Source organism: Choloepus didactylus, chromosome 1 (genome assembly GCF_015220235.1).
Source record: "Choloepus didactylus isolate mChoDid1 chromosome 1, mChoDid1.pri, whole genome shotgun sequence".
Classification (NCBI taxonomy): domain Eukaryota; kingdom Metazoa; phylum Chordata; class Mammalia; order Pilosa; family Megalonychidae; genus Choloepus; species Choloepus didactylus.
The window spans coordinates 240,633,562-240,921,919 of record NC_051307.1 but is presented as its reverse complement, the minus strand read 5'-3'; the positions used below and the strand labels follow the sequence as shown (position 1 = coordinate 240,921,919).

At 46.6% G+C, this 288,358-nt stretch overlaps 2 protein-coding genes across 4 annotated transcripts; both read right to left on the bottom strand.

The window, feature by feature from the left end:
- Nucleotides 1-22,013: 22,013 nt before the first annotated feature.
- On the bottom strand, nucleotides 22,014-95,382 carry SLC6A1 (solute carrier family 6 member 1). Of its 3 annotated transcripts, none has more exons than XR_005211451.1 (17): nucleotides 95,258-95,382; nucleotides 73,447-73,509; nucleotides 71,984-72,366; nucleotides 71,441-71,572; nucleotides 70,752-70,852; nucleotides 69,115-69,224; nucleotides 65,088-65,220; nucleotides 61,967-62,101; nucleotides 61,667-61,770; nucleotides 61,304-61,428; nucleotides 59,959-60,071; nucleotides 59,524-59,655; nucleotides 57,869-57,971; nucleotides 56,692-56,792; nucleotides 55,706-55,873; nucleotides 32,351-32,515; nucleotides 22,014-23,158 (listed from the first exon to the last, which is right to left on the bottom strand). XR_005211451.1 is itself a non-coding variant. In XM_037801984.1 (16 exons), the coding sequence occupies exons 3-16, from the start codon at nucleotides 72,222-72,224 to the stop codon at nucleotides 53,435-53,437; spliced, it is 1,803 nt and encodes a 600-aa protein (XP_037657912.1). In that variant the 5' UTR covers nucleotides 72,225-72,316; nucleotides 73,447-73,509; nucleotides 95,258-95,382; the 3' UTR covers nucleotides 51,109-53,434. The 3 variants fall into 3 exon arrangements, 1 of the variants encoding a protein (XP_037657912.1); XR_005211450.1 differs by having other exon boundaries at nucleotides 71,984-72,316; XM_037801984.1 differs by lacking the exons at nucleotides 22,014-23,158; nucleotides 32,351-32,515 and adding an exon at nucleotides 51,109-53,539 and having other exon boundaries at nucleotides 71,984-72,316.
- Nucleotides 95,383-149,420: 54,038 nt separating this feature from the next.
- Nucleotides 149,421-286,000, bottom strand: SLC6A11 (solute carrier family 6 member 11). The gene is made up of 14 exons (XM_037801967.1): nucleotides 285,748-286,000; nucleotides 282,699-282,833; nucleotides 282,430-282,570; nucleotides 278,516-278,606; nucleotides 254,558-254,690; nucleotides 222,081-222,215; nucleotides 185,210-185,313; nucleotides 177,658-177,782; nucleotides 161,771-161,883; nucleotides 158,520-158,657; nucleotides 154,579-154,681; nucleotides 153,702-153,802; nucleotides 152,643-152,813; nucleotides 149,421-149,819 (listed from the first exon to the last, which is right to left on the bottom strand). The coding sequence occupies exons 1-14, from the start codon at nucleotides 285,998-286,000 to the stop codon at nucleotides 149,667-149,669; spliced, it is 1,896 nt and encodes a 631-aa protein (XP_037657895.1). The 3' UTR covers nucleotides 149,421-149,666.
- Between the last annotated feature and the right edge of the window lie 2,358 nt (nucleotides 286,001-288,358).

The window sequence follows — 288,358 nt, the reverse complement described above, 5'->3', positions numbered from 1 at the left end:
GCCAAATGCATTTTAGAGAGAGGGACTTGCTTGGGCAAAGGCCCAGGGACAAGAGGGGAGCTGTGAGGAGGCAGGCGAGTGGTGAGAGAGGAGGTGGAGGTGGTGGGGGGCAGGGGCCAGCCCTCAGCTGGGCCAGGAGCCAGGGTTGGAGATTTACATGTATCCTGAGGCAGTGGGGAGCCAAAGAAGGCTTTTGAGCAGGAAACATCACAGTTACCTTTGCGTTCTGGAAAGATCCCTCCGGCAACTAGAGAAGAAAGTGCCCTGGATGGAGGAAGACTGGCCGCCATGACACCACCGAGGAGGCTGTTGCAGTTTCCCAGATGGTTCCTTATGGGGGTGATGGGCTAGTGGCCCCAGGAGGCACTCAGAAGTCAGAAGCTGGGACAGATGCATCAGCTTCCCTAAAAGGCCTTTGGCTGTGCCGAACAGGGTCAGGGCTTGGTGGCAATGCTGCCACATCTGGAAAACAGTTCTTCCTGCCCAGGGGGTGGCCTGCCACGTTCCTGCATATTTCCACACCACGTGGCTCTGATTGGGCTCCCCTGAGTCTTAAACACACTTCCCCGAATTTTGAAGCTTTCTTTTCTCCTGTCTCTGGGACCAAGTAGCATTTTGCAAAGCTTGGTCACACCAAGAACAGTTCTTATCAGGAGGGATCAGACTATTTTTTCTTCCTTCTAGAGAATGATCACACCCAGGGGTATAATTTGTGAATTGTTTTGTGAATACTTGGTATTTGGACACTTCCTAATGGGTTTTTTTGTGTTTTTTTTTTTGGTACATAGTTCTAGGCAACACACACAGATATAGACACACATATACATATACATATATAAATATACACATATGCATATACATCTACATAAACACATTTATATGCTTATATATTAACATTTATATTAGTAGTACCTTATTGAGTTACAATTTACCTACAGTAAAATGGACAAATCTTAAGAGTATAGCTTGATGAGTTTTTACCTCCACTCAGATCATGATGTAGAACATTTTCATCACCCCAGAAAGTTCCCTGTGTTCATTTGCTGTCACTAACCACCTCCCCCCAACACCTACCAAGCAAAACTAATTTCATCACAGTAGTTAGGTTTTGCCTGGTTTTGAACTTTATATAATGGAATCGTACATTATGCAGTCTTTTGTGTCTTGTTTCTTTCACTCATCATGTTTTTGTTCATTCATGTTGTTGCACTTATCTATCATCATTCTTTTTTATTGCAGAGTAGTAGTCCATTGTACAAATATGCTTCAATTTGTTTATCTACTCTCCAGTTGATGGACAGGAGCCACCTTATTTTAAGCAGAACAGATACAATTCATGTTGAATTTCAATGAATAGGATGTCAAGGCTGGTTGGAAGGAAACTCAGAGGTCACCTGTCTCCACTTTCTTATTTTGTACATGATGCCCAGAGAAGGAAAGTAACTAGCTCAAGGCCACACAGCTTTGTCAGAGCAAAACTAAGGTCTAAACCAAGTCAGCTACTGCTCTGGCCAGTCAGGCCCTTTTTTTCTTTCTCTTTATCTAACATTAAACAGATGTGAAAAAGCTGATTCTTCCCATTCTTAAAGGATTTGTCAACCAACAGTTTCTCTATATAGACATTTCTCTAGGGGTATATAATGCCATTTACTTTCAAGGTGTCAGGGACAAGCCTATTATGAAGCAAAGCAGATCTGTAAAAGTTCACAGAGGAGGAAAAGCAGATGATTCACAACAAACAATCTCTTTGCAGCAAGGGCTAGGGTGCTGGAAAATACAAAATAGGAGAAAGCATTTTTCAGCTGGCCTAGCAGTGATGTTGGATGTCTACCAGCCCACAGATATTATTACGGAAGAGATTTCTTTTATCTATATGCTTTACTATAAAAGAAAAATCACAGGAAATCAGATAGAACTGGATTCAAATCCTGGCAGACTCTCTTGTAGCTGTGTTACCTTGGACAAGTGACCACTTCCCCGAGCCTCAGTTTACCCCTCTGTAAAATGGAGATGATAATAATGCCCGTCTCATAATGGTGCTGGGCAGAACATATGCTGAAACACAGTAAGTACTGAGCACATCCTTGTTGGGTCTGAGTTTGGATTTACAAAGAATCCCTCGAGAGACAGGGGAAGGGTCTGGCAGCAGTAAAGGTAGAGAAATGGGAACTTGGGATGGAATGCATGGGAGACCATTTTCTCCCATAGAAGTCTGACATTTTCCTTGGCAAGAGCTGTGTGCCTTTCAAGCCTCTGGCGCCTGTTGAGCTCTACGCTGAGTTCCATCTGAGAAAGGAAGGCCAGGAGGTGGCCAAGGTTTGTGTGCCTGGAGGCCTAGGGCTGGGTGAAAGACCCCCAGCCTGACATGGAGACAGGGGAGGGCTGAGCAGCAAAAGAAAGCAAGAGAAAGGAAAGAGAAAGGCCTCAAGTACGTATTTTCTTTGACTTTTGGGGCCTCAGGAGACCCTCATGAATGGGGCCTTTTGCCAGTTTGTGTGTATTGTGTCCCCCAGAAAAAGCCATGTTCTTTGATGTAATCTTGCAGGCGTAAACATGTTAGTGGGGATTAAGTTGAAACGTTTGGATTAGGTTGTTTCCATGGAAATGAGACCCACCCAACTGTGGGTGATAACTGATTAGATAATTTCTACGGAGGTGCGGCCCCACCCATCCAGCCTGGGCCCTCATTAGTTTACTGGAGCACTATATAAGCTCAGACAGAAGGAGCTATAGCCAAGAGGGACACTTGGAAGAATGCACAGAAGCTGAGAGAGTAGCTGCAGATGAGAGAAAGTTTGAAGATGGCCGTTGAAAGCAGACTCTTGCTCCGGAGAAGCTAAGAGAGGACAAACAACCCAAGAGCAACTAAGAGTAATATTTTTGAGTAACTACAGCCTAGAGAGGAATGTCCTGGGAGAAAGCCATTTTGAAACCAGAACTCTGGAGCAGACACCAGCCAAGTGTCTTCTCAGCTAACAGAGGTTTTCTGGATGCCATTGGCCGTCCTCCAGTGAAGGTACCCAATTGTTGATGTGTTACCTTGGACACTATGGCCTTAAGACTATAACTGTGTAACCAAATAAATAAACCCCCTTTATGAAAGCCAATCCATTTCTGGTATTTTGCATTCCAGCAGCATTGGCAAACTAGAACAGGCCTTAAGATTTGGGATGTCTGGGAGCCCGGCTCACAGGACAGGCCGGTTTGGGATTCCTGATCCCACACTCACTAGCTGTGTGGTCTTGGGTGTGTCATTCTCCCTCTCTGAGCCTCTTCTTTCTCTGCAAAATGGAGAAGTCATCCCTTTTGGGAAAGTTGTAGGTTCCAGTGAGATGACAGTAGAACAGAGATGTGTGAAGTTGAATTCCTTTCCCCTTTCTCTAGCTGATGGCTGAGATGTCTCCAGACCACACCAATGAATTGACTTGCTAAGTTACTTAAGTCTTCCACCTCCACTCCAGCCAACCCCCAGCCCAGATCCACGGCAAGCCAGGAAACTGAGGGCCAAGGCTGCTATGCATCAACAGGCCCTTTGAGCTGCTTCTGAGTGGTACAGGATGTCTTGTGACCAGTGGGGCCTGTGTTCATGGGCCACCACCAATCTTACCCACATGGAAGCTAATATGAGCCATTTTCTTCCTGCTTCAACTGGGTATAGTTGTGAGCTGGGTTCGGTGCTCTGTTGCAACTGTGGGAGGTATGAACTACCTAGGAGCTGGGTAATCTGCTTGTATAGTTTTATTTTGCCCTCTGATTCTGCTCAGGTTCTATCCCAGATGCACCATGTCTGACTTATAATGGACGCCTGCAAACAAGCCCAGCTCATAACAGACAATTGCAGATGCATGGTGAATTGGTGACACGGGGTTCCATTGATCACTTTATCACCTCCCTGTTCCAAATTCACCTTTCACTGCCATCTCTGTGAAAATGGAACTGGTCCCTTTACTTAAAAACAAAAACATGACTGTCATTTCTTTTTGTGGTAAAAAGGAGGGTGTCTCTGGGACTTTCCTGGTGGACTGCTGTTTCTTGCTGTATGCCTTGAGCAAGTGCCTTCCCCTCTCTGAGCTTCCATTGCCTTAACACTAAAATGGGATAATTGCATCTATATTGCAAGGTTATCATGAGGATTAAATGAACTAATGATTGCAGAGCATTAAATACAGAACCCGGTTACATGTAGTGACCAAGGAATGGGCCCTGAATTCAGGCTGGGTTCAAACCCCATCTCTACCACTTCCTAACCAGGGAACCTCAGGAAAATGAGTTAAGCTCTTTGGGCCTCTACTTCCTCAAGATAACAGATGTGAAAAAACAAAATGATTTAAAGCTGACTGAAGGTTCTTATATGGTAGGACACAGAAATTGCTTTGGGGGGATGACAATAGTTAAGGGATCACTTCTTCCTTCATTTCTCTGTGTTACTGGTCACTGCAATATAATTGAGTATCAGTCAGTTATAGCAATATAATTGAATTTCAGCAATACTGGAGCTGAAATTCTTATTTTATTTTTAAAAGTATTCTCTTTCCAGAAGGAAAGAATATGGCCTTTGGAATCCAACAGACTTGAGTGTTGTGTCATGATTCACTCACAGCCCAGCCTTTGAAGCTAGGCAAGTCACTTCCCCTGTTTGGGCTTTAGTTTCCTCTGAAAAATGGGGATAATGATGCCAACCTGGGCGGGTTTTCCCGAGGGTGAAATGAGACATTGGGATCCAGATCCCCAGGAACCCTCTGGCCCAAGATCAGCCTCTCACAGACCCAGGTTTCCTGGCTTGCCTTTGTGTTTTACCATTGCCTTAGTGGAGAATTTGGGCTCCAGGCTATTAGGACAACGCCCTGTGGCCATTAATCAAATATTGGTGTTTGTTTATCATTTGTGGGCCTGCAGCTGGCACGTGGAGCCAAAGAAGGAGATGCAGCCTCGGGTTCCAGGAAACAATCAGGATGCCTGGCTCCTTTGCCTTCCTCTGGCTGTCTAAACCCAGCTAACACGGCCTGCTCCAGGATAAGGCGAGGATTTCCAGGTTTTAACGTCAGACGGACCTCCAAAATTAGTCTGGCTAATTTTAGGCTGTGTGCCTTTTGAGCAGGTGACCTCACCTCTCTGATCCCCACTTTTCCCATCTATAGAGCATGGATAGCAATGCCCTTACCTCAAAGGGTTATGGAGGATGGGGGTGGAGACAGGGAGTTGGTGTTCAGGTTTAGTAAGTGGTATCTTTTATTACTGTTTGTTCTTGAATAGGAATCCCCAGCGTAAGTGGAGGCCAGGCCTTCCCTGCCGTGGCTCTTCACAAGCTCTTCTAAGGGCACAGGTTAATACGCATCTCTCTGACAAGGTCCATCAAGTGCTTAGAACATAGTAGCTACTCAATAAATGTGAACTCCTGCTCTTCCAACCTCTCACAGGCAAGTCAGAGGAGATCCTGTAACTTCTCTGAGCCCGGTTACCTTTCCCTTTGCTCGGTGCTCTACAACTGTGGAAGGGCCCAAGGCCCCCTTCAGCCCTCACCCCAGCCCTAGGGGCCTGGTTCCCCATGTGCAGATGAGGAAACAGGAGCCTCTGGGCAGCTTCGCCAGCACGGCCGAGCTGGTGTGGGATGGCGATGTGTTCACACCATCTCATTCCCATTCACCCCACAAGTATTTATTGAGCACTTACTGTGTGCTGGGCACTGTGTTTAGGTCCTGGGCATAAAGTGGCAGAAAGGCCATACATGTCTCTGCCTCTCAGAGATCACAGTCTGAGAGCAGGAGAGACAGACAAATAAACGACAACACCAAAAGTTATGTCGGCAGAAAAGTGATAAAGGCTATGCATGGGAAAAGGAGGGAGCAGAGAGAACGTACAACGGAGAGTCCCACCTCGTCTGAGGGTCAGAGAAGGCTGCCCTCAGGAGGGACTGGGCTGCAGTTCCCCTGACAGCAGAACGTGTGGCAGGGATTTGGGTGTGAGGGGGTCATTTGGGAGGGGATTCCAGGAAGAAGGGAAGGGCAGCCAACATAAAGGTGAGTTATGGCGGTCACAACTGCGGGCAACCAGGCTTGACCCTTCTGGAACCACCTGAAGGTGGGCAGAGGGCCTCTTGGCAGCATCTGCCTGAAGAAGGAGGGAGCATCTACCCTTGGGCTCCCTATGGGGGTCAGGCCAGCTCCCCAGTGTCTTTCCCATTGGAGGAGCCCATTCCAGTTTGCTAGAGCTGCTGTTATGCAAAATACCAGAAATGTATTGGCTTTTATAAAGGGGATTTATTAGGTTACAAACTTACAGTTCTAAGGCCATTAAAGCATCCAAACTAAGGCATCAACAGAGGACATCTTCACTGGAGGAAGGCCAATGGTATCCGGAACACCTCTGTCAGCTGGGAAGGCACGTGGGTGGCATCTGCTGGTCCTTTGCTCCTGGGTTGTGTTTCAAAATGGCTTTCTCCAAAATGTTTCTGTGATTCTGTCTTGCTCCTCTCTCTCAGCTCTTTTGCATCCTTTCTGCCTTTTCCCAGGGCATTTCTAAGAGTCTGGGAGTCCTTTCTTAGCTTCTCTGGGGCAAACTCTGGGCTTCATCTCTTAGCTTAGCATCTCCAAACATCCTTCTGTCTGCATCTCTAAGCATCTCTGTTGGCTCTTGAGCTCTCTTAAGTACTCCGGGAAACTAATCAAGACCAACGCTGGATGGGCGGGGTCCACACCTCCATGGAAATGATCTAATCAAAGGTCTCATCCACCGTGGGGAGAGTCACAATCAAAAGTTTCCACCCAATAAGATTGGATTAAAAGATCATGGCTTTTCTGGGGTCCATAACAGTTTCAACAGCACAGAGCTGGAGCACAGCCGTCCACCCAGCCTCGGCTGGGACAGACTTCAGACCCAGATGCATGTGCTATAGGAGGGGATGTTTTCAGTGCAGCTGGAAGGTGAAGGTGGCTGAGGACAGCTCCACATCCAGGAGTCTCTCGGGGGGCTTTCATGTACGTTTGCCCCTGCCCCTCTGAGTCTGGGAAAGGAAGCATTTTCTGGGACAGTACGTCTTCCCAAAGCCCACTTCTACCACATGTGTACACAACGCGGCCATTTCTGAGAGAATCTGACCAGAGCCCTTGCTCCCCCTGCTGCCTGCTTTATTGATCCAAATGAGGTAGGCATTGCATGTATTTAGTGCAAAGAAGCAGTTAGAAGGCAGGAAATTCCCAGGCAGGCCACGAAGGAGAGAGGGCAACATGGGCCCAGGGTCTGGGTTATGGAAGGGCAGCTCTGGGCAGCCCTGTGGTGGCCACCAAAACCCAAAGCAGATCACTCTAGAGCCTAACTATCTCTTAATGGAATTCAAGAAGGCAGAGGCCTTCTGTGCCCTTCCCCTTTTCTCCCCTGACCCTACTAGTCGGCTAATGGTTTGGGGCCCAGTCCTGGGAGCTGGAAGGAAGATGCCTTCAGGAAGGTGGCAGGGGCTACACCTCAGCCCCTCTCGCTGACAGGGACAGAGCAATGGATTGGGAGTGAGGGAGACTTGGCCCCACTGACTCCTTGTGTCATTATTGTAGAAAGTCCTAAGCCAGTTTGAAATGCACAACTCTTAGGCTCTTTTTGGTGGTTAACAGCAGTAGCTAAAAATGAAAAGTGGATGAGAATTCACTGCTTCCCTACCATCTTGCTACTAGGTTATAATGAAAGCAAGTCATGGACAGAATTCTACCCCTCCTTTCCCCGCAAAGGCAATTATTAAACAACTATCAATTAATAAGCAGGCCCCGAACAGTTCCTACTTGATACAATTCAATTCAGTACACCCGAGGCAGACAGAAGAAGAGTCCAGAGCCCCAGTCTGTTACTCTTATAATCCTCATCAGGCAACCAGAATCATCCTAAACCAATGGCTGGACAAAGGATCTATTAGGGACCAATCTGAAGCCCCATCTCTAAGGGTACAGACCCTAGGGCTTGCTGGATTCTTATGCCTTGTTTACACCAGGGGAGGGAGTGTTTCTAAAATATATTAGCCATGCAACATGTCCTGAATATCACTAATTTCATCAATGAGCACTCACTTCTAGCATCCACTAAGCTGGTTAACAAGCCACTGATTTCGCCTCTGAAAACTCATTTATGTTTAACACTCATTATGCTAGTGTTGATCAAAGCTAAAGATAAAAGAAGCTCTTATAGACCTGGCTTCTGGCACCCAGGAGAGCTGCCTGGAGAGGCTGCAGCTGTGCACCCCTGGACTGTGAATTCTAGAATGCACACCTGACCCCACGAGAGTTGAAGCTTAAACCAGGGACAAGCATTTGCATCACATTATCTGAAATATTTCTCAAAAATTTTTGTATTATAGTAACATATATATAACACAAAATATCCCACTTTAACCACAGGATTCAGTGGTATTAATTACATTAACGGTGTGATGTTACCATCACCAATTTCATTAACAGAACTTTTCCATCACCCCAAATAGAAACTCTGCATCCAGTAAGTAATAACTCCCCCTTCCCCTCCCCACCACAGCCCCTGGTAACCTCTTATCTACTTTCTGTCTCTGTGAATTTGCATATCATAGGTATTCTATATAAGTGGAATCACAAAATATCTGTCATTTTGTGTCTGGTTGTTTCACTCAACATGATGTCTTCAAGGTTTATCCATGTTGTAGCATGTGTCAGAACTTCATTCCTTTTTATGGGTGAATAATATTCCATTGTGTGGATGAACCACATTTTGTTCATCCATTTATTTGCTGATTTACAACTCAGTTACCTCCACCTTTTGTCTCTAAAGTGTTTTATACTTAACTTCAGACATTGTGACAGAACCTTCGATAGTCACCCCCTATCACCATTGGGCCTCAGTGTCTCCATCTGCCCAGTGACTGGAGCCCATGCCATGACACAGGCTCACGCTCTGGGGCAGAGTCTTAGGTGAGGCTGTTCCAGGCTCTCTGGAGACAAGGTCAGTCACTTTCCAGTGCCTTTCCATTCTGGCAAAGGCAGTCTGCCTCCCAGTTGACCCTGCCCTTGCAGAGAGGTTGCCTGGTCCTAAAGTTTCAATCCCCAGAGATTTTATCCTTAGGAAAATGCACCTGCTTGCTACTGGCAGAACAAATCCTTATCTCCAAACATTCTTCTGTACAGCCCATTATCATTTGCTCATTAACAATTTCTTTGGGGCTTCTTCCCTGTGCCAATGACCATGCTCACACTAATTCTCTTTCTCCCCTGCTACACCACAAGCTGCAGCCCCTGTGCCTCACAGTGTTGGTGCTCAACAAATACCCATGCAATGAGTGAATGAAGGAATGACAGGAAGGGAGAGAACATTCAAGGCTGCATCTGAGATTTGCAAAGACGCCAGCCCCAACCCTTCCCAAAACTTCCTCGGTCTCTCCATCTTAATGCTTCTCCCAGGCTGGTGTGAAGCCTCAAGACCAAGGCTGAATTAGGTGCCAAGCTGCCTTTTCTGCCTGCCTGCCCGGTTAGAGCTGTGTTAATCACTGACTGCCACAGTGCCAGGCGCTTTTCCTTGCCTGACTGACTTGAGAGTGGGTGGTCGTATTTCTGAAAAGACGAGACCTGGGAGGTTTCAGGGATGGAGGAGACAGAGAGCTAGGAAACGACACAACAGACTGAAAGACATGCAGTGTTAGAATTAATAATATGTGCCAGGCACCAGGCATGCTGCTAGAGATTCAGTGGCCACAAGGATGGGCCCTGCCCTCATGGAGTTTCAAGTCCAGAGCAGTGGTGGCAAATTCCGGCCCACGGCCTGTTTTTGTAGATAAAGCTTTAATGGAACATGGCCGTGCTCATTTACTTACATATTGTCTCTGGCTGCTTTCGCTACAATGGCAGAGTTGAGTAGCTGCAAGACAGCCAGAAAACCCACATAGCCAGAAATATTTATTAACTGGCCCTTTACAGGAAAAGCTTACCAACCCCTGGTACAGAGCCCAAGCAGACGTGAGAGAGCAAGGCAGAGAGAAGAGTGAAGGAAATAAAACTACACGCAGAGAGAAGAGGAAGGAGAAAGGAGACACCATGTCGATGGGAAGGAAGGCTGCTGTTCCTGCAAATATTTCCATTTGTCACCCTTCACCAAGACAAAAATTCCATCCTCAAGAAGTTGTTCCTTAGGGATAACCATTGTGTCAGGTTCTTTCAACCTTCCTTTGCACCCTGAGTGTGAATTGCTTGATGAGATCTTCCAAGAGAGACCCAAGGCTGCCTGCTGGAGAGTTCCAGAAGCCTGGAAGAAGGGAGAGGGACGGCTGGACCAGGGAGGGCTGGGAGGCGTCTGGAGAGGTAAGAGGGGCGGAGTGACATGTAAGCAAAAGCAGGTGTGTTTTTTAGGATGGGCTGGTGCTGGGGTGAGTTTCTGGCCATTGCTGAGTTTCTGAGAGGTGGGATCCTATTTATTAATAATAGAGTCATTTTTTCCTAAGAGCAAACTTGTGGTCCCCACACCTCCCCAGCTTGGAGAGTGCCTGCCCTGGCACCAGCAGGCCTCTGTGTGAAGATGGTGTTCAGGAGTGTGTATCTGTGTGTGTGCACGCTCCCATTAGTGTGCACACCAGGGCTGGAACCACGTTTTGTAGGGGGTAAGGTGCTAAATTTGGGAGACCCACTTTAAGAAAAAGATTTTGGAATCATGAATACAAATTAAGGTATTTACAAATTATTTACAAATTATCTGGAACATGGAAAGAAAGCACAGTAAGTTACAGATTTTGTAAAAACCAGAAGCAGCAGAAACAACACACAATCTAGAAAAATTCATAATAAATAGATGTTAAGTAACTCCCCGATAGTCTCTGAAATACATTTCCTACGTTTTTTGGCTCTATATACCTTGATCGCCTCTTTGTATGTCTGATTTTTGTAATATTTTCTAAAGAAAGAAAAAAAAGATATGCTATTCTTTCCTCTGACATGGCTGATTGAAACATGTTCTCTGTTACTGAGAGTTAGGATGCATAAAACGTGATTTCATACACATTTACTGCTTGTAGAATTGCTTTAGGTCTGAGCCTCCAGAAACAGGAATTCTGAAAGACTGTCGTATTTTTTCCCATCACAAAAGCAGGGGAAAATATGGTGTGTCAATAGTGGTATATGTTGCATTAGTGAGCATATGCCCAAATGGAGAAAATGCTTTTTGACTAGGTGTTGATGAGGAATGAATCCAATTATACTCTACATCTGATGATGAGAAGAATTTTCCATTGACGAATTTCTGACTCTGTACATTCCCAGTCTTGCTTCTCATCATGAAGCCATTTGTGCAATGGGCACGCAGCACTCGTTGAGGTAATTCAGCATAACTCAGGTACCACAACTTCGTGTCATGTGCCAGGTGAGGTATCACAGGGGATAACAAGACAATTTCTGGGAGCCATTGCGTGCCTAGGCCAGGATGGCAAGTAACAAACTCTACAAGGAAGAGACGATCAACCCCATACATACATCCCACAGGTTCCAAACCAAATGTATCCCTGACTCTACTTCCCCTTAGCCAGATCTCCAAAATGCCACGTGTCATGAGTGGAAGTGTGACAGAGGGGAAGTCAGAGTAGAAAGAGCTACTGGCTTCTTAACTTATTGCAGCAGAATATGTTACTTTTCTCCCCAGTCCATCACTGGGTGAATGTGTAAAGAAAATGTGGTATTTCCATATGATGGAATATTTTTTTGGTCATAAAAAGGAATGAAGTAGTCATTTGCTTCAACATGGAAGAACCTTGAAAGTATATGCTCAATGAAAGAAGCCAGACACAAAAGACCACAAATTATATGATTCCATTTATATGAAACATACAGAATAAACACATCTATAGAGTCAGGGGCTGAGGAGAGGAGAGAATGAGGACTCAATGGGTATGGGATTTCTTTTGGAGGAGATAAAGTTCTGGAATTAGATAGTGGTGATGGTTGCAGAAATCAGTGAATATACTGAAAACCACTGAATTGTGCATTTTAAATGAATCAATTTTATGGTACATGAATCATCTCACTAAAGCTGTTATTTAAAAAAAGAATACTCCTTTTGCAAATTTTATAAAACCCCATGACCAGGTGAACACATTGCTAGGGCCCCCTCCAGGGCCTTGAGAGAGTCTTTGGTGTTTATTTGTATCTGTTATCTATTAACACAATAATGCTGTGTAACAACAATAACAAAAAAATCCCACTAACAACCACAAAACCTCAGTAGTAATTTATTTGGCTCATGAGTCAACTGGGCTCTGCGGGACAGTTCTGGTTTTAGCACGTCTCACACTTCAGAAGGTTGGTTATGGGCTGGCCTCATCTGGGACTAAGGGGATGATTTGGTTTTGTACCACATGTCTCATCTTCTCACATTCTAGGCATGTTCTTACTGCAGGAGAGAGAAGCAGAACCACAGAAGCACTTTGCAGGCTCTGCTTGCACCCTTCCTGTTAACATCACATTGGCCAAAGCAAGTCACATGGCTAAGCCAAGCTTCAGTGGGTCAGAAAATAGATCCCACCTCTTAGAAGAAGGGGGTCTGCAAAGTCACGTGTCAAAAGAAGTGATGAAGTGGGACCATTAAGGCAATCAATTCTGTGTCTGCTTCTATGACATATATATAGAAGTGTGAGCCTGCTTATGTGTTTGTAGGGATTATGTGCATCTGTGTGTGAACACATGTGGGTTTAGGCATGACTGTGTGCCTAAGTGTGAGCCTGCTTGCTTTTGTGTATAATTGTGTGAATGTATATACAATTGCTACATGTATGTATGGGCAAGGTCTGGAAGCTTTTCTGCTTGCGTGTCTAAGTGTGGGTATTCCTAGATGTGTAGGGCCAAGTATAGTGGGCCAATACACATGGCTCCAAACCCCAATCCCAGTGGGGTTCTGGGGTCTCTGGGTCCTAGCCTGTCACTTCCCCAAAGCAGGCAACTATCAGATGGGCAAGAGCTGAGGCTTTGAAGCTGAACTCAAATACCAGTTCTTCCACTCACTAGCCTGACTCCAGCCCCAGTTTCCTGAACTGTAAAATGGGGTTACCACTTCCTAATTTCCTTGTGTGTGCTCAGCAAGGGAATGCCTGTGAAAGGGCTTTGGAACCTGCCCTGGGCTGTGGCTTTGCTTTTCTACAGGTGGTAGATGTGATGGTTAAGTTAAAATGTCATCCTGGCTAGGTTATGGTGTCCAATTGTTTGGTCAAGCAAGCCCTGGCCTGATTGTTACTGTGAGGATATTTTGTGGGCTTAAACCATTAGTCAGTTGATTGCACCTATGGCTGATTATATCTATAATCAACAAAGGAGATTGCCTTCAGCCACGAGAGAACTCTCGTCTAATCAACTGAAGGCCATAAAGGAAGAACTGATGATTTCAGCAGTCAGAAAGAATTTCTTTACTTCAACCAGCCAGCTTCTCCTGGGGAACTCATATAAACCTTCATTGGAATTCCCAATTTGTTGGCTGCCGTACAGAATGGGGACTTTCCAATCCCTACAGTCATGTGAGCCAATTCCTATAATAAATCTCTTAATAGTTACATACATATATATGTATATACAAATATATACACATTTATACACATACACATACACATAGCTATCTCCTGTCTGCTCTGTTTTTCTGATTGACACAGTAGGAAAGATTTTTCTCTTCCCACTCTGTACTGTAAAGGCCTGACCCTTTCCAGATGCTGGAACTGGAGGGGTGCCTCATCTCTTAATGTGTTGCCATGGCAACCACTGTCTCTGGCTCCCACGTCAGCAGGGCGTGGGGTTCCCTTTCGTCCTCACTGTTGGGCAGGAGGTGTGGTGGAAGGGATGCAGAGTCACCGAAGTCCCTTCCATTCCCCAGGGCATCACAGAAGCATATGGAGAGTTTGTTATATGCCTTTGTAGCTGCTTCTCTGCTTTTTTTTGCCCTGCCCCTGACACCAGCATCAACAGAAGGTCCTAGAGCAGTCTTTTCAAACTTTAGCAAACCTCAGAATCATCCAGGCAGCTTTAGAAACTGCAAACCCCTGTGCCTCACCTGAGAAAGTCTGATTTAGTAGGTCTGACGTGGGTTACAGGCATCTGAGTTTTTAATATGATCCCCGGGAGATTTGATGCAGGGGGCATCCAGAACCCACACTTTGGGAACCCTCTGCATTACAAGGTTCAGGGCCCAGGGCAACCCACCGACTTATACTGCTGATCCCCACAGCATAACCCATCACTTCACTTATTCACATGCTCATTCAATCACTTATTCACCCATTGATTTAATCACAGGTTCATACAATTATGCATACAATCAGCTCACATTTAAATAATCATTCACTCATTTATTCACTCATTTATTTAAACAAACACTTATTAATGTCTTACACTCTGGGTGATGGAGAGATAATTAAGGGCACAATCTTTGCCACCCTGCAGGATGTTCCAGGGCAGTGTTTTTCAAATTGTGGCAAAATGAATTTAATAGGTCAAAAAGCCTGATTTAGAAAATGAAACAGAATGGACTGTAATAGAAGCTATTAGTGTGTATAGCGGGTAGCAAGGGAAAATACTGTTTGTGCAGGTTTTGCATCCAGTGTGTGTGTGTACGTGTATGACTGTGGGTAAGTGTCGTGGGTATTGGGTCACAATGTGACGTATTTCCCTGGGGGCTGGGCATGCAAATTAATGCCAAGACTGCATGCTGGCAAGATGGCAGAGTAGAAAGCTCCAGGAATCAGTCCTTCCACTAGAACAACTATTAAACATGGGTATTTTCTGGATTTTTATCCCCTTCCTTTGGATGGGCCATCTTTTCCTATTTCTTTTTTTTTTCCTTGTAATCTTCTTATTGCACTCTGTACATTTACACACTTTAAAATGTCAACCCTAGGACTTATTCCCTGGCATGTTTGTTTCTTAATTTTATAACCAGCTGGTGATAAGAAAGAGATTTTCTGGATCGTCAGCCCTCCTATCAGAAATAAAATGCAGAGTACAGGGGCCTCCCTGTCTTTTCTGGCCTGTGTCTTGTTCTGGGCTTATGCTTGCTAGAGGCTTAGGCGTTCCCCTGGTTACAGGAGTTTGAATGTCCCCTCTACTTTCCAGGGGACAGAACTCCTCGCTCTCCGAAGTGCTCCATGGCAGGTAAGCCATGGCCCCACAATGTCCACCCCAGTTGTTTCTTATACTTCTTTCGCTGTTTCAAGATACTTTTGCCTGGAAGGCAACTTCAGGGTGTGTGTGTGTGTGGTGGGCGGGGGTGCGTGCCCCACAAGCAATGCTAAAGGAGTTCTTCAAACCAAAAGGAAAGGACATTAGACAGTGGTTCAAAGCAGCATAAAGGAATAAAGACCTCTGGTAAAGGTAACCATTTGGGTAATTATAAATGTCAGTGCTATTGTATTGTATGTTTGGAATATAACTCCATTTCTTACTTCTTACTGGTACTAAAACGCAAATGAATGAAAAAGTAATAACAGATCTATGGTTTTGGATGTACAATGCACAAAGATATAATTGGCAGCATTACAAAAAAAGGCAGGAAGACGGGGATATTGGAAAAGTGTATATGCATGCTACTGAAATTAAGTTGATATCAAACCAAATATGACTGTTATACATTTAGGATGTAAATTTTAATTCCATGGTGACCACAAGGAATATAAATGAACATATCCAGATAGAAATGAGAAGGCACTCAATATGGTACAACACAAAAAGTCAAATAAATACAAAAGTAGGCATTGATGGAAGAACTGAGGGACAAAAAATGGTGTAAGACTTATAAAGACTAAATAGTAAACTGGCAGAAGAAAGTCCTGCATTATCAGTAGTAACTTTAAATGTAAACGGACCAGACTCTCCAGTCAAAAGGCAGAGATTGGCAGAATGGACAAAAAAGCATGACTCAACCGTATGTTGTCTGCAAGAGATTTGCCTTATATTCAGAGACATAAGTAGGTTGAAAGCAGAAGGATTGGGAAAAAAATATACCATGCAAGTAGTAACCAAAAGAGAGCTGGGGTATCTATACTAATATCATATAAAATAGACTTTAAGTCAAAAATAGTTAAGAGGGACAAAGATAATCATTACATACTAATGAAGGGGTCAATTCAACAGGAAGATATAGCAATTATAAATATATATTCACCTAACAGCAGAACCCAAAAATATATGAAGCCTATACTGACAGACTTGATTGGAGAAATTCTACACAAGTCGTAGGAGACTTTAATATACCATTTTCCATAATGGATAGAACATCTAGACAGAAGATCAATAAGGAAATAAAAGACTTGAATAATACACTAAACCAACTAGACCTAACTGACATAAATAGAACATTTCACACAACCACCAGAGAATACATATTCTTCATGAGTACACATAGATCTCTAGGACAGACCGTATGTTAGGTCTCAAAACTAGTCTCAATAAATTAAAAATATTGAAATCATATGACGTATCTTCTCCAACCACAATGGAATGAACACAGAAATCAAAAATAGAGAAAAGCAAAATTCACAAATATGTAGAGATTAGTCATGTACTCTCAAACAACCTATGAATCAAAGAGGAACTCACAAGGGAAATTAGGAACTATCCTGAGGCAAAAGAAAATGAAAACACAGCATACCAAAACTGATAGGATGCAGTGAAGGCAGTGCTGAGAGGGAAATTTATAGCTATAAATGCTTACATTAAAAAGGAAGAAAGAAAAAAAGGAGGATCTCAAATCAGAGAACTTACCTTAAATCTAGAGGATTTAGAGAAAGAAGAACAAACTAAACCCAAAGCAAGCAAATGGAAGTAAATTACAAAGTTTAGAGTGGAGATAAATGAAATAGAGAATAAAAAGTTGGTTCTTTGAAAAGATCAATAAAATTGGCAAATTTTTAGCTAGACTGACAAAGGAAAAAAGAGAGAAGACACAAATAACTAAAATCAGAAATGAAAAGGGGTTACATTATCATCAACCCCACAGAAATAAAAAGGACTATAAGAGGACACTATAAACAACTGTATGCCAACAAATTGGATAACAAGAGGAAATAAACAACTTCCTAGAAACACGATACTATCCACACTGACTCAAAAAGAAATAGAAGATCTCAACAAACCAATAGTAAAGTGATTGAATCAGTCATCAAAACCCTCCCAACAAAGAAAAGCCCAGGACCAGATGGCTTCACAGGGAAATTGTACCAAACTTTCCAAAGATAATTAACACCTTTCGTGCTCAACATCTTCCAAAAAAACTGAAGAAGAGGGAACACTCCCTAACATCACCCTCATTCAAAGGCAAGACTAAGATACCACAAGAAAAGAAAACCACAGACCAATATCCCTTATGAATATAGATGCAAAAATCCTCAACAAAATACTAACAAACAAAATCCAACAGCACATTAAAAGGATTACACATCATGATCAAGTGGAATTCATCCCAGGTGTGCAAGGTTAGTTCAACATAAGAAAACAATGTCATACACCACATTAACAAAATGAAGGGAACAGACCAGGTGATCACTTCAATTGATGCAGGAAAGGCATCTGACAACATCCAGCACCACTTCTTGATAAAAACACTTAGAGAACTTAGAAGGAAACTTCCTCAACATGATAAAGGGCATATATGACAAACCCATTGTTAACCTCATACTCATTGGTGAAAGACTGAAAGCTTTCTCTATAAGATCAGGAACAAGAAAATGATGCCCACTGTCACCTCTGTTTTTCAACATTGAACTAGAAGTTCTAGCCAGAGCAATTAGGCAAGAAAAACAAATAAAAGGCATCCAAATTGGAAAAGAAGAAGTAAAACTTTCCCTATTTACAGACGACATTTCCTATATACAGAAAATCCTGAAAAATCTACAACAAAGTTCCCAGAGCTAATAAATGAATTCGGCAAACTGGTGGAGCACAAGATCAACACCCCAAAATCAGTAGTGTTTATATATACTAGCAAAAAACATTCAGAAGAAGAAATCAAGAAAAAAAAATCCATTTGCAATATCAACTAAAAGAATCAAATATCTAGAAATAAATCTAACCAAGGACACAGAAAACAACAAAGTAATTGATAAAAGAAATCAAAGATGACATAAATAAATGGAAGGGTATTCCTTGTTCATGGATTGGAAGACTAAATATTATTAAGATGTCAAAACTACCCAAAGTGATTTACAGATTCAATACAATTCCAATTAAAATTCCAACAACCTTCTTTACAGATATGGAAAAGCCAATCATCCAATTTATATGGAAGGGTAAGGGGACCTGAATAGCCAAAGCCATCTTGAAAAAGAAAAACAAAGTTGAGGACTCTTACTTCCTGACCTTAAAACTTATTACAAAGCCACAGTAATCAAAACAACATGGTACTGGCACAAGGACAGACATATAGACCAATGGTATCAAATTCGGAGCTCAGAAATCAACCCTCACATTTAGGGCCAACTGATTTTTGACAAGGTGGCAAAGACTACTCAATTGGGAAAGAACAGTCTCCTCAACAAATGGTGCTGAGGAAACCGGATCTTCATTTGCAAAAAAATGAAGGTGGACTGCTTCCTTGCACCATATACAAAAATCAACTCAAGATGGATCAAAGACTTAAATATAAGAGCCAAAACTGTAAAACTCCTAGAAGAAAATGTAGGGAAGCATCTTCAGGATCTTGTGTTAGGCAATGGCTTCTTAGACCTTACACCCAAAGTGAAAGCAACAAAAGGAAAAATAGATAAATGGGACCTCATCAGAATTTAAAACTTATGTGCCTCAAAGGACTTTATCACGAAAGTAAAATGACAACCTATACAAGGGGAGAAAATATTTGGAAACTACATATATGATAAAGGTTTAATATTCAGAATATAAAGAAATCCTTCAACTCAACAACAAAAAAGGACAAACAACTCAATTTAAAAGTGGGCAAAACATGGGAAGACTGTTGCTGCAAAGGAGAGGCTAGGCCTCCCTATAATTGTGCCTAAGAGCCTCCTCCCAAATGCCTCTTTGTTGCTCAGATGTGGCCCTCTCTCTCTCTACCTAAGCCAACATGAAAGGTGAAATCACTGCCCTCCCCTCTACTTGGGATCAGACACCCAGGGGAGTGAATCTCCCTGGCAACATGGAATATGACTCCAGGGGAGGAATGCAGACCCGGCATCGTGGGATGGAGAGCATCTTCTTGACCAAAAGGGGGATGTGAAAGGAAATGAAATAAGCTTCAGTGGCAGAGAGATTCCAAAAGGAGCCGAGAGGTCACTCTGGTGGGCAGTCTTACGCACAATTTAGACAACCCTTTTTAGGTTCTACTAAATTGGGGTAGCTGGTGGTGGATACCTGAAACTATCAAACTACAACCCAGAACCCGTGAATCTCAAAGACAATTGTATAAAAATGTAGCTTATGAGGGGTGACAATGGGATTGGGAAAGCCATAAGGACCACACTCCCCTTTGTCTAGTTTATGGATGGATGAGTAGAAAAATAGGGGAAGGAAACAAACAAACAAACAGACAGACAAAGGTACCCAGTGTTCTTTTTTACTTTAATTGCTCTTTTTCACTTTAATTATTATTCTTGTTATTTTTGTGTGTGTGCTAATGAAGGTGTCAGGGATTGATTTAGGTGATGAACGTACAACTTTGTAATGGTACTGTGAACAATCGAATTAAGATTTGTTTTGTAGGACCGTGTGGTATGTGAATATATCTCAATAAAATGAAGATTAAAAAAAAAAAAGTGGGCAAAAGACGTGAATAGACATTTCTCCAAAGCTGATATATGAATGGCTAAAAAGCCCATGAAAAGATGCTCAACATTAGTCATCAAGGAAATGCAAATCAAAACCTCACTGAGCTTCCATTTCACCCCCACTAGAATGGCTACTATTAAAAAAATCAGAAAATTACAAGTGTTGGAGAGGATGTGAAGAAACAGGAACACTGATCCATTGTTGGTGGGAATATAAAATGGTGTAGCTGCTATGGAAAACAATTTGGCGGTTCCTCAGAAAGTTAAATACAGAATTATCAAATGACCCGGTAATCACACTTCTAGGATATACTCATAAGAATCTCAAGTTAGGGACTCAAACAAATATTTACACACCAGTGTTCACAGCAGCACTATTCACAATTGCCAAAAGGTGGAAGCAATCCAAGTGTCCATCAACCAATGAATGGATAAACAGAATGTGGTATATACACACAATAAAATGATCACATGGATGAACCTTGAAGACATCACCTTGAGTGAAATAAGCTAGACACAAAAGGACAAATAGTGTATGATCTCACTGATACGAAATAATTAGGTAAGTAAATGCATAGAGTCATAATCTAGAATATAGGGTTCCAGTGGACAGGGTTGGGGAAGGGAATAGTGAGCTAAGGCTCAAAATGTACAATTTCTACTTGGGACAATAGAAAAAAATTTAGTTATGGATAATGGTAATGGTAGCACAACACTGTGAATGTAATTAACAGCACTTAAATGTGTATCTGAATGTAGTTAAAGGAGGAAATGTTAGGTTTTATATATGCTACTAGAATAAAAATTTTAAAAAATCCATGGAACTACACTACCCAGTGAACCCTAAATTAAACAATGGACTATAGTTATTAGTACAATTATAAAAAGGTGCCTTTATCAATTGTAACAAATGTTCCACACCAACGCAAGGTGTTAATAATAGGGGAGTATATGGAAATACTCTATTCTAAGCATGATTGTTCTGCAAACCCACAACTTCTCTAATGAAAAAAACAGAGTGCATGCAGGGTGCTATAGAGGAGATGTGCTTGTGGGGGTGCAACAGAGCCCAGTCCTGCCAGGGTTTCACCAGGGAAATGTCATATGGAAGGTGACATTTGAACTGGGTCTTGAAGAAGGAGCAAGAGTTTTCCCACTGATGAAGGCCAAGGGAACAGCATTTGCAAAAGCACAAAGGCATAGAAAAGCAGAGGGCCTTGAATGCCAAGCACAGAACTTGGGTTTTATTCTGCTACCATCTGGAGCCACTGGAGAGAGGTGACAGGATCAGACTGGCTATTTGCAGAGATCACATCAGAATGACCAGGGCAGGGGGACCCAGTTCATGGGGTGAGAGATGGGGGTTACTGCAGCTGGGGTAGAGGCCTGTGATTGGGGCTGAGACATGGTTACCCTTGAGAAGTGTTTTAGGAGGTAAAATAAACAGGAGTTGATGACTGCACGTGGGGAAGAGAGGTTTGGAAGACTCCATAATGATGTCTACACTCCTGATATGGGAAACTAGGTGGATGGAGCAGCTGTTTACTAAAATGGGGGTCCTTGATTCTGCTCCTAAAGATGCCTCCCTGATTTCAACACAGCCTCTCTCCCTGGGAAGTGGAGGTAATTTCTGAGCCACCCAAGTGGGAGGGGAAGTTTGATAACTTTAAAAATTTTTAATTATTAAAATTAAGCCAGTCCCTCTCTCTCTAGCTAAGCCAACTCGGGGGATGAACTCACTGCCCTCCCTCCTACATGGGACCTGACTCCCAAGGGTATAAATCTCCCTGGCAATGCAGGATATGACTCCCGGGGATGAATCTGGACCCGCATCGTGGGATTAAGAACATCTTCTGGACCAAAGGGGATGCAAAATGAGATGAAATAAAGCCTCAGTGGCTGAGAGATTTCAAATGGAGTTGAGAGGTCACTCTGGTGGACATTCTTATACACTACATAGATAACCCTTTTAGTTTGAATGCATTGGAATAGCTAGAAGTAAATACCTGAAACTATCAAACTGCAATCCAGTAGCCTTGACTCTTGAAAACAACTGTATAGCAATGTAGCTTACAAGAGGTGACAGTGTGATTGTGAAAGCCTTGTGGATCACACTCCCTTTATCCAGTGTATGGATGGGTGAGTAGAAAAACGGGGACAAAAAATTAAATGAAAAATAAGGTAGGGGGGGTGACTTGGGTGTTTTTCTTTACTTTTATTTTTTATTCTTATTTACACTTTTTCTGGTACAAGGAAAATGTTAAACAAATAGATTGGGGTGATGAATGCACAACTGTAAGATGGTACTGTGAACAACTGTACACTTTGGATGACCGTATGGTATGTAAATATATCTCAATAAAATTGAATTAAAAAAATTAAGCCAGTAATAAGGGTTCTTTATGGAAATCATAACAATAGCAGTGTGGCATCCTTTAGTAATCTCATTTTCTCTATTCTGAGTATCTGGAGGGTTACACTTGCACTCTCCCTGGAAGCCAGGCATGGGCCTGTGACTAGCTCTGGCCAGTGAATTGTGCAAGTAAGTGAGGTACGCCACTTGCAGTCAGAAGCATTTAGTTGCTGCAGCTCAGCTTTTCACCACTTTCTTTCCCAGCTCAGTGAATTCTGAAGCCTGATATTAAAATGTCAGCATCATAAATTGGTGGCTTCCAAATATTGGACATGTTACGTGAGCAAGAAATAAATCCTTGTGGCCTTTAGCCACTAAGGTTGCAGGTTATTTGTTACCTCAGCATAACATAGGCAAACCTGACTAGAATAAACAGCTGCTATTTAATGAGCAACTACTACATACCAGGCTTTTTACTTAGACAATAGCTAGAAGGATTCTGTTAACTTGTAAGTCAGAGTCATGTTACTACACTGTTCAAAACCTTCATGGCTTCCCATCTCATTTGGAGTAAAAGCCCAAATCCTTCCACTATGTCCTACAAGAAAGACCCTTTGTGGTTTATGTGTTCATTCTGGCCTCATCCTCTACTGCTTTCCTCTGTGCTCACTCCTCTCCAGTCCTACTGGTCTCCGCTATTGCTTGAACATGCCAACCACCCTCCTGCCTCAGAGCCTTCGTCCTTGCTATTCCTTCCACCTGGAATGCTATTCCCCACTGTGCATCTTTAGAGTTTACCTTCTCACCTCTTTTGCTCAAATGGCACTTCTTCAGCAAGACTTTCCCAGGCCACTCTATCCATATGTTTAACCCTCTGACCACACACTTCCCGCTTGGCTTCTCTGCTTTATTTTTTCTTTTCTTCCTTATCACTCTTCCCTAACGTGTTACAGACTTTATCTTGTTCAGAGGCTCATGGCTGGAATGGAATCCCCTCCAGTGTGGAGATTTTTGTCTGCTTTCTTCCCAGCAGAATCTTCGGTGCCAGGTCCGTAGCAGGTTCTCGAGAGAAGCTGTTGAATAAATGAACATATCAGCTCATGTACTAGTGAGGCAGGGATTTTTAGCCCCATCTTCAGAGGAGGAAGTTGAGGCTCCGCAGCTACCCCAAGGTCAGTAAGTTACCGACAAGGCTGGGATTCTAAAGCCGGCCTGCCTCACAGGCAGGGCAAGAGCAGGGCCATGGGAAGCTTTTCCTTTCTCTCTGGAGCCCCGCGCCTGGTCTCACTTCAGGCTGGTCCTACTCCCCAGCTCCCGAATTCCCAGCCGGACATGGCTTGGCCTAGGGCCGCTAGAGCTCCCGGCTCCTCCTGCCGGATGTCTGAATTGGGTAGCAGCGCCACCTGCTGGACACACGTCTCCATCTGCGTCTCTTGGCTGGCTGACGGCGGGGAGGGAAATAGCCAGTCTCACGCTCCCGGGACTCTCCTTTGGGGCCCCCAAAGAGTTGAAGTGTATGCCTACAGGGCATGGGCTGAGACGTGCCACCATCGCCTCACTAATTCACGGCACCATTAAGAGCTCCAGCGCTGGACTCTGACAGACCTAGGTTCGAATCCTGGATGAACCACTTCCTACCTGTACCACCCTGAGCCAACCCCTAAGCCTTGGATTTCAGCTCTGCAAAACTCGGATAAGAATAGCACCTACCTCATAGGGATGTTGTGAGGTTTAAGTGGGTAATGCTCAAATGTCACCTTCTCAGGGAGGCCCTCCTAGATTAACCCAACTGAAAAATTTAACTCCTTGTCTCCTCCTATGTCATTCTTCGTCCCTTTACTCTGCCTGATTGTTTTTTCTTTATAGCATGTATCACCATCTGATATTTTAATATTCCTTATTTACTGTCTCTCCCACAAAATGTCAACTCTGAAATGGTAGGGACTTTGTCCACTGCTGTATCCCAAGGGTCTCAAGCAGACTCTGGAACATAGTAGCTACTTAGTAAAAATACTTATTACTTGAAATGCACTTTGCACAATGGCGGGCATAGATTCATTTATATTCAAAAACGCTAATATTATGCATTTGTTATTCACTTATGCATTTATTCATTCACTCCTTTCTTCAGGCACATGTATTTATTTATTTACTCAGACACATGTATTTCCTACTACAAGGAATAGTTTTTGTAGGGCTAAAGTGAGGATTGAATGAGATAAATGTAGGGAAAACACCTAGCACTGGGCCAGTCACAAAAGAAGACCCAAATAAAATGGGTCCCATGCCTCTCCCCACTATGGGGGTGAGGTGGAGCTCCCTCCACTGGCAGGGGAATTCTTGAGATGCCTGTTCTCCTGTCCTCTGCTGCTGTGCTCTGCAAGACACCAGATGGCAGCCTGATGCCATGTAGATGCCCTTGGCTGCTGCCTGCTGCAGGGAGCAGAAATGCTGGGGAAGTAGGGACCCGCCTGGGGCTGGAAGGGTAGCAGGAAATGATTAGGAAGAAGGTTCCTGGTGGTGGGATTCAGAGACCTAAGCCCTTCAGGGTTTGAGTCATGTGCAGAGAGCAAGGCTCCAACGAGGAGGAGGACAGGAAGGGGCAGCATGTTGCAGTGGAAAGACCACTGGGGTCAGCGCTGGACTCACACGGGTTCAAGCCCAGCTCAGCCACTTTTCTGCTGTGTGACGTTGGGTGAGTGTCTTCACCTCTCTGAGCATCTGCTCCAGCATCTGTAAAATGGGCCTTCTGATACCCATTCTGCAGGGTTGTTGGGAAGAATAAATGAAAAGGCATGCTGAAGCTCCTGACACACAGTAGGTGCTCCTTCAATGCTTACTGACTTGGAGAAGTGGGTCCCTCTATGATCAAAGGAGGTAAGGGGATTCTTTCCTCTGTCTCACCCCATTTGATAAGGATCACTCCAGTTTCTAATTACCAAGTTTTCACTACATGCCAGACACAAAGCCAGGTGCTTGGCAAGTCCAAAGAGTTGGGCACCATCACCGAGGCCATCTACAGCCTGCTGGTCAGGCTGGAGGCGAGCCTGTGACCCTGGAGTCCTTCTCCCTGCTGGCTTCTCAGCCCCGGCTGCTTCCATGAATGTCTGGGAGGAACGGCTGAATTCCCATTTTACAGAAGTCCCACCTTACAGAAACTAATTCTGATTTTAGATGCCAGGCACTTTATATGAACTATCCAGAAAGGTAAATCCATAAGGACAAAAAGCAGATTAGGAGTGGTTGCCAGGGGCTGGAGGGAGGGGAGAAGAGGGAGTAACAGCTTAATGGGGCTTTATTCAGGAGTGATGAGAATGTTTTCAAACTAGATAGAGGTGGCGGCTGCACAACATTGTGAAAGTGCAAAATGCCATCGAATTGTTCACTTTAAAATGGTTGTTTTATGTTATGCAAATTTCACCCCAATACTTTTTTTTTTTTAAGAAGTCTGATTTAACAATACGTTACTGCTGTCATAAGCAGTAAAGATAAGGGCAGGCGGCAGGTGAAGCAGCTTTCCAAACCTTGAAATCCAAAGGCTAGAGCTTTTCTCCCTCTAATGATAGAGAAAGGACCAACATCCACTCCTCTGTCTGAGTGTCCATCCAGCTCTCCACCTGTTAATCTATTAACTTATTCTGTTATTCATCCACCAATAATTTTCCTTCTGTCCGCTCACCTACTTGCCTATTTAATCATCTGTCCATCCATCCATCCATCCCTCTAGCACCTTCTCTGTCCCAGAGAACATAATTTCAATAATAAGCATCTCCAGTTGGTCCCTATCCTCAAGGAGCCCCCCATGTCCAATGGAAGAGAAACAGTCTTAAAGAATTACAACAGAGTATGGTAACTGCTCAGATGAGGGAAGCTTAGGAGGCTACTGGCACACTTAGCAGAGGCAGTGAATTCAGCTTGAACTGGGGGGAAGGGGTTTGTTGGAGATGGCTTCCTTAAGGAAGCAATGTACAAGTATAGACTCAAAGAAGAAACTGGAGGAAACCAACAGAAGTGGTTTTGGTGGCAGGGGTGGGGTCACAGGAAGGATTTAAGAGGGATCTTTAGCACCAGACTCCAGTCGGATAGGAGGGGGTTAAGGGTGGGGGGTGGCTGACTCTTTACTCCTGGCAGAGTTTGTGCTGAGGGCGATGGGGAGCGAGCCATGGAGGGTTTTAAGCAAGAGAGTGTCATGATCAGATCTACATTTTAGACAGACTCTTCTGAGGCTGAATTGGAGAGGACAGGAAAGAAGGAAGACAGAGCGGTGGGTGGGGCTCGGGCTGTGGGCGTGACCATGGGAGGAGACCAAACTGAGGGTTTCTCTGCAAGGTTAGGGCACTCACCACTCCCCTGCAGTCCCCAGCTGCCCTCAGCAGGGCCTCCTTCCCCACCCTTCAAGCCCACCCCGCCGTGTCCCACTGGGATCTGATGCTATGGGGTCTTTAAGCCTCATCACTTCACATTAAGTGCCGGCTGCGCGCTTCGCCTCCAGCTGCTCTGTGGGGTCTGGGCTGCTGCCTGGAGCAGGGAGGGAGGAGGGAGGAGCAGGGAGCAGTGCCCCAGGACTACAGCAGGCAGATTCTTCTCATGGCGCCCCACCCCATCCCAGCACACAATCCCTCCCAGTGATTCTTCTTTGCACCTCCTCTTACTCCATTACAGCCTTGGTTGGGGACAGGGATTGTTGGTCCCCCTCACCGAGGAGGAAATGTGGCACAGAGCGGGGAAGTGACTTGCCCAAAGGCACATACCTAGAAAGCAGCAGAACTGAGGTTTGAACTCCAGTCTGCCTGAGCCCTGAATGCCCTGACAATCTCAGCTTTGACAACTACTTTCTTAATAATCACCATCTTAAAAATAATTGCTGCAGAGTACTATCCACTTCTAAACTCCCCACCAAGAAGCAGAAAAAAAATGATGGCAAAGCATGTGGACTCTAGAGCCTCAGAGCTCGTCTCCTAGTCAGCAGCTGTGTGTCCTTGGGCAACTTACTGAGCATCTCTGTGCCTCTGCTTTCCCATCTGTGAAAGGGATAAAGAAGGTGGCTAGCACATGGGATATTGGGATAGGTCAGTGATTAACATTTGGAGAGTGTCTGACTGTCAGCTAACATTCGCCGAGCACATACTGTGTACCAGGCACTGTTCTTGCACTTTACAAGTATTTACTCATTTAATTCTCAGACAGTTTTATGAGGCATTGGTGTTACCCCACTTTGCCAATAAGGAAATCAAGGCACATAGAGGCGAAGGACGTTACCCTCAATTACACAGCCAGGAAATAGCAGCAGCAGGCTTCAAACCCATCCAGGCTGAGCCCCACAGTTCAGTCATTACTGATGCACCCCCAGGGGTGGCAATTATGCTCAATAAACATCTGCCACAGTGACTGCAACCATCACCGCCACTCTGTAGCGTCCACCATCTCATCTCAATCTCCACACTTAGCTGCCAGGAAGTGAGGTCCAGAGCAACGGCCCCTGAGGGCTTCCGAGAAGTTGGCTCAACAGAAGTGACAAATGTGAGTGGTGCATTTCCTCCCTATTTTTGGCCAGAACAGGATCTCCCCGGGGGGTGAGGCAAGGGGCTGGGGGAAGTTCTCCCGGGGCTGCCAGAGGGAAGAATCATAAACTGGGCAGCTTAAAACAATAGGAATTTATAATCTCACTGTTCTGGAGGCTGGAAGTCCCCAGTCAAGGTGTCTGCACCATCACGCTCCCTCTGGGGCTCCAGGGAAGGGTTCCTTCTGCACCTCTCTCCTGGCTTCTGGTGTTGGCTTGCTTGCAACTGTGGAGGTCTCAACCCCAGTGCTCACGTGACATTCTCCCCTCTGTCTATGCCTAAATTTCCTCTCTTATAAAGGCCCACTCTATTCCAGTATGACCTAATTTTAACTCACCTAATTCCATCTGTAATGAACTTATTTCCAAATAAGGTCATATTCTGAGATCCTACCTTTTTTGGGGGGTGGGGGCTGGGGGTGCACACAATTCAAACCATCACACATGGAGACTCAGGTCTGCACCGATGAAGCTAGGAGCCCCAATTCCTGCACACACCTCCCCCCACCCCAATACACTCCTTGTAGCTAATATTAGCAATGATTCCGTCTCTGGCTATGGGATGCCCTCTCAGGGAGTCCCGGGTTCTAATTACCAGGGCCATCTGAGATCAGCAGCCCTTCCTCAATGCAATTAGAGAGAAATGCAGGGGCAAGAGGGTGCAGCCCACCACTCCCTCACCCTCTGGCCTCAATCCCTGCTCCCCTCCCCTCACCCTACCCACCCCTTTCCCTCAAGGATGCCTCCCTGGCAACCTTCACGTTTCATCAGAGCAGTTTTAGAGCCTCCCGGATCCTCACTTTAATTAAAAGGGAACGTCCTCCCAGAGATATTGGGCTGGTTTTTCTTTTCCTCCTTGGAACATTTGCTCGGCCTCTGAGCCGGAGCCTAGTGCTTGGTTAATTGAAAGTTACAGGTGAGCAAGAACATGGCCCTCCCGGGAAGTAAGGAGCAGAGAGACAAGCTGGTGCTGGCTCCAAGATGTTCCGGCTAGGAGGGAGGGAGCCTGTCCTAGGCTGGATGGTGAGATTGTAGGCAGAGGGTCCGGTGGTGCCAACCCCCCACCCTACCCCTCCACGAAACAGATCTAGATGGAAGCCCCAGCCACTAAACACATTCGGATTCTAAACGACCCATGTGCTCACTTTCTTCAGAAAAAAATCACAAAAGAGAGCAAAATAAAGGGCCCCAGTGTGCACGCTTCCTCCCACCAGCTGGAAATAATCGTTGCCAACACCTGGGTGTGTACAGCCTTCTGAAACTTTCTGGGCACTCTGCACAAACAAATGATTTTATTGTCTTTCCCCTCCTTGATTATAAAAGTGATAGACGTTCATTGTAAAGAGTTTGGAAAATCTTTTTTTTCTTCAAGTATAATTTTTTTTTTAAATCTGCTTGCCCATGATGTCATACTCAGAGACTGTGCCTAAGAAGCCAAATGCCAAAGATGTGTACATGAGGGTGGGTTCTGGAGACAGACAGTCCTGGCCTGGGCAAGGAGCCACAGGTCTGGAAGGTGGAATGGGACTCATACAGGAATGGCTACCTCAGGGTGTGGGTGTGGGTGTGTGTGTGTGTGTGTGTGTGTGTGTGCGCGCGCGCGTGTGTGTTTATTGAATATCCTGCCTAGCATACTGCACTGCTCAATAAACTGAGCCAGACTTGGTGCACATGATGTTAACCTTTGGGGAGATTTCCTTTCATTAATATAATGTAATACAATGTGACACAATGTAATATAGTATAATGCAATGTGATGTATACAAATCTAAAGTATATATACTTCATATATATATATATATATATATATATATATGCAGTGTATATAGATTTTTGTATACTACTTAGTTTTACTCATCATTTAATTTTGCACATTCTCCTATGTCATTTACTTTTCTTTTACATCATTTTAAATTGCTGAATCATGTTCCATGACCTGGGTGGGCCATAGTTAGTCCTGCCAACAACCCTACTGTTGAATTTCTAGATGAATTCCTTTCTTTTGTGGTCAGTATTATGTGTAATACTGCAATGAAAAGTTTTGAATGTAAATCTTGTTCAGCATTTCTTAGTATTTCCTAAGAAACAGAGCCCTGGAAGTAGAATCGCTAAGTCAAGAGGAAGAAACATTCTTCCTATATATTATTACCATATTATATCCGGGAAGTTTAAAAAAATCAATGTATGCATTCTGTCCTACATCTACGAATATGTACATTTCACTGCATCTTTCCTGTATTCTGCCAATCATAATTTTTAAACATTTTTCAGATTTGATGGATGAAAAAGATCTCTCTAGTTCTTTAATTATCAAGTGAAAAGATGAGTCTTTTGGAGTTGTGTGACATTGAACAAGCTTTTCAGTGTCTTTATACCCTTGGTTTCTTACCTGTATATTAGGGATAATAATAGTAATATCTATTACCTAGGGTTGTTGTGAAGATTACAGTTAATACATATAAAGCTTTTAGAGCCCTTCCTGGTGAATGCCAAATAAGCCTCAGCAGGTATTATTATCTTTGCTGTTGTTGCCAAATTCCCCAGGCATAATTGAGGGCCCGTCTTCTGACACAAAGAACACTGATTTTGTACAGGTCTCCTGTTCTCTCTTGTCCTCAGTTTCTCAGTCTTTAAATTAGGGCTGAGACCCTCTGTTTTGCCTGCCTTGAAGGTTGCTGGAAGAACAGAATGAGGACTTGACTCTCAAAGAGCTGGGCACGAGCGAGGGCTTAATGCTTCTCTTCTGTCTTAGATTCCAAAGGGGAGGGGTTATCTAGGAAGTCTTCTTGGAGGAGGGGGCAACAAAGCTAAGATTTGAAAGAGTAGTTGGAGTTAGTCAGGTGGAAGTAAAGAAGACTTCTCTGGGTACCTTTGCACAGCATGTGCAAAGGCTGGAGTGGAAGAGAGCATCCAGGTTTGGGAGAAGGTATAGCTGAGCAGAGAGAGGAAGAGGGGTGAATTGTGAGAGAAGATGCAAGGAGCCTGAAAATGCTGATTTGTGACAGACCCAACCCACAGGGGTCTCTGCCTCTCCCTCATATTTCCTACTCTTCTTTTCACGGGACAGCTCTCCTACTGTTGTTGCATTTCATTTTTGCTCCTTCTCACCCTCCCTAAAACTAGAATATAAACTTGGGGGTGGGGTGGGGATTTTCTAAGCTTTCTTGATAAGCCTCAGTGCTCTAGAGGATAGAATGAGAACAACAATAGTACTTGCTTCTTATGGTTTTAGTGATGATTTGATGAGATCATGTCTTTTCAGGACTTAAGAACAATGACTGCCACAGAGTACACGTGCAAAGAATTTTAGTTATTATATTGTTGTTCCTATTATTGTTATTTGAAGGGAGATCAGAGATTTTGAGAGAGGAGCATAGAAGAGATGGAGGGGTCATATGTGGAAGTGATCTCAGGGGGAGGTGACTTACAAAATAATAATAGAACAGCTAACATTCCTGGGTACTTCCTGAATATCACACTGTTTCACAGGCATCACCTCACTTACTGCTCACAGCTTGTCCATTAGGTGGTCCAGATGAGGAAAAAAAAGTTCAGACAGGGAAAGTCATATTTCCAAGGACACAGAGAAAGTATATAACAAGAACTCAGGAGGCAGATTTGATTTCTCAATGATTTCATCAAGCACAAGGCTCCCTTCTGTTATTGCATTGTCATCCTCAGCATTTTGGCTTCTTGCCTCATGATCACAACATGGCTGCTACCACTCCAAACATCACACTCTTTGCAACTGTATTCCAGGTAGGAAGGAGGAGAGCAGTGCTATCTATCTTTTCCTCAGGAAGGACCATGGATCCCAGAAGCCTGCCATCACTAGCAACTTATCCCCACCCCCAGAAAACTTTTTCACTTCTTGCAAAATTGCGGCACAAGCATACCTGTAAGCTGCAAGTGAGACTCGGAAAGTGATTATCTACCAGAGCAAGATGGGATGACCATGATTGGCTTTGGTCAGTGGTTCTTAACTCTGGTTGTCCACTAGTAAAATCAGGGCAGTTTTTAAAAATACTGATGCCTGAGCCCCTGCCCAGATGAATCTGAATCTTTGGGTGTAAAGCACAGGCTGAGTATTTTTAAAATCTCCTCAGCTGGTTCTATTATGCAGCCAGAGTTGAGAACCACTGGACTAAACCAGTAATGATTCATCCCCTGAGCTGGGCCTATTGCTGCCCAAATAAAATTAGGGTTCTGTTTACAAGAAGGAGGAATGGAAAATGGATGGGCAGCCTTCAGGGTCAGTCACATACCTGTCCACTATTCACCTGTACTTAATCAAGATTTACTGAGAACCTACTCTACCTCATCATGTCCGAAGGAGATTCCAGCCTGACAGTAGGAGATGGACTGTTCAACAAATAAGAGCAGACAATGTGGGCAATGGACGCTTTGCAGAAGCAGATGCACAGAGGAAAAGAAACTTTTCAGCCATGAAAGCACTGACTTAGGACACAGGATAAGGGAACTAGAGCCTCAGCACTCAACTGTGTGTGTTGAGCCAGTCCTCCCTTACCTTTCTATGCCTTGGTTTCCTCGAGAGCAAAACAAAGGCCCTTCCTGCTGAGATTGAACATGATTCCACTTCCATTGAGCATCTTTAGATCCAAGCTTCTCTTTGACCTTCCCTGTCTGGACCAGTTAGAATGCTTTAAGTAACTCAACAAAAAGGTTCACCAGCAAGAGTACTTACATCTCATATCCTGAGAAGCCTGGAGGCAAGCCAGTGTGGAAGTTGACAAAGATGCTGTCATTGGCCTGGGTTCCATCTTTCTGTCCCGCCATCCTGGAGAGTTGGCTTGTGCACTTGTAAGCATATGATGGCTGCAGAATCCCCAAGCCTCACCACCACACACAGCTGCAAATAGAGTCAGAGAAGGGAGATGTTTCTCTTCAAGCACAAGTATTTGTAAACTCTTAATTGAAGTATAACATACATAAAGAAAAGTGCATAAAATGAAATATAGACTCAATTATTTTCATGTGACCAACACCAGATCAACAAACAGAACACTAACAGCTTCCTAAATGTCCCTTTGTTCCCTCTGTCATTAGCCCCCAAGAAGGGTAACAAATATCCTGATACAATAATTTAGGTTTAGCCTATTTTTAAACTATACTTTTAGTACCTGGCTTCTTTTGCTCAACATTACATTGGTGAGTTCATGCCTGTGGTGTGGAGTTGTAGTCTGTTGCTGTGTAGTATTCTATTGTATGGATATACCACACTTTATTTATCCATTCCTCTGTTGATGGACATTTGGTTTGTTTCCAGTTTGTAGCCATAATAAATATTGCTGCTACGAACATTCCTGTACATGTATTTTCTGAATGTTTAAGGATGCATTTCGGTTAGGTATATACCTAGAAGTAGATTTGTTGGGCCATGGCGTATGGATATGTTCAGCCTGGGTAGGTTCTCAGGCATTATGTTTTATAATATTTTATTATGAAAATTTTCAAACATTCAGAAAAATTTGAAAGAATAGTACCATGAACACCTGTATACCCACCACCTAGAGGCTACATTTATAGCCATTCCAACTCTCTTTTGGTTACTATTTGCATGAAATATCTTTCCACCCTTTCACTTTCAACCTGTTTGCATCTTTGGATCTAAGATGGGTCATGTTCTTTATCCATTCTGAAAATTTCTGCCTTTTGATTGGTAATTTTAATCCATTTACATTTAAGGTAATCATTAATAATGCCAAGACTTACTACTGCCATTTTGCTAGTTGTTTCTTGTAAGTCTTACACCTTTTTGTCCCTCCTTTCCTCCCTTATCACTTTCTTTTTTGTTTAGATGACTTTTTTTTAATGAGCCATTTTGAATCCCGTCTCATTTCCTTTTGTGCATATTTTTTAAAGATATTTTCTTTATGGCTAACATGGTGATTACATTTTTTTAATTTAAATTCATTTTTATTGCAATATATTCACATACCATACAATCATCCACAGTGCACAGTCAACTGTTCATCTCCCCAACCAATTTTTGAACATTTTCTTTACTCCAAAAAGAAAAATAAGAATAAAAATAAAAGTAAAAAAGAACATGCAAAGCATTCCGTCCCCCCATCTCACCCTATTTTTCATTTAGTTTTTGTCCCATTTTTCTACTCAATCTGTCTATACACTGGATAAAGGGAGAGTGAGCCACAAGGTTTTCACAGTCACAGAGTCACACCATGTAAGCTACATAGTTATGCAACTGTCTTCAAGAATCAAGGCTACTGGGTTGCAATTTGACAGTTTCAGATATTTCCTTCTAGCTATTCCAAAACACTAAAAACTAAAAAGGGATATAGTACATAAGAATGCCCTCCAGAGGGATCTCTTGACTCCATTTGAAGTCTCCCAGCCACTGAAACTTTATTTTGTTTCATTTTACTTCCCCCTTTTGGTCAAGAAGATTTTCTCAATCCCATGAGCGCCAGGTCCAGGCTCATCTCCAGGAGTCATGTCCCACATTGTCAGGGACATTCACACCCCTGGGACTCATGTCCCACATAGGAGGGAGGGCAGAGAGTTTACCTGATGAATGGGCTTAGAGAAAGAGGCCACATCTGAGCAACAAAGAGTTTCTCTGGGGGAGACTCTTAGGCACAATTATAAGTAGGCTTAGACTCTCCTTTGGAGCAACAACCTTCATAAGGGCAAGCCCCAAGATCAAGGGCTCAGTCTATGAAATTGGTAGTCTTGAATGTTCGTGAGAATATCAGTAATAACTCAGGTGGGGAAGTACAACATTTCTGCATTTTTCCTAACACAGGGATTATATTTAACATCCTAAATCTATTATTATTTAGCATGTGTGGAAACCAATTAGACTTTAGTAGGAACATAATACTCTCTTCCTATATCCCTCCCTACCTCCCTTTTATGTTGTTCTTTTCACAAATTATATCTTTTATGCATTGAGTTCCCAGTACTAAAGGTTTATACTTGTTTTTTATGCTTTGCATTTTAAGCCATATAAGATGTAAAAGACAGCTTTACTAATAAAAGATGCAATAATATTGGCATTTATATTTACCCATATAGTTATCTACAGTAGAGATCTTTATTTCTTCATACAGCTTCGAGTTACTGTGTGTTTTCCTTCTCTTTCAATATGAAGGACTTCCTTTAGCATTGATTGTAATGGAGGTCTAGTGGTAAGGCATTCGTTAGCTTCTGTTTCTCCAGAAATGTCAATTTTGCCCTTATTTTCTTTCAGCACTTTAAATATGTCTTCCTATTGCTTTCTGACCACCATGGTTACTACTAAGAAATAGGATGTGAATCTTATTAAGGAATCATGTATGTGACACATTGTTTCTCTCTTGCTTTTTTTTTTTTTAAAGACTTTCTCTTTATCTTGGGGTTTGACAGTTTGGTTATAATGTATCTTGTGGTAGAACACTTTGATTTCATCCTGCTTAGCATTCATCGAGAATTTGGATTTGTATATTTGTATGTTTATTCAGAACTGGGAAGCTTTCAGCCATTATTTCTTCAAATATTCTGTCCCTTTATCTCTCCCTTCACTTTCTGGGCCCCCTATGATGCTTATGGTGTCACACACATTCTTCAGGCTCTGTTTATTTATTTCATTATTTGTTCTTCCTGCTCCTCAAATTGAACAATTTCAATAATCTCACCCTCAAGTTCTCTGATCCCTTCTTCCATCTCCTACAGTTTTTTATTGAACCCCTCTTTGAATTTTTCATTTCAGTTATTGTACATTTTAGCCCCAGAATTTACACTTGATTCTTCTTCTAAATTTCTATCGTTATTGAAATTCTCATTTTATTCATAATTGTTTCCCTTATTTCCTTTAGTTCTTGTTCATATTTTCCTTTAGTTTATTGATCTTATTTAAGAGAGTTGATCCAAAATCTTTGATTAGTAACTCCAGAGATAGTTTCCTCTGGAATAGTATCCATCAAATTCTTTTTTTTTTTTTTTCCTGTGACTGGGCCATACTTTCCGGTCTCATTATATCTTTCGTAATCTTTTTGTTAAGAACTAGACATTCTATGTATTCTGTTGTAATAACTCTGGAAATCTAGTTCCCCCACTCCTCAATCCACCAGACCAAGAACAAGGAAAAAAATAGAGGAAAAAAAAAAAGGAAAGAAAGAAAGGAGAAAGAAGAAAAAAAAATACTAACAAAACACCACCACCACACTCACACACAAAACAAGGAATGAAGGAAGGAAGGAGGGAGGGAGGAAGGAAGGGGCACTGCCTCTCCAAATCTTTCATTAGATGCTGTGCCAGTTTGAATGTATTATGTCCCCCCAAACACCATTATCTCTGATGTAATTTTGTGTGGGCAGACGTTATCAGTGTTGATTAGATTGTAATTCTTTGAGTGTTTATTGGAATGTGCCCCACCCAGCTGTAGGTGATGACTCTGGATAATTTCCTTGGAGGTGTTGTTCAGCCCATTTGGGGTGGGTCTAAGTTGAGTCACTAGACCCATATAAATGAGCTGACGGACAGAGGGAACTCAGTGCAGCTGTGAGTGATGTTTTGAAGAGGAGCTACAGCCAAGAGGAACACTTTGAAGAAAGCACAGGAGCTGCAGATGAGAGACAGTCTGAAGATGGCTGTTGAAAGCAGACTCTTGCTCTGGAGAAGCTGAGAGAGGACAAATACCCCGCGTGCAACTAAGAGTGACATTTTTGAGGAACTGCAGCCTAGAGAGGAACATCCTGGGAGAAAGCCATTCTGAAACCAAAACTTTGGAGCAGACACCAGCCATGTGCCCTCCCAGCTAACAAAAGTTTTCTGGGCACCATTGGCCATCCTCCAGAGAAGGTACCCGATTGTTGATGTGTTACCTTGGACACTTTATGGCCTTAAGACTGTAATTGTGTAACCAAATAAACCCCCTTTTACAAAAGCCAATCCATCTCTGGTGTTTTGCATTCCAGCAGCACTAGCAAACTAGAACAGATGCCATTGGGAACCTGGAAGCTGTTGCTGTCAAGGCCAAAACCAAAGCCAGCACCTTCATCCAAGACCAAAATCCATCAGACCAAACAGCACAAGAAAGAGAAAGAAGAAACCTAACCAAAAAAGGAAGGTGCACCAGTGTGAGATCAGTATCTGCTGCTGAGAGGACAGAAACTGAGGCTAATGACGCTAACTCAGAGATATGCCAGAGTGTGCTGGTTTGACACTATTACATACACCAGAAAATGTCATGTTCTTTTAATCCATCCCTGTTGGTGTTGGACTATTGTGGGTGGGACCTTTTGGTTAGGTTCTTTCAATTGAGATATGACTCATCCCATTCAAGGTGGGTCTTAATTCTTTTACTGGAGTCTTTTATGAGAGAGAAGCTTAGAAAAACAGCCCCCAGAGGAGCTGAGAGAGCCACTGAAGCCAGATGCTGAAAGCAATGGTACCCAGAGAGAAGAATCAGCAGATGTTGGCCATGTGCTTTGCTATCTGACAGAGGAACCCCAGGTGCCAGCTGCCCTTCTTCAGAGAAGGTATCATCCTGTGATGCCTTAATAGGGACATTTTTAAGGCCTTAGAACTGTAAACTTGTAAACTAATAAATCCCCATGGTAAAGGCCAACTCATTTCTGATATATTGTATTTTGGCAGCTTTAGCAAACCAAAACACAGACCAAGAAACACCACCCACAAAAGAAAGAAAACCTGACCAAAAAAAAAGTTTCACTGGCTCCTTAATTCCCAGTGGGAATTAAGTCACTGCTGCCCAGTGGGCCAAAGCCAAGGCTAACATATGCATTGGGCCTTCAGGCATCTGCCAAACTAAGAAACACCCACACACAAAAGAGGAAAAAAAAAAGAAAAAAAGAAGGTGCATTAGCTCTTTATGTCCTAGTGGATGCTGGAAGCGCCTGCTGCCCACAGGGCTGAAACCAAGGGCAGAGTCCACTCTGGTCCCTCAGGGATCCCCCAGATTGACCTCAACCCTGAACCCCAACTTTTAGAGGATGAGACTTCCCCTGGCTGCCCTGGCCCCTGCCAGCGGCTCCCAGAATCTGAAGCCCAGCTGTATTTCTGCAGCTGCCATGAGGTGGAGGGATGGGGGCTGCTTGCTGGTTCATGCTTTCTCTTATAAAGCTGAACTCTCAGCAGCCTCCTGCTTCTAAGTGTCCCATCTGCTCCAGGATTACCACCGAGTTAATTCCAATCTTTTTCCAGTTCATTCCTTTTTCTAGTGGAGGGAGCAATCTGTAAAGTTTCCTACTTTTGTGGCTGCAAGTCTTCTCAAGCATCTCGTTTTAAGAGTAAAAAAAAATCTTCCCAGGTCTACCCACCCCCATCTGCCTTTCACATCTCATTGGCCTTAAGTGTGCCCATGCCCTTGATTCCACCCAATCACTGCCCAGGGGAACACAATCACAGGCTTGACAGAGACCAATCAAGATTTACCTGCTGGAGCTGGGACACAGCCCTACCTCCTCTTTTCAGATGGCCACTCCATACCCGAACAAAATCTGGGTTTGGTACTGAGGAAGAAGAGGGGAAATGGCTGTTGGTTCAGCAACCAACAGTGTCTTGCACACCATCTTTGGAGACTACCTTGGCAGGCAGGAAAATGTGCTGGTGGGACTTGAGTGTCCCTCAAGGAAGGGGAGCATCTCCTAGATGGCTGCCATTGGGGAGCCTCCATGTGGCTTTCCTGCCTCATTTGCTCCTCAGTATGTTCCCCCAAGGCCTGGCGTGTCCCAGGAGCTCAGGAAGCAGGGCTTAGACCTGTTTCTTCCATTGGAGTACAGGGAAGTAGGAGGCCTGGCCCAGCACCTGCTCTCCTCTGCATGTCAGGTGAGCTGGAGTTTAGCAAAAAAGTCTGCCAGGCACCTCCCCTACCTAGGGTTCCAACCTTGGGGTACCTGTGTGAAGTGTGAAGTTGGAAGCAGGCAGCACTGAGCTAAGAGGTCTGCCCCCAAGTTGAGAACGGAAGCTGACACATAGCACATCAATAAATATTTTGTAAGGAAACATTTTGAAGGGTTTGAATCCTGGGCCTTGGAACTTTCCAGCCTGCAGGCTTTTTGTTTCCTATAAAAATGGGTAAGTAAAGAAAAAAGAGAGAAATTTATAGAGAAACGTCTGTCCTGTACTTACAGGGTTCTCTGCCCACCAGACAACTTCCTAGCATTCTTCTCCTCTCTTTGAGGGGTAGACAAAGAGAAGGTCGCTAGTGCTTTTCGGAACCAGCAGTATCATCATCAGCTGCGAACTTATTAGAAATGCAAAATTTTCAGGCCCCACCCCACATTGACCAATCAGGTGATTTGGATGCCAACTTAAGTTTGAGAAACACTCAAGTTCACAGGTGAAGCTGATGCTGGCAGACCCTAGAGCTTCTGATTTAATTGATCTGGGGCTTGGGCTAGGGATATAGTTTAAGCTCCTCAGGTGGTTCTAATATGTAGCCAGGATTGCGAACCATGGCTTTAAGTTTTGGGGAATGTTCTGTGTCTTACATATGTATGTATGTATTCATTTATTCATTCATTTATATTTATTTGTTTGTTTATACTTGCTTGCTTTTTTCTGTGATGAATACTGTTTAATCTTGCTTATCCAACCACCCATTTCATTCAATATATAGTTGTTGAGCTTTTTTTACAAAGTTGGTGGGGAAACAACGATGAGCAAAACAATCCGTCCTCATGGTGCTGACAATCTAGCTGGTGGGTGAGAATGGAAAGACGTAATGTGAAAAAGTGCTTTTGAGTCCAGTTGGGTAAGTCTTGGGGGCCTCCCAGAGCAAGGGGTGGGGACGTGTGTGGTGGCTTGAAGTGATGTAGCCCAGAAAAACATGTTCTTAATCTAATCCATTCCTGTGCGTGTGAACCCATCATAAAGAGGACTTTTGGTGAGGTGACTTCATTTAAGGTGTGGCCCAAGTGAACCAGGATGGGATTTAATCCTATTCCTAGAGGCCATATAGGGAAGGCCACATAGAGAGAGAAGCCACTGGGAGAAGCCAGAAGCTGGAAGTCAACAGAACCTGGAAGGAAAAAGAGAAGATGCCACCACGTGCATCACCATGTGACAGAAAAGCCAAGGAACTCCAAAGATTATTGGCCAGCCAGAGATATCAACCCCAGGAAGAAGCAAGCCTTCTAGCCTCTGAAAGCATGAACCAAATAAATTCCTCTTGTTAAGCTAAACCATTGTATGGTATTTGTTTTAGCAGCCAGGAAACTAAAACAGCCTGGTTCAGGGAACGGTCCTGGGAGGAGAGGATGCCCAGAGGGTTCTTCAAGTATGGGCAGGAGTTCACAAAGCACACGGGAGGGTGGGAAATGGTGCACCTGGCAAAGGGCATAGCCAGAGCAAAGCCAGGGATGAGAAGCAGCCAGGAGAGCTGGACCAGCTGCAGCTAGGTGTGGCTGAAGAGAGTAGAAGGAGGTGAGGTAGGAGGCCTTGCAGGATGCGGAGAGGAGTCTGGATTTTATTCTTCAGTTTGAGGCAAGTCTGAGGTCCTGACTTACCCCTAGAGTCCTCTGGCTGCCATGTGGGCAATGGATTGGAGGGGTCAGAGTGGATGTCAAGAGACCATAAGGAGGTCACTGCAGCTGCCAGGTGAACCATGGTCATGGGTGGCCCAGATAAGGGGGATGGAGAGAAGAGATTTATTTTAGGGGGAGAACTCCCAGGACTCAGTGATAGCATGGATGGAGGTGAGGGACTACCTCATGGGCTGGCCAGAGTGTGCAGTGGGAGATCTGCCTGGGGGTGGGGTTGGCAGCTGGGTTCTGGCTGAGGCTGAGATGCCCTTCTAAATGTCCCAGTTGGCTCTCAAGCCCTCGAGGGGGCCAGCTGTAGGCTCCACATGACCACAATTAGTCTGATTTGGGGTCGGCATTCTCGCTTTAAATAAAGTCTAATGAGGCCACTGTTTTGTTGCAAAGCTTCAGCTTAAAAATACTCTAAGATTTTAAAATTAATGTTTTAACGGGCCAGGACTTGGCAACATTGCATCGGGGAAATATTACTCCTGTGGTGCAGCCTGAGGAAACAAAGCAAATGCTTTGGCTTCAGATAGTAAATGTCCCAAGTCCCTTTCCCCACTGGAGCAACACAAAAACATCTGCTGCCAGGAGAATCACAGGCTCAGCCCCCTCCCAGGTGTGCAGCCATCCTTCCTTTCAGCCCTGTCATCCACTGTTTGCACACCTCCAGGGATGGGAAGCTCACCCACTACCAAGGCAGCTTGTTGTGTCACTGGACAGTCCTGATCGTGGGAAAGTGCTACCTTAGGTTGAACTGGAATCTATCTCCTAGGATCCCCCTCCCATCCCCTAGTACACAGAGCTTTGGCCCTTCCTACTCTGCACTTTCTGCCTCAATTCATTCATTCATTCATTCATTCATTTGGTAATAAATGTTTTTTTAAAGCAAGTCGCTTCATTTCTCCAACATCAATTTCTTCAATCATAAAATGGGGGTAATCAGACCCACCTTATGGGGTTTTTGTGGGTAGTAAATGAGATAAAGGTTAGTTAGGCAAGGTTTATTTAGTTAGTGTGTATTGAATGCTTACAAAATGCCAGGTGTCAGGAATAGGAAACCAAAAGCTGATCTCCTATGAGCACAGACATTGCCAAACATCACGCCAGGACTGGGGACACAGAGACAAATGAGACACAGTTCTTCCCCTGATAATAGCCAGTGTGGGCGACAAGAACACAGTGAGAGAGTGATGTGAGAGGAAGCTCTAGGGACTCAGAGGAGGACCCCCAAAACAGCCTGGGACTGTGGAAATCCAAGGGGGCTTTAAGGAGGAGGTGGCTTCTCAGCTGAGACCTGAAGGAGGATTTTGCCAAGAAAAGAGAGAAAATTACAGGGTGGGAACATGTGAGTGGGAAGGAGTTCTGGTCCCAACCAAAGCCACATGTCCTTCTCCCTTTCGTCCTCACCACTGCAGAAGAAAGCCCCATCCCCACTATCCTGTTCCATGTTCACCAAATGAAAACAAACAGAAAAACTGCATGTTTAAATTATGAAATTAAACGTTAAATACAAATTAAATTAAGTGTTAAATTACATGTTTAAATACTTCAGACTTAGAAGTTGTGAAACTAGTAGAAAGAGTTCCTATATACGCTTCACCCAGATTCCCCAAATGTTATTTTTTCATATTAGCCTGCTTTATCATTTTCTCTCTCTGCATGCATGCATGCACATGTGCAAACACACACATTACAGGTATCTATTGTTATTTTTTTCTGAATCAGTTGACTGTAATTTGCAGATATTACTTCTTTACTCCTAAATACTGCAGCATTTATTTACTAAAATCAAGGATATTGTCTGATGTAACCACAGTGCTTTGATCAAAATCAGGAAATTAACCTTGATACAATACTATTATTTAATTTTTACATGCCTTATTCAAATTTCACCAATTGTCTCACTCAAGTTCTTTACAGCAAAAGAAAAAAAGTTCTGATCCAGGATCCAATTTAAGACCAAGGGTTACATTCAGTTGTCATGTCTCCTTAATGTGAACAATCTGTCAATCTTTTTTTGTCTTTTATGAACTTGACATTTTTCAAGAGTATACAGGCCAATTGTTTTGAAGACTTTCCCTCAGTTTTGATTCCTGGGTTATTTTAAGTGCCTCTTGGGATGTGTTCAGCAGACCTTCCACATCAGAAAGTCTTGGGGTGCTGGCTGGAATGCAATTTCTGGGCCCCAGCCCAGACTGCCTGCAACGGAATGTCTGGGGTGGGGCCAGGGGATCTGCTCTTTATCCAGCATCTTCTCTGTTATGTGAGCTGCTGATTTAAAGCTTTCTTCCTGGTGAAGACGCAGTTAAGTTTCTTCTGTGCTCTGTGCCAGCAGGCTGGTGCTGTCATGGTCTTTTGTAAACTTTGTGCATCTCTTCTCTGGAGCCCCCTGAAGGCTGACTAGGGCAGTGCAGGCCCTTAAATCCAGAAGAGCTAGTGGAATAGGTGGGGCTAACCCTTGAGGCTCCCCCACAAAGAAGGCAGAAGCCCCTGACATCCATGCCTTGGGTGTTTCCTAATCACCTTCTGGCCTTAAATCTGCCTGTTTTGCCCTTAACCCATGTGTTCTTGGACCTGTGCCTTGAACCTGTACCGTGTCTCCACTCACAGAGGCCGCTGTGGTGTAGTGGAAAGATCTGGCTGGGCTCAGTACAGCCTCATGACTTACAAGCTGTGCGGCCTTGGAGAAGTGGCTTTCCCTCTCTGAGCTTCAGGTTGCTCATCTATAAATAAGAATAATAATCTTCACCTTTTGTTCAGGTTTATGGTGAGGAGTAAATGATACTCCATGTGAAAGTGCTGGGCAAATAGAAGGCATTGAGTAAATACGTATGTCCTTTACTTGTCTTTGCACTCCTCTAATTCAGAGAGCTAGAACCTTGTGCCAGCCAGATCTCCCTTCAAGAAAGAATATGCTGCAAGGAGTGCAGTCAGCTAAGTGTCTTTAGCTACAGGGCCCTTGGGACCTGCCAAGTCCATGTTCCCCCTGGCAGCCCCCAGTCAAGGACTGAGCACAATGGGGATGCTAGGGTCTGGGCAGCTGTCCAATGTGGGGCCCCTCTATTGAGCAGTCTTTGTGCGGGAGCTTCGTGCTAATCTGGCTGACTGCCCCCAGAGCTGTGCCACAGTCTGAGGCTCTTCCTTCTCAGCCCTTGTTCCTTCCCCCTTTCCTTTCACAGGGCTCAGACCATCACTGTGTCTGGAGAGGTCTCCATGCCCACTCCTGCTCTCTCCACACACACACACCCCACCTCTTATCATTTGCAAATGACAACTCTCTTGCACTTCTAACTCTGACTTAGCATTTGCTTCCCAGAGGACCCAAACTGGCACGAACCTCAAGAAAAAATACCAACAAACTCTCTTGAAAACATCAGGTGCAGCATCCAGTGAAAACATTGCTGGGCCACCTGACTTCTCCTTAGACAATGTTATGATATTATTAGAGCTCTCCATCATCTTGGTCTCCCCACCCGTGTCCCCATTAGCATCTTGTGTACAAGAAAACTTTCCTCAAAAAGCAAAATATGCACAATCCTTAACTGTATGCACATAGTAATGAGATGTCGCTGTCAGTAAACTGTCCTCCTCCATATTGGCAAATCGTGTTGCTTTGTGATTTTTAAAAATACAGTTTGTTATGTTTTTCCCATTATAAAAGTAATACCTGGGTCTGTGACACACACAGAAGGTGCTGCATATCGGAGAGAAGGCCCGTGGGGAGCTGGTGTGTACAAAAAAATGGTACAGGGGTCCGAGGGGGTATGGCTGGAACACTAACACTAGGATAATCTGTATCTCTCAGGGTTGGCCTGAGGGTTAAACTATAAAAGGGCTGAAGTCAGAGAAACCTGGAATTGGAAACTGGGAAGAGGACTTCTTTGGAAGAAGATATATACTATCAATACTGTCATTTAGTTGCCTAAAAATTGAATGAGTGTTTTCAATATATAGAAACAAAAGTGTCAATAACCTCCATATGTAAAAAACTCTTCCAAACAATAAGACAAATACTCAAACAAAATGCTCATGAACTGTCAAAGCACAAAATAAATACAAAAGGTCAAAAAAAGAGTCCATCATCAGTAAAATTCAAAGAAATATGAGTTGAAATAGTAAGATATCTTTAGCTCTCAAACTGCAAAAGATTTTTTTTTAATAACAACATCTGGTTTTGGAAAGAGTGTGGGGGAAATTATCATTCCATCCTTGGAGGAAAATTTAGCACTAGGTACAAGTGACCCTTTGATCCAGCAATGCCACTTCTAAGAGGAAATAAATATGGATGTGTGCAAAATTTGCATGTCAAGACCATGAGCCATTTTTGTGATCTTTTTTAACTTGATCAAAGGTAGTGGCAACCCAGCCTGGAAGATATTCACTCCTCCAGGCAATCTGCACAGTTTTGATTTTAAAAAGGAGAAATACAAACCTGTTTCAAGTCTGCAGCCAAACATTTTGCGAGCTGATGGAGCTACAGATCCCACCTGAGGCCCGGGACCTGGAGATTCCAATGGTCCCTTTTTCCATAGCAGAAATCATGTAATTACTCACCGTCAGGGAACAAACACTGGGTACCCCAAACACCACATTTCTTTGCTTTTGCCTGGAATGTTACTGGCTCAGTGCTGTCACCCTGATTACCTCATGCTAATCAGGAGCTCTAACTAGCTGCTACTTCTGATAAATGAAAGGGGTGTGGGGAACGGTTTAATTATTATGCAACAGTTTGGTAGACAAAATCCTTCGAAACATGGGGCTGTGGATGGGGAGTGGACCCTGGTCAAATCGGCCCTTCCAAGGGAGCACTGTGGGAACCTTTGCTATATAGAAACACCTATTATTTTTCACAGGCTTTTTGGAACAAGCACTGTGCTATGTGTTTTCCTTGTTTTAACTCATTTCAACATAAAACCAATTTTATAGGGAAACTGAGGCACAAAGAGATTAAAGGAGTGTGTTCAGTGCCACATCAAGACACAACACACACCTCGGTCTGTCTGGGCCCAAAGCCAGTGTCCTTAACTGCTGTTACACTGTCATTCCCTGTTCATTCATTCACTCATTCATTCATTCACTCACTCAACAAGTATTTATTGAGCTCCTACTATGGACCAGGCACTCTTCTAGGCATTCAGGACACAACAGTGAACTAGAAAAACTTCCAGTCTCCTAGAACTTCCTTTATAGTTGGGAGTGGGGTGGGGAGAAAGACAATACATTATTAAATTTATAATTTATTAATTACAAATAATTAATAAAGGAGAGGAAGATAGGGGAAAGTGTTAATCTAGCTGGGGTGATCAGGGGAAGTCTCCGTGAGGAGGTGACGTTTGAGCAGAGACCTGAATGAAGTTCTAGAGCTCAACTTGAGGATCTCTAGAAGAGAAGACCAGGGTGGGGGGGACAGCTGTGCAAAGGCCCCGAAGCGGGATGTGTTCCTGGCCTCCCTGATGCAGAAATAAAGGCGCTTTTCTGCCCATGCCTCTGGGTTCCCAGACCCTGGACGTTTACCTATCCCACCCCCTCCTGCCTCTCTGACCAACTCCTCCATCGTTCATCTCTGGGCAGAGGTGGGGCCACAGTTTGACCAACACTCCTGTGGGTAAGTCATCGTTGGCTCCCGGATTACTGGATCCTTCTCTAGCAAGTCATCCCCAAAGCCCCCAGAATAACATTCCAAGCAGAGGGAACAGTGGGTGCCAAGTTTCTGTGACAGGAACAAGGGCGGAGGGTTCCATGGTCAGAGAGACGTGACCGAGATGATGGAGTGCTGTGAATGAGGGAATGAATGGTATGTGTCAAGGTCAGAAGCTTCAACAGTGGTCAGGTCATAGAGAGCATTGTGGGCTAGAGTAGTGTGCTAGTTTGGATATATTATGTCCCGCTAAAAGCCATATTCTTTGATGCAATCTTGTGGGGGCAGATGTATTAGTGTTGATTAGATTGAATCCTTTGATTGAGTGTTTCCATGGTGATACGACCCAATCAACTCTGAGTGAAAAGTCTGATTGGATAATTTCCATGGAGGTGTTACCCTGCCTATTCAGGGTGGGTGTTAATTGGATCACTGGAGTCATATAAAGGAATTCACAGCCAGAAGGGTCAGAGCAACTGAGAGCGACATTTTGAAAGAGGAGCTGCAGCTAAGAGAGGACAAAACACCCCAAGAGCAACATTTTGGAGAACGCCACTTTGAAATGCCACCTTGGAGCAAGCGGACGCACGCCAGCCATGTGTCTTCCGCGCTAACAGAGGTTTTCCAGACGCCAATGGCCATTCTTCTGTGAAGGTACCCCCTTACCTTGGACACTTTGTTGCCTTCAGACTGTAACTTTGTAACCCGATAAATCCCCTTTATAAAAGCCAATCCATTTCTGGTGTTTTGCAAAACAGCTGCATTAGCAAACCGGAACAAGTAGGGAGATGGAACTTTTTTCTAGATGTCACGGGAAAAGCCACTGTAGAGTTTTAGGCAGGGAAATGGCAGGCTCTCATTTATATTTTCAGAAGAGCACTCTGGCTGCTGTTGCAGAATGGGTTAGAGGGGGCAAGATTGGAGGTAGGGAGATAAGTGTGTGGCCATAGTTTAGTCGAGTCTAGAGGGGTGTCTGGACTGATTGGAGGCAGCGTTCCTGACTGTAGCCCTACCCTGGCCCATCTCAACCCACTCCCTGACAAGCCCAGTTCTTCTCCGTCTTTTGATTGGTCCAAAGCACAAGAGCCTTGTGCTAGAAATTGAACAAATGAGTGCGATCATTGGAAGATCTATGTCAAGGAAGGAAGGATATTCAAAGGGTTATTTGGAGACACAGTGGTTTGCTAAGGTGGGCCTTTTGTTGATTTTACCTGCCTAGCATCTATCCCCCAATTTCTCTTTGGAGACCCACATGTCTGTGATTCTCAGTCTATGTGCTTGGGTACAACTGATCCCCAGATCTGGTCAATCAGTATATTACATTCTCTTGACCAAATCTATCAGTCAGAAGACTGGCATGTCATGTAGGTTGGCCCAATCAGACCCAGTCTCAGAATTGTGACATAAGTACTGGGGACAATGTGTTCACTTGCTCATGTGGTTGCCAATCTGGTAGGAAGTAAGCCTAAAGATAGGCTTTTAACGTTAAAGGTAGAGCTAGACCAAGGGTGAAGCCATGGCAGAGAAAAGCAGAACTGAGAGGTGGATTCTGAGACTGATTCCTGATCCTGTCCTTTGAGCACCTGGATCTAACTGTACCTGAAGCCAGAACCTCTGGAATTTGGGGTGTCAACAATCTCTCTTTAATGCCTAAGACAGTTTGAGTGAGTTTCTGTCAGTTGCCTACGGAAGTGGAAAACTTCCTGAGAGTATCTAAGAAGAGCTTTTCTTTGGATTCTTGCTTTGCAAAGTATGATTTGAGAAGGACCATCTGCAATACCCAAGAGCTTAGTTAGAAATGCCGAATATCAGGCCCCACCCCAGACCTACTGAATCAGAATCTGCCTTTTAACAGGATCCTCAGGGGACTGGTACACATTTTACAGTTGGAGAAACACTTCTCTAGAAAGAATTCAAGTTTCAAATAGAACCAAAAGATCTTTAAAATTCCTCCCAATCCTGAGCTCTCAAACCCATTTTCATCTTTCCTCTGCAAAGCAGAGAAGTGAAGCTGGGGAGAGGGCTGGAGAAAGCTCCTTAGTGTCTGGGAAGGGAGGGAAGCGACCATAAAGGAAATCACTGTGGCCTTTTATGAAAGTTGAAGTTCCCATTTCAGATTTCCTTTTAAGTTTGAATTTGAATTTGAAGCCCTTATGCTTTGGGGAAAGAAGAGTCAGGAAGGAGTGCAGCCAGCCAAGGAGAGGAGAGAAGGAAGAAGCGTAAGATAGAGGTGGGTGAGAAGCAGCTGGTACCCCCATCCTGGAGATGGCTTCTTTAATTTAACCCTTTGTGGTGCTCATAGCAAAACCCTGGCTGTTTTTTCACAGTAGAGCAGAGAGCGGTAGAGAGAGAAGCCTTCCCTCACTTTTCATTCAGAAATGTGAGAAGTGATGAGGGGATGGGGAAGAGAGGGCCATGCTTCCAAATCAATCTCATGCGAGTCTGAGAGGCTGTAGGTGTTCAAAAATATTTGCTGAGACACATGACCACTAAATGCAACATGTGATTCTGGGTTGGACCCAGGGTCAGACAAAAATTGCTATAACAGAAATTGGATATGGACTAGAGATTAAAGTACTGTATATATAGTATTGTATTGTAACAGTGGGAAATTTCCTGAACCTGATAAAGGCATTGTGGTTATGTAAGGGAAAGCCCTCACTCTCAGCAGTCATCCTAAAGTTTTAAGAGGAGCAGAGTCTAAATGTCAGCAACTTACTTTCAAATGGTTTATCAAAATAATAACAGCAATGGTAATAATAATAATGTGTGCATGTGTGTGTGTGTGAGAAAGGTTTGTAGTGTACTGTCAATTTAGTTAAAACTACATTTCCCCAAATCCCCTTCTTTGTATGGTTCTGGGTTACAGTTGACCAACAGGGACATTTGCTCAAGATTTGGAAGGCAGAAGTGAGGCAGGCACCATTGCTCTCTGACAGTCATCAGGGTCATAGGCAGGGAGAGACTTGCACTCAGAGAGATATGGATGTCCTGGCTTGTACTGCTCTCTCCTGACCATCATTTGCTCCAGGTCATCCTCCAGACCTCAGAGGTGGCAGCTATGCAGAGGCAACAGACTTCTCTAGACTTTTCCCAGGACAGGCTATATAGTTTGCAGGGCCCAGTGCAAAAGGAAAATGCAATTTCAGAAAAGTAGGAAAAAAAGTGCCCTTAGAGGAATTGAAATATAAAGATTTTCCTTCCCTCCACGGTCTTTCTCTTGACTGGGCATGGTGCTTTATTTGCTATTTAAGGTCATTCTAAGTAAAGGAAAATCAAACACTTAAATTATTAGCATATATTTCACTCTTAACTTTATATCATGCAAATACAAACACGAGCATTTAACTCATGTTAGAATACACACTTTGAATTTCATAGCTCATACATGCATACGCATTTCCTTTTTTACCAGAATGGTGGAAACCTACACAAAACTAACCCAGTTGTTTTCATTTCACTTCTTAATATGCACACATTCTACCAACACTTCCTACCTTCAGCTTACTGAAGAGTAAGGAATGACCAAAAGGAAAAGGAGTCATGGGTTGCTCCATCTTTCCCTTTCCTTCTATGTCATCATTTTCATCATAAGTGGTCGGCCAGTAATGGGAAGCAACTTGAGTAAGAAAGGACACAGTGGGGCTCCTTGGTTGTTTCTTAGACTGCCACTGCCTTCTTTCTGTGGCGGAAGCAAGTTCTGGTTCAAATGGAGAGTGTGGCTTCAAAGGGAAGTCAGGAGGTGCCCATCTCTGTGCCCCTTATGTACTCAGTTTTAGGTATAACACACTTTCCTTGTGCTTTCTTTTAGTAAAATAAAATGAACTGCATTGAGTTTGCTAGGATAACCTCTTTTAGAGAAAGGATTTTCCAGAAAACCAAAAAACAAAAACAAAAAAACCCACCCCAAACCCCACAATTGACCCGCAGGGGCTGAGAAAATGGAAGGCTAGAACGCACCCCACAGAATTGCAGATAAGTAACACCTGGTGATAAACCAGTTTTGGTCCAATAGAGACAGCTTATCAGAATGGACACGCATACCAAGCTAATCAATGTATATCTGCTCCCACTCTGGAAGACCCCCCCCCATGTAAACTGGAAAGTTAACGTCAGCCTGTCAGAACACTTCCTCACCTGCTTCCATGTTTGCCCCATATAAGCTCCTCCTTCCACGCCCTCAGAAGAGCTCTCTACCACTTTCCATTCGGCAACCCCCCAATTCGCGAATTGTTTGTTGCCCAAATAACCAAAAAAAATTTAAATACCTCAATTTATCTTTGAGGAGTCTCCTCAACTCCATGCATTGTGGGTGCCCTGGAATCCCATGCTCAGACGGCGTCATGAACGCTGAGTGGCAACCGGGCGGTGAGAACGGAAACGGACACGCAGACGGCAGCCCCGCCCCCACCGTCCACGCGCATGCTCCATGGTCCAGTCAGCCTGCGCTTGCAAAACCCGAGTTCAAGGTTACAGTAACCAAGGACCCAAGATGGCGACAGCAGAGTGTTAAACCCAACATGGGGCACTTCTAAGCACGGGCCCTGTGCGACCGCCTGCCCGTGCCACACTCCACGGAGCGGGCTCTCACCCCAGCTCCCCTTGGGGTACAGGTGAGGAGGCTGGATGTGCTTGGTCTCCCAGGTCCCCTGCAAGCTGGGGCCTATCAACCAGTGCCAGTGTTTCAGGAGGGCTGATCTGTGACTGCGGTGACCCCCCAACTCCCCCTGTCGAGCCCTTACTTCCCAACTTCCCTCCCAATTGCATAAAGTCTTTTTCCTACAAAGAATCACTTATTCCATAATACTCATTAGTGGTCTGCTTCCTAGACTGAACCTTGACAGACAAGAAGTTAGAACAAATGCAACGCTCTGTTGACAAATGAACCCGGGTGAATCCCAGCGAAGTGTCTGTGGATGTCCACTGAACTATTCTAACAACTTCTCTGTGGAGTCCACATTTTTCTAAATAAGATGTTAAAAAAAGAAACATTTTAAGAATGAATGAATGAATGGGCATTGTCATTAACTGAACATGCTCCTATTATCCTATGCTTTTAGATCTTTATGTAGCTGTCCCCATTAAGATTTCTTAGCATGGTGAAAGCAAATGGCAAATTTCACCTCTCTTATGTAGCTCTGAGTACTTGTTTATCGATCCATTCCAAGAATTTTGTGAAGTCCAGCTCTAGGTCACTAGATCTGTGAACCCAAATCCCTCTCTTCCTGTTGGGAAAAACAGTTTCATGTGTACGTGTTCTTGTGCTGATCAAAGAGGCTATTTTGCACCAACCCAAAAGAACTGAAGGTCTTATGTTGTATATCATAGAATCTTTATTATTTTTCCTCTAAAGTCTTAGAAACTTACATTACGCCCGTGCTGTAGTGATCACACCATTTATAGACATTTAAAATGCATCTTCATTTATAAATATTTTACATTTGGTCCATAGAACAGATCATTTTACTAAATAATACTGTACTTTTTTATTTTTAAAACAGGCTCTGTATATAGCTTGAATATGTATATATTACATATATTTTTAATATAGAGATAGATTTACTTGATGTTCTGAGAATAAATCCTTATTGCAAAAGAAAGCATATATGATAATACAATATCTTTTTTTTCTCCCCAGGGCAAGTACTAAAAAAGTTACACATATCACAGTTCTCACAGTAATTGTACGACACCTAATATTGTGCTATATAAGGTAGGTTTGGGTCGAAATCAGTTAGGGGATTCCTTGCCAAACATCTCTTAGAATTGCTTACAAACATTAAATACACTGCATTTATCTTAGAACAACTTGGTCTCAGTTTCACACTGGAGAACAAAGAGAAAGTTGGAAGTCTTCCTGTCCTTTATTCTAAAGGAATTCACCCCAGGTTAGGGGTGGGGGTGGGATCCAAGAGACACAATGAAGGGTTCCTTTCATTCTAAATCCCATGATTTAACAAGACATCTGCATTTTGACCTTGGCAGACACATGGGGTGCCTTAGCAATGAGAGTATTTTACAGATGACCGCAGGAAGAGGTTCTAGATGTCCTACACAATATCGAATGAGACCCTATACACCACACGTGAGATTAAATGTGCATGTGTTTGCATTTATATATGTGTATACATAGTTCATTTTTATTTTATTTTTCTCTACAATAATGTGCTTAATATTCTGAGGGTGATATCTTATTGCAAGAACTGGTATGCTGGTCGCTTTCAGATGAGAATGACAAGAGATTAAAAAACCCACAGTCACAGTTATTCACCATAGTTATTAAGGATTAGTCATAAAACACAGTTTGTGCGCTAACTAGCTAAGGAGCCACTGGGCAGGACATACACGTTGCTACCTGGGAACCCATCTTTCTGGCAGACGAGAAATGCCGAGTTACCTGGGCCTGCAACAAACTGACTTCACTCGATTGGCCGCCACCACCGCAGAGCTCAATTCCAGAAAGGAACAAATAGCATTCCCCAACGAAACAGTTTAGATCTCGGAAGCCCTTGGGGGTTGGGGTGGGTGGGGGGGTAGTCTCTGGATAAACACTAGCTCCTCAGTTAGTGGACTGGGTTGATATTCGTGGCAGTGAGACTGTTCCTGCTGAGGAATTTCAGGGAAAGTACAGAGGAAGCAGCTTTGAATGGGGGTGACAGTGGGAGAGAGAGTTGAAGAAGGAAACCAAAAGATGACACATCCTTCCTGACGTTCGGACAGACTCTTCAACTTGATTTCCTCTTGCAACTATTTTGTGCTCTGGAGAACTGGGCAGTTTAAGATACACTGGAGCTCCTGATAAGGGAGCTTTCCCAGCAGGATCTTAAGCCCCTAGAACTGAGATTAAAAAATAAAAAAGCAGTTGTGTTTGTGGCAGTTTTCCAACCTGCAAGACACGTGCATCTGCAATGACTGATGGCTCTTGGGCTGGTGCCAGTTGGATGGACTGGGGAGAAGACTGCAGGAAAGCTTAGCTGCACAGTGCTCGCTCATTCTTTCGGAGGGCAGGGGGGAAAATGAAGCTCCGGGGATTATTCGAGAAGCAAATCTGGGAATAAAGACTGAGGTCTTTGGGAAGGTCATTTTGTCAAGCTGCCTTGGGAAGGAGAAAACCAAAAAACGAAAAGTAAGAGCTACGCTGGCTCCCTGCTACTTAAGAGTGAGCTCTCCCTGAAACTTTCCATTGTACGAAATGCCCTTTTCATGTGTACAAAGCAGCATTCCCATGGGACCGAACTCCTGCGAAGTCCAAGATAACAGTCATGGGTTTTCGGCAGTAAAAGAACAGTCAGAGATACGACTAAAAACTGGGAGCGTGGGACCTCATCGCATCACACTCGCCGGTGGAACAAAAATCGATCTACCACAGCAGTTACGAACTCAGACTGCTTAATGCTTACGGGGCCCAGGTGAAAAAGGTTATCAGTCCACGGGGTGCCAGAAACCACCGGATACTTGGGCCCGGGGTTGGGCCCACCAATGGGTCTGACCGTGCCCCCACCTCCCCTCTCTCTTTGCATGGTCTGGATTCGCCACTCGAGGTAGGTTGAGATAGACGGTATCTTCAGACATCAAGCGGTCATGTTCAGCCAGACTGGGGGGCGAGAGTGTTGGGTCTGCGAGCGACCCCACAACCCTAGATGTAGGCCTCTTTGCTGGCTGAGCCGCTGGCCTGAGGCTGCTCTGGACCATTCTCTGGACGGACAATGTCTTCGCTGGGCTGGATCATGACCTGGATGCGCTGTGAGCATGGCGGGATGGGGTGGGGATGGGGGGTGCAAACATGAGGCTCCCCAGGGAAGACTGGGGCTGGGGTAGCGGGGGCCTGGAGCCCCATCCTTCCACCCCCTTTCTGTCTATTTGACTTCCTCCTGTCTGCTCTGCCTTTAAACAACACCCAGGCTCTCATCACATCTCCACACCCTGCACCACCCCTACCTGGTCCGAGCCACAGCACCTCCCACTTGCACTGTTGCCAGAATTCCTAACTGGGCCTCAGCCTCCATTCTTGTCCGTCACTTCCTTCATTCTATTCTCAACCCAGCCGCAGAGCGGCTCTGTCAAAACCAAAGGTAGGTCCGGTGCCTCTACTCCTTGGGACCCGACAGTGGCTCTCCATTTTCACCAAGAGTAAAAGCCAAAGTCCCCAAGGTCCTACAGGATCTGGCCCCTGACCCCTCTCAGATCTCAGCATCCTACCCCCTTCTCCATCGTTTACTCCAGTCCACCCACACCAACCTCCTCACTGCTCCTCCAACACACCAGGCACAGCCTTGCCTCAGGGCCTTTGCATGTGCTGAGCTTTCTGTCTGGCACACCCTTCCTGCACATAGTTACACAAGCTTGCTCTCTACGTCCTGCGGCCCTTCATTCAGGTGTTAACCTCTAGGTGAGGACTTACCCTGCCTTCCCTGTCCCCTCTTCCTACTTTATGCTTCTCCAGAGTACTCATCACCCTCTAACATTTTTTAATTTTGTTAATTGTTGATCTTCTTCTACTAGAATATAAGCCCCAAGATGGTGGGATATTTGCCTGTTTTGTTTATGGCTGTGTCCCCAGCACTAACAATAGTGTCTGGTACATAGATGATGCTTGATACATATTTGCTGAATGGATGACCCCCTCCCCACCCACCACCCACCCCCAATTACCTTCTATACACACAGCCCCTACAATCTTGCTCCATCTGGAAACCTGCTTTGCCCTCTCCTACTGATGCGTCTTTGCACAGGCTGTGCTCTCTTCCACAAATGCCCCCCTTTCCCTCTCTTCCACTCTAAGAATTGACTGCCTTTTGAGGCTCAGCAGGTGATCATGGAAACAGAAAGCTTTGGAACCGGAGTTTGAAGCATGGCTGCAAGTCCTGACTCTGCTAATTTCCTGCAACAGTTGGGTGAGTGCCTTTCCTGCCCCAGGTCTCAGCTTCTCCATGTGTGAAAGCAGGAGGCTGGCCCAGCAGCTCCAGGGACTGCACACAGCCCACAGCTCACCTTTCCCTATTCTGTATCCGAGGAGGTCTAGCAGGTATATCTTGGTGGGAAAGAGAGTTGGGAACCACTGATCCAAGGTCTTTCTAATGTGGCCCTTCATGTTCTAACTCTCCAGCCATCCTTGGTGAAATCTCCACTTACACTTCCTCCACCAATGCCTCTTTTACCCGAGCACCTCAAACACTGCCTGGTTTCACTCAAGAATCCAATGCAATATATCAAGGAGCTGGTGTGGACCTGGTGTGGACCTAGTATGTGCTGGAAGGGCTTGTGCTTGGAGCACCATGTCTTACATGCTTTCTCTTTATCAAGGCCACAAATCATACCTAGAGTAAGCTCTCAACAAATCTAACCATTTGCTCTGAAACCTTAAACAGCTCCCCATTGCCCTCGATAGTGTAAAGTTCTTATCCTGATTTTCAAAACCGTTTATGACCTGGCCCAACTTCTTACATCCCCAACCTCACTTTTATCACTGCCCATTACAGCTGTCCCCACTTTACCCTCCAACTGTACTCATCTCCCTTCAGCTCCCCAAATGCAGCTTATACCCCTGGGCCTTTGGACATGTTCTCTGCAACCCACCCTTCCATGTATGTTCCTTCTCCTTCCACTTTTTAATTCTGGTCCTCAGGCCTCTCCTTAGCTATGCCCTCCTCCAGGAGGCCTTCTCCAATCCTCCCAACCCTGGAAGGGCAAAGGGCTCCTCCTATTTGCTCCCACAGCTCGTCTCTGTCTTACCCCCATTGTGGCACATCTAAGCCTCTATTGCCACTGGCTGTTGGCTCATCTGTCCCCCATCCCCCTCAACTAGACTGTGAGCTCCACCAGACGAGGGGCTGTGCCCAGCACAGTGGGGAAGGGGACTGGCTGATACAGAAGGCGGAAAGTTCTGTATAGTGGAGGAGGAACTTACCTGCTTCAGGGAGCCCTTTAAGGTGAGCAACATGTAGGCCATATACCCAGGGATGAGGACCATGGAAGACAGCGCCATGAGCCAGCCCACGCCCTGGCCCCACTTGGGGAAAACGTAGCTTCCCATGGTGAGCGGAGTCATCTGCACGGCACTGAAGATGAACACACCCTGGGGACAGGGAGGAGGGATGTGAGCGGGTAGGGAGCCACCAATCACCCAGACTGAACCAAGGCCCCTCCGCCAGACCTAGAAGTCAAGAGGTCCACTGCCCTCCACCCCTGCCCAAGCCTGACCCTCCAAAGGGCCCAGCATCTTGGGGAATCCTGAACCAAGGCCACTGCTGGGATATATGGCACTTTTACGCATAACTGAAAAAGGCTTCCCCTCCAAGCGGAACTTTGGGGGAGGATAAATGGAAAAAGGTGCTCCTTCCCCTAAGTTAACCAGCTTAGCAAGGAGAACAAGGGTAGAATGACAGAACAGACCCCACAATGCCATTGCTGGGGGGTGGGGTGGGGGAGGCATGTGCAGGACCCAGTATATCTGGTGGCCCAGCTTCCACCTCAAGGACCTTGGAGATGTCCCCCCAATCCCCCCACCCCCAGGCCTGCCCTTAACAGCACAGAATGGAGGACGCCAAGAATGAGAGGCTTCTTGGTGAGAATATCAATATCAGACAAATCTGGTTTGAACCCAGCTCTGCACTAACTACCTGGGTGATGCTGGCTGGGCAAGCCCCCGTTTCCTAAGGGGTAAAGTGGGGACAATGATGCCTATTTTGATGAGGTTTGTGAGGATGATATAATGTGTCTGGTACCACGTAGGGCCCAGAGTGGAGGCTCCACCAATGGCAGGGAAGTGTAGTATTAGAGAACAGGGGCTCTGGGAGCCTCTTCCATCTGCCTCTGCCTCCAGAAGTTTCTTTTCACCCTGGACCCGGGTCACTGCCAGCATCACCCTCACAGGGATGGTTGGATTGTCCTTACCGCCACGATAATTGGGGTGAAGAAGGACCAGCAGAGTTTCCACCAGATGCAGGGTCTGGAGCCCACCATCTCCTGGATGTTGTCATAGAATCGGTTGACCCCTATGCCATTCGGAAGGAGAGCAGTAGGGATGGATGAGCTGTGGGGTCTCCAGGTTCAAAGCCCAGACCTACCACTTTCTTGCAGGATGACCATGGGTGAGTGTCCTAATTTCTCTGAGCCTCGGTTTCCTCATCTGTAGCATGGAGTGAACACTCTAGGGAACCTCCTCATCTAAGTGTTCAAAAACCAAATCCCCATAGCAAGTGCGTTGTGTGGGAAAGCCAGTCACTTTAAAGTGAAAATATCCACCTATGGAAGGATGCTTAGAAAATATCTTCCCACTCCAAAGTCCCACTCTACTCAACATCAGCATCTACGCAAGGCTTTGCCGGGCAAGGGCAGTTTCCTCCCAATGTTCTAATGCTATACACAACAGGAGACAGATTCCAAAGAAGAATTGGAAACCTTGCAAAAAAAAAAAAGGTAGGATTTCATGAAGTTCTTGAGAGTGAGACTGGGACATTGCAAAATCACTGATTAATGATAATCTGACAGAGTTAGACCAGTTAGAATTGGAGAACGAAAACTATCAAGGACAAATGAGGTGGCAGGCTTTTCTAAGGGAATAAATTGAACATCAAGGACAAAGGGGAGCTCTGGAGAAACTTGCTTTGAAAAGCTGTGATTTTGCTGTGATCATCACATGTGCACTGACAGATACCCTTTTTACTCTCACACAGTTGGGTCAGAAAACTAAGCCACAAATCAATGTTGCCTTGATTCTGTTTTAAGCTAGGGCATGCTTTTAATCACAGGCTAACTTTCATTAGATGTATAAGCAAATTTTTTTTAAAAAAATGGTTTTCGGTTTCACTTTTCTAGACGACTCTCAAGCAAACCTTTTTAATCCCACAATTTATGATGAAATTTTGGCTTCCATTTTAAGTTAATTTATTTAACGGGCCCTTTTATGGTATCTTCTAAACATGGGGAACTCCTGTGCTAAGCTCATCGATCTGTGAAGGCTAAATACATTAGTGTACAGAAAGGGCCTGGTGTTCAAGTTGTATTTGTTGGATGATAACTGAAGAAAGGAATGAATGAATGAATGAGGGGAAGAGGGGTGGATGCTCACCATAAAACCAGGAAATGGAGACACATTCAAAGAACACGAGGAACAGTAAGCTCATGCCACTGGCCGAGTAGTAATCAAAAAGTTTGAAGACGTAGATGCCCCCCTGCAAGAGAAAGACAAGTGAGAGTGGGTTTCCTACCCCCTGGTGCCCAGTGCATTGAGTTCACAGTCAACAAGGGCTCTGGAGTCTGATGAGGTTGGTAAGATTAGGCTACACTGCAGCAAGAAGGCTCGAGGGTAGATTAGAGGAAGCACTGAAAGCCTGGTGACCATGAGAGGATGTGGGCTTTGACTCTCAGGGGATTGGGAAGAAAATGTCTGATTGGAAATGGGAAACTACCATTGTAGGTTAAGTAAGGCTGGAGGGCAGAGAGAGGTGCTGGCCACCAAAGCCATCTTTCTATAACTTAAATCACTCATGTCTCTCCTCTGCTCAGAACCTTCCAACAGCTTCAAAAAAAAAAAAAAACAATAGTTTAATAAATAAATAGCTAGAGAGATAATAAAATAAAATAAATACAATTAAAATACAAATGCTTGACCTGCAAGGTCCTGAAATATCTGCTTCTGCATCCCCTAACCACCAGCTCATTCCCTCCACCCTAGCTTCCTTTCTGACCCTCAAACCCTCCAAGCTTATTCCTGCCTCAGGGCCTATGCACTTGCTGCACGTTCTTCTCCCAGATTTTCCCTTGGCTCTTCCTTATCATTCAAATCTCAGCTCAACCGTCACCTCCTCGGAGAGACCTCCCATAACTATCCTGTCCAAGGTGGGGTCCTCCCACCCCTGCTGGCCATTCTCTATTCCACTATCCTCTTTTGTTTGTGGCATTTAACACTTAGAATTGTCTAATTTACATGTCAGTCCCATCAACCAAAATGTAAGCTCCGAGAGAGCAGACACCATGTCTGTCACGTTAGCTGCTGAACTTCCAGTACCCAGCATCATGCCAGGCCCATAGTAGGTGCTCCACAACTACCTGGTGAATGAATGAAGGGAGGAATGAATGCACAATAACTCTGGATCAGAACTGTGTTTGGATTCAGGGGTGGTTTTGTGGAACATAAATCAGAACTGCAGAGCTGAGCTCACAGCATTAGAGTCATTTATATTTATTGTGCAATTCATTGGTTATGTATATTTCTTCTAAGTAGAAGAGGAGGGTCTTGAACACAGAGACCATTTCCTAGCTATCGTTACATCCCTGGTGCTTGGCACAGGATCTGGGATATAGGGCAAATTAATTAAATTAAATTGATTTTAAAAAAATTTAATTGATTTTTTAAAAAGCAGCAATCAAAGGAAGGGGCAATGTCAATGTCAAAATCCCAATGCCGATTTAACTTTCTGGATAATTTTCATAGGTCTTTCAAAACGTGGTTCCTGCACTCCCTCCTCCAGGAAGCGCTCCCTGGTGCACCCAGATCAGGTGAGGTACTATATTCCCAACTCTGTACTCTGATTTCTAGCTCAATATCTATGTCTCCTGCCAGCCTGCGAGTCCCTGGAGTGCAGGGACCCTCTGATTCATGGCTCTGTATCCTGCTTAGTACAGAGATAGTGCTCAGTCACAGGGTAGAAGGCATGATAGGACAGAGCTGGTGGTGGCCCTTGGGTGGCCCCAGAGGCATTGCCAGGCACCAACTGAGCTCACCTGGGTGATGTTAGAGAGGCCAATCAGGTAGGAGACAATGCAGACGACCGCAATGAAGAGCTCCCTGCGGTTGCGGAGGAGCCTGGGGTACTCGTCCACAAGGGCTGTGATGAAGCCCTCCACGGTGCAGAACTTCAGGGAGGGAAAAGAGGGCAGTCACCCATTGCAGTCCCCATCCCCAGTGACCCCAAGCCTGACCCTTGCTAGGGAGACAAAAGGGGCCTGGCAGCATCCAGAGAGCCCAAGGACCCAGGCTCTGACTTGCTCTGTGACCTCAGAAAATCCCTTTCCCTGTGGGCATCAGTTTCCCCAAGTGGAAAATGGAGAAGTTGGCCGAGCTGTTCCTGAACTTTCATGCAGTAGAATATTCTGAGGGTGTGACGTTGTGGGCCATCTGGGGAGGGGCCATTCGAGGTGCTCAGGGAGTGTCCTCACCTGGCTGTCAATACCCAGCATCAGCAACATGGAGAAGAAGAGAATGGCCCAGAGGGGAGAGATGGGCAGCTGGGTCACTGCCTCTGGGTACGCCAGGAATGCCAGCCCAGGGCCTGTTGCAGGGAAAGGACAAAAAAAAAGAAAGAAAAGGTGTTGAGCACTTACACAAGGCAGCCACTTTCTAAGCTTTGTGTCATTTAATCTTCAGAGTAAGCTTTTGGGGTGGGTGAAGTCAGTCCCCTTTTCCAGATGAGGAAACAGGGGTTTGGGGTGGGTTGTAGGGGGTGGGTCCAAAGACAAGATGACCAGCGAGGAGCTGTGGCCGTCATCCAGATGGGGGGCCACTGTGGTGCAGAGAAGTGGCTGGAGAGCAAGATATTTAGGAGATGGGGTGGGCAGGTCCTGGTCTGGGTTGGCTTGTGGGGTGAGGGTGAATGGGAGAGTTTGGGCTGGTGCTGAGGTTTCTGGCCTGGGCCCTGGAAGTGGAGGTAGAGGAGGTCTGTATTGGACATGTTGCGTTTAAGGTGCCTAGTGGCTGGGGGATGGGGAGGGTTGGTGAACACATGCAAGCATTCAGGAGAAACCTTGGAAGGAGAAGGAAAGAGATTGCAACCTCCCTGGGGTCCTGCTCTGGAAAGAGGAGGTCTGGGGAGAGTCAGAAAAATGAGATGAGGGTAGTGCCCTCACGGGAAGGTTAGAACTCCACTGGAGAAAGTTCCTCTGGCATGAGCAGCCCAGTACTCCAAGACGGGGAAGGAGAGAAGCCATGTCCCTTCCCCACAGAAGCCATGCACGCAGCAGATCCAGCTCAGGTGCTGCCTTTCTGGCTGAGTGGTGAAGAGGGCGGGGTTGCCCGGGGGTTTTCCCCAGGTGAGCAGAGAGGGCACAGCCCACACGTGAGAACACTTAGGGGACAAAAGCACTGATTAGGGGTCTTTATATCATGGCCCCCAGCATGTCTGAGCTGGATCAAAGCTTGTACGCCAAGAGGCAAGACTAGATCTTCTCCTCCATAAAGCCCAGGATTGTTCTGGAAGTGCCAACACGGCCAGGACATCAAGAGCTCTGAAGCCCGCCAGGCCTGGGTTCAAACCCCAGTCCCTCCACCTTTCCAGCCCCATGACTTTGGGCAGGTGACCAGGTGAGCCTGTTTCCTCACCTATGCAGTGGGGATAACAGTAGCGCCGACCCCGTCGTATTGGGAAGATTCAGTGATAATAGTTGGTATAAAAATCTCCGCGGGCCTCCTGGCACGCAGTGAGCGCCCCATCCCAGGGCCTGCAAATGCCAGCTGGGCTCCTCCCTCCCTCCCCGGGAACCCGGGTCCTCCCCGCGAGACGCGGACCTGAGGCCGCCACATCAGCAATGGACCTCTTGGTGACGTGGGCCATGAACCCGACGATGGAGAAGATGACGAATCCCGCAAACATGCTGGTGCACGAGTTGATGCAGCAGACGATGATGGAGTCCCTGGAGAGGAGGCGAGGTCAGGGCGGGGGTGCCAGGGATGCAGCCACAGGCTAAGTGAGGGAGGAGCCAGACCAGAAGAGGGAGGAGCCAGAAAAAGTCAGGGGCCCGGAAGGGGCGGGGCCGGGACCGGGATGGGAGGGCTCCGGGACAGGTGGAGCTTCTGGGGGCGGGGCTTAGCAGAGGATAAAAGCCGGGGGCGTGGCCTCGGAGGAAGGCGCTCCCCCAGCCTCTTTCGCACCTGTAGACATTGTTGTGGAAAGAGTTGTAGCTCCCCAGAGCGATCAGGGATCCCAGGCCCAGACCATAGGAGAAGAAGATCTGGGTAGCCGCATCCAGCCACACCTATGGACAGAATTATCAAAAATGTTCCAAAATAACCAGCCTAGCATTCAGTTCCCCAGGGCTTTTGACCCGTGCTAGCTAGGTCTATGGCACAACCACCTCAGTTTACAGGTAAAGAAGCTAGGGTCAGAGAGGGTCAGTAACTTGTCTTCAGGCCACCAAACTGGTAAGTGCTGGCTCCAGGGGCACCCCTCACCTCGGAGTCCGACAGCTTGCGGAAGTTGGGCGTGATGTAGAAGAGGATGCCCTCCTTGGCCCCAGGCAGTGTCACACCACGGAAGAACAGGATGATCAGCATGATGTAAGGATACGTGGCAGAGAAGTAGACCACCTGGGGGGAAAGTAGGTGATGGTGTCACAACCCCTCCAAGAGGGCACCTACTTCACCTACATTCATACCTTAGCTACATTAGAGCCAGTTCTGGGATTGGTTCCAGATCTTCTTCCTCCAGGAAGCCTTCCTGGGTTTCCCCCAGCCCACCCTGATTGGCCACTTTTCTGAAGTCCCTCCCTGGAATCTGAACCAACTAGCTCAGCACCTGATTTTGTCCTTCCCCCTGCCCTCTGCTATTTTTTGCCTTCTGTCTAAAATATTCAAGTAATATAGATGGTGATAGGAAAAATGTAAAAAATACATTTGAACACACACACAAAATTAAAGCCCACTTCAACAGCCCTTAGAATGTTATTTACACGAGGGACACGGTTGTTTTGTTTATGTACATATTAGAAACTTAATAAATGTCAGGAAAATAAACAAGTGTATGAATGTTGACATATTACTACTCTTCCTTTGAGACCTTCCTTTGCATGTATGACCACATTTTTTACAAAATAAGGCTCAAAATATGTAATTTCATAACTTGCTTTTTCATTTTACATGTTTGAAGTTAAAACATACACAGTATATGCAGTTTTGTTTACTAAACATGATAGTATTGTCTCATGAAAAATATGATACAAAATAGTCCCTCAGGAAGTATCACCATCGCTTTATAGACACCTCCTACTGTTATCTATTTAGGTCAGTTCCAATTGTATGTAAATGATACTATATTATTAAATAAATAATCATAACACATTAAATAATACTACATTGAACATCCTTGAATGTAAATCTTTATCAACAAAATTCTTATACTTTTCTTGAAAAAAAATTCTAGAAGTGGAATTACTGCGTAAAAAGGAATACACTTCTTCAAGGTTGTTGATCCATATTGCCTAACTACTTTCCAGAAATGTCCAGCATTACAGGAGACTGCCTTTACTGCACAGGTGCCAGCGCCAAGTCCAATTATTTTAGAGATTATTTTTCACCAAAATGATCATCAAACAACTGATATCATTGACTGAAATTGCATTTCTTTGCTTACTAGTGTGGAAGAGCAATTTTCAAGTTCAATGACATTTGCATCTAAGAGTCTGATGTGACCCTATCTTCTGCTCAGTGTGAACTGTTCTCTGGGTGACATTCATCTCCGCCACTTGACTCTGAGCCCCTTTAGGGTTAGGAAAGGTGGCCATGATCTACTAGAAGAGTCACTGTACTTGAAAATAGGAAAAGGGCCTCAAAACTGCGTGTGCCACTGACAAGCTGTGTGACTTTGAATAAATTTCTTATCCTCTCTGACCTTCACTTTTTCTCATCTAGAAAATGGGTATACGCACACTTGCTACTTAGAAAGGGAAAGGTCCATTGTATGAGGACAGAAAACATGCTTAATGCATGTTGCCTACATCAAACACTTCCCCATGTCTTCAATGTTCAGCATGGAGCCAGGCACACAGTAGGTGTTCAATAAATACCTGTTGATGCATTGGTTGACTGACTCAAAAGTGATCCATCTCCTAATGTAGCAGCAACTCTAGATACCACCTAAAGATGATTATAATAAATACCACATATTGAGTGCTATTTTGTGCCATGCATGTACTAAGCACTTTGCGTGAAGTATACCCCTCACTCTTTATGACCACCGTTAAGGTACTATTATTATGGCCATTTAACAGATGAAGACACAGAGGTTCAGAAAGGTGAATGCCCAAGGGCACACAGCTAGGAACTGGGAGACTGTGATTCAAACTTAGCTCTCTCTCCTCCAAAGCCCTTAAACTCCACACTCTCCTGTTTCCTCAGGTTGGGCAGGATGATCCCTGTGTCCTCCTCCTGCCTTGCTAGCCCTAGGGACAGATCAGAGATGTTTTGATGCCAGCCTTGGATCTGAGAACCTGGTGGGGGAAAAGTTCCCACCAGACTGAAGCAGGGCAGCTTCATCACCAAGCCCAAGTGTGGAATTCGTTAAGGTTCTGTTTTGCTTATTTCCAGTACTTCTAGGACCTCATATCAGCTTCTTGGGTAGTTCTGCTCTCCCTGCCCCCAGACTTACTCAGTTCAACTCCCTTCTGTGGCCCTTACTTGCAGTGAGATCTCAGACAACAAACTTACCCTCTCTGAGTTTGCTTCAGGCCAGAGCTTTGAGAGGCTCAGCCATTTTACACCTGGTGCAGGGTGTAAAAGGACAAAGAGGTGGGAGCTGAAGCCAGCCCCTCCCTCCACCAGTTTAATCTGTCAGCTCCCCAAATATCCCCAGGCTGGATGTTCCACCGTAGTATCGCTCTGCATTTGCCGATAACAGAAACAGAAATAAGAACAATCCCCTTACTACATGCTGGATGCTTTGCAAAATCACCATCTCATTGAAGTCTTATAACAAACCAATGGATACTTATCATCATTGGCTGCATTTTACAGAGGAAGATGCTGAGTTTCAGAGAGGCAGAATGTCTTGCCCAAGGTCACACAGCTAGTACACAGCTGAGTTGGGATTTGAACACCTGAATAGAGCACCTGAGCATTTAACCACCAATCTCTCCATCTCTATTGCTCCTCAAAGGGTGGAGTGTGACAATTTCATCTCAGAGTCCCCAGCACCTAGAACAAGACTTGGCACAGAATAGACTTGGCACTTGAGCATCTACAAGGAAAGTTTGTTCAAGAGTTCTCGAGTAACACTTGCCCTCTGTTTTGCTTTGTCAGGCCCCGTGGCATCTCTTGGGACTTTCCACGAGCCTGTGCTAAGTACCTAACTGTGCTAGGTAACTAACAGGTATGATTTCCTGCAACCACCCTAGAGGGTAGCTAATGATGCCATTATTCCCATTTTACTGGAAAGGAAACTGAGGCCCAGGGAGATGAAGCAACCTGCTTACTCAATGTTGGATGGGGTTTTTAGGAGGTGGTGACTCCTGGCGCAAGGCAGAAATCCCTTTGTAGAACCCTCCCCTCTCTGGGGTCCTCCACTGTGCACACCCCTTACCTTTCCAGTCCAGCCAACACCCTTCCAGATACAGAAATACACAAGGATCCAGGCGATGGCCAGGGTGATGGCCAGGGGCCAGCGGATCTGGCCTGGCTTGTCCAACCCGTCTGTCATCTGATGCATGTTGCGCCTGGTTGAAGAATGGAGGAAAGAGAAAGTCATGTGGGGTTGGTAGAAGCTGGAGTGAGTGGGGAGCCCCAGGGGTTGGAGAAGGCTGCTATCCTCCATGGGGACGGTGCTGACAACTGTGATTCAAGAGATGAATGGGGACTGCTAGGCCCATTCTACTAATCAATAGAACGATCAATAGATCGTTTGGCCAAGCGATCAAAAAGAGAAGGACCTGCCACTGCCCTGGGCCAGACACATCACTGCTCACCCAGATTGCTGCAGTAACTGCCTGGTTGTGTACCCCCTTCAGTTTTGCTCTGTCCCCACCCCAGCCCCAGGGAGCTTTCTAAATTGCAGGTCTGATCATGTCACTCCCCTGCTTAAATCCTTCAACGACTTAAATAGAGACTTGCACACCATGTTCACAGCAACATTATTCACCATAGCCAAAAGGTGGGAGCCACCCAAGCATCCATCAACAGATGAATGGATAAGCAATATGTAGTGTGCTGGTTTGTATATATTATGGCCCCCAGAAAAAAGCCATATTCTTTAATGCATTCTTGTAGGGGCAGAAGTATTGATTTTGAGTAGGCTGGAACTTTTGGATTGGGTTGTTTCCATGGAGATGTGACCCACCTAACTGTGGGTGATAACTCTGGATAATTTCCATGGAGGTGTGGCCCCACCCATTCAGCATGGGCCTTGATTAGTTTACTGGAGCACTATATAAGCTCCGACAGAAGGAGCGAGCTTGCAACAGCCAAGAGGGACTCTTTAAGAACGCAAAGGAGCTGAGAGAGGAGCTGTAGCTGAGACAGACATTTTGAAGACGGCCACTGGAAGCTGATACAGACATTTTGGAGAATGCCATTTTGAAACGCAACCTGGGAGCAAGCAGTCGCCAGCCACATGCCTTCCGAGCTAACAGAGGTTTTCCGGACACCATTGGCCATCCTCCAGTGAAGGTACCCGATTGCTGATGTGTTACCTTGGACACTTCATGGCCTTAAGATTGTAACTGTGTAACCAAATAAACCCCCTTTATAAAAGCCAATCCATTTCTGGTGTTTTGCATCCCAGCAGCATTAGCAAACTAGTACATGTAGTATTATCATACAATGGAGTATAATTCAGCTGGAAAAAAAGAAGGAAGTTCTGAAGCATGCGACAATATGGATGAACCTTGAAGACATCATGCTGAGCGAAGTAAGCCAGACACAAAAGCACAGATATTGTTTGATTCTACTTATATGAGGTATCTAGAATAGGTGCATTCATAGAGACAGAAAGAAAGTAGATTATAGGTTACCAGAGGCTGGTGAGAGGAGAGGGATGGGGAGGGGTTGATGAATGGGAACAGAATTTCTGTTTGGGGTGACAGAAACATTTTGGAAATAGAGGTGATGGTTACACAACACTGTGAATGTACTCGATGCCACTGAATTGCACACTTGAAAACAGTTAAAATGGTAAATTTTAAGTTGCATATATTTTACCACAGTAAAAATTAAAAATATATATATATCCTTCAATGAAAAGCCCCTGCTGTCAGAACGAGGCCCAAACTCCCCAGGCTGACCTCACCAGCCTTTAGGAGCTCTCGTCTCACTGCTCAACACAGCCCATGAACAACTCATAGTCCCCTGCCCTCACTTGCCTCTGAGCCTTTGCCCATATCCTTCCTTCTGCCAACACCTGTCTTTCCTGAATTAATTTTCATCCTTAAACGCCGCCTCCTCGCTGGACTGGTCCCGGTGCTTTTTGGGGCTGCCAGGGACTCCAGTGTATCCCCCCTCTTAGCACCCATCACCAGGGCCCACCACTGCCTGTTTGCTTATCCACCATCTCTAATCTTGGCCCGTAGTGGGTGCTCAAGAAATGCTTACTGAATCAGTGATTGAATGAAAAGCCTGAACGTGTGTGAGACAGCTGTTTGTGGGATATGCTGGAGCGCAGAACCAGCCAGGGCAGAATTTGATCTTTCTTTGTAAGGAGGCAGCCTGGCCAAGGACATTTTTCCATGGAGGGAGGTGGGGCATCATGTTCTGACACCCCCAGAGAACAGCTCCTCCTGGGAGAAATGCTATAGAAACTTCCAGGTTGCTCCCAGACCCTCCAGAGCTGCTCAGCACAGACGCTTTTTCAAGCCAAAGAGATTGGGGTCCCACGACCTCATATTTTAAAATCAATGCCCCCGACCCCCATCTTCTATGAGGTACTTCCCTGATGATATCATCGGTATGGACTCAGCTTCTCCCAACCAGAGTGGCAACCTCGAGGGACCTTGCCAACCTGGTTCACTGCAGGCAGAATATGTGTGTGTGTGTGTGTGTGTGTGTGTGTGTACTGAGTGACTGTGGGTTTATAAGGAGATTACACTGGTTTTCAGGATGAATCTGGACTTCGTTGGCCTCTGCTGGCAATTCTTCTTAACCACCAGTGCTGGCTATTCTCTGTCCCACCAGGCCCACTCCTCACCCGTCCCCTCCTTGCTCTGTGCCCAGGAGGCTGAGCTCATGCTGCACCACCAAGTCCCCGAGCCCTGTGGCTTCCAGTTGGGTTTGACCAATGGAGGCCCCGGCAAGAGATCGGAGGGTGGAAGGAGAGAGAGGTTGGGAATTTCCTCTCCCCACTGCACCACGGCTTTGCCTGTAGCTGGGTTCTTCTACCAAAGGCCACGGCTTGTGTCTAGCAGTCCCTTCCGTGGTGTGGAAGGTGGAATTAGGGACCCCGACTTAGACACGTTCTGAATCTTAATCCATATTCCTGTGGGTGTGAACCCACTGTACATAAGACCACTTGAAGATGTTATTTTTAGTTAAGGTGTGCTTCACCCAGATTATTAGAGGCCTTATGTGCCAGTTTGAATGTATTATACCCCCAAAATGCCATGTTCTTTAATGAAATCTTGAGGGGGCAGACGTATTAGTGTTGATTAGGTTGGAATCTTTGGACTGGGTTGTTTCCATGGAGGTGTGACTCACTCAACTGTGGGTAATACCTTTGATTAGATTATTTCCATGGAGGTGTGGCCCCACCCATTCACTGTGGGTCTTGATTTAATCACTGGAGCCCTATATAAGAGCTCAAACAGAGGGAGCTTGCTGCTGCAGCTAAGAGAGACATTTTGGAGATGGCCATTGAAAGTAGACTTATGCTAGTCCAGAGTTTGCCTGGGAGAAACTAAGAGAACACCCCCAGACGCCTAGAGAGAAACTTCCTGGGAGAAAGCCATTTTGAAACCAGATGCCAGCTATGTGACTTCCCAGCTAACAGAGATTTTCCGGATGCCAATGGCCTTCCTTCGCTGAAGGTATACTTGTGTTGATGCCTTAATTTGGACATTTTCATGACCTGCAGACTATAAATTTGTAATCAAATAAACCCCCTTTATAAAAGCCAATCCATTTCTGGTATTTTGCATGATGGCAGCATTAGCATACCAGAACACCTTATAAAGAGAAAGCCACCAGGAAAAGCCAGAAACAGGGAGTCAGTGGGAACCCGGAAGAGAAAGGAGAGGACATAACCATGTGATGGGAAAAACAAGCAACCCCAAGGATCGCCAGCCAGCCAGCACCAGAACACCACAAACCCAGGGAGGAAGCAAGCCTTCCAGCCTCTGAAACCACGAGACAATAAATCCCTGCTGTTCAAGCCAATCCATTGTGTGGTATTTGTCATACCAGCCCGGGCAAACAAAGACACATGGCTCCAGCTCTCCCTGGGTTCCAGTACCACCTCCCTCCCAGGCTCCTTCCAGTCTAGGGGATAGGAAAGGCCTCCTCATCCCTTATGGATCCCTTGACCTTCCCACACCTCATCAAACCCTTTTGAGGGTGCCTCTGTCTCCTGCCAGACCCTGGAGGACCTGCCCCACCCCCAGCCCACACAGGGGCCTCAAACTCACTCCCAGAACTCCACCACTGCACTCGTCATGTTGGTGGTATTGATGATGCTGTAGTTGGAGAAGCAGCGGTCTGTGTTCCAGGCGTTGTCGCACTGTTTCCACGGAAGAGTCTGCAAGAACACGGTGGATCAGGGATCATTTCAGGGACTGGGAGCTGGAAACAGCAGTCCCGGTACACCCCACTCACCCTCACGGCCCCGGTTGCCCCCTCGCAGCTCTTATCTCACCTAACCTTCCCAATGGCTCTGGCAGGCAGGGAGTGTGGGATCCCTGTTTTAGAGGTCAGAGAGGGGACACAGCTTGCTTGAGAACAGAACCACTGAACTACTAAGTGTCAGCTGACACTGGAACTGCAACCTCCTCACACTGCGAGCTACTTTTCCACCCTGCCCTTATGCCTTGGGCGCCCATCCCTGGACTCTTCCCAGCTAAGAGACCCAGGCAAGAGACCCCCCACCCTGTGTGATCCTTTGCACAACAGTAAGGGCACTGCTTGTTTTGTGCCAGGCACGAAGCTAAGCACTTTGCACATATTCACTCCTTAGTCCTCACAACAGCCCCAGGAGGTGGCTTTCATTTTCATCCTCATTTTATAAATGAGGGCATGGAGGATCAGAGAGGTGAAGTATCTTTCCCAAGGACACACAGCTGGGTTATAGTCAAGCCATGGATTCCAACTGAGGCAGTCTGGGCCCATGTAAAATGGGGCCAACAGCTCCCACTTAAGAGGGGTGTTGTGAGGATGAGATGGAAACCCAAATAAAGTGCCAGCTCCATGCCTGGCCCAAGGTAGGTGCTTGGTCCACAGTGCTGTGATTGTCACAGGGTGTGCCAGTTTGAATGTATTATGTCCCCCAGAAAAAGCCACGTTCTTTGATGCAATCTTGTGGGGCAGACATATTAGTGGGGATTAAGTTGGAACATTTGGATTAGGTTGTTTGCATGGAAATGAGCCCCACCCAACTGTAGGTGATAACTCTGATTGGATAATTTCCATGGAGTGTGGCCCCGCCCATCCAGCCTGGGCCTTGATTAGTTTACTACAGCACTATATAAGCTTAGACAGAAGGAATGAGCTTGCCACAGCCAAGAGAGATACTTTGAAGAATGCACAGAAGCTGAGAGAGGAGCTGCAGATGAGAGACAGTTTGAAGATGGCCATTGAAAGCAGACTCTTGCTCCGGAGTAGCTAAGAGAGGACAAATGCCCCAAGAGCAAGTAAGAGTGACATTTTTGAGGAACTGCAGCCTAGAGAGGAACATCCTGGGAGAAAGCCATCTTGAAACCAGAACTTGGAGCAGACACCAGCCATGTGCCTTCCCAGCTAACAGAGGTTTTCCGGCACCACTGGCCATCCTCCAGTGAAGGTACCCAATTGCTGATGCGTTACCTTGGACACTTTACGGCCTTAAGACTGTAACTGTGTAACCAAATAAACCCCCTTTTATAAAAGCCGATCCATTTCTGGTATTTTGCAGTCTGGCAGCATTGGCAAACTAGAACACAGGGAGACAAGGGTGCTGAGAGCAAGCTGTGCTCTCCGAGGGGAAGTGCCCAGCTCAGTGTGAACAGAGGTGGTCTCTAGGTCTGGCTCCTTCCCAAGGGTGGGGGTGGGTGGGGTCTAAGAGGCTACTCACTGTGGTGAAGGAATTGTATAGGTAATAGATGGCCCAGGAGATGATGACGATGTAGTAGATGTTCAGCCAGAAGGACAGCACAGCAGCAGCGAGACCCACACCTGGGCGTGGGAAACACCATCATCATATTATTAAGATAGTAATAATAATAATCACCCCATTGTGTATAGGTTTTACCACATCCCATGATGTCTACCATCTCACTGGACTATGGAGCTAGGCATTATTGGGGACACTGGGGCTGATGATGAAGCAGTGACTTGCCTAAGGTCACATACATCTTGCAAGCGACGGAGCCAGGATTTGTATCTGGGGCGCCGTCCCAGGCTGGGTGGGAGTGGAAGGGGTCTGGGGCTCAAGCACGGTCAGAAGCTTGAGTCTCCAGGCAACCATGTGAGTGCCAGTCAGGCAGGGATCTGGGCACTGAGTAGGGAAGCAAAGAAAGTCAAACCCCCATCCTTGCTGGAGAAATGAGCCAACAGGAGAGGGCAGGCTGACAGGGTAGGAGGTGGGGTGTCTCTAGCCAACATCTGTCCCCTGGGCCCTCACAACGCCCCCACTCTGATCAGACGTGATCCAAAAGGCAACCCTTTCCGGAGGGATTGGGGGTGTTCGGAGGCCCCTGGCTCTGTCACAAGTCTGCAGGCAGAAGAGCCAGTATGTCCCCAACGTCCCCTCCACAGACTTACCTTTGAACATGGGTGCCAGCTTCCACACCCCCAGGCCCCCGATGGATGTGTACTGGCCTAGGGAGCATTCCAGCAGGAAGAGTGGGACCCCCGCAAAGATGAGTGTCAGGAAATAGGGGATCAGGAAGGCCCCTGGGTGGGGAAAGAAGAGATGCTTGCGGCCCCAAGGCTTTGCAGAACCCCCCCACACCCCACCCCCAGCCAGAGGGAGCACCACACCGGGGCATTCTCGGGGCCCCATCCGGATTCCCTGGTACCCAGCCTCAAAACTGAGACTCAGGCACCTTTTGCTCCAAATACACCCCCTTTTCTTCTTTGCAAAATGCAAAGATGAACTTTTTATAATCATTCACTGAGGACCGGTGCCCTTTGGAAATCTTTTGGCAGAAGGGCAAGAAGCAAGAAATGGGGCCTGAGGGGTCTCTTTGGAGTCCTTAGGGGGTCTTGCCCCCAAACCCAAGATCACCCCAGAAAATGCCTACGTGGGACACTTCTCCAAGGCCCAGACTAGTTAAGGGGTCACCACATGAGGCCGACACCTACCCCCGCCGTTCTTCCCACAGAGATAGGGGAACCGCCAGACGTTGCCCAGGCCTATGGCATAGCCCACGCAGGACATGAGAAAGTCGAAGCGGCCCTTCCAAGTGTCCCGGTCTGGGAGGTCTGCCACCGCCTTCTTCTGCACCTTGACCACCAGGGTTTTGGGCTTGTCATTGGCTACAGGTGCCTCGCTGACCTCGGTGGAGATTTGCCCATCGGCCACCTTGCCACCATTGCTTGCCATGTCTCGGGGTTTGGACCCGGGGGTCCTGGTGGGTGGACGGGAAATGTCGGCCCCGGTCCAGGTGGACAGCAGTTTTGCGGTTCAAGGTCACCCTAAGAGGACAGAGGGCTGGGGCTACAGGCACAGAAAGGGGGGCAGGATCCTGGAAAACAAAATAACCCATCCACAAACTATGGGCTCAAAAAGGTTCTCACACACACCCTCTTTCTCCCACTACCCTCAGCTCCTGGAGCAGGAAGTTGCCTTTTCTTCCCAAAGACACAGCGTGAGCAGGAGGTTTGTTGGTAAGTCCTGGACCAGTTTGAAAACTGTGCCCTCCATGGTGGCTCCCGCTCAGAGTAGAAACCTGAGGCCATCAAATTTTCAAACAGAAATATTAAGTGTTCCTCTTCTCTGCCTCCGAGGATGCAAAAAGCAGATTTTGCCTACCTGGAGGCCAGACAAGCCATGGCCAGGGAACGTGATGGGGCTGAAAGGGTAGGTGTCCTGGCTGCAGGTGGTCAGGGGAAAAGGGTCTATGAGCATTGATTCTGACCAAGGCTTTACCACTTTAGATCTGTGCTGTGTGACTTTGAATAAGCATCTTAACCTCTCTGTGCCCCAATGTCCTCTCTTTTAAAATGAGGGTGATAATAGTACCTCCCTCACTGGGTTGTTGGGAGCAATAAGTGCCTAGCAAATGGTAAGTGCCTGCTGCTATTTCATCAGCAGTTCCCAAGCCTGGTTGTGTTTCCATGCCTCTTGGGAAGGCCTTTGAAGATTCTCAGGTCCCATCCTAGATGTGCCGTCTAGGATTCAAGTCCTGACTGTATTTTTAACAAATTGCACAGGAGATTCTTATGATTCTTACCCCAGCAGCCCAGCCCTGGCCCTCAGTCAAGGAAGGACTGCTAGCTTGCATCACTGGTCTGACCCTCCATGGCTCTGAGATGTTTTTTCTACACTCTGCCCCCTTCTTACCTCTGGGTGCAGAGGCAGCGTGGGGTAGAGGGCAGTGTACGGCATTGGATTCAGACCCATCTGGGGTTCAAATATACCCTCTGGCTTTTACCAAATGATTACTCAGAGCCTCAGTTTCACCATCTATAAAATGGGGACAAGCCTATCCAGCTTGCAGAGCTGGTGCAAAAATCAGATTTAATGTCTATAAGTGCTTATCACCTGGCTGGTTTAGAGACAGAACTCAATAAACGGCTGCAATTATTTTTGTGGTTGACGTTACCTGATGACTTCCTGCGGTATGTCAGCTCCAGAAAGGCTCCCTGTGCAGTCACTGGGTGAGAGCCTGCAAAGCAGAGAAGGGTGGAGGGAGGGGATGGTGAGCTAGCAGCGGGGGGATGAAGGGACCCCCGATGGGCAGAGAGCGGCCGGGGTGCAGGAAGCCAGCCAGTGACCGTGCTGTTTGCATGTCCCGTGGACCATCCCCAGCTGGGTGACGGCTGTTAAGGGTGAGTCCACCCAGCAGGATGCTAACCCATGGGGTGAGGGGGACATGCAGAAGGGGACCACTGCACCCAGGACAGTGTGGGGGACTGAGGGCAACATGAGGAAGCTGCTCCATAATTTTATCAGAAGGAGAAGAGAAATCAGCAGAGGGGCTGCAGTTCTCTGGCCCCCTGGGAGCCGAGTCATGCAGCCCTTATCTTTCTCCATCCTCCATCCAAACTTGCAGAAATGTTGTAAAACATCATGTGAGCACATGGGAGAGAGCACCTCGTTTTGCACTGTTGAGCGAGAAAAGGAGGTTTCAAAAGGGTTTATTCAATCTGATCCTATTTTTGCAAACAAAAAAAAACAAAAAACGAAAACTTTTCATAAAAAGACACCTCAGAAGGAAGGATATAACCTAAGATGTTGAATGCTTTCTTGCTTTTTTGTTCTCTTCTTTGTGCTTTTTTCACTTTCCACAGTGTTCTACAGAAATTTTCCAAATTCATAAAATAACCCAAAGTTAACTTAAGGAACACCCAGAGCAAACTGGGACATGGGAAGGGTCAGTCTGTGGACACTCAGATGCAGGAGCTGGGCCAACACAGTGTGCGACAGGGGCCCTGGCCCCTTCCCCAAATGGGAAGGACTGGGGACCCCAGTCTGCAGGTGCATTCGCCCTGGGGCCTGCACGTGGAGCCCCCTTACCAAGCACCATCAACTCTTCCTGGAGCTCGTAGAGCATGAGACCACGTTTGAACAACAGACAATCCACCCTTGTTTCTTGTTCTCAAGGTCAAGCTGCTTGGTTTGCTCTCCACGGGCCATGGGCTTGTCTGGGATGTGCCTCTAGATTCTGGCCTGGGGTGGCAACATCAGCCTTTCTCTCCAGACTCAGCCAGGTGAACTCCTCCCATCCCCAGAAAAGGCAGGGAGCAGGAGGCAGTGATTTGGCAGTACACCAGGGAGTCCTGGGATACACAGGGGAGAGCACAACCCCGGGAAAGGGGCAGGGGGAGGCTAAAGTGGACCTCGTGTCTTTAATGTCCCCATGATCCACCCTGATAGGTACCAACTGCCATGTTTATGCAAAGGGACCCAACCATCTTGACCCAGGCTGGCCAGTGGAAGGTCCTTCCCTGGAAATCCAGCACGGGAATGAGAAGAGGGCCAGTCTCCCAGAGTGATTTGTGAACTCTGAGCAGCCAGGCTGTGGTCGGAATAGCTGAGAGAGCTGGTCTGCCAAGGAGGATGAAAATCAGACCCAAAGATGGACAGAATCGCATTCAAGTTTGCGGTTTCAGGCTTTGTAAAGAGAAGCTACGTTCCTGCTCTTGGGTTTTATAAACCAGCCCCAGGGTCATTAAATAAGCCCCCCATTTTTGCTTGCACCAGCTTGGGGGGGGGGGTGGTTCCTACTGCAATCTTGTTGATTATCATGGAGACTCAGACCAAACTCCAGAATTCATTGGGACGTTTGGAACAGGTGATGTCCCCTGGGCAATAGGGAAACATGGCATTCTTCAAGGCACGCGGGAGAATGCCAGATGTAGCACTGCTCAGCTCCTAACCATCCAGAAGGTGGCACAGGCACACATTAAAAGCGGAAACTTGATGTACATGTCCCTTGAAGAAACCATTCCACGTGGACACAGAGGAAGGCTGGAGGTCGAGTGGAAGGAAAATTCCAGTCCACCAGGTTTATTCCTAATTCTGTATCGTGAGGATAACGAGTGCCTCCCCCATCAAGTCCTGAGGGATCAGAGATGGGAGCTACTGGGAACTGGCCATGAGAAGACAAACGTGTGACTTCCAGAATCCAGGCAAGCGTTAAGGCTTCAGCTAGATCTCTGCAACTTCCCTATAAAGTAAGTGCTCCATAATCATAGATGGAGTTTTCCTTTTAGGAGACATGGAATCTATTAAGATAAACAAAGTAAAGCCATGCATTCATCTAAGGATGCTTCTTTCAGGATTCAGGACTGAGAAAGGCCCTTTGCCTTCCAAGGTTACCTCGGCTCCTGCTCCCGCTTCCTAACTCTGGCTGTCACTTTACTTTTCTGATCCTCATCCATAAAATGGGGGGATAGGAATAACGCCACCCTTGGAGAGTTGTGAAGCATTTAAAACAATGCCTGGCCCACGGTCAGAACTTAAGAACCCTCAGCCACTGTCCTCGTTGTCATTGTCACCAATGTTATTCTGGCATTCCTGGCTTCCCAGAAGGCCATAATGGTAATAATAATAATTAATAATAAAAAGCTGGGGTCCCAATTCTCCTACTCCTAAATAAAGTGGTTCAAGGAAGCATCTCACTCATAAGTTCAGGAAATAGCTGTTTTAGAATTTTAATTCCTGACTCCAGCTGGGTAACCTGTTGTTTCCCCCTCTCATGAAAAACAGCAGACAGAAAGCACAAGCATGTGTAAGTTCATGGCTAGGTAGCTCAGATGTCTTTCTAGAAAGTTAACGTTTTCTGCAAGTTGTTGCTTCCCCTCTCCTGGAATGTCCCTCTGTGCTTTGTGGCACTGGGTGGGGGGTGGGTGGGTGAGGGGCTTCTCGGCATCCTGGGATGACGCCGGGGATGTGCAGTAAGGCTACAGGTCCGACAGCTCCTCGTGGGGGCTGGCCTTGGAGCCTCTTTACCTGTGGGCAGAGTGGGTGGAAGGAAGACCTTTCACCACCTTCTGATCTGGGGCATTTTTGCAAGGTCTTTTCTTCCAGAATCTTCCGGTTCTTCCTCATCAGGTTACCACATTTTATGGGCAAAGAATCTGGTTATACATTCCTCGGTTACACTGGCTAATACTCCACCGTGAACTGAATTGCACCCAAAACAGCATTTGAAGGGCTCTGCTAATGGAGACCATGAGTAACAAGTCACTCTATACTTACTCACTTACTCAATCAGTCCTTCATCAACAAGTATTTTCTGAGCTCATCCTATGTACCGAAATGACAATGGAACAGTTTTTTCAAGAAATTCCATTATAATGTAGCGTTTTGTCTTCCAAACCAGACACTGATCTCCAGAACTGGAATCAGTGAACTAACAGGTGCCAGAGAAAAGATTCAACTTGGTAAATATACACTGAGGGCCTACTATGTGAATGAAACTGGACTGGACACTCGGGATGCAAGGATTAATAAGACATAGTCCTGCCCTTGACAAGGTCACAGCCTGGAAGGAGAAATATCTCTGCCTATAGATAATCACAATACCCCGTGATAAGTGCTATAAGAGGTGAAGCAAGACAATATAAAACTGGAAGGAATGAGTTACTTCAGTCAGAGAAGGTACCCCAAGGGAGGGGACATTTGAGCTGGGATTTGAAGGTTGAATAGGTGTTCATCAGACTCAAAAAAAGGGAAAAGGCATCCCCAGTGCAGGGAAATGCATGAACAAAAGCAGAGACGTTTTAAACTAGGAAAGTTGGCTTGTGAAAGGCCTTGAATGCCAGGCTAAAGAACTCAGGGACAAGTTGCAGGGATGGGGCAGGGGTGACAACATGATCAGATTTGTGTTGTAGAAAAAGACTCACTCAGGGGGCTCTGGGAAGGATGGAGTTAAGGAAAGAGACTCAATCAGGGAGGTGAAGAAAATGCTCCCACGATGCCCATCCTTCCCCAGGGTTCACCCTCTGACCAAGACCTAAAGTCATTGATAAGAATGGGGCCAAACCGAGCAGAAAGAATGCCTCTGCCAACCCCCGAAGATCCAAAGTGATGTTCCGTAAGAAAAAGAAAATACATGGAGCTTGAAAGCTCTATATGAGAAGTGGCAAAATGGGTCAAAAATGGCCCTTGGGGTTGTTTAATTTGTCCTGAGACAACATTTTTTTCAGATTGAATTAGGAGTCAGAAATGTGACTCTCCGGGATAGAGAATTCCAAGCAGAGGGAACAGCGAGTGCAAAGGCCCCGAGGCAGGAGCAAGCTTGGAATATTTGAGAAACAGCCAGGAGGCCAGTGTGGCTGGAGGTCAGTGCAGGAGGGGCAGAATGGCACAGGCAGGGGACAGACCACACAGGGCCTCAGGAACCACGGCGAGGAGTTCAGACTTTCTGCTTAAGTAGGACAGGAGGCTGCAGAGGGTTTAAGAGTGGGGTTGATCTGACTTACGTTTGAGAGACTCACGCTGGCTGCCAGGTGGAGAAGAGGTCAACTGTCCAGGCAAAAGTTGGTGATGAGTTAAGTGGTGGCAGCCTGGGTAAAGGTGCTGAGAGGTGGCTCTGGGGATCAGTTGTGGAGGGGGTTCCGCAGGCCACACTGGCAGATTGGCCATCAGCAGCCCAGCACTGGGCCAAATGGCAAGCTGGAGGGAGGGTAGTGTGTAGAAGCCACCTTGGACAATCTCCCTCTGTCCCATTGCATCAAAAGGACAGGCGGCTGTGTGGGGTGGAGGCCAAAAAGCCAGAGTGAGAGTCTTGGGCTGCATTTGTTCCAGGCCACACAGGCCTGGGCCCAGAACCCACTCACAGTGCCTGGGACCCAGCAACGGGCCCGGGAAGACAAGAACGGGAGGCACGGGCCTGGGAACAGAGCACCCGTTCCCTCCCATGACGTCGTGCACACTCGGGCTTTGTTTTGCTCCCGTTCTGTAATTACAGAGGCTTGTTCAAACCGCAATCACTCCACTCGCTTTTATTTCTTTTTAAAACTCCGGTGGTTCAAGAAAAAAAAAAAATTAATACTGGGTTTGGCTTCATTCCAAGGAGAAACATAATGCAGTTTCTTCTCCGCTTTGACTCTGCTCAATTGGATGAGTTTTTATTGAGCATCTGTTGTGTACAGAGGCCCATGCCAGCTCTTATCACGGAAGAAAAGAGCTAGCAGTTATTGAGCGCCTATTGTGTGCATGCCAAGCACTTCATCCGGTCCTCATTCCATCTCTATAAGCTGAGGGCTACTTTTGCCATCTGATAGATAGGAAAACTGAGGCTTGCCAGCCTGGGGCTATTGTAAAGTAATCAATCGCTTCAGTGATTTAGGGCCTTGCAAAGAGTGGCAGCATGAGCCTCACCTGGGAGCTGATTAGAAATGCAGCATCTCAGGCCCCACCCCAGCCCTCCTGAATCAGCATCTGCGTTTTAACAAAATCCCAGGTGCTTCATGTGCACACTGCAACTTCAGAAGCTGTCATTTAGGTTTGGTCCTGGCTGTTTCCCAGACCTTGGTTCAAGTCTCTGTGTAACTTGGGACCAGCTACTTAGCTTACTTGAGCTTCAGTTTCCTCACCTGTACATGTGGACTGTTACGTTTCATAGGATTGTTGTGAGAAACAGAAGCAAGGCAATGCACAGAAAGGGGCTGGCTTAAGCCAAGTGCTCAATAAATAGCTGTTCAGATTGTTATTCAAAGAGATGATTGGCCACGGAAGTGCTTTGTAATTGAAAAATGTTGCACAGATAGGAGGATGAATTATTAGGTGATTATTAGGCACAGAAGGTTAGAAGGAGATTGGAATTGTGCAAGTGGTTGGCAGGGGCTGTGGGCAGCCCCTGGAGGTCAGGGAAGGCCCCCTGGAGGAGGTGTCCTGATAGAGAAGGTGCAGCTGGAGAGGGTCTCCAAAGCCTCCTTACTAGGCTTCAGAGGCCAGAGTTGTGTCTGGGAGTGGGGAGTTAGTCAGTCCTTGCCAGGGTGCAGGCTACAGGCAAAATGGACTGATAAAGATAGCTAGGGTCTAGGTGGGAGGTCCCAGTCCTCAGACCCAAAGCCAACAGGTAGTGGGGTTTGGGACCAGAACCCAGGTGGCCTCCTGGTCCATGCCACAGTGGTGCACCCTGGCCTATACCAGCAATCTACAGATAAAGAAAAAGGCCCAGAGAGGGCAAGGGGCAGGACCAAGGTCACACAGCAATCAAGTAGTGTGATTCTTATAGACTCCCAGCCATGTACTCTTACTCAGAGATGAAGGAAAGCTGCTTCTGCATCTTGGTGCAAACCCCTTAACCACCTCCACAAACCTGAGAGGTATGTGCATTTTTCAAAAGCATTTATTGAATACCCACCCTTTACAACATCCTGGTGTGACTTTCAAGTAAGTTACTTCTTTTCCCAAAGTTTTTGCTTCCTCATCAGTAGATGGGGACAACAGGAACCACTTTGCACAGTTGTGAGGGTTGGATTTGAAGTTTTCAGCACTGTGCCTGGCCCAGCAAGCACTAAATATATTGAAGCTAAAATGATCATCAGTCCCATTTTGCAGATGATGACACTGAGGCTCAGAGAGGTCAAATGACCTATCCAAGGTCACCCAGGGCTGGACACAGGCCTCCTGACACAAGGCTGGTGCTAGTTCCTCATCCCCAGGTGCCTCCTGGACATCGGCCTTAGTGAAATTCTCTGCACCCTTTAGGCATGGCCTTATGACCTCTCTGAGCCTGTCTATTGGGGGGAGATGAGTTTGCCTGGCCTCACAGCCTCTGTGACAGATGAGGAAACTAAGGCTCAAGCCCTTCCCTGTGCTTACAACCTCTGAGAGCCTGCATGTCTGGTTTTCCAGGGTGCCTCCTTTCCAAAGCATAATGTCAGAGAAGGCTAGGGTGTCTTTCATCCCACCAACCAGCATGAGAGAAAAAAACCTTGCAACTAGTGGAGACTTGATGCGCCCATCCAAAGGTGAAACAAACCCCAGGAGTCACGGCTTTCATTCTTCTGTGGTTGAATAAAAAAATAAAGTAAGCAAACAAACAACAACAAGAAGATACCTTGTCATCCACAAAGGGAAGAAATTAAAGAAGAGCTCAGGGTGCAGGAAGGTAGTGAGCTGGGCATGTTAAGCCCTGCTCTAAATGATGCATGTATTTAACTTGCTATATCATTGCCCCTCTCCCCATTTTCCTGATGGGTAAACCAAGGCATAGAGAGGTGAAGTGACTTTCCAAAGGTCTCCCAAGTAGGAACTGGAGGTGCCAAGGCTTGGACCCAGGCAGCTGGGCTCCCAGTGCCCAGCTTAATCCCCAAGCCCCACCTCTGGGATGAATTAAAGAAGCCAATCCCCAGAAGACAATGCCTGCCAGGACAAATTGCAACAAGGCCAAGGCTGCCATTCTTTTTAAGAGACCCAAGAAAGGATGCTGGGAGTAGACTTTGAGGTCTGACTCCATAGAGACCAATTTGCTCCCCTGGTTGTATCAGACACACTCCAAAGGTATCCTAAGAGCCAGCAAAAGGTCATGGGATCTGATCTGAGCTGCCCTTGCTATTAGGGGGCCCCTCTCAGTGGCCAGAGGTCTCCTTCAGCTGCAACCCATGTCTAGGACTTGGGAGCTTGTCTGTGGGGTGAAAGCCTTATCCAGCACTGACCGCTGACCAGAGAGAAGGAAGCAGGGTTAACTTGACACTCTGGAGTCACACGGATCCAGGTTTGAATCCTTGCTTCATCATGTACTTGCTGTGTGACCTTGAGCCAGTCCTGTACCCTCTCTGTGCCCTGGTTTCCTTGTGTGTGTGGGGACTCTGATTTCCAACATCTCTTCTGCCTTTCACCCTCAGTCTGATCTCATCCAGCTTGTCTCTCTCACACAGTCAGTGGTTTGTTAACATCTGTTCTGGCCTCTAATTGTCTGCAAGGCACCCCTTGGCTCTGTCAAGGCAATTCCCAATTGAATCCAATGCACAGTGACTGTGCACCTCCAGGGAGCTGGGTCCCCCACTAGGCCCCATTCTAGGCACTTTACACTGACACTGTCTCATTTAATCCACAGAACCCTATAAAGTAGGTGCTATCGTTACCTGCATTTCGCAGCTAGGGAAACTGAGGCACACAGAAGTCATATAACTTTGTTTCCAAGGACTCAGAGCTCAAGAAGCAGGTTTGGAATTCTTGCTCTTACCACAACCCTAACTGCTTCCAGTCCATTCCAGGCAGGGAGAACAGGGTAGAAATGCAAAATACATTTAGAGACCCTGAGGCACCTGGTTTGGTTGGTAAGACTCTGGGCTGATTTAGGAAGCGTGTCAGGGCAGGTGGCCAGCAGCCAGGAGAGGGCCTTGAAGGCCAGGAAAAGGAGGAGCATTTTATCCTGTGATGAGAATGATGATCATACCTAAGTTTATTAAGTGCTTAACATGTTTAGTGCATTTCATGGATGCTTGCATTTGACTCTCACAAGAACCCATTGCACAGATGAGGGAATGGAGGCTCAGAAAAGCAAGGCAACTTGCCCACAGTCCCAGATCCAGGACGCTGGCAGCCTGATTCCAAAGCCCATGCAGGGTGGCCATTAGGGTAGCAACTGGAGCCTCGGAGGCTGCTGCAAAAGCAGGTTGCTTGTCTGGGGCTGGGGCCAGGGAGGTGACAATGGAGAAAGCCTGGTCGCTCTACGAGACTCTGCTTCCATCCCAACAAGTTGCAGATTCTTCTGTCTCATCTCCCAGCTACACTGTCATTCTGCGTGAATGGAACCTGGATCTCTAACGTGTTCTGCTCCCCCCACAGCAGCTCCAACAGTGCTGGCACATACGTCTTCTCCTGAGGTCAGCCTCCAAGACTTAGGACACAAGCCCTCGGGAAATGCTTGCTTCTGAGAAGGTAGTTTCCAAAGCAGTGTGTGTTGGTAAGTGTTTAACAACTGACTCTCAGGAAATGCAAAATAAAAGGTCTGATTTGTAGCATTTACCGATTCCTATGCTGTAAATACAGGCATACCTTGGAGACACTGCGGGTTCCATCCCAGACTATGGCAATAAAGCAAGTCACACGAGTTTTTGGTTTCTCAGTGCACATAATAGTTACGTTTACACTCTACTGTAGCCTATTAAGTGTGCAATAGCACACTTACTAGCACAGTGTACATGCCTTAATTAAAATGTGACACAGGGACACGAAGTGAGCACACACTGTTGGAAAATTGGTGCAATAGACTTGCTCAACGCAGGGGTTGCCACAAACCTTCAATTGGTAAGAAACACAGCATCTACGAAGCGCATAAGAGAAGTGCAATAAAGAGAAGCACAATAAAAAGAAACGCAATAAAACAAGGTCTGCCTATACTCCCACCATGGCCCATTTCCCACCATGGCCCATTTCCAGGCACCAAGGTGAGGTCCTAGAATTTTGCACACAATTGGTGAGCCATTGAGAGAGCCGGCCCCAGCATAATCCGGCTTCTGAAGCCTCTATCTTCTCCTGAGGTGGGGCAAACTCTCCAAAGGAAATGGCCTTGCTTCCTGAGTGGTTTATGTGCTGGAGGATCTCTTGATTGCTTAGTGTAAGGAAAGCCCCCAGCTGACCCAGAGGTATATGCTACAGCCCCCGTGGGTGCCAGGGAGGAGGCAGCTGATGCCACGGGGGTATCCACACCCTGTGTCTTGTGTTCAGACTGGAGGAACCCTCAGGCAGCCTCTGGCCAGAGCCCAGACTTTGAATGGAAGGGGTGGGGAGGGATGGAGGAGAGAAGAGAGCTGAAGGAGTGGGAGACAGGTGGGAGGGAGGGATGGGAGAGGGGGCAAAGAGAGGGAAGAAAGAGGAAGTAGAGGGAGAGAGGAAGCAGGAGGAGCAGCCAGGAAGACAAAGAGGAGGACAGGAGAAAGTAGCAGAGGGAAGGGGAGAAGGAAGAAAAAGAAAGAAGGAATCAGAGAGGGGTAGAACAAATAAGGACAAAAGGAAGAAAGGAGGAAAATGTGTTGGTCATTTCCTATGTGCTAAACCCTGCTCTCCTCATGTGAGCTCATTTAACCTGTGTAAGAATCCGAGAAGGGAGGCAGCCTATATTTTAGCAACAAGGAACCTGAGGGTCACAGAGCCAAGGTCACAAGTGGCTCAGGAGCTGGAATTCAAACCCAGCCCTCAGGACCTCTCTGGTGGATTTCCTCCTATCTGTGGCTGACCCATCCATCTCGGCTTTCCTTGGAGGGCAGCTGCCTCCTCCAAAACAACTCCAGGCATTTTTTGGGAATAGACCTTGGGCTGGGCCCCAGGGGACCCTCTGTAGAATAAGTCAAGGTTCCCAGCCTCAGAACCCTCCTAGCGCTGTTCCGGCTCACTGTTCCTTCTCTCTTCCAACCTTTTTTTGGCTGGTGAGGGGCGTTCCGGAGGACGTCAGTGCCAAGGGACGCCCTGAGCTCAACCAGCCAGAAAGGATTAATTCAGAGGAGGAACTAAGGGAGACAGGATGATCACTTCACTCTTTGCCTTTTAAGACACACTTGGAAGAAAACGACTGGTTTAAATAACCATTCCCTCCTTTTCAAGATGCGCTTGAAAGACTCCAAAGGGAACTCAGATTTGGGAAAAAGAGAAAATAACACTGCAGAGACTGGCTGAAGTACTGAAGGGTGATCTATAATAAATCACATGCAGAAGGGCAGCCCGGATGGAGAGCTGTGTCGGCATCACGGGGCGCAACATGAACACGGCGGCCACTGTCGGCTGAGGCTCTTTATCAAGCTTCCACACCGGGGACTCGGTTTCCTCCTCTGAACAACTCCGTAGAGTCCCATTCTGGAGATGAACCCCCGGGACCCCTAAGATAAACTGGCTGGACCAAGATCACACAAAGTCACAGTAAGAACCACCAGGGATCTCAAACTGGCGGCCCTGGGGCCGAATGGATCCCGCAAATATGTTCAGTTGGGTGGCCCCAGCTTAGAATTTTAAAACTAGGATTGGCAGACTTTGGGGAGGGGGAGTGGGTCTGCGTTTCCCAGCTTAATGCAAGTCCCACCATTACTGTCATCTTAGTCTCTGGCCTCTTAACTGATTTGTGTGACGTGCCCAGCCCGCAATGGCCTTTGAGTTTGCAATCCTGGCATACATGGTGCAAACGTAGTCACTCTAGAGAGCTCTTTCTCTAAGTGGTAGAAAAAGAGCAAGTTGGTATCTTGGTATCACCCCCTTTTTTTAAAAAAAGCATGTTCAGTGTTACCATATCATTCTATTTTTAGAAAACAACGAACCCTATTGTTCTCATAATACAGGCTCGGCTGGATTTGAAAAACTGCCGTGACGCTGCTGTAGACGAGTTTGCAAAAAGGGGAGGGGAGAGGTGGGGGCTTTTTCAGAGTTGATTAAGGGTCAGATTCCAGGGTCTAAAATAGTTTCCCACCAGATAAAGCTGATTTTATTTTTATAAGACTCATAGGTCTCCCTTTAGCCAATGCATCTGTTCTTGATTCATTTACGTAGCTTTCAAAAGGAATCATTATAGTCTGAAGCCCCCTTTCTTGGTAAAGTGCAAAACCCTGTGTAGCAAGAATAACCCTCTCTATGACCTGGTCATTTGGTAAATTCGGATTTTTATTGAGCAAATTCTCTTAAGTCCCGCAAACACATGAGTAACTTCCACCTGGGATGTGAAAAGGTCATCAGAAGTTCATTTGCCAAGAAGTATAACACAGGCAGGCAGGGTGTGGCAAGAAAACCTAGATTGCAGGCTCAGCTAGGATGCTGTGTGACCTCAGGTTAGTCACCTAACCTCTCTGGTTAAACCAGAAGTGATAACATCTCCTCTTAGGGCTACTATGAAGTTTAAATGGGCGAACATCTAAAGTGGCTAGCATAGCACTAGCACATAATAAATGGTTGATACATGGCAGATATTATAATAAATCACCCGATTAGGGCCAGGATTATTTGTTTTTTAGATAGCTGTGGGAAAGGATCTTGGACAGAATGTCAGAGTTATCTTAACCTACAGGCAAGAAATCAATACGAGGGAATGGTGGGAGTCACTGGGAGATGCTGATCCGATTGAATTCTTACAGCAAATTGTCCCTTAAACACGAGTCCCAAAGCCAACATGAGTACTTAGCTGGTAATTAGCACATTCGTTAAAATCCTGGTTAAATGTCAACTGTCTTCAACCATCCACTGAGCGCATGTCCTCGACCCCTCTCCTGCCTCTATGGGGTCCGAGGTTTGGCTCATTGCTGCATGCCGTCAGCCAGCCTCGGGAACAGCAGCGAGCCAACGACCCTCCCTCTCTGCAGCTCCAGAACAGGCTGCTATCCCTGGGGGTGGATTTGCTCAGACAGGTTTGAGGAAACAAACAAAATGGTTGCTTGCATCCAAGGAATCAGGATCCCAGCTCTCACCATCGCTTTTCAAGCAGCCAAATGCCTGAGTCCAGCACCCTCTTTCCGCTTCCAAAACGGAATGGGCTGGCTGCCAGCCCACATCTTTGCCAGCATGCAAATGATGCACTTTCGGGTTTCTCAGGGTGTTAACCCCACGCTCTCCAATCTCCGAGTAGATTGGGGAGGTAAATATACTGAGCCAGCTGCACAGGAGAGTGACATGAAAGCGTGGGAGACAGTATTTACTTTCCACAAGTGTTTGCAGCATGGGGTCACTTAGAGAGCCGGCACAGAGAAAGTGCAAATTCCCCCAGTGGGGTTGGCACACAGGCTTTTTGGGACAGTACATTTGCTGCAAGGCACACAAATCATGCCCTCCAAATGCAAAATATTTATGTTTTTGTTTTTGCTTTTTTTTGTGATGGGGCCTGTTCATTTGTTCTACTGACATTCCGTCACTTGGAACGAGGAGACCTGTCATCGATCGTTCTTGAACTTGTTTTAGCCAGCTCCAGTCTTCCAACTCCACAAATCACAAGCAGAAACATGGTTGGGACCCTACCCTTCTCCCAGCCTCTCCCTTTTGGTTAATAGTAGCTGTGGCCAGGAGGAGGCTTGGTGCTTTACACACTTTCTCTTATTTGCTCTCACAACAATCCTGTGAGGTAGGTTCGGTTATTATCTCCATTTTACAGAGAGGCTCAGAGAGGTGAAGTGATTTGCCCAGGGTCACAGAGCTAGGAAGAGGCAGGGCAGGGTTTGACTTTGGTTCCAAAGCTGATGCTTCTTAACCACCTTGCCCATTCCTCATATCACTCCCTTGGTTCTCTTGGGCTAGAATGGTAATTCCTGGCCCAACAAAATCTCAATAAACACTCTCCGAAATAGTCTTTAGACAGATCTAGATGCTCTAAAGTGGTCGGCTCCCTCCTAAATTCCAACTCAAGCAGGCACCCTCTCTCCCTTGCAGTGACCCCTTCTACCCCACCACCTCCCTCCTTCTTGGAGACCCAGGAGAAACCGTAGCCTAGGCAAGCAATTTGGGGTTTAAATCCCAGTTCTGCCTCTTTCCTGGCTGTGTGACCTGGGGCAAGTCACTTGACCTCTCTGAACCCAACTTTGCACCTCCACCTCATGAAGGTCCCTTTCTGACAAGGTTGGAGAAAGGACGAAACTAGACAATGCAGTTTTCCCCACTGCTGCCCACCCTACACCCCATACCCCCAGTCCTGAGCCTCTTTCTTGGGGTGAGCGGAAACCCTAGACACAGTCTCTTCCGCTCTCTTGCTCACTCGCTAGCTCCAACAGCTTCTGAATCAGCATTCAACACACATCACTCTGCCTTGTGCAACGCCATTATCTCCCGAGGACAAGGCTCCGTTGTCACGGCAACCAGAGTCCTTCCACCAACTCTATTTGATAATTTCTCAACAGCAGAGCTGGGCTGGCTTGGGGAAGGGGAAAGAGCATTGGTCTAGGGGTTAGAAGCTCTGGGTCCCAGGACCGGCTTGGACCTAAAATTCCTCTCTAGCTCTGTTTATGCATCTTTAACACAGGAGCCTCTGAAATCAGTGGGGTTTGCAACTTTCTCTGCCCTAGAAAAATCTGAGAAACAAATTTCTTGGTCCAGGGGGCTGGAGGCAGGGAGCCTGACCTACAGGAGATGGGTTGGAGGTTGGCGCAAGATTTTAAATCCACAGGAAGAGCCAGAAGCTGCCTTTGGCAACCACATTCTCCCCTTCCACTGAGTTGCCTACAAAACGCCACTTTGCAGATCTGTGATCGGTAGGCGAGCTGTAGGATCCTCCAGGTTCAGGCCTGCAGATGATACGTAGACATAATTTGCAGATGTGGCAGACAGTGGCTCAGAGAGGGCAAAGGGTTGCCTGTGGAGATCTGGCAAGGCAGAAAGTCCAGAACTTCCATGGCCTCCAATGCCAGCCCTCAGAACCTAACGCAGAGCCATCTGCAAAGACTGATCCCTGGACAACGGAGCCTGTCCACCAGCCCTGTTCCTCTGCCCTGCTCAGCCCACGGTGGGCCTCTGGCTCTCACAGGGTTCTCCTCAGTTAAGGAAACTCACAGGCAATCAAAAGGAAGAGGGAAGCACCCACTAAGTGCCCCACTATGGTGGGCACTCAAGACACCAGAAGACACAGCATTTCTGCTCCTAGAGACTTTATGGCCTTGACTGTGACCCTAGTCAAAGGCAGAAACCACGCCCGCTTTGTCTCCATGTCCACTGCAGGGGGCCCAGCACACAGTAGGTGGTCAAGTTTTTCTTTGGACCAGTTGTTTGCCCACATCTGCCCCTGAGGCCTCTAGGAAAATCTCTCAAAGCAGCCACCAATGTCCCCCAGACCCTGGGAGCTGCTACACACCCCATGCTGGGGGGGTGGAGTGGCCAGTGGGAACAAGGGGACGAGGGGACGACACTTAGCTTTGTGACTCCTGTCTGGGCTCTGGAGGCAGGGGCAGGGGTGGTTTTGCCTGGGCCCAGGCTGATACCCCACTTTTAAGCACACCCCTGCCAGCCCAGTGGGGCAAATTAACTCTTCTGGGGTTGGTGCCTTCATTTAATAGCCGCGGCATAATTAATAGTGCCAGGTCTACTCTAGTCATTAGTGGCATCCACTGCCATTTGGAGAAAGGGCTCTCAGCATCCCAACTCATTAGTCTTGGGGAGGCTATTATGGGGGGGGAAATGGAGGAGGAGAGGAGGAAGTGGGGCGTGCAGTTTTCCTTCCCCCCCGGCTGGAGAGCTGGTGCTGGCAGCCGTGGCCGATTGTCCCGTCCAAAGCCCAGAGAGGGGAAGGAAACTGCCCAAGGTCAAACACAGGCTCAAGGCTCGCCAGGGCTGCAATCAGCTCTCTAATTCCTTTCTCAGGTCTGTGAGCCCAGGCTTTGGGGTCAGGCAGACCCGGATCTGAGTCCCAGCTCTGCCACGTGTCAGCTGTCAGCCTTATGACCTTGGGCAACTACTCCAGCTTCCTGAGCCTCAGTTTCCTTACTGAAGATCCTGGGATAATGCTGGTGAAGTGCTCAGCTCAGTGCCTGGGTCACACACTGTAAGAGCCCAATAATTGTGGCATGTTGTAATTACTTGATCATCCAGTGACACAACACTGAACCAACCTAAAAATGCATATGTGTTATATTGTATGCATTTCAATTTCATCTTTACAGAATACTCTTCAGTAAGACTTCCTCTTCCTCAAGCCCCAGCCCACTTTTTTTTTTTTTTAATCATAAGTGGGTTCTTGATCTCAAGCTCTAGAAACATCCACCTCAGGAGCAAAGGGCTCTGTTTGCTGAGACCCCACGGTTTGTTCAAGCGGCAGCAAGGGCACGACTGCAGGATCGGAACTCAGACAGCTCATGGGAAGCGGTGGCATTTGGCTTCTGTCGCTTTTGTTTTGTATTGCTTTTACTTTGCCTCCGCACAGTGGGAAATGGCAAGCACAGAGTCAAAGCCCCCCCGCCCCCACCCCTCAGCCCCCATGATCTCTATGTAGGTGCTTTTCAGAGGCTGGGAGTGGGGAGTGACACAGGAAAGCACACAGTTGGTGTTGGCAAGACCTGGTTCCAATCTCTGGTGGGCACCCAACTCTACACCCCCAGCCTCAGTTTCCTCCTCCAGGGGATGGGAGAGTAACATCTATCACTCTGCTTCATCCCGAGATGAAGTGACGTAACCTTGACGTCCAGGCTGGGCAGTGGGTCCCAGCTGGCCAGGTTCTCCCCTTGTGCACGCAGCCAGGGGACGTGCCAAACCCAGAGGTCTCCCTCTACCCCAGAAGGAAACTCCCAGAATTCACGATCTTTCGAAACCTTCACCCACGAGCAGCAGTGTAAAGGCAGAGGGAAGGGGCACTGATGGCCAGGGCCCTGCGGCTTTAATTCCACATCCCCTATACCCTCAGCTGAGCACAGATCAGAACCTCACAGCCTGCTCCGCCAGCGACCGGGAGCTCACATACAAACACTTTCCGGACACCCCTCCTGGCTACCGAGGCTCTTAGATTCTTCTAGAACATCTCAAGGCAGCCTGGGGTTCATTTTCACCCGAATTCACCCAGATAAGCACTGGAGCATGTGTACATGTATGTCTGAGGATTGTCATCCCTTCCTGTCCCCACAAGTCCCGCCAAGACTGGGGCCTCCGAGCCAAATGATCACACTTCAACCCAAATTATGGGCACCACGGAGGAGATGTTAGTTTCCGGCCAGAGCTCGGGTGAGGCCAGACACGAGGCCGGGGCCCTTTCCTTCCAAACCTCATGGCAGCACCTTCCCGTGTCATCCTGCAAATTTCATGTCTGCTGCCAGATCTGAGCTCACCTGAGCTCCTTCTCAACTGGCTACCTGGGGAATTAGGAAAAGGCTGGGAAACGAGCAGTTAGCGATGAGGGGGTAATAGCGGTAATAATAACATTACCTTTATCTTGAACTCCCAGGGCAGCTGCAAGCTTTAATCGAGAAAGCGCTTTCAACACTGTACAATTCTAAGTGAGTGTTAATTGTGCATGTGCATACATGTGTGCCAGTGGGCCTCATTTGAATCAAGGTTATTTCTGGTTTCAGCTTTAGGAGAAAACTAGCTTCAAAAAGTGCTGCTCTTTCTTTGGGAGTGGATTCTTCTCCAAGATGGCAAGGACCATGTTTTCTCCCCCACCCCCCACACCCCACCCCCTACCCCAGAATACTTCATACTGGATCAAAAGCAGCAGCAGCTGCAAAAGCTTTTTTTTTCTTTTTTTGCAAGCTGTAAAGTACTTTCTAATGACCTGAGAAATTATTATCAGCACTAACTTCCAACAAATAACTATACTGATACCAAATCACCTCCTTGCCACTGCTGCCCTCTCCCTGCACACAACCTCCTTACTGAACAATAAGGCCACGAAAGCCACCTGCTGTCAATGACTTTCGGGGAGTTTTTGACCTTGAATGTCCCCCTGGCCAGGGCTCAGTTATCTCAAGAGCTGGCAAGAGACGCTGCTCTTGCAGACACCAGGCAGACACCAGGCAGTCGACAGGTGGGCAGAGTGGCAGATCACCGTCCAGGGCACCCACTAATAAACCTCAAATCCCCCAGCCTGGCCCATGTGCCAGGATCTGGGCCGGCCGTGAAGTCGAGGGCCCCTCTCAGAGCCAAGAGGGCCCCTGGCACCCAAACGTGGTCCGTTCCACTAGCTGCACACACTCTGCTTCCAAAGCACCACAGCCAATCACTCTGGAAGACCTGGCCTCCTTGTAATTTCCAATTTGTGAGAAATGTAAAAATAGAAGGCCATTCGCTGCAGGCAGCTCGCATCAAATCGGATGCCATTTCCATGTCATGTCAGATCGCTGTAAAAAGGCGCTGATGGCTTCAGCGGGCCGCTCTCAAGCCTTCCCAAACGGTGAGACGGTGGTGACAAATTGGGGGGCACCCGAGAGTTAGGAAAAGGTGCATGACATCATCACTAGTTTAAAACGAACTTAAAGTCTGGGTCACATAACCAGCTGGACAACTGAGTTCAAATCCCAGCTCTGCAGGTGAGGATCTTGGGCACAAATTCCTGTCTGCACCTCACCTGCCAAACAGCAGCCACCAGGCTACCCACCTCCCAGAGCTGTGCCAAGCTCAAATGGGGAAGTGTTTTGTAAACTGTGAAGCTCTTTAGATGGGGAGTGACAGTTATCACCAAGGAGCAACAATGCACAGGGTAGCTCAGTGGCAGAGATTAACCCATGTCCTGATTGGGTCTGAACTCAAAAGCCATTTACTAGCCCAGAGATCCTGTACCACGTGTCCTGACTTCCTTCCTTCTCAGTTTCCTTATCTGCATGGGGACAATTATACCACAGGATTTTGTGAAAATTAAATGCAATGATATAAGTAAAGCACATGGCACATCATTTGGCATGTTGCCAACTGGCAATAACTGTTAGCTATTACAGTGATTGATAAGATTATTTACCATTTTTTTTTTTTTGTGGCTGTTTATGACCGGGTGTGAAGTCTGGGCAGAAATATCACAGCTTGCATTCACACCTTTGCATAAGCTGGGAAACTCATCTCAGTTCCAGTTTCCGCATGGGCTTTCCCCTGCCTCCTCTAGCCCCTTACCACTGGCCTCAGTGGTTTTTCAGCAAGCATGGAGCATATGAAGACGCTGGAGGTTCATAAATCTCCCTGAGACCCATTTCCTGGGAAGCCCTATTTTGGGGCTTCACATCTGGCTACCCAGCCTTTCCCCCTCTCGAGTACCATCCCCTTCTCTCTGCCTTCCAGTGACCTTCCAGTGAAGGGGGCAAGGCTGGCCTAAAGGCTCGCCCATGGCGGGGCCAGTATGAGGAGACAGTGGAGGCACGCGGGCCGGGTGGGTGGACGTGCAGTGATCCTATCAGCTAAGAGGGGGCCCTGCTGCTCTTTGCAATTGGAGTCAATTCAAGGTTGTTTTCATCCCGGCAGGGCTGCTCTCTGTCCACTGTTCTCTAGGAACAGAGAAGCTCGTGCGACCGCACGGTTGAATTGAAGAGGCAGTTCTGACACAGGCAAAGATAGGTCTGCTGACGACCCCATGGCGGTTTCCTTTTGTGGCGGGAGGCACTTGAGTGGCATGAACTTGCTGTGGCACCAGGGCTACGGCTGGGTGAGAGGGGCTGCCGAGGCGGTGCAACTTTTGGAGATGATGGGGAAGCTGGGTACACCTGGCCCAGGTGGGCAGGGGCAGACTCTGCCCTCCCACCTGCTCCCAAGGACAAAGGGGATGGATTTCAGGATGGAGGCGGGCAAGGCTGAGGCTCTCCTGGCATTGGCATTCTGCCTGCTTTCCACACACAAGCAAGAAAGAGGGAAAAAGACATCTCCAAATTCTGAGTGACTTGGGATGTCTCTATCTCAGCTGCTGAGCTCGCAGCTAAACCTAGGAAAGGGTTCTTTATGTGATGGCAAGGAGCCACCAGACACTTCTGCTTTATTTAATGTTGCTCTTAACATATGCCAGGGAGGTAGAGGAGTGGCCTTGCTCGGAAGGCAGGCCCAAGGGACCTCAGCTGTCAACCATCAAATCCCAAGCACCATCAGCCATCACTTGATGTGGAAACTAAAGCCCAAACATGCAACACTGGGGCCAAGTATTGGCCCAGGAATCAGAAGACAAGGGTTCAAATCCCTGCCCTGCCTCCTCCTAGCTGTGTGATCTTGAACAAGTCACTTTGCCTCTCTGTACGGCTGTTTCCCCACCTCTGAAATGGGGGATGAGAATAGTACCTGCTGTGCAGACTGCTGTAGGAATAAAATGAGCTCCCACATGAGCTTGGCACACAGGAAACATTTGGTACTCCATTCCTTCCTTCCATCAGGTAAGAGGACATGCCCAAGGTGACAGGCCAGAGGACGGCAGAGCCCTAGCTCAAAGCCAACTCTCATCATGGCTCATTCCTGGCCATGAGCTCAGGGGTGCAAAGAGACAGGTAGATATTGCAGGTAGGTTTACCCTAGTGCTGTCAACCTCTTCCACCCATGCATGCTCTATTCCAAGACACTTATTGAGTGCCTGCTGTGTGCTGGACCACATGTAAACAAATTCACAGCATTTGGGTTGCAAAGCATGTGAAAACCAGGGCAGACGGGAGAGGCAGCCCTACTGTACTTATTTCAGCTTTGATGGACTTGATTTTTTTCCTTGTCTTCACTCCCTAAGCTGCCGACTCCTTGGCTTCTAGACCCTTCTCCCAAGCCCATCTAGAGTTCACTGGGGGACCCTCTTCTCACCAAGCCTCCAGGACTGGAATAAAGGGAGATGTTTTCCTCTTTTGCTCTCACAGAGCCTGCCTCTCTCCTGAGGGGTTCTTAGGGATTGTCCCACAAGCTCCGGCAGACAAGCCGGGCTGTGCCCCACTGCTGCTGGGGGTACTCACTGTTTGTCCTCTAAGGACTGGCCACAGAGCCAGGGCTTGGCTGGAGAGAGAGCACTCTCTTTGTTTGCCGCCCAACGATTTATTTCTGAGGCTATAAGGGAGGCTCAGCCATTTTGCTGGGACTACTCCAGAAAAAGTCCCCTCCCACTCCCCCAGGGACTTCAACCCCTAAGGCCAAGTTTTTTTTCCCCTTCCTCTGCCTGGGGGAGGATCTGAGGCAGCTCTGACCAGGACACAAGCAGGGCCAAGCCAATCCTTCCCAGAAAGATTGTTCCAAAGAGAAAGCAAGAGAAAGATGCAGGCGGTTTCCACGGACATCCTTTGTCTTGGAATTTGGGAGTTGGGGTAGCTTTCTCAGGCTCCTAGTGAACCCATTTCCCCCAAAGTTCCTGAAGACACAGATCCCAGGCAAAAATCAGCATGCAGCACTCCCTTGTCTTGCCAAATGCCCACCTCAGGTGTCACAGAAAAGTCAAAGTTCAAGTACAAATTCCACTCACATAGCCTGACACGTTTTCTGATTTTTGGGGGGTGTCACTAAAGCTCTATAGCCATTTTATTGAGCCCCCACCCCAGGGCTCATCATGGGGATGAGGCTGAGCTTCCTGGGAGAGGGGTGAGTCCTGACGCCGTATGTCAGGAAGAAACAGTGGCCGGAGCTCTGCGTTACCATTTGACTTTTTAAAATCTCCCTTTTCTCCTTGGGGTTCACGTCTATGGCGGGGGGGGGGGGGGGGGTGTTGCTCGGGGCCTCAGTGGGGGACGACACCGTCTGAGTGTGTTGACTGAAGACGACGCCAGGCATAGAACCGGACATCTGAGGATGCCAACCGTAGGGACGTCGGCGTACAAATGGGCAGCGCACGGAGCGCCGATGGTCCCTGGCTTTTTCTCCAAGCTCCGGGAGTAAATGTTGGGAGGCAAAACAAGGCGAGAGCCGTCCCGTGGCAGCAAGGAGACACAGTCCTCGAGCCGGAGCCCTCTGGGTGACCTCCTTGCCTCCTTGTCCCACATCCCTCAGGGAAAAAATTGGGGGGTGGGGGAGGTGGAGCGCGGAGGGAGCTCGCCTGCACTCAGCCCAAGCCGTGCTGTGTTTTTCTGTCAACCTTTCTTGAGAGCTTGCGCAGGCCCAGGATGGTAAGGGGGTGTCTCATCGCAAGTCGCGCCCCGCCCCCAGCCCTCGGGAAATAAATGAGGGATATGAACCTATCTAGGCATGGCTGACCCCCTAGTCGGAGAAGTGGCGCACGGTCTCCCAAACGGTCTTCCTGTCATCTGCTCCCCAGTCCCCCGCCATCCCCCAACGAATGAGTCAGGGGGCGGGAGGGGGGGTATGCTTCGACGGCTCCAGCAGAATCCTCACCAGCTCGGCGGTCCAAGGGGTACGGGGACACGCAAGGGGCATGCGATCCTCGAGACCCTTTGGCGAACCCCCTTGTCCCCCGCGCGTCCCAGGTGAATGGCTGGTGCGCACGTCGGCGGTCGGAGCAGCGCCCCGGGCTCCTTCGTGTGGCCCCAGGCACGCGAAGCGCCCAGGCTGGAATCTCGGGGCATCCGCCCTCCCCTCCCCGTCCGGCCCGTGGCAGCGGCTCGGGGCGCGCGCCTGTCTTGCACTGGCCGTCCGGGGCTCTGAGCCCAGCGCCCCGCGCCCCGACGCCGGCCGCGCGTTCCTACCTGCGGTTGGTGCTGCGCTGCCCGCGGCGGGCGCTGCGCGGGGCGGCTCGGCCGCTCCGGTGCGCTCTGGGCGCCGGGGCGGCTCGTGCTCGGGCTGCGCCGCGCTGCCGGCTCCTCCGCTTGGCGCAGCTCGCCCGCAACCTCGCCGCTCGCTGGGTCTTTCGAGGGCGGGCGGAGGAACGCGGGGAAGGGAGAGGGGCGGGGAAGGGAGAGAGGAGGGAGCGCGGGAGCGCGGGAGGGAGGGCCCGCTGCTCCTAGAGCCCGCCCAGCCTGCCCGCGCGCTCGCCTCCCGCCCCAGCTGCCACCTCGCAGCTTCGCTGCCGGCAGCCTCTCCCCTTTCCCTTTCACCCCCTCTCCCCTTCTTACCTCTCCCTCCCCCATTTCCCCTTCCCCATTCCCCTTTTCTCCCCTCTTTCTTCTCTCCTTTCCTTCCTTCTCCTTCTCCCCTCTAACCTCTCCTAAGCTCCTTCTTCTGTCTCCCCTGCTCCCCTCTCCTCCTCCTCTCTTTCTCTCCTTCCTTGTCCACCAGTCTGTTGGCCTGTGGTTGACAGTCTGTCTGCCTGTCTGTCTGGATCTCTATTTGTCTCCCTGTTTCTCTTTCCAGCCTTGCAGTTCTGCCTCTGTTGGTCTGTCCTTTTTGTTTCTGTCTCTGTCACCCTCTTCTCTGGATTTCTGGGTCACAAGACCTGGCTCTCTGTGGGTGGGGGTTTGGCTCCTGCCCCTTCTGGAAGACCCTGGGGCACCACCCCAGCTTCCTGTTACACATGGGAACACAAGTTCTGACCTGGAGTTACCGGGCTCTTGGGTTGCTGGGGGGGGGTCGGTGGGGAGGTGGGGATGACAGTCTCCTTCCAGCGGTTGGTCATGGAGACACAATGTGTATATATCTGGGTTGGGGTGGATAGATGGATAAACAGATGACTAGAAAAGGAAACATAGCCTGGCTGTACCCCATGAACCCAGGAATTGCATGGCAGCAGAACTCCAGAGATACTCTCCTCTTTCCAGCTCTAGGGCTTTAAGGGGGTGTCTGAGAGAAGCCTCTCTCCGAGCCAGTCCCAAACCCGTACCTGAGGGCTCACTTCCTTCCTCTTGCCAAGTCTTGGCCTCCCCCCCACCTTCTTTCACAAAGGCTCCTGGGACTGGGGCCATCCCCGCCATTCCCTCTGGGTTCCCCAAGGACATGCGGAAAGGATTCCTTCTCTTCCACCCTGACCCAGTCCTCACCCCCACCCCCATCCCTCTCTGGGGATTGGCATCTGCCCATTGACATTCCACCCCTCACCTGCCTGGCTTCCCCCTCCATCCCTCTCTGATCATTCATCCTCAGGTCCCACAACTCAGAGCTGCCCAAGGTCACCTTGACTCTCCTCTTTCTTTCCTGGAGCTGTCACTTGCAGCTTGAAATCAGGTCTTCCTTGAGCCATCCATCTCCACTCCCCACATCTTACTAATTACGAGGTCCTATAAGTCACGACCTCCATCAGTCCTTCAAATAAATATTTATTGAGCTCCTTCTATGTGCCCGGCACTGTCCCAGGCTCTGGGGACACACTGGTGGACAAGACAGACCTCAAGGGGATCCCAGACTGGCAAGGGAGGCAGGCTTTTGTCAAATAATCCCATAAACCCACAATGACAAGCTCTCTTAGGGGCACACATCTCAGGGGATCCCAATCCAGCTGAAGTCCAAGGATGAATAGGGTTGTCTTTGGATGAAGTTATGGAGGGACAGCTTTGAACAAGGATATGAGGGTAGCAAGAATGGAGGCTATTTTTGCTGGCCTGGCATTCTTTTCTCCTTCATGTGACAACACCTTGATTCTCATTTGGGAACCACTCACATTCATATGGTTCCCTCCTTCCAAAAGGGGACATTACTGAGACATGTGAATCAGAGCACCACATTAGTCTGGTCTCAATAAGGGGACATATAACCCTGAGCCAAAAATCCCTGGGACTTTTGCTAAAACTATTGTCAATCAACCATTTGCCACACCTAGAGCAGAACTTACCTGAAAATGAAGCCAAAATAGAGGAAGGCAGAACTGAGATATGGAGAGTAGACCGAATCGTGATGACTGTTGTTTGAGTGGCTGGATCCAGCCATGCCTGAAAGCAGTCCCAGTTATTTAAGTTGTTGCACTCCTTTTTTTTTTCACTTATGCAAGTTTGAGTTCAGTTTATGTTGCTTATAACCAACATAAAATATTGACTGAACAAGATGAAATATTACTTATATTTAGGAACAATAATAACCATTTCCATCCCCTTTTCTTCTTTCACATCTCATCATTGTCTCTTTGTTTTTTATATCCCTGATCTCTACTGTATTTTCCCTGCTTTAAATGTACTTTACCTATGTATCAAAGCAAACTGCCTGCCAGATCACTTTCCAGGGCTGACAACCTGATGCTTAAATTATTTCTAGAGCAGTCCCCCCACCCCCTACTCCCTCGTGATGACTGTAGAGCATCTGTCTGTACCTCTCCAGTGATGGGGAACTCATTACTCCACCAGGCAGATGGTTTTATCTTTAAAACAACAAACTCTTAATCAGATTTCTGGGAGGTGCCCCCAGTGCAACATGGCTCCAGATAAGGGATACTATATTGTAAAGTTGAGATGACTATGTGCAATGCCTTCATGTCCTTCCCCCAAACCAGGGTTGACATGTTCCAGAGAACTCACATGAATATCTGGTGGGCTAGAGGGGTGGGTTCTGTATGACAGGGCTCCCAAAATGAGGGCTGTGAGACACTGGTAGTAGCCAAGTCACTTCTGGATGGCATGGAATAACTTTTGGTGAGAAAGTACTTCCATATTTATCTCCCTCCAATACCTTTCTGATTCCTCCAAAGGGCAAGTCTCAGGTTGGTACTAATTTGTCTTTAAAACTTCTCCAAAGCAATTACTAACTTCATTTCAACAATGAGAGGGCAGGCCTTGGTTAGAATTGAATGCATTGTTCATTTGTTCATGTATTTTTTTTTCATGGAGACCTATTTTTGGCAAGTAATACTGGTCGTCTAATTCCAGTCTGATGTAAAGTTTCCTTTTGAGATACATTTATTTAATCTAAAAAAGGAAAACATTTAAGTAAATAAAAATAGATGTGGTGCATAGATATTTGCAAATCTCTTGTGGCTGGTTTGCAAATAACTGAAGTTTGAGTAGCCTGATTTTGAGACGTGTTTCATCCTCGTGTTCATTCATTTGACGAATGTTTATTGAGCACCTGCTGAGTATGAGGCCTGGGGAAGGACCAGTGCACGGTTCTGTTAGGGACAGCAGGGCCTGAGCATGGAAAGCTTCACTGCCTCCTTAAGAAATTGGAACTTGACCCTAAGGGCACTGGAGAGCCATTGAATATTCTGGAGCAAGAGAGCAATGTTGGGTTTAAGAAAGCTGAGACTGGCCAGGTACACAGGATGCATTGAAGAGGAGAAGATTGGAAGCAAGAGACTGGCAGGAGACTGTGGTATTATCAGACATGTGACGTGCAAAGGGCCTGGCTCAGGGTTTAGAGAGTTCCCTGCATGCAATCAGCACTTGACAAATGTTTAAAATTATTATTGTTATTATTATTATTATAGTCCTTCCCTTCGTTGCCTTGGGGTCATTCAATGAGTCATAGACTCACAGGGTGTTGGACTAGAAATGGTCCTTAGAAATAACCTAGTCTAACCCTTTTCTATTAGAAAAAGGTAAACTGAGACCCAGAGAGAGGCTGGCTGGTGGCAGAGCGAGGAAGACAACATCAGCTAACTATGTTTTTGAACACTTACTGGGAGCTCATCACTGACACATAGGGAAGAAGAGGCACAGAGAACAGATGTCACTGGCCCAGAGTCACACAGTAAGAGAGGAATCGGGCTCAAATTTGCACTCAGGCCTGGCCGCCTCGGAAGCCACTAGTCTTATTCATCTTGCCCCGGGGTTTCTGGCCACCCAGACAGCCTCCCTCTCATCAGGCTGAGTGTGATGCTGAGGGGAGGAGTCAGGCTGTTCAGCAATGGCACCAACCTGCTGTGTGACCTCTGGCAAGTTCCCTTCCCTCTCTGGGCTCAACTTTCCTCACCTACAAATTTAAGGGATTGCATTTTCCTTCTGCCACCCAAGCCACCAGGCTGCTGAGTGACGGTCGGGTAGGGAGACCATGCTTGGGTTTTCTGCCTGACTCTGTCCTCCAACCCTTTACCCAGGCCTCCTGCCCAGACTCCCTTCAGCTGCTCATAGCAGCTGCTCATAGCAGTCTCTATGGACTATGCAGAATTCCATCTCTCAGCTTCTCCAAAATTATAGTAAGGCTGAGAAACCACCCCACGCTCCTTTGGCCTAAGGAAATACTCCCAGTAGGGAAACAAGGTTTCTTGTTTTGTTTTCAGAAGGGATGCTGTTACTTAACCACACCCCCTCCAGACCAGAAATTCCCCTATTAGCAAAAGGATCTCTGCATTAATATGCATAAGCACTTGAAGAACCATTATAAGCCTTGCAGGAGATAATAGGACAAAAGATCATTTTGTTATCCTGTGCCCTGTCATGCTGGGCAAATCACCAGCAACAGCATCTTTGCTGAATGTTCAAATATGTGTACTGTCATGCTGTGTTGGGATCAATACTTACACACTAGGCCCCCCCTGACAGGCTGAAGTTTCTAAGGAGGAAACCCAGGCAAAAGACAGGCTGGGAGCAGCCACAGATGTGTAATGTGCTGGCTTTGGAGCTAGACAGATCTTGCACAAGGGCCCTCCTCTTTCTGGGCCTCAGTGTCCTCACCTACAAAATGGGAAGGCCAGATAATACACAGGTGTGTGGTAAAAGCTCAATATGTTTCAATTATTCTGCTGTCATTCGCAAGGAATCCCCCTGCCCTACTTTTCCAGCTGACAAGATTCTATTTGAGGGTCAAGGTTAACAGTGACTTCTGTTCTCTGAGCCTCTCTTTCCCTATGTGTCAGTGATGAGCACCCAGGACATGTTCAAAATTGAGGGCCAAGGTCACCTTCAAGACTCTTTCCTAATGTTTGCCCACAGGATTCCTTCTTCCCTGGAAATCCCCGCACAGACCTAGGTTCCTGCCTCCCTTTATGTACTTACACTCTCCCTTTGGTGGGGGCAGGAAGCCTTGTACACAATAGGGGCTCAATATGAGTTGACCCTTACACCCTCTCCCAGCGCTGGAGTCTGGGACTCTTGGATTCCCTTTTCCAGTAAGCTCATTGTCTGCATTCACCTTACATGAAGCTACTTTCTGTTCCCCTCAAGAGGTTACCGCATAGATGGATGGATGGAGGGATGGATGGATGGATGGATACATGGATGGATGGATGGATGGATGGATACATGGATACATGGATGGATGGATGATGGGTACATGGATGGATGGATGGATACATGGATGGATGGATAGATGGATACATGGATGGATGGATGGATGGATGGATGAGTAGAATGATATGGCAAATGTGGCGGAATGTTAAAAGTTGGTGGTTCTGGGTATGGAGGGATATGTTGGAGTTCTCCGTATGGGTTTTGTCTTATTGTTTTTTGTTGTTGTTTTTTGTTTTGGTATTATTGTCCTGTTAGTTTGAAAGTATGTCAAAATAAAAAGTTGAAAAAAAAAAAAGAAAAGATTCCCACCTCCAGGCCTTTAGATATGCTGTTTCTTCTGCAGAACACCCTTTCCTCATTCTCTTCTCCAGGCGACCTCCTCCTTACTGGGCAGGTTTCAGCTCAGATGCCACCCGGAAACCTCCAACCCTCCTGGCTTGACCTGATGTGCGTTGCCAGTTTCTGTCTGCATACTGCCCCTTCTCACAGCAACGCACACACTGGGCTGTTTAACTCTTGCTTTCATCCTCTGTTCCTGCCACTTAGATGCTAAGCAGCGTGAGGTCGGTAATGGGTAAATAGCCCAGCGCTTGGCACACAGGAAGCATTCAACAGATATCTGTTGGCTGGACCAATGCACAAATGGAAACCACATGCTTATGTCTTACTAAGTGTCAGGTTCTTCGAAAAGGAACGGGGGCTGGCTCACCTGCGTGTCTGCCCTCAGTCAGGGCATGAAAAGTGCTCAGAGTTCAGAAAACTCTTATTTCTCTCTCCTGTGGGCACTGCCAAGCTCCTGGCAATAAGAGCCCTGACTGGCTGGGGTGCATCCCAGTTGCTCCCCAGGATAGGTCTGAATGTAGCCATCACCTGTGGGCATCTAATATCCAACCCAGGCTGGTACCCAGGCATGGGGCACAGAGGACACTGAAGTTTCTCCGGAAACCGAGGAATATCTGAGGGCAGCAAGGAGGCTGTGGACGAAAATAAGAGGCTGGAAGAAAAGATGTAAGAGGCAGTTGGCATTGTGGAAACAAGTGAGCATCAGTGGGTCAGTGGGAGCCTGTGTTCAAATACTGGACAATTATCCAGAAACCATGTTCTTTAAAAATACTAAGAACCGAGCAAGTATTTATTGAGTGTTTGTGTAAGCCCTTCCCATGAATCACATTGTATTCATCCTCCAAATAACTCCATTGGGCAGATGCTGTTGTTTCCAGTTTGCAAATTAAACTGAGACTCGGGGAGTGAAATGATTTGTCCAGGGTCACTCAGCTACTGAGAACTGTTTGGGATCCTGACTATGCCACTTACTCTCTGGATGGCCTCATCTCTCAAGCCTTCTCTTTCACGGCCTGTGAAGTAGGAGACAAATACCTCTCAGTGTCATTCTGAAAACTGAATGCAGTAGAGGCTGAATAGCACATAACATTTGGAAAGGGCTCAAATACATGCTAACTTTTATTTAATAACATACAAATAGCTACCATTTATTGAGAGCTTACTGTGTCAGATACTATTTAATTGCTTTATGTTCCATAATCCTCCAACAAGCCTGTGAGTTAGATACTAATATCCCTCTTTTACAAATAGAGAGACTGAGGCACAAAGGGTTAAGTAACGTGCCCAAGAGCACACACCTGAAAGTACTAGAGCTGGAATCTGAATCCAGGTAGCTTATTCGGGCTTTTAACCATCTCAAAAATATGCATAAGGTATCTTAATATGTATAAAATGTCATACCTATGTAGGTTTTTTTTAACCTTATCGACATTGATATAAGCTGCAGATGCAAGTGCAAGCTCTGGAATTAATTTAAGAAAGGGTTAAAAAACCACATCAGCACTCACCAGCTGTGTGACCTCTGGCAAGTTGCGCAACCCCCCTGCCTGCTCCTCTGCTCCTTGGGCTGGGTGCGTGGGTTTGGTAGGGTGATGCCAGCCCAAGGTTCCTGCAGTGGCATCCCTAGCCGAGGGCTTTTGGTGGCTTTAAAAATGATGTCCCCGCGGGTGCAGCTCTTGACATAAGATCTATGAGGAATGGGTTGCTTGTAAGGAGGGAGTAGGGGAACCGTTCCCTGGCTGCCAGGCTCTTGGGTGCCTCCCCCCAGCCCCAGCTCTGCCCACAACTGAGTGACAAAAGTCACCAGCAGTCAGATCTCACCAACCCTGCTTCCCTGCCTGTCCCTGGGGCGGTAGTGACTCACAGCAGCCTTACCTGCTGGCCCAGCCAACAGTCTCCTTAAAATATTTTTCAAGTTGAGATATGACATATATACATTAAAGTGCAGAAAAAGCAGTGATCACGATTGTCTTAGTTTGCCAGGACTACTGTAACAAAGACCATCACTGACTAGTTGGCTTGATGTAAATGTATTATCTCACGGTTTTGGAGGCTTGAAGTCTGAAATCAAGGTGTTGGCAGGCTGTGCTTCCTCTTAAAGGGGAAAATCCATTTCGTGCCTTTCTCCTGACTTCCCGAGAGTAGCCACTAATCCATGGTGTACCTTTGCTTGTGGCAGCTTAACTCAACCTCTGCCTCCATCACAATGCACGCACTCTCTCTCTCTCTCTCTCTCTCTCGCTCTCGCTCTCTCACTCTCTCACTCTGTATCCAAATTTCCTCTCCTTACAAGGACACCAGTCCTATTGGATTAGTAAGGACCCAGCCTAATTCACTTCAGCCTCATCTTAATTAATAACATCTTCGAAGATCCTCTTTACGCTCAAGTTCACAACCACTGGACCAAGGTTTAAGTCTTGAACACGTCTTTGTGGGAGACACAACTCACAACTCACAACCCTAACACTGAGTGTACAACTTAATGAATATTTACGTATTTGCACACCCACTTAACCGCAACCCAGAGCAAGATACAGAGCACGTTTGGCTTCCCCGTGACTCCCTGTCAATACATACCCCCAAGAGGTAACTATTCTTCTGGCTTTTATCATCATAAATTAGTTTCGCCTGCTCTTGAACTTCCTGTAAATAAGTTATAACAGTGCACTTTTTTGCATCTGGCTTCTTTCAGCATAATGTCTGTGAGATTCATCTACAGCAAAATTTCATTCTTTTTCAGGGCTATATGGTATTCTACTGGATGGATATGCTACAGTTTATCTATTCTCCTGTTGATGGACATTTGGGTTGTTTCCAAGCTGGGATATTATAGTGCTGCTGAGAACATTGTTATTCACGCCTTTTGGTGCGCATGTGGATGCATTTCTATTCAGTGGTCTTTTTTCACACTTACACATTTGCTGATAAAATGTCATGCATTTTGAAGCCAAGACTCACGTGCAAAATTGTCTTTCCAATATGCAGAGTGGAACTGCTGGTCATGGGGTAGCTGTGTGTTTTGCTTCGGTAGGTGTGCCAGCAGTTCATTTAAAAAGTTCTGGGTCCTCGTTAGTAGAAATCCAGATCTGCCTCTTTCAACAGAGGGAGCCCTTGAAGTGAGTTTTTCTTTAAGTTCCCCACCCAACTTCAGAAGGCTGAAGGTGACGAGAACAAGGCTCTCACCTGAAAGGGTTCCAGGGCTCTATAAGGCCCTCATCTGACAGCTCTGCTCCTCTCCCCAGCAAAATGTTTAATCATTTGATGTGATTCTCGTTGAGCTTGTATTTTATACAATCATCTTTATTCATGTATTTTTTTTTTAAGGAAATGAAAGTTTTCCAATTCCAGCCCTCGCTGAGGAGGGGGTAGCAAAAATGGCAGGTGGACTTATCTTCTTGGCTTCCTTCACCGTGTGTGTGTGTGTGTGTGTGTTTCCAGGCTCATTTCCCTGTGGCTGTGGGCAATCAGGGACCTGGGAGGGCCTGCTCCCTCTTCCCAGCATAGGAGGGATCAGTCTAGACCAGGGATCATCAAACTTTTTTCTGTAAAGGACCAGATAGCAAAAAGTTTAGGCTTTGTAGGCCATTCAGTCTCTGTTGCAACTACTCAATCCTGCTGCTATTGTGTGAAAAAATAATATAGAAGCAATGACCATGGCAGTGTTCCAATAAAACTTTATTTATAAAAACAGTTGGCGGGCCAGATTTGGCCCTGATCTGTGGTTTGCTGATGTCTGGTCTACACTCTTATGATCTTGGAGCAGCAGCCTCAGCATCATGTAGGATCTTGACAGGAAAGCAGAAATCTCATCCCCCCCCCACCCCCGCCACCACCACCACCACCAACAACAACCTGCTGAATCATGAATCTGCATTTAGCAAGATCCCCAGGAAGCTCCTGTGCAAGTGAAAGTTTCCAAAGCACTGGCCTATGGTAGAATCCCCTCTGGCATCAGATGTCTACCACTGGGGGGTCAGGAAGGGATGCCACGTGACACGTGGACACAGCATTCAACAACATTGACTCACAAACAATTTATTTCCAATCCTTTGGTGATATCCTGCCTTCCACGCCTCTCTAATACTTGCTAATCTCCCTTTTCAACAAAGAAAGAGCAGACCGCTGTCTCCCTCTTGCAACCTCCTGGTCTAGCTATAATTTAATAACATTGTATTTTGTTTTTTGTTTTCACTGTATTTCTTTTTAACAATTACTTTCTATTTTGGCAGGGGATACTGGCTTTCCATTTGCAGTAGTGAAATGCTTCCTTTTAAATCAATTCATTGTAGCTTAAAAGGGGAATTGATATCAAGAATGACATTAAGTGAATGACAGTCTGAGTACTAGGAATGTTGGGCAAAATTCCTCAAGTAGGGCATGGATGTTGCAAAAGATTGTGAATGTGGCATGTGGTGGACTGAATTTGGGAAACACGGGGGCAGGGAGTGGAGACAGAGGTTGCCTGGATTGCAGCTGGGGCTCCGGCTAGGAGACCTGGGGTAAGTCACTTCCCCTCTCTGGCTTTCTGTTTCCTTGGCTGTATTGCTAGCAGGCAGGGGCAGGACCATGGTTTGGTTTCTTATTAAGTCCTGGATCTTCCTGTGAGGTGCCTCTGGCTGTTGCGTGTGGGGGGTGGAGGTGGGTAGCAATGTGTGAGTGTGATTTGGGGGGTTGTTGCTCAAGGACCCCATCTCAGAATTGTCCAGAACTATTCCACTTTTATAAGTTGAGGTTCTACTTAAGATTTTGGTCAATGCAATGTTTTGCTGCCAAAGGTAAAAACCAGGCATCACCAGCCTTAGGACCTCAAAGGGCCATCCTGGCTCATTGAGTTCAATTTTTGAGTTTACAACTCTATTCCAGGCTTCTTTGGTTGTAGGAGATGGAACCAGAGCTCAAACCACCCAAAGACCAAATGGAATTGATTGACTTGCCCAATGGTTGGCCAAGACTGGAGTCACCATCTTTCTCTCTATTTCCTTTGCTCTGCTCTGCTGTCCTCAGGGTTGGCCTCATTCTGATGATACAGCTGCAGCAGCTCCAGGCACACATCCTTATCCTCTAGTAGGAAAGGCTCTCTCATTTCCAGAACTCCCAGGAAAGGCCTGGGATTGACTCTTATTGGATTGACTTGGATCACAAGCCCATTCCTGCGGTCAGAGGTATTGGATGTGCTCATTGGCCAATCCTGACTCACACCATCCCACCTCCATGGAGCCTGGAGTAGAATCAACCCATCGGGACCACATGCCAGGCATGCTACTCAACTCTGTGGGTGTATTAACTCATTTAATCCACACGTGTCCTATGTGGTAGACCCTGTCTACGTGGTCGACCCTCCACCACATAAAGAATGGAGGCTCAGTGACGTTCAGTACTTGCCCCAGTCACCCAGGCAGGATTCAAGCCCCCACACACTCTTCACCAGTCTTAACCACAATGCTAACTAACCCATTTTTGGACAGAATTGGAGAGAAGTGATTCCTCAAAGCAAAATGGAGAAGCTGTAACCAGAAACAGGGAAAATGGTTGCTGAGCTGGCAGAAACTCTAAATATCCAAATACCACTTCAAGGAGTTTGAACATAACCTAGGGAGCCCTGGGGAAGGATGTGATCAGATCTGAGTCTTGAAAAGTTCCTTTTAGGAGACATGGTACCAGTGACTGAAGCTTCCGTTAGAGTGGCTCTGGATCTGGGGTTCAGAGGGAGTGATTGTTTGGGTTCCTCCAGAAGCAGACCCTGAGATGAGGACTTGTGAGCAAGCAGTTTATTTGGGAGGTATAGGAAACTCAGATAAGGGAGTGGGGATGTGAGCTCGGAAAGAGAAGGCAGCCAGGCTAGGGTGCATGATCAAGCCAGCTACCACGGAGGGCAAACTGGGTGACAGTGTAGCACGTGCACATTGGAGGAGCTGGGGTTTTATACACCGTTGGCCGAGGTCTGCTCCTTAGGCTTCTGGACTACCAGGCACACGGGCAGAGCAGCCCTCTGTGGTTGAGGAGAAGCCCTCCAGCCCAGAGCACACGGGAAAGGTAAGGTCCAAGGTGATGGGTGAAACACTGTGTCTGCTCCGAGGGGAAGGGGTGGGCACTGCACAGGGAGCCAATGCCTGATGGGTTCCAACCTCATTCATGTTCTGGAATTTCTGCCCTCCAAGAGCAATGGGCAGCTGGGGCGTAGACGTGAGAATCCTGGCCTTGGAGTCCAAGTCCCCGGTTCATTCTAGGACATCCCAGCTGGGTGATGTTGCAGGGCCTTGGTTTGCTCCTCTGTTATATGGGCACAGCCACGACCACCTGGGAGGGGCGTTGTAAGGTGAGAGGAATTCATGGCACTCAAGGCTTGGCTCGGAGTGGGTGCCCCTCAGAGCTTGTGGCATCCATACGTACCGATCTTAGGAAGCCCAGAAGCAGCAAATGCTTGCTCTGCACTCATTATTTGCCATCAGAATGGCAGCTAATGACAATATCATTATTTATGAGGGAAAAAATGGATTCAGCAGTTTTCATCCAAATGGAAGCTATTGACATTCCTAGAATAGGCCCGGGAGAGGGGTAGCCCATCGCGAAAGGCTCCTTCAGAAACAATTTGCAATCAGGGGGCAGGAGTGGGGCCAGTGACGTGGTCCTTTCTGGTTCTCTCTGATAAGGGAAACAGAAGAGCTCAACAGTAGCCGGGGTGGGGTGGAGCCCAGAGAGGAAATGAAATCCTAGTGAGAGAGAAATCTGCAGAGCCTTCGATTTCAGCTGGTCTGCTCCAGGTTGAGGGGGGCTGGAGGGATGTTGGCAGATGTGGGGAGGGAGGGCTGACAAGGGGCCCCGAGCTCTTCCGCTTGCCCCTGATTCTTGTACTCCCCGCCTCCAACCCTGCCCCACTTTCTCTCTGACCTTCTCTCTCACTTCCCTTTTTATCTTCCTTTCTTGCTTCCTTCTCCTCTGCTTCCTTTCTTTCCTTATTTTGTTCACCTTCTTTTCCCATCTTTAAAAAATTTTTTATTTATCACCCAAGCATTCCAGGGGTACACACTCCTTGTGAACCATTAGGATATTTATGACAGAAGCTGCTTTTGATCACCGCACTTAATTATTACTCCTCTCGTCCCAGTGTAATCACATTAACAATTTGCTGCATGTCCTTCCAGACTTTTTTTTTTTCTTTTCATTTGCTTCCATCTATAGCTACACCAAGAAGACATATAGCAACATTTTCTGGTGTGTGTGTTTAAATTATACACACACACACACACACACACACATATAGCATATACTTGGGCTATCGTTCTGCCACTTGCTTTCTTCACTCAGCCACGTCTTGGCAATCTTTGCATTTGTATATAGATCTACTTTGTTCTTTTGAAGTGCTGTATAGTATTCCAAACTGTGGCTCTGTGGTGCTCTCTGCATTCCCGGTATTGATGATTGATCAGGTGGTCCAGTCCTTTGTCATTACAAACCATGTTGTAGCAGACACTCTTATACCATCCTCTCTCCTTCTTTCCCTCCTCACCCCACCCTCTACCCATTTTCACTGCACCCTTTCCAAAAATCAAGTCCTCTCAGATACAAACCTCTACTGATGCAATCCCAGCAGCTCTTGGGAACCCAGAGGTCCCCCACAAGGCGGCACACCCCATCCCACAGGAAAGCAGTGGTGTCTGGGCCACATCTGCCTGGAATGGCCTGCTCCCCACCCCCACTTCCCTAGGCAGATTTAGTCCCTGCTTTTCTCCTCAAGACTCCTTCAGCCTCAAACCCAAACTTCAGAACCCACAGCCCAGCTTGTCCTCTCTAGAGGAGGGAAGAGAAATAAATACCTCTCATTCTTTTGCAATGAGCCCAGTGGAAAATCAGTTGGGATTAATTTCTAGGTCAGGCCATCCGGCCTCAGATCCCATTCCCAGGGGGCCACGATGCAAAAATCCCTTTCCTCCGTAAGGGGGAGAGAGGTTGGTGCTGTGAGCGGGGTGTGGCACAACCTGGGGGTCCTTGTTTACAAAGCCACACTCTCCCCAAACACACGGAGGGGTCCCTTCCCAAGGCGGGAGCCCACGGAGGAGGGCAGCTTTTGACAGATGACCAAGTGGGTGCCTCCTTTTCACTCCACAGGGCGCCATGATCTTGGGGAGCAGACGTGGGAGGGGGGGCAGGACAGGCTCGAACGTGGCTTCTGCTCACAGCCGCGACTCAGGCAGGTTCAGCCCCATCTGATGAACGATGCACCCCTGTCTGCAGGAGTTTGCAAGAAGAGAAGGAGGAAGAAGAGAGAAAAAGGGACAGGAAAGGCTGAGAGCTGATATTGAATCTGATGACTGAATCCTAATACCTAACTAGATGTTTTTTGTGCCAAGGGCCCTTTGGTCCTCTTTTAGAATAATGTGTAAAATAAAACTATGCACGGTGACAAATGGATACATTCAGCAAAATATATTAAAAATCAAAATTATGGCATGGCGAAGTATATTCTTCTGAACAAATGCATTCAATAAAAAGATCTAGCCTTGGATCTAATTACCACTGTAATTTGAAAGCAGTGATGAGCACAAACAATATTTAAGAGATTTCCACAATGACCATAAAGCAATAGGAAATGTGTGATTTCTTTTGGCAACAGACCAGCAGGTACTGCTATTATGATTGTGGTTATCTTCATTCATAATGGAAGGAAACGTTAAATTTCAGTTAGAGGTGAATTAAAATAAAGAGGTACCTTTTGCCCATCCAAGGTCACAGGCCCCCTGAATTCTCTCTGCATCAGGGTCTGCCCTGAGGAGCCCCCAGGCTGGGCTGTCAGAGCCGCGACCTGGCCTCTCCCATTCACGCCAGATACAGTGGAAGCTGGGGGCGTCCTTTCCAAAGGGGCGCTGGACCCATGTGGTGGGGCTTCCTGGCACAGGGGACAGGTAAGAGGGAGGGGGTGTGGATGTCCTTTTCCCCACTTCCTGTCCAGCCTGCAGCTCAGTCCAGCAGCTTGGGAGTTACTTGGGGACAGCACTCTAAACCAGGACAGCTGGGGACAGCCCTCAAGCAAGAGTGAATGTGGGTGCTACAGGCCAGATAAGGAGAGACTAGCTTGGCAGATGCTCCAGGGGACTTAGCTGGTGGGCTGGAGTGTGACACCTGGGAGGTGTCTCCTGGAGCCTCCCACACATAACTGGATGGACCTTCCAGGTCGATGGAGGACCCATGAGAGAGGTGGGGAGAAGAGCCTAGGAAGTGTGAGTTATGATTTTTACCAGGGCCCCATTTGAACCCTCAACATGGGGAGGTCTGGGGGCATCTTGAGGTATGATAATAATATTTTGTGTTTGTATTATAGCTTACAGTAAAAGCTAACTTGTGTTTCTCAAGACATGCCCTTTTTTATCCCCAATTTACAGATGAGGGGGCTGGGGGCCCAGAGAAGGATAGCAATTTGCTCAAGGTCACACAGCTGGTGAATGGTGGTGCCGTCTTAAGTCTGGGACTCTTAATCTGGCATCAAGGAGTGGAAGAGCCAAGACTGAGAGAAGAGGAACTAGGTGAGAATGTGGAGGCTTTTGAGCACAGACTGAGGCATAGGAATCTTGTCCTGATGGCACTGAAGAGCCAAGGAAGGTTCTTGAGAAGGGGAGTGATTGGAAGCTTTGGGAAGATTAATCTTGTGATGGTACACAGTGTGGATCAGATGGGGAGAGAGTGAGTGGAGGCTGAGAGGTATCCAGAAGGTGGTTGTAATTATCCAGGGAGGAAGGATGACACTTTGCCCCATGCAAAGAACCCCTAACTGTCCACCTGGGAGGGCCACATGGACATCTCTTTTTGCTCATTCCCAGGGTGTATGTCATTCACCATTGAAGGTGACTGACAGAGAGGGCAAGTGGGTCTGAAATCCAGTGTAAGGGATGGTGAGAGTGAAACAATTCTAATCTCAGCTGAGCCCCTGGATCCAGCTGTGCCTGAAGTCTTCTCGGGGCTTTTTTTCTTACATGATGCAATAAGCCCTCCTCCCCCAGACAATATTTTGTTTAGGCCAGTTTGCACTGGGATTCTGTTGCTTGCAACCCAAAGTGCCCTGAATGATACACCAGAAGGATCACAAAGATCAGGGGTCAGGAAACTATAACCCATGGGCCAAATTCGGCCCACCACCTACTTTTGAAAATAAAGTTTTATTGCAACACAGCCCCACCCATTTGCTTACATATTATCTATGGCTGCTTTGACAGAGACCGTATGGCCCACGAAGCCTAAAATATTTGCCATTTGGCCCTTTACAAAAGAAATTTGTTGACCTCTGACCCAGACCAACCTCTCTCGCCTCATTAAGGTGGAAACCAGGGCCCAGAGAAAGCCTTGCCTAAGCTTCAGGCAGAGCCAGGACTAGAAGCTGGGTTTCCTGACTCCCAGCCTGGAGCACTTTGTACCATCTCTGCCCATCCCCCAGACACCACCCAAAATGTCCATGGGGCTGTTTGATTCATTTAGCCATTGACCCTGACCTCTCCTAGGCCCAAACAAAACCCTTCGCTGCAGCCTCCCTGTGATGTTCCTGGGAGAATTGAAATCACAAATAACTGCCTCAAGTTCCAGCCAATCCAGTCTGCCTCCCCCAGGAATGTGCTAACTGGAGCTGGAGCAACCATGGAGGACAATCTCGAAATCTCACTCACATCCTCTGGAACCCAGGACCAGAGGAAAGCCCGATTATAAATGCTTCTTCCACCTTCTGCAGAAGACAAGGCAGGGGTTTGGCAACTCGTCCATCTTAAGGGGGGCTGTTCCAGTTTGCTAATGTTGCCATTATGCAAAATATCAGAAATGGATTGGCTTTTATAATATATTGGCCTTTATAGATTAGGTTACAAAGTTACAGTCCTAAGGCCATAGGTGTGTCCAGACCAAGGCATCAACAAGAGGATACCTTCACTGAAGAAAGGCCGATGGCATCTGAAACACCTCTGTCAGCTGGGAAGGCATGTGGCTGGCGTCTGCTGGTCCTTTGCTCCCAGGTTCCAGTTTCAAAATGGCTTTCTCCAAAATGTCTCTGGGCTTCTGTCTCTCTTAGCTTCTCTCAGCTCTCTGCTTGGTTCTCCCAGGGTGTTTCTTTCTAAGCATCTGGGGGTCCTCTCTTAGCTTTTCTGGGGCAAACACTGGGCTTCATCTCTTTGCTTAGCATGTCCAAACGTCCTTCTGTCTGCATCTCCAAGCATCTCCAAGTGTCAGTGTCTGTGTCAGCTTGAGCTCTCTTAAGGGCAGTTAACTAATCAAGACCCACCCTGAATGGGCGGGGTCCACAACTCCATGGAAATAATTCAGAGTTATCACCCACAGTTGAGCGAGTCACATTTCCATGGATACACTCAATCAAAAGTTTCCATCCTAAGATTGCGTTAAAAGATTGTGGCTTTTCTGGGGTATGTAACAGTTTCAAACTGGCACAGGGACCAAGAGGTGAGTGGTATCATCAGGGGAAGGGGCTGGATGGGCTGAGTGGCATGAGGGCTGGGCAGTCAGAGAAGGTTGTCAGAAGCAGGTGGCCCAGAGTATTCAAAAGCAAACTCAAAAAATGTTCACAAAAGCTTTGCTGCCTTTCTGAAACCCTCTCTTCCTCCAGCCACTCAGGCCTGCCTGAAATGTGCTGCATCTTTTCCTACCTCAGGACCTTTGCACTTGCTGTTCGCTCCACCAGGACCCCCTCAGATTTGCATGGCTGCTTTCTTCCCATTGTTCAGGTTTCAACATGTCTGTCACCACCTCAGAGAAGCCTTCCATGATAGCCTTCTTAGAGCTATTGCCCTGCCCTAGTCATTCCCTATCTCATCCTCCTTTTTTATTTCCTTGTTTTGCTGGTCTCTGGAATAGTCCCTGACCCCGGCCATGGGGGGAGAGCAATAATAGTTGTGAAATGAGTAGCTGGGAATAGAGCAGTTACCAGGCCATAGTGCTTGTCCCCAAGGAACTTAGAATTCGGTGAGGAACACACAATTCCCTTGCAGAGTGGGGGAAATTAAGTTGGGTGGGGGCAGAGAGATGGGATCTCCAGAGTGGACCTGGGAGGTGGGAAAGACTTTCCCGGGGAGGCCACATCTAAGTGGAGACCCCAGGGATGGTCAGGGAAGTGTGAAGGAGAAGGGAAGGGTTCCTGGGAAAGGGAACAACATATGCAAAGGATCAGAGGTAAAAGAGTGTGGCAGGTCTGAGGAACTCAAAGCCAGAGAGAAGGGGCATGTGGAGTGATGAGGCTTGAAGAGGGGGCCAGGGCCCAACCTTGCAGGGCCTCTTATGGTGTTTTAGAGAGACTGAAGGGTCATTCTAAGGGTGATGGGGTGTCAGGTTGACAGAGACTTGACAAAAATCAGCCATGGGCTCGGAAGTCTCATTTTGAGGATGTGTTACAATCGTAAGGCAGAGCTCAGGGGAGGTGGCCTGTTTGAGGAGACATTCTCTCCGCTGGAGGGGGCAGTTCCCAGAAAAAAAGATGGGGCTTTCTGGATTTGCTGGTCCACCTCCCCCAGGACCTACACCCAGGACTGCTGTCCTGCCCACAGCCCTAGGCCTGACCTCTTTGGGCTGTTAGCTGGGACTGGCTTCCTAGAGGTGGCACTTCTGAGACCATTGCAAAGGTTATTATGCACCGGTTATCAGTAGACCTGAGCATAAGATTCAGTTTTGCTACAAATGGGCTGTGTGAGCTTGTGCCTCAGTTTCCTCATCTGTCAAACCGAGAGAGCAGTAGTATGAGGACTAAACGAGACCCTGTGTGTCAAGTGCATGTCAAGGCCTGGCACCCAGATGCGGTGGTGACTCTCGCCGGGATCATTAGGGGCTGGCTCGTTCTGGCTGGAGGTGCCTTTTTAGGGAAGGAGTGGAGAACAGAGTGGAAGAAGGTAAGGGTTGCTAGAGGTCTAGGAACACCTGAGGCATTTTGGAGAGCCCCCAAATCATCTCTGGTGGAGAACTGTCCTTGGGGACAGCTCCGGGCTAGAGCTGCCCCCCACTGGGCTCTCACCCCCCCTCTTGAGGAAGCTCCAAGAGGATCAATCCTGGGGCTGGGAGGGGGACCCAGGCTCCAGAGTGGGTAGCTGAGGACAGAATCTCTGCCTTCCGGTCCTGCCACCATTTCTTTGCAGCCACCGTGAGCAGGCCAGGTGGTGATTGCCAGTGCGTGAAGGTGACAGATGGGCAGCAAATGAGGGGTGAATGAACCTGCTAAAGCATCAGCTGGGAAATTGAGCATCTCACCTCCCATCTGTGAGAGTCTCTTCCCTGTGGAAGGGGGCGTATGTTTGGGTGTGAATGTGGGGTGCATTTGATGTACAGACAGACAGACTCAGATAGTGCTGTGGCGAGGGCATGTGCACACACACACACACACACAGAGTGCCTGTATACACAAACACACACAAAGAATACACATGTACACACTCACACACATGTACACATATGCACAGCACACACATATGCAACCAGTACACACACAAACATGTACACACATGCACACAAGGAACACACACATGTATTCTCATGCAAACACATACACACGTTCCCCTGACCCACAATCTTCCCATCCCACACACACACACATTTCCATTCATTCACAGGCTCTTGCACACAGCTCTCACACCCGTTCTAGCATCTAGAAACACCCACCTACATCTGTACACACTCAGAGTACAATGCACACTGCCTGACATTTGTACACCTGCACTTTGTCACACAATCCGACACAAGGGAGCCACATGCTTTTCCCACTGCGACACAAGTGCTCATTTGAGTTGGCTTCTCACATGCACGGAATCACAGTCGTGTCAAATGTCTGTTGGTTCACAGGTATTTCCTGCCCCGCCCTGAGGGAAGATCCACTGTCCATCCTGTTGAAGTCTGGCTTAGCCACAGGACCAGCTACGGACAATGAAATACGAGTGCAAGGGCTGTGTGCCACTTCTGGGCAGGAGCCTTAAGAGCCATCTTTCCGACCCACTCTGCTCTCTTTTCCCTCTACCATGGTTACCAGCAGCGTTTGGGTAGAGGCTGCCCATTTACTCTGTGTTCTGGGGTGCAATTGACAGGGAGCTGAGCTATAGGTGACCCATGAACTAACAGGGAGATGCTGAGAAATAAATCTCAGCTGGTGGGAGCTACTGAGATTTGGGGGCTATTTGTTATTGCAGCATAACCCAGCCTTAGCTGACTAAAATAACACTCACCCCCCACACCTACACGCTCCATCTTGGTTCACACATTTCATACACACTTATGCTGGGCTCACACTCTTCACACATCCATGCTGGGTTCACACATGCCGCACCTCCACTGGGCTGTCTCACTCACACACACACACACACACTTATGTTGGATGCACACATACACACTCATACTGGGCTCACACATATTTACACTGAGCTCACACATGCTCACACTTGGCTTACATACACACTCACGCACACACTCATGCTGGGCTCACAGACATTCCCCAACACAGTCCACACTTGTCTGACTTGTGGTGCATCCAACCTCTGATCAGGAACAGGGAGAGGAGTGAGGACAGGGTTAGTTGGGGGGGCCTCTGGGTGGTTGGCGATAGACTTGGGGTTCATTTCACCAGAAGGGGTTTTGATGTTGCAACATGGTGCACACCTCAACCCTGGTTGAGTGGGCAGTTTTCAGAGGGGCTGGGAGCACGTGCTGAGGGCTCAGGAGCTGGGGAGCTCGGCTTTGAGCCCTCGCATGGTCCTGTGGCTTCCCCTGGCCTGCACCTCTCTGGGGACAGGAATAACTTTGAATCCAGGAAGGGAGGCCGGGTGAATACTAGTAATGATAAAGAGCCCAAGAGCAGCTTTCCTTTGTAGCAAGCGCTTCCTGCATGCTCACAAAGAGCTGAGCATCAGCTGAACTCTTTGTGAGCATCCATTCACGGATCTTTACAGCAACCCTGGGTGGAAGGCATTTCTGAGAGCTCAGGTTTAATTGGATTAAAGTCACCTCAGCAGGCCCCTGGGGGTGGGCCCCCATGCTGGGGATGGGGTTGATGCCATGATGACCCCTCATGGATACATATATCTAGGACCCACAGCAGGAGGGGCTGGCAGGATCCTGGATAGAGTGATGTGGGGCTTCTGAGCAGCGAGTGGCCACATCTTTGAGGACTTTGGAAAGACTTCTCCACAGCAGAGGTATTTGAGCTGGGCCATCCAGATGAAGGTGAGGGTATCAGCTTTGGCTTCAGGAAAAACCTGTATTCAAGTCCCTACTCTTTTGCTTCCTGGCTCTTGGAACTGGGGTAAGAGCCCTAATTTGAGTGGGCTTCAGTCTCCTCATCTGTAAAATGGATATAATCATCATTTTCTCATTGGGTTGTTGTGAGGGTGAAATGAGGTGATGCTCAGAGCAGTCCTGGGCAGGGCCATTCTCTATGTCTTTACTTGAAGGCTCTCTTTGAATGCCCCTTCCTCCAGGAAGTCTTCCTTGATCTGTTCTTCCTCCAAACGCACAGGGCATTTTGTACCTGATTAGATCACCCGTTCACTTTCTGGCAGGAAGTTTAGTTTTGTCATTCATGGATTTGTTCCACACTGATTAAACCCTTCTGGGATAAGGGTTAGGATGTGACTAAGTTGAATAAGAAGATTTGGCTGCCCTTCCAGAAATCACCACCACCACCACTATTATTTACTTGAAATCAGTCTGAGGGACATGGCCATGCTTGGTACATCTTCATGTCCTTCCTACTGACTGACACCGTGTCTGGCACCTGGGCATACACCAGGGCTGGGAGACAGAGGAGCAGAGCTGGGTCAAGTCTGAGCTCTGCTGCTTTCCCAGTGAGTGACCCTGGGCAAGCCCCTGCCCCTCCCTAAGCCTCAGTTTCTCCATCTGTAAAATGGCAGAGTTTGGACCTGATCGTCACTAAGTACTGCTGGGCTGTGTCACTTGAGCTTGTGTTGCTGAGCGTGAATCTGTTCTCATGCTGGAAGATGGCTGGTGGCCCAGAGCCCATCCTCCACGCTCATCAACTGGGGCCCTGAGTGTGCCTTGCCAAGGGGAACGAGGAAGAAGTTAATGCCAGCATTCTCAAGAGGCCATTCATCACCCAGAACAGTTTTAATTAGCATCCACGGGCCAATCAGAGTTTGCGTCTTAATGAGCCATTGAGTCAGAGCCAGTTTTCCAGGGCGCTGTGTCGTTGATGAATTAATCACCCTGACAGCTCCACCCCAGGTAGGCCTGAGTGGCCACTGGCTGCACCATCTAGAGTCCAGGCCGGCCGAGCTGCCCACAGCACCCCCTGTCTCCCTTGGCACATCTGGCAGCTCAGCCTGGGCACTTGGCCTCCTCAATCTGGGTCCACCCTCTCTCTCTCTTTCCCATCCATCACTTTCCCTGCTCCCTAATCGACTCCCCTAACATGCCAAAATCGTTCAGGCTCCCCAACTAAAATGGTGGCCTTAAAGAGAATGAAATAGTACTCCTCCATCTTTTGGGCAACAATGTGCAATGATCTCAGCAGCTGACTTTATCTCCTAGGAAGAGACCTGTTTTGCTTGGATGCATGTGTTTTTCTGAGATTAGGGATGAGCCCCCTAAAGAGCATGTGAAACTAATTACCAATTGGGGGATGCAAATTGAGGGCAGAGCGGAATTGTTGCAGCAGTAGAGAGGATTTTTAAAGACTGTATGGAGAGAAGAGAAAGGCAGAGACAAGTCAACTAGGAGGAGAGAGGTGCTTTGCATTTGCAGCACGTTCAGTTGTGGCAGCTGCTGTGTGTGCCCCCCTCTCCCTGCCTGCCACCCACAGGTCCAAAGCCCCAGGGAACAGCCTTCAACCAACAGCTGATGGGTGTTGGGTATAAACACTCCAGCTCCCTCATCCACTGGGCAGGATGGCTTTGCGGTGCCTTTCTCCCAGAGGTCCCCAGAAGGATTACCCTTGCTTGAGAACACACCCTACATCAGTCTCCTTCCCTTCCCTGTCTCACTTCCCACTCCCCAGCTGGCATTTTCTGGGACCCCCTCCTAATAAACTACTTGCACTCAAACTGTTATCTCAGAGTCCACTCCTGGGGGAACCCAAACCAAGATAACAGTTGACAAGACATTTTCGTATCCCTTATCTCTTTTAATCATGAAGACAATACCACAGAGATAGGCAGGCAGGACCTATGTCTTATTCCCATTTTACAGGTGAGGAAATCAAGACTCATGAAGGGATGTGACTTGTTCAGGACTCAGCTGTGGGACCAGAGGTCAGAGAGGATGTGGAAGGTAGCCAAACAGGCAGCGGCCCCAAATACTATCTCTATTCCTTGAACCCTCACCTCCAGCCACTCTTGGAGCCAGGACAGAGCTAACTCAGCCTGCCTTTTAAAGACCCTTGGGTGCCTCAGTTTACCTTTCTGGTCTTTATCTCTATATACATACCAGAATCTAACTTTGGTGCTGCTCTCTAAACAGGCAGGTACCAAGACTTCTCTTAAATTTCACTATTTCATTCAAAGTATGTTTATTGAAGGCCTACTATGTGCCATGCACTATCCTAGAGATGAGGATATAGTGACGATCCCTACCCTTGTGGAACACACAGACAAGGGGCTGGGGCTAATGCTCAACACATCTGATCCTGTGCAAAAAAGCATCATAAGGGGTGAGTTCAAGTGCTGCAGGAAGCTGTAGCAGATGCCCTCCACCCCAGAAGCCTTCTGGGAGGAAACGACATCCAGGCTAAGCACTGAAGGATGCATAGGAGTTAAATGGACCAAAGAGAGACTGGATGAGTGTTATGGTCAGAGGAACAGCATATGAAAAGGCCTGGAGGTGAGGATCTGGCCAATTCAGGCCCCAGAAACTTGATCATCTGGGTCAGAGTGAGCGTGATGGGGGATGTTGTAAGAATTAAGCAGACGAATTTGGTGAGGACCAGACCCTGTGGGGCTCATAAGATGTGTTGAGAATTGTGGATTTCATTTTGAGGGCAAAGGCCAGTCACTGAAGTATATGGTGAATACTCTGGCTGCTCCTATCACCTTGGCCTCCTGGCAATTCCCTGCCACGCTGTGTGACGTTTCATAGCCCCGGGCCCTAGCTCAAGCTGTTCCCTCTTCCTAGAATGCCCAAGTCTCTGTTCTTTGTTTGAACAAACTCCTAATCAGCCTTCAAAACCCAGCCCCAATGTCCACTCTGCTACAAAACCTTCATTCATCAGCCCTTCCTGGGTTTCCATCCCACTCTGAAAAAGATTGCTTCAGAGGCATTTATCACCTTGCTTTGGGGATCAATCTGTGTACATATTTGCCTCCCCTGTTGGCCTGGCCGAGAGCTCCTTAAGGCAGGGGAGCTGCGTCTTGTTCACCATTGTAGTCCCAGGGCCAGGCACAGAGCCTATCATAGAAGGGTGCTCAGGGAAGAGTGGGGAATGAATAGAATTGGTCAAATCCCCATTGAAGACTGAAAGGCATCCTTTGGGAGTAGCTGACAATGTTTACCTTGAATTTTGTCTGTATGTCTCCCCTGGACTGGTGGCCTTGACGTAGGGCTGGGCACAGGGCAGGTGGTGGTCAAGGGGAGGAATGGAGCACTTGGACTGAGGGCAAAGTCAGGCCCAACCTGTTTCCTTCACCTGGCATCCTTCCCTCTCTCAGTCTCTATCACTCATCTGGGCTTGGAGCCAGGCTCCAGGGACCTCAGGCTGCTCCGTCCTGACCCTGCCAAGGAACCAGGCCCAGAACATGTCCCATATCCGGCTGTTGTAAGCAAGGTCAAAATCAGAACCCAGAATCCCAGCTCCATCACTTCCCCACTCTATTCTTGGGCAAGTGACTTTAGCTCTCTGAGCCTCATGTTCCACATCTGCAAAATGGGCAGATTGGTAGGATCTACCTCCTAGGACTATTGAGTGGATTAGTTGAAATAACAAATGAAAAGCCTTTGGCAATGCATCTTGCTCATGATCAATGTTCACACAAGATTCTTCCATTCCTTTTCTTCTTTTCCCTTCTCTCCCCTTGTCTTCCTTCCCTTCCCTTTCCTATGCTTTCTATGCTTCCCTTCTGTTCCAGCACTGTCCCTTCCTTTCTCCCTGGAAACACTCCCAACTTGCAATTCAAAGGCTCCAATGGAGCAAGATGGCGACGCTTGATTCAAAGGAGCACTTGATCTACTGGGGAAATTCCAAGCATCTGTCTGCCACATGTTGGACATGACCCCCAAAGTATCCTACCCCCTTGCTCTCCCCAGCCCCCTTCCCCTGCACAGTCGGGGTGCCCCAATGACTGCTGTCTTTCCCTGTTAGATAAGAGTGTGATACTTTGGCTGCAGCTGCCTGGGGATGGCACCCAGGGGAGTTCACTGAGGATGAGAAGAGCTGCCCAAGGCCCCAGGGCTCCCACGGATGGCCTGGGGCATCCTGAGGGCAGCACTCCCTGGGAAAATAGTTATCACAAGTCTTTTGATCATCTCCACGTGGCGCTTCGCTTTCATGTCTGTGATCACACCAGCTCCCTGGGGTTGTGCTGGCGGCGGGTGAGAATGTAGGGCTACAGGGGCCACAGGAACACAAGCAAAGACCAACAGCTGCCCTCCAGGCCCAGCTGCCTGTCGGGTCTGCCTTCCAGCCTCTGCAGTGCATGTTTCCCTTCTGCCTCCTGTTTCTCCATTAAAGTCAGAGGTTAAGACTAATCATCTGTAAAAATGTTACTCATTCATTCATTCATTCAGTCACTCATCTGCACATTAATTTATTCTATTCTCAACCAGGTAGCCAGAGTGATTCTGCTATAATATGAGTCAGATTGGGTCCCTCCTCTGCTCAGAAGCAACCTCACTCAGAGTAGAAACAAAAGTCCCTACAAGAACTTTATGCAAAGACTCGCATGTCCTCTCTGACTCCACCGCTGAAGACAACCACTCCCTTTGTCTCAGCCACACTGGCCTTCTGGCTGTGCCTGTTCCTCAATGCTTGAGGCAGACTCTTGCTTCAGCCTTTCACATTTGCTGTTCCCTCCACTTGCAAGTCTGTTCCCTCAAACAGCCACTCGGCTCCTCCCACCCTAACCACCCTCAAGTCTTGACTCAAACACCATCTTCTCAGGGACCCCTTCCCTGATTGTTAGTTTTGTATATCCTTGCCCCAGTATTCCTAATCCCCTTTATTTTTCTCCAAAGCATCTATTGGCTTTTAAAGCCCTTCATATTTTATCTGTTTTGCTTCTTGTCTGTTTCCTTCCCCTAGAATTCAAGCTATGCCAGGGCAGAAATTTTCATTTATCTTCTTCACTTATTAGCTGTGAGATGTTGGGAATGTTACTGATCTCTATGCCTCAGTTTCCTCATCTGTACAATGCAGATAAAGGTTATCGCAACCTCACAGGGCTGCAATAAAGGATATGTTCATGACAAACCTCTGTAGAAATGTTTCCCATTAGTAATAGCATTAATGAGGCAAATCCATGGAAATGGTAGTGAACAGCATGTGTGTCATAAAGGAGCTCCATTTGTTGTTGGGTGGCTAATGAGGCATTACAGAAAAAGATGGTGTGTGTGCCAGTTTGGATATATTATGTGCCCCCATATTCTCTGATGCAATCTTGTGGGGCAGATGTATTAGTGTTGATCAGGTTGGGACCCTTTGATTCAGGGTTTCCATGGAGATGTGACTCAATCAACTGTGGGTGAGACCTTTGATTCAATAATTTCCATAGAGGTGTTATCCCTACCCGTTCAGGGTGGATCTCAATTGAATCAATGGAGTCCTATAAAAGAGTTCAGAGACAGAAGGAGCTTGGTGCTGCAACCAAGAGAGACACTTTGAAGAACACACAGGAGCTGAGAGTGGAGCTGGAACACAACCTGGGATCAGCAGACGCCAGCCACAGCCTTCCCAGCTAACAGAGGTTTTCCAAATGCCATTGGCCTTTCTTCGGTGAAGGTATACTTGTGTTGATGCCTTCATCTGGACATTTTCATGGCCTTCAGACTGTAACTGTATAACCAAATAAACCCACTTTATAAAAGCCAATCCATTTCTGGTATTCTGCATAACGGCAGCGTTAGCAAACTGGAACAGATTTGTGGCACCACCCATAACCCCTCAGCATGCACTTTCCTACTGTAAGTCCCTTTGATTCTTCACCCTATTGCTTTCTCTCAGCTGTGTAGGGCAGACTGGAAGTGCCGGAACTTCATGCCCCTAAAGCAGCCCTCAGCCAGTGAGTGATGGGCCTTGAAGGATGAACGTGCAGCTTCCTGGCCCCCCTGGTGGGAGGCTCTGAGGCGTGTTCTACGCTGGCTCCTGGAGTTCCCCAGGAGGACTGAGCCCTGGTTGCTCATAGTGGTGACCTCCTCAGTAAGGAAACATTTATTTACTTCCTCTCTTCTCCACATTCCCTTCTTCCATCCCACGGCTTCCTGGGATCACCTCCCACATACACTGCTTGCATTCAAATCCTTGTCTCGGGTTGCTTTTGGGGAACCCAGCCTGAGACAGGTGGATCCTTGGGGTAGAAATTTTCATGGAGAACATCCACCATTCCTTATGTGCCAGCCCATCCAAGCCTCTCCCATTTCAATATTCCTCTCTGCGGTTTTCTTAAACGCACCTTAGAGATTTTCTTTGAAATTCCATTCCCCACATGGAGCCCCTGGATTGCATGGTAGAGGAAGAATTAAAGAAGTGGAGAATGTTTTTCTCTCCAACTAGAATTGTCAGAGTTCAGAAAGGCATGTCTTTGGTTGCATCAAAAGGTCACTGAGAGGAAAATGCCCATGGGATTTCCACAGCATCCTTGTTGACCATACAGGAGGTGGGGGCACTTTGTCTGAAATCGATTGGGCCTAAAATACTGGGACAGCTCAGCTTGCTCTTGTACTAGTTTATGGACTCAAGTGTTCATTCATTCAGTACACATTTATGGAACCTCCACCGTTGTGTCTCAGAACCCCAAGGGTGCAGCAGAGATCATGACAGACATGGCTATGGGGTAACATGGCTGCAGTAGCTCCAGGATTAGGGGTCTATGGGGCTGAGGGCCTACTGGATTTGTGCCCCCATGCAGGGAGCTGAGATTGCCCTCTGAAGACCCCCACCACTGCTCTGGGCAGGCAGAAGCGGCCACAGTTTGCATCTTTGGCTGGTGCTGCTGGCCTGTCTTGGCCACATCATAGGGGTCTTTTTATATCCCTTTGGTCTTGCAAAGTCTCCCAAATACTCCCCAAATACTCCTGGGAAGGGGCAATAGAGCTGTGAGATGATTTGTCTGTCCAAGTAGAAAGAGATGCCAAGTTCTGGCTTCTGCTTTTCTGTGTTTTCCAGAATAGGTCAAGGCTTCAGAGACCCAAGCCTTGGAGGGTAGTGAACCCTTCACAGACCAGCCACCTGGCTGCTGTTGAGCTGGAATGAAGACATGGTGAGAGGGAAGGAAAAGAGGGATGAAGGGAGGAAAGAATAAAAGAGAAAGAGAGAGGGAGAGTGAGAGGAAGTGAGAGAGAGATTAATTTTGAAGATGAGAATCAGAAAGCAGGCCAGGGCCCATGACTGGGAATAAGGGAACAAGAGCTCTTTGGGGACAATTTAGGCTCGCACAGCTAGAAACCCCTAGGGACATCTTTCTCTGGTTGTCTGCATTCCAACAAATAAACTGTTTTCAGTGGAGTGTGTTTGTGTGTGTGTGTGTGTGTGTGTGTGTGTGTGTGTGTGTGTGTGTGTTCGTTGGGAGGGGTAGCCGTGTAGTATAATAGTTAAGAGCTGCCGGCCTTTGGAGCTAGATATTCAATAGTAATAGTGAACATTTATTCAGTACTTACTATGTGCCAAGGACTGTACTGAATGTGTTACATAAGGGATTTAACTTTATTTTCCCAAGAATGTCATGAGAGAGTACATAGGGCAGGAGCCTAGCAGGAAACAGAAGGCACAAGCATATGGGAAAATTGAGATGAGCTTAATGAAAGGTGTAGGGAAACCAACAAGAGATGGTGAAGCACCCTATGTCAACAACTAGGGGCGAAGGCACTGAGGGAGGGGAAGTTACCAGAATGTGGTGAGAGTGGTGACAGCTCTAACAGGGAGCTGCCAGACAGGAGCTGTGGCTTTGATAGAGGACCACAACCCACCTGCAATTACCCATCAGGGAGGGGGCTGTTCCATTTTGCCAATGCTGCCCTTTTGCAAAACACCAGAAATGGATCGGCTTTTATAAAGGGGGGTTATTTGGTTACAGAGTTACAGTCTTAAGGCCATAAAGTGTCCAAGGTAAGGCATCAACAATTGGGTACCTTCACTGGAGGATGGCTAATGGTGTCCGGAAAACCTCTGTTAGCTGGGAAGGCACGTGGCTGGCGTCTGCTCCAAAGTTCTGGTTTCAAAATGGCTTTCTCCCAGGACGTTCCTCTCTAGGCTGCAGCTGCTCTTCAAAATGTCACTCTCAGTTGCTCTTGGGCATTTGTCCTCTCTTAGCTTCTCTATAGCAAAAATCTGCTTTCAATGGCCATCTTCAAACTATCTCTCATCTGTAGCTTCTCTCTCAGCTCCTCTGTGTTTGTCAAAGTGTCCCTCTTGGCTGTAGCAAGCTTTCTCCTTCTGTGTGAGCTTATACGGTGCTCTAGTAAACTAATCAAGGCCAATGCTGAATGGGCAGGGTCCATACCTCCATGGAAATTATCCAATCAAACATTTCACTCACAGTTGATTGAGTCACATCTCCATGGAAACACTCAATCAAAGGATTCCAATCTAATCAACACTAAATACATCTGCCCCCACAAGATTGCATCAAAGAACATGGCATTTTGGGGGACATAAAACATCCAAACTAGCACAGGGGCCAAGGGGGAAATGCCCCACAGGGGACGGGAAGCATGCTCATGAACCTGAGCATCCACTCTCCTCTGCCCTCCCATCTCCAGCCAGGGTCTCCGGTTGGCTAAGCCCAGCTGTATGTCGGAGGGCTGGGAGCCTGTTGGTGTAGTTCTTATAGAGCAGCCTGCTGGGCCAGAGGGCATGGTGCAGAAGGGTGGAAGTGGTCCTGGAGGGGGAAACAGAACATGTCCAGTAGAGGGAGGTACATGGTTATTTACATTCTCATGGAGGACTGGCTATGTGACTTTCAGGGTTCATTGCAAAATGAAAACATGGGACCCCTTGTTCAAAAATTGTTAAGAATTTCAAGATGGTAACAGCAGAGCATGGAACCAAGTTGCATGCTCACGAAGCCAGCTACATTCCTGTGTTACAGTTGAAGAAACTGAGGTACAGAGAGGTAAGACACTTTATCCAAGGTCACTCAGCTATACCTGGGCTTTAAGTCCTGGCTCTGCCCCTTTCTAGCTGTGGTCCTCAGAGAAATCACTTTACTGACATACAGGAGAGCCTCAAGACATCTGAAACCAGGTGGGGCAGCTGGAGCCAGGACCCTGCCTTTGGGAACTCTCCAAGGTGCTGATTCCGGATTGCGCTCTATGTGTCCAGTATGTCTCATGGATTCTAAAGTTGGCACGGACTTCTGAAATAATCTGCTCCACCCCAGCCGGTCTTTGGACTCCTCTGAACCTCAGAGAATTGAGGTCAGGAGCGTCATTGTCTCAAGTATACAAAGTGAAGTTCTGAGTTGGAAAGTGCACAGGAATGGGAGTCAGGAAAAGGGGTTTATATAAGGGCAGTGCTGACATCATTTCATTCCATCTTTATAGTGATTGCTCAGCATGACCACCTTAGCCACATCACCACATGCTTTATTGAACACTTACTATGTGCTGGGTACAACCACTACACAATTACTCTACCTCATAGGTGCCATTATCATCCTTGCTTACAAACCAGGAAACTTAAGTAAGAGAGAAGTCACCCACTGTAGCAGATTCTGTTGGTGCACCACCCATATCATCTTGGCACTCACCTCCACCTGCTGAAGGCTGCTTGGGTCAAACACCTCTGACTCTACCTGAGGGCTTTTATCCATGGCTGCTTGGCCAGTGTACAGGGCAAGCCGGAAGGGCTTCAGTTAACGCTCACGGAAGCAGTCCTCAACCAGTCATGGGGAGGACTGAATGGGAAAATACCCTGGATTCTCACCAGTTGGTTAGGGAGAGCTCTGAGGTGTAGTCTACACTGTCTCCCAGAAGTCCCCCAGTTGCCCACAGTGGGACCTAGCTAGATAACACATCCTGTATTGGCTTCCTTCCCTTCCCTCTGTCTCACTTTCTTACATAGCCAGCCTCTAAGATAGCCCTTGTGGTCCCTACTGCACAAGGCACGCCCCCTTACAGTCCCTTCCCCCATTGTATCAGGGTTGGTCTTTGTGACCAACAGAACATGGTGAAAGTAATGGCATGCTACTTTGGAGATGAGGTTTCACCTTCATCTCTCTTGGAGTTCACTCTGGGCAAAGTCAGCTGCCATATCACAAACAACCTTATGCAGAGGCCCATGTGGCAAAGAACTAAAGCTTCCACTCAGCAGCTCTGAGGAACCAAGACCTGCTGACAGCCACATGAGTGAGCTTGGAAGTGGACACTCTATCCCCCATCGAGCCTTCAAATGAGTGCAGCCCTGGATGACAGATTGACTAAAACGTTATGAGAGACCTTAAGCTATAACCACCCACCTAAGCCGCTTTCAGATTCCTGGCCCTCAGAAACTGTGAGATGATGTATGCTTATTATTTTGAGCTATTAAGTTTGGGGGTAATTTGTTACACAAAAGCTAATCAATACATTTTCTCACTTCACTATTGATGCAGCTCAGTAACATCTCCCAAGTTTAATTATTTAAACTTGAAATTCTTTTCTTAGTGTCAGTATCTAGGGGGAGTGAAATGCAGACCCTTGGCCAAGGATATGTAATTGGTAAGTGGAGGAGTCAGGATTCAAACCCAGAGCACATGAAGTGACTGCCCAAGAGCTCAGCACTCTTCACAGGTCAGTCACTCCGTGCCTCAGCCTACAGTGCCTCAGTCTTGGTTCCCACATGTCCTCAGCTCCCAGCTCTGTGCCTACCACATACTGGGTGCTCATTATATGCTGCTTGCCTCCTACTCCCTATTTGTTATTTTGGATGCTTGGCTTCATCAAACCCACCAGTCCTCTATTATATTGAGGATTAGGAACATGAACTCTGGAGTTAGGCTTCTTGTGTTCAAATCCTGGCTCTGGAACTTGTTAAGAGGATGACTTCAGGCAAGTAAACTGTTTTATGCCTCAGTTTCTTTCTCTATAGAATGGGGCAATTATAATGGCACCTATCTCACGGTATTGTAGGAAGGACTAAATGGTTTCTGTACCACCTTGTCCAATGCCCAGCACACAGCAAGTTCTGTGTAAGGGTTGGCTTTACTCTCCCCAGTTTCCCTGTATATACCTATCTGAATGGCTGCCAGCCATGATTTAAGAGATGACTTTGAGAGATTACTTTTCTCAATTCCCAGAGACTGCCAGGTACCTTTACCAGACATTTATATCTTAGAATAAGTTCTCATTTTACCCTGACAACTCAGAGAGCAAACCCATTCAGAAGTGGGATGGGGGATGTGGGGGATGAGGGATGGGGAGCACGCTCTGTGAATTTCAACTTTTTTTTTTTTTTTTTTTTGCCAAGAATGAATCCTGGCTGTCTTCCCAGCAGGTGCTCAGTAATACACATCAAAGGGATGGAATGGAAAAATGCCAAGATGAATATTGAACATCGCTGCCTGGAAAACAGGGGTGCATTTTACATAAAGAGGCATCTCCTGGGGTCACTCACCCAGCAACACCCCTATATGCATGAACATTTCCTGCCCTCTTTTCTTCTTCATTCTGAACTGGTGACCCCAACCTCCTGGCTGGTGTTGATATCTCAACAGCAGGCATCATTATTCATATTCATCTTCCACGTTGGATTAGGAATATTGGCCTGTTTATGCTCCAATTATGCTAAATAACTAGTTTTTTTTTAAGGAGACAATTATTACCTTCAGTCTGACAGTTTTTAAGTCCATTAGCAGTCAGCTGCCAGCATCACGGTGCTGATTTGTTACCTTGGATTGCATGGAGAAAGACAATTACCATGCGCCTGCACCCCCAGCTTCTCTTGCAGTGGAGGTAGAAGGGGTGACGGGGGGACACTGGGCTCAGTGATTCCCACAGCCAGCTGCAGTCCCGGGAAGTGAGGATGCAGCCAGTGGGGTCACCAGCTCTGACCATGGTTTCGGCAAAGGCGATTGCAGTTGGAGCGGGAAGCCACTGGAGTGAAAATCCAGGCAGCTGTGTCTGCTTCTTTCTGAATAAGAGAAGCCTTGGTGACAGTGTGGGGGAGGGGGGAGGGATTTCAGGGGAATTCTCTCTGTTCCTCTAGGGACCCCACGTAGACCAGGGGTGTGGCATGTAGCCGGCCCACAATGCAGGTGGGAGTCTATGTTGCTTTCCATGGTCCTGAAACACGATGGGCTAAGTTCTCCATCATTTCTCCTGACCTTTGAACCCTGAGCTTTGGGAACTCATGGCCAACTATTCCCATAGTTCATGGAATTTCTTTTATTATTATTATTATTATTATTAATTATTATTATTATTTTATTTTATTTAAAAAAAGCTTGATGTGCATTTTAGTTGTCTTTTGTACTGTCACTGACTAGTTAGATCCATGACTTATTAATAATTCACAGGAATGATTTCATATACCTGTGGCAGTTCCATAATGCTTCTGACAGTGACACACTTAGTTTTTGTCTTTGAGAGCTGGGGAGGGGGTGCTCACGTGCCTCTAGCTGCCTTCTCCAATGTTCTGCTGCTGAGAGGTGAGTGCCTGGGGGGAGGGGGAGGGGAGGCCCCCAGGAGCTGAGGACCAGACGCTGACTGGCACCACCAGAGGGACGATAATGAGGGAGAAGTAGCTCTTGGGCAGAAGGTGGGAGTCTGGGCCCCTGGCCGCCAGTCCCCATCTCGTGTAATCCTCATTATAATCATAAACCCCATTCATAATCATTTTTTTTCTAAGCCAGGTACTGGACTATAAGCATTTTGTATGCATTTTTTCCACCGTGAAACCACTAAAGTCCCTAGAAGTAACCCCATTTCACAGATGAGGATATTAAGACCCAGAGACATCAAGGCACTTTCTCAAAACTTCTGAGTGGTGGAGCCAGAATTTGAACTTCAGAGTCTATACGAGGCCCCCATCCCCTGACACACTCCCTGCCCCATCTGTCAGGTGGGCTTGCAATCCCTGTACCTCAAAGTTGTTGTGGGGAAAAGAGGAGATGACACCTGTGAAACACTAGGTGCTGGGAACTATGAGATCCTTTTTTCTCTCCCTCCTTCTGAATCTGCACCCTGAGAGGATCTCTGCTTCCTTGTGCCTCCACCTGCTCTCTGGGATTGGATTGGCCAGGTCTGCAGTGCAGGAGGGTGGCCTGGGGGGCCTCCCACTCAGACTGAAAGCACCCCAAATGAGCCACGGCTGGATTGTGTGAGAGCTCCTAGGGCTACACCCAAGCCAGTCCAGAAACTGAGCAAAGTGTGTGCACACATATATGTCTATGCATGTACATACTCAGGTGGGTTCACAATCCCTGCACATGCACGTGTGGTGCCCATGTGAGTTCAGAATCTGACCACACACACCCAGGGCATGGACATACGAACGTGTGTGCACAGACACTTGTCTCTGCACCCCTCAACCATCATATGCGACACTGGATGGAGACGTGGAGGGCAGGTGGAAGGAGAAGGTCATGGAAGGTAAGGGACGAGTTTAGAGAGGAACATGAGGGGGTGAGGCCACCCCAGGAACAAGCAATGCCTGGGTCCTTTGGGCCACAGGCCACAGGGCACAAATACCCAGCACACTCATGGGGCAAATGAAACTAAGACCAAAGAGAGAACAGCCTTGAGTTGCACGAGAACCACACTGCCAGTGAACTGCAGAGCCAGGGCTGGGACACATTCTTACAAGCTAAGCTCAGTCTCCTCTGCAGTCAGAGCCTGAGACAAGACTCAGTTGCAGGTCATTTATGTGACAGGTGATTGCAGGGAGAGTGGGGTGGGCAAGGAGGACAAGCTGATGTTAGGATGTGTAGTCAAGGTTGCCGCTGCAGCAACAGGGACTCAAATCACCCAAGACTTTCTGAGAAGGGTATAGAACACCTCCTACAATAGTCTACTGGCAATGGATCCCCATTTGTCAAGGGTTACACAGGAAGCAGGTGCCAAGTCCCCTATACTTCTGAGCTGTGCCTGCACTTGGTCCCAGGGAGCTCCATGGCCATCCCCCACTTTTAATCCAAGACTATCCAAATGTCCTTGTGCATGACCTGTCCACACAAGGTACATAGGAGCCTACACGGAGAAGTCAAGAGGATGCATTAGATGCATGGCATACACCCAAAACCATCTCTGCCATTGACATCAACTTCCTTTATGTAACTGATAATTCAGCCCATCTGTGCTGCTTGAATAATGTTGGCCAGTCTGAACAGTAATACTTGATAACACTCAGCCTATGCAATGTGCTCAGCCCTTTTCATGTAGGAACTCATTTAAACCTCCCAACAACCATGTCAGGTAAGTACTATTATTGTCGTAGCTTCCATTTTATAGATAAGAAAACTGATTTACAGCTAATAAGGACTGAAGGTTGTGTACAAACCAGGCTCCAGAGTCTGAACCCCTAATTGCTCTCCTATGCTACCCCAGATTCCAGGTTGCCTGAGCCTGCAGGAGGGTTCTAGGCTATCTCTATCTTAGCAGCACATGGGCAACAGCTGGCTCAGCTCACTTGCCCCGGAGCGTTCCGGGCAGAGAATTCTATGCACCCAGCCCTGGGCTGTCAGAATGGGGGCTCCTCTAGACCTCATCAGAGCCAGCAAGCCTCTCTGAAATCCCCCTCCTGGCAATTTCCTTCTGCCTTTGGCCTCCTGTGTTGGCTTCAGCCTCAATGGAGGATCACCTCCCATGGCTGGTGGGAAAAGGTGCCCACATCCCAGGGAGGCTGGCACAGGGGCTGTCAAGAAATAGCCACCTTGATCAAGTAGCCTCTGTAGCTTGGTGACAAGCAGGTGTGGCAGGGAGGCTTCCAGGCCCCCGATGCCCAGGAAGCTCCACGAGTGCCCACTGATCATATTCAAGGGCACTTCTCCCTGGAAGCTCAAGAACCACTCCCCTCAGCCCAGCCCAGGCAGTGTGGGGTTGGGTGTGGTGGGGAGGCAGGGTGGTGAGCTGGGACACCCAGACTCCATCTCTGGCTGGGATCAGATGACAGGTGTGGGAGTCATGGAGCAGGAGGTAATCTGCACTGGGATTGTCTGTTCACTTGTTCTCAGGCTCCTCCAGGGCCTAGGGCCCCTGAGCCTTATTCTCTGCTCTACCCCAGAGCCCTAACCTGCTAAGTGCTCAATAAACACATGGTGAAAAAAATCCACACTTAATTCCTGCTTGTCATAGTTCATCGCTGTCACTGGTTGAGAGTTTTATCTGCACAGGCTCTGATATGAACATCATTTCATGTGGCCCTCACAGCAAGCCAGGGACGTGAGGGTCTCCAGTTCATAGTTGAGGAAACGGAAGCTGAGAGAAGTTAAGTCACCTCGAATCACACAGATAATAGGGTGGAGCCAAGACTCAAACTCAGATCTGTTGACTCCAAAGCCTCTTAGCTTCCTTACACTAGAATTTAGCATCACACCTACAGAATTCTTATGGAGCATTCCTACGAGCAGGCCTCCAGTTTTTTGTTGTTGTTTTTTTTAAACAGATATCATCTCATTTAACCTTTGCAACAGTTCATTTTATGGATGAGGAAACAGAGACTCAGAAGAAATTAACCCCATTGCATGAGACCACACAACGTATAAGTGAGGGAGTTGCATTGAGAACCCACATCTGGCTGCCCTAAATTTTGTATTGTGGTCACATACATATATATCATAAAATTTGCCATTAGGACCATTTCTAAGTGTACAATTCAGTGGCGTTTATTACATTCTCAGTGTTGTGCTACCATCCGTTACCAAAACTTTTTCATCACCCCAAACAGAAACTCTGTACCTATTAAGCAGTAACTTCCCATTGCCCCTGCCCCCACCGCCTGGGAACCTCTACTCTACTTTCATTCTCTATGAATTTGCTCATTCTAGATATTTCAGGTAAAGTGGAATCATACAATATGTGCCCTTCTGTGTCTGCCTTATTTCACTCAGTATAATGTTTTCAAGATTCATTCATATTGTAGGATGTATCAGAACTTCATTCTTTCTAAGCCTGAATAATACTCCATTGTATGAATGTACCACATTTTGTTGGTCCATCCATCTTTTGATGGAGACTTGGGTTGTTCCCACCTTTTGGTGATTGTGAATAATTCTGCTATGAACATTGGTGTGCAAATATCTGTTTTGAGTCTCAGTTCCCAATTCTTTTGGTTATGTACCTAGGAGTGTATTGATGAGCCATATGCTAATTCTATGTTTAAAGAAGGCTGTATTTCTTTGACTACAACAACGCCCCTCTGTAATCACCACTCCAAATAAAAGGACAGGAGATGACAAACTCTCCTGGAATGTCCAGGGTACACCCTAAAAGCTCTCCCTGCAGCCCTTGTGGTCTGGGTTGAGCTACTCAAACCTCCCTCTCTCTACACTGGGAAGAGGTGGGAATTGGGGTCAAAGGGTTGGGCAGGAGTGGACAACGCAAGATGACAGAGCAGTGACCACGGGCCTTCGGGAGTAGAAGTGGGTTAGTATCCAGGGTAGGGCTGACCCACTTTGGGCTTGTTTTTCTCTGTCTAAGCCTTCCTCTGGCCCCCTCCCCCCTTTCCCATCATGGCTGGGTGGGTGGGCTTGTCCCCCACCACTCATGGCGGATCCAGGACACTAGGACAATTCTCTGCTCTCTGCCTCTTAGCCTCTGCTGGGGACAGCATGTGCCTGCCACGCTCCGCTACAGCCAAGGATACCTACTCAGCAGATTCTAGAACATCCATTCAAGCAGCCACAAGGAGTCAGCTAGATGGGCCCAGGGAATTATTGATGGAGCATTACAAACCAATATTTTCTATCTAATCTCCCTGTAAGAAAGATCTATCTCAAAGACAGCTGCATAAACACCAGCCATTGATTAAGCACCCACTAAGTGCCAGCAACTGGAGATACCATACGAAGAACCCTTGCCATGGATGAAGGGACTCTGTGGGTTTAGGAGTTATATTCAATTTCCCCATTATAGAGGGGGAAAGGGAGGCTCAGAGAGGTTAAGTGACTAGCCCAGGGCCACACAGCAGGTCTGCTAGTATTTAAATCTGGGGCTTTCTGATTCCAGGGCCCCAGCTTTTCTCTCTATCTCATGCCAGGGCTTGCCACCTCTCCCTTCCAGAGCAGGAGTCCCCAGTCATGGGCAAGCTTGTTAAAAATAAAGACTTTCCAAGAGTTTCTGAACTGGTAAGTCAGGGATGGAGCCTGGGAGGCTGGAAACTTTAGACATTTCCGGGGTGTTTCTGGTGGGATGGGAGCCCCATTTGAAGGAGGAACCAAATCTGAATGTGGAAGGTAAGTCCTAGGTGGGGGTCCTAGTACTTGGGTTCAGGGAGAGGTCTCTGTGTCCTTGCTTGGCGAGAGCAGGGAACAAAAAGGCAGAAATCACTAGAATGAAAGGAAATGTGTTTTCTGAGCACCAGGCCTCTTGAATGCTCTCCAGGTTAAATCCCAGCAGGAAGGCCTCAGATGAGAATCTCTGCCTGGGGTGCTGTGGGCCCGGAGAGGCTGCAGGTCATGGGAAGGCAGTGAGGAAGAGATGTTTTTGCAGCTGCTGCTGTGAACAGTAAGCCCCCCCTTATCCCCACCCCCCATCCCTCACTTCTCAGTCCACAGAGGCAGACAGTGCCATGATTTTCTCCCTGGCCAAGGCAGAAGGACCTGTCCTAAGCATGAACCCATGGAGGAAGGGGAGATTTTCTCCCTCCCCTCACCCATGCCCAGAACTGCAGAATCCGAGCAATAAGCATTCCAACTTCCTTATTTGACAGATGAAGAAACTGAGGCCCAAGGGGGAGGGGTTTGTCAAGGTTGTCCTGCCAGCTAGGGGCAGAGCCAGGGACAGAATCCAGTCCCCTAATTCCTGATTCAGTGCTTGATCTGCCATTCTGTCCTACTCTGAGGTGCATAAATAACAATCCAGCAGCACTGGGCAGTGGTTGCTCATTCATTCATTCATTCATTCATTCATGCCTGCTCTCACTTCATTCATTTATTCATTCATGCAGTAAATGCCACTGATGCTTTTTACTAAAAGCCCCTACTGTGTGCTGTGGGTGAAGAGAGCTGTCAGAGCCGCAGGCCCTGCCTTAAGGGAGCCCCGTCTTGCTGGGGAGGCTGGGCTGAGGGTGAGTTTTATAAGTGCCCCTGTGAAAGGCTCAGACCTTGTAGGCTGAGGGCAACTGGGGAAGGGGAGCTTGCAGGGCCTGGGGTGGATGGGATGCACAGGGTTAGAGGAGCTAGAACCCAGAGTTTCAGGGGTAAGTGCCTGGCTTTGGGGTCAGAGGCTCTCCCCTTGGCACAGGGTTGGATGAGCTCATTTGAGGTGTGTGTGTATGTAGAGGGGAGGCCCTTGTGGCAGAGCTGGGGGTGGGGGTTGAGGTCTGAACCAGGGGGGTGGGAGAAAAAGAGAAGGCAGCAAGGGGGAGAGGAGAAGTTTGCTGACTCCAAACCTCACCACAGCCAGAAAGACACTCTGGCAGACCCCAGCGGTTGCCAGGCAACCCTCCAGCCCGATACCTGCCCCCACTTCTCCAGGTGGGTGACCCCTTCTCCTTTCCTCCTACTACTTTGATGACCCAGTCAGCCCCAATTCTGGCCCCTTCTCCCACCCTTTAGCAGTCAAAACCATTTGTTGGGTAAACAACTGCCCCAGGAATGGAGCTAGCTGGTGAGGTCAGAACCAGGGAGGGGATGCCTGGGTTTCAGCCTGGCTACTACCAAGTCCCAGAGGACCCAAACAGGAAAGGAGAGAAGGAGCCAAATACTCCCTGAGGGCCACCTCTCTGCTTGGCACCCCGAGGAGTGCTCATTCCTACCTTCCCCATTTTCTTTTCCCAGGGAGGCTCTGCTGTCGTCAAACCCGTTTTATGCCTGTGGAATCTGAGGCTCAGAGAGGGAAGGGGCTTGCCCACCATCACACAGCAAGACATCACAGAGCGAACCTGAGATCTACTAACTCCCAGGCTCCATGCTCATTTCATTCCACCACATCTCCTCACTGGGCTTCAGTTCCCATTGCCAGACGCTGCCTGACCACCCTATGGAGAGTTCTGAGGCTAAAGCTGGGCTTGGTGGGAAGGAGTTTGGCCATTGATTAGTTATGTCTGTCCAGGCCAGGAAGTGAGTGTGGGAGCTCCTGCACTATGTGTTAGCAGACTTTCTAAGGGTCCTGCTGGCTCTGATATGTTGGTGCCGGGATATGTTAACCCACATCTCTAGTGGCCTTGGGCAAGTCCCTGCTCATGACTGAAGCTCAGTTTCTCACTCTGTCTGGTCTGGGAACAGCTTCCACAGGCCTCTTTGGGAAGGACAGAGCCAGCTGTTTCAGCCTCCCCCTGTTCAACCTCAGCTTACACCTAAGCAATGAGCAGCTGTTGCCTAGCAACAGGGAATGGGAGTGTGGGAGGGGTCTGCAGAATCCAGAGCTGCCTGTCTCGTACATCCCAGGTATGGGCCTTGGAGATACTGTGCCAGCCCTGGGGGGATCCCCACAGCCGGGGTCCAGGGTCCAGTGCCCGATGATGGAGGGAAACAAGTTTGAGGGGTCAAAGAGCTGAGTTCAAGTCCTGACCTTACTGGGTGGGCTGTGAAACTTGGGGTGTGTGAACTCACCTTCCAGAACATCAGTTTCTTTATGTATAACACCAGGATAAAGCATCCCAAACTGGCCCAGAAACAGGAAAGTTTACACAAGATTATGGGGTGAATGTGCCTTAAGAATCTTAACTCTGGTGTCCCCATTCTACCTGAAGGCTCATCTAGAAACTCAGAGAATGGCTCAAATGGTCCACTCCTCACTCTGGGTGTCAAGCCCGAGACCAAGGTCGATCCCTAACCAACCATCTGAGCACTTGGCATACATCAGCTTGTTGAATCCTTGTAGCCACCCTGTGAGGCATTTTACAGATGGGGAACCTGAGGCCCAGAGAAGTCAGGCGACTTGTTCAGGGTCACACAGCCAGGAAGTAGCTGAGGCAGGATTTGAACCCAGGCCTGTATGACTCTAGAGCCTGTGTTCTTAAGATTCCACATGAGGGCCCCCGCAGAGCCCCTCTTTGCTCTGTACCCTCTTCCTACCTGCCTTTGATGTTCCACGAATCCTTGAGAGGAGGGCTCTGAGAGCACGTCTCCCTGATCTTCTCCTTCCTCAGGTTCGGGAAATCTGTGTCCCACCCCTGAACAGTGAAAGGCAGGGACTGCAGGTCAAGTCTGGGCAGCTCCTAAGTGACAGGGCCATTTCTTCAAGCCATTGGCTGAGACATTCTGGACTGACACTTTTATATCTTCCTTGGACCATGGGTTAGGTGGACGGAGGTTTAGGGTTTGGCAAACAGATGTGTGTGTATGTGAGAGAGAGAGAGAGAGAGGGAGTCAAAGAGGTACAAGGCAGACAGATGTGGGGGGTGGATGTAGAAAGATGGGAAAGGAGAGAGATGGATTAAGTGTGGAGAAAAAGAAGACTACAGGAGGAGGTGGGGAAGGAGAGGTAAGGGAGGAGGGTTAGGAGGAGGTGGGGGAGGAGGAAGAGAGAAGAAGAGAAAAAGGGGGTGTGCAGAGGAAGGGAGTGGGGAAAAGAGGGGTATGCTAGAGAGAGAGAGGGGTATGTATGACCCAGAGCACCAGAGAAGAGAGGAAAGAGAGCGAGCTGACCTGCAAATCCTTGGAAACCTCTTGGGCTGCAAGCCTCTCCCCTCAACCAGGAGTCGGGGGTTGAGCTGATAGTTCTGATTCCTGGCCCTGTCCAGGACCCAGGGGCCAAGTGGAAAATCCAGTGAGAATTTCAGTCTCAGGCAGAGCTCTGAGGCTTTTGTGAAGCTGCCTGAGATGCTGGGGACCAGGGCCTAGTCTCTACTGCCTCTTTGCCCCCCATACCCCAGGAGGGCAGGGATCCCTTGCCCTAGAGAAGCGCAGGCTCTCCTGGGTAGGGAGAAGGACCTGGGCTCACACCCAAAGCAGACATCCCCTCCATGATCTCCTTTCAAGTAGATACTCAGAGTCTTCTTGCATTCCTCCCTGTACAGGGAGCTCACTACCTCCAGGGCAGCCCAATCTCTCTCAGGATAGTTTTAGAAAGTGAGGTTTGAACTCAGTCTAAAGAATGAATGGGAGTCAGCCAGAAGAAGACGGGAGGATAAGGGTGTTCCATGAAGAAGGAACAGCCATGCAAAGGCCCTGTGGTGGGCAGGCTCATAGAGGGCTGAAATCTGACATCTGAAAGAAGACCGGGGATCGCAAGGAAGTGGGGATTTCAAGGAGGGGTGCATTGTGGAATAAAATAAGAGTAAAGAGGGGACAGGAGCCAGTCTCTGCTGGACCTTGTAGGCCACAGTGAAGGGTTTAGTCTTGAACCTTCAAGCAATGGGGAGCCATGGATAGTTTAAGTTGGAGGGGAGAGGGCTTGCATCTCAAGAAGATCCTTCTATGGACTGTGCAGAGAATGGACTGTAGGGGGCCCAAGGAGCAAACGGAGTCCAGGGAGGAGGCTGTTACAGTGGTCCAGGGATGTGATGAAGTGGGGACTTGAGCTGGGGTGGTGACCATGGGGTTGCAGAGAACTGGGTGAATTGGAGACCCATTTGAGATTAGATAGATCTCGTCAAAGGATGGGGTTGGGGGGGCAAGGGAGTCTGGGGCCGGACTGACTGATATCTGGTTTCTGGCTTGGGTGAAGAGATGGCGATGGGCGCATTTCCCAAACAGACCCACTAACCCCTGGTGCCCACAGTCACCCAGGGACTGTATTAAAATACTGATTCCTGGGCCCACTTCAGGCCTACTGAGCCCAGATCTCTAAGGATGGGGTCCAGAATCTGACATTTTCAAAATGTGCTTCCAGGTGACATCCAAGCATCAGCTCATCTATCCTGGGCAATGGCCTAGAGTCTAGGGTACTCTGAGTCCAGTGTCTCCCCATTTTACAGAGGATACAGGAACAGCCCTGAGAGAGGATCCTTTTCCAGAATCACACAGGACTAGCCTAGTAAGAATAACAAGCACTAGACATCTGATACACATTTCCTACACATGGTTTCCCTTAAACTTGGTGGCAAATCCTGGAGCAGGCTGTGGGATGGTGGGAAGCATGGGCTTGGGTTTCGCATGGACCTCAGTTCAAACCCTGATGTCACCCTCTGGAGGCATCACATCACTGCTATCAGCCTCAGTTTCCTCACCTGCAACGTGGGTGCAAAACACGCACCCCAAAAGGTGGTGGTGCTTGTATGAAATTCATAGAATAACCAATTTCATAGAGATAGAAAGAAGATCCTAGGTTACTAGAGCTGGGGACCAAGGAGTGAGGAGTGGGAATTATTGCTTCATGGGTACAGAGTCGCTGTTTGGGGTGATGGGAAAGTTTTGCTCATGGAAGGTGGCGATGGTAGCATAACATTGTGCATGTACTTAATACCACTGAAAACTACCCTGAAAAATGGTTAAAATGTTGAATTTTATGTTCTATGTATGTTACCACAGTACATTTTTTTTCCAAAGGGTGGTTGTAGGATTTGCACATGCTGAATGGCACAGGCTCAATTAAGGGAAACTCGGCTTATTAAAGCTTAATCCCACCCCACGAAGGGCAGACTCAAGTACAGGCAGAGGAAAGAGCAGTCTGTGAGCTTGTGGAGTGTGTTGTGATATGTGTGCTTTAAAGAGCCACTTTCCCTGGCTAAAAACATGCCTCTTCCACGCCATGACCTCTCACAGTGTCTGAAAGCCACCACTAAAGCCACAGTTTCCTAAGCACTATTTCGTTCAGCTTCTTCTTGAGCCCAGAAGCAGCCTGCATCTGGCGGATGAGAAACTAGAGTGCTGGCAGAGGGAAAGTGACCGGTTCAGAGTTGCAAAGAGGTAGACGCAGGGCTCCAGCCCGCAGGCGCTGCACCGCGCTCCGCTGCGGTGACCCCCGGGTGCCAGCGGCGGCCGGGCCGGGGCCAGGGTCGGGGACCAGGGGCCTGCCCTCCCCGCGGAGCTTGGGGAGGGGGCTGGGCAATTCGCCCGCCGTAATCAAGGCGCAATCAGCAGTAATCAGTGTGTTCTTGAAATAGACCCAACTGGATGGGGGAAGCGAGCAGCCGCCTGAGTTTGTATAGCGGCAATCAGAGGGAGGCAATTTTAGATTCGCGGGAACAACAGCTCTTTGTCCGCGCGCCCGGGGACTCTGCGGAGCCCACTGCGGCTCCGAGATAAAAACATCCTATCAGGCCTGCAGCTGCCCCAGCAACAGAGAGGGAGGCGTTGAGACAGGGGTCGGGCCGCCTCCCGGGGTGGAGCCCCAAAGTCTTTGGCACCTTGGCTGAGCACCTGCTGTGTGCCGGGTGCATGGAGAGCCACCTCTTTTTGGAGTGGAGAGCGTGGTTAGCTGCATTTTGCAGGAGAGGGGTAGGGAAATGGAGGTTCAGAGAGGTGGGAGCTCATCCTGAGTCACAAGGCTGATAAATGGAAGAGCTAGGATGGGAACCCAGTCTATCTGACCCCAAAGCTGTGCCGTGCTATTTAGGGGGGATGGCGGAGACAATCAGGTTCTAGGACACACTGCCTGAGGTTCACATAAGCTAATAATACCTTAATGGACCTCTCAGGTCTTGCAAAAAAGTTCTTGAGACCTGGGGGTTGTTTGCAACCCAATTTGCAGATAAGGCAAATTGAGGCTCAGAGGGCTGAAGAGACTTGTACAAGATCCCCAGGTGGTATAAGTGGTAGAATCAGGATTTACACTCAGACCTGTGGGATACCAGAGTCCATACTTGAAATCACTAAACTATATGCTTCTTCAAGTCCCAGCCCCTGCCACTGGCATGGAGAAGACTTCCCTGGCAACCCAGGGGCTGCCACCCTGTCCCCCGTGGAATGGTACCTGATTACGCAGAGCTGGCCTGAGTGTGGCTGATGGTTTTTGCATAATGCAGCATCAGAGCCCCTTCTGCTGGTGCCCGTGCCCCTCTGCTTTCCTTGTGGTTGGTAACTCTCAGGCCGAAAGGAAGCTCCTTGTCAGCAGGTGGGGGTGGAGGAGTGGGATGCGCTTTGGCTCAGGTGCAGCGGGCTGGGATTGCTGGCAGGTGTGGCATGCTTTATCACAGGTGCTGAGGGGAGCGTGGACTGGGGGAGGCAGACAGAGTGTTCGGAGGGCAGGTGAGCAATGCTGGTGATGGCTGCTGGGTCCAGGGTAGTGGCTGGCATGGAGGAAAAGAGTGGGTTTGTAAGATTTTGAGGAGAAAGCAGCAACACTCGCTGATCGATTGAATGTGGGGAGAGAGGAGGTCTTCCATCTCGACCATCTGGCCCCCACCTCATGTGTATCCTTGGCTCCCCTTTTACTTTCCTTCCCTATGTCTTAGTTTCCTAGGGCTGTGGTAACAAGGGACCATAAACCAGGTGGCTTAAAGCAACGAGCACATATTGGGTCATAGTTCTGGAGGCAGAAGTCTGCAATCAAAGTGTGGGCAGGAGTGTGCTCCTTCTGAACTCTGCAGGGGAGAGCCTTTCCTTGCTTCTAGCTTCGGGCATTTTCCAGCAGGCCTTAGCATCCCTTGGCTTGCAGACACAGCCCTCCGGTCTCAGCCTCTGTTGTCCCCTGGCCTTCTCCCCTGCAGCTGTCCTCCTCTCCTTATAAGGACACCAGTCATATCAGATCAGGGTCCGCCTGCTCCAGAAGGACCTCATCTTACCTTGAACACCTCCCAGAGACCCTATGAACAAATGAGGTCACAGCCGCTGGAACCAGGGTACCTTCAAACGTATCTTTTTGGGAGACTGAGTTCAACCCCAAACCCTCCACTTGAACCCATCTGGAAATCCTGTCAGTTTGCCTTTAAAATATCTCCTAAATCTGGTCACTTTCTTCCCTCCTCACTCCGTGGTCCAGCCCCCATCATCTCTCACCTGGATTATAAAGCCTCCTCATAACTTTCTCTGCTTCCACTCAAGCCTGCCCCCTCTCCCTGCTCCAGCAGCCAGAAGGCCAGAACTCAAGGCATATCACTTTTCTGCTCCAAACCCTCCCAAAGCCCCTCGCCTCACATCTACACCGGCCCGGATTATTTATCTTCTTCTGCCATACTACATATTTTTACTTTATAAAATGTTTGTTACCTTCTCCCATTAGAACGTAGACTCCATGAGGCAGGGGCTGGTTAGGTGTTTGATCAATACTTGCTGAATGAATGAGGTAGTTAGATGATACTATCACTATCACTATTTGCTGAATGAATGAGGTGGTTGGGTGATGGACCATAACTGAGATGGGTAGGAACAGACTGGGAGTAGGGGTGTGGGTTGGAGGTGATGCATTCAATTGGGAAAATTGAGTTCCAGTTGCCCAAAGGGACATCCAAAAGGAAGGAGCCAGGAGGCTGTCAGATATGCAAGTCCATGCCTTCAGTTTCCTCATCTGTAAACTGGGCTGATGATCCCAGCCCCCTCAATGGGTGTGTGTGGGGAGGAGAGGACTGATGAGATGAAAAGGGTGGCAGTATCTCACAAAGAGAACTCATCAAAAAAGTGGCCTTATTGCTTGTTCACTCCCTTCTTTCCCTTTTGAACAGCTGTGCCCAGATCCCTGCAAAAAGCGACAAACTCAGAGCCGCTGGAAAGCCCACAAACGTTGTGGAGAGTTATATAGCTTGGAGGAGGGGCTCTGCTTCTTTTGCTTCTCTCTCATCCTGAGGCCAGGGGTCCCCAGCTCCCCAGGGGAGGCTGGAGTCTGCAGACTGAAGGAATTTTCTTGATGGCAATACCTCCTCTCTCCCATCAAGCTCTCTCGCCATTTGTAACCAACTTTTCAGTGGTGAGGAGAGGATTTTTTAAAATAACTTGATTGACTTTGTTTTTTGGAAGGTAAAAGCAATAGCTGTTTCTCTCTGTGTCTCCCTTTCTCTCTCTCTGTATGTGTGTGCATTTAAAGATGTGCAGGGGAAAAAACAAGAAAAGAAAAATCAGCCCAAACCTCATCACCTGGAGATAATCCTCGTTTACATTTTTATTGTTTGGCCTCCCCTTCTTTGTTTTCTGTGGGCAATCGTATAAACTTTTGTGCCCAAATGTGATGGGACCAGGACTCCAGGGCAGACGGAAGCAGGTAGGGACTGGGGGTGGGTGTGGGGGTTGCTGAAGGGACTTGTGTCACTGCTGGTACCTGATCTCAGAGCAAATCCTACAGCCCCTGAGGGGCTGTTCTGGGCTCCTCAACCATCACCACCATTTGCATAGTCACCTAGCCTCACTTCCCTGAAAGATTTAACAATAATCTTTGCAATAATCACCTCTCCTGTATATTTGGAGCTTTGTAAGACATATATCTTATAGCTGTCAGCTCATTTAATCCTCAGAATAGCTAAAAGAGAGAGTTCCTATGATTAGCTTTGGAAGGCAAAGTGACTTTGTGCAAGACACACAGGGAGTTCAGAGCAGAACCATGATACAAGCTGGGACCCTTCTGTCATCCTCCCGAGTTGAGTGACAGGGAACGAGAACCACCTTCTTCCTAGGTGCAGACGCTCGGCACATACCACTTCATTTCGGGCTCTCAGCATCCCTGCCAGAAGGAGCTTACAATGCCCATTTTTGAAGATGAGGAAATTGAAGTCAGAGAGGTGAAGCCACTTGCTCAAGGTCACACAGCCAGTGAGTCGGGAATCGAAGACAGGTATACCTGGCTGTTGGGAGTAGTGCTGCAAACGAGGTAGGGATGGGGCAGAATGAGAAGGATGAATTGTGCCATTTTGTCAAGAGAAGCCTCTGTAGTCTCAAGTCCCAGCCCAGTTCTCGCTCTGACTTCACCTGCCAAAGCCAGGACCACCGGGAGGGGGCTTGGGTTTAGCAGCAGCGCCACCTGGTGGCTGCTATGTTGCCAGCAGGGCCTGGATCTGCAGCTGCCTGCCTGAGCCCCGGGACTCTGGGTGGGAGGGCAGTGATGAGGGCAGGCAGGCACAGGGCTGGTTCTTCCCTGCTAGGGACCTGATCAAGCCAGTAGCTGCCTGGTATAGAGGAAAAAGTCAAGGACTCTGGATTTGAATAGACCTGAGTTTGATAAACCTGGCTCTGAATTCCAGCTCAGCCTGTGTGATGTTAGGCGAGTTACTCCACCTCTCTGAGCCTCTTTCCAATCTTTAACATGGGGGATGAATAACAGTTATGGTGGTTGTTTTGAATTTTATTGAAAATAGCTGACCCTATGCCAGGTGAACGTTTAGGTGCTCAAATCATTAATATCAGCTGCCACTCTATTCTCTCCGTCCTCCTTCTCCACCTTCTGACCGGAGGCTCCCAGAGATCAGACCCAGACTCCTCCTTTGGGCCTCCCTCAAACCCCCTATCTCTGGAAGTGTCCAAGCTTCTGCTCAGACTGGACTACAAAAGCCTTTTCAGTCCAGGAATGGCTAGTTGGCTTTGGAAAGACACTCAAAAGCGAGGCAGAGAAAATGTCAGGGAGAATAAGAAAATCCACGTTTGGGCTGGAACTGGGTCTGAAACACCAAGGTGGGGTAAGAGCCAGGCCTGCACCAGCTTAGGGAGGTCAAGGTCATGGTGTCCTTGGCCTAAGTCCAATCCGCCCACTGCCTCTCTCGTGGTTTGCACCTCTGTCTGGCCCTCCTCATTCACACTGACTTCAGCTCCATAGCCCTGGCCCTCCTCTAGGAGCATTTCACCCCCACTCCTCCTTCACTCTTCTCGTGGCTGCCTTCTGCAGGGGAGCTCTTCAGATGCATGGCTCCCACAGGAGGCACCAAGTACTCCTTGGAACTCTGGATGGCTCCAATGCCCCCCAGAAATGACCAGTGGCCCTGATATCTTTTATATCTCTTAACTATTGTATGCTCCCCACTAATCCTCCATTTTTCCCAATGACCCACTGTTACTCTCATACCCTCCAGTAATTTTCAGTACCCTCTGTAACTCCCCAAATGGCTCCATCACTCACTGATGGCACTATACAATTCTCCTGGAATCCCAGGAACCCCTGGCCCCAGCCTTTTTCAGGTCTCCAGAGGCCCCCAATGATCCGTTTCACTCTCAGCACTTCTCACTGGCTCCAAATATCCCTTTGTCAATCTCAGTGAATCCCAGTGACCCTATATCATTTCTAGAAAACAATGGAGGCTTCCAGAGGCCCCTAATGTCACCAGAAGGCTTTTTGAGGTCCTCAAAGACCCCAAAGACTTTCCCTAAATGGCTCCACCATCTTCTGTCAGCTTCACCATGGCCTTGGATGATCCCAAGTCATTGCTGATGGCCGTGGTGGCACTCAGCAGCTCCCAAAGGTGGTCTGTGCAAAGAGCATGGGCCTTGGAGCTAGAGACACTTGGGGCTTTTGTCTCAACTCTGCCACTTTCCAGTTCTGTGACCTTAGGCAGCAGATTTCTCTCTCTCTCTGAGCCTAACTCCTCATTGGTAGAATGTGAAGACTGTGCCAACCCACAGGGTGGTTGAGGGCAAGGTGCAAATATGAGTCAAACAAATGTGAGTCAAGGTTTCCAGCACTGAGCAGGCTTTTGATGTCTGTTTATTCCCTTCCTCACACCTATAAACTCTGGGGCAAGCCAGGCTCTTGTTCAACAAAGCCCCTACCCCATGGAGCACTTATTCTGTGCCAGGGAATGCACCAGGGGCCATCGCTGGCAAGCAGGCTGTGACCTGACCCTCTTGCTCCATCAGAAATATTGGGGAGGGGCTGCCCAGACTCACAGCAAGTGAAGGCATGCAAGGTTTTATGAATGTAGACAGGGGATAGGGAGAACTTTGGTTTCTATTCTGCTTCCCCCAAGACACTGGTCTGCCTCTGCCTTTCTTTGCTTGCGCCGTTCCTTTTTCTCAAAAGCCCTTCCCTGTACTTCCTGCCTAGCTAAATCTTCCCATCTCTCAAGGTACAGCTAAGTCCCACTTCGTTGATTTAGTGGTTGGATGCTTGAGCTCTATTTAGACCCAGGAAAACCTTGCTCAAAGCTGAGTTCCTTCTCCTACTGGGAGATATATCTGGCATATCTTTGGGAAAGTTATTACAGTTTCTAAACCTCAGTTTCCTCTTCTGTAGAATGGTGTTTAGAAACACTTACCTCTTAGGCTTATGATGAGGCTCTGGTGAGGTAATGCAGGAATGCCACTGCGAACAGAGTAGGTGCTCAATAAACAGCTCTTATGCCTACTCTTGTCACTCTCTGAGTACTTGGTCCTTGGCACAATCTTCTGTGGTTTCTTGTGGGGGTGGCTCTGGCGCTTCAGTTAGCCTGGACACTATGAGAGCACAGAATGTGTTCCTTGTCCCAGTAACCCCCATATATGAGACCTTATTCAAAGGTAAGAGACAGGGAGGGCCCAGAGTAGGCAACCAAGACCAAGTTTTCTTCCTAGTGGGTAATGAGGGCTCATTTGCTTTTAACAGTCCAGGGGGGTGAGCATGAGCTGGGAGTGCAGAAGAGTGGGTTCTAGGGGGATTTTGGGCCAGCTGTGTACCCTCCCTGGATCTCATTTCCTCTCCCATTTTACGGATGGCTAAACTGAGGCCCAGAGAAGTTGGACATCTTACTCAGTGCCACACTGGAGAGCTCAAACTGCCTGGAAAAGTTTGGGAACAGGATGGCAGAACACCTTTCCTCTTGGGCAGCTGCAAAACTATAAATTTCAAGGGCACTTAGTATCCCTAGTTCTACGTCCTAGGTCCAAGCATGGACTATAGTGGATGCTCATTAAGGCCTGCTGAATGAATGAAAGGCCCCAAAGTTTGCAGCTCTCAGCAGAAAGTGCCTGATCTTTGGTTCCTGATCCTTTCACTCATTCCAGAGGAAAATCTCTTGGGTGTGAGGTATCCCTTGACTTTACTTCCAAAGCTCACCACCCCTTCTCTGGTTATTTGCAGTGACTAATAGAGCTAGGCTGCAGAGTCATACTTGGCCAGCAGGGGTTGCTAGCACTTACACTGCAGCCTGCAGGGTCTACTGGGTAAATTAATAGCCCATGTTACCAATTCTGCAGGCTCAAGGACTTGCAAACAAGGTTTCCAAGACAGCCACTTCCTTTCTTACTGCTGAAAGCTACTTAATCAAATACCCGTTTACACATGAGCAGGGAATGGTGGCAGGGACAGGTGACTGCACCCATCCCTGTCCTCTATGAAGTTATGAGTGCTCAGGGATCCTCTGTGGACCACAGAGAGATTTTATGGATTCTGGATTTCTAAGGATCCGAATTTGCAGGATGCTTTTCCTGTGAGCAGATGTTACCACCTCAGAGAGGCTTAGAGGCCAAGGTGGGCCCTGAGATCAGGAATTTTAAGCAAAAGATTTAGAATTTTAGGCAAAAGAGTCAACCATACAGGAATGAGCAGATACTCCTGTACCATGGGTTTGCAGGACAAAACATGGTCTCATGGTCTAGAGAGTTTTGATAGCTCAGACTCAAGCCTGGAGATTTTGCCTAAGTTCTGAGCAATATCACAAACACTCTTTGGGCGTGGGCACTATTTGAGGAGGATAACCATAGAGAGCTTTATCATTCACAAGCATGAGTTCACGGAATCTTCATGTTTCCCAGCAACACAGGAGCTATTCTCCCCATTTTAGAGATGAGAACACTGAGGCTGATAAGGGCAGAGCCTGGAGCCTAAACGAGGCCTATAGACTCCAAATCCTCATCTCTTCCCACTCCATCCTGCCTACCTCAGACATCACAGTCACCTACTAGGGCAGATGCCTGCACTTTGTGGCAGCAGTTCCTGCCCCTGGGAGGTGGCTGTTGCTTTCTTTGGGCCTTGTGACATGGGAACAGTAAAGCATAGTGAATGAAAAGCTGGGCTTTGGGGCAAGACAGGCCTGAATTCTTGTCCTGGTCCTGCTGCTGAGTGGCTGTGTGACTGTGGGAAAATTGCTTGACTTCTCTGTGCCTCAACTCCCCCCATCTGTAAAGCGGGGCAGTGATAGTGCCTGCTTGATGGGGTTGTTGTAAGGAAAAAAGAGATGCCTATTGCAAACCTCCTAGTACATAGTAGACCTTCATTAAATAGTGCCTACTCGGAAAGGAAGTGTGGCTTCCTGATGTGTGGGGTGTTTCAATTTTGTAATACCAGGTTGAGGCTGCAAGCTCAACCCAGGGAACCAAGCTGGATTTGCAGGAATGTCATGGAGGTGACAAAAGAAAACCAAAAACAAACAAACAAAACAAAACAAAACGAAACAGGAAGGAAGAAACAAAACCACTGTGCTGGGAACAACATGATAGTCTGTTCATTTCTTTAATTTTTAAAAATGAGTAAGCAGACAATCTTGTGCCCTTTGAATACCAAATAAAAACGTTCATTATGCAAAACAGTACAACCTTTGTCGTATTTTAATAATACTGTAAATATCTCAGAAAGGATGTATTGTTTCTAATGAATATCAAAAAAGTCATCACAATGACGGGTCTCCCCCGCACCCACACTTCCCTCCCCATCCCCCACAGTTACCCAAATACTAGTAGGAAATTACAAAAAAAAAAAAAAAAAAAAAAGAAAATCCTCCCACTGCCCTGCCCCATGAGTAGTGTTAAATAAGTCAAGTGTTAGGTGCCACACATACGATGCCAGTGTGTCGAGATGACAGACCACGGGATCTGTGCATCTGTGAGAGTTCTTGGTGGAAAACCAGTAGCAGCAGCAGTGGAAGGTTCTCTCCAGGGAACCTGCTGAGATAAGAGCAGAAGACGACGAACCAAGCACGGGTGTCAGCCTGAGCCTGAGTCTTCCTGAGTCCTCAGGACGAGACAGCTCGGTGGAGAGTCCGGACTTCCGGGGAACAGGATGGGTGGCTTGTCCGTGAAGAGGTGGGCAGACCTGGGCTGTGTGCACACAGAGGGGCCCCAGAACCTGGCATCCCGATCTGCTCAGGGGGGTCGCCAGGCATCCCTCTTAGCAAACCTGGGCTTCAGGTGGGAGCTTGCCAGAGCCGGAAAGCAGGGAGGTAAGAAACTTTGGGGTGAATCAAGCAGAGGGGTCCCCCTTTAAGCTAAGGTCTGAGTAAAGTCTTCTTTATTTCAGCCCCATAGGAAACTGAAGTTTTAGCTTGGAGAAAGCATACATTCCACCAAATGAAACAGGGAACACAAAGAAAAAGGGAGAAGCAGGTACCTTCTCCTCCATCCCCAAATAACTCAGAATCAAGGCAGAGGCTTGGCGTAAAATCCAATTACAAAAGAAGAGAGCTGTCAGCCAGAGAGGGCTGAGGCCAGGCCGAGGGGGGCAGCTCAGCGTCCTCTGTGCAAGGGGGGTTTGGGGGTGGGGAGTGGGGATGCCCAGTTCTCGCCTCCGGTAAAAGTGGACACTTCTCTGCCATCTTGACTCCGGAAGCAAGGGTAGGGAAGAAACCTCCAGGGAGTTTCAGAAGGGAGTGGGTGGTGGGAGGAGCTCAGTGGGCAGCCAGCAGGAGAAATGGTAGCTGGGGGCAGAGAAGGGGCTCCACTGCAGCTCCTCCCCATTGCAGGCTGGTGGGAGAGATTCTAAGACACAGATCCAGGGCCGTGGGCAGTGGCAGGAAACGCAGCTGCAAGGAGACGAGCCGCTGCTTTCTGACCCAGAAAACCAGCCTCCACAGCAAGCCAGAAGCCCGATTCCAGCCAGCCCTCAGCCCTGGCTAAGATACAGAGAGGCAGAGCCAAAGGTGCGAGCAGGCCAAGAACGGAAAGAAGGAGCCTTTGCCATGGGGGCCGAGGACCCGGCAGCAGCGTCACAGAGGGGGCCCTGATCATGGACAAAAACTAGAGTTTTGGGGAAAAACACATGACACCCTCACATCATTTCCCTGATAAAACCTGATTTTAAATGCCTGGGGTTGTTTCATAAGCAGGTGGGCCTGGGGAGGTGGGAGTGCAGGGATTACTTCCTGCAAGTCTTCAGAAGAATTCAAGTCCAATGGCAGGTGCGTGAGCCAGCGAGAGGCTGCAAAGAGATTCTCAGATGAGGCCAAAGAAGGGCCTCGGAGATGACCCGATCCAGCCCTCTGCAGTGAGGAGACGGGAGCTTTGGGGGCCCAGGGAAGGTCACTTGGTGAGATGGAAGCACACAGGGGCCTGCACCCCAATGGCTTTACTTGCAAACCAACTGCCAAGAGGGTCGTGGCTGGAAAAGGGAAGGTTTGAAGGAGGCATGGAGAAGGGGCAAAGACGGCCATGGACAAACATCAGACATGGAGTGGTCAGTTAAAAGGCCCACAACGGAGACGGGCAGGCATCCCTCCCCTCCCCACCTTCCCCACAGCCCGAGTATAAAAGTTTTACAATATACATTTCTTCCTAACCCCTAAAAAACATCGATTAAAACAGCAAGAAGGTTTTGCTAGTCGCTGTACAATATTATGTCTTTGCAAAGGTTACTAACATAATATTCGGAGCCTCGGGGAGAATGTGACTTTAAACCAAAGTGTACAGTGGCCACCTTAAAATTAACTTGTTAATAAATCTTGTGCAAAACAAGCAAAGCCCCTATCGTTAGGTGAAGGACGTGTTTCAGGAATTCCTTTGTACACACGGGGAGAAACAAAAAGTTAGGAGAGGAATCCGAGGTGACTGGTGGCCGCTCAGAAGTGCGTCTCCTTCTCTGTGATGGTGGCAATGGTCCCGTCGCCCTTGAGTTTGGGGTCACAGTCATTAACCATCACCGTCCGTGGGCCTGCCCCAAGCTTGCCCCGCATTTTCAGATCGGCACTGGGGACCTTCAACTTCCTGAATCTCTAGATGGTTGGAGAGGAGAAGGGCTGAATGAGAGGGGCTGCCAGGGTGCTGGGGTCTGTCCCGGCCCCTCCCAGAGTTGGGGGTGTCACCATCAGGTCCAGGCCACTTGTAGCCGTGTCCTTGACAGTGAATTGACCTTCCTGGGTCTCAGTTTCCACATCTGGAAAATGGGAACAACGGTGGTAGCTACTCACAGCATTAAGTGAGGAGTAAGGAAAGGGCGTGCAGAAGTGTCCAGCCTGCTAAAAGCAATCAGGACCTGGAAGCTGTAATCAGGGCCAACTTCCCCATCCCTTGTCCCTTCCCTCTGGTGGGCTGCTCTGCAACTCACTGACTCTTTTACAACTTCTCTGAGCTGCCTGTTTGTCACCTGCATAATGGATACTGATGCCTGCCTGCAAGGGCCGTGGTGAGGCGAGCAGTAAGGACATTCTAGGGGGCCGGGCAGGGGGACGTGGATGCCCCAACTCTGCTGATGAGGGGAGAGGCCAACGGCAGGCTCTGGGTACATGCTCATCCTGCCACAGCACCTTCCTACCTCTTGACACAAAGTGGCAGCATCTGGCAAGCCCTTCACCCATGCTTCCCAGTAACCCTCAGGACAAGACCCAGGCCAGGATTTGGGAAGCCCTTTCTGGGCAGGAAACAGCCGGTTTTTCATGATCAAGGCTCTATCTCCTCTTTCAAATTCTGCCATGTCTAAGAGGCTGAGCCTGTCTAGGGAGGATTAAACAGGCAAACTCACCTGTGTGGGAGGCCTTCTCTGGGCCCCCACCCACAACAGTGGTTCAGGACGAGGGTCATGGAGCCGGGGACCTGGGTTCAAATCCCAGCTCCACCACTTAACTTGGGCAAGAAACTGAACCTCTCTGAGCTTTTTTCCTCATCTGAGAAAGGGGAATAATAACGGCCGCCTAGTATGGTTATGGGGAGGCTCCGATTTTAGTTAACCTAGGCACTTGTTACCTTCTTTTGGAATCACCTATCCTTACAGAAATTCTCTGAGGTAGGTGATATTGCCCCCATCTTTCCTTCCAGGTCCTTTTGGCCGGCCGGCAGAAACTTTGTGGTAACTGAGGCTCAGGGAGGGGAACTAAACAGCATGAGCTCTCTCCAAAGAGCCGGGTCTGTCCTCCTCCCGGAGAATGCACTCCCTTTCACCAGCCCTGCTGCCTGAGCCTGTCGTGTGTGACCTCGGGGAAACAGAGGCAGCTTGGGGAAGTGGTGGTGGTGGTGGTGGGCTTCCAGAAGCCAAGGCGGGAAGACCCTAGGACAGTGCCCTCCAGATATGTTTGGTCCAAGATCAGAAGAATGAACCAACTACCTGGAGGCCGACTTTCTCTAGGGGCATGAGCAGGGTTGGGGAAGGCAAGAGCCCTCTGGGCTGGCTCTGTCTGACTGGATGCAAGCTGGTGCAGGTGGCCGGTTGGTGGGGTGAAGCCCTTGCCTTCAGTCCTCTGTGCACACATCACCCCATCTTCCCCTCACTCAGCCTGGGAGACGAATATCTCCTGGGGTGTGGTGCTAGGGCCGAGACAGGGCCGCAACTGGGGTGCGGCCAGTCCAGCAGAGAAAGCCAGCCTGGACTTCCTCAGTAGGACTCAGGGAAGCTCTGGACAAGAGCAGAGACCCCAGAACTGACTGCTCCATCGCTTAGATGCTGTGTGCCCTTGGGCAAGTTGCTTCACTTCTCTGTGCCTCGGTTTCATCCTCTGTAAAATGGGGCAACAAGAGTCTCCACCTCCTAGGGTTGCTATGAGGATTAAATGACTTAAAATTTTGTCATCCGCTTAGAACAGTGTCTGGCACACAGCAAACACTCTGTGTTTGTCAAATAAATGTGAAATTAGCTCATCTGATTCGCTGGCTGGTGAAAAGGAGACTAGGTAGACAGCTGGAGAAGGATGGGCTTGAGCTAAAATTTGGTCTGCCAACAAGAGATCCCATATCGCATGATTCTGTTTACATGAAATGTCCAGAAAAGGCAAATCTAAAGAGGCAGAAGGTAGATTTGTGGTAGCCTGGTGTGGGAAAGGGATTAACTGTCAGAGGACATGAGGGATCTTCCTGGATGGATGAAAAAGAATGTTCTAAAACAGATTTATAGTGATGGGTGTATGACTTGGTAACGTCACTAAAAATATTCATACTGTACACCTGAACTGGGTGTATTTGATGATGCAGAAAACATACCTTGATCAAATGGTTAGAAAAAAATGTGGTCTGCTCATTTTGGGCTGTGTGAATCTTAGGCAAGTGACTTAATTCCTCTGAGCCTCAGTTTCCCTCACCTGTTAAATGCAGAAATGATGCCTACTGCACTGGGTTGCTCTAAAGCTCAATGTGGTAAAGCATGTGTACAGGATAGGTGCCCCCCACCCCAGATGTCAGGCCCTTTCCCTTTGCTCTGAGAATGGGGTCTTGGGGTCTTTAGTTAACAGGACAGTATGTGCTAGCACTTGGTCCTGGTCTAAATGCTTCCCACATAGCAACTCACTGCCTCCTCCCCACAACCTCGATGGATGTTTAGGTACAGGTGTTATCCCCATTTCACAGATGAGGAAAATGAGGCTGCATTCATGGAAACCAGCTCCCCCTGAGGCCTCACAGAGATGCAAGCGCAGCGGCCCCCATCACACCTGCTGGGTGGGGGTGGGCGGGGGTGGGAGGGGCACAGCTTCCCTGAGGGACGGTGGGGGACATATTTCCATCGGGCAGGCTGGAGGGGTGTTGGGCAGTGCCGGCCCTCAGCCAGCCCTCCCGGAGGCAGAGCCCGCCTGGCCTGCACCTCGGACCAACCCGGACCTCCCTGGCCATCTCACCTCGGGCAGCGAGCCCTCTGTCTTCCACAGCTTGATGAAGACCCAGAGTGGGACACAGATCATGGAGGACAGCGCCATGAGCCAGCCGATGCCGTAGCCCCAGGCAGGGTAGGTGTAGACGTTGTTGTACTTGAGCGGCTTGTACTTGACGAGGAAGAAGATGAAGATCCCCTGCGGGGAGGTGGGGGAGAGCTCAAAGAGGAGGCTCTGGCCTTGGGGGAGGTCAGTGAGGGTGTTTGGGGGAGGGAAGCCGACCCCCGTGACAGCCCTGGAGATCCTGCCCCGGTCTATATGGCAGCCTGTCCCAGCAGCCTCACACATGCAGCAAACGCAACGCTGCAGATCTTGAAGCAAGGGCCTGGGGGCCCCCTAGACCTTGCCGAGGCTGTGAGACCCTCCTGCTCACCCCAGGGGCCTCTTCCCCAGCCTCTGCCCAGTTAGGAAGTTTTATGTTTCCCTAGGTACTGCTTGGGGTTGGTTTAAAAGCCGCTTTCCAGAACTATGATGGTCTGTTAAGACGTGTAAGATGTTTTGAGATACTTCCAGTGCCCAGAGGTGGGGGACAAGAGACGATGATATTTTTTTTAATTAAACATCAGCCCATAAAGGCCCCTCTCTGGTCTGCCCTAAAGGGCAGAACACGAGCCATGACTTCCCCCTCAATTCTGCAGCCTTCACAGTTAACAATCAAGCAAAGACTCCTCTCTATACCTGATCCTCACAGCTCTGGGGGCAGATGGCAGCCGCCTGCTTTTCATGGACAGGCACCAGGACCCCGAGGAGGGAAATGATTTGCTGATGATCACACAGCAAAGTGGGGGCAGAGCTGGGGTCCGAATGAGCCCCTCTCCTCCAAGCCCAGCGACTGTCCCCATAGGATGTCAGGGGTCTTGTGCTTTCTGAACGCAGAGCAGGGCCCCCCAGGGGGATATCGGCCTCCCTCCGTTCCTGTCTCAGCTGGGCTGAGGGCTCCTGCAGGGCTCCCAGGGCTCTAGAGTGGGGGTGTGTGGGGGTTAAGGGGGTGTATGGGCTGGGGTGATGCCTGGGCGGGATCCTCACCGCACAGATCCCTGGCGTCACGACCTTCCAGCACCATTTAATGAGTGACAGCGGCCGATAGCCGATCATGTCTTCGATATTGTCGTAGAACCGGTTGCTTCCTGCCCGGAACAAGACAGACAGACATGCGTCCCCCCTGAGAATTTTTGCATAAGATCCAGAGGAAAGGCCAGGAGCATTTGCTTTCCCCAGCTTACAGCAGAGAAATTGTGTATATGTGACCTAATTTACAGCTTAAAAACTTCAGGAATGTGAGGTGTCAGAATAAACCGCGGTAGGTAGGGATTCTGGTCTGATTTGGGGATGAACCCTCCTGGCCATGGGCAGTTAGATGCATGCAATGGTGAAAGGTTTCTGGGAGAAAAGCAGACTGGCCGAGGCCAGGGGCTCGCTGCCTTGCATGAGGGGTGGGGCTCAGGGTTCTGAAGTGAGGGCCTGGGCAGGGTGGTCTGCATTAGGGGTGGGGGTGTCTGTCATGCAGCAACCCTCACCCAGCTGCTCCATTTGGGGAACAGGAGGACTGGAGGGTGGGTTTCAACTCGGGGCCAGGCACCACGTTGCTGCCTTGCCTATACTGTCTCCTCCGTGGAGACGTGGTGATGATCACCCATTTTACAGATGGGGAGACTAAGCCTCAGGGGCAGAAGGATGGGCCCAAGATCATAGATCCTGTCAGAGGCTAAGGGGCTCCTACCAGACCCATCAGGCTCCAAAGCCTGGGCCCTGAACCCTGCACTGCACTGCAGGGCATGTCTGACAAGTGGGAAGGGTCAAGGGAGTCCCCGAGGAGGACAAGGGGGAACACTGACAAGGGTCCAAGCCTACACTGGGCCCCGGACGCCTGTATCCAAGGCACCCCGGCTTGGCCTCCACTCACCGTACACCCAGCCGATGCAGACGCACTCGAAGATGGCCACAAAAAGAAGGCACATCCCACTGGCGGCGTAGGAGTCAAAGAGCTGGAAGATATACATGCCACCCTGTGGGGCAGGCGGAGAGATAAACGGATGGACTGACAGATGGAGGGACACAGAGGCCCTTCAGCTCTGACAGGCCCCAGTGCAGACTGCTTCTCCCTAGTCAGGCAAAACCTTTCAGGCTCTGCTCCTGGGCATCCCCACACCCCCGATACCCCATCCTCTGGGGTCTGCTTGGATTGCAGACGGTTTGTCCTGTTCAGCCTCTCCTCTCTCAGCTCCCCAAGGGTCACAGAACTAGTCCTGAGGCCTACCCAGAAAATTAGACACTAGAGGTAGGACAGCCTCAGTGAGCCTCCCTGGATGGCTGGGACAGCCTCCCGGCTGGCCTCCCTGCCTTCAGCCTCACCCTCCCAACACCAGCTTTCAGAGGGACCTTTCTAAACGTGCAAATCCAACCAGTTTAAATTTGTCACTCTCAAGTTTAAAATTGTTCTTTGGCTCCTTTGGCCTGCCAGGGATGTCACCCTCCTCACTGGCCTCATCTTTCCTTCCCACCAGCCGCACTCAACATGCTCCATTGACGGACCTCGACACAGTCTCACCTCTGTGCCTTTGCACATGCTGTTCCCTTTTTGTTTGGTAAGTTCCTTCAAAGCTCAGATCAAAAGTCACCTCCTCCAAAAAGTCTTCCCTGACACCCCCACCTCTTCTTTCTCTGGGCTGCCCTGACAAATTCTGTGGACTCAGTGAAAAATACAGTATCCCCCTGCCACCTTCTGCTTAAGCTACGAGTTCCTGCAGGGGAAGATCACGTTAGTCCGCTTTGTATCTCCAGCCCTTAGCACAGGGCCTGGAGCACAGTAGGTGATCTGATAAACGTCAGTTGAATTATGTAGAGTGGGAGCTCCATGAGGCAAGGGCCTGTGGCTCGTCCAGAGCTGTGTCCCAGTTTCAGGCCCAGTGCTTGGAGCACACAAGGTGTACAGCAAATCTTTGTGATATGAGGGTATGGCCATGATGATGAAGTTCAGAGGTGCCCCAGGAAGGAGTGCTAAGTGGGCCAAGGGGATCTGGATGGCTTCTCTGGGAGGGTGGGTGGCATCTGGGGGGCTGGGCAGAGGAGGGATGGCCAGTGAAGATGGGAGAAGAGTTGGGATCAACTCCACAAATCTTTATAATATAATGAGAGTACTTAGGGGGCACACTTGAATGCATGGGGAATAAAGGTGAAGAAGGGAGAAAGGATCTGTGTGTGTGTGTGTGTGTGTGTGTGTGTGTGTGTGTGTGTTTGGGGCTCCAAAGGCCAGCACAGGAGCTTAAGAGGTCAGGCTGAAACCTGGGCAGCCTCCTTGTGTGGACACCATTGGGAACTGCTTGCTGTTAGGCTTCCCCACTCTGTGCTCCCAAAGCCCCCAGGATTTCCTTCTATCATGCATGGACTGTTTCCTCATTCATCTCTTCACCCAGATCAGGGATAGCTCCTCAACTGCCCACTGGGGCAGACAGGTAAGAGAAATGACAAAAGCGGGCCAGGTGCATGACACTAGGGAGTGGTGGGGACTGGGGCTAACAGGAGAGCCCAGGTCCTATTTGGCCACACAACTCCGGTCCATCACTACTGAGGAATGCAGGCCTGAGTGCAGCCAGATCCGCTGATTTTCCGGATGATGCCAGAGATCCAGATTTTCATGGGAAATCTTTCTAACTTTCATCATTGGCAACTTCTTCATGTTGTTAAAAAATACCATGAAGACTGGACAAATCAGATCTCTGGGCCCTCTCTGGTCTGGGCCATCCCATCTGTGACAGCTCCAGGGATATGCAGGTCTGTGAGAGCAAGGAGGTTCGAAGCAGCTCTGTTACTACTAGTTCAGGGCTTGATTTTCTGCTCATCTGTTAGGCCATGGAGTTAAAAACCTAAGACCACCTTCCAAATTGCACTCCTGAGTGTCTCCTTCCATGAAAATCATACATTAAAAAGAAGAAGAAACCCTTACTTAGTGCTCACAAGTACCAGGCTCCACTTTAGCTGCTTCCCACGTCTTACTCCAGCTGATGCTTCACAACACAATTACAAAGTAGCACTACTGTTATCCCCTCCTGTTCATAAGGGGAAACTGAGGTGCAGAGAGGGGAAAGCACGTGGCAACGTCACCCAGCTGGTAAGTCCCGGGGCTCGGGGTTGGACCCAAGCAGCATGGCCGCTGGGTCCACACTTTTAACCACCCTGCCACACTGCCCCAATGGAAAAGAAATTTGTGGCCTATTTTTTCCTTGGAGCTGAGCCTTAAATGTGCATAAATGAGGCAGCAAATCCTGCCAGAAATTACTGTGAAGACGGAGGCCGACACGGCCCATTTGGCAATTCTAACTTCCCTGGTGTAATCGCTCACAGACATTCCTCCATGGGGGTGGAGGGTTGGCATGTGAAGCCCAAATGTCTGGTTATTAAGGTCTCGAGCTGCTGTACCAACGGTTCATGATGGTTCTCAGGGGGCCACGAGGACCCCCTGGGAAGACCAAAGGCCTTGGGTGGAGGGGGGCATCTGAGGCTCTGAAAGCTGGGGTGCCTGGGGTGGCAGGTCCGGCAGGCACTCCCCCTGCCCCACTCTGGCTGGTAATGCCCATGCCAACCCTTGCTTTTCCTATAATCTCATCCCTGTTAGCCTCTTTAACGCATCGGGTGAACCCCCCAATTTGTATGTGACAGAAGACTCTACTCTGTGTAATTAATCAATGCTTAATGAGGCCCTGCTTGCTGGCATGCTGGGTTTCCATGCGTGGGGAAGAGGTGAGGTGGGAAACAGGAAACGCCGCACCATTCATTTGCTTGAGTGCTGATTATCACCCTCATTAATGTGACAATGACCAGGAGCAGTAATCAGACCAGCCGCCATGCACTGAATGCCCACCCCGGGCAGGGCACCGAGCTGGCACTGAGGGTGCAAAGCCAAACAGGGCCCGGCTCCTGTTCTCATGGGACTCGCGGGCCGGTGGGGGAGACGGGAGAGCAGACAGAACGCTGTGACAGCAGGAGAGATGCTTGACCGAGCTCTGAGCAAGGTGCGAGGGTTGGGGGCATGAAAGAGGGAGGACGTGCTCAAGTGTGGTGGGGACAGGCAAGCAGTGGAGGCTTCCAGGAGGAGGTGGCGTTTGAGCTGAAAAGCAGATGATGAGTAGGTTCAAGGTGGCATCAGCCAAGACCCTTTCTAGGACAACCTAGAAATTGTCAGTTGTTCTTACTGATTCTGAGGTTCCTAATTTTTTCTGTTCTTTTCTTTTTTTTTTTTTTTTTTGTGAATGTGGGAAGAAAGACACCTAATCTCACCTTCCCAAAATACTTGAGAAGGTATTTATTAGAGAGGCTGGTGGCAGGGAGAGAAGCATAGTTTTATAATCAGTCTTAATTTGGGGGTCTTGGTGACTCCTTCCTGCCCTGCAGCCCAGCAGGGACAAGGAGCAGAGGGGTACACACGGAGGGCTGAGGCTGGGGCCAAGTTCATCATGCTTTTGCATTCCCAGGGACACCCCAGAAAAGCCCGTTGCAACTTGAGGTCAATCCTACGTGAGGAGTTTAGGGCTCAGAGGCTGACACTGCTCCCTTCGCCCAGAAGTTAGGGAAGGCCCGGGAATCCAGACACACACGATCACCTGATAAACCTAGCATTTCCCGCTGTGAATTTCATTCCCATTTGTCTTAGCTGACCACTTACACCTGCTAAGGGCTCAGCGAGAACTTCCATTCGAGTCTCCCAACAACCCTCTAGGGACATGAGAACGCCAAGTTGTAGAGACGGGTCTAGACCTGGTCAATGTCAGAGCTGGGATTTGATGCCCCACCTGCCCAATCCAAAGCCTGCCCACTATACCGTGGCCCCACACTCTGCTCATCACTCACCTCTGTTAGCATCACGAGGCCCAGGAAATAGGAGGTGATTGACAGGGCCAGGATGAGCAGCTCCCGCCGATAGCCCCTGCGGAAGACCTTGGGGTACATGTCCACCACGGCAGTCACCAGGCTTTCCACACACACAAACTGCATGGGGAAGATATGGCGGTGTGAGGCCTAAGGGAAGGCCTGTTCCCAGCGGCGCTGGCTTTGGGTGACAGCAGGCCTAAACCCTTCAGGAAAAGTTTCATGAAGGAGTTCTTCCCAAAGTGCTGCAAGAATCCCGAGGAGAGGGTGATTTAAAGTGTTAGGATATTTGGACCGGGTGTTGATGGATGTGTAGGAGTTGAGCAATACAGTGTGCCTGGTGCTGTACTCAGCTTGGGGGGATACAGATGTTCTGTGTCTTCCTTCCCACTGGGTCTTCTCCTCCTTCTCACACTTGCTCACACTGATGAGGACCCGAGGAACAAAATAATCCCGACCCTCTCAGAGTTCCGTCATGCCCATTTAACAGAGACGCTGAGGCTCAGAGAGGGGTTGGAGTCAATCAGGAAAGAACTGGCAGACTCAGGATGTGAACAGGGTCTCCTGACTCCAAATCTGGTTCCTGGTCTCTTTCCCTAGGCTGCCCCTCATCTGTGTGTCGGGCCCTCTTCTGGGGTCAGTGATTTAAAAGAGACCCAGTGCCAACCCTTGAGGCAAGACGGGGGTCTCTGTAACAATCCCAAGAGCTAAGTGCTCTGCTGATGGCAGGCTCTGGTGAGTATCTGTGGCCAGGATTTTGATCTGCTCATTCTCCAGGACTGTGACCATTCCCCTGCCCTTTGCTTCTGGTGGTAAAGAGCCCCTCTGCCAAGATGGAGGGCAATCAGAGACGAGCCAACACTCAGCTCCTGTGTTTCCTCTGGGTGAGTCTTTTGGCTTCCGCTAAGCTGTGCAGGCATAGACAGCGGAGCCTGAGCCACAGAACATCTGTATCCCCTTATGCTGAGCACAGTGCTAGGCACACTGTATTGCTCAACTCCTACACATCCATCAACACCCAGTCCAAATATCCCAACACTTTAAATCACCCGCTCCTCAGGATTCTCACAGCACTTTGGGAAGACCCTTTCATGAAATTTTTCCTGACCACTCCTCCTTGCCCCCCACTCAGGCAGAAGAGCCCTTCCCCTCACATGGTGGGGCCCCTGCTTGTTTATATTTATCTCCTAGTAAGAAGATGAGGGCAGGGATCACATCATTCTCATCTGTATATATCCAGCACCTAGTACAGGGCCCCTGGCACAGAGGAGAAGCTCAGAAAATGTTTGATAAATGAGTAATAATAATAGCAACCATATGGTGCTTGCTATGTACTGGGCCTTGTGCAAAACAGTTTACATATATTAATTGCCTTAATCTGCATGCAAGTACTATTATTATCCTTGTTTTGTAAATGAGAACACTGAAGCAGTGGGAGTTTAAGCAATTTGCCCAAGGTTACACAGAAGAGCCACGATTTGAACCAGGCAATCATGCTCAGGAACCTGGCTTTAACTGCTTAAGGAAGGCAGGAGGAGGGAAGGAGTCTTTTACTTCTCACCATGTGGGAAAGAGTCCCCTTCTCTGAATCCATTTCTTGACCCCCAAATCCTTTCCAATTCACTTCTATCTCCTCAGGAAAGGAATTTCCATTCTCCTTGTGCACAAAGGCACTGAAGCACAGAGAGGTGAGGTGACTAGCCCAAAGTCACACAGCTAGCAAGTGGCAGAGCTGAGACTCAAACCCAGCCAAGTATGCATCTAAAACCCAGGCTTTGCCTCTGAGCTACCCTGCCTCTACAGCAAGGACTGGCTCCCCTCCTTCTGCCTCCAGGGGTCCCAGGTTAGGAAAGGAGATGGGATTCAGGGAAGGCTGTTCATCCAGGATTAAAACTAAAGAGACATCAGAACACGTGCACCAAGAGGCAGAGAGACTTAGGTGCATGTCCCAGCAAGTCTCTTGGCATCCCTGAGCCTCAGTTTCTTCATCTGCAAAATGGGGATAACGAAAGGGGCTCCTTGCTCATAGGGTCATTGTGGCAATGAACCAAGATGATGCTGTAATGTACCCTGTCTGGGCATGTAACAAGTGCAGCCTACCTGGGAGGGACGAAAGGGGTCATCCACCCTCTGTGCCAGACCCCTGAGGGACCCAGGGCCCCTCCCCACCTTGCAAAGACACTATCACACCCCAGGACGCTGCCTGGGCAGGCCCATCACACACAAGCCACTGATCACCACCCCCCTTGCCAAGGCCTGTGCCCTTGATAATGGAAGGGAAGATTATCAGCAAAAAACACCTGGTGCCTCAGCAGCTTGGCTTAGCAGCATTTTCTGCTAAATCCGTTCAGGGGAGGAAAGTGGACTTCACTGGGTTGGCAGACATTGCCAGCCACGGGGCTTGGGGGTTAAGTGACTTGTACAAGGTCATATGGGTAATGGGTGGCCCCTGGCCAGGCCAGCGTGAGCACCGTTCTCCACATAGTCAGGGAAGGAGGAGGCTGGGTTGGGTGAGTCCTATTGCCTGCAATACTCAGGGTTGGGAGGGAGACATTTAAAGTGTGAGAGGAAGAAAGTGCATGCTTCTTTGTGCAGCAAAAGGAAAAATATGTAAATGGAGAAACTGCGATTTCTAATTCTAGATCCTTCACCCGGGAAGGCAGGTTGCCAAGTGGAGGGTAGGTCAGAAAGAAGCCTACAGGTGGAGTTGGGGGCTGGAGGTGGGTTCTGAGGAATCCCATGGCTGCCTGGGGCATGTCCCTGTGTCCGCCACACAGAGATGGGGAAAGTAAAAAGAAGGAGCTTTCCTCTGTCCCTGGGTCCTGTGCACTTTGGTTGGAGGACAAGTGAGTTGGTGGGGCCATTGGAGGAACACCGTGAATCACAGCCCACTTGCAGAATTTCTTCTGCTTGCAGTTGGTACAGTCAGGGTAGAAGTAGTTTAGCAGAGTGGCCGTATTTCGCCATTAAAAAAAAAAATGGAATTGGGAGTTGGGAATTCCAGGGAAGGAAGACAGCTTATGAAGAGTTGGTGGGACTTGAACAGATGTGTTTGGGGGTGACTGTGGGACCCCCTGGCTGGACTGGAGGGTGCTTTGGGAAGGAAGCAGGGTGGGGACGGTGACAGAGGACAGGGCAGTGGCTACCAGCCTAGACCCAGGGGGCCGTCCGGAAAACAGCACCCAGCCTCCCTGCCCCCCGGCCCCGTGCTCCCCACTCCTGCAGCCCCTTACCTGGCTGTCCAGACCCAGGAAGATGAGCATCATGAAGAATAGCGTGGCCCAGAGCGGGGAAAGGGGCATCATCGTCACAGCCTTGGGGTACGCAATGAAGGCCAGGCCGGGGCCTGGAGAGGAAGGAGAGAGAGGAAGATGTGGGGTGGGGTCCATTCCCTCCCTCGTTCGATCATTATCTCAATCCATCATTGACGGAGGGCTCTCGGTGCCAGGTGCTATGCCTGCTTCTTCTTCTTCTTCTTCTTCTTTTTTTAATCATTTTTTAAATTGTAGAATATAACATATATATACAAAAGTGGTGACTTTCCAAGTGCAATTTAACAAGTAGTTAGAGAGCAAATTTCAGAGAATATTATAGGCTACAATTCCCCAGTTTCAGTTATCTCCTTATTATGAAATATAACAGATATACAAAAAGGTGCTATCTTTCAAAGTATGATTTAACAAGTAGATATATAAGAAATTTCCAGCTATTATGACTTACAGTACCATAGTTTCAGTCATTTACTTATTATGAAATATAACATTTATACTAAAACATGGATTTCCAGGTGATCCACCTTGTTTCAAATTACAATTTAACAAGTAGCTACAGAACAAATTTCAAAGGATGCTACAGGTTATAGTTCCACCATTTCAATTCTTTTAACTATTCTAATACGCTAGCAACTAAGAAAAAGAAAATTATATGGAGACTCAGTATTCATAATCCTTTGTTAACTTCCATCTTGCCTGTTGCTACCTCTTCCTCTAATTTAATCACTTCCTCGATCTTCAGGGATGTCTAGGCAGTGACCACCCTAACTTATTCGTGTTGAAAAGGGGTGTCAACTTTATGAGCAAAGGGGACACATCTAGTTGATGTTCTTGAAGAGGCTATTGCCTCTGGGTTTTGGGACTTAGCTGGCATAGGAGCACTCTGAAGGATCTAAGTTTGTGACGAATAAACTTAGTGAGTGAAACTTATATAGAGTCCCAGATAGGGATCTGTGTATTCTTGAAGGTTTTCGGGACTACTGTTGACTTGGACTTATATTGTCGTCATTTGGCATATTGAGGTGAAGCTTGCATAGGAGAAACCTCCAGGGCACCGTCCTGACTATTTGAATTCTCTTAGCACTAAAACCTTATTTTGTTGCCTTTCTTTCCGCACTTGTGGTCAAAAATGCATTCTCAATCCCTCGATGCCAGGGTCAGGCTCATTCCCAGAATCCATGTCCCACATCGCCAGGAAGTCTCATTCGTCTTGGGGCTCCTGTCCCATGAATTTATTTGCAGAGTTAGGCTTAAGAGAGAAACTTCACATTTGAGCAACAAAAGAGGTTCTCTGGAGGTGAATCCTAGTGCCTGCTTCTTATATAAATCCCTTAACTCTCCCAACCACTCTTGAACTTGGTAGTGCAAGGATGTCCATTGTGCAGATGAGGAAGCTGAGGCACAGAGAGGTAAGCGAGAGGGTGGAGCCTGGAGGGGCCAGGAATCAAACCCAGTTTGGTCCAACAGACAGATGCGTCTCCACTGTTCTCTCCAGGAGTTCTCAGGCCCAGCCTTGAGCTTCTACTGCTGCCAGTCTAGGATGACACCAGGACCAGTCACCCCCACTACCAATTTAGGTTGTCAGGGGTCCAGGCTTGGAGAAATGCTGTTCCGCCTGGGTTAACCCTCCCTAGTGGCCCCTCGCCTCCTCCGGGGACACTTATTTCAGCTGCTTCAAATAAAGGGCTTGGTTCACTTACCCTTGGAATGAATCCTAATAATGTCGGGGGAACGTCCCCCGATGTCCTAGCAAAGTGGTTAAGGGCACAGGTTCTGTGGCCAGGTGGCCTGGGTGCAAATCCTGGTTGTCTCATTATTTACAGTGATCTGTGTCTTATATTTCCACAGCTGAAAAATGGGGATAATAAAGCCGTACGCCATGTGGTGTTTTTGAGAATTCAGTGAGGTAACACTGAATACTAAAAGCACTTAAAAATGTAAATGCTCAATAAATGTTAACTCTGATTGTTTTTTTGTTTTTTGCCTTTTAAAATAGCCTTATTAAAGTATAATCTACATACAGTGAACTACCCATTTTAAGAATATGGTTCAATGAATTTTGAAAAGTATATTCACCCTGTGTTATGGTTTGCTAATGCTGCTGTTATGCAAAATATCAGAAATGGATTGGTTTTATAAAGGGGATTTATTTAGTTACCAATTTACAGTGTCTAAAGGCCATGAAAATGTCCAAATTAAGGCATCAACATGAGTATACCTTCACCAAAGGAAGGCCAATGGCATCCAGAAAACCTCTGTTAGCTGAGAAGGCACATGGCTGGCATCTGCTGATCCCGGGTTGTGTTCCAGCTGCTCTCTTAGCTCCTGTGTGTTCTTCAAAATGTTGTTCTTGGGGTGTTTTGTCCTCTTTTAGCTTCTCTGGAGCAAAGTGTCAGCAAAAGTCTGCTTTCAAAGGCCATCTCCAAAATGTCTCTCTAAGCTGCAGCTGCGAGCTCCTTCTGTCTGAGCTCTTATATTGGATTCCAATGATTAAATCAAGATCCATGATAAATGGGTGGGGTCACACCTCCATAGAAATAATCCAATCAAAAGGTATTACCCACAGTTGGGTGAGTCACACCTCCATGGAAACAACCTAATCCAAAGATTCCAACCTAATCAAAACTAATACGTCTGCCCCCACAAGACTGCATCAAAGAACAAGGCATTTTGGGGGACATAATACATCCAAAACAGCACACCCTGATAACCACTACTGCCTTCAAGATAGAGAACATTTCCATTGATCCCCTCTGCCATATATCCATTTTTGTTCCCTGTCATCACCTGGGCAATGACTGATCCGATTTTTTTCACCTTCAATTAGCTTTGTCCATTCTACCTAGGAGTGGAATTGCTGGGTCACACAGTGAGGGTGTGTTTAACCTTATAAGAAATGCCAAACTGATTTCCAAAGTAGCTGTGCCTTTTTATATACCATTGACATGTTTAAGACATCCAGTGGCTCCACATTCTCGCCAACACTTGATATTGTCAGTCTTTTAAATTTTAGCCATTAAGGTGGGTATGAAGGTCTACCATTAGTGGTTTAATTTGCAATTCTCTGATAACTAGTGATGTTGAGAATTCTTAATATGCACATATCTTTTTTTTTTTTTTAATGAAGTGCCTGTTTGAGTTTCTTGCCCATTTTTTCTTTGGTTATTTTCTTATTGAGTTCTGAGGGTTCTTTATGTATTTGGGCTCCTCTCTCAGCTCCTATGTGTTATTGGGGAGATACCTTAAGATTCTGAAAATGTTCTGTTTCTTCTCAAACTTCTGCCTACTGATTTTAGCATCTGTTGGTGGATCTTGCCACAGTGATTACTGTGGTGTTTACCCAATGGTGATTTCACATTTCCTTATTCCTTCATTTATTAACTGGAATTCTTCCGGAAGGAAGAGCTGTTCCTTCACCTCCATTTATTTATTTATTTGGTTATTTATTTATAAATCCTTTGTCAGAGAAGCATTATGAATATTTTCTCCCAGTCTATGGCTTGCTTTTTCATTTCCTTAATGGTGTCTATTGAGGAGAAGAAGTTTTAAATGTTCCAATTATTTATTGCTAGCATATAAGAAATATAGATTTTTCTTTATTTTCCCTTTATCCTGTGACCTCGCTAAAGTCACTTATTAATTCTAGTAGCTTTTTTTCTCTTGTAGGTTCCTTAGGATTTTCTATGTAGTCAATCATGTTATTTGTGAATAAAAACAGGTTTTACTCTTCCTTCTCAATCTTAATTAAAAAAAAAAATTTGTTGCCTTATTGCACTCTCTAGAAACTCTGGTAAAATAATGAACAGAAGCAGAGAGAACATGCATCCTTGCTCTGTTCCCAATCTTAGAGAAATGCATCCAATATTTCATAATCATGAAATTCACACTGGTACAATACTATTGACTAAATTACAGAGTTTATTCATATTTTACCAGCTTTTCCCCTAATATCCTCCTTCTGTTCCAAAATCCAATTCTGGATCCCAATTGCATTCAATTATTGTATCTCCTTGGTCCCCTCCAATTTGTGACAGGTCCTCAGTCTTTTCATATCTTCCATGACTTAATACTTTTGATGAGTACTGGTCCTTATTTTGCAGAATGTCTCTCAGTGTGGGTTTGTCTGATGTTTTCTCATGGTTAGACTGAGGTTATCCATTTTTGGAAAGGTTATGCATTGTGTCCTCAATGCATCTTATTAATAAGTCTTATTACTGGTGACGTGGTGCTTGACCACTTGGTTAAACTGGAGTCTGCTGGAAGATTCTTTACTGTAACATTACTATTTTTCCATTAGTAATTGATAAATATCTTGGGGAGAGACCTTAAGATTCTTAAAATGTCCTGTTTCTTCTCAACTTCTGTCTACTGATTTTAGCATCTGTTGGTGGATCTTGCCACAGTGATTACTGTGGTGTTTGCCCAATGGTGATTTCACATTTCCTTATTCCTTCATTTATTAACTGGAATTCTTCCAGAAGGAAGAGATGTTCCTTCACCTCCATTTATTTATTTATTCGGTTATTTATTTATATCATTATGGATCCTGGGTATTTGGTTTATTGTATGCATCATCATCCAGTAGTACTGTTTTTTATATGGCTACTCAAATTGTTCCAGTTTGGGTCATTGGGAGCTTCTTGCAGGTTGACTCCTGTGTCTCCATGCCTGTTCTGAGCACTTCCTTATTTTTTAGCACCACCAAATGTTCCAGCTTCATCTTGTCTTGCCCCAGCATTTGCATCAACTGCTCCTCCAAGGAGCCCTGGCTCCTTTTATTGGAGAATGGTGTTTAGAAACCAAGTTCTGAGCCCACGGTGTGCTCATTTGCTACTGGGATGTCATGGCTTCTTGGCCCTCTCAGCACACTAAGCTCAGAAATACAAGGATGTATATTACCCCTCCCCTGCATACATGTATTTCTATCTTTCTCTGTATGTGTACATACTAAAAACCATGAGTTCAAACTGAAGCCTCCCATTCCAGCCCAATGCTATAACTTCCCCTCCTTTCCTTTATTTGTAACTTCTTTCTCACAGTGAAAAACCTGTCTTTTATTATCTATAATATAATATTTGTTCAATTTCAACATACTCACAGAATAGTTAAAGAATTGCTAACCCATATTCATGTGAGAAAAATTTACTTACAAGAGAACACTACAATTATTTTTGCCTTTATCTATTTAGGTATCCAGTCAAAATATGGTTTTCTGAAGTTACTTGGTGTGGTGGTTGGGTTCATGTGTCAGCTTGGCCAGGTGATGGTTCCCAGCTGTCTGGTCAAGCAAGCACTGGCTATCTGTTGCTGTGAGGACATAAATCATTGTGGACTTAAATCATCAGTATGTTGATTGCATCTGGGGCTAATTACATCTGCAGTGGGCCAAGGGGAGTGTCTTCCATAGTGAGAGGCATTTAATCTAATCAATGGAAGGCTTTTAAGGGGAAGGTGATAGCTTCAGTGGACAGAAGAGAAAACCTTCATCTCTACTTCAGCCAGCCAGCCTCTCCTGGGGAATGCATCGAAGACCTTCATCGGAGTGTCAGCTCACAGTCTGCCATATGGAATTTAGACTCCAGCATCCCTACAGTTGCATGAGACACCTTTATAAAATCTCATACTATTTACAGATATCTCCTGTTGGTTCTGTTTCCCTAGAGAACCCTGACTAATACACTTGGGTTAGTTCTTTTCTTCTCCATCAATATGATTACATTATTCATTTGTAATACAGTTAAGCTTACTTGTTACTCTTTGTATTCCATTTTAGATTCTACCCACAAAAAAATTATTATTTATTTATTTGGGGGATATGTGAAATATTGCCAGAGCTAATAAAATATATACACTCCACGTTGCTTTCCTTCTACCTCCTTTCCATTCGTCCCTTCTTTTCACCCTTTTTCCACCCACCCTTTGCAGATTACCAGTCTTTTTAATTTCTAGTTTATCCTTTATACAGTTCATTTTGCAAATGAGCATTTTTTGTCCCTTCTATCTTGTATGATGTATACCATACTATAGATACTTGCTTTTTTTTTTTACTGTACATTATATCCTGTAAATTAGTCCATATCAGCTCATAGAGATCTCTCTCATTCATTTTTATAGTTATACAGTACTTGATTGTGTAGACATACCATAGTTTATACCACTACTCTCCTATGTGGGCATTTAGGTTGTTCCCAATATTTTGCAACTACCAGAAATGCTGCAAAGAGTAACCTTGTAGAAATACAGCTAAGTTCTTCTCCAGATGAACTGTAACTAGTCTGCAGACCTACCAGCTATGTATGAGAGTGCTATTTCCTCTCTCAAGGTTAAAGAAGAATTATCCCATGTTTTCTTCTAGTACTTCATGGTTTCAGTTTTTACATTTACTTCCCAATCCATTTGGAGTTTATTCTTGTGTATGGTATGAGATAAGAATTCTGATTTCATCTTTTTTCAACTGGTTACCCACTTGTCTCAGCACTATTTCTCAAAAAGTACATCTCTAGTCCAAAGATTTGAGATGCCACCTTTATCATATACTAAATTTCCATTTGTCTGCTTCTGGACTTTTATTCAATTCCACTGGTCTGTTTACCTTTAGTGCCTGTTGTTTCATTATACAGCTTTATAATATGTGTTTAATGTCTGGTAAGACTAGTTTCCCTTTGTGGATTTTCTTTTTCAATGTTTCCCTGGCTATTGTGCATACTAGCTTTACCACAGGAACTCTAGCATTAATTTGTCTAACTCCATAAAATAGCTTGTCAGTATTTTCACTGGCTAATTCAATGCAGGTGCATTCACTTGCATTGAATTCATAAATTAACTTAGGGAGCGCTGTCATCTTTACAATGTTGAATTGTCCTATTAACTGTGTAAGTCCACTTTTGTATCTTCCAGTAGTGTTTTAATACACTGCTTATATAGATTTTACATATTTCTGGTTAAATTTATGCCTTAGTATTTAATCGTCACTGTTGCTATTGTAAATGGGATTTTCTTTACCATTATGCCCTCTGTTTACTGTTTGTGTATATGAAGGCTACAGAGTTTTGTATGGTCATTTTAAATTCTGCTACTATACTGAATTCTTTTGTTGTTTGAGTTAGATTTTATCATTAAAGCTCTGGGGTTGTCCAGGTATACTATCATATAATCTATAAATAGAGATAGGTTTACTTTTCCTTATCCATTCTCATGCCTCTAATTTATTTGGTTTTTCTAATTGCATTGGCTAATAGCTCTAGTAAAATGTTGAACAGTTAGTGGAGATAGTAGGTATCCTTGCCTTGTTTCTCATCTTGGTGGAAATACCTCTAGTATTTTACCATTAAATAAAATACTGGTTTTAAGACAATTATGTACATATACGCACATATGTACATTATCATCATTTAAAAATATCCCTCAATTTCTATTTCCTTGAGTCTTTTATCATGAATGGGTGTTGAATTTTGTCAAACGTTTTTTAACATCTATGAAGGTAATTTTATGACTTTTCCCTTAGATATATTAATATGGTATATAAAAATGGATTTCTTAATATTGAACCAACCTTGCATTCTTCCTGGAATAAGTCCACTTGGTCATAGTGTATTGCTTTCTTAATTTGGTGTAAGATTCTGTTTGCTAATATTTTGTTCAGCACTTTTGCATTGATATTCATGACTGATATTCGTCTATAGTTTTCTCTCTTTGTATTGTCCCTATCCAGTTTAAATACATGCATACATGCTTTATAAAAGGAGTTAGGAAGTTTTCCTTCCTTTTCAATGCTCTGAAATAATTTATAAAGCACTGGTACTATCTGGTCTTTGAAGGTTTGGTGAAATTCCCATGTGAAACCCTCTGGGACTGGTGCTTTTTCATGGGGGTGGTTCCCCAATAACTTTCTCTATTTCTTCTATGGGAATTGGTCTGTTTAAGCTTTCTAAATCAAATGGAGTCAATTGTGGTAATCTGTATTTCTAGAGGAAATGGAAAACAGAAAATATTCATTTCATCTAATTTTTCAGATTTATTTGCATAGAGGTCTGAAAAGTGGCCTCAGCATTTAAAAACCTTTCTTCTGCTTCAATGATTATTTCCCCCTTGCCATTTTCCATCTTGTTATTTGTGTTTTCTCCTTTTTTTTTACCTTGATCTAGTTATCTGGTAGCTTGTCTGGTTTAATTTTTTTAAAAAAGGATTTTGTCTTATTAATTAGATACACAAATTTTTATTTTCTACCTCATTAACTTCTGCTTTTATCTATATTATTTCCTTCCTTTTACTTCCTTTTGGATTACTTTGTTGTTGTATGCCTAGTTTTTTAGCTGGGAATTTAATTAACTTACTTTGATTCTTTCATTTTTATTGATAAAAATGTTTGGTGCAACGAGTTTTCCTCTGCTCACTGCTTTGAAAACATTCCATAGGTTCTGACTGTCATTATTATTCATTTTTATCAGATTCCATAATTTCGGTTTGTATTTCCCCTTTTACTGAAGAGTTGTTTAATAGGAGTTTTATTTTTCCCACTTAATTTCCAGGTGGAAGGCTCTTTTTTGTTTTCGTTTTTATTAGTAACTTCTAGTTTTATATCATTGTGATCAGAGAGAATTGCTTGTAATCTTTTTACTTTAATGGGAATTACTGATGCTTTCTTTGGGACCTAATATATCACTTTTTTTGACTGTGTTTGTGTGTGAATGTGTTGTGGGCACGTGAGAAGAATGTGCATTCTCTATTATCAGGATGTAGAGTTGGATAAATATCCATAAACTCTACCCTAATGATTATGTTGTTTAACTCCTGTATCTCCTTATTTACTTTTGTCCACATGGTCTCTCTTATACTGACACTGGTGTTTTAAGTATCTTACTGTGTTTCTCTCTGTCTCCTTGTATCTCCAGCTGTTTTTGCTTCATAAAGACTATTGCTGTATTACTTGGTGCAAATATTTTTATACATGTTTTATCTTCATTGTGAACTGTGGTTTTTAATGTTACAAAGTGTCCTTCTTTGTGATGTTTAACGCTTTGGGGATGAATTCTACTTTGATATCACAGTTGCTAGATATTACGATTTTTAGCCTTTGTGAATCACTTTATTTTAGGTATGTCTCTTGAAAAAAGCATATAGTTGGGTCTTGTTTTGTGAGCCAAGAGAAAAAGAAAATATTTTTCTTTAATAGGTGAGTCTTAAGCCCATTCACATTTATTGATATGACTGATATGTTTGGTCTTAACTCTGTCAAAAGATTTTATAATTATGTGTATTTTATACTCATGTTTCTCGACAAGATATATATTCATTATTTTTGTATTTGTAATTTTTTTGTATTTAGGAAGGTTAGTATTTTGTTTATACTTAGGCCTTTAGTCTCTTATTTTCTTATTTAACTTTTTATTATCTGGTTATCATGTTTTTTATCCTTTACCACCAACTACTACCTATATGACCATGGGCTTTTTCTATTTTCCTCTTTCCCTTTTTCTTCCCTTTCCATTTTTAGTTGAATTATTTCTAGCTTGTAACAGTATATAGCTTTTATATTAGTTCTCTACTCTCATCCCCACTTTTGTTTTAGTTTCAGATGTATACTTACATATTTTTAAATGCTCACCATCATTCCTTTGCTGAAGGTGTCCTAGTCATAGTTGGGTTATATAAAGCTCATTCTCTAGTAGGGTCCTCAAGAGAGACTAATGAGTGCAGAATTCCCTATGTTCTTGTACATCATTTTTACAAATCCTTGATATTTGAAGGAAAGCTTGGGAGATACAAAATCCTTGATTTACTTTTTTTTTTTTTAAGTTATTAAACTGTTCCTGTATTTGTTGACTTGCTTTGTATGTTGGTTTTGACAAGTCTGATGTCAGCATAATTCTTTTGCTTTTGAAAGTTGTAAGTTATTTGATCTCCTGTATTGTGGAAGCCGTGAGGGTTTTATCTTTATCTTTCAAGTCTATTAGCTTTAATATCTTAAAGCTTATTGTTTTGTTGTTTGATATCTTGTTAATCATTCTGGGTTAACTTCCCCCAGTACCCAGGGAGTCCTTCCAATGTTTACAATCAGATATTTTTCTATTTTTGAAAAGTTTTCTTGGATTACAGTTTTTTTTTTTTAATTAAATTCAGCTTTATTGAAATACATTCACACACCATACAATCATCCATGGTATACAGTCCACTGTCCACAGTATGATAACATAGTTATGTGTTCATCACCACAATCTGTCTCTGAACATTTTCCTTACATCAGAAAGAACCAGAACAAGAATAAAAAATAAAAGTGAAAAAAGAACACCCAAATCATCCCCCCATCCCACCCCGTTTGTCCTTTAGTTTTTATCCCCATTCCTCCACTCATCCATACACTAGATAAAGGGGGTGTGATCCACAAGGTCTTCACAATCACACTGTCACCCCTTGTGGATTACAGTTTAAAATATCCTCTGTTCCATTGTTTTGTTTTTCTTGTTCAGAGACCCTGATAATAAGAATATTGTTTATTTCTTTGTCTGTCTTTCATTTCTTTCTTTTTTTCTTCTGGTATCTTTATGTCATTTTAATTCTCTTGATTGTTTTCTTGCCTTTCTTCAAGGTTCTTATTAAATTGAAGTTATTCTCCATTGAGCACCTTGTAATTTATTCTTTACTTCTGAGATAATTTTGCCATTTTGCCATTTCTTTCCTGAGTTCAATCCATTCTTTACATTTTCTTCTTGGTTTTTTTTTTGGTCCATTTTTTAGTTTTTGAATTTCTGATTCAAAGTGGTTTTTCATGTCCACAAATACTTAATTAAGCATATTAAATTGTGTTTGGAGAATTGATTCATGGTTTTTTTCTGCTTCATGCTTGGTTTTGGGAGGAGTTGCAATTCTTCAGTAGATATGTGGGAGATTTCTAGTCCTGATTTTCTGTAATGGCTCTTATATGGATTTGACTTTTCTCTTGTTCATTTTTATGCTAGTGGAGTGTTTTGCAACATTGCTCGTTAATGGTGCCCTCTTTTGTCGGTACACCAAAGTCCAGATATTTTAGGGGTTTGTTTGTTTTGATGCTGGAGGGAAGGATTGTGAGCGCCTTAATTTTAAAGTTCTCTTTTGGCTTGTAGGAATTTAAATTTTCTCCTCTTTTCTTGATTTTCCCTTCACCATCCAGTTGCCAAAGGGCACTTGTCCCTTCATTTTACTTCTCTTTCTGCTCCAGAAACTATGTATTTCAAAAGCTGCCCTCTTGAAAGTGTGTCTGTCCTTTAAAATCTCACCTTCTCTTTAAATGGTGCCCGCCTCTTTAATTCACACATACTCTGAATCCCTTCTCATTAGTCCATGATGCAATTTTCCTTGACCCTTTTCCAGTATTTTCAGATTTAGAGTGGATTTAATCTTTCCGGTGGTTGTTTCAAGTCACCCATAGGTCCCTTTGCTACCCTCTCTTCTGTTTCCCCCTTTTTCTCCCTGTTCCTTTGCTGACCACAAAGCTTTGCAGCAGAACAGAAGTGGGTGGTGTTATGAGAGACTGTGTTCAGGGATTTGGTGATTTTTCTTTCTTTCCTCCTTCTTTTAACTCACAGTTATTTTGCAGTTTTGGACATTGCTGTCTTCAGGTTATGCAGAGGATGTGGTTTTGTGAGGAATTTACTTTTCCCTTCTTGTGTTTTCTTATTGTTTGGGGAGAAAATTTGCGGAGACAGGTAATTATGTCAGTGTCATTGACCTCAGATGCTACAGCAGTCTACTGCCTCTAATTTTGAAAAGAATTTGTATAAGATTGAGCTTATTTCTTCCTTAAATATTAGGTAGAATTCACCAGTGAAACCATTTGGGCCTGAAGTTTTCTTTGGTGGAAAGGTTTTTGTTTTTAATTCAATTTTACTGAGATATATTCATATACCATACAATCATCCAAAGAGTACAATCATCTGTTCACAGTACCATCATATAGTTGTGCATTCATCACCCCCATCTATTTTTTGAACATTTTCCTTGTACCAGGAAAAGTGAAAATAAGAATAAAAAATAAAAGAACACCCAAAACATCCCCCCAATCTATTTTTCATTTAGTTTTTTGTCCCCATTTTTCTACTCATCCATCCATTCATTGGATAAAGAGAGTGTGATCCACAAGGTTTTCACAATCACACTGTCACCTCTTATAAGCTACTTTGCTATACAATCATCTTCAAGAGTCAAGGCTACTGGGTTGGAGTTTGGTAGTTTCAAGTATTTACTTCTAGCTATTCCAATACATTAAAACTAAAGACGGTTATCTATATAGTGCATAAGAATGTCCACCAGAGTGACCTCCCAACTCCCCTTGGAAACTCTCAGCCATGGAAACTTTATTTCGTTTCATTTCGCATCCCCTTTTTGGTCAAGAAGATTTCCCAATCCCAAGGTGTCAGGTCCAGATTCATTCCCAGGAGTCATATCCCACGTTGCCAGGGAGATTGACACCCTTGGAAGTCAGATCGGTGGGGAGGTTTTGATAATAAATTCAATTTCTTTATATATAGATATATTTTCAGTTTTTCCATTTCGTCTTAAGTCTGCTTTAGTAAGGTGTGTATTTTTGTAAGGAATTTGTCTATTTTATCTATGTTATCAAGTATATTGGCTTGAAATTGCTCATAATATTCCCTTATTATCCTTTAAATGGCTGTAGGATCTATAGCCATAGCTCCTCTGTAATTCCTTGTATTAGTTTTTTCTCTCATGTTTTTCCTTAATTAGCCTTGATAGTGGGTTATAAATTTTGTTAATCTTTTCTAAGAACCAAGTTTTGGCTTTAAAAGTTTTTCCTACTGTTTGTTTATCTCATCTACATTTACCATTTCTTTCCTTCTTACCTAGGGCTTAATTGTACTTCTTTTTCCAGTTTCTTAAGATAAAAACAGATCTTTGATTTTAAACTTTTATTTCTAATATAGGTATTTAAGGTTATAAATTGCCCTGTAAACACTGCTTTAACTGTATCCCACCAATTTTGAACATTGTGTTTTCATTACTGTGCAGTTTCAAATATTTTCCTCTTTAACCCATGGGATATTTAGAATTGTGTTGCTTGATCTGCACATGCTTGGGGATTTTCTAGATGTCTTTTTCTAATTTATGGATTTGTAACTTAATTCAGTGGCAGTCAGAGAACACACTTTGTAAGATTCAATCTTTTGAAATGTATTGAGACTTATTTTATGCCCAGTATATGGTCAATCTTGGTGAATGTTTCATGCGCATTTGAAAAGAATGTGTGTTCTGCAGTTGTTGGGGATAACATATTATAAATGCCATTTAAGTTGATGTGGTTTATGGTGTTGCTCAGATATCTTTGTCTTTATTAATGTTTTGTCTAGTTGTCCTATCAATTATTGAAAGAGGGGTATTAACATCTCCATATATGACTGTGGAGTATCTATTTTCTCCTTTAGGTCTGTCAACTTTTGCTTTATGTATTTCAATCTCTGTTGCTAGGTAAAACACGTTTAACATTATCTCTTTCCAATGAATTTCCTGTTTTATCATTATGCATTAGCCTTTTTTATCTTTGACTTGAAGTCTACTTTGTCTGATACTAATATAGCTATACCAGTTTTATTTTGTTTATTAATTGCATGTTATATCTTTTCCTATTCTTTTACTCTTCATTCATCTGTGTCTTTAAATTTAAAGTATGTCTCTTTTAGACAGCTTGTAGTTGTGTCTTGCTATTCAGTCTGATAATCTCTGCTTTTTAATTGGATTTTTTTAGTCATTTGCATTTAATGTAATTATTGATATGGCTGGGGCTTGAGTCTCCCATTTTGTATTTGCTTTCCTTTATCCATTCCGTTTTTATAAAAAACTGTTGTGCTTTTCCTGCCTTCTTTTAGGTTAGTCAATATTTTTAATGTTTCATTGTATGTTATCTATTAGCTTTCTAGCTCTATCTTTTAAAAAATCATTTTCTAAGCAATTGCTCTTGAGCCAACAATATGCATCTGTAACATATCAAAGTCTATTTAGGGTTAATAATGTACTACTATGTACTACTTTACACTTCCCACTGTACATCTAACACTTCCTACTTATGATTATTATTCTGACCATTTTCTGTCTTGAAACAGACTTCAGGACCCAACATATCAATAATTACATTAAATGCAAATGGATGAAATGCTCCAAATAAAAGGCAGAGATTACAAAACTGGTTAAAAAGAGAAAGACCCAACTATAAGCTGTCTATAAAAATTCAAACTCCAGGAGACAGTACTCTGGCTGTAAAAACTATCAGAGAGACAGACTGGGCTACATGCAGAGAAGGTCAGCAAACAACAATGCAGTATACCCTAACTCATTTAACACCATGAGGTGGGAATTAGGATGTTCATTTTACAGAGGAAGAAATGGATTCTCAGAAAGGGCAAAGCTACCATAGAGAAGGTAATGATTCCTCATAAGACTGTCTATGGCTTATTGAGAGAAAGATACAGGGGTGGTTTGTGAAATGCCAGGTGTTTCATCCACAGCGAGCAGCTGGATGGAGTGGTCAGATCATAGGCTCTGGAGCCAGATGGCCTGGGATTAAATACCAGCTCTGTCACTTCCAGGCTGTGTGAGCATGGGAAAGTGACCTCACCTTTCTGATCCTCAATTTCCTCATTTGTATAATGGGTATAGCAAAAGTGCTCCCTCAGAGGACTGATCTGAGGATCACATGTGATCATGTGTGAGATGGCTCTTGCCCAGAGCAGGCACTAAAGGATTGAGAGCTTTGATCATATTAGTATCCTCTGCACTGGCTCGGGACGTCTGTTCATGGCAGGGACTGTAAACACCAGGCAAACTGCCATACCCTAAATCAGGATTACCAATGGGGGCAGTGAGGCCCAGGGGCATTTGGGGTTGTCACATGAATGGAGGGCACCACGGGCACCGAGTAGGTGAAGGACAGGGAGGTTAGACTCCCCAAGCTGCTCTTGACAAACTGTCCCATCAGACATTTTTGTTGTGAAAAGCCTATTTATAATGACCTGACCTAGAATATAACTGTTTAACATGTAGACACAAAACATTTTTATATTTAACATATGCTGAATTTTCCTAGAATTCACACACCAGGTAAGGCAAGGGAAGAATTATTCACCATTTTGCAAAATCACCATCAGGCTGCATTTAAGGCCGTCACGTTCATGGTGATTCTAATCTAGGGTAGGGAGAAGGAGAGGCTCTCCAAGCAGAGGCAGCAGAATGTGCAAAGGCCCTGGGGTGGGAGGGAGTGAGCTATGTTGCAGAAGTGAAGGCAGACCACTGTGGAGGGGCAGAGTGAGTGAGTGTGGGGGAATGAGATGGGTGATATGGAAGGCGAGGCTGCAGGTGCTGGCCAGACAGGCCTCTGCAGGCCACACTAAGAACCTAGCAGTGTGAGAAACCAAGGAACCACATTCCTCTGAGAAGGACATGTTCAGATATGCATTTTGAAAACAAACAAACCCTCTGCAATGCAGAGAATGTAACGGAGGGGGAGGTATGAAAGCAGGGAGGCCAGGGAGGGTTCCTTCAGTCACCCAGGTGGGCGATGGGGAGCTGGACCAGCAGGAAGACAGCAGAGCTGGGGGTAAGTGGACCAAGAGGAGTGACACTCAGAGGCAGAATCTACAGGCCTTGGGGATGCCCTGGATTCAGGAGTGGGGAGATGTCAAGGTTTCATTCCCAGGTAATTCCCAAGATCCTGGTTTGTGGATGGACAGTGGGGTCACTTCCTGAGACACAAACCAAGGAGAAGGATAAGCCGTGGTGGGGGAGATCTGATTTTCATTGTAATTGTCCCCGAAGTTTTCCCCACTGCCCTTGGCCTTTTTCACCCTCGACTTCAGCAAACTTACCTGACTCTGCCACCTCAGCAATGGGCACGCCCTGCTCGTACGCCATGAAGCCCAGGACGGAGAAGATGGCAAACCCGGCCACGAAACTGGTGCCACTGTTCAGGCAACAGAGCATGATGCAGTCCCTGTGGGGAAGTGGTGAGAGAGGCTCAGGTCAGAATGGGGCAGAACCGCTCAGACATTCTCCACCTGGGCCTCACAGCCATGCGGGGGTTGGGGGTGGGTGGGTGGGGTGGGGCAGACAAGGGCAGCCCCATTTTCTTGATGAAGTACTTGAGGTTCAGAGACAGTATGTGGCTGCTCCATGGCCACACAACTCCTCCTGAACGTCTACAAGATAAGGCAGGTCACAGACCAAAGGCACAAAGAAGGGGTAGGAAGGAAGGAAAGATGGAGAGTAGGAAAACACAGACCTAGGCGAGAACATATTTGGAGACTGTGCTGGTTGGGATGTATTATGTCCCCCCAAATACCATGTTCTTCAATGCAATCTTGTGGGGGCAGATGTATTAGTGTTGATTAGGTTGGAATATTGGATTAAGTTGTTTCCATGGAGATGTGACCCAACCCAACTGTAAGTGGCACCTTTGATTAGGGTGTGATATCTTGACTGAATGTTTCCATGGAAATGTGGCCCCACCCATTCAGGATGGCTCTTGATTTGTTCACTGGAGTCCTATAAAAGAGCTCACAAACAGAGGGACCTCAGAGCAGCTGAGAGTGACATTTTGGAGAGCTGCAATTTAGAAAGACATTTTGAAGACGGCCATTGAAAATAGACTTTTGCTCTGGAGAAGCTAAGATAGGACAAAACACCCCAAGAGCAACATATTGAAGAATACACAGGAGCTGAGAGAGAAGCTGGAACACAACCCAGGATCAGCAGACGCCAGCCACGTGCCTTCCTAGCTAACAGAGATTTTCTGGATGCCAATGGCCTTCCTTCAGTGAAGGTACTTGATTGTTGATGACTTACCTTGGACACTTTATGGCCTTAAGACTGTAATCCTGTAACCAAATAAACCCCTTTATAAAAGCCAATCCATTTCTGGTGTTTTGCAAAATGGCAGCATTAATAAACTGGAACAGTGACCAGCACTCCCCTAAATCCCTGGTAGGAGGGATTGTCCAGGGAAAGCAAAAGAGGACTGTGTTCCTGGGAGGCCAAAGCTGCTTCTCAGCCAGGGGAACCACTGCAGACATCATCCCAGCAGCCTCACAGAGGAGAGGTCAAACTATTTTACTGGAAGAGCATCTCCCAGGTCTCACTGCTCAGCCTTCTGCTCTCCTGCCTCGAGGCACCGGGGCCCTTCAAAAGTCTGACCACCCCCTGGAGGCATTTATCAGAGCACTTACTCTCACCAGCTCCCAGAGGGGCTCACCAGCAAAGAAGCACCAGCATAAAGCCATGAGAGAAACTGGTGCAGACCAAGAAGCAATCAGACCACAAATAATGGGGCTTTGTCAAGATGAAGGAGATGGTTCCCTCAAGTTCTGGCTGTTCCTACAGTGGGCTCTGTATCCTCATGCCACCAAGCCATAGACCTCAGACCCTGCAGAATGTGGCTTGGAGTTAAGCATCCAGTATGAGTGACTGATCCATTTGAAAGGAGAGGAGCCCACAGGGGTTCTTGTTCAACCTCCTTTCAGATGCATGCATAATCTCGAGAGCATCCCAACGGTGGTGGTGAGATGGCCACTGCTTATGTACCCCTAGTGAAAAGGAGCTGGTTGGACAGAATCACATCCATGGTGCTTCTACATCTAGGACAGGGATGGGGACAGGCTCTCCACCTAGAAGGAACAGCAGGTGCAAAGGCCCCAGGGTGGGCATTTCTTATTACTAAAGTGATGGTTAGATAGATGTGTCAACTTGGCCAGGTGATGGTGTCCAGGTATCTGGTCAAGCAAGCACTGGCATAATCGTTACTGCAAGGACATTTGTGGCTGGTTAATAAACCAGAAGGCTGGGTTATTAAATCATCAGTCAATTGCACCTGTGACTGATTACATCAATAAAGGGAGTGTCTTCCACAATGAGAGAATTCAATCAGCTGGGTTTAATCCAATCAGTTGAAGACTTTTAAGGAAGAGAGAGGACCTTCACTTCTTCTTTGGCTAGCCAACAAAGCATTTCCTGAGGAGTTCATTGAACACCTTCATCAGAGTTGCCAGTTCACTGCCTGCCCTACGGAATTTGGACTCGTGCGTCCCCACAGTTGTGTGAGACACCTTTATAAAACCTTATATTTATAGATATCTCTTGTTAGTTCTGTTTCCCTAGAGAACCCAAACTAATATGACTAAGAACATCCTTATGTTGTATTCCACTCAAGTCTGCCTTCTACAATAGCTTTTAGTTCTACTTTCCAAAAAGTGTATGGAGCCCCTTCAACTTTGGGAGATCTGAAGACAGTAGTCCTCTATCTCCTTAAGTTTTTGCCCTCTCAGTTAAATGTCTCAGTTCTCTTACCAATTTCTGGTCCTGTTCATATGTTATATACTCGAGTTTGTCAAGTTCGTCTTTAAATGTCACAACTGGACTGAGCACTATACTCAAGAACAGAGCAAGACTTTCACCTCCTCTTTTTCTGACATCATACTATTTGTAATGCAATCCAAGGTTGCTCTAATGTTTTTGGTGACCGTAACAGCCTGTTGCCCTGCAGTGACCATGGGAATCAGGAGCATAGTGGAGAGAGCATTAGGCTGGGGGTCAAGAGCCTTGGGTTCCAATTCTCCCTGCAAAACCTCCTCTCCGGGCCTGATCTCACTATCTATAAGATGAGGTGCTTAGATAATGAGGTCTCTTGGGTTTTGTGAAACATTGAATTATTTTCTACCAAGTAGTCACTCTCCTTAGCTTCTCCTTGGGGTGGAATGTATTTCCCTGTCCCACTGACTTTGGGCTTAGTTACGTGACTTGCTTTGGCCAAAAGCATATTAGCAGATGTAACACAGAGACTTGAGATGTGTTCGTGTCACTGGATTTGTCCCATAGCACTTCTGTAAACTGTCATGAGAAGAACATGCCCCTTCAGCCTGCATCTGAGAATGAATACACAAGGAGCAGACTTAACCTGGACCCTAGAGCCCAGTCCACCCAACTCATGGCCTGAATTTTCCCCAGCTGGCCAGTGGACTTGTGAGCAATAAATGCAAATGCTTGTGTGGTAAGTCACTGAGTTTTGGGATTGTTTGTTACACAGCATTCTTGTGGCAGTAGCTGACTGATACAAGTCTCTTTAAAGAACTCTGGCATTGTGAACATTTGCTGGGCTGGTAAACCTGAGAATTTTATCTGCAAGCCTGATTTACCTCTGCTCAAAAGGAACTTTAGTTCAGCCCAGATAAGGACAGAATTATTCCTAAAGTTGGGATAAATCTGCTTCTAGGACGAGTTTCCTGAAATCTCAAATAAAATGACTCTAACTTATTAAGCAGTGGGAAATGAGGTGGTACTGGTGAGGAAAGCATTTTTTTCCCCATATCCTCTACATTCTGGAATGCCCCTGTATTATTTTAGAAGTATCTGTAATGTGATGGGCCCTGTGAAAGGATTTTTGGAACACCATATCATTTACTTCTGAAGCCCAGTGAAGTAGTCACATATTCAAGGTCTCACAGTCAGTTGTCGATCAAGTCAGGATGTGAATCCAGTTATCTCAGACACCAAAGTCCATGCTCTTTCTAGGAGCTAAACAAAATTGATGCTCTCTATGAATGAAGACTTCCAAATCCTGATGTTGGACATTTATCTCTGAGAATCCATGTGGGTGCTGAAAAACCAATATCCCTTGTTAAAAAAAATCCCAATCTTCTACTGGAGGGCGTTCAGTGATCTCCTCTCACCACCAGAGAAACACAGAGGGACAGAGAAGCTCTAGACAGACTCTGAGGTCCCTTCCAGCCCTGCGGCCCCCACCCCCACTCTTGGGGCACCCCACCTTCAAGTCGACACTGCTTAGGGGCATATATTCAGAAAGTCAGGATTCTCCCTGCCTGGTTTACTCGGCTCACATCCCTCTAATCCCCCCACTGTCTAGGTAAAGCCTTATGTAACAGGCATTTTGAAGTCGGCAGAAGCTAAGCTGGGCTTTTAAGACCTGCAGAAGCTATTATATTGTCAGAAGACTGGGTACCAATTTCCTCTGTCTGAGTTGAGAAGAGCCATGAATGGAACAGTTTGGAAAGAGAAATCAAATGAGCCTTCTGATTCTGCAATGTCACCTAGGGGACTTGCTTTCTTCTGCTAATGGGAGGGAGAGAAAGCCCTGCCTAGTAGATGGGAAAGCAGAAGAGATCTGAGGCAGCTAACACATAGCAACCCGTGATGCTCGGTGGGAAGAAAGCTGCCACTGCCCCCAGAAGATCACAGGCAGCGAGAAGCAGTCTTGGGCAAATCCTCTTCAACTCTAGTAGTCAGGAAAGAACTGGTCATCCCAGGTAGTGAGCAACAGGGGTGCAGAGCCAGAAAGATCCAGGTGCAAAACCATGTTCCATCACTAGTAATGTGAATGCAGGCAGGTTCCTCACCTCCACGAGCCTCAGTTTCCTCATTTGTATAACGGGGTGGCTCCTTCCTTCCATGCAAGCCAGCACTATACCTGGTACACTGTACAAGGGATACTGTGGTGAACAAGAAAACCCAGCCCCTGTCCTCACGGAGCTGACAGCCCAGTTGGAGGTGGTGGACAGTGACCAAGCCATTTCACCAGTGCCTAGTGCAGAGGGGCCATGTGTGCACTGAAAGCTGGCTATGAATGTGGTGAAAACTGTGTGCAGGCAGCATCCTGCTCCAATATTTTGCGTGGATCACACTCAGGCCAGACTGGAAGTTTTGCTTGTGCTGTTCTCTCCTTTTGGAGTGCTTTCTTTCCTGGTCATGGTTATTATTCTATACTGTGGCTGACAAGTGTGTTAATTCCTGTCTTAGCTTCCTGGCTGCTAAAACAAATACCATGAAAAGGGATGGCTTAAGCAGCAGGGATTTATCCGCTCACAGGTCCAAGGCTAGAAGTCCAAAATCAAGGTGTCAGCAAGGCGATGCTTTCTCCCTGCAGACTGTGGCATTCTGGGGCTGGCTGCTGGTGATCCTTGGTCCTTGGGTTTTCTGTCACATGGCAATGCACACAGCAGTGACTTCTCCTTTCTCTGGGTTCTGCTGACTTTGAGCTGCTTCTTACGGCTCTCTCTCTCTCTGTCTGAATTTCATTCTGTTTGTAAAGGACTCCAGTAATCTGGTTTAAAGCCCAATCTGATTAATTTGGGCCCCATTTTAACTGAAGTAACATCTTCAAGAGTTCCTATTTACCCTGGGTCCACACCCAACAGAACGCAGACCAAGACCAAGAACATGTCCACGATGGGGTGCACAATTCAATCCCCCACAACTCCCATCCCCCAGACACAGCTCCACCTGTGAAAGCCTTGAAGGGGAAAGGCCCCTATGGATAACCCGGCCTGTCCTTCTCCTCCGTCATCCCTTTGCTCAGCCATAACCAGTGATCTCTCTACCCAAAGACCCCAAGGAAGAGCAGAACTCACTCCAAATGCCACAGTCGGATTCTACAATAGCTTTTCTTGGGTTTCTCTTCTCCCAGGTTCTGATTTTCCTCAACAGGTTGTACCTTCCAACTTCAACTTCTTCAGTGCCTCAGTTTCCCCAAATTACACCCTGTATAGACTGGGATTACGCCATTCCTTTCTGTACTTCCCACAGTATCAGCCCCAGTGTCTTGCACTCAGTAGGATCCAATAAACACTGCTGACCTAATGAATGCATTTAAAAAGTGATAACTAAGCTAGCTTTCAGCAAGGAGGGAGAATAGATTTCAGCCAGGGTGGGATGGGGATTTGGAGGCCTTGGCCAGAATTTAGACTCTACCACTTACTACCTAGATACCGTGGATAAGCTACGTCACTTCCACAAGGCCCACTTTCCCTATCTCTATGATGGGGACCATGTGGGGGTTAATTTATCATGTACAAAGCTTCTTTCAATTAAACGACCCCCTCTGTACCATACAGAAACACAAGGGTTCTTTCAGGTTACCATCCCAAAGCAGAGTGTGAAGTGATCCCCTTACTGCATCCGTCCTCACTTTCATCGAATATGCTTAATGTTTACACCACTGCCAATCTGCTACCTGAAAACAACGCTCTCATTATTTTGAGAGTGTGATGCTTATTTTTCTACTGGTCTTTTGATGTTTTTCCTATTGATCTGCTTGTATTCTTCATATATTATGGATACAAACCCTTTGAATATCATATAATATGTGGTTAGTATGCCTTTTAATTTTGTAGGTGATTTTCATAATATTTTATTTAGGAGTTATAATGAAGAAAAGTTTGTAGATGATATTTATATTAACTTGATTTTTTATTATAAAAGTAATATGTGTTTAGAGTAAAAACAAACAAACATACATTTTAACTGTATAGAAGGGATAAGGCGGGAAAAAGTCTCACCTATGCCTTCCCAGTACCACTCTTAAGAGTTGGCTCTTTTTAATGGTTTCTTGTGTTTCTTTCCAGAAATCTTAGAAGTTCTAGATTTTTATGTGGACTAATCTGTCCTTTTATTCCTTTGTGATTCCCTTAATTATTTTAATGTTTTCTACAACCTTTCCCATTTGGAAATCATTCTTTTATTCCTAGTATGGTTTCGTTTTTAAAAATATTTAGCTCTTTAATCCATCTGACATTTTTTATGGTGACTATATGGGATGAGATACGAGAATCTAACTTTATTATTTCCCCCTGGTACCTATCTCATCTCAGAATCATCTGTTGAAAGATTTCCTTTCTCAACTAAATCAGTGATCAGGGATGGCTTTGTTGTCATTATTCCATGACTTTATTCCTGCATAAGCACATCTTCAGCTCTAAGGGAGAGCTGTCCATCCAACCTTGAACGAGTCCCCGAGGCCTCAGCAAACAGACCGTCGTCTTACAGCTCCTGCTAGTGGCCTTGAGCAAGTCCTTGGCTCTGTGGGTCTCAGTTCCAGAGCAGGGATGAGAGGCAAGCAGCCAAGACCCAAGGGTCAGACCACTTCCCAGCTGTAAGAGGCCAGAGAGACCGAGGGGCAGCGTGGGTCGCCAGCCCCTCCAGGGTGACCCAAGAGAGAATTCTATAGTCCAGTGAGAAGAGGCTGGAAGGTTTCTGGACAGTGGCAGAAGAACACAGTCCTCGTGTTCCAACACCTGGGTTCAAGGCCTGACTTTGCCATTTACTAGCCGCGTGACCTCAGGCAAGCAACGTACTTGTTTCTTCATCCACTGGAAGGAACAGAAGAGACATCTTTGCCTTCCAGGATGGAACGGAGGCCCAAATGAGGTTGTAAGGTGTGGACAGAAAGGAACAGAAAGCAATCGGCTTACAGTTGTTATTCTGCAAGCTCCTTTGGTGGCTCACTCTTTGACCTTCGGACAGGAAGAGGCCAACAAACAGCTCATTTGTCTCCTGCAGGACCTGAGCTAGCCTGGAAGCTGGAGGGCTCTGGGGGCTTGGTGGGGAACTGGCAGGGTCTGGGGAGAAAGTGCTCACCTGTAACAGTTGTTGTTATAATTGTTATAACTTCCCAGAGCAGTCAGACAGCCCAGGCAGATGGCATAGGAGAAAAATATCTGCGTTCCAGCATCAACCCAGACCTGTAAGGAGGCACAGAAAAGTGGGCATCAAGCGAAGAAGTCAGATGTATGGCAGTGGGTGTCCAGGGGTGGCTCCCAGTTCTCCAAAAGCCTCCCCGCCCCGTACCCTACTCCACCAAAACCTCGACAAGTTATCATCAAGAATTCCTAGGCTTCTCAGGAATACATTTTTAGGAATTCTATTCTTGGGAACCACTTGATTAAATATACATGTCCTTGGTTTATTTCAGAATTTTCCAGAGGTTTTGGATAATTGTGCATGGACGAGCATAGAATCTGGATGTTTAGGACACTGGCTGGGTCATCAACCAGCTCGGTGACCTTGCAAAATTTACTTACCCTCTCTTAGGCTTAGATTTCTCATCTGTAAACTGGGGAATCAACTTATCTCTCGGAATTGTTGAGAGGGTTAATGACAATGAGCGTAAGTACCCAAGACCCAGTGCGTGCTCAGTAAGTCGGGTTTAAAGCCAAAACAAGGGATTTTTCTTGGTGATTAAGATGAAGAGGAGAACACTGTCCTAGGATTGTGTTTGGGGATGGGCACTTGCCCGGCTGATCAAGCCTAAGAGGCTGGGAGGGATGGGGGAAGGGGGAAGGCAGACCTCCTGTATCTTTATCACCTTTGAAAGCAGACCCTCGCATTTAGACTTCCTACGTGCTACATTGAGTAACTGCTTTCTGAGTCTCCAAGTTCCCCTCCACCAAAAGCTTCCATAGATGGCACGATGTACACTGGGGATTACAGTGGCTTCGGTAACACTCTCCTCTGTGCTCTCTTTGAGCCCAGCTCCTGGAAGTTGTTTCTGGTGTCTGTCAAGGACAAGCCGTGGCTGAAACCCAAATGCAGGTGATGAGACAGATGCTTCGGAGTCAGCTGCCACCTTGGGAATGGGGGTTTGCACTAAATACAAATAAAAGCAAACATTTATTGAGCACTTACTATGCACCAGGCTCCGTGCTGAGCCCTTTTTGCATTATGCATTATTGCACTTGGGTTTTCACAGCAACCCTCTGAGGTAGGTGTTCTTGTTATCCCCTCTTTGCAGCCGAGGAGACTGAAGAACTTACATAAGAACACACAACAGGAAAGTGGCAGATGATTATAGATGCCTGCTTAACCAAATCACAGAATTTTAGATTTGGGATCTGCCTCAGAAATCCTGTGCTATACCCTCCCATTCAACTCAGGACTCTTTTCTGAGTACTCCTAACAGAATAGTTTCTGCTTGATTACCACTAGTGACAGGGAGCTCACTAGCTACAGAGGCAGTCCTTTTTGCTTTGGAGAGCCCTGGCCGTTAGAATATTTCTATAATGAAAGGGATCCCCCTTGCTGTGTTCCTACTTCTGGGGCCACATGGAACACATATCTCTCCTTCATGTGGAGTCTAAAAAAATCACTAGTGCCCCACGACTCCAGAACTCTTCCTTTTCCAGGCAAAATACCTCTATTTCCTCTCTCCGGGATTGGGTTACCCAGTACAGGTTACTTTGCCTGGGATCTGCACACATTTGTTAAGTCATTCAACAAATACTTACAAAAATTGGATATCATACTGCTGCCTCTGAACCTAAAAAATGAATGTTGTTTTTCTCTTTAACACAGAGTCACTGGATTTAGTGTCTTGGACCAACTGAGGCATTTAGGGAGAGCTGTTTCATAAAGTGTATCTGTGTGTGTGGGGGGGGGATTGGTTAGCAGCACACTGGAGCAGGTTGAAATCTGAGGAAGAATTGGAAATAGAGAAAACAAAACAAACTCTTTCAAGAAATTTTGCCATGAAGGTGAGGTGGGAGACAGGGTCATAGTGAGGGATAAATAAAACTTAGGGAGGACTTTTTTTTTTTATATGATACATACATTAGAAAGCTTAAATGTTGATAAGAAGGATCCAGTACAGAAAAAAAAGTAAAGATTCAGTAGAGAAATTAGGGCATTTTAAATTCCTCCAGTGCCATCTCAGTTTCTGTATTTGTTACCTCAGTGAATTCCCTTTTCTGCCTAGTAGGACCAGTAAACAATATGGAAAAGCAAAAAACTACTATTTCCTGTTCTGCTTACCCAGGAAACAGGAAACCAGATCACTGGGGAAACCTACTGAGATGGCTAGTGCTTGATCAAACACTAATTCTTGTGTTTGAAAAAATAAAAAAATTTCTAGTTCCCTTTTTTAAATGCCTCTGCAAATTTCCCCAGCTATATTGAGTGTCTCTCCTTCCAGCCCTTTACCATCCTCTGGCTGAGTGTACAGGTCAGACTTGGGGGAAAGTTGGTTTCCCCATCATAACTGGACGCTAGCATTCAGCAGAGTGGCCCTATATGGTAAATAAACTCACCATGAGTTAGAGAAACACCAAATAGAGCTTTCAATCCACATGCCCCAAAGATATGCCCATAACCCCCACCCCAAACCAATTTTCACTGGCAGGTAATTTTTTCTTACAGTTTGCATATTGAGTGCATTAACACTAAAATGGACACCTGATAGTTTTGCCTAATCAGCATTCTCCTCTCATTTTTTGGGTAATAGCACCCCAGTTTTCCTTTGGGAAAAAACTTGCCTGCTCAGAGGCAGCTCCGTGACCACATGACCCCAGGCCTGGCCAAGCAAAGCATTTCTCTTGACTGCAGTGATTAGTTCAGGGATGGGCAATACAACCCAATCCTGGGAATTTTCCTAGAACTATTGGAAATGGGACACCCCCTTTTATGCTGGGGATGTTAAGTTTGTAACTGCTAGGGACCATCTCATTATGTCTGAGAACAAAGCCAATGCAGAGAACAGCAGAGTCTAGAGGCAAAGAAAGACTGACGTTGTTCTCATTTGAGTTCCTGGATCCAGCCATGCCTGAAATGAGCTCTGCTCAGGAACATTTCCATTACAGAAGCCTATAAATTCCTCTTTTACTTAAGCCAGTTTGAATTGGATTTCTGTCACTTCAAACTGAAATAATTCTGACTGATAGCAACATTAAGCTTTCAGAAGAACCTAGAGGATGCAAGCCCAAGTCCTTCAATTAATCCTGAATTACTGGTGAATTTCATTTACTGAGTGCTTTCTGTCTGCAGAAACCTATGCCAGATTATGAAGGAGGTACTGCACAATTATAAAGAGGATTCCATCTCCGTCCTCAGATGAGATAAAACACTCACAAACAAGGTGCCCAGTACCTAGGAGTGGTAGATGTGGGGCAGATCAACACATTCTAGGGCAATGAGAGAAGGCTTCCTGGAGAAGGCACACCTTTAAAGATTAGAGAAGAGAGAAAGCATGCAGGGCCTGGAGATTCATATGTGTATGGGGAGGGGGACAATGTGTTCTCCAGTAATTTCCCCCTCATTCTTCCCTACCTCTGTGGGAAAAAAGCCTGTAATTTTTAATCTAATAGTTACCATTAAACTAACACCTTCATATAATATCCTTAGTTCTTTACTTTTTTGATACTGTCTGTTGATTCCCTCTTGTGAGGAATATTGAAATTAGCCATTGGCCTCTATGTCTTTTTCCTCCCAATCCCCAGCATTTAATTTGAAGACATTACTGTTTGCTCCAAATTAATACTTATAAGATGACCTGTGAACTCATTCTACTTTTTATATACACACTTTTCATTATCTCCTAATTTTTAATACTTGTACTGTAACTTCATTATCAGAACATGCAAGCATTCTTTCTCATAGGCATTATGTAATGTTAGTGCTACAAGAGAATATAAATTTAATGCTCACTCCCATTCTTTAGGTCAATGCATTCCAGTCAATTTGGTTGTCTGTAGCTTGTACTGAAGTAAGTTCTTCTGAAAAGGTTCATTGGAAAATAATATTTCTTGGGTTCTTGAATGTTCACAGTAACTTATATTTGGCTTTCATACTTGAAATTCAGTTTGGTTAGATATAAAATCCTTGGTTCTTTTTTCTTTCCCTAAGTATCTTGAGTATGTTGTTTCAGCTATCTTCTGGTATAAAGCGTTGCTGTGGAAAAGTCTGATGCCAATCTAATTTGTTTTCCCTTATAAGGCACTTACTGTTTTTTCCCTTTTTCTTTAAAGTCCAATTGTTTTATTAGAATATGTGTAAATGTTAACTATCCTGTTTTGATTTTGCTTCTTCAAGATGCAAGTGTCTTTCCTTTTATTTCAGGAAATAATTCCTGAATTATTATTATTATTATTATTATTATTTTAGTATTTGCTCTCTTCCATTGCTTCGGTTTTCTTTAGGGACTCAAATGTATGTTCAATCTTTTTGTCTATTTTCTATACTGATCACTTTTTCTTGCAATCTTTTAAATATTTCTTTCTTCATTTCTATTTGATTTTATTTTTCATTTTCCTCCTCTCCTTCTTCTACTTACCTTATGATATTATCCATGGTTCTATTCACTCTTTTATTCCTTCTATTTAGTTATTTTTCCTAAAATATTTTGCTTTCATATTGAATTTTTCTAGAGCTGTATCGGCTCTCTTTTCAAACCTTCTTTTTGTCTAACAATCTCATTTATACTATTGTTTCATAGTATCTATTATTCTCTTAGTTTCTTTTAGGCTCATTTTGAAATATTGTTTCAGTTTTCATCCGTTTTGTGGCTTTCTCTTTAAGGCATCCATTCCTTATCTATAGGAATGCTCTTCTGCTAATAATTCTTTTTCTTATAATAACTTTGTATGGGATTTGACCACAATCCTTTTCAATTTTTTATATGCAGGTGAGATGAATTTTCCTATACTCTTTGAGGGGGTTGCACCTAGAGGCATGGGGGTAGTCCAGGATAGATTTTCCATTCTCACAGGTCTTAGGGGTCCTTCTGTTGTTACAAAAAAAGTCTTTAAAGCTATGGACATGCAGATAGTACTTTCTGATATTATCATTATCTATTCCCTTCCCCCTCTCTTATCCAAAACTTCTCTTTTCTTTTCCTCTAATGTTTCTATTGTGCTCAATTTGGACTCCGCTCCCAGTAGTTTCTCCTCAATGTGGAGCTCTGTTGTGCAATGCAGCTTCAGCTGGTTAGTTCCTGGAGTTTGCAGAGCCCAGGCCCCTGCCCAAACTTTCTGCAGTCCTGTATCCGCCAAGATTGGAGCCTGCACAGCCTTTTCTGTTTTGCTTGATGTCCTCGGATAAGCCCACCACACTTCCACTCCCAAGCCCAGTCCCCTCCTTCTGGGGGTGCTGCAAGCTAGAGATTTCTGGGTTTCCTGGCTCTCAGCCCTCAGAATTCCCCTTAGCTTCATCTTCATCTTCACCTCATCACAGAGCTGATACCATGCAGACGTTGTTGCTATTGGTGTTTGACCCCATCTGTTTACATTTTGTGGTTCATGGAGTTATCCAGTTATACTGAAGGTGTTGTCCATAGGTTTTTTGTTCTGTTATCCTAGTTTCTCTGTTTGGGCAGGGAGATTCTGGAAAATTAAAAAAAAAAAAAAGCAAATTTTCTTTTCCTGTTGTATTTTGTCTCTTTGGTACTCAAGAAATCTTTACAGGGCAGATTAAACAAGATTAGTCTTGGCTGGAGATGAGAGAAGAATTCACAGATTTGAGCAATTTGGTGGGAAGGGTGCAACATTAGAGGATGAGCCAGGTTTCTGTTTGTTTGTTCTGGAGGTTGTAGGTTTAAAGTGCGGACGTTGAGTAAGTCTAATTCTGGAGGAGGCAAGTTTGAGAAATCTAAGTGAGATGTTCAGGAGACAGTTGGAAATTCTAGGGCTAAACATAGAAATCTGAAAGTCATCAGGAATTTAGCAGTAATTTAACATCTCCCTGACTCCCGATCCAAAACTTTCTCCACTGGCTTTTCATATTTTCCACATTTGGAAAACCCATTTTCTACATTTGAAAAACCCATATCAACTTTTCTGCTGAGACACATGCTCTTTGGCATAGCAACACCTGAGAGCTTTCAAGATTAGATTGTGCAGTGAGTGTCTTTGCACAGAGTCTGCATCATTAGACTTCTCAACAGATTGGTATAACTGATGTATGTTTATGTTCTTAAACATATGCCTGTGGTTATGAAAATGCAATAGGGCCCAAATTATCAGCCCTGCTCCTCAGTCTGGGAAGAACAAATTAACTCATCAGTGAGTAGTTGTATACATCAAGATATTAATGATAGGCTATGCTGTATTAAAAAATTAACCCTGAAATCTCAGTGGTTTAGTGCAAGAAAAGTCTACTTCTCATCTCTACAAAGCCTGATACAGACTTTGGGGGTTCTCGTCCATCAAATGACTTAGTGACACAAGCCTCCTACCTTGTTGTGACAATGGCTTCTCAACACAGTCTTCTCCAGCCTTTTAGGCAGAGGAACAGAAAAACTGGAGGTTTGCTTGGGATGTTTGTAAGGGCCAGTCTCTTATGTCACTTCTGCCCACCATCACTGACCAAGTTGCATGGCTCCAACCTAAATGCAAGGGAGGCTGGGAAAGGTGATCCTCCCATTTATCCAGGAAGAGAAAAGGGTAAATGTTTGGTAAGCGCACAGCATGATCTCCACCACAGCCATTATCCCTGGTCTATTTCATCTAAGGCCACTTTTTTCTTCAACGTGGAATTCCACAAACATACAGAGCCCAAGCAAAATCATGGTGGCCATCGGTGTGATTTGACAAATGGGAAAAAGGGAGCTAATAAAACAGCCTAAACGAACATTCATCAACTCTTCCACCAGTTCAGTGATGCCTTAAGAAGGGGGAAACTGAGTTAACGTGTGTTGCGAACCTACTACATGCTATATACTTTCATGTATGCGTTTTATAATTTGCATAACCATCCCACCAGGTAAGTATTATTATCTTCATTTTTAAAGAAGAGGAAATGGATGCATAAAAGGTCAAACAGCTAATAAGGGAGAGTGGCAGATTCAAACTTAAAGCATTCCAGCTCTACATTTAAGATAAACGCTGGGGCCTCCTGCTCTGCAGAGTGAGCCTGGAGTCTCAGCCGGGATTTCCACAGCTCCGTGGCTGTCAACTCAAACCCAACAAAGAGGATCCCACCCCAATGAAAGAAGACCCGGCAACTGAGCCCCATTGACCAGCCTCTCCCAGGACGCCACAAAGGAAGCAGCTCAGTGGAGAAAGGGCTTCCTATTTCTCAACATGATTTGAAGGGAAAATAGTCTCAACAAAACAAACCCTAAGGAAGCTGGGTCAGTGGCTGAGAAACGATCACTCCCCATGCTCTGCAGCAGTGAATGGGGGGCGTTCTGGCAGCGTGGCTGTGGGCGGTCCACATTCAGAGGCTTGGATGACAGATTTGCATGGGAACAGGGGAGCAGAGCCCCGTTAGAAGAGAAGGGGGTCCCACACTCTAGCTCTTTCAGAGCCACTGGTTCCAGCAAGCCCCCCATGTCTAGTAGGTACAGAAAGTCACCACACCCCAGGGTCAGTGCAGAGCTCCACGGAGTAAACTCAGTGATATTTCCTGAGAGCAGCAAGGAAGGATGGATGGATGAGGACGAATTCTCCCCTACCCCTACGTGGGTGCTACATTCAACATGAAGGACGCTCAGGGCATGCTGCCCCAGCCCACATGGACATCGCTTTACAGTTTATAGGCACCTTCGTACATCATACCTGAGTTGGGTATCAATATCCCCGGGTGAAAGACAGGTGTGGGGGAAACACAATCACCCTCTCCCTACATTCACATCTTGACCATACACATAGAATGTCTAATCTCTTAGCTTGGGGGAGAAAGCATCAGGTCTTCTTCACTTCTTGGAGACGCGTGACATCTGACGGGGGACATCGGGGCAAGAGCCATCGTCCATATGTGTCTAGTGTAGGTGTCCCTCTCTTTCACCATCTCACAAAAAAGTTAAATGAGATAATGCATGTGACATAAGCATTCAGCGCAGTTCCTAGCTCTTGGAGAGTACTGAGGATGCACTCAGAAACCCAGCCATGGACCCTAATAAATAGTAGGTGCTTAGTAAACATAATTCCTCCCCAGGATATTCCAATATTCAGAATCTGGAGGGGGAAAAACATGCCTCTTCCCCTTTCTTCCCGTGCAACAAACAGGCACTGTGTCTGCTGTGTGCCAGGCGCAGTTCCAGGTGCTGAGAATTCAGTGACAGATCAGTCACTAAACCTTACACTGTCCCTACCCTTGAGGGGCTTACATTCTAGTAGGAGAGGCAGACAGTAAACACAGATGGACAAACTACAGTAAAATATCTAGCATAGAGGAGGACAAAAAATGGGGGAGAGGAGGATGGGAGATGAGGTCAAAGGAGGCAGCAGGGGCCAGACCTTCCTTCTTCTGTGAAGGGGGCAGCTGCTGCCCTGGGGAGCTGAGAGGAAACTGGGATAAAAGGCAGCACAAGCTGCGGAAAGCAGCTCCCCTAGAAACATGCTTTCTGGTTACCAACAGAGCCACCCGTCAGAAGAAAAGGGCATGGCCTCTGCCATCACTGAGACAGGCGGGTGTGGAATGCCAGTCCCCATCTATAGTTCGCTGGCATTTGCAGCCTGACGCTGAAGCTTGAGGTCTTTGCCAAGCATAGCATCAAGGCATCCTGCCCCCAAAGCACTAGTAAGAGGAGGTGTAGGTTGATGGTGATTCTAGCAAACATGATGATGCTAGTTATCCTTTATTAGTGCTGACTACCTAGCAGGATCTCTTCTAAGCACTTTACAACCATAACACTCATTTCATCCTCAATGTAAAGGTAGGTTCTGTCCTTAGCCTCCTTTTATAGATGAAAATAACTGATGCCTAGAAAGGGGAAGTCACTCACCTAAGCTTTACAGAGAGAGGTAAATGCTGGCCACTGCCTAAAGGGTCACTTTGGGCTTAGTAACAAATGAACCTGCAAACAAACCATCCTCAGGGAGAAGGCACTCAAGTGCTGTGGAAAGGGAGACTAAATTCAATGAGACACCTTTTGTCAGGTGCCCGGTACAGAGCCTTGCAGGAGCTTAATGGAAAGGGCATGAGACAGACCCTTAATGGAAAGGGCATGGGACATTTACCTGCTGTGCAACTCTGGGCATGTTCCTTCACCTCTCTGAGCCGCAACTCCCTTGTCAGTGAAAGATAAAGTGAATGACAAGTACACAGTAAAGTACCTGGTACAATCCTCTCGATCTGATTTCTTTTGGTGGCTAACATGTCTCACTACACAATGACAGCCTCGCATGTCCTTTCCAAGGGCCCAGCTTGCCTCTCCCAGGTGAAGGAAGCACCCGTCTGACGATGCAGCTGTCCTTCCTTAAAGCAGACTCACCCCCTGCCTCTTCAGGCCTGAGCACGGGTGCAACAGAGATGGGGAAAAGGTGCGCCTGGGCTCCTCAAAGCACCAGACCCAACAGCACATGTGGCGCTTGACTTTTAGATCCAAGACGCTGAGTACAGGGCTTGGTGCCCTTCCTGGGGCTCATGATCCACAGCCTTTTCTTTCTTTAACATTTTCTCTTCAAGCAGCCAGCCCCCACCCCCCCACCCACCCCACACACTCACACACACCACCACCACTTTTGTAAGTTGAGCCTTCGATGGAGGCAAAAACATAACTTACATGGCCCGGCAGAAAATGGCTGAATTAAGCTCTTTCTTTTCACCTTTTATAGTGGTAAAGATCCTCAAAAGATTAAAAGTAGGTTAGGGGCACAATAAAACAGCTGTGTTTCCAGTGTGTACCTGACAACGGCTTTTGTGGAAGTGAATAATTACATGAAAATCACTTCCTTCCCACCTCTTTCCCAGCCTCTCATGGGTTGCTAGGCGCCCCGTCTCCTTCTTTCGGCTAATGCCACATACAGAAGCTGAAGAATACAGTATGGCCATTATGAGGGCAGGAGAGGCTGGGAGAAGGATTCAAATGCTCCTTCCCTGGTAGACTCTGGGTTGGGGAGAGGGTTTTGGTGGAGAAGACTCTGGATACATTTAAATGCTAATATGCTGGGCAGGCGGGCAGGGCCAGCGGGAACAGTGGTGGGAAGGGACTGGGGTTCTTGGCCTGGAAGCTCAACTGGAAATATGTTCTGTAGCCTCTTGCTCTGGTGCCAAGCCCTTCCCCGAGCAGCCGGCCCCTGGGAGCTGACTCTGGGCTCCTAACTGGAGCAGGTCAGGGCTGCGGCCCCAGCCTGGCCAGGGCCCAGGGGCCCTGTCAGCAAAGTGTCACTGGGCTGCAGGCTACACTGTGGGTGGCAAGGGTGGGGGGCCTGGGGGGTGTGGGCTGACCCTGGTGGACCCTTTGTGTGGGGCAGGGAGCAGGGGTCACTGCGGCTGGGTCTTGGCCCAGAAGGCTGGACAGAGAGTGGTGGGGGTGGCCGGTGGTTGCTGGCTCTGGGCAGAAGACAGTGACCCCCATGCCTTACATGGAAGAGTCGTGGGTGGATTGTGCATGTTTGCTCCTTAATGCACACTGTGATATCATTCAGCCCCATTTTACCAAAGAGCTATAGGGAAGGTCAGAGCCACAAAAAGCTTGAATGAGGCCCAAAGGCTGCTTGTTCTCAGCCGTGGGCTTTCCCTAGCACTGCCCATAAAGCCATGGGGGTGCAGGTGGGGGGCTAAAGCTTAAGGCCAAGGTCGTCTCCCAACAGGGTTTCTCCAGGGGGAAGCACTTTGCATTTTGGACAGTGCTATTCATTGCACGGGACTATCCCATTCAGAGTAGGATGTTTAGCATCCAGGCCCCACACTCTACATGCTGGGAGTACCCAGTCATCGTGGCAACCAACATTATGCTCCCATGTATTTCTAAACAACTCCTGGGCCAGTGGTACTTCCCCTTATTGAGAACCGTGAGGCAGAGACAATATGAGCTGGGAATGGTGGCGGGCTGCAGAACCCAAACCCCATCGCTGGAAAACATGGGATCAGAGTCTTCTGAGAAAAGACGGACCTCAGTTCCCACACCAAGCCCTGAGCTGGCGTGTTCTCCTGTTTCAACTAAGCAAGAGGCCGAGATGAAGCTTTATCATCTCCCCCCATAACTGTTTTCTCCCTTCTGACACCTGGAACTGGTTCAGAGGCACAGATCCAGGGAAATGGCAAGCCAGAATGCTCCCCACCCTGGAGGAGCCAAGCAACAGGGCGAAGACCATTTCTGGTGAAAGGACCTCCTGGAGAGGAGGAGGAAAAAGGAAACAGCCAAAGTGGGTGAAGGAAGCCACCTCTGTGTCTGTCCATAGACAGAGAGACAAATACATTAAATCACATTATTATAATCATTTTTTATTTTTTATGTCCCTCTACTATAAAGGAAGTTTCAGAAGAGCAAGGATTTTTGCATGTTTTTTTTTTCACTGCCAAATCTGCAGCACTTCACATACACCCCAAAAATATCTGTTCAATGAATGAATGCCCACGGCTGCTTTTAGTCTCTAGCACATAGGAAGGGTGCATTCAAAGCTCACACAGAATCCAGGTTACTAGGCCAAGGAGAGAGGGTGCTGGAATGAGGGGGGTCAGGACACCTGGCTGTGAATCCAGGTTACTCCTAAAGATACTGAGTTGTTCTTGGGTAAATCCTTTCTTTTCTCCCAGCCTTCGTTTTCCAATCTGTAAAATAAGAAAATTGAATTGCAACAGAGATGGCACACATGGGGCATGCACCATTCCATCCGCGGTCCTGCCCATGGCAGACATTGCTAATCAATCACAGCACTCTTCTCCCCTCAGTCCAGTTATGGAGAGTTAGAGTCTTACCTGTTAGAGTCAAGGCATGAGCTGAAAACTGCAAGAGATTTTCCAGCTCAGATATTCTAGGCTTATAGAGCAAGGGCCTTTATGTTTTGGGGTCAGGTGAAGTTCATTTTCTTTGGGGTGCCATAGCCAGGAGTCAGGAAGGCACTACTCAGTTCTGTGTGAAACAGAATTCTGCCGGTGAGAAGGAAAGCACTGGAATGCCCACCCTAAGGAGACTCCCAAGAGGGGGGTCCATGGTGGGTGGGGGTAGAGGATGGGCAGAGAGACGCAGACCTTAGGAGAAAGAGGAAGAGCTTCTCCAGCCAATCTTCAACCCTGTGATGTGCTCCCTCCTGCTAGACACAACCAGGCGGACTCAGGGATGTAACTGAAGAAATCCCTGCAACACTTTGGAGGTTGGGTCAGAAGATTTCTGAGGTTTTCTGCTGCTGAGAAACTAAATAGTCAGTGGATCTATTCTCTCCAACAACATTTTTTGAGCATCACGTATCTGCCAACCATGGAGAGTACAGAGATAACTAAGAGTCCCATTCCCTGCCTTGGGAGCTTGCTATCCAGCAAGCACACGAGGGATAAAGAAGTCAGGCAAGCACCCACCAAGTTTTCATGGAATCAGAGAGATCTGGTTGAGTTACAGCTCTGCGTCTTTTGATTCAGTTGGGTGACCATGAGGAGGATAATTCTTTGAGCCTCAGTTTCTTCACCAGTACAGTAAGAATAATAATACTGTTGATCCTCATTATTCGTGATTTTGAATTTGGGAGTTCACCTACTCACTAAAATTCATCTGTAACCCCGAATCAATTCTTGCGGTGATCTTGTGATGATTCATGGCAACATGCAGAGCGGTGAAAAATTTTAGTCACCTGATGCACACAGTCCCAGCTGAGGTCAAACAAGGCAACACTCTGCCTCTTTGTTTCAGCTCACGTACTGTAAACAAGTGTCCTTTTCATGGTATATTTAGTGCCATGCTTTCTGAATTTTTGTGCTTTATGTTGGTGATGTCACTGTTTAAAATGGCTCCCACGTCTAGTGCTGAGGAGCTGTTCCAAAGTGCAAGAAGACTGGGATGTGCCTTACGGAGGAAACGTGAATGTTCAAAAGCTTCATTCAAGACTGAGTTATCGCACTGTTGCCCTTGAGCTCAATATTAATGAACCAACAATATACATTAAATAAGGTGACTTCAGAAAGACACACTCATAAAACAAGGTCAAGTATCGACGGGTTGATGAAAATGCCATGACCAGAGGCTCACAGGAGCCTAACCCTGCACTTCCACCAGAAGCAGTGGTTTGGTATTTGCTAATCAAGCCTCCATGGTGACCTTATAGACCTTAACTGACGCCAACCATGAGCTTCGCCCATAGCTCCGAGCTGCCGAGTTGCTGTGAAGATGAAATGAGCTGACACATAGGAAGTTTATGGCCCAGCACATGGCTCACCGTAAGTACTCTGTCTACTCAAGAGGGCTGAGTGAAGAGACAGAGGTCATCACTTTGGGCTGAGACAGATCTGCCATGGGCCTGGGGGCTGAGTGGGCATGTCCTAGATGGAGAAGCCGAGAAAAGTCAGCTCTTGTGGATGCGGGCAAGAGCCCATCCTAGCTGCCACATCTGCCTCCTCAGCACCCCAGCGTGAGGGCTCCTTCTAGGGCAGGGGGCCTGGCCCACTTGCTGCTGCCTCAGAAAAGCCACAGCAGCTGGTACCCCTGGCCTGGTCTCCTCACTGGGCCTTCTGGTCTACCTGAAGCCATCCTCCCCTAGTGGCATTAGAAGGAGCAAGAATGGAGGAACACAACACACTGATGTGGGGCTTCCAGAACCCACACAAGCTGCCCTATGAGCATCATGTGGGATGCAAAGACAACCCTTTGCTTCTAACAAGAGGGGAACAGATTCTCTTAAGATGACCTCAGAAGCAGAAAACCAGCCCCCTCAAATCCTCACTGACCTCTTCCTCTTCCTAATAGTCTGCCTTTATAGAGTGCTTTTGAGGCTGGACATTTATCTCATTTAATCCTCACAACACTAGGAAATAGGTGCTATCATTATCTACACTTTACAAATGAGGGAACTGAGGCCCCGAGAGGCTATAAGAATGGCCCTTGATCATCCAGAGGTTAAGTAGAAGCCTCAAACCCAGAGGTGTCTGACCCAAAAGCCTTCATTTTAATCTTCACAGTAGACTGTCACCATCTCACCCAAGGGGACAGAGCCCTATATGCACCGGCCTGGGCCTGTGTTTCCCTTCACAAGCTCGTTTGTGCTGTCATCTTCTCTGCTCCTCATAAGCCCAATATCCAACTTGATTTTGTTTCTTAATGTCGGGTGACATGCCTGCCTGTGTTCACAAACCATTCTATCTCCAGAGCTCTCAGAACTCTTGCCAAACTTCAAGGACACACAGCCACCTGCTCCCACACTGTCTGTCCTTTACTTGTCTGGATGGACGAGCTGACAGATTGAAAGGACACCAGAGCCTCAGGATGCTGACACATTAGCAGCAAGCTCAAGGTGCCCACGGCAGAGGTGAGAAGCACGTCCTGGACAGCTGGATGGTTCAACAGGCATAGAAGGAGGGCAGGCTCCTCCCACTGGCAAGTTTCAAATCAGTTTTTCTGACCACAGAAAGGTCTTGGAGGACAAGAGGGTAGGAGTGATGGCCAAAAATGAGGTGAGGGCAGGCTGGGCAGCCAGGGCAGGCTGCCACAACATTCCCTCCACATGAGGCTCCAGGAGACCGTGGCCTCAGCTTTGGAGCAAGGGTGGGGGGATTCCCTCATTCCTCGAGCCTCCCTCTACAACTTCCCTGAGCTTTGGCTTGAACAAAATCAAGAATGACCGTTTAAAAAAACTCAAGGCACGAATGTTGAAGCGTTCAGGGGTAAAGTGTACTGAGGTCTGCAATTTACTTCGAAATGTTCCCTCCAAATTAAGTGAATGGATGAATAAAAGGATGGAAAGATCTGTCATGAAGCCAACAGAGCAAAATGTCTATTGTAGATTCTAGGTGGTGGGTATGTGTATGTTCATATGCAGGCAGAACCAGCAAAGACAACAAAAGGGAAGCTTCCGTCCCAGCAGCGGGAACTAACAGTCTCACTGGAGGGGAGAAGAGTTATATCTACAAAAAGGAAGGAAAGCACTTCCCAGGGATGCATTAGTGAGAAGACATACACTTTGGGACTGATGACATTATCACCTGACTGGAGGTAAACTGAGGAAATCCCTACCCTGCTGAGGTGATAGGATCCAAACCCAATGTTCAGTCCCTGACAAGACAAGCTAAGAGTTTTCCAGGATTCATCTGTCTCAAGGGTTGTCTGTCCTCGCTGACATCACGTCAAAGATGAAAAATGCTTCTGAATTCCTTAAATCATTTATCTGAGCAGTTCTTCAACCACATTTGCAGCCGTGATTACCTTCTGCAGGTGGGACAATCTTTCAGGGTTCAAGAGAGAAGGGGAAGCAATGTACAGTTAATGTGCAAGTATGCATTGTCCCAATCGTATCTTGCACAATATTCTTTCTCTGAAGCATTCACTAAAGAAGCCTCTACTTGTTATTAACTTTCCTCATGTCTTTATCAGGGAACCAAGCTTCTCTCCCTTCCTCCTTTATCTCTCTCTCTCTTTCTTCTCACTTCTTTCTCTCTCTCTCTCTTCCTTCCTCATCCTATCTCCCCTCTTTTCCTTCCTCCCTCCTTTCCTAAGTTCCTCCCTTCCTTCCTTCTCTTGTGCCTTCTCCACCTCTGTCACCTCTTCTTGAGGTATAAACAATTACTCTGGCACCCACTATCCTGGCAGGAGCACGGCTCTGAGATGACAGTCACACCTACTACAGGCCAGGTAATGAGCAAACCACTGTGGGCAGAGATGAGTTTGATGCTGTCCATGTTCTGGAAGGGTTATCTCGGGTGGTGATCATGTATAGTTTGGATTATCCTCCCAAGGATGTTAGCTATACATTTGCCTAGAATGGCATTCCTCTGATACCTTCCCCCCACTTACTCACATAGCCTTGAGAAATCTTAATGCACTGTCATCTGTAAGCTTGGATTCATGTGGATTCCTCCTTCAGATGATCTACATGGTAAAAACATTAATGTGGTGACAGACAAGTCATTTTCGCTCTCTGAGCCTCATTTCCCCAAAAGACATTTAAAATAATTCCTGGGCTTTGACATCTTTTATTAATCAGACACACTCAACTGCTGTTAAAGACCTCCTATCAGAATGAAATAGCCCATGAGGGTGAGTCATAAAGAGGGAAAGAAAAACAAAAAGTTATTGATGGTGAAAATAGTGAAAACCACTGATTTTACTCAACACTCTCATTGCACAGATGACAGAACTCTGGCACAAGGAGGGAAACGACTTATTCAAGCTTAATTATAGAGCTGGGTCCCCTGACCCTAAGCCTGGAGTTTCCCCCTAAGCCACACTGCCTCCGGTGGTGGGGTCATGCAAACGCAAGGACCGTGCAAATAGGACACTGGAGGCTCAGCTGTGCCCACATTTGGAACATCTCTCGTGCTCTAATCTGGAAGACAGGGCTATGTTTGACCTCTTTGTTAACATTATGTAGTACTTGGTACTTGCCTGGAAGGGCTTTCCAGTGCTTGGCTTGCATATGAGAAGTGAGAGAAATGGAACATGAGCTTCACACACCAGTGAGTTTTCACAGAGAAGATCAAATGTCACAGTCCGGCAAACTAAGATGTCTCGAAGCCCCATCACGTTGCTGCTCACAGAGAGAAGAAATCCTTGCCGTCTCACAAAGCTGTGCTGGGTCAGACATCATCAGAACACACTGCATGTAAAGTACATTCCTTCCTAACTATTGAGGAGTTGCAGGAGCCACTCACAGCATCTTTTGTTTTTGATGCAATTTTATTGAGATATATTCACACATCTGAAGTTTACAACCAGTGGCTCACAGTGCCACCGTACAGTTGTGCTTCCTTGCCACAATTTTAGAACACTTTCATTACTCCAAAATAAAGAAAAAAAAAAAGAATACCCAAATACACCCCATACCCCTTATCCCCCTATTATTTATATACATTTTTGACTTTATTTTATTGCTCATCTGCCCATACACTGGGTAAAGGGAGTGTCGGTCACAAGGTTTTCACAATCACACAGTCACACGATAAAAGCTATATAATTAAACAATCATCAAGAATCAAGTCTATTGCATTACAGTTCAACAGATTCAGGTATTTCCTTCTAGCTATTCTAATACACTAGAAACTAAAAAGGATATCTATATAATGCATAAGAATAACCTCCAGAATTGCCTCTTGACTCTATTTGAAATCTCTTAGCCACTGAAACTTTATTTTGTTTCATTTCTCTTCCCCCCTTTGTTCAAGAAGGCTTTCTCAATCCCACGATGCCAGGGCCAGGCTCATCCTGGGGAGTCATGTCCCACATTGCCAGGGAGATTTATACCCCTAGGAAACATGTCCCACATAGGGGGAAGGGCAGTGAGTTTATTTGCAGAGTTGACTTAGCTATAGAGAGAGGCCACATCTGAGCAACAGAAGAGGTTCTTCTGGGGGAGACTCTTAGGTGCAATTATAAGTATGCTAAGCTTCTACTTTGCAGGAATAAGTTTCATAGGGCAAGCCCCCTTGATCAAGGGTTTGACTTATTAAATTGGGAGTCTCCAATGCTTGTGAGAACAACAGGAATTTCCCAGGTGGGGCAGTTTAATATTTCTACATTTCCCCCAATCCCTCAAAGGGACCTTGCAAATACTTTTTTATTTTCTGTCCAAAATACCCTGAGATGTATCAGGGTATTACATTAAGTGTACAGAATAACAGGATCTCATTCCCTATTCTAGGTTCTACGTAATTATGTTGTTTAAATAAACTAATCATACAGGTTAAATGAGATAGTGTGCCACAGAGAATATAAATTTTGTAGCAAATAAACATCTCTTAAATATCAGTTAGAACTCAGGAATATAGGTAGATGTGACTGCTGTTAAGAGCTTACAATCTAGGAACTTTTACAATAAGCCTTATTGAACATTCTGTACTCCCGCATCATCGATTGCCCAATCTCCAGTCACAGCCTCTTAACAATAGCAATTGTGTGCACCTCTTTGTAGCTCTTGCATTTCCCTAAGCTATTCTGCATGTCATCTTGTTTGATACTCTCAACAATCATTGGAGGAGGAAAAGGTAGGATTTATTAGGATGGAAGCACAGAGAGGTTAAGTGACATGCCCAAGGTCACAAAGCTAGTGAGTCAGGTCCAGATTCTTCACTTCATGGCTGAGGAAACAGGCTCAAAGACACATGAGGCAACTGGAGTTTCTGCATTCTAGTCTCAGTTCTCCACCAACTATGCAGCCTTGGGTAAGTTACATCCTCTCTCTGGGACCCAGCTACTCAACCACAAAAGAAGGTGGACCTAGGCTTTGGCTCTTGAGCTTGTTAAGACAGCAAGTAAATGGGCTTCATGGTGAATACCTTGATGAATATAATTTTATTCTGTACTAGAAACAATTTTACTGTCTGAAAATATAACCATGGACATTTATGAAATACTAAGTATTGCCACAAACAGATGACTTTATGAATAAAATCAAGCTGTTGAATTGAGCATGAATGATGAGTGGGTATTTCCTTTAGTATTAATTTGCTATTTGAACATTAAGTATGTCATGCTCAAGCCTAGCAGATGAAGAGAAGAAAACACCAAAGGTTAAAATATTTTTAAGGGAGATTCAGAAAACACAGGATTATGAAATTAAAAAAAAATTTTTAAATTCATAGTTTTTCTTGAAAGGAAGATAGAAAATTCTCCCAGATGCCACAAATGAAAGACAAGGAGTGGGAGACCCAGCAGCCCATGGGATATGCAAGCAAAGAGAAGCATAAGAGGCTGAGGTTTTAATTCCTTCCCAGGGGTAGAGGTAATGTTACAGACCTACAGTTTTAGAAGGCTGAGTGGATTTATTGCAAAAATCCAAGAGCTGGAAAAAGACTTTCCTATGGTGAATGAAATATTAGAAAACACAACCTGTTGGCCCAGGATTCAATGTAGAAGTATTAGTTATGGGTCTGACAACATACTCCTCCTACAATACGAACATCTATGTTTAAAACGCAACTTAAAAATTACCACTCTAGAATTCCATACCCAGCTAAACTACCATTTAAGAGCGAGAGTGACATAGATATCTTTTTGGACATACACAGACTAGGAGAGCTTAGTTTCCATGGGCCCTTGCAGAAAGAACTACTGAAGGATGTGATTCAACAAGAAACAAATTTAATCAGTAGTAAGGAGTGAAAATAATAGAGAGCAAAGAAATCAGTAAAATATGTTGGAAAATCCAAGTAATTATCTACTCTAAAATGTAATGAAGCAGTATTAAAAAGCGGTAGGTAACAATGATGGATGATGAGGAGGGGCACAGAATTTGGGAAGAAATCAGTACCCTATGGTATATTCTCGTGTAGGAGGAGGACAAAGCTAGTCAACAGACCCATTGGTGGACTCAGCACCCATATCTTCCATCCTTCTACTGTAGTCAGGGGAAGACTTTCCTCCCAGCCTGGAGCTCCTACATGTGCAGCTATCACAGCCTCCTTCAGCACTTCACAGGGTGGCCCTTCAGTTGCAGCCTTTCTGCCCAGATGATGCAGCCACAGTTCTGGTACTGACTCTTCACCATGCATTCTTTGAACTCTGCTGGAAATGACCAGCCCCCTGGGAGGACAGGATGAAAACTCACAATGATTGACAGTGTGCCACTGGGGATCCAGGCCTGAGGTTACCAAGTGCCTGGTACAATTTGGGCTTCAGTTACCACAACCACTCCTGCTTCTTGGGCCCTTTTTCCTCTGGAGCACCACTGTTCTACAGAATTTTCTGCAATGGTAAAATTTGCTGTCCAATATGGTAGCTACCAGTCACATGGGGCTACTGAGCATCCAAAATGTGGCTAGTGCAACTGACGAACTGCACTGTAAACTTCATTTAATTTCAATTACTGTAAATTTAAATAGATATGGCTTATGGTTATCACACTGGATAATGCAATTCTAGAGGATTGGCGATCCCTTAGGGGATCCTTTCCATTCCCAAATGATCCCATGAGAGATGGATCCGTCTTTGCAGGAAGCCCTGGAATAATCCTCTATCTCCCTCTTCCCTGGAGTGTGAGGGCAGGTGGGTGGTCCCAATACCCTGGAAATCCTTCTTGCTTGAATTACTGGCCCCAGAACCTCTACCTCCTCCAACTACAGCACTCACTGGTTCAACTAACAGATTTCAATCTGCCTTAAATGCTCTCTTCAACCAGTGCTCCTCAAACCTTCATATGAATGCAAACCACCAGATGTTAAAATACAGATTCTGATTCGGCAGGATTGCGATGGGGCCTGAGAGTCTGTGTTTCTAACAAGCTGCTAAAGAAGGCTGATGGTGCTGGTCTGCGGACCACACTTTGAGTAGTAAGGCCTTAGACTAACTGTCTCGAAATGTCAGTTAGCTCTGCCTATATGCACAATGACAGATAACATAATAAAAGCTTACATTAATATTTGTATCTTCTTTTGTCATATCTGTTTTCCATACGCTTTAAAAGTCCACCCTGTGAGAAGTGTGGGTTAAGTCAGTTCATGCCGTACAGCAATGCAAAACTGCTTAAAGTTTTTGTCAAGATGACAAAAATATAGGCATAGTCATCTCTTAAAGAAAACAACAGCTAACATTTAGTGAGCACGTACTATGTGGTGGCCATGAAATGAAGCACCTCAGGGGCATTATCTCATTTAATCTTCACAGTAACTCTTCTTTACCCATGAGGAAACCAAGGCACAGAGAGGCAAACTAATTTACCCATGGCTAAACAGTAAGTAAGGGGATAAGCCATGATTCAAATCCAGGCAGTTTGATGGCAACCATCACCCATACCACCTTTGTAGAAAGCTCAAAATAGGGATCCTCAGTTGTTGGGGGTAGGTGGACACTTTCTTAAGAAAATCATGCTTAATGCACAAATTTTATGTATGACTTTGCGGAGGGGGTCAAAGGTCCTCTCCTGATTCAGAACTCCTACCATAGAAACAGGAACTGTGTCTCACTATCTGTCCTTCCATCTCACTCCCACAGCACCCACAAAGGGTGTGTTCCAGTTTGCTAGAACTGCTGTTATACAAAATAACCAGAAATGAATTGACTTCTATAAAGGGGATTTATTAGGTTACAAATCTACAGTACTAAGACCATAAAAGTGTCCATACTAAGGCATCAGCAAGAGGATACCTTCACTGAAGAAAGGTCGATGGCATCTGGAACACCTCGGTCAGCTGGGAAGGCACGTGGCTGGCATCTGCTGATCCTTTGCTCCTGGGTTCTGGTTTCAAAATGGCTTTCTCCAAAATGTCTCTGGGCATCTGTCTGTCTTAGTTTCTCTATCTCTCAGCTCCTGTGCATCCTTGATTGTTCTCCCAGGATTTTTCTCTCTTTAAGCATTTGGAGAATCCTGTCTTAGCTTCTCTGGGGTAAACTCTGGGCTTCATCTCAGCTCAGCATCTCTAATCGTCTTTCTGTCTGCATTTCCAAGTGTCTGGGTCTGTGTTGGCCCATGAGCTCTCTTAAAGACTCCTGTAAACTAATCAAGATCCACCTTGAATGGGTGGGGTCACACCTCTGTGGAAATAATCTAATGAAAATGTCCCACCTACAGTTGGGTGGGTCACATCTCCATGGAAACAATCTAATCAAAAGATCCTACCCACATTAAATTTGCCCCCACAACACTGCATTAAAGAACATAGTCTTTCCTGGGGTATGTAACAGTTTCAAGCTGGCACAGGGTACTATCAAGAATGGATAGTTGGCACATATCTGTTGACTCATTTAAAAACCAAGGATCTAGAACAATGTCTGTCACACAGGAGGTAATCAATAGATATTGGCTGGATGAATAAACACAAGACTGGGATTTTGACAAAATGGCTGGTCTGGGAATCCCTGGAGAATCCGCTCTCATGCTAGAAGGGCACGGGTCATCTCTCTCGCAACCTCTCTCACATGAGGATTCAAAATCCTCAAGGGCAAAAACACCAGCTGATTCGTCCCTTGAACTCTCACTGCCTGGCCAGGCCTGGCACACAGTAGGTTCATCTTCAGTGCTTACTGACATCTCTTTGAAATGAGCTCCACTGTCACTCTTTTCTGCACTGTATCATGGGCTTCTGAAAGTAGCTAGACAAACTCACATAGAGGCACCAAATGGATTTACTTTAAATGGATCCTCTCCTGCCACAGCTGCCCCTAAACCTATAATGTCACAGCTGGTAGGCTTCTATTATATCCCCTCCCACATCGCAAAGCCTCCTCTATTCTTGACAGTCTTCTTCCTTGCTATACCCTAAAACCAAGATCATTTTTTGCTTTCTGTTTCTTTACTCTTTGACCTCCGAACTCATTGTATTTTTTTTGCTCCCTCTTTAAATCTGAAGAAACTTAAACATGTCTCATTCATCACAGCTATACAAAGACAGGGAGATGAGTAAAAGACATGGGTTCTGCTCTCTAGCAGCTTACGAGAGGGGAAACTGAGACTCAGAGAGGGCACGTCACCTGCCAGAGGTCACACAGTGGGTGCTTGAAAAGGCAGCATACAAATACAGCTGTTTGACCCTAAAACTTGAACTCTTTGCCTCTGAGCTTTGTTGTGCTTCTCTTGTCTGAAATTACAATAACTCTGTTCATGCCAATCAACCTCTTGCTCAGAAAAGTTCAATAGCTGACAACTGAATGAAGTCTAAACTTTTTGGCTGAGAACCCAAGGTTTCCAATGAAGGAGCCTCAGTCTACTTTCTTAGCCTTATTTCTATTGATCTCCTGTCACAAAAGTCTATCCTGAAGCCAAACAACTACCAACTATTTCCTGCATATATATTTTTTTCTTTAAACTTTTTAGTTTGAAATAATTCCAAACCTACAGGACACTTGCAAAAATAATACAAAACCATACAGAGAACTCCAACATACTCCACACCCCCAGATACTCAGATCTACCAATTTTAACATTTTGCCACATTTTCCCTATTATCCATCCATCCATCTGTCTGTCCATCTGTCCGTCCGCCTTCTGAACTTTTGTGAATAGATTGTATACATCATGCTCCTTGAACACATAAAATTCCTGTATATATTTCAGACTTTCCCACATCTTGTCTTTGCTTATCTCCAAACAGCCTTTCTTTTCCCCATCCTTCAAGGATCAAATCAAAAGCTACCTGTCTCATAAAGTCTTCTCTGGTACCTGAAACTAAATAATTTGGTTTTCCTCTGACCATTTGTAGTCCTTATTTAAACCACTATTATGGTGTGTACCTCATTCACTCACTCATTCATTCATTCATTCATTCAGCCAGCCAGTGTTGCCTGAGAGCCTAATATGTGCTAAAGTCTGCGCTGGGTGCTGGCAAGTCCGCAGTGGACAAGATAGATGAGTTCTTTGCTCATACAGAGCTGACAGTGAGCAAGTCAACAAATGAACACATGGGATTACTTCAGACAACAATCAGTTATATGCATAAAATAAAATGGGCTTTGTTAAAAGCCATGGTGTTTAGTGGGAGGTGCTTTAGCCGAGCTGGTCAGAGATGACTTGACTTTGGAGCCAAGACCTGCAGGGTGAGAGGGAGCCATGCATGGGAAAGCTGGGAAAACAGCGACCCAGACAGGGGGACAGAAGCCAGAGCCCTAAGGCAGGAATAAGCCTGAGAGGCCCAAGGAACAGGAGGGCCATGTGGGAGATGGGGACCAGGTCACAGAGGGCTCTTTGGCCTTGGCCATGGTGAACAATCTAGATTTTAATCCTAGTGCAAGGGGAAGCCACTGAGGGGTTTTAAGCAGGAAAGTGAGATGCTGGAGTATCTGGCATCAGACTAGCTCCTCCTGCCCTAAGCAACTATCAGAGCAGATAAAATATAGGACGCAACTGTTTTCAGGCAGAGGATAAGAAGCAGGGCAAGACTGCAATCCCCGAGAGAAGGGAAAATGGCCTGAGGTGAGCGCCATGGCTGCCCAGCCCTCTGCTGGAACAGCTGCCTGACCACACTGCAGAGAGCTGGAGTCATTCGCTGGAATTTGTAGGGAAGGGCATCAGAGAGAGGGGACTATGCATACAGGGGGTCCCAGAAGTCCATAGGGAGATCCCCCAAGAGGCAGTGGCTAAGGGCTGGGCTGTACACACACAGGCTGAGACCACCCAAGGCTTACCAGACAGCACTGCTACGGGATTGCAGCAGACACCCGCAGTCAGAAACTGCTGGGGGAAGAACAGGGCCGAGGGATGTCGAGACCCCTGCCCTGCCAGAGTGGAGATAGTTGATTAACACTAAGTTTCCACCCTTGGCATGCAGCTGAGACAGCAGAAACTTAGGAACCATGCCCTAAGGCAGGGTTTCTCTACTGTGCCACTATTAATATTTTGGTTCTGATAGTTCTTTGTTATGAGGGTCTTCCCTGTGTATTGCTGGATATTTGCAGCATCGCTGACCTCTACTTACTAGATGCCAGGAGCACCCATGCCCCAGTTGTGACAACCAAAAATGTGTCCATACATTGACAAATGTCCCCTGGGAGGGGGATGGAGGGTAAAAAATTACTCTTGGTTGAAAACCACTGCTCTGGGGTAACAACTTCTCTAGACATATCCTAATAAATTCTACAACAAAGCCCTGATAAGTTCTACAAGGGAGACAGAGTTTGGAAACTGGTTCCTATCAAGTTAGAAAAGTTTGGGAAACAGCTTGAAATTTGCAAAGATCTGCACTAAGAAAACATAAAACGAGCCAAGACAAGTTTAAGGTGATCAGTCAGTAATTCACCTTTAGAATGAAAATCAACACTCTTCACAGGAAGATAACAGAATACAGAGTCTACAACATATTACCAAGAATACCTAGAATCCAATCAAAAACCACAAGACATACAAAGAAACAGGAAAATATGATACATTTTCCAGAAAAAAGCAGTCAATAAGAACCAAAACTGAGATGGCCCAGATGTTAGATTTAGCAGTTAAGACTTTAAACTATTATAGATATATTCAAAGATTTAAAAGAAAATGTATTCAAAGACCAATGCCAGGAAGTTGCATGATCCAAGATCCATTTTTAAAAGCTCTATCAGTCTGCATTGTGAGAAAGAACAGTGGAGAGTGGGAGAAAGCAAGGAGGCCACCTGGAGGCTATTTTATTAATCCAAAGGAGGCTGGCTTGTGTCTCAGTTCTTTAGGCTGCACTTAAACTAGTATCTTCAACCCTGGTTGCTATGCTCAAAGTAGGGCACTGACAAATTACAGCAGATAAGTCAATGAACAAACAAATGAAGGAATGAGGGAATGTCTCAACATTGAGAACCATGTAAGTAGAGAATTGTCCCAAAGTGGAGATGAGAGGCATCCCTGTCACAGGAGGTGCCAATTGAGGCTGGCCAGGTTACTAGGTTATCCTGGCCAGGGGATTTCTGCACTGAGTCGGGTAAACCTCCCTGAGGCTGAGATTCTAGGATTCTTGCAAAGCCATCAAAGGACATAGGTCTGGGATGCTCAGAGCCTCCAGCAGAAGAGCCAGGATTGCCAGGTCAGGCCAAAAAAATCAGATACAACAGTTTCAGCACTGCCTCCTTTGCATGTCTGAGTCAGACTTACCTGAGTCAAGTGCAAGCTCTAGGTGAGTGCTTTAACCTCTCTGAGCCTCAACTCCCTCATCTGTAAAACCGAATTTAAGATACAGATTTTAAAAGTCTCATGAGAATGTAACGTACTTTTAAAGCACTTAGCCTCTGCATCTAGAACATCATAAATTCCAGTAACTGTGTTGATTGAGTGAGTCAGGTAAATTAAACGATGCATTTGTAAAGCACAGATCCTGGCATAGAGTCAGCCTTCCATAAATGATAATTAGCTTCATTACTATTATTGGTACTCAAACTGCTCTCCAGCCACCAAGGCTCCAGAGAAATAAGGTGCTGCTAACACAGACAAGAACTAAAAATCATAAAACTGCACCTTGTGCAAACCTGTGGCTGAGACAATTTAATGAGGCGCCCTAACCAATGCTCAGAATCTCAGGGGGAGCACAGGAATGCTGATGACAAAAGACAGGCAACTCTTAAGGAATTCCAAGGACCCAAGAAAAGAAAAAAGCGTTCACTACCTTCCTTGAAGTGCATATGATGTGAAATCCGTATTGAGTCTCTAACTCCCAAGGAACTGACCGACTGGCTGGAGGGAGCACATCTGTGCCAGGTGAATTCCAGCCCTGACACTGCTCCATTGCATCATCCCTGACTTCATTGTGTCTCTCTCCCAAGAGACCATCATCTCCTTGAAGGCAGGAGCCACATGTGATCTGGTAATGCAACCTCAGTGCCTGGTACTGAGTGGACAACAAACAAATGCTGGTGGGACAGAATCAAGTATACTGAAAGGGAACCTTGGGGGGATTTTCAGTCCCAGGTAGTGGTCCCCGAGCTAGTGAGGTCATTTTTGCAATAATTTCTAAAATATCCAATGTCTCTAGGTCAATGTCAACATTCGTTTGGGTTTGACAGTCCAGTAGCCAACAGACCCATTTTTCCCCAGTTCCCTGCCTGGAATCAGGGTATGCCGCCACCAGGTGGCAGCAAGCCCACAGCCACATCTGTGAGGTTCCTTAGGTAGGGTTTTCAACCAAGGATATATATATATATATATATATTTTAACCCGATTTGTTTTTCTATTGGGTGGGCAGTTGGAGACAATTTGCTGTTCTGAGCCGCTCTCATTGTTTGAGCATCCTTCTGCCCCCTAACCCCCAGGATTTGGGCACATAGCCTCAGGCTCGACTTCCCTCCAGAGAGGAGGCAGACTTGGGGCACTTGTTCACGCACTGGGAAAGTGAACCCCACGTTTTGGATCTGTGACAGGCCTTTCTGTTCTTGCCCTGAAAACACACACTCGAAACACAATGAAGAGTGAGAGTGGCAGGAATCTGGGGCAGGGAGAATGCGATTTCCTGCAAGAGGCCCGAAACTCTCCAAAGACTGAAAAGACAGAAAATAAAAATTTGAGGGGAAAAAAAAATGGAGTGGAAGCACTTCACACTTCAGAGAGAACAGAGGGCTGACAGGGAAGACAAATAGATGTTTAGAAAGTTATAACAGACCACGGAATGCAAATTGCGGGGGACAAAGAGGGCGAGCTGCTGTGTTGCTGAAAGTTCTTGATGAGAAACTTAATTTACTGTATCCACAACGGAGGCACTTGGTTCTGAGTTCAAAGCCTTCCCCAGGGGCTGTGGGGTTCAGGCTCCCCCTGCCCTGAGCCAGTGAAATGGAAGGGAACTGGAGACCACTGGTGTTCAGCCCCAGGCTGGACACCAGAAATGAATACAAGTGCTTCTGCATGCACATCCTCACAGCTGTACCGTGGAGAGTCTTTGTGACACCAGCTGACTCTGGTGGCAGAGAATGACTCAAATTTACTTCTCTGGACAGTAGATTCCATTACACCCAAAACCCCTCTCTCTGAAGACCATGTGTCCCCAGGGGCAACATATATCCCATCACCATAACACGAAATAACACAGGCTCTGCTTGAAACTGGGCTTCCATTTTTCATTCACTCACTCATTCATTCAAAAAAATAATTATTGAGTGTTTACTGTCTACCAGGGGCTGGAGGGAATGAAACAAAGTCTCTGCCCTCATGGACCTTACATGCTAGGGGATGGAAAATGAGCTATAAAATGAATAGAGTTTGAGACGTTAGTGCGACAGAGGGGGGAAAAAAACTAGGAAGATGGACCAGATGTGCTGGGGCAGGAGGGTATGCAATTTTAAATAAGGCAGTCCAAGAAGACCTTGCTGAGAATGTAACCGGAGGGTGCATGACACTTTAGGCTTTTTGAACAATTTTCATGGCTCTCTTTCTTGACCTGTAAGGAAGATATCAGACCCACTTTATAGACAGGAAAGTGAAATGCTCCAAGGCTCCAGGGAGAAAGTAGAAGTGACTTACTTGCTTTGCCTCCTCAGCTCCCAGGCTCCCTGAGGGCTGAGCTCTCTTCTAAGCCCTTCCTGGAGTTCTCTCCCCCACTGTCTGGGGAAAGAGGAGGAGGAGGCCACTGTGATGGTGCCGTGACCATCAAGCTCAAAGCTTCATCAGCGTTGGTGCCCAATCCCTTCCACACAAGCCCAGAAGGGGCCAGGAAGTTCCTGACCCCTCAGAGGAAATTTTCCCTAATAAAAGACCCTGGAGCTGGGGCACAGAGTTTCCACCAGGCAGGTGCCCAGAGTGGTCCTTTAGAAATGTAAATTGTGCAGAAGATGAGCATGTCCCCTTGAACCTGAGGGACAGGAGCCCAGGTCCTTTTGGATTAGGTGGGAGGCACCCTGGGGATGCCCCAAGAGTGGGTCATTTCCTTTCCTCCCCCTGCTGACTGTACAGGCACCCCCAACTCCAGCTCCAGGCCCAGACTTAACGGAACCCAAACCCGTTTGCAGAGATGATGATAATGTGCAATCCCACAGTTATTACTGGGGTACTAGGACAGGGCTCACCCTACAGGCTGTAAGAGAGACCAGGCAACTTTGGGATTCTGTCTGATACCTGAAGCATCAGCTATTGGCCCTCCCCGGACTCCCCCATCCAAGCAAGTCACCTGGGAGACAAGCGAGGGAAAGTGAGGGTATTGATGCCATCACTTTAAATCCATTCTAATTTAAAAAAGCACAAGTCTTTCGCACAAGAACCCCTGATCTCACCCATCCCATTTCCTTTTTTTTTTTTTTTTTGTAGGCAGGGAGCCTAGGTGAAGAGAGGTGAGACCCTGCTCTTTTCCACTGGACTGTGGGCTCCTTGGGGACAACTAAAGTCTTATTCATTCTACAAGCTGAGTGCCTGGCCCATGCAGGCATGCAATAAATATTAGCGGAATAAATTGATGAACAGCTTTGTTAGGCTCTGGCAATAGATGAGTGGACATAGGACTGTCACGAACCCTTGCCCTCATGGAGTCAACAGACTAGTGGGACTCCCAATCAAGTGCTCATTTCACCATTCTGCTGACCTCAGTCTACCTTAGGCTACTCTCCCCCCCTCACACACACACTCCCTCCCCACAAGGGACCGGAGGAACATCCCTGGTGATGAGGAGAGCTCAGAGGCTGAAGATTTGAATGTTTCCTGGAGCTCCCCTTCAGTGCAATCCTCCAACATCCCTTGGAGTACCTCCCTGCTCTGTAACAGCTCTCCTGCTCATCTCTCCATCCAAGAGAGAGACTTCAGTAGCTGCAGAATCAACCCTTTAATTCCTCATGTAAGCAGGAGGCCCAAACACTGCAGCTTCCAGATTATCCCAGAGATACAAGGGTGTCCACACTCCCAAACCAATCGAACAACCAGGATTTGATAGGTGGGCTCTCAGGCCCAATGTTCTAGTTTGCTAATGCTGCTGGAATGCAAAACACCAGAAATGGATTGGCTTTTATAAAAGGGGTTTATTTGCTTACACAATTATAGTCTTAAGGCCATAAGTGTTCAAGGTAAGTCATCAACAATCGAGTAGCATCACTGGAGGATGGCCAATGGTGTCCGGAAAACCTCTGTTAGCTGGAAAGGCACGTGGCAGGCATCTGCTCCAAAGTTCTGGTTTCAAAATGGCTTTCTCCCAGGATGTTACTCTCTAGGCTGCAGTTCCTCAAAAATGTCACTCTTAGTTGCTCTTGGGGTGTTTTTCCTCCCTTAGCTTCTCTGGAGCAAAAGTCTGCCTTCAACAGCTGTCTTCAAACTGTCTCTCATCTGCAGCTCCTCTCTCAGCTCCTGTGCATTCTTCAAAGTGTCCCTCTTGGCTGTAGCAAGCTCACTCCTTCTGTCTGAGCTTATATAGGGTTCCAGTAAACTAATCAAGGCCCACGCTGAATGGGCGGGGCCACACCTCCATGGAAATCATGCAATGAAAGATCTCGCCCACAGTTGAGTGATCACATCTCCACGGAAACATAAAATCAAAAGCCTCCAATCCAATCAACACTAATACGTTTCCTGCCCACACAAGACTGCGTCAAAGATAATGGCATTTTGGGGGACATAATACATTCAAACCAGCACACCCAGTGACATTTTCTTGGACCTTTTCTTGGTGGTGTTAGTTGAAGGGCAAATAGGAAACTGTTAGGATCCTTATTCAGCAAAATAGCTTGACTTGCTAAAAGGAAACGTCCACCGAGGGAGATGGAATCACTTCCCCCAACAAAAGACAGGTTCTTCATCTTCCTCTGCCATCTTGTGCATATGAACCGACGTGTATGTAGGACCTTTTGAAAACGTTATTATAAGGTGTGGCCACATTGAATCAGGGTGGGTCTTACTCCATATGACTGGTGGCCTTATGAAGAGAGGAAATTCAGATGCAGCCGGTCAGCAGAAACCAGAAGCCATTGGGAGAAGCCGGAAGTCAGCAGAAGCCAGAAGAGCAGACAGGAGAGAGGGGTTGTCACCATGGGATGGGAGGCAGCAATGCCGGCCAATGAACCTCCAGGACTGCAGCGAGCCAGCAAGAGGCATGGCCTTGCTGACACCTTAATTTCGGACTTCCAGTCTCTAAAACTGTGAGCCAATAAATTCTTGTTGTTTAAGCCAACCCACAGAATGGTACTTGTCATAGCAGCCTGGTTAAATAAGACAACCACCAAGAGAAATAATACTGAACCTTTTAGTGACTGCTGATGAAAGATTTGCAGCAGGCAAAGCCAGCCTCAGTTGTCTCTAGCGGAGAGCACATGGCTACAATATAATGTCCTAACACTATCAGAGGAGGTCTGTCTGGCCCCAGGCAACACTGCATCCCAAACTTTAGCCATCCATCTTCCACCTGCCTGACTTTTGCCATGTCCATATTTGTTTTAATATTTACTTAGTATTTGTCTTTAAATTCACCTTACTTTTTAGCATATATAAATATGTGTAATTTGCCTCATTCTAGCAATAATAATCATGAAATCACATGTTTGATGTAGTTGATGTCCTGGAGATTTTTTTTCCTGCTGCACCTTAAATTACAGCAGTTCTTGTTACCAGTGGCAACTATGTTCTATAAAGTTCTGTGAACACTGAATTAGCAAATATGGACCCACGGCTCTTTGGAGAAATACTGGGTTAAGTTTCTGCAAGCCTCTGACCATAATATTTTCATCAATTCATCAATACTTGACCTCATTTTATGTGTGTTTCTGTTTAAAAACATCTTATTTAATATATATGGTTGATTCGTTAACACCGAGCTTGCCCCCAACAGCGTGATAATGCATGCCTGAACAAAGTTTATCCAACACAGAAGGTCACAGCCTTCTGGTGCTTAGGAACACTAGCCAGTGTCTCAACACTATGTTCGGGGGCATCTCAAAACAGTGAAATCACCAACATAAAGCCCAAAAATGCAAAAAAGGTGGCACTAAATATACTGCACAATAAGGACACTGCTTATTTACAGTACAAGAGTTGAAACAAGAAGGCAGAGCGTCACCTTGTTTGACCTCAGCTGGGAACGTGGGCATCAGACACTCAACGTTTTGCCACCCTGTGCCATGTCCGTGAATGACCACAAACACGTTGTATTGATTCAGGAGTTTACAGACAAATTTAGCAAGTAGGCAAATTTGCAAATATGAAATCCGTGAATAATGAGGATCAATTGTACATGGCTATAAAAGAAAAAAACAAACAAACAAAAAAACGTTCCTCTGTCTGCTAGGTCAGTGTTCTTGACCTTTACAACCAACTGGTGGGGCAGGCAGGTGTGACTTGAGATCCTCATTCTATGAAAGAGGGCCCAGCCCCAGTGAAACTAAAAGGGGTCTTGATCAAAGCCACACAGCCCACCGCAGTAGGCCAGCAATCTTCTTGCTTCTTCATGGACTGGGGTATTGAGAAGTAGGAACAGTTGAAACTGGGCAGTACGTATCTGCTGTTTCCTTCTTAAGACCTTACCTACCTTCCTTAAAGAATTCTTCCTCCCAGAACCCTGGAATCCTGGGGTCTTAGTCCTAATTAGGCTGCTAAGCTGCTGTGTGGCCACAGAAAAGGAGCTCAACCTCTCTGACCTGGGTCTCTCCATCTGTTAAACTGACATTCTAGTTGGGGCACTGTGATTCTACTGACCCTCTCCCAGGCTGCCTTCCCTCTGCACATCTGAGACAAAACTTTGCACCAGCCTCCAAAGCTTTGAGGAGCTGGTCAAGACCCTTATGCACCCTCAACATGGGTATATATTCAGCTGCCAGCTTTCTCAGGCCCCTGAGCAGATTGGGAGCAGATTGGAACTCCACATCCCTTTCCAGCAACACACCCCAGCTCCCCCAAACACCAGTTGACCTGAAATTCTGGTTCCTTTTCCCTCTTAGGGTCACTAAAATCTTGCCTATACCTCTTTCAGCCATCAGCAACATCTTCTCCCTATCTCTGCCCCAGCCAACCAGCTTTCACAATTACTTCTGGAGGGACACACACACACACACATACATTCACACATTTCTTGGCCATCGCTGATAGGGAATAAAAAAATGTTACAACTCACAGATCTTGTGATCTGAAGGTTTCTAGCCTTTTTGTTAAAGCAACGGAAACTTTTCTTCAAAAATCAAAATAGCTCTGCTGCTTATATTCATTCAACAAACATTTGTGGAGCTATGTACCCGACACTGAGATAACTGGGGCCTGGGGATACAACAGTGGGCATGGCAGACCTTGCTCCAAGCTGCCTTCTCAGCCAGGCCCTCCCTGACCACTCAGCTGAAAATCACAGTTCTCTGCCTCCAGCACTTCCTCTCCACTGTCATACTTTGTCTCCATGCTACTTGTCACCCTCTAATGGATTATACATTTTACTTTCTAATGTTGTTTACTGCCTTCTTCCCTCACCTAGAATATAAACTCCATGGAGCAGGGATAACTGTTTTGTTCACTGCTAAATCTCTAATACCTATAATAATCTCTGATACAGCACAGACACTCAAATATTTGCTGAACAAAGGAATGGACAATGAGCAAATAAATCATTCACATAATTATATGCATATTTCATTGCAAGCACAAGAAGTGCTTTGGAAAATAAATGCAGAGTGCTGGGGGCTGCATGGTCGGCAGTTGGGAAGGACTTGCCTGAGGAAGGGATGTTTAAACTGAGTCCTAAAAGATGAGTGGGGGTTACGCAAGGTGGGGAAAGAGTCTATTGAAGAAAGACGGAGAGTTCCCAATATGTGCAAAGGCCCTGAGGCAGGAAGGGCATGCATATTTGAGGCTCAGAAAGGAGGCTGATAGTTGGAATAAACTGAAAGAGGGGGAGAGTGACAAAGAGGATACAGCAAGGCCACGGGGACGCCAGAAGGGATCTCAACAAAGAGGTGCCCATCAGATTTAAACTTCAGAAAGATCACTCTGTTGCTGGATGGGGAGTGGTCTGAAAGGGTCAAGAGGCATTTTTTGAAGACCCACTAGGAGGCTACTCTAGCTGCCCAGGTGAAAGATGGTGGTGACCTGGCCTGGGCTGGTGGCAGCAGAGGTGGAGAGAAACAGGTGGGGCTGCAGAGCCCAGCCCATCAGCTTTCCCCTTCTAACATTCCAGGGTGTTTCTTTTCTATAAAGGGCCAAAGAGTAAATAGTAAATATTTTAGGTTTTAGGTTTTGCAGGTGTGCAGGAAAGAGCTATCCTAGCAGGTCTGATGCTGTTCTTTAGTAGAGCCTTCTTGAAGGATTGGCCCTTGTTTCAGTTTGCTAAAATTGCCGTTATGCAAAATACCAGAAATGGATTGGCTTCTATTAAGGGGATTTATTAGGTTACAAATTTACAGTTCTGAGGCCATAAAAGTGTCCAAACTAAGGCATCAACAAGAGGATACCTTCACTGAAGAAAGGCTGATGGCGTCTGGAACACCTCTGTCAGCTGGGAAGGCATGTGGCTGGCATCTGCTGGTCCTCTGCTCCCGGGTTCTGGTTTCAAAATGGCTTTCTCCAAAATGTCTCCGGGCTTCTGTCTCTCTTAGCTTCTCTCTCTCAGCTCCTGTGTATCCTTGCTTGTTCTCTCAGGATGTTTCTCTCTAAGCATCTGGGGGTCCCCTCTTAGCTTCTCCAGGGCAAACTCTGGGCTTCATCTCTTAGCTTAGCATCTCCAAACATCTTTCTGTCTGTATTTCCAAGTGTCTGGTTCTGTGTTGGCTCTGCGTGTTCTCTCTCGCTCCCTGATCTCTCTTAAGGACTCCAGTGGACTAATTAAGATCTACTCGGAATGGGCGGGGCCACACCTTCATGGAAATAATCTAACCAAAAGGTCTCACCCACAGTTGGGTGGGTCACATCTCTATGGAAACAACACAATCAAAATATCCCACCCATAATAAGTCTGCCCCTACAAGATTGCATTAAAGAACATGGCTTTTGTGGGAGACATACCAGATTCAAACCAGAACAGCCCTTGATTGGCACCTGGGGTCTCAGCTTTTAAATGTTCCCTATGGTTCTAAGTGATGAGGTTGTGTTTCAGGCCTGGGGCACTGCATTCTGCTGTACCAGCCTGTCTGGACTCTTTGTACGAGCAATGCGATCTATGGCGAATACCTGCTTTCCTTTGGAGAGTCTGGATTTGAAGACCGTGATTGATCACGCAGGCAGAGAGCACATGTAAGCAGCCCCCAATTAAAACCTTGGACTCCAGCAGGCTTCTCTGGACAGAAACTTGCTGCATTTTGCTGCTGGAGGAAGGGGCATGTTGTGTGTGACCCCTTCCAGCAGGAGGGAATGAGTGAGCACAGGAAGCCTGTGCACAGAATCTCTGAGACCTGCCCATTGTGTCTTTTTCCCTTGCTGATCACTGAAATAAACCATTTCTGATGGTATAACTGCTTCTGAATTCTGTGAGTTCCTCTAAGGAGTCACCCACTGTGTGGATGGTCTTGGGATCCCCAACACAGCGGGTCATACAATTTCTATCTCAATTCCTGTACTCTGTCCTTGTAGTGTTAAAGCAGGTATAGACAATGTACACCAAGAAAGCAGGGCTGTGCTCCAATTAAACTTTATTTACAAAAATAGGCAGGAGGCTGGATTTGGCCTGCAGGCCATGGTTGCCAACCAATGCCCATGGAAAACCCAAGGCTCTCCATATCCACTTTGAAAACCACTGAATGAATTCAACCCTTTAATTTCATCAGTGGACCAGAAGGGGAAAGAGGCAGGTCACTCAGGATCAGTGGCAGAACCCACCTCCTGACTCCCAGCCCAATGTACTTTCCCCTCTTCCAAGGATCTGCTCTGTAGAACAGCCTTGCAGACAAGAACTGGCCTGGTAGCCAACGCCTAAATGAAAAGAGATTGTTAGAAACTGGGATGATTAGGGCAGAAAATCTGAATGGGGAACTGCCTGGGCCTCGCCTTTGTGCTAGCTGTGTGTGTGTAGTGCATGCATGCACCTGCATATTCCCAAATCTTTCTGATCGTATTCACCTCTGAAATGTCTTAAGAATACAGATGTCCAGGTGCCATCTCAGACCCACTGAAAATGAATCTCGAGGGGTGGAGGCTGGAATCTGCATTTTTAATAAGCTCCAAGGGATTCTGATGACCAGCCAGGTTTGCTAACCTCTGGGTAATGCCTGGGACTTCCTAACCTCAGAAAGGAAACCTGTCCTCGAGCAAGGCAGAATTTGTGGACCTAACAAAAATGCACAGACCAGTGACTTTGGAAATATGTTTTCCAAAATTGCTTCTTCGACTGAGCCTTTGCCATCAGAGCTTGGAGTTGGCAAGATCAGTGGTCAGAAGCTAATTTCCTGCTTCCCAGGGATTCTGCCTATAATTCAGGATGTGTCTGTCAGGTGTGTGGCAGTGCCCTGAGCCCTAGAGTCAAACAGACCGGCCCACAAGACACGGCAAACTGAGACAAGAACCAGCACATGTTGCCACTCCACTGGCTGCTTTAATTAACCAGCTGCGTTAACTGGTGCTCCAAAAACCGTTCCACCAAAGTTCCCCTAATTGGGGTGGGTGGGGAGGGCTGGATGCTACAGAGAGCAGACGTGAAATTTCTTACAAGCCTCATGTTTTATTTGAATACTTTAATGCAGATTTCTTATTTGCTGCAATGATTTATCCACATCTGTTTTCAAAGAAAAATGTGTGCCCCACCCCCCTACTCAAATGTCTTTGAGTAAGATACTTTGCATATTGGGCTTACCTGGGAGCCTTTAAAAAATATGGGTGCTGGGGGTCCACCTTCAGAGAACTAATTTTAATTGATCTGTGTTGTGGTCTGGGCATTGAGATTTTTTAGAAGCTCCCTGGAGCTTCTAATGAGTAACCAATGTTGAGAGCCACTGTACTAGTAAGATATCCCATTTTCATTCTCTGGTTTAATGCAAACCCCAGATGTATCACTGCATACTCACTTAGAGAAGCATAAGCATAACAATTATGACTCCCTACTCAGAACATCCAACGCCTTACCAAAGATATCAAACAGGATAGCCGGTTCTCTCCAATTATTTTCTTTCCATGAGCTACCCTCACAAAGGAAACTAAACGCCAGCAAAGACCCAGTTTCTCTCCCCAAGTTGCAGCATTGCAGCCATCTGTGAACTGGATGGGGAAAAAATATATGTGCTTTGATTTTTCACTAACCTCTACCCGAAATTCAGCATTTCCTTCAATTATGTGGTTTGTAGGCAACAGGCCACAGTGCTGTTAGCAGGAGAAATCCCAGATATTTTCACATCACAACACAGATATCTTGAAATATCATTTACTCTCATCACTGCATTGAAATCATGGCAGCTGCTGGATTTTGCTACTGCAGCTTGTTATTCAACGTACGAATAACGAAGCACATTTATAACCATGTCGTATTTCAGTATGTTTGATTTCCTGTATATTTTATTTTATGCATTTAAAAATACTGTTCTGAGAAGGGGTGCATGGGCTTCTGACTGCCCAGGCTGTGACCTACGGCACGGACCCTGCAGGTTTCCAGGTGGCAGCAGGTGACTTTGTGCATCCGGTGAGCACCTCTTACCTGTGGGTCGGAGAGGCGGGACAGATCAGGGTACAGGTAGAACTTGATGCCTTCGGAGGCTCCTGGCAACGTCACCCCACGGATCAGGAGGATAAGAAGCATGATGTATGGAAATGTCGCCGTGACGTATACAACCTGCCCAGGAGAGGAGAGGAAAGAATCAAGCAGGGGGGACAGCCCTGGGCCCTGGGCGGGCTGGCCACTCTCACCTGGCAGCAGGTGGAAGAAGGGCTCCTCAGGGCTGCTCAGCACTGAGCCTGGACACCGCCCCTTCTCCCGCCTCATCTCTATCCACTTTTCACTCAAAGGCTGGCTCTTTCAGCAAGTATTTAGGGGCAGCCAATTACACGTTCCAAGCCCAAGGCTGGAGATCAGTGCTTCTCAAATGTTTCTACTACAACCCACAGAAAGAAAGACTTATTTTATCACAACCCAGTACACACAGAGCTAAAATGAAGTTTTGCAACATTGTACTTAACTCTTACATGCGTGATGCACTCTCAGGTTTGCTATCATATTCTACTTCAGGTTTTTTAAAAAGCTGGTCATGAACCATGAAATTAATTTTATAATTCACCAATGGGTCAAGACCCACATTATTTTTTAATTAGAGCAATCATAGGCTTACAGAAAAATAATGCAGAATGTACAGTGTTCCTGTATACCCACTCACACACACACAGTTACCCCCATTAACGTTTTCCAATAATGTGGTACCTTTGTTACAACTGATGAAGCAATATTATTATAATTGTACTATTAACTATAATCCATAGCTTATGTTATGGGTCATTCTTTTTATTGACAGTTCTATGTTGTTTCTTTTTTTAATTTGATAACTCAACAATGGGCCAAGACCCACATTTTAAAAACACATTGCTTTTAATGAAAATCAAGTTTTCATAGTCAAAGATTGATAGGCTAGCATAGGAGAGTATCAAATTGCATAGCATAAGATAGCATAGCATAACAGCATAAGAAAGTATAGCATTGGATAGGACAGCATAAGGAGAGCACAGCATAGCATAGCATAGGATAGCATAGCATAACATAAGATAGCATAGCACAGCACAAGATAGTACAGCATAGCATAGCATAGCATAGCATAGCATAGCATAGCATATATAGCATAGCATAGCACAGAATAGGATAGCATAAACATAGCATAGGATAGTAGAGCATGGCATAGCACAGGATAGGATAGCATAGCATAGGGTAGGATAGCATAGCATAAGATAGCATAGCACAGCACAAGACAGTACAGCATGGGATAGTATAGCATAGCATAGCATAGCATAAGACAGCATAGCACAGCATAAGATAGTACAGCATAGCATAGCATAGCATAGCATATATAGCATAGCATAGCACAGGATAGGATAGCATAAACATAGCATAGGATAGTATAGCATGGCATAGCATAGGATAGGATAGCATGATAAGATAGCATAGCATAAGATAGCATAGCACAGCATAACACAACATCACACCGCACAGGATAGCGAAGAATTAAAGAAGGAAAGGAAAGGAACAGAAGGGAAGGGAAACTGTTAATGGCATGAAAGACTTGGGTTTGTCTAGAGTCATTTTGGGTTGTCCTGCTTGGAGGCAAGTGATTGGACACAGTGAATCTGAGAGAGCCTTTTTAGCCCACAGATTCTGAAAGAGAACCAAGACATTGAAAACAAAAACCTTCCCTGAGCTTCGTTGCACCAAAACTGTTCAGAAGGAAAGGCAGTGGCTTCCCAGCCTGTTGGAGCTCCTGCTGTGAGTGCTACGGGCAGGTGCTGCACTCCACCCCCCACCTGCAGGATTGAGTGTCCCCTCCATTTCTGATTTATTTCTCTTTTGTCACAGCTGTTTCTCCCATCATTTGGTCCTCTCTGCTCTGTGGGGTTTGCTGTTCCATTTGTTTAGACTAGCAACTTGTCAACATTTGGGGGCCGTGGACCCTTTGAAGAATCTGATGACAGCTATGGACCCTTTCCCTCCCCCTCACCCCCAAGTATACATAGACACAGTTTTGGGTACAAGATTTGAGGGCTCAGGGGCTCAAGTTCCCCAGATAAAGAACCTATGCTCATATCTACTACCTTAATTCCTCTAGCGCTAGCAGCCCTCAGACTCTTTCCAACCCAGGGCCTCTTTCACCAGTGGTTACGTCCTTCCCTCACTCCATCTGTTCATTCATTGATTCATTTGCACACGTGTCCACCTACTCACACACTCACTATATCAAACACCAAAAAAATGCTCCTATGTGCAAGTGCTGAGCTAGGCTCTGGGAGTATACAAATAAGAATGAATCACAGATGGGAATTTCTGCTTCAAGAGGCTTCCTGGGTGGTAGAAGAGGGAGTGAAAAGGGGGCAGCTCATCTACAGGGTGAGTCAGGGAAGGCTTCCCCAAGGAAGTAACTCAGGTGTTTCTCCCTTAAATGATGAGTAGGCATTCAGGGCATGGAAAATGGAGACAGAAAGAAGAAAACAAACAATATTCCTACTATATGCCAAGCAGATTACACATTATAATAATAATGGCTATACTTATTCAGCACATCTACATAAAACAGCCATTCTTTGAATAGGTATGATCATGCTCTTTTTCCAAATGAGAAGTTTGAGAGTCAGAGAGAGAAAGTAACTTGCCCAGGATCACCCAGCTAAAGAACAGCAGACACAGTATTCACAACCAGGTCTGCCTGGCTTCAACAAGGTCAGGTTGTGTATTTAACCCTCAAGATGGCAATGCAAACAGAGAGCTATTTCCCTCTGTTTAGAGATGAGACTCTCAGAGAAAAATCTTTCAGTTAGTAAATGATATCAGGGATTTAAACCTAGGGACACAAGAGCACTCCAATTCTAAAATATTGGAAGTAAAAACCAGATGAGGATGGTGATCAGGAGTCCTGCAAACACAACCTAAAGTCTGGATTATTTTATCCAGACACTGTTTCCAATTACTATGACAACCAGCATCCTCCTCTCACTCACTGCCCTGCCCCCACCAATTCCCACATCCCTGTTTCCAAATCAACCATTGGTTTTCAATCAACACTTCATGTAATCACTGCATTCTCTCACTGCCATATATAATGTAATCCAGAAAAGGTGAACACAAGTCAAACATGTAATAATCAAACAAGAGCCCAGCAATAGATAAAGGTTGATGGTCCCTGCCCAGAGAGCTAAAAAAGTTGTAAAATCTCCAATTTCACTTAGCTTTGTAGGCATAATCTATGATAGATCTTCAGCATTTCATAGAAGTTCTTGTTTTTTTTTTTCCCTCAAAATGAACCCATGGCCAACAAGCTCGGGGCTATTAAAACTCAGGTTGAGGCTAAAAACCTTTGCTTTCATTTAATGGTTTCTACTTTTGTCTCAGTTGTACAGCAGAAGATTAATTATACAGAATGCCCAGGACTTGATCTATCCCAGATGAAGCTAACATAGTCTAGCTATCTTAAAGCCCCCAAAGTTCACAAAATTTAAGGAAAAGGACACTGCCATGTAAAACATAACCAAATATCATAGCAATTTGTCCTTCACTGTGAGTCCAGGTTGATGCCCCTGAACTTGCTAGTTATCTTCTGCCCAGTCTGCATCGAGTAGACTGGGCCACTCATAACCCTGGTCAAATGCTCCATCACCATGCCTCAGGCACTTTATACAGCAGGCTGTGCTTCATTTACTATAGTGGCATGATTTAGTAAATGACTGATAATTATTTCCAAGCAATTCCATTGCTTAGACTTCTGGATCAATGTTCTACTTCTGTGTTACATTTAAGAGAACTATGCACCCTCCACCAGTATCCACACCTTCATTTTTACATCCTTTTATAAAACCACGAGGGTAATAAAATATTCAAATGAATTCCCCAAAGACCACAGTGCAGACAACCAGTTAGGCTGCCAAAAAAGAAACCACTGGCTGGCAGGCATTAGCTAGAAAAATTCATTTGTAAGCTGAGGTTTGAGAGCCTCCAGTCAGGGTACAAAAGGTGGCTTAGGGGCATCATTATGTAATGCACAAAAGCAGAGAGTGGTATGAAAGTTGGAAATGCAAAGGCTAAGAACAGCCTGCACATGTCGCTTGTCCCAGCTCTCCTAAAAGCCCCTTCTAATCTGTGTACACCCTCAGCCATGCCAGACACTTGAACATCATTTTCCATTTATACTGAGACTAGTTGGTAAACTGTCAAAACTGCAAAGACCCAGAGAGATCTGGTCATCAAGACATGGCTCTTATATGACAGGCATGCTGCCAGTTATCCCACTGGTGCTCATGCCAGACATCATTAATTGATTGCAGCACTCTTCACAGCTGAGACTGGATGCAGCCTTGAAACCCTTCAATCAGCCCTCCAGGCAGCCCTCAGGATTAGTTGGAACAAAATCTACCTATTTGCCAACCTTGATCTATTCCATCTTTTATTTATGCATTCTCACAGTTGCCTGCAGGTCCATACCCAAGCACCCTCGAGGAATGGATTGCTGAATGTGTGCATGCAAAAATAAGACCCCTGAGGCCACTGCATCCACAAAAGCAGGGTCAAGCAGGAAAAGGAAGCCATAGAGACAGGCTAGAAAAGTGCTCTCAGAGTCTCTGAGAAGGGTCTTAGCCTTCCCCTGGCTGTGGAAGTGGGGCTTAAGCTGGATCTGCAAGGAAGAATAGGATGGAAGAGGCTGAGTCAAGAAGGGAAGACAGGTAACTAGACAAGGATGTGGAGATGGGCACAGAATATTGTCATCCAGGTGCCCAAGCGAAAGGAAGCCTCACCTCTTTCCCCCCACATTCAATCAGGGACCAAGTCCTGCCAACATGATCTCCAACTATATTCTCAAATTACTTCCCCTTCTCATCCCCACTGCTATGGCCCTTTGCCACCTCTCTTCTCAGCCACTGTGAAAGCCCCTCCCTGTCCACAGTGTGGCATGAGTATCATACACTGTAGTGTAAGTTCCAAAAATACTAATCTGGCATGTCCCTTCCCTGCTCTTTGAGTCTAACCTCCCTAGCGCCACTTTTAAGGTTGTGGGGTTCAGTGAAATGGGCTGGGCACTGGAGTCAGACAGCCCTGGGTTCAAACCCAGCTATGCCTGCCTGGCTGTGGGACTTTGCCCATCTCCATCCCTTCTCTCAACCACTCTGCTCTCCCACCATACCAGGTGCCTTGCTGTAGTGGAACATGCCAGCTCCTTTACTCTTTTCTCATGCTTCCATACATCCATAATATCCATCTCCAGTTCCTCAGCCACCTAAGGGAAACTGACCCCCTTGAAGCCCAGCTTATGAGTCAATCTTCATGGAGCCCTCCCCAGGGCTGTCCCTTCCTTGGCACCCTATTGCATCAGCAATGGTCCTGTGTATGCCTGACACCCCACAAAGAACACAGCCCTCCCAGCTGAGGCATCATTGAACTACCCGTTTCACAAGTCACAAAACTGAGGCTCAGAGTGGCCGATGTGAAGTCTATCAGTGTCACTACAGGAGTCACCCTCCTGAAACTATACCACATTGTCTGTCCAACAGTTGAGAGGATGCGTTGCCAGGTTCTTCATCACCCCAGCCATTCCAGCATCCTCCCAGCACGGACAGCTGTTCTCCATCAGCTGTTTTATTGCCTCATAAGTTCAAGATTTCTTAAATACTACTTCTACAAGGGAAGGGACTTTTGTCTTTTCTTTTCCCTGCTGAGTCCACAGTGCCCAGAGCAGTGCTGAGTATGGGAGAAACGCTTGAGAAATATTTGTGAGAGGGATAAACCAACAAGTAGGCTGAGATCTGGAACTCTGGGGTGCTTCATCCATGTGAAATGCTGGATCTGGGTAAACTGGGATTCAGAAATTGAATTGAATTTTAAGACGTGTGTTTAATGAATAGGGAAATTTCAAGGGATTTGGTTTTAGAACAGAGGGCAAGGAATTGCCGGTGGAAACTACTTCCTGGCAAAGTTCAGTGTCCATTTCAAGACGTCCAAGGCCCTTGGATTTCTCTGGAAGAGCCAAGAGGCCGCCGCAGGGCTCAAGCATTATGCTAAATTATGCAGTGTTTGGTGACCGGCACAATAGGGTCTCTGACAAGGTACCGTGAAGCCTGGCTGCTCCTGCCAGGGAGGCTCAGACCCTGAGGGGTGGGGGTAGGGGAAGGAGGGTCTCATCTGTCAGACCTCTCAGGCCCCGTGAAATGAGGCATTGCCGCCCCACACACAAGACTTGGTTAAGAAAGAGTTTTCTTCCGTTGTTTAACTTCCTTTCAGCAGGTCAAGCCCTTATGAAAATAAAGGTTAGCACCATTGGTGGTAATTATACTGTATCCTGTTTTAATTGACTCTAATTGCTCATTTGCATACCAATACCGAAACGTTGGGGTGTTTTTTTCTCCCCCCTACTTCCAGGACACAGCTACTTATTTTATAGCTGGAAGATCACTGGGAATGTCACACAAAGTTGCAGAAGGGCCACCCCTCCCTAAGTTTTTCAGGATAAGGGGGTTAATTGGAAAGCACAGCTTTGCTCAGAAGGCACTGGGAAAGCAGGGTGGTGTGAGGGCGAGAAACCAGGACCTCAAGGTCAGAAGATCCAGTGTGCTTGGTAACTTGGACAATTCCCATCCCCTCTCTGGGCAGGCATTATACCATCTGTAAAGAGGCTGGGTTAGACTAGTACAACCTACAATCATTCTTGTACCATTTTCCTGATTTTTTATTTTTGCCACATAAATGTATCTATCACTTTTGTCTTATTTACTTACTATTTTCTATCAATCAATATACTTTCTTACTTTAAATAAATATATTTAATGAGAAAACTTTGAATCACCACTATAAATAGAAAACTATTATCTCTTACCACAAATAGAAGGCAATTTCAAAAATAAACACAAAGAAAATAAAATGTGATTAAATTCTTGCCAAAGGATCTAAGTCTGAGCTGTGCTTTCTCTTTGTTCAAAAGCAGAGTAGCAACTGTCACAGAGGTGTTAAAAAATAAACCAGCACCTCACTCAACCTTTCTCCTTAAGAGACTTGAAAAGAGTATAACTTCTTTATCAAGTGATTTAATGTTATAAATTAATCTGGGCTCATGTATTACTAAATCATCCTCAGGACAGCCAGGAGAACACATCTCATATTTGGGGGTGGGTAGTCGGGGGTGGGGAGAACCAGATAGATGATCTCTGGGTCTTTTCCAGTTCCCACAGTGTTTATTAGGAGAAAAGTCCTTTGTCAACTTCAACCCGTTAACAAACGAGCAGGACTCCCTGGAGCTGTCCAGGGTCCTGACACTGACTTGGGCTGAACCTTTGGGGAGCCAGCTACCCAGAGCCTTAGAAGACACTGCCGTTAACTGAACACTTACTATGTGCCAGAGACTTTTACATAGTATCTCTAACTGATCTTCATACCATTCAGGTTCTCCCCCCACTTTGTAGTCCCTAAGCCCCTGATGATTAGGGAAGCAAGTGACTTGATCTAGGCCACAGAGCTAGTAAGTATTCACAAATCACCACACATGTTGCCCTGGCTCTATGCCCAAAACCTGGCCACACACTGCTTTCCTGTTTTGACTCCTGTATTCTCCTCTGGATATCTTTAACCCCAAGGGTCAAGTTTACCTGACTATTGGCAGCAACTCATCATCACCCACTATGCCAGCCAAGGAGACACTGTGTTATCTGGCCCTCTCCCCAACTTCCTTTCCCAGCCAGAATTGCCTCTATGTCCGGGGTACATCTGTCCAGCCCATATGGTTGGAACTGAACACCCAACCATTAGATAATCATTCTTTTGAATACCAACAAATTTTTTCCTTTGGATTTTTAGAGGCCAGTCACTACCTGAATTCCAGGAAAGCACAAAATAGCAGTCACCAATCAATCAGGCATAATCTCCATTAAGATATCATTTATCCTTGGGAGCATGCCAGGAGAATGTATATCTGAAGAAAAGAGGTCACCATAGACACATATTGCCTTTTCACAATCTTCATTAGCATTGGAGGTATTGTCCATAGTCTGTCCTAATGGAAATAGAAAAACCTTGCTGTTTTAAGCCACCCAATTCTAAATAGGTGGAGTCATGTTCTCCCAAGAAAATCATGGCATTTCTTCAAGGAGGTCATGATACTTTAACAATGCAGTGCTATTTCCATGGGGAGCTAAAGTTATAATCTTTGTGCAATGATAAATGGTTTCTCATTAGCTATGAGAGTCAGCCCATGCATGGGAACTAAATTTAATGAAACACTGGCCTGCCTGGGGATCCCTTTTCAAGGCATCATCCCTGAGCTGGAATGAAGAGGAAGAGAGGGAAGGTGTTTAGGGACAGGATTAAAGGTGAAAGGCAGCACAGCAGGATCTGATGACAGTTCTACCATGGCGACAGAGACCATGAGCTCTCCCTCATATCTGCTCTCCTTTCTTTTGTAGTAATAAACCCATGATTTTCAAGTGGACCCATGGCCATCTAGAATAAAGACCTTGTGGCTAGAAGTGGCCACATGAGTATGTTCTGATCATTAAGATATGAACAAAGGTGACATGTACAACTTCCTGGTCATGTCCCTGTAGGGAAAGGGTGTTTGCTATCCTAACCCTATCCTAAACCTCTTGCCTTTCATGAATGAAAACCAGGCAGCAAGCCACAGTAGACCACATAGATGAATGCAACATGCCAGGAAGGTGCAGCAACAAAACAGAAGGTGGTTGGGGCCCCTGGAAGCAGATAGCTTATGCCTGGACTGTTAGGAGAAAAAGGAATAGAGTTTCTTGTTTAAGCTACTGCTCTTTGAGGTTTCCATTACAAGGAGTCATATATATAGTCTAAATAAACAACCACCAATTGCCTCTGTGATTTTAGCTAGGTCATGTCCCTAAGTCTGTCTCCTTTTTAGGTAAATGAAGGCACTGGACCCAATAATTTACACTGTTCCTTCCACTCGGACATGAAGAGAAGATTTTGAGGATGATGTGAGGATCCTGATGGACTTTCCTTCTAGAACTGGAGTCAACAAGGAATGGCAAAAGATAGTTGGGAAGTCTCTAGAAAGGTCTAGTGAGTGAAATTAAAAGAGCAGGTATAACAGACTTGCCAAAGATATCATCAGTTCTTGAGTAAACCACTGTTAACCTTCTCTGCCACAATTTAGAAAGTCTGATGGGGGTAGCCAAACTTAGCACAGACCCCACCACCGAGTATAATGGTGCATGAATGGGTTAGAAGGTCTTTGAAGACTTCCCAAGACTCTGACTTCCTTATTTGTAAAATTAGGATACTACTTATTTCAAAGATTGATGTGAGCAGTCATTTAAGATCACTGTGGGAAGCACCAGACACAAAGGAACTGCTCAATCAACGGAAAAATCGTGACTGCCTTTGGCGTGCTATCACAGGGTCAATAAGCAATGCATCCCCCACCCAGTGAGAGAGGGGTCCTGGCTGGCATAGAATTGGGGAGTCTAGAATGTGGACAACAGGGCTGGAGTCAGTTCTGTCTTGGCTGTTAGTGGGGACAGGTGAGGGATTCTCCAAAATCCTTACAGGATCTTCTCACTGGTGGATGGCAGCGGCTGGCAATGTGGTAGCAGGGAAGGCTGGTTTCAAGAGGTGTCATTGCTAGCAACAGGCTGGGAAAGGCTGGGTAAATTGGACCCAGAGAGAAGAAACGTATCAGGACAGAAAAGAGGCAAACACAACTGCCCTGAGAACCAGAGCAGCCAGACTCTGGAATGAAGGGTAGAGGCTTCCAGGAACCAGCCAAAGAGGTCATTACGGATGAGAATCCTCTCCAGTCCAAACCAAAGCCAACAGCTGTGGCAGCTGAGGAGCCACGGTACAGGCAGTACTTAGATGGAATGGAAGAAATTATACCAGGATGCAACTAGGTAACACCAAATTCCAATTTCAAAGGATAGAAAGGACTAAAAGATGAGTGAAAGGGGACGACGGGACCCAAGCACACCATCACAGGCACCTATATGGCAGGGATGAAGCTTGTCCTATAAAGGTGGAAGCCAGTCTTTCTGAAGGAGCCAATGGCATGAGCATCACCAAGCTCTGTGAGGAACCTGGTGAGGAAGGTACTTCAGGGCTGCCAGGGAGATGTATGAAGTTTCTGGGAGCTCAGACCCAGATTATGGAGGGAAACCTGCTGAGACCTCTCAGATGCTGACCCCCAAATACCCCTCTTCAGCCCCAAAAGGACAAGGGGAGGACCAGGTCATCAAGGATGTCTTTAGGGGCTGGGGGACTGAGGGCAGGAAACCAAACATATTAAGAGCCCAGGGAAAGCACAAGCCTTTCTTCCTGCTGATGGCTGGGGCAAAAAGATCATCTACATCCAAGACCCTTTACAACCCTGATGTTCCCTGATTTTATTGTGTGGCAATCAGGGGCAGATCTTGGTTGGATGCAGAAGATTGAGAGGGAAAAGCACTCAATTCAGGAGAAGAGAAAGATGAAGACATACCTAATAATGATGGGACTAATGTTTATTGTCTACTTTAGTCTTATGAATCCAGTTCTATAAGATAGATTATATTATTCCCATTTCACAGATGTGGAAACTGAGGCACCCAGAAGTTGAATATTGTGCTCATAAAGCTAGACATACAGGCTAGACAGATCCACCTGGCTCTGAACCTTATATTCTTAACTCCTGCACCACTGAGCAGGGAATTCTCATGCCTCATCTCCCTGTCTTCTCCCTGAACAAACCCTGCAAGCCTTTGCTTCTGCCATGCTCTTCACCTGCAAGGTCCTTTCTCTTTTACCTATCATATTCTTGTCAACCTTCAAGACCAGTTCAAAGACAATTCTTCCAGGAGTCATCTTGGGGCCATCCAGGCAGATGAAATATCCCTTTTATAAGCCCACAACATACTGTAGCAATAGGCTTATGGATGCAGGGAATGGCCTTGTCCTCAGAAAAACAAGATGCAAACCCAGCCTTTGGCACTTCCTATCTGCGTAACTGAATGCAGGCAAGTTATTGTCTTTCTGGGTCTTGACAGTGTCTTCTGTAAAATGGGGATTATGAATAATGCAGTGAACTAACTCAACCCTTTTGAGCCTCAGGTTCTTAATTCATGAAACGTAGAGAATAGTCCCTGCCTCTGATGGCACATGTGACAATTAAATGAGTTGCTGTCCATACAGCCCAGATACAGTATCTTGACACATCAGCCCTTAATAAAGAGGAGCTTCCCTTCCTCCATTGATTTAGCCCCTTTATTGCATTCTGCCTTGTAATATAGTTAGCTGTTTAGACATCTGCCTCTCCTTCTAGGTTGGCATCTGCTCAAGGATAAGCAGGAATAAGTAGGATAAGGGCTCTGAAACACGTCTCACAGAGTCCTGCAGAGGCTGCAAATGTGGGTAAATGAATAACGCAGGGTAAGAACAAATGGAACTAAACAAGATATAATCCCACACGTCTGTTAAAAGGCCTTCTGGGAAAACAGTCCATATCATCATTTAATCCTCTCCATTTGAATGCAAAGAACTTTCTGTGTAATTCAATTCATCAGTCATTTATTGAGCCAGAGACATTTTGGAGAATGTCACCAGACCCTGTGCTGATTTCTGAAAGTCCACTGATGGAGGAGCTGGGTCCCCACCCTCAAAGAGTGCATAAGATAACACTCATACAGACATAAATCCACAACTGACCATTCCGTGGAAGTTCAGGGACATGCAGAATAATGCTGAAGCAGGCAGCTTAGGGTGGCCGTGACGCAGCCAGAAAGGTCTGCCCAGAGCTGGGGTTTTGAAGGAGGGAATAGGGAGTCCCTGTATGTGCCAATTGGTATATATTATGTCCGTCAGAAAAAGCCATATTTTTTAATACAGACTTGTGGGGCAGATTAATTAATCTTTCTATTAATTAGGGTGTGACCTCTTGATTGGATGTTTCCACAGAGATTTGACCCTGCCCATTCAGGGTAGATCTTGATTAGTTAACTGGAGTCCTTTAAAGGAGCTCACACCAAGAACAGAGAGCAATGAAAACGCCCCAAGATGTGCTAAGCCAGGGCCCAGATGCTTGCTGATGCTACCCCAGAGTTTGCTAAGAGAGACAAGCCCAGAGACATTTTGGAGAAAGCCATTTTGAAACCAAAACCCAGGAGCAAAGGACCAGCAGATCCCAGCCAGGTACCTTCCCAACTGACAGAGGTGTTCCAGACACCATCGTCCCTTCTTCGGTGAAGGTATCCTCTTGTTGATTCCTTAGTTTGGACACTTCAATGGCCTCAGAGCTGTAAATTTGTAACCTAATAAATCCCCTTTATAAAAGCCAATTCATTTCTGGTATTTTGCAGAACGGCAGCTTTAGCAAACTGGAACACTGCTGCTCCAGAAAGTCCTGATCTCAGGATGTGCTGCATGAATAAATTCCTTAAAGCAAGAATGGTTCAGGGCGTGGAGCTGGCAGAGTGCTTTAGCCTGGGAAAAGTCATCTCCAGGGAAAGGAATGAGCCCTGCCTAGTGGCCACGAAGCCGGACACCCAGGGAGACAAAATGCTTAGATAGCAACCACTGTCATTAAGACGGTGGAGCCCCGATTCAAATCCTTATCCACGGGATATCCAAATATCACTGGATGGGGGAGTGGTTCGTCTAAGTGTTTAAGCCTATTTCATGGTGAATTAAGATTAGCTGGAGAATCAGTGCTGTTGATTTTTACATAGTTCCACCATAAAGACCACAAAAATAAACACAAATCCCCCAACTAGCTCAAGCGACATAAATATTCCATGCAGTGTCCAGCCAAGCTTACACTGGTATTAGGAGCTATTATTTACTGCCTGGAAAACACACATGGTACCTTGGCTAATAATGATTTAAACCCCATCCATCTCTCTTGGACTAGAAGGCTGGCATCACCATAGCAACCAGAGGCCCCATTTAAACACACACTCTTCCCCGGGTGGGGATTTATCAGTGGCGAGAAGCTGGTGGGTGAGAAGCACCATCCCATGTTCTCTTACTCTCTCAAATCAGCTCATGGTGGGGAGGCATGGCGAGGAGAGCACAACACCCAGGGGCTACATCTACAGTCAGAAAGAGCAAGGGGCTGCCTGGATCCTGCAAGCATCACCTCTTTACTAAAGCAGGCTCTTTGCCTCCCCTCTATCCCATAGGCCAAGGGCTTGGGGCTCTCCAGGACCCTTCCTTGGGAGTCTGAAACAACCTGGGGTCCCTTCCAGGCCACTTATGTTGATCACAACATGCCCCTCTCTTCGTTTCATGACACAGCTTCATTTCTTGAAAGAATAATCCAGACCTGCCTACTGTTCCCGCCTCAGTTGATGGCAATCTGGCTTCTACCTCCCACCTCTCTACGGAGCAGCCAACTCAGAGGCCACCAGGGACCCCCTTACTAGTCAGACCTCATGGCCTCTTGGTTTTTGTCTTTCTCCCCATTTTTTCAGCTTTAACCATTGTCCCTCTTATCTGTCTCCACATTAGACCCTTAACAGTTTTCTGCTTCCCTTCCCCATGAATTTTAGTACCTTTTACAGGTTCATGTGTTCACTTGCTCTTTCAATTAATCAACCAATCAACAAACTTTAATGAGCATCGTCTATATGCCAGATACTATGCTAGGTTCAGGGGACACAAAGATAAATTAATCAGGACCAATCCCTACCCTCTAGACCTCACAGTGGTGACCTGCTCTCTGCAGATTTCCAAGCTGCTCCCCAAGTCTGCCCTCACCCCACTTCTATTCTCTCTCTCCACACTCTCCTGGGTTTCCTCACCTACTCCTGTGATTCTAGGAGCCATCTATGTGCTGACGACCTTCACTTTCCCACACCAGTCCAGGGGGATCTCTTGAGATTTAAGACTCACATTTTTAACCCTCTATGAATATGTCCACCAGGATTTCCTACAAAGACAAATTCCCCATGCTCAAAACCAAAACCATGATCGTCTTCCCCAAATCTGTTCCTATTTTGGTGTCCCCTTTTTGGATAATGGTGTCACCCAAGTTACAAACCCATTGAGTCATGTCTGATTTCAGTGACTGCCTTCTCTCTCTCCTCCTTTCATGATAAACCTTTTGAAAGGGGAAAACACAGTCAGTCCACACTCCCCTCTAGCCTTCTCCTTCCATGGAAGCTGCTCTTGGAAAATGTGGTCGGTTCCACTTTCTCCTTGGACCGCTCTGTTTCCATGGCCTCCTTTGGGCCTCACTGTCCTGGGTTTTCTGCCTGCTCCCCCGAGAACTCCTGTTTCCTATGCAGCTTTCTCCTCCTCTCTCAGCCCCTTCGATGTCGGCGTTTCTAAGGTTCCATCTTTATGTCCCTGTCCTTCTTTCTGATAGTTCTCTCCCTGGGTATCCTCTGTTCCCAGAGCTTCAACCCATCAAGTCTAAGATGCCTGCTTTTAGATCTGCTCACCTTATTATCTCTGAAGTCAGGAGCTCTCCCAGGTGGCAGTGTGCACCTGGTTACTGCTGCCTGTGTCTAAGGTCTTGGCTGTTCCTAAGCTCATTCCTTCAGTTGAGTGATGGACTTTATGGATTGAAATATTTTAAATTAATGGCTGCTTGGTGTTTGAAATGTCTTTTAAAAGATTACGCTGCGTGCTGGCAGAAAGGCACGGAGAAACAGAGCAGGGTGAAATTTGATACTGAGAAGCAAATACAAATTGGGAGAGAAATGATCACAAGTCCATATTTTCTTGCAAACAAATAACCAAATATTTATGGATCCAAGAAAAAGAGACATCCACTGCTCCGGTTTGCTAATGCTGCTGTTAAGCAAAATACCAGAAATGGACTGGCTTTTATAAAGGGGGCTTATTTGGTTACACACTTACACAGTCTTAAGGCCATAAACTGTCCAAGGTCACTAATCAATTATCAGGTACCTTCACTGGAGGATGGCCAATGGAGTCTGGAAAACCTGTTAGCTGGGAAGGCATGTGGCTGGCGACTGCTCCAGAGTTCTGGTTTCAGAATAGCTTTCTCCCAGGATGTTCCTCTCTAGGCTGCAGCTCCTCAAAAATGTCACTCATAGTTGCTGTTGGGGCATTTGTCCTCTCTTAGTTTCCCAGGAGAAAAAGTCTGCTTTCAGCGGCCATCTCCAAAACATCTCTGTAAGCTGCAGCTCCTCTCTCAGCTCCTGTGCATTCTTCAAAGTGTCCCTCTTGGCTGTAGCAAGCTTGCGCCTTCTGTCCGAGCTCTTATACAGGGCTCTAGTAAACTAATTAAGGCCCATGCTGAATGGGCAGGGCCACACCTCCATGGAAATTATCCAGTCAGAGTCATTACCCACAGTTGGGTGGGTCACATCTCCACGGAAACATTCAATCAGAAGGTTCCAACCTAATCAACACTAATATGTCTGCCCACACAAGACTGCATTAAAGAACATGGCTTTTTCTGGGGGACATAATATATATACAAACCGGTACACCCACAAGCAGATAAAGTAGTATTATGTCCTCTTACTGCAATGCATGTAACTAGATTGCTACTATACTCTCAAACAATATACCTGAAGACAGGAGAATTTGCTAATTCCTGGGAAATGAAGAAACTTCAAAGCACAGAGAATCTGATGTGACTACTTGATGTACATACAGCAATAATGTTAAGGCAATGTGTAGCGGATTAACTGAAAGTACTCTGCTTCTAGTAAATATCCTTAACTGGATATATTATGTACCTTTCAGTACGTAAAATAATGGTGTGACTTAGATGAGATGAAATACGGCATCATATTAGATCAGATGAAACATGGTTTGGGACACAGGTTCCTTTGAAAATCATATGATAGCTATGGACCCTCACCCTAGAAAAACGTAACATAACCATATGATTCCATGATTTTTAATCAATTCCAAAGGGTTCAGGGGCCCCTTGAGGGCACCCATGAACCCCAGTTAAAGAAATTCTAACAGATATGCTGACAATCCACATTTCTCTCTCCAAGCTCCAGACATACCCACCTGCCACCCAAATATCTCTTCTCAAATGAGTTTCTTTTGGGACACTTCACATTCAGTCAGGTTTGATTCCAACTCTTACAGAGTTATCCGGGGTTTGAATCAAATGTTTGTATAGTTCTCAAAGCCACGCACCTGTATCCCTCTCTCAGCTGCCATCCTTGCCTTAACTTTCAAGCGGGCTCTAGCCTCACTGCCCCCAATCCCCTCCCCATGAGCAGAGTGGCCCTTTTATAAAGGCCACATCCTGGCCATATCATCCCTCCTCTTTGAGTCCTTTGGCAACTCTCCATTGCTCTCAACTAGTTACTAGGTAAACCCTTACCTACAGTCCAGTCTCTCTCTGTTCCTTCCCTCTCAGGGGTCCCTGTTCCAGGAACACTGAACTTCTCTCCCTTCCTTTACTGGGCCACATTCCCCCTCTCTTGACCATCACACATGCTGGACAGGGACCACATCTTGGATATTTGCCCTCTTGTCTCCAGCACTTATTACAATGCCTGTTACCCAGTAGGCACCTAACAAATGCTTTTTGGCTCCAGAAAATGCAGACACATTGAGGCAGAAATCAGAGTGGGTTCCAGTCCCAGCTCCGTGACCTTGGGCAGGTTAGGGCACCTCTCTAAAGCCCCAGTATGTACATCTATAAAGTGGGAAAGAAAATACCCACTTCAAAGGAATGTTGTGAAGATTAAATGACAGAATTACAATTGTTGGTTGCAACAAAGGCAGTCCTGTCCTCTAAGGGCCAACCTGGAGACATGTTGGCATTTCTGGTCATCACAAAGATTGAGGTGTGGCATTTAATGACCAGGGGCTAAGTGTGTTGTCAATACTGCAATGCATGGGGCAGTCCCGCACAATAAAAACTGTCCCTCTTCTTGTGATTTCCAAATGTTCTGCCAGACATTCACGGGATGGGGAGGAGTGTTGGGGGGGGGGAGGTTGTTTTTAACTATTAAGCGTATAATCTAACTTGGCTTTGCATATAATCTCAAAGTATTTTTTACATCATTTTAATATAAACTGAATTTTCTAGAAATGCAATTACCATGTAAACTGAGGGAAGCACACAATCTCTTTTGCTCAGTTCTTTAACAAATGTCATTCATCATTTTGGAACATTACATCACAAACTGCAATGCTACCCTTGGAATTTGAGTTCCCTATGCAACACCCTGGCATCAGTCTGCATTTGTTGCTGGGTGTTGTGTTCACGGTGATTCTATAACAATATACGTGTTTAGCTCTCACATCATGGTGCAACAAATAGAGCAAAAGTACTGACAATATTCGGTGCAACATTGTCTCTCTTCTCTTAACATCCAAATATCTTCATTCTTAGTTGGTGCCAGTACCTGATGGCTTCATTATATTTTCCAGTGTTTCTGAACATTACATGTTGAAACTTATTATATAACTTCCTTTCTTTTCACTTTTCCTTGATATTATAGCTAGAGTATGACATCAAGTTTCTTAAGCCTAAATAACGTAGGTTATTTATGAATTCTAATCTGGCAGGGTAAAGAAAGTGTTACAAAATCCTTGTAGTAAAGAAGGGGTGTTGGGTCTGTGAGTGGCTGTAGATTCCCCAGCACTAGAACTGGCACAGAGTAAACACTTGCTTCCTGGTGTCAGTACTATAATCACCAAGACACCGGGTCAATCACAGTAATGATGCAACATAATCGTGCTTCAGAATGAAGATCCTGTCTGGCTTGGAACAGTGAATTATCATCTGCTCCAATGTTCTCACAGGGGGTTCTTACTCATTACACATGGGGGGTTGTCAAACAGGAAGAAAGACAGCTGCTGCCGCAGCATACACCACAGTGTGAAACCTGTTAATATCACCTCCACTTTCCCCAAATCCATCCCTGCTCAAGAACCTTCAATGGCTCCCCACTGTCCACAGGACCTTAGTCTGGCACTCATGTTCCCGCTACCCCTAAATCTGGCTCAATCTCTTGCTTCCCAGTCTCCACAGTCATCCTTTACTCTCCCCTTCCCCACCCCTCCTCCGCTGGGAGTTCCAGATCCAGCCTCTCCACTTGGCTGTCCCTCAAAGTGAAGTTCAAATACCCCCTCTTCCAGGAGGCCTTCTCTGACTACCCCTGGCCACAAAAACTTGCTCATTCAAACTCTGTAGCAGCACAGACTGTACCATTATTCAGCAATGAATATACACTACAAGAATCACGTTGATTATCTTCATGTGTGAATCAAATCCTACGTCCTTACTAGACTAAGAACTCCTTTAAGTCAGAGAATGGGTTTACAAAAATTACAAGCTATACCATAAAAATAATAGTGATACTAACATTTACATATTTACTGTGGAACAAACTGGTATTGACATGCATCACCTCACTTAATCCTATACTAACCTAATGAGACGGACTTTATTTGTCCCAAATTAAGGTGAGAAAACAGTTCAGAGGCAAAGGCCCATGCCCAAGGTCACACCAGAGGCAGAGCTAGGATCCAACTCATGTCCACCTGGCCCACAGGCAGAACCCTTGGACTCTGGTCTCTTCTGTCTGTCTACTTTTGTGTCACCTAGCATATACTAAGCACTCAGCCTGGTTTATGAGTGAATGTTCACTAAGGTGAGGAAGGGACCCAGCACTTACTGGTGGCTCAGTGTGTGCTAGTGAGAAGATCACTGGTTTTGGAATCCACCTGGGTAGACCTGGGTTCAAATCCTGACTCCTCTACTAGGTGTGCAATCCTGTGCACCTTCCTTACCTCTCTGGGCTTCACTGGCAAAGTGGGGTTTGATAAAACGTACCCGACAGTCTGTTGTGAAGGTTAAATTAAATAATGAAAGGAGAGTACTAAGCCCAGTCGATGTCTGACAACACAGTGGGGGCTCTGTAAAGGATGTCTCCTTAGCTCAGGGGTGGGGCTGGCAAATGGGGTGGTTGGGGAGTGGGGGTCGGGGGTGGGGCTGAGCTTTGAACCTTGGTCTCTCCGGCTCTACTGCTTCTGTGCCCCCTCCCTCATTTCCCTGCTTCACCACCACCCTGCAATCACCCTCCGTTTGCTTGTGGACCTCACATAAGGGTCCCACAACCAAAGCTGTACACTCAGCCATAACCAACTTCTATCAATCCTGCCTCATTTTTCGCTCCTCTTCCCCCAAGACAGATTTTTCCCTCTGCTGTTTCCTTAGCCCCTGTGGGACAAAGAAATTCACACTCTCAGAGTCTCTGCAGGCAAAGGGTGCTCAATCCAAAGGATGTGCAACATATATAAGGAAGAAGAGAGAGAAGGAGGGAGTGAAGAAGGGAGCAAGCAGCTTTTTGGCCATTGTACATATTGTTACTTTTCCCTGGAACCCTCTTTCCCTCCTGTCTTCAGGTAATTAATAACCTTCCATACTTCACCTACCACCTCAGATGATGCTGTCTCCTTTTCTCCAGCCTCTGGAGATGGAGACGGATAAGGGACTAGGTACCCTGCACTTGTCCCTTGCACAAGGATATTCTATAACTCCCTGTTTACTTGTCTGTCTCACATGGTAGCCTATAAACTTGTCTTTTGTTTATATTTGCAATTCCTGGCACAGGGCATGTTACACAGTAGATGGAAAATCAATATTTGTTTCACGGAGTAAAATTCTCCCTGGGCTCCCAAGCCCAATAGTCATGAGACAAGGATAGGCCAACTCTGGGCACAAGTTGGGTGCTGCTGCAGAAAGGGCCACAGGATGAGTGTGGGAGAAGTTGGGAAGGCTTCCTAGAAGTGCAAAGACCTTAGGGTGTGGCATAAAAACAATGGATGAAGGAGCAAGAGATGGAGAAGTCAGGGCTACAGTATTCTAGAGGCAGAGTGCTGCTTTGGATCCAAAACATAATACCTGGACCTGAATCATAATTCTGCCACTAGTAACTGACCTTGACATGTGATTTAAACCTTCAGTGTCTCAGTCTTTCATATCTGCAAAATGGGATGATGAATACTAATTCATAGGATGCTTGTGAGCATCAGTGGGAGGTATTTTATTTACCTAATTGCCAGCCAAAGTAAATCATAACCTCATTGGTAAAGCACGAGGAATGGACTTGTTGATTAGTTGATCCAGCTGTCCATCCACCTATATAGCTATCCATGTCTTTCCATCCCCCTACCCATTCACCTACCCTTCCACCCACCCCTCAGTCTATGTACCCACTCATTCACCCATATCATCCAACCCTCCATCCACCCATTTACACCACCCCTTATTCAATGACCTATCAACCTACTCACTCACTTATTCACCCCACTCATCCATCTACCCACCCACCCACTCATCTGCCCACCCATCCACTTATTCACCCACCCTTCCATCCACCCACCCACCCATCCACCTATCCATCATTTTGTATTTAAGCACCAGGTTCCTTGCTAGGCACTGAGGAATCAAGAAAAAATATAACCTGCCTTTCGGGAGTTTATTTTCTAATGGGACAGTTAAACATATGAACGTACAGTAAAATTATAAATATACTGTCTACAATAAAGGTGATAGTAAGACTGGACTCAAACTGAGAAGAGCCTTGAATACTAGGCTAAGGAGTGACATTAAAACAAGGGCTCTAGAATCAGACAGATCTGGGTTCAAACCTTGACATTACTACTTGCTGGCCAAGAACTTGACTAGGTGACAACTGCTCTGGGTCTTATAGAAGGGGCAGGGGACAGGGAATAGCAGCATGGACCCCACAGGGCTGTTATGAAGATTAAAGGAGGTAAGCTGAAAAGTGCTTGGCACAGTTTTGGCCATGGTGACAACCCCATAAATGTCAGCTCTGTCCGAGCCACAGTTGCGTTATTCAGCAGGTGCGGGAGCTCTCGATGCTTCCACAGCACATACTGCACTCTGGGCAGATGCCTTGAGAGAAGGCTGGAGTGTCTAGTGGGGAGGTGATGTGGGCAGAGGAAGAGGGCAGACTGCTGTGGGTCTGGGAGTGAGAGAGGAGAGGAAGAAGGGGAGGCTGGAGGTAAGGGGGAGTGGAACAGGGAGGTGGGGTGAGGGGAGGAGTGTTTGGGATGAGGGAGACTTAAATCCTCTCCATCCACTCCTAACATTTCCCAGATGCCAAGATAGAACCCGAGCTGAGCCTTCAGCCATGTGCAGAACGTGAGAGGAAAAAAGCATCCAGGTGGAGAAGAGAACAATCCCACCACCTGAGACAGAAGGTGAGGGTGCTCCCCCACCCCCGGCCTTGCTGGAGGGGCGAGGAGGATGAAGATTTTCCAGGCAGATAACACGGGCAGTTTTGTCAAAGGATTCACACCCACCATATAACCTTCCTCACAAAATAATCTCAATATGAACGAAATATTGACTTTAGCATTTTCAATGATGTGGAAAAATTATAAATATCCTAAGAGTCCAACAGTCACATAATAGTTTATTAGGTCATGGTATATGTACTCAATGGAATTTAAAAATCACGGGGGGCAAAATGGGGGTAGGGGGAGGTGCTTGTTATGGACGGTTACATGAAAAGGCAGCCTGTTAAATTAAATCACATTATGATTATGGAGGCACAAACCATGGGTATACATGTATTGGGATTAGAGGGCAATATGCAAACAAGAGGTATTTTCAGTGGTGGAATTTGGGAAGACTACTCTTTTGCTTTGAAATAACCATCTTTATAATATTCTTTGTATAATTTTTAAAAACCAGATTTGATGCTGTGGGTAATAGGGAGCTACTGAAGGTTTCTGAGGGAAGGAGTTACAGGATGAGAGGTGTCTTTCAGGAAGCTGAGTCCCGCAGGGGCAGACCAAACAGATGGGGCCTGGGAGAGCATGGAGTGGACAGCAAGTCGAGGCAACCGTGATCCAGGAGAGCTGTGAAGGCTTGAAATGCCTCAGCTTGTCGGGCCACAGTCCCCATCATCCAATCAAATCCTAACCTAGGTGTTGCTGTGCAGGTATTTTGTAGATGTGATTAAAGTCCCTAATCAGTTGACTTTAAGTAAGGGAGATTATCCTAGATAATCCGGTGGGTCTAATTACAGGGGTTGAAAGGCTGAAAGAGCAGAGCTGAGGCTTCCCTGAGGAAGAAGAGTTTCCACATGTGGATTACAGCTTCAACCCAAGCAAAGAGTTCCTGCCCGCCCTTCCTGACCGCCTGCCCTACAGATTTTGAACTTGCCTCACCAGCCCCACCATAGCTATTCCAGTTTGCTAACACTGCGGTTATGCAAAATACCAGAAATGGACTGGCTTTTATAAAAGGGGTTTTATTTGGTTACAAAGTTACAGTCTTAAGGCCATAAAGTGTCTAAGGTAAGGCATCAACAATCGGGTAACTTAACTGGAGGATGGCCAATGGTGTCCGGAAAACCCATTAGCTGGGAAGGCACATGGCTGGAATCTGCTTGCTCCCCGGTTGCGTTTCAAAATGGCGTTCTCCAAAATGTCAGTGTCAGCATTAAATGGCCATCTTCAAAGTGTCTGTCTCAGCGGCAGCTCACTCCTTCTGTCTGAGCTTATATAGTGCTCTAGTAAACTAATCAAGGCCCATGCTGAATGGGTGGGGCCACACCTCCATGGAAATTATCTAATCAGTTATCACCTACAGTTGAGTGGGTCACATCTCCATGGAAACAACCTAATCCAAAGGTTCCAACCTAATCAACACTAATACCTCTGCCCCCACAAGACTGCATCAAAGAACATGGCTTTTTGGGGGGACATAGTACATCCAAACTGGTACAAGAGCCTAAGCCAGTTCCTTGCAATACAAGCCTTTGTAAAGACCTCCCACTGATTCTGCTTCTCTGGTTGGATGCTGGCTCATACAGGTGGTGATGGGGATGGAGAGGAAGGGGAGACCTAACAGGGACCCTGGAGGAAGACACGCCACTCTAGAAGTTGTTTCTTCCTGAATCAGAGTCGAACTGCCTCCAGGCCAATGGCAGGAGATGACTCTGTAACACCCAAACCCTGGGCTGAGCTGTCCATCTACCACCTCCCCTGGCTCACTTCATCTCTTGTTGCTCCTCCAAACGCCCCTTTGGACCTTTGCTCCTCACTGTTCCCACCACTTCCGTTCACGGCCAGCTCACACGTCACCCCTGCTGGGAGCCTCCTGGTACATGCCGACCCCACGGCTCCCTTCTCCTATGATGTTGGTCACTGGTGGCCAGGCTCATGCCAACTCAACCACTCCCAGCCTTGGTGCATTCTGCACGAGTGGCAACAGCACAGCTCCTCACCCACCAGCGCATCTGCCTGGCAAACCTTGACAGAAGGGGAAACTGAGGTCCAGAGAAGTGAAGCGACTTAACAGTCACCCAGGGCGACCTGTATATTGAACCTCCCAGTTGGTAGGTGGTGGGCAGGGCTTTCGACTCCAAATGCCTCCTCGTTCCACTCCCTTTGCTGCTGTCTGTGTTTTCATCTTTTTTCCCCAACTCTGAGGGCAGGACACACAGCTAGGAATTCTTCTAACTATCACCCCCAATAGTGCCTAGCACAGTGTCAAATAGTCAAACCAGCATACAACAAATACCTAACTGATTTCTGTTTTCCTTTTCCCATAGCACTGCACTTCATCTCACTGATGTGACATCAAAAGCTGGCTGCGCATTTCCCAGAGAGCAGCAGGGGTCAGACACCCAGGAGCTGTAGGGTGAGTAGCACCCACTCAGCCTGCAGAGTCCCTCCCACCCCAGCCATTGCTCAGACTTTGGGGGGCCTTTGTGCTTTAATAAAGACAGTACTACTGAGTGGCAAAGCCTTCCCTTCTCTTCAACCTTCCTCCACTGCCAGGGTTCCCGCTAAAGGTGAAGCCCTTGTCATTCAAGCCTGGAGAAAGGGCTGAATTGAGATGCTGAAGCCTTTTGACTTAACATTACCATCCACGGCTCTCCCAGAACCACCACCGTGGTGTGGAAGGTCCTCCCCACGCCCACCCGCTGGGAGGCCCCCTTGGCGGTGGCGGCGGGTGTCCTTGGGCTCTGGGGAGCGGCGGAGGGCAGGGGACTGTCCCAGGGGCGGCGAGCTCTCTGCATGCCTCTCATGAACGCTCTAGTTTCCTCTCTGAATGCAGACATCAGCCTGGGCCCTGCTGGGAGGGCCTGCCACCAAGGGCCATTCTCCTGCCCGCTTCAGGCTGCAACAAAGGGCGCTTCAGGGCCCAGAGGCAGCGCTGGCCAGTTCTCTTTCCCCTGGCCTGTTCTCTTCTCTTTCACACATCTTTCCCTTTTATTTGCCCCTGCCCCCTTCACTCCTTCTTTACGCCTCATTGAATCCATTAGCCACTTTACAGGGTGCTCCTGAAGAATAAATTTTCTGTGTGGGGCTCTTGACAGTGGTGCCCGTGGGCAGCCCGCCTTGGTGGAGGTGGAGGGGAGAGAGGAGAAGGCTCGGCAGCCTGGCTGCAGCAGGGACGGCTTGCCTAGTCATCCGCCAGCCCAGGGGACCCCCACTCCATTCCTTCCTGACCTTTACAACTCACTAAGCCTCACCGTGCATCCCTGATGGACCCTGACATCGTGACCCCATGATCTGGGTTCTGGGTGCACTTGGGCAAGTGGCTTCAGCTCTCTGTGCCCTTGTTTCCTCATCTGTGAAATGGGAACCATGACCTGACCCCCCTCCCCAGGTTGGCGAATGGGTTAATAGAGGTGAAGGCTTTAGGACAGGGCCCGGGGCGAGGAAGGCACCCTGTGAGGGTCTGCTTAACCGTGATCATCACCCAGAGGAGGTGGCCTGGGTGAAAGTCCTTGCGCCACCTCCAATGCTTCAACTTGCCGGTGAATGAAGTGAGGAAAAGAAAAGAAAAAATCAATTGAAGTCTATTTGCAGCTGTTTCTGTGTGAGTGTGTGTGTGTTTTTCCTGCCTTGGTGTCCTGGAACTCTGAAAAGAACGAAAACAGAGCCTTAAAGCAGTGAAAAGGCACGATTCTTCTTAAAATCCCAGCTAATCCTGCAGCTTCCTTTAAAATGGCAATAGGAGGAGGCGGGGAAGGGACCAGAATTGTTTTTGCAGGGCCCTCCCCTCTCAACCACTGCTCCTGGAAACCAGGATACGAGGGGGAAAAAATCCATAAATCATCCCCCAAGCAAGGGACGGAAGGAGGAACTGGGCAGGGGACGGAGCAGAGAACGGGGACCATCTGGGGAAGGGGTGAGGGGGCAGCACGAGGGGAGACCCTGGCTGTCTGGTGGGTGTGACAGGAGCAGCTGTCTGCAGAAGGCAGGGCATCCAGGACAGAGGCTGGGGGAGCCACCCCCATTGCAAAGTCAGGTGCAGCAAGATCCCAAACCCTACAGAGCATTAGGCCAGGTTCAAGGTTGCCCTGGAAAAAAGGATGCCACGCCAGAAGGCTTCTCAAACTGACCCCTTCTCCCCATTCTGCTGCAACCACCACGCTGGGTGCCTGCTAACAGGTCTCTCACAGCTGCTCTGCTCCTCACCAATCCATTTGCCAACAAAGCAACCAGAAGAAGCATTTAAAAAAAATCAGACTATGTTGGGTGCCCCTGCTAGAAAATGTGCAATCGTTCTCCATTGCTCTTAGAATCAAATCCCCAACTCTTCAGCATGCCCGTGAGGTCTGGCCCCTGCCAACTCCCCTGCCCACCACCATCCCTCTCAACCAATGACTCCAGTCCCCTGTCTCTCCTCCACCTCTCGAGTTCATCCCGACTGTCCCACTGCAGAACCTTGCAGAGTGGCTCACCTGGCTGATCCCTTCTCATCCTTCTGGTGCGGACGGAGCTGAAGACTCAGCTTCTCAGGGAAGCCTTCCCGGCCCTCTCCAGAGGCCCCTCAACCCCCATTCTTCTCTCTAATTCCACGGCACTCTATGGCTTGTTTATTACCTGTCCCCCACTCGTCTGTAACCTACAGTGGTTCACTCACCACTGAAAACAGCCCACCCCAGTGCCTGGTACACAGTAGGTGCACAATAAATATTCCCTGGATGAGAGAAAGGGTGAATGGGTGAATGATAGCCACAAGTGAGCATTCGGATACAAGATATTATAAGCAGGAGCTGGAAAGGCTGGGGTCGGATTTTAAGGATCCTTCGGAAAAGTTCTCCATCTCAAAACCATCACTGTAGTTTTTCAGTGTCTGAAAGTGTCCCTCCTTTGTGTGACAACAATTCAGATGTTGAAGTTTCTTGTTATATGAAAAATAAATTTGCACGATTAGTTTACTAGATTAGACTAGAAGTCTGCAAACTTTTTCTGTAAAAGACCAGATTGTGAATATTTCTGGCTTTGGGAGCCATAACATCTCTGTCCAAACTACTCAACTCTGAGTTTGTAGTAGCCTGAAAGCAGCCATATATAATACATAAATGAATGGATGTGGCTGTGTTACAATAAAACTTTATTTACAAAAACAAGCAGTGGGTGGATTTGGCCCTCTGGCTATAGCTGGTTGATCCTTGGATTAGACTAAGTTGTAGAAAAGCTACAAGAGAAAGGTACATGGTAATGATCAGTCTTTTTCAGTCAAAAACAAATATGCATAGCAGGTGCTAGGAAAATATCACAAAACCATAACATTGCCACACATGATACAGCAGAATAAAAACAGGAGCACTTGGCATGTATTTAAAATCGTTTCACAGAATACAAGGCATTTCACTTGCATCATTCTAAGTATCAGCAAGATGTTTGTTCCAATGGGAAATTCTACAAACAATTTTCACTCTGGAGACACTAGAGAGCTGCTGAGGGCTCAATATTTGTTAACTGGGTGGGTGGATGGACAGATAGGAGGAGGGTAGGTGGGGGAATGCATAGATGGATGGGTGCATAGTTGGATAGGAGGGTGGGTGGGTGGAGGAGAATGTAGAGGACAGAATTTTTTCCAGCGTCATTAAAGAAATAAACTTGGTCCATAAGTGGATGAGGGGTAAAGAGAGAAATCGTTAAAAATGACTTGTGGTTTCAGCCCTGTGAGACAGGGAGGGGGTGCGGTGGCACAGATGGGTGAGATTAATTTGGTTGATGAATAAAACAAGGACACAGGAAAATCACAAAGATGTCTCCAAGTTCTGGTCACTTGATTTCAATTATCCAGGTTTCAATTATCGAGAGTGAAATTATTTACCATCCAGAAGATGTCAAGTTCAGATAGCCTGAAAATTTCCTCCTGAATAAAGCAAGTGTTGCAGATGCTACCTTTTCTCATTTAATATACAATTGAGACAGGTTTTTATTGCTTTTTTTTAATCCAAAGGAGACTTTGGGAATTTCTAGTAGCATCTAGAAAAAGAGGAATAATATGTGGAACTAAAACTGCAGCTACTTCCTTGGAGATAAACTGTGAACTGAGCACAGACTGTAAGATGAGCATGAGTTTGAATCCCAGCCCTGCCTCTTCCAAGTGGGATGGCCTTGGACAAAACTTGCAGCCTCTCTGGACCTCCACTTCTGTATTTGTAAAATAGGGTTTGGATAAAAAACCAAGATGCCTCCCAGCTCTGACATGCCATATTCTAACAGCCCACCCAACCTTAGAATTTCCAAGTTCTTAGGATCTTATTCTCTCAACTGTTCTACTGTTTAATGCTAGCACTAATATTCCAAATTACAATTGCTTATCTGTCTCTGTCCCACCTCCAGGAATCTGCATCGTCTGCAAGGACATGGTCATGCACCGTCCTCTCAACAGTATCCCCTGGCACTTTGCAGGGAGCTGAGGCGCAGCTGGAATTGATTCATTCCACAAATGTTTATCAAGCAGTGGTGATGTGGCAGGCACTGTGCTAAGTCCTGACGCTGGGACCTAGTTACTGACTCTCTACTTCAGAGCAGCTGCTCAGTCTCTGCTGTTCACTCTGACCCTGGAGAGATCCCCTTTGCTAGGACCTGAGAGGGTTGTAAGACCCTGGAGGAGGAGCCCGGGACAGGGTGGCCTGAAGAGCTGGGACCCTCACCCAGCCCAGCCTCCCCGGCCCATGCTCCTGCCTGACGCGGCCTCTGGGACGCACTGCTGGGACTCGGCCCCAGGTGTTCTTATGGCCTCCCATTTGGCTTATTTATCTCTGAACTTTTCCCAAATCCCAGAGAAACCATCCACCCGCCTAAAGGCCGGGACTGCATTTCTGCCTCTATTTCCCCAAATTCTCCCAATTTCCTAAGGAGGCGGAAATGCTCATTGAACCGAATTATAGTCGGCTTTATAGTTTTATCTTGGAGATAGCATGGGGGCCAAGAACTTTTTCTACGGTTAATGGGCATTTATCAGAAACAGAAATTTCTGCTGAGATCTGAGTATGGAGAACGGGCTGAACGTCACTCAGGAGATGACGAGGAGACACCTGGACAGTGACGGGAAGACGGGGCTCCTCCTTCCTTGACCAGCCCCCCGAGAGGGACCCTGGCCAGGGAGGCAGGGGTGACTTCTGCCCACTCAGGAAACCTCAGATGACCCAGTGTTTTATTTTTAGGCATTTATGTACAGAACCCAAAAAACACCTTTGGATGCTGGGCTCATCTCCAACGTGAAGCAAGTAACAAATAGTTAAGAGAAGCCCTGGATCTTTCCCTGAAGAGTCTAGCTGATAACCCGGGCTCCTGGTCACCCCAAGCTGTCAGATGGGACCCAAGAACCACATCATTTATGCACAGCTGGGGAGCTGGGGCACCAGGTTCTAGTTCTGGTCTGACTTAGTCACTGTGTGGCCTTGGACAAGGTCCTTCCCCTCTCTGAGCTTCAGTTTCTTCATCCACAGAATAAGGAGGGTGGGGGGTGGGGGGTGGACCAGATGGTTTCTAAGGATTCTTGCAGCTCTGGAAGCCACACCTCATCCCAGTTACTAACAGTCTCGGCATGGGCCATGTGGAAGAGCCTTTGAAACCCAGTCTTCAGGATCATGCTTACGTGGCTCATCTCGCATCCTTTAATAACTCCATTTAGATCCAGCTGCAACCAATGATCGGTGCAAACCCCTCTATACTAAACTATATGATTGGCCTGCCTCCTCCTGACCCCATGAGGACACTGTCACTGTCCCCATCTCACAGATGACAGGCAGGCAGCCCATTAATTCAGAGCACGGACGACACAGTCACCAAGGCTTGTCTTTAGTCACAGTCCTCTGCTTCCCAGCTGAGGGTCCTTGAGTAAGTTATTTCACCTCTCCAAGTCTCAGTTCCCTCATCTGTAAAATGAAGGTAAGGACAGCCCCTGTCTCATGGGGTCATTTCAAGGCCTGAATGGAGCAAGTATGTGAAGCACAAAGGAGGCTCTCAGTAAATGTCAATAAATGTCAACTATTACTATTGACAATTATGGTTACTGCTAACGATGAGGAAGAGGTAGGCTCAGGGATGCATGTGAAAGGGCATCACTCAAAGCACTGCAGAGTCCAAGGAGTAGCAAGGTAGGGTCAGCCAGATCTGGGGTGAGGTATAAATGTGCTCTGTAACTTTAGCCAGGTGACTTAACCTCTCTTAGCCTCAGTTTTTCCATCTATAAAATAGGAGTATTTCCCCTCCCCCAGAATTGTGGTGATTAGAAAGACTAATGTAGGTGAAAGTTCCCAGCAAAGTGTCATGTGAGTAGAAGGCCATCGATAGATGTTACCTCCCTTGCTGTCCCCATAAGCCTCATCTGACATCCCCAAGAATTTGGCCTGCCTGTCCGTTTCGGTTTGCTAAAGCTGCCGGAATGCAAAATAACAGAAATGGGTTGGCTTTTACAATGGGGATTTATTAATTGTGAAAATGTCCAACTCAAGGCATCAACCGGATGATACCTGGGCTCTGGAGACAGGGTGCCGGCATCTGGGACACACCGCCACATGGGGAGGCACATGGCCACTGTCTGCTGTTCCTCCACTCTCAGGTTTTGTTGCTTTCAGCTTCTGGTTTCAGTGGCTTTCTCTCTATTTTCTGTGGGTCCTCTCTTAGCTTCTCTGGCGCTTTTCTCGGTGAGCTTCTCAATTTCATCTCTCTGCTTCTGTGTGTTTTATCCTCTTATAAAGGACTCCAGCAAGACCCACCTTGAATGAGGTGGGTCACTTCTCCATTGAAATGACCTAATCAAAAGGTCCACACACAGCCGCTGCCCAGCCAAGGCCTGTGGGCTTCTGCCTCAACTTCCCAGAAGGGGGTGAAAGCAGCAGTAGTTGCAATAATAATAACCACCATGACACTTCCACCATCCTCTTTATGGTTTACAAAGCCCTATTGCATATGTTATTGGGGGGAGGCTACAGACTGTGTTTTATTCATCTCTAGATACTGACTGCATAACGCTAGGTATATAACAGGTACAGGCATAGCTCGGAGGTATTGCAGGTTCAGTTCCAGACCACTGCCATAAAGTGAATATCACAATAAAGTGAGCCACATGAATTTTTTGGTTTCCCAGTGCACATGAGTTATGCTTATACTTGGCTGTAGTCTATTAAGTGTGCAACAGCATCATGTCTAAAAAAGCAACATACAGACCTTAAGGAAAATGTGACTCAGAGACATGAAGTGAGCACACGCTGTTGGAAAAGCATCATTGATAGACTTGCTCAACACAGGGTGGCTACACACTGTCAATTTGTGAAAAGCTCAATATCTGCAAAGCGCAATAAAGCAAAGTGCAATAAAATGAGGAAGGCCTGTACTCAGAAAGTCCTTCCAGAATGGATGAACTTCATCTTTAGAGCATGATTTTAAAGAATTCCCATTCACTGACCATTTACCATTAGTCACACACTCCGTTACACATTTAATCCTCACAATCCAACCCCCTCCACCATGAGGTGAGCTTCATTATCAATCCCTGTTTTACAGAAGAGGAAACTGAGGCTCAGAGAAGTTAAATGATGCACCCAAGTTCACAGTCAGTGAGTGACAGACCTGGAATCTGAACCCTGATTCCAGGTCTTGGAATGATTCCAGTCTTTTCCCTCCCCTTTAACCAGAAGAGGCAGCGAGGAGGAGGGTGGGAGCAGCGTGTATATAGTCTGAAGAAGTGTATCAATAATGCAACAATGTTATGTTTTAGAAAACTAGAAACATCTTCTTGTCTTTATAACACAAGCTAGAGATAGCAAAATCACCTTGGCTGGAGGGACATGAGAATCCCTGTTCTACTTCCTGGGATCCCCCAAGCACTTTATGATGATGTTTTTCCATCCACCCAAAGCTTCCTTAGAATGCCTAGTGTGGCGCCTGCTGATATCTCTTCTTTGTTCCCCCACCTTCCCTCCTGCAGGCCCACCCAACCTCAAGCAGTCGAGCCCTGAGCAGCCTCCTCCTCATCGCATCCACTGCTGCGGGAGCTGAGGGGACCATCTTTTTCTAAAAGAGTCTGAGTTGCTAAATTCCCTTTTCCTTCGAGGCTTTGTCTCCAGCCCCTGCCCCAGCCAATGGCTTGGAACACAGTTTACAAACAGCTGCCTATGGTAGCAGGCAGGCAATGAGTGACGTGATCAGGGTGACCCAGATATAGGAAACCCTTGTTTTCCTCTTGTCAGTAAGAAGAACGAGTAGCACAAATGAGAGAACGAATGGCATTGACCCTCAGCTGCAGGATGAGGCACACAATAGGGAATGGTGGGGACTGTGGCCAACCAGGGGTCCCTTCTAAGGAGGTGGCTGCTGCTCAGCTCAGCCCAAGGCTGCCCTGTGGGTATGTAAGCCCAGTGTTGACAAAGCAACTGATCAAGGGATGTCAGAACTCAGGTTTATTTTTTCCACCTGAAATCTGATTTTTAAATGTTGGCAACTTTTGTTTAATTCTTCAAATAAAACGCCCCGGTGGGCTGGGTTTAGGCATGAGCTACAAGCTTATAATTGCTGTACTAATCCTTCTGGCACAGACCATTGTGTTCCTCAAATGCTCCTGTGCCCTCCAGCATTTCCCAGTCTTCCTTGCAGTTAGGTAAGGCCGTGTCTTGGGTTCTGGCCAATGGCTGGTGAGTTGAAGGGCTGCCTGTATCTTCTAAGCTAGGGCAGCTAACAGCCAGGCTGCCCTCTCCCATTTCAGTTCCCTGGCCACAGCGACCCTGAAGGTGATCCAGGTGGTTTAGCAAGACCCCAAGATGGAAGAGGACTGTTTATTGCTGCAGAGACTTCAGGGAAGTGAGAAATACATCACTGGGATATCAGGATCTGTCCGTGAAGGCAGCCAGCCTTCCTTGCCCTTACATATTCCTGGAGCTATGTCTAAATTACAAAAGAATCATCACAGTAGTTTCATACTCCTCACCCAAAAGTACTTTAACCCACCTTACCTAGTGTGACTCAGCTCGTTAAGACAGACAGGGCAAGGCTTGGACATTGCACAGAAATAACTTAGGAAATGAAGGTTCACAAGCAAAAAGTGAATAGCCCTAAAATGTGCAGCAAATAAGACACAGACCCCATGGAATTTAAACTTGGGGCACTGGCATGGACTCCCAGGCCAGCGCTCCCTGTACCTCCCAACTTCGGAGCTGGCCTTTACAACACGAACTCCCCGGCACTCAGCTGGGAGTCTGCACAAGGATGACTCGTGCCCTCCTCTGTCCCCCTTAGTTGCCTGAAGTTCCATCTCTTACCTTTCCCGTGGACTTGGTCCCCTTCCAGATACAGAAGTAGCAGATGGTCCAGGCTGCCAGGAGACACAAGGCCAGCTCCCCGCGGAGGTTCCCAATGTGCTCGATCCCGTCGGAGATGGCCAGGACCCGGCGCCTGTGGAAGGGAGGGGCAAGCGTCGCTGGGGCTGGGGAACGACCAAGCCAGGGCTGCAGAGGGGCAGAGACAAGCCCACTCACTCATTCACCCCACCTACCACGGGTCACTAAGTGGCTTCTGTGAGCCTAAACCCTGGCCTGGGCACGGGGTGCCTCAGAGAGAACGAAGACCCAGGCCCCTGCCTTTCTATGGGAAAAGATGAACAAATTAGCAGATGGTTTCTAGTACAATAATGGGTACAGGGGAGGAAGCATGGGGGCTTTGGGGACACAAAGAAGGCACCAAGCCCACCTTGGGAGGTGCCTGGGAGCCCCTATTTCTATTCACAAATACTCCAGGTTCCTCCCCAAGTGCACATTATACATCGTTGAGCCCAAGTGTGGCTTCCTTGGCCAATGGGACATGTGTCACTTCAGGTGGAAGCTGTAAGAGCCAGGCGATGTTGCTCCCCGTGTTCTCTTTCCCCAGCTCTTGCAAGAGCACATGTTAAGATGCTGCCTCTAAAGGCCTGAGTTGCTGAGTGACTACAAGAGCCCTCCTGGCATGGGGTACCATGCCAGAGATGTAGTGTGAGCAAGAAATAAACTTCGTTGCTTCAAGCTAGTGAGATGTGCAGGGGAGCATTTGTTACCACAGCATAACTCAACTTACCCTGACTGCTACAGGGGATCGGGGAAAGCTTCCTAGAAGAAGCAATATCTGAGCAGACGTTTAGAGGATAAATAAAATTTAGCCAGCAGAAGTAGGGTGTAAGGAGTGCTTAAGGCCGAGGGAAGACTTGGGGCAAAGGCCCAGAAGATGGAGCAGAGCATACTTGGGGTACAGGGATAAGAAGGAAACAGCCGAAAAGGTGAACAGAGGACGAAGCACAGGAAGCCTTGACTATCATGCCATGGGGCAGGGGCATCCCCAGGGCCTGGGCCACAGGAGAGGGCGGGTCCTGGGTCTGCTGGGCCAGACCTTCCCTCGGAACCCATCAATTCTTTAGCGTCAACCCGGGCCTGGCTCCCAGCGCCCAAGGCTCTGGTTTGTGTTTCTTTAAAGTCAAACTCGCCACGCTCCATATTGTGTGGAACTGTGGCACCAACACAAACCCCCTCCAAGCTTGCTCCATGAACCCCATTCAGGCTGCCAAACCACCCCCCACCAAACCATGCCAGTCGCCTCGGTGCTCTGGGAACGTCCTTTGAGAAAGCAGCTCCCATCCCACCAAGCATGAAAACCTCCCTTAGTGTCTGTCTCCCTGGGAATCCACTTGGGGCCTGATTCTGCATTAATTACTGAATGACACCAATTAGCACTGGCTCCCTCCAGCCCCAACCCCCACTGGAGAAATCAGGCAGGCCCCCAAACAAAATTGGGCTGCATGCAGCTGTGCAGCTACCCAAAAGGAAACCACCTCTCACTCCCATAGCCAGGAGAAGTGGCAACATCCAAGTAAGTAAATCTTTACTGAGCACCTACTATGTGCCGGGTACTACAGTCATTATGGAGGCTGGTAAAGGTAAGCTTGAGATGGTCCTTGCCCTCTACTAGGATATGCTGGACAGAAAGAGGTCTGAGAAAGAAAGGAGACGGCTGCTCATTTACGAGCTGTTAGCAACGAGTACTTTATTTACTTCTTATATCTTAGCAGTCCCTACCGGTAATGCATTTAAAAACGACAGACTTTATCAACAGAGACCTTTAAGAGAATCTATTAGGATAACCGAGTGGTGTGTCCCAGAGCATGATCCTTGGGGTGCTTGCCTAAAATACAAACATTTCTGCACCCCACCCCAGCCCCACTGAATCAGAACCTTTGTGGCTAGGTTCCAGGTAACTGCATTCTGTCGTGACCCCCCCCCCCCAGGGGTTTCTTATGTACAGTGAGGCTTGAGCACCACAGGAGCAGAGTTTCCTGGTAATGAAGGAATGGCCTGCCATTCAGACCTCCACCTGAATATTTTTTTAACTTTTTTGGGGGGAGGAAACGTGCAGGGGTGGGAGGTGAGATCCTTTGATCATCCACTGAAGGCATGAACTTTCTTCTCAGAAAAATACCCTCACTCACAAAATCCGTCTTTGTTCCTCATATGAAAAAATTGGAATACAGATTGTAAGCTTTCTATCAATGCTAAATTTTTTGAACTTGACTGTACTTTAGGTGGTTGTATAAGGGAATATCCTTGTTCTTAGGAAATGTACATAAAAGTATTGTGTGGTCAAGGAGCATGATGTAGATAACCTACACGCAAATGTCTAGAACGTAGATAGACCAACAGAAGAGCAGACAGATACACGGTTGGAGAGATGGATGGATGGATGGATGTAGGGACAGATGGATGGATGGATGGATGGACGGAAAGAATGACAAGGCAAATGTGGCATAATTTTAAAGGTTGGTGGATTTGGGAATCTGAATGGGGGTATGCTGGAGTTTTCTGTATGGATTTTGCACTATTTTTGCAACTTTCCTGTAAGTTTGAAATTATTTCAAAATAAAAAGTTAAAAAAAAATTCTTCCTTTTCCCCAGATTAAAAGCTGTATAGCTTCCATATGCCTTGCACCTTACAAACTGCCACTCAGCGTATCCCTGACACCCAAGAGCCGATGACTGAGCAAGGACAACCCAGAGTAGGAAAGGAACTGGGCACTGCAGATGGATATAACCCGGGTGCATTCGCACCAACTGCTCCAGACTGTCACCCTGAATCTGTCATAAAAGAAACACACAAGGCCCCCCTCTAGCTGCAGGGCACACACACATGCCTTCTTGTTGATGTAGCTGTTTTCCCAACTTGGAATCTGAAAACTGGAAACCGCGTGGGGACAGAGGAAGAAAGAAGGAGCAGAACTGCCAGGAGCAAGCTGGCTCAGACGCCCCTTCTCGTCCACATTTTGGAAGCTGCAAACTTTTGGGTGGTGCTGCCTGCTTCGGTGCCCTCTCGCTTAATTGAACAATCTAATTCCCAGAATGGGAAGCAGATTACTAAAAGCTACGGAGGATGAATTGCTCTTTTGTTCCACCAGACACTATTTGAAAACATCCTAAAACTATTTTCCTTAGGTTTTACCAACGCCGACTTTAACTGGGAACGGACCTTTGGTTTCCAAAGAAAGGGGGCTCGGAAGCCAGGTTCTCAGCTCGCGGGGACCTGGAGCTGCTCCGAAACCCACAAGGGCAGCCTTTGAGGGTGTGGGGGCTGGGACACTCAACTCCGGAGACTTGGAGGAGGCACAGCTCTTCCTGGGAAAAAACTTTCTTAATGACCCTCCCCCACGAAGCACCGGACACAAGAGAGGCCTGAATAAGGAAGAGTTTGCTGCCAACACCCTGGCAAAAAAAAAAAAAAAAAGGCCCAGCAACGGACCTTCTGACACCACTCAGCAAGCAGGAAATTCTGAAGAGCAGATGGGGCTCTTTGGAGGGGCTCATCTACCCAAGTGATATTTATTGTGCACCTACTATGTGCCAGGCAGTAAAGCAGATTCTTCAAGAAGTGTTATGGGGGGAGCCACAGAAGAATCTCTTTCAGCCTAGAATGTGGAATATTTCAGGAGATTTCCACCCAGAGGCTGAAATTACAGAGCTCCAAGGTTTAGTTCTGCTCTTTCCAACCTCGGCACATGCAAAGATGAGGGGGGCTCAGATCCCAGCTCTGACTTAGTGGCTGTGGGACCTCGAGCGACGAGTATCACCCCTCTGAGTCTGTTTCCTCACCTGTAAAATGCAGAGAATGACAGCTACCTTCTATGGCTTTACAAGCATTGGTTCATTTAACCCTCCCAACTGTCCTTGACATAGGGACAGTTAGCATCACCCTGTTAAAGCTGGGGAAACCAAGGTTCAGAGAGGTTAAGGAACTTGCCCAAAGTCATGCCACAAGCATGAACCCAAGAATCCTGGCCCCAGAGCCCCAGTGCTAGCTTCTAGACCCCACCCCCCCCCATAACATTGAAATCATCTCCCTTCTCTCTTCTTTATAAATTAAGCTATCTTATACACCTCTGTACCAGGTAAAAGTAGTATATAGCATGCATCCTTTTGTACGGTTATTAATTTATTCAAGTCATATTTATTAAAGTGTCTTCAATGTGCCAGGTATTGTGCTAAGCTTGGGGGTCTGTAAAGAGCTCGTGATCTAACGGGGCAGGCAGACGAACAAGCAGCCAGAGCGGAGCGTGGAGAGGTCATGACCGAGAGAAGCAGCCCGGGCGGGGGCTGTGAAAGCACTTCGGTGTAGCAGAGGACCCTCACTGGGAATGAAGGCTCAGAGCCAGGGATCAGGATGTGGGGCACAGGAAGGGGTGTCATGAAGGGTAGGAGGAGAGTTAGCAAAGTGGGGGGAGGGGGACACATTGGGGCCAAGGGTGAAAGCCTGAAGTCTGGGAGGAACACTCAGCACGGCCCGGGAAGGTCACACTGGGTCAGCTTGGTGCCTCAGGAGTGCAGGGCGAGAGGCAGAGGGAGGAGGAGGCTGCAGTGGTGGCAAGGGCCAGGCTGTGAGCCCTGCTGAGGGGCTGGGGCCTCACCCTCAGGGTGGGGGGAGCCACAGAAGAATCTCAAGCAGGGGCAAGACACCATCAGATGGATGTTTTAGAAAATCCTCTTTGGTTGCAGTGGGAAGAATAGATGGTGAGGGTGGAACAGGGCTGGGAGCCCAGGGAAAAGAATTTTTTCCCAATTCGGGCAATAAATGGGAGGGCGTGGTCTAAGGCTAGGGAACAGTTCTGGAGAGGAATGCATGGTTTGGGAGCAGCACAGGCAAAAGGCACAGGTTGCAGGGAAAGGGGAGGTCTAGGCTGACACCCAGTTCATGCCACACGGGTCCCTGGATGGATGAGGGGTAGGTGGGTGGGCAGGAGGGGGCATCAGCTGAGCAGGATGGGAGAGGCAAGGTGGAGACCCATTCCTTTAGACAAGATGATCTGGAGGTGCCTGCAGGACACCCAAGCAGCTGCAATGCCCAGAGGCAACCATGTGCCTGGATGCAAGGATCAGCAAAGAAATGCAGGAAGGAGACTCAGACCTGAGTCCTTACCCTACAGAGTGTCCCAGGAGAGCATGAAGCTACCTGGAGAGAGAGGTAGAGTGGGAAGAGAAAGGGTTTGCAACAGAGCCCCCAGTCCCCAAATGTAAGGGGCAGAGAAGGCAGAGATGGGATGAGCCAAAGGTAAGGGGGCAACAGAAGATGGAATCCTCGAAGGGAATTTCCAGGAGGTGTGGTAGTTCATCTGCCAAATGCTGCTGAGCAGCTAACAAGAAGGAGCAATGTCTGCTGGATTTGGGGACCAGGAGAAGTGGGGAGCCTACAGAGATCCAGTCAGTGGGCAAGACCCCAGATGGTGGTGAGTGGGGAGCAAATGGGAGGTGACACCCTAAGTGAGGTGACTCTTTTAGGAAGTTTGGCTCTGCCAGGTCCGAGAGAAGGTGGTAGCTGAAGGGGCCACAGGGTACAGAGAGCTGTTTTATTTTTGTTTTATTTTCAGATTGACATGACTTGGACAGGCAAGGGGAGGGAGAGAGGTTTCAGATACAGGAGGTAATGGAAGAATAAGAGGCGGGAAAAGGGAAAATGTTTCTGAGATTGCAGCAGGGAAAGAATTCAGGGCACAATTGAAGGTATTAGGCTGTGCTGGGCCCGGAGATGCCATTTCTACAGGAATGGGAGGGGAAGAGTGGGGGAAAACAAGAGGTGAGCTTAGAAGCAAACGATATCCTTATTAAGAGACTCTTAGAGGAAAGCACCGGAAGGGAGCTGGCACCATCTGGCAGGCCACACATCTTGCTTCATTCAGACCTCATGGCAACAGGACTTCAATGGAGAAATTGTTAGAACTGTTTTACAGATGGGGAAACCAAGGCCCAGAGAGGTTGGGATTTGAAACCAGGTGTTTCTCATGCTGACGCAGCACAGTGCCCTGCAGAAACTGACCCTGGAGAGAGGGTGTCTTGCCAGTCTCAGGGGAGTGACCATAAACCCAAATCTGCTGCTCAGGCATCACCATCACTTCCCTCTTGGTTCCCTACATGCACAGAGGGGCTGAGTCTGGAGAGAAGCAAACAGCATCATACCTGAAGCTTCCGTTCCAAACACACCAGCTTCCAAGAGCAACCAGTGATCTATCTTAGCTGGAGGAAACAGAACAGTGCTGGCCTCTCTCTCCTGCAGACAGCCCGGCCTGGGGAGCCCTCATTTTAATGTCCTGCATGGAGCAGCCAAGGATAACCTTTCTTTGCCTGGAGATTCCCATTTAACCTGCCACCGGGCAAAGTGCTGCCAGGGACAAAGAGATGCCCCAAAAGCTGGCTTGAAGGGGCTGGTCTATAAATAGCCTTGCTCATTCCTTCTTTGTGGTCTCCCAAAGTAACAAACAAACAAAAAGAAGGGCCTGTCACCAAAACAAATGTGCCCTTCCCTGCCCTCCAGGGTTGCAGCCTGAGGATTCTCCTCTTACTTCTCTGGGAAGAAAAGAGGTACAGCTCCCAACTCTTCCTGTGGATGGGACCTGCTCCTACAGAGTCCACAGCAGGGACCCCTAAACTGAGCTGGGGACACAGAACAGAAATCGCCTCTGCAAGAAATCCCAGCTTCAGTATCATTCATTCATTCAACAGATATTTGCTGGGTGCTGCTAAGGACTAGAGCTGTAGTGGAATAAAGCAAGCACGTTCCACCCTCAGGGAGCTTACTATCTAGGGGTATAAAAATAAGAGCAACGAAGGCTTGCATTTCCCATGTGCTGTTAGGTCCAAGCACGCCACATAAGAATCTTACAGAACCTTCACAGCATCCTCTGAGAAGAGTACAACGTTATTATTCCCATTTTACAGTTGGAGAAACGGTGGCTTAGGGAGGCAAATGTGCCCAGGAAGGCAGAGGCAGAACCTGAAGCCACAACTGTTAGACTTCAGAGGCAGAGCTCAGAGCCACCACACTGTTTTGTGGGAGATGGACCAGAATCGTGGAATTATGAGCATGCCTGGAGCTAAGACACCTGGGTGCCAGGGAACAGGCAATCTGGACTGAGGGGTCTGCAGCTACCTCTCCAATTTCTTCTATCACTGCAGAAGTCCTCACTAGTCTCTAAACACACCCTGCACTTCCGTGTCCTCCAGAAATCATCCCACCACTTCCTCTGCCAGGAATTGTCCTTCCCAATCCTCCCTATCTATCAAAAGTCTATGGATTCACAATGAAAATGTTTTGGTAATGTATGGTGGTGACGGCAGCACAACATTGTAAATGTGATCCATGTCACTGAATTGTGCACTTAAAAATGGTTAAAATGACAAATTTTATTATATATATATATCTCTGCATCCACAATACAAAAGAATTCTACCCATCCTTCAAGCCCCCTTGAATACCACAAAGACTGACACAGCATCTCAGCAGACCCCACGCCACCCTCAGGGCTGGTTCCCCTTTATGTACCAGGCACTGACCTCAGCCAGGGGTCAACAAACTTTTTCTCTGAAGGGCCAAATAGTAAACATTTCCGGTCTTTGCAGGCCCTGTGGTCTCTTTCCCAACTACTCAAGCCTATTGCACAATATGAAAACCCTATACTGAATTTTGTAATTGGATGGGCATGGCTGTCTTCCAATACAACTCTACTTATAACACCACACAGTAGGCTAGATTTGCCCAGTAGTTTGGTGATTCCTGCCCTAGGCTAAGGATCCCCCAAACACCAATCCTTTCAAGACACTTTAAGTTCCGAGGTCACCCTGGGACCTCATTTTGAGAACATGCTGCACCCTGTAGCCTTCCTTAGAGATTCTCAATACTTGTTAGCATAATTAAAAACTCTGAAAACTCCTGTAATAAAATCACCTGTACAGCTTTGTCTAATCCAGTGTTTCCAAAATTTATTTAGAAGTGCCTCCCACAAAATGCAAATTAGAACCACAATTTGATATGACTACATACTTACTAGGATGGCTGTAATAAAAAAGACAGACAATAACAAATGTTCACCAGGATATAGAGAAATGGGACCCTCATATATTGCTGGTGGGAAGGTAAAATGGCACAGCCACTTTGACAGTTTCTTAAAATGTTAAACATAAACTTTAAAAGTTAAATATAAGACCCAGCAAATTCATTCCTAAGTATCTATCAAAGAGAAATAGAAACATATGTCCACACACCTGAACATGAATGTTCACAAAATTATTCGTAATAGTCAAAAAGTAGACCCAACCCAAATGCCCATCAACAGATGAATGGATAAACAAAAGTGGCATATCCACAAGATGGAATATTATTCAGCCATGAAAAGGAATTTAGCACTAATACATACTAAAACATGGATGAAGCCTACAAACATCATGGTAAGCAGAAGCAGATACAAAAGACTACGTCTTGTATGATTCCATGTATATGAAATGTTCAGAACGGGGAAATCCGTAGATACAGAATTTAGATCAGTGGTTGCCTGGAGGTAGGAATGGAGATGAATTGCAAATGGGCAATTTTGGGGGTGATGGAAATGTTGTAAAATTAAATTGTGATACTACTTACACCCAGTAAATTTACTAAAAAACACTGAATTGTACACTGAAAGTAGGTGGGTTTTATGGTGTGTAAATTTTACCTCCACACAGGTGTTAAGTTTTAAGAAGGTAGTCCCTCCCCGCCCCATCATGTTTCTGCTTTTCCAAAGCAATAATAACTAACGTTGCACAGAACACACTTGAAGAGTGTTCAGCACTTTTCATGTGTTACCTTGTTTTATATCCATTGCTCAGAGGAAATTGAGGCTCCAAAAGAATATTTACTACGTCCATGATCACAAAACTGTAGGGGGCAGAGCCTGGCCTCCTGAGCCCAAGTTCAATGCTTTTTGTGCTCCCCCGTGGCTGTAGGGTAACATCCAGGGAAGTAGGAGGGAATGAAAGAAGAGAGTGAGTCTATCAGTGGGGCATATTACTCAGGAATACAGGGAAAGGGCCCAAATCCTCTCCCTCATAGGGAGAAGTAAACAGAGGGTCTGTGAGTCAGGCAGCAAGCGTCCACAGGGAAGGCTGAGACACACGGACTTCCCCTGCAGCCCATTCTCACCTGTGGAACACCGATCCCACCCAGCAAGGCTGCAGGCCCCAGGTCCTCAGATTCCTGCCCCTTTCTTCCCTCCCAGGACTCAGCCCTCAAGTGCTGCCCAAGCCTTCCCATGGGCATGTTCACATTCCCGGACCCTGCTCCCCTTGGACGGCAGCTCTGAGCTAACAAGCAACCAGAGCTTGGGCAAAGTCTGACCCCCATGGCACCTCATGACCCTCCAGAGGGCAAAGAGTCACTGCTTGCCATGGATGGCAACTGGGAGGCCCTGGATGAAGAGGCTGTGCTGGTTTGAAGCTGTTACCGACCCTGGAAGAGCCATGATCTTTTAATCCAACCTTGCAGGGTGGGACCTTTTGATTGAATGTTTCCATGGAGATGTGATCCACCCAACAATGGGTGAGACCTTTAGATTAAATTATTTCCATGGAGGTATGACCCCGCCCACTCAGGGTGGGTCTTGATTAATTTACTGGAGTCCTTCAAGAGAGCTCACAGAGAGAAGGAGCTCAGAGGAGCCGAGAGAGACATTTTGGAGAGAAGCTAAGATACATAATCCAGAGTTTGCCCCTGGGAGAAGCTAAGAGCTGACACAGACCCAAACGCTTGGAGGGGTAGACAGAAAGACATTTGGAGATGATAAGCTAAGAGATGAAGTCCAGAGTTTGCTCTGGAGATGCTAAGAGAGGACATCCTGGGAAAACAAGCCAAGGATGCACAGGAGCTGCGAGAGAGAAGCAAAGAGAGAGAAGCCCAGAGACATTTTGGAGAAAGCCATTTTGAAACCAGAACCCAGGAGCAAAGAACCAGCAGACACCAGCCACATGCTTTCCCAGCTGACAGAGGTGTTCTGGTTACCACAGGCCTGTTTTCAGTGAAGACGTCCTCTTGTTGATGCCTTAGTTTAGATACTTTAATTGCCTTAGAATTGTAAATTTGTAACTTAGTAAGAGCCAATCCATTTCTGGTATTTTGCATAATGGCAGCTCTAGCAAACTGGAATAGAGGCCCAAAGTGTGTGTGTGTGTGTGTGTGTGTGTGTGTGTGTGTGGTGGCAGGGGCGGGGGCTGTGTTTGGTCCCAGCTCAGTCATACTCCACTAGGAGACCTCAGGCCAGTCACCTCCATTCTTTGAACATCAGCTCACACACCTCAGCAATAAAATTAAAGTGACTACTGGGGAGGGTGTGTGTGTGTGTGTGTGTGTGTGTGTGTATCCAGTGCAGTTCAGCTAATCAAATACCAACTGCACCTTGAAAGCTGATGTACCAGATGGGGTTCTTCACAGAAGCAGAACCAATAGGAAATAATAGGAAACTTTAAATATATAAATACATACACACACACACATATATAGACATACGTATAGGTATATGTATATATGTATATACACGTGTGTGATTTATTTTAAGGAATTGGTTCACATGAACATGGGGACTGGCAAGTCTAAAATCCAAAGCACAGGAAGGTAGGCTGAAAACGCAGGCAGGATTTGATGCTGCAGTCTGAGGCAGACCATCTTCTCCAGGAAACCTCAGTTTTTGCTCTCATGGCCTCCTATGGACTTGATGAGACCCACCTGCATTCTCAAGGGTACTCGCCTTTATTTAAAGTCACTTGATTGTAGGCGTTAACCACATCTACAAAGTACCGTCACAGCAACACCTGTATTAGTGTTTGATTGAATAGCTGGGTACTAAGCCTGGCCAAAGTGGACACATAAAATTCACCATCACAGGCAGTATCATCACACCTGTTTTATCAACAAGGAAACAGGTTTAGTGTCACCTGCCCAAGGTCCCCAGCTGGTAAGCAGGTAAGTCAACTCCTGCACCTGGATGTCTTCCATCTGCCCTGCCTCAGTGGCAGGAAGGTGAAGTCAAGATGCTGTGCACGTGCACGTGGGTGTGTTTAAATCTGGGGAGATTTATATACTTTCTGTGGCTTTATTAAAAATAATCTGAAATCGAGATGATATGCTAAAATTTGGTAGTGGCCACTACTGCATTTTTCTGCTCCAGACACTGAATTAAGTCATTCATTATAACCTGGGGACACCAGATGCAGGCACAAGGTACACCCTGCTCCCAGCACCAGCTCACATCTTGTCATCACATCAGGGTAAAGTCAGGATGGTCTCACACTCACAGGCTGACTCAGCTAGAAACCAAGGTGTGCTTTTAAAAACCAGCTTCAAGTTGCTTCCTAAAGGAACCTCCTGAAATCCAGACACAATGTGACCCAACGGTTTTCCTTCACTGAGCACTGGAGCCTTCTCTTAAGCCATTCCTTGTCATCCATCCCTCCCTCCTTCCCTCCCTCCCTTCCTTCCTTCCTTCTTTTCCAATCAATTATACCTCCCATCTGCTGAAAAGCAATTCGTTCAAGAGTCTAGGACCCCCAGGCTGCAGAGAGGAAGCATGTGCCACCTGTGATAAATTCTGGAGATGCCAGCTTTTCAGACTCAGGTAGAAGCAGGGAATACAGAGACACAGGAGCAGGGATCAGAGAGGCCTGTGGCTCAGCTCAGCTCTGACCGCCAGGGGAGGCACTTTGCAAAAGCCCTTTAACCTCTCATTGCCTCTGATACTTCTTGGGGATATGAGGATAGGGTAGCACCTGCTTTGTCATTTATATGGGGTGCATGGATTCAATGAATTAGCAAGTAGCATACTCAGAAGCCTATGGTCAACACTAAGGTACACAGTAGGTGCTGAGTAATTGTATCTGCCGTCCCTTCCCTCACTGCACCCATCACGACGTAAAAGGAACTTCAGGCAAAACTCTTCCAGTTCTGTAAATCACTGCTTCTCACTACATAGTGGAAGACATCTACAAAACCCCTACGGCTGGTTTTATATCCAAATATTTTTACTCTAATGATCAAAAATGGAAAACAACAGTAGACAACAGCTATTCAGTACCTACTAACCCCAATGACTACAACTACTACTATTAATATTATTCCCACTGTGCAGCCAAAGAAACTGGGTTGCAGACAGATTTAAGTAACAAGCCCAAAGCTAACAAGTAGAAGAAACAGGATATTCAAATTCTTGCTGTCTGGCCCCAAAGTGCAGGTGTTTGTATCCACATACGGGTGACGGTGTTTGTTAATAGCATTTCAGTAGCTGTAGAGGCGAGCAGCACCTCCTCTTTCAGCTCCTACATTCAGTGTGGTGTTCAGTTTGCATCATCACCAGGAGAATTACCTGGTCCTTCTCTGGGGAGGCGTCCTGGGCAAGGGGCACCCCAGGAGTTGACCACTTAGGGCAGGAAGCTTCCTGTGGGGATGAGACAGGGACCCTGGGTCCTTACGTCACTAGCAGTGAGGAAGTGCTCCAGGCCTGGCTCATGCCATCAAGGATGACAGATAGAAGGGAGCTGGGAGAAGCAGACTTTGGCAGGTAACACTTCCCTATCTTCGGCAGCTTGCAAACGGAAATCCTGATGTGTGTTGATTTTTCTTCTTTTGCTTAAAGATATTTCCTAAAATGTCTACAATCGACACAGATGATTTTTGTAAGAAGGAAACCAAGTCTCCACCAGAGAACACACGTCCATAAAAGAAGTGAATTCAATGCCTATACTTCAGAAGCTGGGAATATATATTATTCAACAGACAGGCAGGGCAAAAATGAAAGTAATAAGAAAATAAAAAGAAGGTACAGGGCAATACTGGCAGGAAGAGACTATGAATTGTTAACAGAGTTATCTCTAGAGGGAGTGGTTATGGAGGCAACGTCTTTATAAATTGTGTATAATCATATACCAGTGTAGCACGCTCAGATATCTGTTGTGCAAATTGCTTAAATGACATCCACTATTTTTGCAATAAGTTGAATATTAAACAATTAGAATGAAAAGGGCAACGACACCCTGCTAGGACAACAAAGTGCTGATTTGGGTCTGCTTTGGTAAACCTCCTGGGAATTCGAAAGGGCCGCCTCGTCCCCTTGGCACAAACCATTGGTGTGGCAGAAATGTGTAGTGTCCTCAACAGGACCTTCTCCCTGCTCCCGTTAGCTGTAATCAGGGGACCCAGGCGTTTCCCTGGTGGGGACGAGAGCACAGGAATGAGCCTCTCTCCGACTACTGAGCCCCTGTGCTCACTGGGGGGAATAGGGGGCATGCACAGGAGGGGCAGCTTCCCCAGCGCAGGGATTTCTGGAGACTCTGGGGGTGCAGGAGGTGGCAGGAGTCAAAGACCTGGGTTCTGGGTATATGAGGTGGGCAATCAACCCCTCAGCTCCTCCAAGAATATCTTCGGTTAATGGTACAATGGAGAGTTTTCATCATCCCCTCTTATGGATTGAATCATGCACCCCAAGACATGCTCAAGTTCCAACTCCCGGTCCTGTGGGTGTGAACCCATTCATAAACAGGAACTTTAAAGATGACATTTGCTATGATGAGGCCAAATTGAATCAGAGTGGGCCTTAACCCAATACGTTGGGAGTCCTCGTAAGCAGAAGAAATTTGGACATAGTAGGAGATAAGAGGAGAGAGAAGGGGAGCAGGACAGCCACGTGATACAGGAAGAGATGGAGTTATGGGGTGCAGGCAAGCTCCAATCAAATGCTACAGATGTCAGAGAAATAACAGCCTTCTGGCACCTTGGTTTTGAACTTCTAGCTTCCAAAACTGCAAGACAATAAATTTCTGTTGTTTAAACCAACCAGACTGTGCTATTTGTTATAGCAGCCCTGGAAAACTAAGACACCATCTCACAGGGATGCCTTAAGAATGAAATGAAATAAAGTTAAAAAAAAAAAAAGATTTGAGCAAAGAAAGAAAGAAGCAAAGGAAGAAGGAAGGAAGGAAGGAAGGAAGGAAGGAAGGAAGGAAGGAAGGAAATGATTTGTAAGCTGAAACCAGAGATGTAAATGGGACTTGTCACACAAATGGGAGGGATCATAATACATTATAGTTTATTCAGTAACCCCATGATTCCTTTTTTAAAAATTATGAAATCATTGTGTTCCAAATTTTAATTTTTTTTTTTTAAATTCAAACAGTACAAAAGAGTATACAGCAAAAAGTAAAATTCTCCTATGACCCCTCACTCACCACCCAGTCCCACCTCAGGTTATAAGCAATGTTGAGAGTTTCTTGCGTATCCTTCCAGAGATGTACTAAGGGTGTAAAGTTGTATATGTGTATTTTTATATATGTGGTACGTACAACATATTACACCACACCTTGTAACTTAATTGTGTCATAGAAATCTTTTCCATACCAACATATTCTCTATCTCATTCTCTTTTAGCAGCTGTTGCAAGAATGTACCATAATTTACATAAGAATATTTTGCATATCCTTGTTTGTTTGTTTTTTAACTCATGAACAGTGCTACTGTTCCGGTTTGCTAATGCTGCCGTTATGCAAAATACCAGAAATGGATTGGCTTTTATAAAGGGGGTTTATTTGGTTACAAAGTTAGTCTGAAAACCATGAAAATGTCCAAATGAAGGCATCAACACAAGGGTACCTTCACCAAAGAAAGGCCAATGGCATCTGGAAAACCTCTGATAGCTGGGAAGGCTGTGGCTGGTGTCTGCTGATCCCAGGTTGTGTTCCAGCTCCACTCTCAGCTCCTGTGCGTTCTTCAAAGTGTCTCTCTTGGCTGCAGCTCCTGTTTGTGAGCTTTTATAAGACTCCAGTGAACTAATCAAGACCCATGCTGTATGGGCGGGGCCACACCTCCATGGAAGTATTCAATCAAGAAGTCACACCCTAATCAAAGGTGTCACTCCCAGTTGGGTGGGTCATATCTCCATGGAAACACTCATTCAAAAGGTTCCAACCTAATCAACACTAATACATCTGCCCCCACAAGACTGCATTAAAGAACATGGCATTTTGGGGGACATAACACATCCAAACCAGCACAGCTACCATAGATGTACTCTGCATAGGCACGGTGGCCATGCTTTCAGAAGTGGAATTTTTGGGACAAACTGTATATAGAGTCCAAGTGCTAAGGGTTATTGCTAAACTGACTTTGGCTGTTGTCTAAAAGCCTTGAGAGTTTGGGCAATATCAGAGCTTCCCGTCTGCCTCTTTCAGGAAAAGCCCACAAAGGATGTGCAAAGATAGAGAGAAGGCATCTTCAAGCAAGTAGATAGCTGTGGAATCATGAACTGATCAGAGGGACAGATCTCTTATCCCCGTTGACTCATGGTAGGTCCATGAAGAAACCACGTTCCTCCCAAGACTGCCGCAGCCCCTTTATGCCCAACAGGTGAGGGGCACAACTCTCCACCCAGCCTCCCCTCCCCGCTGGGGCAGAAGCCTAAGCTTCATGCCACGTGGACCAATGCACACCCACCTCCTCCCTGCCCACTGTCTCCTGCCTCTACCAACAGCCTGAGGGATCTGTCTTAGCCTCAGACCTGATCATATTACTCCATAGATGTAAGCTTGAAGGCCTCCCTTTAGAAAGGCACCCCAGGTCCTTCACAGTCTCCTCCAGCTCCTCTGGGCACCGTGCTATTCCACCAGCACACAAGCATCCTCCCTGCAGAGCTTGTCCCCTGATATCTGCTCAGCTCACTTCCTCACTTCCCTGGGGTCTCTGCTCAAATGCCACCTCCTCCAAGAGGCCCTCCCTGAACACTATCTACATTCATAGCCCTTTAAGCTCTCTAGTCCCTGACTCTGCTTTATTTTTCTTCAGAAATATGATCCTGACTTAACATCATTTTTTATGTACTTATTTGTGCTGCTTCTCCCACTGGAATGTCAGCCCCAGGAGGGCAAGTCTTTGGTTTGTTTGTCCCAGAACCTACAATGACAACTGACATACATTAGAAAGACTTGGGACTGAACAGATGCTCTGGCCCCTGTCCACTTCCTCAGCAACTTCCTGTCCTTTCCCCAGGCCTAGATTTCACCTAGCATTGCAGGTAAAATCTACGGCCTTCAATAAACCAGGTTTCTGTGCTTTTGTCTGTGCTGTTTTCTGCAACTTGCATGCCATTCACTCACTCTATGGTCCACCACAAGAACTCCTATTCATCCTACAAAACCCAACTCCGTGAAGCCTTCCCCAAAGCCCAGGCAATCAGGCTTCACATCTTGGCTCCATGCAAGCATCCTACAACATGGTTGCCATGTATTCCAAAAACTCTTTTCTTTCTTTAAAAAAAAAGTTTCCAGCTTCCCCTTCCAGGCTGTGTACTTCCTCAGGGAGAGGCAGTGTCTTCCACATCTTTCTGCAACTAGTAAGGTTCCCAGCACCCAGCAGATGGTCAGAAAATGTCAAAAGAACAATTGAATGAAGAAAACACACTAAGAAAGTTCACCATGTCCACCCTGGTGTACAAAAAAAGACCTGTCTGCTGAGCCTATCCTAAAGAATGTTGAAAATAATCCATGTGGACTTTCAAAGATTTGAAAGTTTTGTCTCATAAAAATAGCTATCATTTATTAAGCACTTACTGTGTGCCAGGCACGGGTGCTAAGTGCTTTACAGGCATCATCTCATTTGATGCTCTCAACAACCCTAAGAGGTAGGTACTGTTACAATCTCATTTTCAGAGGAGCAAACTGAGGTTCAGAGAGGCTATATGCAGCTGGCAAGTAGAAGCAGCAATGACTTCAACTGGGCCCCAGAGCTTGCCTGTTTAAGTCCACATAGTAGTCACATGCAGGGTGAGATATTGGAAGGAGGGGATAAGCCAAACTGGCCCAGTTGGACGGTAGCCACATAACATTCAGTTTTGACTTAGGGAAAAGGTCTGGGGGGACACTTCTGACCTTGAACTTAGAGCCTCAAAGGCTACATAATGCAAAAAGGCCGACGTAGTGCAGGTCTCAGCAGGTTAGGCTCAGCCATGAATTCACAATCTGCAGAGATGGGCCGGGCAGGTCACCATGCCTCAAAGCACAGGAAAGAACCCAGGCACCCCACTTATATCCCATTAACTTCCTTAGCTGGCATTAACTCATTAATCCCCACAGGGGCCCAGAGAGGCTGGTAAGGAAGGAACTGGGCCCGTCCCCACTTCCCAGCTGGGAGAATCAACTGCCAATATTGTACTTACTCTTATAACCTTTCCAACGGCCTGTGATGTGCTGGGTCATGTACACAGAGCTTAGTCCTCATATCAGCCCTGCAGCTGGTTGTTACCAGCATTTCAAATTTACAGACAAGGATATCAAACTCCAAGAAACATTCGTTCATTTCAACAAATATTTATTGAACACCTAGAATGTGTGGACTATACAACAGTGAACAAAACAGACACGGTCCTTGCCGGTGTGGGGCTTATATTCTAATGGAGGGAGAGAGGACAAATGAGTAAACGGTGCTATAGGGTTTCAGATAAGGATAAGACATATGTAGACAATAAAGCAGAGCTACAGGATGCTGATTCAGCTGGGGTGATCAGGTAGGGCTTCCCAAGAGCCATTTGCATTAAGACTCAATGATGAAAAGGAGCCAGGCATTCAAGAATCTGGTAAGGAATCTTCCAGGCAAAGGGAACAAACAGAGCAACGATCTTGAGACTGGGACAAGCCCAGGACATCTGCAGGACAGAAAGAAGACCAGTGGGCAAAGGGAAAGATGAGGGCTGACAGAAAGGCAGAGCTATGCTCCAGGCCCACAGCAAGAGCCTGGGTTTTACTCCAGCTCCTCTGACTCCACATTTGGTGTCCAAAGAAAATCAATTAAAGTGTCCAGGTATTTCAAACAACCCCCTAACCACCACCACAAGTAAAGATTAACCAGAAAGATAAGACATCCTCTATAGGAATAAAGGTCTAAAACTGAACATCCTTAGAACTTAACTGGGGCCTGCCACACAATATGTGCTCAACAAATGTTTGTTGAATGGATGCAGTGCAAAAGCCATTTAAATTGCATGCATCCTGAACATGGACTTGCTTGCAAAATCCTGGACTAATGGGACTTGGAGGCTTGGGAAAGAGAAGTGAAGACCTACAAAACCCCATCTCACACCATAACACCAGTTACACACATCTCACACCATAATGCCAGTTGTACGCACAATAGCACTCAGTCCTCCCAGAGGAGATAGGCTCAGAATTTAGACCTGCAAATATTTTTAGATAACTGCACAGATGCCAGATGCATCATGGGTTATGAAGGAAAACTAGGATGACCTGATTTTGAATTCTGACCTCAGGAAGACCGGTTACTCCTGTCCCATAGGCCTTAAGGGGCCCAAGCCAAAGTCAGAATCCAGGGCTGACCCACCATCTAAGCTTTCCTCATTGGCTAAGCCAGTAATTTTAAGTATTCCCTAAAAAGGGAAATGAACCTTCAAGATGAGGAGATAGGTTGGACCAGGTTCTCATGGCCAAAATGAAGTCATGGGCTGTCATGAGCAGGGAAGTAGCACTTTGTAACTGGTTTTATGGGAATTTATGGATATGTCTTGCCTCTGATTCTAGAGGGCTTGCACTGCATCGTATACTTCTGCTTCCCCAAAATACCTCACAGTGTCTTCCTCATGGGCATTGAATGAATGAATCGACAGCCAAGGCCATCTTTTTTTTTTTTTTTTAATTGCGGTACATATGTATGTATACATAAACCATTTCACGTGTACACTTCAATGGTATTAATTACATTCACAATGTTGTGCTATCTTCAACACCATCAATCAGCAAGACTTTTCCATGACTCCAAACAGGAACTCTGTACTTATTAAGCAATAACGCCCCAGTCCTCCCCTCCCCCCACAACACCAGGCCATCTGTTCTGCTGATCAAGCAGTGTGGCTCTGATATGAGGTCCTGGAGCTGGAGCCAGTGAGGAAAGGACAACAGGAGCACACAGATGACGAGGACAGAGAGGGGGCATCTGTGAACCAGGCCACACAAGGACACAGCTGAGTGAGAACTGGAGAAAAAACATTTAAAGAAACCTGATCCAATCTGTGAAGCACTGTCACATGGAAAAGGAACGAGGCATGTTCTATCCAAAGCCCCAAAGAGTCAACTTGTGGTTCAATTCAAGGAAGAACTTCCTCCTAGCAAAGTGTTTCCCAGACATTGTTTGTTGGAATATAAGCATTCAGGGGATGGGGGATGGGAGGGTGTTTCAGCAGCCAGGGGAAAAAAAAAAAAACTTTTAGTTTCCTGACTGCTAAAACATATATCATAAAATGGGTTGACTTAAACAATGGGAATTTATGGACTCATGGTTTTGAGGTTAGGAGAAATCCAAAATTGAGGCATCAGCTTTCTCCCTGAAGACTGGCATTCTGGGCAGGCTGCCGGTGATCCTTTGTCCTTGGCTTTTCCATTACATGACAATGCACATGGCAGCAACTTCTCCTCTCTCTTAGGACAGTTTCTGCTGATTTCTTGCTGCTCCCCAAAGCTTCTCTTCTTTGAGTCCAATTTCCTTTGCTTACAAGGACTTCAGTTAAAATGGATTAAGGCCCACTCTCATTTAGTTTGGGTGTTTTTCAACTGGTAGCACCTTCAAAAGTCCTATTTACAAATGCAACCAGGGTTTGGGACTTGTACATGACTTTGTGGGTGGGGGGACATGACTCAATCCCCAACTGAGGGGAAGGATCCCAAATGATCCTAAAGGAAAATAAGTTTGGGAAGTTGGGTTAATCAAAGGTAAAGAGACGTCCTCACTGAAGGACGTAGCTTTCAGCCCTTCCCCAACTTATGTGGCTCCAGAAGCTTTTCATGGGATGCTGTGAACATCTCACACAGCTCTGTGTTCCAAGTTCACGACGGGGAAGCAATGAATTCGAGCTATTTGACAAAAGCGTCTTATGCAGGGGTGAGTACTGCACCAAGATATGAGTACTTTTAGGATGTGGAGCTCAACATTGCAGCCATGATACTGAAGCAATTCTGAATAGAAAGTTAAAACCATGGGCCCATGCACCCAAGGACTTTCATCTTGAATGGCCAAGTCACAGGCAAAAAGATCCAGTTTACCTGTGAGGATGCAGACAAGCTGTCTACTCCCGCCACTTGGTGTCCAAATGAGTGGGCGATACAGAACTTGCATAATGTAAATGGATCCTGGAAGCAATCAATGCTGTCGGGTGGAGGTGCTTACTGACAACATGAGTTCTTGCCAGGGCCCACTTTGACTCTTCTTATATAGTATTTTCTAAAAAGCATTTTCTTTCTTCCATCCATTCTTCCTTCGTTCCTTCGTTCCTTCCTTCCATCTATCCATCCTATATTTATCAAAGGCCTTCCATAGCCCAGCAGTAGTGAGTAAAATCAGACAAGATGCTGCTTCATGACTAGGAATACAGACAGTAAGCAAATGCATTACACAAATAAATATTTAAGGGTTTCAAATATGTTACAAAGGAAAAGAATGGTGCAAAACAACAATTAGTTACACAGGGACCTCATCCAGCCTGGAGGTTCAGTTGGGTTCTCTAAGGAAGCATGGACACCAACCAGGTTTTGCAGACCCTCAAATGTGCAGGTCCAAAACAGATCTCTGTGACATTCCCCTGGGAAACCATGGTGCAATGGGGTGGAGAAAAGCCAAAGATGTGCAGCCTTCCCTCTGACACATGTCTGATGGACTTTGAGGATATGATTCAGTAGGTATGGGGTAGGGCCTGAGAATTTGCATTTCTAACAAGATGATGCTAATGCTACTGGTCTGCGGACCACATGCGAGTGGCACTACTCTATAAGGCATTTTAAAAGGCCTAAATAAATGGAGGGCTATATGATGTTCATGAACAGAGAGGCTCCACTATAAAAATGCCAGTTTTTCTCAAATTAACCTATAAGTTCAATATACTTCCAATCAAAATCCACACAGAGGATGAATCTGGACTCAGCATCATGGGACTGAGAACATCTTCTTGACCAAAAGGGGGATGCAAAATGAAAGGAAAAAAAGCTTCGGTGGCTGAGAGATTTCAAATGGAGTCGAGAGGCCACTCTGGTGGACATTCTTATGCACTATATAGATAACATCTCTTAGGTTTTAATGTATTGGAATAGCTAGAAGTAAATACCTGAAACTATCAAACTCTAACCCAGTAGCCTTGACTCTTATAGATGACTGAATAACAATGTAGATTACAAGGGGTGACAGTGTGATTGTGAAAACCTGTGGATTGCACTCCCTTTATCCAGTGTATGGATGGATGAGTAGAAAAATGGGGACAAAAACTAAAATGAAAAACAGGGTGGGATGGGGGATATGATTTGGGTGTTCTTTTTTATTTTTATTTTTTATTCTTATTCTGATTCTTTCTGGTGTAAGGAAAATGTTCAAAAATAGATTGGGGTGATGACTGCACAACTATATGATGGTACTGTGAACAGTTGATTGTACACCATGGATGACTGTATGGTATGTCATATATCTCAATAAAACTGAATTAAAAAAAAATCCCCACAGAGTTTTCTTGTTTTGCTGGTTATTTTTTAACCTGACAAGCTGATTATAAAATTCATTTAAAAGACTAAAAAACTTTTGGAAAAGAACAAGACGAGGGGCTTGCCTTACCAGCTCAAGGCTTACTATAAAATTCTAGCACTTGTATTGACACAGACATAGACAAAGAGACCAACGGAATTGAACAAAGAGCCCCCAAAAGAGACCATACTTCTAGGAAAACTATACATAGAAGATGGCATTACAAATCAGTAGGGAAAGGATGAATGTTTCAGTAAGTATCACTGGGGAAACCGGTTATTTATATAAAAAAATTAAATTAAATCCCAACCACACAGCATTATACAGAAATAAAATTCCAGGTAGATTATATTCCTAAACATGAAAACAAAACTTTAAAACTTCTGCAAGAAAATACAGAAAACTTTTACAACCATGATGCAGGAAAATATATCTTAAATAAGACACCCACTGTGCAATCCAAAAAGAAAAAGACTGACAATTCGACTTCAATAAAATTGAAATTCCTGTATGCCAGAAACAAATAAGAAAAGAGTATGCCAGAGTGGGAAAAGATACTTGTAGGACAGATAATCCAAAATTGAAAAGATGATCCAAATAGAAAAGCATATGAATAGGAGATACACAGATGAGGAAACTCAAATAGTGAAAAAACATCAAAAGATATCCAACCTCAACAGTAATCAGAGAAATGCAAATAAAATACCAAGATACCATTTCACATCTATTACACTGGGAAAAAAGCTCAGTCATACCAAGTGCTTCCAGGAAAAGTGGAGCTGTGGAAATTCTTGCACACTTTTGTTTGGAGTGTAAATCAGAACAATCCCTTTAGAAAGTCATTTGGCATTATCCAATAAAACTGAAGATGCATGTACTCCATGGCCCAGCAATTTTACTTTCAGATTTCAGCCTAGAAACCTTCATTGATGCACATAGTGAAGCAAGAACGAGACATTCACTCCATATACTTAAGAGTAGTGGGATATGGGAAAGAATCTAAATTCCCATCAAGGGGAGAACAGATGCAAAACAATATAGTGTATTCTTATAATGAGATACTTTATAGGAAGAGAAAATAAATGAGCCACATCTACATGTATCAATATGGAGATATCTCAAAAGCAATACTGAGCCAAAAAAAGAGTTGTCAAAATTGTAAGTAATGGATACCGTTAATATAAAATTTAAAAACATGCAAGAAACACCTAGGAAGTATTTGGGGCTTATGTAGAACATATGTAGAACAAGATTAAAGATGTGCATGAGGAGAAGAAAATTAAATTCAGCGTAGTGACCTCTAGAGGGGGATCGAGAGGAATGGGATCTGGGAAAAGAATAAAGATCATTCATAAAACCACAGTGCTCCACCCCCACTATAATTAACTACTTCCAGGATTGGGGATGCTTCTTCAAGGAAGCCAGGCCTTTTTAGATTGTAAAGCCTCAGAAAGCACTTAGCCCAGTCTTCAACCCATAGAGGAATCTTCTCTTCAATACCATGGGGCAAAGGATCCTCCAAACTGTACTACAGAAGCTCGTAACTCAGTGCCACTATGCATGGCTATCTAGGTTGTGCACTGCACAAGTCTGGAGCCCACATTTCACAATGTAACCAATGCCCCCTAGGGTTGTGCAGTGAACAACGTATACAACCATATGCAGCAGCCCTGTAACTCTTAGGTCACAGACACCCTGTAGAACTCTAATGAAAATCATGCCCATCTCCAGAAAACCAAGCCATACAGATACAGCCTATAATCCCAGCAGCTTCAGACACCTCCCTGACAACTCTCAACAGCCCTATGGGTCCAACACCTCCAGAGATGTGTGCTCACTGCCCTCTGAAGTACTTCTAGACAATGCAAAGAGACTTAGTCCTTCCTTAAGCAAACTGGAAACCTGCCACTTTCTAACCTCTACCTCTACTCTGCTCCCAGTGCCTTAAAGTCACTCTATTTCCTTTCCACATGACAACACTTCTGCTACTGAAAGACAGCCAACACGCCCCCACCTGGTAACTTTTGTTTCCAGGTTACATATACTCTTGACCTAGCTTACTGCAAACATGCTATATCTTCTCTCTTGCTAAGAAATGAATTTTCTAAATGTCCATCATTTTACCAAGTGCTTCTCAACCTAACAAGCCCAAGTAGGCATGTCGACGCATCGTCAGAGAGCAAGAAAGAGATTCTCTCTGCTGTCCCTTAGGGAGACCTCTGGAGACCACCACTGTGGCTTCCAAACCAGTCACACTCCCACGGAGGCCAGGGAGTGGGAGACTGGAGGAAGGGGCAGGGGCCAGGCCACCTGTGCAGAACCAGGACAGAACACCCCCAGGCCCCGGGGAGACAAGTTCTTTTCCCACTTACTCCCAAAACTCCATGACTGGCGAGGCGGCATTCTGCAAGGTCACGTGGCTGTAGTTGCTGACATTCAATTTCTGGAACTCCACGCAGTTCTCTGCAGTGGGAACAAGGTGAGAAACACAGAAAAATTAACCTCCACAAGGGCTGCATTTTGGAAAACATTCAGAGCTGATGATGCGACCAAGCAGCTTCACCTCGTCATCACAAGTAAACATGCTTCAAAGAACACTGCAGGGAAAATCGATAATTCACAGTCTAGAGAGAAGACTGTTTAAGAGGGCGGTTCCATTGGCTTAGAATAGGAAGAAAGGTTTTGGGGGGCAGGGAGCCTGCTCTCTCCCATTCCCTCCCAACATGCCCTATAGAAGTCTCCCCTCCTTCCTCGTTCCCAAGCCTCCTTTCTTTCTCTGCTTCTCTGCCTTGGGTCTGTCCCTGGCATTTGCCCACCCTAGTCAGTGCCCCTAGGGGACAGGGGAAGTTGGACTAACAGAAGGGATTAGTCCCCATGTACCGCTAACAACATAGCTGCCTTGTAAAGATATGATGATGAATGAAATGAAGGAGCCTCTATGTGCAAAGAATCCCCAGTTTCCTCCTCATTCCCTCACTCGATCCAATCAACGCCATTGAATGCCTCTTCTCATTTCGTGACACTCGACGACCAAGGGAGATTGGGATCTCAAGTAAAAACATCCAACGGTTCATCCTTCAAGGCCCAGATCAACCCACTCACTCCTCCTCCAGGAAATCTTCCCTGATCTCCCACCTCTGAATCTTAAGTAAGGTAGAATTTAAAGGCCTTCCAAGGAATTACCTTCCTCAGCCCCTTTATTTTAGAAGAGTAGGAATCTAAGGTTCAGAAATACCCAAGGGACACCCACCCTCTTTTCTATCAAGTCACCCAGTCAATTACAGGCAGAACTAGGAATGAACTCAACCAGGGGTCTGCCTCTTTTACCACAGTTATCGCCCAATACTGCCCACCACCTCAGGACCCAGGGACCCGGGCCTCTCTACAGCAGCCCTGTGCTTGCAGGTCTACCTTGGCCACCAGACCCTGCACCCAAGCCAGCAGCCAGCACCGAGTCAGAGCTCAGCCTCGTGTTTGTACTTCTCCCTCCTCATGTGTGTGAACTCTCCAAACAAGCTCTATGACCTCCTTCTGTATGGGATGTTTCCCATGCTGCAAGTATTTACACGCCTTTGGGTAAGGAAGGAAAAAGGCTGAAAAGCAGTGAAAAAGGTCTGGAATTCACTGGACTAAGCTCCCCCAATTGCCTGCTTCTTCCCCCCTCCTCTGGGCAAGTGGTGACCATATTCTGAAATCTGCAAAGGAATGTGAACACCTGAAAATACGTGCGAAACGTGCGTATGCTCTTGTGCCTTTCTCTGGGGAGAGGATTCCTAGCTTTTGTCAGACTCTCGAAGACAGTGTTTCTCAAACTGTTCTTCTGGAGTAAAAATTCCTCAGACATCCAAAATTGTCAAGTTATTTTTATTAAAATGATATTTAACCATGCACAAATGGAAAATGAGGTATACAGGCTTTATGATTATAATAGCATTCATACAACCATAAATCCAAAATGAATTTGCATATTAAACACAAACCACATTACGGAAGCAACACAATTCAAATTGTTAATATAAAATGGCTGTGCAGGGTAATGCTGTTATGCAAAATTAAATTGGTTTCCCAACCAGAAAAACAAAACAAAACAATGGAACAGGCAGGCAGGAGAGAGGGTCTGTTGAGTTCAGCTTACTTATCCTTCCATGGGCTATTTGAGAGTCAACTCTGTTAACCACTTTTCTCTCATCACATTTCTGTAAAACCTCAATTCTTATAGTTTATTATGTTCTCAACTGGCTTTCCCTTAGTAACAAGGCACCATTTATGAATTAAATCTCTCTGTTCTTTTTCCTTTGGTCACCATCATCCTCTTTACCACTGTGCCAGTTTGAGTGTATTGTGTCCCCCAAATGCCATTGTCTTTGTGGTCTTGTGGGGCAGACGTTTTGGTGCTGGTTGGATTTGCTTGCAATGTGCCCCACCCAGCTGTGGGTGATGATTCTGATGAGATGTTCCCATGGAGACATGGCCCCGCCCATTCAGGGTGGGACTTGATCAGTGGAGCCATATAAATGAGCTGACTCAAAGAGAGGGAATGGAGTGCAGCTGGGAGTGATGTTTTGAAGAGGAGCAAGCTTGCTGGAGAGGAACGTCCTGGGAGAGAGAGCCGTTTTGAGGCCAGAGCTTTGGAGCAGATGCCAGCTGCCTTCCTAGCTAGCAGAGGTTTTCCGGACGCCATTGGCCATCCTCCGGTGAAAGTACCCGATTGCTGATGTGTTACCTTGGATGCTTTGTGGCCTTAAGACTGTAACTGTGTAGCCAAATAAATCCCTGTTTTATAAAAGCCTATCCATCTCTGGTGTTTTGCATTTTGCAGCATTAGCAAACTAGAACAACCACAAACACAATCTTAAATTGAAAATATGCCCACAATTAGACACTGAAATCTACTGACCATCCTCAGTTATAAGGTGGTTATGCAGAGGATCCACAACATACTTATATTTTTTGAGTCTCCTCAAAATAAATACACAAGATTAAATTATCATAGAGAACTCACAGGCCTCCAAGAACATGTCCTTGAATTTTAGTTTGATAAACATCTCTATGAGGTCACTGAACAAAGAAAGGCTAAAAACCAGAGCCCTCAAGAGGGGAAGCAAGATCAGGTGGGGGCACAGGGCAAAGTTGTGCAGGAGTAGAATCTAGACTGCAGAACTTTCTAGATCCAATGTCTGCTGTTCCTTCTGCTGGTGACCCACATCTTCCTGGCCTCACTGAATCTCAGCTCTTGGGATGACAAGTCACTTCTAGGCACAATCTGACTACAAGTTATACCACGGATGGTAAATGGAATACAGCATGTGCACCAATTCTAGTCAAAAGGCATTGGCTGCCTGGAGCCCTGTTAAGAAGGGTTTTAGGCCAAGACTAGACTCCAAAGGAAAGAGTGCTACAATCAATTATTGATTAGTGATGTCTGCTGTCAGCATGGCCATTGTAGAAAGCAGTTGAGCAGGCATTTTTCTTCCCAGGATTATAAGACTCAACTCTGAAAGGATGGCAAGTTGAAAAACAAACAATATACCTGAATCAAAAGTAATCTAAAAAATTAATCTAGTCCAGGGGAGCAGAGAGGTGGGTGAACGAAAATATCTACATGGGTAGGGTAGGTAAAGTAAATGCATAAAGTGGGCTGGGCTGGGAGTGTGGCTAACTCAAGGACAGATGCCCCATCCTAAAGACGACAGCTGCTTCTAAGCTCCAGCCAAATGCTACCAAGAAGAAATATGGGTGTGGTTTGGCCAAATATTTTCATTTTTTCAAGAGAAGCTGGAAATCTGGATTTTCATGTGAAATCTTCTGATTTTTACATTTGGGCAACTAATTACATGTATTAAGTTTGCTGTTCACTGGTCTGAGGCCTGATCCAGCCTACAGTCTCCCCAAATGCAGCCCCTGATCTAGAATAATCCCTTTATTTTACAGGGGAAGGGCCTTGTCCAAGCAGCAGCGCTGGAACCAGAGCCCTGAACGCCTGAATCCCAAACTAATGCTTCTTCCTCAATCCCCACTCTGTCCCCAAAGGGCTCAGGCTCTGTATCTGGCCAAGAGAGAAAAGACCATGCCAATCTCTGGACCGAACGCTCAGCTCAGGTTCCAGGAGCTCGACTCACAGACAGCTCCTCGACCAGGTACAGAATGACCTCCGGCTTCTGTGAGGCCACCCTGGGAAACTGGAGGGCCCAAGACAAAGAAAGCCTGCGTCCAGGACTAGTCTCAAGGACAGGGACATCCAAGTGCCCAGCAGGACAGGCAGAGAGACCCTCCCTGGGGACCATACCTGTGTTCCACTCGTGCCCACAGGTGGCCCAGGGGAGCTCAGTGGTGAAGCAGTTGCTCAGGTAGAAAATGGCCCATGCTAGGATGATGATGTAGTACACGTTGAGATGGGCCTCGATCACCTGCGTGGCATAGCCGATGCCTGAAAGGACAGAGCACAGGAGGCAGTCAGGGTCTCTGTCTCTACCTTCCAAAAACAGCCTTCTGCTATTCTCAGGAGCTTGATATTTCCCAGGCAAAACTTTATTTTCTGATGAGCTCAACACTTACCTTCAAATAAAGGGCAAACTTTCCTCCAACACGTGATGCCACCTTCACTTGTGAACTGCCCCAAAGCCGTCTCCAGGAAAAATACAGGTATTCCACAGCAAATAAAAAACACCACGTAGGGGATCAGAAACGCCCCTGCGGGGATGCAAAGTTAAGGAGCAAGGTTAAAATTCTCCCCACAATTTCCTGTTAAGCATAACAAATCTTTTTAATAAGGCATAGGGTTCTCTACGTTTGAGGTCAAGTTCCTGCTATGAGGACCAGAGTGAGAAAACGTGGACTTCGGTTTGTGTTCCCTGCCACCTACTACTTCAAGTAAGTCTACTTCACATCTCCAAGCCTCAACTTCCCCATCTGTGAAGTGGGGCTTTGATACTTAATACCTGCTCTGCTTAACTCACAGAACTGTTGTGTAGCTAAGATGATATGGGAAAGTGTTTTGTTTGCTTGGTTCTTTTATTTAAACATTTTGTCCTCCAGCACAAGTCAAATGTGTTCCGTCCCTGAATGGTGCGCCTTCCTTTTTCATTCTAAAGTAACCTCAACAGGAGGGGTGAGAGGGAACCCCTTTTCTTGTTTACTTTGGAAGTGACTTGCAAATATTCTTTTTCATAAAGAAAAGCATCTTCGGGCAGATACACAATAAATAATGATTGGGCCTCAAAGGGTTAATCACTTTTGCATCAAGGTCCAGGTATGGAGTTGAGTTGTAAAGAGTTTGCAGCAAGAATCCATCCAACAAAGCTGGTTTTGAATCATTCTGAGAAAACACCACCCTAACCTTAATGCCCTCTATCTTGAAACACAATACCTAGCCAGGGCCTTTCTGTGAAACAAATTAAATAACTGAGGTGAACAAGAGCTGTTACAACCAGAAAGGGATTTTTCCCAAATCCCTCTCTTCTTCTCTCTTGTCTAATAACAAAGCATGAAAACACATGCTATTCCCCACCACCTGATCTCCCAAATGAAGGCTTTAACTGAAATTGCTTTTAGCTAAATGAAGTCACTTTAACCGCAAGGATTAATAACAACAATTTTGATCAACTCTGATAGAAGGGCCATTTCTATCAGGATCCTGAAAGAGTCTTAGCTTTTCCGGGCAAGAGGTTATTTTAAAGTTTCTCATTAGGAAAGAAATAGTTTAAACTATTGCTGTGACCTTGGAATAGAGCTGTGTTGAAATATTTTAAAAGTCAAAGAGTTGAGTAGATAACCCAATTATATTAGAAGGCAAAAAGCATGTGAGAAGGGATAGCAGAGTCTGTTGTCTGAATCTAAATCTAAGGGATTTAAACAGGCCATTGCAATTTTCCTAATATGTTATAATCTACCTGTGAATCCTCTAGAATCTAACAGATCATAATTTCTGAAAGCTCTTTTTGGCCTGTGTATTCACAAAGCTAGCAATACTTAAGATAACAAATTCAATCAAACCGGGACATCAGCATAACGAACAAAGCCACTTGCCAAGTTAGAGTAAAAATAAAATGACTCATTTTTAAACTTTATGTGGCAGAATTTGTAATTAACCTAACATACCCCGTATGCTGCTTTTAGGAATGCTTTTTGTTTGGGCCTAACAAAGTTCCTGTATAAAAATAAATATTAAAACAATTTTTGACTGAGGCTACCCTAAAGGATGTCCACTGGTTTCGAAGTGGACGTCACAGTGTATAAAGGTTGGATCGGCAGAGAGAGGCAGACTCACAGCTGAGGGTGTGGGGCACATTCAGGGTCTCCAAGTCCACCCCTTCGGCCCCCCCTTGCCAAGCTACCAACACCGGTGGCCACTTCGTTACCAGGGCAGAGCAGACTTGGAGCAGCCTGTGCTTTTGGAATGAATGTCTCCAAAGAAAGGGCCTGGGCCAAGTCCCCCTCTCACTTGCCCTGCAGTGGCTGTCACAGGAAGTCCTGCTCCACACAGCTGAGCAGTATGGCCCCTGCTGCCTTTGGGGTTTGGAGCTTTTCTGAAGGGGTGGGGGCACAACAAAGAGAGGAGGTGGGGGGTACATAAGACATAAGGTTTTCTCTTGGAGAAACTGTGCCACCCAAATAGGTTTTACAAGAACCCTTGCTGTGGACCTGCTTCCCATCCTGCCCATATAAGACAGGTGGAAGCCCCTGGAGTCTGGATCCCCTTCCCTGAGCTGGGAGATTTGGGGACTCAAGACTGCATATTCTACGAAACCGACTTTGAGATACTGTTCCTGAAAATGGACTCTGTTATCACCTTCCTATCCCTGCACCCTCTCTCACCCTCACTAAGCAAAACAAATATTAAATTAATGTTTTTGCTATTTGCTGTAGGTGACGCTGAAGCCAGTACAAGAAATCACTTGCTGCTTATTCTTCTACCAACAAGGCCCTAAACATTAGTCCTAGAAAGGGCAAAGGAGAGGCTGGACAGGAATTCAAACAGCCATGCCTCACCTAAAAGTTCTCCCACTTTGTTAGGTCCCGTTTAAAACAAGGCCTTTGGTATCAGAATATCATCTTTGTCGTTTACCAAGTGACTTCTCTGACCCTTAGTTTCCTCATCTGCAAAATGGGTACACCTCTGCCTACCTCAGGAACATGACTGTAGGGACTAAATGAGATGACACAGGCAAAGCTGAGGGCGGTGCCTGGCAGATCTGGGCTTAAAATCCGGGCCTACTCAGTTCCTCACCGGAGTTTTTCCCTTCAGGGTTTCCAGCCCCAAGCAGCAGTGCAGGGACCCGAAGCACCGGCTCCTGCCTCCGCACCCTCAGTCTGCACCCGCAAGCCAGGGACTGAACGCGCCTGGCGTGCCAGGCCTCGCCAGCAGGCAGGTGGTGCGCTCAGGTGCGAAGCGGCGCGTGCACACTGGGCCAGGTGGGCCGTGCCCTGGGCTGAGCTCAACTTCCAGGGGGCCCCGAGGCTGGGGTTTCTCCCCGGGGGTCCCGTTTGACGCAGGCGCGAGCGGGGGGTCTCGCGCTCGCCCCCTTTTCCTCCCCGCCCCACCACAGGGCGGGTGGCGCGCCCCCCGGACCCGGTTCCCTCCTGCACCGCGCGCGGGCCGCCTCACCTCCTCCGTTCTTGTAGCACAGGTAGGGGAAGCGCCACACGTTGCCCAGCCCGATGATCTCCCCGGCCACGCTCAGCACGAACTCCACCTTGCTGTTCCAGTGGCCGCGCTCGTGGACCGCCTTGTCGCGTTTGTCGCGCGGGCCGCGCGCGGGCGCCGCGCCCCCGCTGCCACCGCCGCCCGGCGCCTCGGGCTCCCGCGCCTCCTCGGCAGCCTTCCCATTGCCCAGAGGCAGCGCCTTCTCCGCCGTCATGGCCGCGCTGGCTGCCTCGTGCGCCGGCCGGGCTCTGCGCCGCCGCCCCGGGCGGGCTGGCTTTTCAGGAGGCGCGAGCGGGCGGGAGGGGGAGCCAGGGGGTGGAGCTGAGGGGCCGGGCCGGGCCAGCGCGGGGACCGGGACGCGGGACGGCGGTCCGGGGCCCTGAGGGCGTCCACGTCGCCCCCCGCGGGGCTCGGCCCGGGGGTCCGGGGAGCACTTGGCGCCGCCGAGCACCTTGCGCGTGCCAATCACCTGCTGCTCCCGCCGCACCCATCCTTCCCACAGTTCTGCTCACTGCCCTCTTAAGACGAGGAGAAGCGCCCATTCAGGCCTAGACGGGCTCCCAGACACCAAGCCTGGAGTTCCATCACTCTCTGCAACCTTCAGCCCCCTTCTTGGGCCTCGGTTGGTTTCCCATCTGTGGGCTCTAGACCAAGGCTTCTCCAACTTTAATATGCACACGAATACTTTGAGGATTTTGTTAAACTGCAGACCCCAGGAGGTCTGGGATGAGCTGGAGAGTTTGCCTTTCTAACAAGCTCCCAGGTGATGCCGGTGTCGCTGGTCCATGGACTATATTGTGAGGAAAAGGGGGGTAAAGGAACTCTTGGTTTCTTTCCGGCACTCAGGGACGGTGGGCTTCCCTAGGGCAGGGCACGCTGCACACCTTGTATATCCTTTCACCCACTGCTCTAAATAGAGTGAGTCAGGACAGTGGGGCAAACTAAGTTGAATCTCATGCTCTGCCTGTATTAGTGATATTTTCAGTTATCTGACCTCTCTTTGCCTCATTTCCTGATCTACAAAAGGGAATGCCAATAGTGCCTTTTCTCATAGGGTTTCTTTTGTTTTCTTTGTTTTTGTTTCTTTTTGGTGAACAGTTAATAAGAAAATGCGTATAATGTGGTTAGTATATTGGAAATAGTGAACTTTAGTATTATTATACAGTGTGGAGACACACAAAAACATTTGCCTTCTTGTTTAATATCTGTTTTCCCACTTAGTTGTAAGAATATATAAACTGTCTTGTTCATTACATTAGCCACAGAATCTAGCATAAGGCCTGGTTCAAACTAGGTGCTTGGTAAATGCTTGTGGAGAGAGAGGAAGGAAGAGGGGAAGGGAGGAGGAAAGGGAAAGAAGGAAAGAAAGAAAAACCATTAGAGTTACAAAGGGCCACATGGATGATCAGATCCAAGTCTGTCCTTTGACAGTCCTGGAGAAGTCCCTTTGTAGGACCTCTCGCTGATGCAGGCCCCCTCTGCTCTCCATCCATCTTGGAGCTCCCTCTGGGGCTCTGTCAGGGAAGGAGCCTCTCTGCCGTGTATCTTCAAATTCTTGCCTTCTGCTTCTCCCTTCTTTCCAACTCAACTGCTCAAATCTCTCCCCAACTCCATTCCCTCCAGAAAACCCTTCCTGCCACCATCTTCCTCTTTCAGCTCTTTCCTCTCCTCCCCTTCACTGTCATAGTCCTTCAAAGATAAGTTTACCTGCTGCAGGTCCTCTCTTCAACTCTTGCTCATTCCTCAGCCCACAGCAATCTGGCACCCACCCCAATGACTCTGAACATGCTGTCCCAAAAGCCCTCTTAATATGGCAGATCCTATAGTTCTTTTGTTCCCAAGTGTTACCCAGGGTAAATTTGAAAGCAAAGATCCTGCAGAGTGTTGAGGATAAGAGTAAACTTAATTTAGGCAGAGGTAGGTTCAGATCAGGCTCTGCTCCTTAAGTGCTATTTAACCTCTTTGCCTCAGGCTCCTTTTCTCTCAAGAGGGGATAATATCAGTACTACCCTCACAGGGTGGGTGTGAGGGTTAAGTATAGCTAAAGCTTTTGAGCACAGTGACTGACACATAGTAGATGCTGTATGAACAATAACTATTATTTTTACTGTGATGATGATGGTAGTCAAGATGATAATGGAGGTGATGATGCTGGTTATGCTGCTGCTGCTGCCACTGCTGATGGTGGTGGTGGTGGTGGTGGTGGTGGTGGTAGTGATGATGATGGTGGTAATGATGGTAGTGGTAGTGGTGGTAGTGAAAATGATGGTGGTGATTATGGTAGTGGTAGCGATGATGATGGTGGTGATGGTGATGAAGGTGATGGTGATGTTGACAGTAGTGGTGGTGATGGTGGTTATGGTGATGACGATGGTGATTGTAGTGGTGATGGTAGTGGTAAGTGAAGATGGTGATCATGATGGTCATGGTGATGGTGGTGATGATGGTGGTGGTGGTGATGCAGATGATGACTGGTGTTGATGGTAGTGGTGGTGGTGATGGTGGTTATGGTGGTGATGGTGATGATGGTGGTTATGAGATGATGGTGATGATGACGGTGACTGTGGTGGTG

Excerpts from the sequence above, each read along its gene's own strand:
- SLC6A1 (XM_037801984.1), bottom strand. The coding sequence starts at position 72,224 with ATGGCAAGCAATGGTGGCAAGGTGGCCGATGGGCAAATCTCCACCGAG. Across the intron at positions 62,102-65,087 it reads GTGTTGGCTGGACTGGAAAG|GTGGTCTACTTCTCTGCCAC; the intron begins GTAAGGGGTGTG and ends CTTTCCCCCCAG. Across the intron at positions 56,793-57,868 it reads CTCCATTTCCTGGTTTTATG|GGGTCAACCGATTCTATGAC; the intron begins GTGAGCATCCAC and ends CGAATGGCATAG.
- SLC6A11 (XM_037801967.1), bottom strand. The coding sequence starts at position 286,000 with ATGACGGCGGAGAAGGCGCTGCCTCTGGGCAATGGGAAGGCTGCCGAG. Across the intron at positions 278,607-282,429 it reads TGGGCACGAGTGGAACACAG|AGAACTGCGTGGAGTTCCAG; the intron begins GTATGGTCCCCA and ends TTCCCACTGCAG. Across the intron at positions 222,216-254,557 it reads GGACCAAGTCCACGGGAAAG|GTTGTATACGTCACGGCGAC; the intron begins GTAAGAGATGGA and ends TCTCCTGGGCAG.